Raw genomic sequence first — 288,358 nt, forward strand, 5'->3', positions numbered from 1 at the left:
TATTCTGGTACATGAAGAACCTTTCTTTCAATGTAAAGAACGGGCTGCCCAACCCGGAGGTGTGATTAGCCTTCTAGTGGCATACTCCTTGACTATATAATTTCCCGCCTGCCCAGAAGCAAATGTGCTTGGGGCAGGGGGAGGTCTATTTGCTCCTCTGAGAGTAAGCCCTGATGCATATCAGAGGAGGTGCAGCCTTGACGCTCCCCAACTGGATGTGCGACTTCACTAACATTACTGAGAGAGAGGAGGAGTGACCTCCTTCCTGCCTAGGTCTTTGTTCCTAACTCCTGGGAGGGATCCTGGGAGTTATCACACTGCCTGGCAGGAGGTCGGAATCCTGTCTTGGTGACAGCAAGCACAAGCAGCCAGCCAGAGCACAGACTTTTTTCAGGGTGATAAGGCACATTGTTTGTTATATTGGTACTATAACGAAGCTGCCAATTTAGGATTTGTCAGGATGCAATCCCATTTTAACTTATGGACCAATTATCACTTGTAATGTTCTTTAATGGTAAAGAGCACTAAAGGGGAATTCTAAGCTTGTATTTACGTGTCCACAAATCTGATATACTGCCCCCTGCCTCCTTGGCTTCTGGAGGCTTCTCTTAGGGGTGATTGTTATATATGAAAGTCAGTAAATAATCTATGCCCCACATGGTGAGGACAGAGTCAAATTTGAGCTGTTTGCACTGCTCCTGCACTTTACACTGGCAGGCCTCAGTAGTTTATGTGGGTCACTCGGGGAAGACCTGGCTTGGCAATTCGGGCTGGACTGCTCCCATGAGGCGCAGGGTCAAGACTAATTTGAATATAGCTGGTTCTGAACTGAGGTGGCGAAGTGAGCTAAAGAATGATGATGGAGTCAACTCAGATCTGTGACTGGGGGTGAGTGTCTGAAAAGTTTCAGCGCTCGGTCCAACATCTCCTTGTGTTTGCTTTGCTCACCCAGGGTCGCACAAACAGTGCTGCTGTCCATGGGGACCTCATTCCTGCTGGGTCTTATGGCTTAGTGGACTAATTCGCCCACTGTAGGGGCTTGTGTTCTACCTTATAGTCACAGGTTTACATCCCAGCAGGTCCACTCAGCCTTTCATTCATTTGAGGTAAATAAAATGAGTACCATTTAGATGAGTAACAATAAAGATTTGTTATTCAGTGCCTTGATTCCCTTGGACGATACGTGTGCTTCACAAATACAAATGAATGAATGAATAAACGTAGTTTATTAGTCAATTAAAACTATAAATATTGAAAGAATCATACATTGTTGTGTCTTGCTGAAAATGTCTAAAAATAAAACTTATTATACCTCAGAGCAATCCTTGCATATCTTACTTAAAAACAAGTTCTTAATTTGCTGCCCTTCATAATTATACAAGTAAAAAAACAGCGTACCAAAGGTTAATAGAGTTTGGATAAGCGAACCAATAAGAACACCTACCTATAGATCTAAAATTAATTCCTCATAAGCCAGCTTTTTCTCTGAATAGAAAGAACATATATACTTGACTGGGGACAGATTTAAATCTACTGGTAAAGTGCCAGTGTGCAAGACTATAATACAATGTAAGTGCCAATGTGTAAGACTACAGAGCAGATAAAGTGCTCATGTGCAATAAATAACTGTTTATTAAGAAAACATTTCCATCACTTGATGGGATAGGGAGCAGCTTCTATCGCTTTCCCTAGCAGCTTGTCCCTACACATAAATGTACCCATTCACATTTATTTACCACACTTGACTAGATTGATCAAGCCTCGTATCAATTTATTTGCAGCCCAGACCAACAGAACCATGAATCCACTGAGTGCTTATGGAATCACTGCACAGTCCCCCAACCGCCCCCTAGGACCGGACCTATACTTTTGTTATGTTTTTTGAAAACAGTCAGGAACTGCACTGACCTAATATTCAACATTATGCTTCTTGGGTCCAATGACTCAATCAGTGCAGTCCTGCGGGTCCTGATTCCCGGATCAATGAACTCTATTCTCAATAGACTACATCGCTGATTAGCCAGTACTGGACAGATGCATATTACGTGCTATAGAGTCTTGATCCGCTGATGGCATAGTCGGCAGCTCGTGTCATTGCCAAGGGTGCTTCTCCTCCATTTTTTCAGGATGTCTAATGTAGGTATCTCACCAAGTCTCCAAGTCTGCATGCCAAAAATGACTGTTTGACCTTCCAGTGGTAAGGCGCTGTAAGTGGTGATTCTCTTAGGGATGACCAACACCAGCCACCCATGTAGATGCCTGGTCAACCTTTCTTTATCTGCAGTACAACTTTACAGTATATTCTACTTATTTACCATTTTCTTGAAGGCTTGCACAGATATATTACAGAAAAATAGACCACCCAATTCTCGCATCGTAATACTATTCTCAAGATATTTCTTGTAGGCACCATTCCCCCGTTGTCAATTAATTTCAGACCAAACTCGATTAGCCAGCATATCGTTGGCAGCTGCACCCAGTTTGGGGCACAGCTTTACAAATGCTGCAGGTCTGGCGTGTTTTATTAATGAAAATTCCAAATGAACTTGCACAGGTGAAGCTGATCTGGATCTTATCACTAGTTTGTCGAGTAGTGTAGCATCATTGCCTAACTTTATCAGTTCAAATTAAAGTCTCCTGTGACTAGCCAGTATGGCTTGTGATGAATATATTTTAAATGGGTTAATATAGAAACCATTCTTCTAGCTATTGCTGCTTTTTTCTTTGGATGATGTTTAAATTAACGAGAATGATGGATTCTTCAGGATTGTTATCCCGAGCATCTATTTTCAATTCCAGCATACATGGTTCGTCCATGTACAGTTCTAGGATCTTAACCCATAGGTTAGTATTGAGGTACACTTGTCAGGCTTCCTTTTACCCTTCCACAGGTACTACTTCTTTTTGCCAATTTTGTGCTTTCTATATTCCAATCAAGGGAATGATATCTTGAGCCCAGATTTCCTGGAACATTGATATATCGAATGAACCCAGATATCGTACAACTTGCTGTGTCTGTGACTTTAGTCTGCAAACCGCTGATCTTCCAGGAACAGATTGTCAGGCCACCCTGTTTGCTTGCAGGTGGCCACCCCGTCACTCAGACATACTGCTCCCTCCTCGCAACAAGGCTGTAGGTAACCAACCCCAGGTGTTTTGGTGTTGTTGATTAATTGCAATTCTTCACTGCATACCGGATTCTACTTAATCAGTTACACTAATCATCACCTTTGAAGTCCGGTGGACTTTTATTTTACCCCTAAAGGATTGCCCACCTTTTGCTCCTGAAAATGTGATCACTGGGTGCTCATCTAGGGGTGGCCCTTCTAATAGCACGTGGAGGTATCTGTCCCCCTGATGTGCTATTACTTCAATCCCCAAGGCATTTAAATACTTTCTCCTCTCCAGGATCTGGGACGAAAGGTCCAGTGTGGTAAAGGTTAGCAGGGTGGAATCAGTATGCTGTTGCTATTTGACAGCAAACACCTAATCACCGCAATGTCCTCTGACTTAACATGCTGAATGCCCAGAAGGGCTTTAATCAGCTTTAGGACATATGAGTGATTTAAAACGTCCTGGGAACCTCGCGATTTAAATTCAGGAATCCATAGCAACCTCTGACCAGGATTAATTTGATGCCCAGAATGATCGCTGGTTCCAAGAAGATCCCTCAATATAATTAGAACCTGAGTTTGTGTTGCTTTGTCCTTGAACTCTTTAGGTTTTGGTTTCTCAAGCCGAGTGTTATAATCTTTTCGAGAACTTTCTTGTATTCCAGTTATGTCCCTGTCCTGAGTACTGTGTTTTTCTCTGAGTGTCCACCGGCAGTAGTGGAGATCGATCTCACATATTTTGCCAGAGTAACCATTTTATCGAATGAACTTTCCCAACCAGGGGCTGGCTTCACCCTTGATGTATACAACTCCGCAGGATCCTTCCTTAAGTGGAGTATGTCTTCCTGTTGTGTTATTGATGAGGTGGGTACGTTTCCTATGGCCCCTGTGGGTTTATATCCCTTCCTTGCTTGTTTGCTTTCTCTTTTAGTATGTCAGGATACCACAAGGATTTTATCCTTCACATTCAAGACTTCAGTTGGCTCTTTTTGATGCCTAGTGGGGGTTTCTCCCCGTCTTCCACGCGTTCTTGTCCAGCCAGCCTTTGGGGGAGATCTTACTGTCCCCAATCACTGTGATTTTATATTCCTCATCTTGCGTAATGGGGAGAGGTGTCCTGGACTGATCCTTAGGCCAAGACTATTTTTAAATTCTCCCAGAATTCCTTCCATGAATATCGGTAACCTTCGCTAGTCTAGCTAACACTTCCTTGCAAGACCAAATTGTGAAGTCATTGAAGTTGGTTATTTGAAACTTTGTGATCAGCGAGTTTAGTTCTTCAAGTTTCTCATGTATTCCTGACACAATGATTGCCATTGTGTTGAGTAAATCCACCTAAATGTCAATTTGTTGGAGTGATTTCCCAGGACAGAAACTGTTGCTTGAATTGAGCTAGAGAAGATGTCACTAGATTGCGATGTAGTCAAACATTTGTCGATCTGTGCTCTCTGTTTTTGCTCCCTCTCTGGAGCTCCCTGGATACCCTTGTTGGTTCACTCCTGCGAGTCAGGTGGCTTAAGATGCTCTGCTTTGTTCGGCATAAATTCAGGGAATAAATAGAGCTTAAGAGAGTTTGCAGGCGCGTCTGAACCACTCTTTTGCTGATTAGTTCCAACTCCTATTGCGGTGTGTTGATGCCCATTTTCTCTCTGTCCTGCCGGCCCCTCAAGAAGCTATGGTGCCGTAATGACGGACCCCACTTCATCAGGCTTACATATCCAGCAGTATGATTGTGATTGTGGATTGTGTAAAATTGTGATGGCTGGTAATAGAGGGATGCAGGGTGGCTCCACCACTCTGGGCTGTTATGGTCAGGCCATGACCTGGCTATGGTTCTTGATAATCACACTTAATTGCAGAGTGACACTTGTTTACTTATTGAGTGAAAAAAGTCTTTTATCTTTGATATTTTGGGTTGATTCTTTGACTTTTTATCCTTCTCTAATGGATGACAGTATCAAACTGTCATTGCATGTGGGGCTGGCTGATAAGATAAGGCTGGAATCAAGGTCCAGCTCAGGGTCATGTTTGGTGCTGCTACTCGCCAAGGCAGAAGGGAGCCCCTTCTCTGTCTCATTTGTTTTGTTTCTTGATCTCCTTTTTGCTATTACTTCTCCTGAAGCAGACTCACACTTTCTTTTGTTTTCAACTTCTATCTTGCCACATGTTTTCCCAGATCTCATCTTTGCTAGTTAGTTAGAGTAACAGTAGCCACTGCTGGTGTTACCAGTCACTGTATTATTACAACAGGCAGCACTAGGTGTGCTAGGTGCCTTTTCTGCACTTTTTTCCTTTTAATCAATCTTGCCCCTTATAGGATAATCTGTCTCAAGAGTGACCCTTTAAGCAATTTAATTCAAGAGCAGTACGATGCAGCCCTTCTGTCTACTATGTCTAGGTGCCCCAGGTTTCCTTTCCCTTTCGAAATTGTCAGGGGGAGCAGGTTATTGGCAAGGTATGGCACTGCAAAATAGACTCCTATAGTAGACCTGATAGACAGGGGCCTGTTGAGAGTGAGGCAATTGGATAGAACAAGGCTGTGACAAAAGGGCTACAGAGTGGCAAGACTTGAGGCAAAGGAGTGCAAGCTGAAGCACAGGAGGAATACAGGCAGAAGTCAAGGTGGGATGAGCTGGAACTGAGCTGGAGCACACCAGGCTGCCTACAAGCCACACCTTATCCTAGCTAGGCTTCCTCTGTTGGGACCCAGGCTCACACTAATTGTGCAGTTGCTACTAGTGCCACGCTCAGGGCCATGCCTTACCTCCTGCTTGAATCCCGGTTAAGATCCAGATCCTCCAAAAACCATGGCTGGCCCTTAATGGGTCCTCAATAACTCCTGGAGATACTGGAGATGCCCAGCACAGCAGCCGATCCACCGCCGGGTTGCCCGCTTGACCAGAGACCACTGCAAATTGCAGTCCACCGGCAGCCGTTAGATGAATGATCACAAATGGACGGGGAGTCGAGAGTGGCAGAGGTGCAGGGACTCCAGCCAATACTCCTTTCAAGGTCTGTGCTCCGAAATCCAAACTCTGAGCACCGTAAAGATTCCGACATCAGATGTCTGGAGTCCAGCATCAGAGGCAACAACTGGGTCACAGGAACCAGGTCTCTGGGAAGTTGAGACCTTTGGACAGTTTGGTAGTAACCCAATTTGTGTAAGAGGCTAGTGTTTAGGAGGTGAATGGTGGCCAATGAACTGGATTAACAGCAGATGTGGGCAAAGAGAGGCACATACCCCGAAGAGGTCACAAGGACATGAAAGGGGAACCTCTGGCCAAATGTCTTTTTAAAATGGGGCTCATTTATCCAGGGGATAACTGCATCTGTAGCTCCAGCACCAAGGTGACGTCATTTTTGCAGTTGGTATTTTATTTTTGACCACTCTTCTCTACTTTCACATGTTCGAATAATCTCCACCATTGACATGCATCCGGTTATGACCCGCCTTGAAGCCATAACAAGTACAAAAGTTATGTTTACCACCCATGCCCTGGGTAACTCTGGCACCATATATATAATGAACGTATAAGGGAGTTAAGTCCTAGTCAATTGAAGATGCCAAATTACACATAACAGCTTTGGAGAGAGAGTGCTGGCACTAGGATCTCGACAAGCCCAAAGAGACTGTGGCTGGAGGCACGAGTGGCATTGTGTTTGCCATGTGAAAGGTATGTGAATGGCTCACAAAGTGGCTGACTCCTTGACGAGGCATTATGAATCACCTCAAGTAGTCATGGGTTCAGTATTCTGATAATGTTATTGATATTTGCTCATTGAGCTTAGCATTCCTAGCGGTACTAAAACAAGCAATAAAACTCTATGCGTGATTAGTTGATGTCCAACAAGGAAACCTTCAAGGAATCAGAACACATCAGCGACAAAGTGAAGTCTCTCTGGTCTTTGTATGGTCCCAAATGTGATCTGTTCCTGTGGCGGTTGGGACGCTCAGCCATGCAAGTGGGTTCTTTCTCTATCGGGAGGTGCATGAAAATACTGGGTGGTAGGAATTTTGTGGATATGCCCTGCTTATGAAACATTCTGTTACAGAAATGTGGGAAAAAAACATATTTTTACCCAGCGTTTGAAGGTTGAAGTCTTATAAGTGGGGAATTGCCACTCTGGCTATTGCTGTTAAAGGACAAGGGAAATTATGTGAAATTAATTTCTCTTTCCTCAGTAGAGACCCATGAGTCAAGCACAAAATCAAGATATTACATTTGAAAAATGGTGATCCCATTTATCAAATTTTATAAATGGATGTTGAGGTCAAAATTAGAAAACATTCTAATAATACAAAAGTTATGGGTAAAACAACCGCAAAGGTGCACCACAAAGAACAAGAAATAGGTTCAAATGATATTAATGAAAACAAGAATTTTTTCAAAGAGATGTTGATAATCTTCTAGTAATCTTTATTTTCAATTTTCAGTACAACGTACAGCCGACACGTTTCGTCCCTAGCTGGGACTTCTTCAGGGCTGTCGGTAAAAACATACAAGCAATCAATTTATCTAATACATACATAGGTTTACAAACACTGAAACATCATGGACAATTATACATGGTTAAAAATTGCTAAAAAATAGACATTAGAGCTTGTGCAAAACAAATATATAGGCCCAAGGAGAAGAATGGTCAAGGGCCTATATGTGCATGAGGGGATATATACAAATATATATATATACAATATTTACATTTAGAAAGGAATGATTCCTAGACCGGTTACTAAGCATTTATAAAAAGAAAGAAAGAAGAAAACAAGTGGATATTAAATATATCGATGGAAGTCCATTCACTATGCGCTACCTTAACCCAAGGTATATCTGCTAAACCAATTTTTTTGTGTAAGGAATTCTCAAGGCTAAAAGAACAAGAAGAGAAGGTGTGGGAGCACAGCAAGAGAAGGACCAGGAGTGAGACACAGTATGGTATGAAAGCTTGGCCTGATTGTGTATCCAAAGTATACTATTCCTGAGATCTGCCCAAAGGTTGGACTCGGCTGTTTTGAGGGAGGGAGGGACAATGGAACCAGCTGCGCCACTGGATAGAAGGGAGACAATATTAGAAAACCCTTCATTCCATAAAGAACCTAATAATCAGTTACCTTTTGTAAACGTAGTCTGTCACTTTTAGAGCAAATGTATAGAGAAAAGGTCCGGAGAACGTCTTCCCAGACTCAATATCCCATTGTGCAAGCTGGTATATATATTTTCATCCAGTTTGAAACAGTCAGGGTTGAACCTCCAGGAGTAAAAGAAAAGGAGAAACAAGATAAGTTTCAATGACTTGTAAGATGACGGGGAAGCTAGGGTACCCTAACGCTTAGAAGTGCGGCCAGTAAATTATGGCAACTTACTGTGAAATTTTAATTTAATTAGGACAAAGATTTGCAGGACTCCTAAATACTAGAGAGGGTTGGTCTCACAACCTTAATGTGTGTATAACTCATTCCATGTTCTGAAAGACATAAAAGATATAAAAGAATTTCCATTAAGGAGTGACATAATTTAGACTGAGGATAAGAAAGGAAATAGCCTTTCCAACAAATTGTTTACCTGTACTCTTTTACGGAATTCCAAAGGACAAGAGGTCCTGTATGTCCCTGGGAAGAGGATGTGGGCACTGTGTTCCAGTAGGCCTGCCAAGTGAAAAGAAAACAGATAGGGTATTGGCTATTAGTATGGCGTAAACTGTAGGGACCGTGGATCTTTATTAAATGCCCCTAAGTGTGTCTAAACCCATACCTTGCTTAACCATACCTTACTGAAATAGGCAGATAGTTTATTTCCTATATGGGAGATTTGAAACCATTATCTGTGGGTCAGGACTGAAAACCGCTCTGTCTCTTGGTAGGAGTGTAGAGCAGCAATTGTGATGGCTACCCCAATATGACTTCTAAAGAAAAATCCAGATTGAAAGCACTAACGATGAAATCTATAAAAAGTAAAAGATGGAGGCCAATATAGTATTTACGAAAGAATTAAACCTAAGGCTCATCAAATTTAATGAATGTTCCCCTGGTCTTGGAGAATTGAATTGCCTAATATTAATCTGGTCTAGAGAGGAATGGGCCTAAGACTGCTATTAAAGCTCATGCTCACCAAATAGATGAACATGAAACGGATCCCAAAACGAGTACAGGTTTTTACCGTCAGTCTTACCGTTCGTATTAAAACAGCCGGCGCCCATCCACAAAGCCTTCGTCCCGCCGAAACACCCGCAAGGTCGCTGTGTTCGAGCATAATGAACCAAGTATATCCTTTTATACAAGTGTTAATTGGGTTTAAACAATTACACCTGAGGTTATTGCGCCAAAATTCAAAGCGATGAATGCAGGCGTCGTGCTATTGACTCACGCGAAAAATGCGGCGGCCATCTTGTAGTGTGTTATAGAGAGCTGGGCTCTCCTGTACTTCCTAATCCCCTAGTCCACAAGTTACAGGTACCTCCACTCCTGGTGTTCGATAATCTTGTGTTCTATCAACTCACATGACAAATGGAATTATCAATATCCGATTGAGGTGAAACGACATCCATCTTATTTCGAACGGATAATATAATATAAGAAACGTAGAAAACGAAACAAACTACTGCTCATGAGTGTTATCTACTTTTGTGTGTTTATAATTAAGAGGAGAGCAAGAAGTAATCTCGAGCAGGGTTTATTAGTTGGAAAACCATATCAGAACAAGACGGGGAATGCGGCATATGGTCTAGGGCAAGCAAAGGAGAAAACGGCGGCCATCTTAGCCTATGTCCCTGTATCTAAGGCTTAATGAGAAGTCTGTTTTGAGGGCCATATGTCGGGGTGATATGGTTCCTAATTAGGAAAAACATTTTAAGTAAAAACCCTTCAGATAATTATCGGAGTTGCCGCAGATGTAAAGAGAGTAAAACCTAAGAAAATCGTCAAGAATATGTATATAAACGTGGGAGATTGTAGGAGAAAGGAGGGCCTATCTAAGTCCACTTCTTCAATCATAGCTTCTGAGGACATAATAATAAGTTACTGCGTTGAAATTTTTGGATTAAAGAGTGTCAAAAGGGGGTGATTCCATGATCAGAGAGAGGCAATCACAAGGAAAAAAGTGATTTGCCAAGGGCCAAAAAAGCCCCTTGGGAACGGGGCAGGGGTGTAAGATGAAATCCTGATGAGATTGTCCACATTAACACTCAAGCAGATGCCAACATGAGTATTTCTATTCGTTCGGATTCTACTTGGTCACTAGATGCCTATAACAAGTAAGATGGAGTGGCGTGAGCATACCATTGTTAAATTGTGCTATGCACAGGTATTCTAAAAAAGGATAATCTCTGCTTGTACCCTTGTAGTTGTGTGTTCAAGAGACTTTGTGGGGTAGCTCCCTATAGAGTGGTCCTAGATTGTTTGACTTAAAATTGGAAACTCAAGTTGCCCAGTAAGCCTTTTAGGGGATTTGAAGATTCTAGAGATGGGGATCTGATTAAGAGGCGGTCAGGCTAATTGAGGAAGTGGTGTAGCTCATCCTCGGTATTGTGACCGAGTTCAATGCATCGTAGTCTACATATCCAACCCGCCTCTCGTTGTCTCAGTGTAAGTTCCCTATCTCCTCCACTTGGATGGATGGGTTGGTGGTCAATGCCTATGAAATACATATTGTCTGTGTCTTTATGGCATTCCTGCATATGGAAGGTCATAGGGTGTCTCATATCCCCATTACGTCTTGCACGCACGTGTTCCTGGATACGAATCTTAAGGGCTCTCTTGGTGCTGCCAACATAAATTTTATTGCAGTCACACCCCAAAATGTAAACAACATATTTGGTGTTGCAATTAATCAAGAAATCTATTGTATAGATTTTCTTGGTGTTGAAGCGGAATTCCCTGGTTCTGTTTCTCCCTAATGCACACATATTGCAGTCACTGCATGTATAGAAACCCTTGGTGGTGGGCATGAGCCAGTTTGTCCGTCTATTGGATTCTATATAGCTTGGACAAAGTATGTTACGGAGGTTTTTGCCTCTCCTGTAACATATTCTGGGTGTCCTGGTGACCGATTCCTGTAGGCTCGGTATGTCTGCAATATAGTGCCAATGTTTCCTTAAGATGTTAAAAACTTTGCTGCTTTGATCTGAATACTGTGTGCTGAATGCAGGGGGTCTGCTGGTATCTGTTCGTTTAGTTTTTGGTGCTAGGGTATTTTGTCTTGATATATGTTGGACTTTTTTGTTGGCCTTATTGAGGGTGTTCTTAGGATAGCCCCTTTCCAGGAACCGTTTTTCCGTTTCTAGAATGTTGTGGAGGAAACTATCCTCCGTGCTACAGTTGCGGCGCATCCGGATCATTTCCCCGTAGGGGATGTTCTCGATTACATGTCGGGGATGGGCACTCTCATAGTGTAGGATACTATTGCAGGCAGTCGCCTTGCGATGAGTACAGCTGTGGATATTGTTACCCTCTATAAAGAGTTTGACATCGAGAAAGTCAATAGCACCCTGATTGTGTGTCATCGTGAAGCGGACATTGAATGGATTATCATTAAGATAACCAAAATACTCCAACAAATCCGGGGTAGGTCCATCCCAGATCACTATCACATCATCGATGTACCTACCCCAGAAGATTATGTTGTTCATCCATTTCGCTGCGTAACGACCCCATGCATGCTCCCGCTCAAACCAGCCCATGAAAAGGCCGGCGTAAGCGGGAGCAAATTTGGAACCCATCGCAGTACCCTGCGTTTGATGGTACCATTTCGAGTCGTGCAAGAAGAAATTTTTTGACAGTATGATCTCCGTCATTTCAAGAAGGACACCGTTATGTAACAGATGGTCTGCTGATCTTTTCTCCAAAATGGTCTCTAGGGCCCTCAACCCAAACTCCTTCTTTATGCAGGTGTAAAGCCCGATTACATCGAGTGTAACAAAATGAAGAGTGTCTGTCCAAATGAAACCCTCCAATTTAGCAAGTATGTCCTTGGTGTCCCTCAAATAGGCCGGGAGATTCTGTACCATGGGCTGGATAAAAGTATCCACGTACTCCGACAATTTTTCCGTAGGCGAATTAACCCCAGAGATGATAGGGCGGCCTGGTGGAAAGGGGCCTCCCTTGTGAATTTTAGGGAGTATGTAAATACAAGGAAAAGATGGGGCTGTTACTGTAAGATATTTACATTCTTCGGGACTGAGCAAGCCTGTCTCTCGCCATTCAGCTAGTCTCATATTTATATGAGATGTGAGGGCCTCTATGGGGTTGTTGCTAAGTCTGGTATAGCAGGTGGAATCGGATAACTGACGGGCAATTTCGTTCATATAGTCCTCTTTATTCATAATGATCACATTTCCACCCTTGTCTGCCTCTCAGATAACGATATTGGTATCCGACTGGAGTCTTTTTAGGGCTTCAGACTCAATGCGTGTGAGATTGTATTTGGGGGGGGGTGTGTTTGGGATTCTCAAGCATTTGGTAGAATGATTGGCTAACTTTTTCACGGAAAATCTCAATATTTGGATGAGTGCCTGTGGGAATAAATTTGGATCTGGGTTTAAGTCCACTTTCAATGTGTACATCTTCAACAATATTCAGTTCATCTCTTACATTCTCAATGTCAATAGAAGTGTCGAGTTCCACAGTCATCATTGCTTGAATAGTGTTTATTTCATTTACAGTATAATCCGTGACAGAATTGACATCATTCAAATTTACATGACTGGTTGGGTTACGTGAAAAAATGATCTTTCAATTTTACCAGTCTAACAAATTTCATCAAATCAACAAATAAATCCACATCCCCTCCTGTTTGATTGGGACAAAAGCCTAGACCCTTACTGAGGACTGAAATTTCATCTTGCTTTAACTCTCTCTTGGACAAATTCACAACAATGGATCTTTCTGGAGTGTCATTGTCTGTTCTAACTATTGTTGCATGTTCCCCCTCTTTTTGGATCTTGTTAATCTCCCCATTGGTTCCAGATTTGATTTTTTCGAGTTTCTGTTTGAGTTTCTGCCACTTCCTCCCTCCCCTTCTTGTCCTAGAGGTTCTTTGTGCACCGGTCGTGCCCCGAGCCTCAACCTCTCCATCTCTAATAAAAAATTGTTGGGCCTTATGTCCGTTGCATTGGCACTCAAGGGTTCAGTTGAAGAGACAGAGCTTACAACTGAGGAGAGTGATGTAATGCTACTTGCAGAACTCAATTCGGGGGTCTCTGCTCTCTGTCTTTTGATTTCTCCCGGGACTTTCACCTTGTCATATTTGTGAGAGAAGGTATAAACCCTCCCGTCACTATAATCCTTATCGTCCCTTCTGATTTTCTTTAGTTTCTTATCTCTCAGATAAATCTGATGTTTTTCTAGCACACCGTCTAGTATGGCATAGTTTTTCTTTATCACATCTTTCAGTTCTGATAGGGCTATCTCCTTTTCCAGCTCCTCTATTTCCTCCTGGGCTTTTGCTCCCTTCTTCTCAGCATTTTTTATTAGGATACGCATCATTGTGAAAGAGGCGTTCCGTAAGTTGTTTTCCCAGTCTTCTAATTGATCAGTATCTAAGTCTTCAAACGTGGGGAAGATAAGTATCCTCAACCCACGTGGAATTTTCTCATTCTCTATATATTTTCCCAAGGTGGTGCCATCCCACCAGCGGGACATCTCGTTCTTTTTGAATTTTTTTAATTTCTGGAATTTGGCTTTCAAGCCATCTTCCTTGGGAGTTGTTGTGCCAGTTGGTTTGGCCCCAGGTGTAAATAGATCCTGGGCAAGCTCCTGCAGTCTATCTTTAAAGCTAAGCATACTTGGGGAAACCTTGTTACAGGGATCTCACTAGAACATTCGTATGATCAGGATATGGGGTGTAACAGTGCTAATAAGGGTGAACTGAAGTAAACAACAGAGGTATAACGATGGACCCTTCCTAATGTCAGCACCTGACTACCTTTCTCCCCCAAATATTGAATGGCCCCTGAATTACTAAAGGGAATTGTGTGCACACTGACTGACACCCATCGTTACTGTGCCTATTCCCTAGGGAATCCAAATACAAGTAAAACAACCGCAAAGGTGCACCACAAAGAACAAGAAATAGGTTCAAATGATATTAATGAAAACAAGAATTTTTTCAAAGAGATGTTGATAATCTTCTAGTAATCTTTATTTTCAATTTTCAGTACAACGTACAGCCGACGCGTTTCGTCCCTAGCTGGGACTTCTTCAGGGCTGTCGGTAAAAACATACAAGCAATCAATTTATCTAATACATACATAGGTTTACAAACACTGAAACATCATGGACAATTATACACGGTTAAAAATTGCTAAAAAATAGACATTAGAGCTTGTGCAAAACAAATATATAGGCCCAAGGAGAAGAATGGTCAAGGGCCTATATGTGCATGAGGGGATATATACAAATATATATATATACAATATTTACATTTAGAAAGGAATGATTCCTAGACCGGTTACTAAGCATTTATAAAAAGAAAGAAAGAAGAAAACAAGTGGATATTAAATATATCGATGGAAGTCCATTCACAATGCGCTACCTTAACCCAAGGTATATCTGCTAAACCAATTTTTTTGTGTAAGGAATTCTCAAGGCTAAAAGAACAAGAAGAGAAGGTGTGGGAGCACAGCAAGAGAAGGACCAGGAGTGAGACACAGTATGGTATGAAAGATTGGCCTGATTGTGTATCCAAAGTATACTATTCCTGAGATCTGCCCAAAGGTTGGACTCGGCTGTTTTGAGGGAGGGAGGGACAATGGAACCAGCTGCGCCACTGGATAGAAGGGAGACAATATTAGAAAAACCTTCATTCCATAAAGAACCTAATAATCAGTTACCTTTTGTAAACGTAGTCTGTCACTTTTAGAGCAAATTTATAGAGAAAAGGTCCGGAGAACGTCTTCCCAGACTCAATATCCCATTGTGCAAGCTGGTATATATATTTTCATCCAGTTTGAAACAGTCAGGGTTGAACCTCCAGGAGTAAAAGAAAAGGAGAAACAAGATAAGTTTCAATGACTTGTAAGATGACGGGGAAGCTAGGGTACCCTAACGCTTAGAAGTGCGGCCAGTAAATTATGGCAACTTACTGTGAAATTTTAATTTAATTAGGACAAAGATTTGCAGGACTCCTAAATACTAGAGAGGGTTGGTCTCACAACCTTAATGTGTGTATAACTCATTCCATGTTCTGAAAGACATAAACGATATAAAAGAATTTCCATTAAGGAGTGACATAATTTAGACTGAGGATAAGAAAGGAAATAGCCTTTCCAACAAATTGTTTACCTGTACTCTTTTACGGAATTCCAAAGGACAAGAGGTCCTGTATGTCCCTGGGAAGAGGATGTGGGCACTGTGTTCCAGTAGGCCTGCCAAGTGAAAAGAAAACAGATAGGGTATTGGCTATTAGTATGGCGTAAACTGTAGGGACCGTGGATCTTTATTAAATGCCCCTAAGTGTGTCTAAACCCATACCTTGCTTAACCATACCTTACTGAAATAGGCAGATAATTTATTTCCTATATGGGAGATGAAATCTATAAAAAGTAAAAGATGGAGGCCAATTCAATTCTCCAAGACCAGGGGAACATTCATTAAATTTGATGAGCCTTAGGTTTAATTCTTTCGTAAATACTATATTGGCCTCCATCTTTTACTTTTTATAGATTTCATCGTTAGTGCTTTCAATCTGGATTTTTCTTTAGAAGTCATATTGGGGTAGCCATCACAATTGTTGCTCTACACTCCTACCAAGAGACAGAGCGGTTTTCAGTACTGACCCACAGATAATGGTTTCAAATCTCCCATATAGGAAATAAACTATCTGCCTATTTCAGTAAGGTATGGTTAAGCAAGGTATGGATTTAGACACACTTAGGGGCATTTAATAAAGATCCACGGTCTCTACAGTTTACGCCATACTAATAGCCAATACCCTATCTGTTTTCTTTTCACTTGGCAGGCCTACTGGAACACAGTGCCCACATCCTCTTCCCAGGGACATACAGGACCTCTTGTCCTTTGGAATTCCGTAAAAGAGTACAGGTAAACAATTTGTTGGAAAGTCTATTTCCTTTCTTATCCTCAGTCTAAATTATGTCACTCCTTAATGGAAATTCTTTTATATCTTTTATGTCTTTCAGAACATGGAATGAGTTATACACACATTAAGGTTGTGAGACCAACCCTCTCTAGTATTTAGGAGTCCTGCAAATCTTTGTCCTAATTAAATTAAAATTTCACAGTAAGTTGCCATAATTTACTTTTAGCCTTGAGAATTCCTTACACAAAAAAATTGGTTTAGCAGATATACCTTGGGTTAAGGTAGCGCATTGTGAATGGACTTCCATCGATATATTTAATATCCACTTGTTTTCTTCTTTCTTTCTTTTTATAAATGCTTAGTAACCGGTCTAGGAATCATTCCTTTCTAAATGTAAATATTGTATATATATATATTTGTATATATCCCCTCATGCACATATAGGCCCTTGACCATTCTTCTCCTTGGGCCTATATATTTGTTTTGCACAAGCTCTAATGTCTATTTTTTAGCAATTTTTAACCGTGTATAATTGTCCATGATGTTTCAGTGTTTGTAAACCTATGTATGTATTAGATAAATTGATTGCTTGTATGTTTTTACCGACAGCCCTGAAGAAGTCCCAGCTAGGGACGAAACGCGTCGGCTGTACGTTGTACTGAAAATTGAAAATAAAGATTACTAGAAGATTATCAACATCTCTTTGAAAAAATTCTTGTTTTCATTAATATCATTTTAACCTATTTCTTGTTCTTTGTGGTGCACCTTTGCGGTTGTTTTACTTGTATTTGGATTCCCTAGGGAATAGGCAGAGTAACGATGGGTGTCAGTCAGTGTGCACACAATTCCCTTTAGTAATTCAAGGGCCATTCAATATTTGGGGGAGAAAGGTAGTCAGGTGCTGACATTAGGAAGGGTCCATCGTTATACCTCTGTTGTATACAAAAGTTATGGACTGGAAAAAAAATATGTATTTATGATGTGTTACCTCACAATTTTCAGCAAACTTTCAATAGATTATTGTAGTCAACTGACTGTCATTGTTTGTCTTGGCAGTAAAAACATAATCAATGTCTATTTTGAGAACTTTAAAATGTGAGGTATTGAAATACTGCCATACCATAAGTAACTTTCCAAGAAGCTACCAGCGGGATAAAAAATTAAAAACTGCAGACTCAACAATGTCCATTGTTACTTCCAAATTCAGGCACGTGTGGAATTTGTGGGTTTGTAAATTCTACCAAGGCGGCCCAATTTTCTAATTCAATTATTCAAAGAGTAGTTATTTGTTTATGACACCTCTTTTTATAATGTGTGTGCATTAACAAATGCACCAAACACTACACATGGGGCTAAGCACTTTTTTTTGCTCGAAAAGCTATTTAAAACATTAAAGCATGCTGCTATGAGTGTATTAACTGTGTGCACTTTTAAAATTTACACTAATGCATAATAATGCTATGTTGCACATTTTTATTTTTGCATGTTGATCACAAATAGTAAGAAACTCTGCTTTAAACGAATAGCCTTGCTAGGATAGCTTTTATAAAGGATAATATAAAGGGGTTGGGCAAACATACTGAGCTGATTTACATAAAGTTAATACTCTTTTGTGTTTGTTTTGTTTTTGGGCCTAAGAAAACATAGCCGCCTGTGAATCTAGCAAGGCTGTGACTTGCATTAAAAGAAGAGAGCCTGCGCAGATTGTACCAGTTTACCACAAGACACGAAGGAGTCAAGGCCACTGTGAACTGTACACTCTTGTTATTGTGCCAATGTACCAGTGTTAGTTAAAGTATCCTTCCTGCCTGCGATATGACAGGAAAGAAAATCAAACAGAATCATTTTTTCCTAGTAAATGTTGCAAAAACATATAAATGTATTTAATCATTTATGCTTTTTTTGTTAAAACCGGTATAGTTTAGAATTTCCAATGAGTCAGGATAGTGAGACCTCATGCCATCGTGGTTGACCAATCAGGTACAAGCTTTTCTGAAAATACAACATGTTGTGTAGTCTGCCAAGAATTAGAGTATAATCTTTGGAGGTGTGGTTGGCTTTTAGGCTCATTTGACTTTGGCTTAAGCTCTTTAGGCTCTGCTTCTTTCATAGGGGTTAGGTATGGGAAACTTTGCGGGAGATTGCTGCAGCCTTGGGAGGAGATTGCTTCCGAGGAGAGGGGGTTCCATTGCTCATATTTTTTTCAGAGAGTCCTTGCACATCATATTTTTGGCATGGCAAGTCACGTTCCTTTAAGGTCTTGTGAAGGAGGGGGCACCTTTTGAAGGAGCAGCTTCTAGAGGGAGAGAGACAGATTGAGCATCACCAGAGCAGCAAATGCAGCTGATTAAGATAGAATGAGATGCTAAACTTTAAGTTTATGCTTTGACTAATTAATTAGGTCTGAAAAGATTTATTTGTCATATGCATTTATTTCTCTTTATGGGAGATTTTTGCCAACTATTTAGTTATTGATTAGCCTTGCAAGACTCTTTAATAGTGTTGACTGAATTTTCCTTTCTAGATGTGATGCTTATATGCAGACTGTAATATGTTCTGTATTAATGCTATTTTTCCTGTTTTCCAAATTCTGTAACCTGATTGATATTTTACTAGTGGATAAAGGGTCAGAGAAAAATTAACTTTTGACTAGAAAGTAAAACAACTCTCTTCATTGGCTTAAATAATAATTGCATTTTTGACTGTTCATGTTTATTTAAAGTCTCTTGAAGGTAATATATGGTGTCAAGGGCCCAACACCTTTTCAGGGGTAAATAGAGGTAGCATGAGAGTTTTGCATTGAGAAATTACCAGATGAAATTACTGCTGCATCACTACCAGCGGGATAAATTCAAAACTGCAGACTCAACAATGTCGACCCTTGACCCTGTCACTAGGCAGGTCGCTCCCCTCACCACCACACAGCCCCCTGTGTGCGTGATGCTGCCGCTCACTCAGGTCTGCTCCTGCTCTCTGTGTTTGTGTTGCTCTGTCTCCCAGTTGCCGTGTTAACTGTGTCACTCATTTGTGCCCTTCTCTTGCCCCCTCCTGCCTGGGACTGTGTGTCTGACTGTATTTGTTCTCCGATTGCATTTCTATTGTTATTATCTCCACGTTTGTGCCCCCACTTTGCCTTCTGTACCACCTGCCCGCCCCCTCTACTGTTTTCCCGCTGATGCGTCTCCTGCGGCCCGCCCCCCTGGTCTCCCATTTGCCACCCCACTCCTGCCTCTCAGCTGCTCCTCCCTCCGTCACCCCCTCATATGGAGGCCGCGCCGCCTAAGGCAAACCTGTCTGCGCCTGTCCGCGCCTGGACCGCGCCCAGCGCCAGGACCCCTGGACCCCGGAGACGCCACAACACCTGGCTGCACTACGACGCCAGCACCCTCCACACACTCAACCCCGGCCGAGAACACACCTGCTATGGGGCACTCCAAAGCACACCCAAGGACCCTTCACCTGCTGGAACTGCAACTTCACCAGCATCCGGCCAGCCAAACCGCCCACCATGGAACCCAACTGCCTCAGATGCATCCTCCTCAACACCGCTCCATCCACAAACACACCATCTAACTCGGGGACCTCCTCGACCCACCCTCCCCTGACGTTGCCTTCCTGACAGAGACCTGGCTTAACCCTGCCTCCACACCCTACTTTGCCATTGCCATCCCAGAAGGATACAAGATTACGTGCAGAGACCGCACCAACGGAACAGGAGGAATCGCCATTGTCCACAGGAACACCCTCAGAGTATCGACCAACACCGACGACACCCTCAGCACCGCCAAACACATGCACTTCCAGATCCACACCAATCCCAACTCCACCCTCAGAGGAACCCTCATCTACAGACCCCCCATGCCCCGACCACAGTTCAGCGACTCCTTCACCGAATTCGTCAGCAAGCACGCCCTCGCCTCCACGGACTACATCCTCCTAGGAGACTTGAGCTTTCATCTCGAGAACAACAACAACACTCACCTCCACTGCCCTGCTCGACAACCTCGACAACCTCGGACTCAGACAGCTCGTGACAACACCCACCCACACCGCCGGCCACACGCTCGACCCCATCTTCACTGCAAGTCCCCACATCTCCTTCAACAGCACCACCGATCCCCACTGGACCGACCACCACTGCATCTCCAGGAAGCCCACCATGCACCACTGCATCCAACTGCAGCGCCAATAATGCTGGAGCAAAGTCACCGAGGACCAGCAACCACCACCCTCGCCCTGAAGCCACCCGCCGACTCCACCGACACTGCCGCCCGCAAGCTCAGACAATAGATAAACGACTGCACTAGCACCCTCGCCCCGCTCAAGACACCCTCCACAGCCACACCAGAAAGAAAGCCATCTGCTTCAATGAAGGCCTCCAGGCCTCCAAATGAATATGCCGAAAACTGGAGAAGAACTGGCTCCGCGAACGATCACTGGACAGCTACACAGCCCACAAGAACGCCACTCACAGCCATCACCAACTCATCGGAGCAGCCAAGAGGGCCTCATTCAGGGACCGCCTTGACAACGATGCACACAATAGTAAGGAGCTCTTCAACATCCTGAAGGAACTCTCCAACCCCAGCTCCAATGCCAACAACATCCCGCCTTCGCAAGACCTATGCGACTCATTGGCCACCTTCTTCCACTGCAAGATCACTGACATCCACGACAGCTACAACGCCACGACCGCACTGATGACTACCGCCCCCACCACCACCAAGTAGAGTAGATTGCACCAACCATCTACTCTCCTGGACAAGCGTCAACAACAAGGACACCAGCGAGATCTTGAAGACCATCCACTCCGGCTCACCGCTAGACCCATGCCCACACCGCATCTTCAACAAAGCCAGCGCATCCATCGCACCCCATCTCAGCAAGGCCATCAACATCTCCTTCGAGACGGCAACCTTTCCCGAAAAGCTGGAAACACACCGAGATCAACGCCTTACTCAAGAAACCAAAGGCGGACCCCAAGAACCTCAAGAACTTCCGGCCCATCTCCCTGCTCCCATTTCTGGCTAAGGTCACCAAGAAAATTGTCAACAAACAGCTGAACCACTACCTTGCAGACAACAACATCCTGGACCCATCATAGTCCGGTTTCCGCAGCAACCACAGCACTGAAACCGCTCTCATCGCCGCCACAGATGACATCAGGACCCTGCTAGACAACGGAAAAACAGCAGCCCTCATACTCCTGGACCTGTCAGCTACCTTTGACACGGTTTGCCACCGCACCCTACGCACACACCTACATGATGCCAGAATCCATTGGAAGGCCTTTTACTGGACCACATCCTTCCTCTCCGGCAGAACTCAGAGCATCCGCCTCCCCCTTCCACTCCAAGGCCCCCGAGATTATCGGCGGCGTACCCCAGGGCTCGTCCCTCAGCCCAACGCTGTTTAATATCTACTTGGCCCACGTTGCCCGTCAACACTCAACATCATCTCCTACGCCGACGACACCCAGCTGATTATCTCCCTCACCAAAGACCCCCACACAGCCAAAACCAACCTCCACGAAGAAATGAAGGCCGTCACCGACTGGATGAGGAACAGCCGACTGAAGCTGTACTCGGACAAGATGGAGGTCCTCATCCCTGGGTCCACCCCATTGGCCTGGGACGACTCCTGGTGGCCGACTACACTGGGAACTGCTCCGACACCTACAGACCATGCACGCAACCTAAGGGGTCCTCCTCGATTCCACCCTCACCATGGCTAAACAGGTCAACACAGTCTCCTCATCCTGCTTTAACATCCTCCGAATGCTACATAGGATCTTCAAGTGGATCTCCACTGAAACAAGAAGAACAGTCATCCAGGCCCTCGTCACCAGCAGGCTGGACTACGGTAACGCCCTCTAGGCAGGAGCATCGGCCAAGCTCCTGAGACGGCTGCAACGCATCCAGAACACTTCGGCACATCTGATCCTCGACATCCCCCACCGCAGTCACCTCACTCCCCATCTGAGAGACCTACACTGGCTCCCCGTCAACAAAATGATAACCGTCAAGCTCCTCATCCACGCACACAAAACCCTCCATGACACAGGCCCAGCGTACCCCAACAGACGACTCAGCTTCTACTTCCCCACCCGCAAGCTCCGCTCTGCTGACCTCGCTCTCGCCGCTGTCCCCCGCATCCGAAGAACGACAGCCGAAAGCAGATCCTTCTCCCACCTCAGCGCCAAGACCTGGAGCACCCTCCCCACCAACCAACGGCAGACCCAAGACCTACTGGCCTTCAGAAGACTACTCAAGACCTGGCTCTTCGATCAGTAGCAGCGTATGTAGTGCGCTCTACAAGGGTCCTGATTGATTGATTGATTGATTGATGTCCATTGTTACTTCCAAATTCAGGCACGTGTGGAATTTGTGGGTTTGTAAATTCTAACAAGGCGGCCCAATTTTATATTTTAATTATTTAAAGCATGGGTTGGGGTAGTGCTTGGGAAAGAGCATGATTCTGCTATTCCACAATGTAATGAGGTTTATTTATTGTGACCAAGTCTAGTCTCATGAATAACATTATTTATCTGGTGAAATTCTAAAGACATTAACATTTTAAACCCCTGTTCTGGAATATCACCTTGCACTGAGCACACTTTCACTTAAGTAAATGGTAAGAATATTGAAAAAAACAAGTGTCATAACAGTCTCATAAGGCAAGGTGCCCCAGGGAGCAATGGGAGAAATTAGTCCAGGCAAAATCTTCTTTGTCCATACTGTTCATGCTTCATTGAGAAAGGAAGTATAGGGATAAAGTCTATGTTGTGCCAATGGTCACAGGGGGTATCATAGCACATTACCATATATCAGTTGCAAGCTGAATGGAGCGGAGGTAATAGAGGACCAACAGATCGGCAAGACAGACTTCTTTACCCCACATTCCTTTACTACACATGTTTGGTAAGTATGTTATATGCTTACCAAACATGTGTGGTATATAATAATGGGCATTATTTGTTTTAAAATAATTTGATCCCTTTATATATATATATTCGGGTCACATTTGTTCTACATAAACCTCTGGATAAAAAAAGGATGCCTGCATTGCAGGGAATTATTGTTTATTTGAAGGAATGCGTCCCTTCCTGCACATAAACAATCAATAAAGTTGATTTGTTACTTCCAAGTGTGCTGCAAAATGCAGCACACATAGAAAAAGCAAAAACCAGGAGAAATAAAAGTATTTCTCCTCGTTTAACCATTGTAAAGCCTGCTCTTGGATGGCATTCATTTTTGGTGCTGTCTCAGATTTACAAATCCTTGTAAATCAGGGGCAGCGTAAAAAAGCAATAGGTGTTGTTTTGAAACACCCTTTGCACTCCCCTTTCATGCAACAATCGTTAAGCTTAATGCCACTTTGTAAGTATGGAGCAGGGCATTGCGCCACAGGAAAGTTGTTCAAAGTGACATTCCTGTGGCATAATGCCCTTGTAAATATGCCCCTCTTTATCTCACCTCAAAATCAAACATGCAGTCTGAATGGGAGAACACTTAGTTTGGATGGATTAATAATTAATGCGGTTTTCCTCAATGAGTTATTTTAGCATGGTCAGATGGATTTAGCTTCATTCACAGGGAATCAATATTATCCTAATTGGTAACACCTGAATAAGGTAGAAATATGTAAAAATTCAGGAGTCTTTTTGTTCCATCCGCCTTCTTCTGCACCTTCTTAATAGGATGGCAGTGTATGATTGACATCTTGCTGTCTAGCAGTTCTACAAATGGGACACTAAGGGGCAGAGTGTATATGTTTTCATGTATGCAGTCCTGCATTAAGTGAAAGGAAGAGCGCAGAACAGCCCCATGTCTACGAATACATAATGATGTTGCTCTCTCTTTCCTCCAGTGATTGGTGCCGTGCGCTAGCACATAAAGCATAGACCTATAGTACAAGGGTGTGAGCAGGCATGATGTCAAGTACAGGTTTTGTGTCATGCCTACTTCGAGGTGGTGTTACTATTTGGTGCAAAGTCCTCTCTACCTTTTTAGGCAAATAGGACTTTTCAAAAAAATCCATGGGTTTTTGTATTGGAATGTATTGTATTGGAATGTCCATGTTCCACCCAAGTTCAAGTTCAGAAATGTATATAGCACACTACTCACCCAGAGGGTCTCAAGGCGCTTGGGGAGGCGGGTGCCTTTACTTATCGAATATCCAAATTTTAGTTGCTTTCTGAAGGAGAGGTGGTTCTGAGTAAGGCGGAGGTGAGTGGGGAGAGAATTCCAGGTCTTGGCCGCTAAGTAGGAGAAGGATCTTCCTCCCATGGTGGATCTGTGAATGCGCAGAATTGCGGCGAGGGCTTGATTGGAGGATTGAAGTTGGCGGGTGGGGGTGTAGAAGGACAGTTTCGTGTTGAGGCATTCGGGTCCTAGGTCATAGAGGGCTTTGTGTGCGTGGGTGAGGAGACGGAACGTTATTCTCTTGTTGACGGGGAGCCAGTGGAGATCTTTCAGGTGGCCGGAAATGTGAGCTTGACGAGGGATGTCTAGTATGAGTCTGGCTGATGCGTTTCGGATGCGTTGGAATTTTTTCCGTAGTTTGGCTGTGGTTCCAGCGTAGAGGGTGTTTCCGTAATCCAGTCGGCTGGTGACCAGTGCGTGGGTGATCGTCTTTCTTGATTCAGTGGGGATCCAGCGGAAGACTTTTTTGAGCATGCGTAGGATGCTGAAGCAGGATGATGAGACGGCATTGGCTTGTTTGGTCATCGGGAGGGAGGAGTCCAGGATGAAGCCCAGGTTGCGTGCATGATCCGTTGGTGTGGGTGCGGTTCCCAGGGCTGGTGGCCACCAAGAGTCATCCCAGGCTGAGGGGGATGAGCCTAAGATGAGGACTTCCGTTTTGTCTGAGTTCAGTTTTAAATGGCTGTTCTTCATCCACACGGCAACTTCTTTCATCCCTTCGTGTAGGTTGGTTTTGGCGGTGTTTGGGTCTTTGGTGAGGGAGAGGATCAGCTGGGTGTCGTCTGCATAGGAGATGATGTTGAGGTTGTGTTGGCGTGCGATGGTAGCAAGGGGACTCATGTATACCTTGAAGAGGGTGGGACTGAGTGACGATCCTTGTGGTACGCCACAGATGACTTCGGTGGCCTCTGATTTGAAGGGGGGAGGCGGACTCTCTGGGTTCTTCCGGCAAGGAACGATATGATCCATTCCAGTGCTTTTCCTTGTATTCCGACGTTACTGAGTCGTTGTATGAGGGTGCTGTGACAGACTGTGTCGAAGGCTGCGGAGAGGTCAAGTAGGATGAGGGCGACTGTTTCTCCGTTGTCCAGTAGTGTTCGGATGTCGTCTGTTGCTGCGATGAGGGCGGTTTTGGTGCTGTGTTTGGCTCGGAAGCCGGACTGTGAGGGGTCGAGGGATTTGTTGGATTCAAGGAAGGCGGCTAGCTGACTATTGACGGCTTTCTCAATGACTTTGGCAGGGAATGGGAGGAGTGAGATGGGGCGGTAGTTCTTAAGTTCGGTGGGATCTGCTGTGGGTTTCTTCAGAAGGGCGCTGAGTTCGGCATGTTTCCAGATTTCCGGGAAGGTAGCGGAGTTGAAGGAGCAGTTGATAACGTCTCGGAGATGGGGAGCTATGATGAAGCCTGCTTTGTTGAAGATGTGGTGGGGACATGGGTCGGTTGGCGATCCTGAGTGGATGGAGTTCATCAGGCGGATGGTGTCTTCGGTGGTGATTGGGTTCCAGGCGCGAAGGTTGTTAGTGGGTGGTGTTGGATCAGAGATGGGTGGAGTGGAACGGTCTTCGGCCTGGTTATCAAAGCTGTTATGTATTTCGGCGATTTTGTTGTGGAAGAATGAGGATAGAGAGTCGCAGAGGTCCTAGGAGGGAGAAATATCGTTGGTGCCGGCGGTGGGGTTAGTGAATTCTTTGACGATGTTGAATAGTACCTTGCTGTTTTGGGCATTGTTGTGAAGTCGATCCTTGAATGCTGATTTCTTGGTGGATCGGATAAGTTGGTGGTGTTTGCGGGTGGCGTTCTTGAAGGTGGCTAGGTTATCAGTGGTTGGGTTTTTTTCTCCAGGTTTTCTCGAGGGTACGACAGAACTTCTTGGATTTCTTAAGGTCATCGTTGAACCAGGGGGCTTTTTTGCTACCTTGCTTGGTAAGATCGTTTTTCAAGGGTGCAAGTTCGTCGGCACTCTGGGTGATCCATTGTGTGAGGTTAGTGGCTGCTTGGTTTGGGTCCGATGATTTGTTGGGGGGGTTTTGGTGAAGCGATGTGAAGAGTTGTTCAGTGGTGATTTTGTTCCAATTTCTTCGTGGAATAGGTAGTAGGGGGTTGTGGGTCGTGGACTTTTTGTAGTTGAAGTGAACGCAGCTGTGGTCCGTCCAATGGAGAGCTGTGGTGTGATCGAAGGAGATGTGCTTGCTGGAGGTGAAGATAGGGTTGAGCGTGTGTCCGGCGTAGTGGGTGGGGGTGTCTACAAGTTTGTTGAGTCCTAGATTGGCCAGGTTATCCAGAAGAGTGGAGGTATTGCTTTTGTTGTTCTTTTCCAGGTGAAAGTTGAGGTCTCCCAGTAGAATGTAATTCTCGGAGGGGAGGGCATGTGGGCTGATGAAGTCGGTGATGTCTTCGCTGAATTGTGTGCGGGGTCCCGGTGGTCTGTAGATGAGGGTGCCTCTGAGTGTGGTGTTGTGGTCGGTGTGAATCTGGAAGTGGAGGTGTTCGGCGGAAGCGAGGTTGTCGTCGGAACTGGTCGTGATGCGGATGGTGTTCTTATGGACGATAGCGATGCCTCCTCCTGTTTGGTTGGTGCGGTCTTTACGGATGATTTTGTAGGTATTCGGGATGGCTATGGTGATGTCGGGCGCTGATGAGGCATTCATCCATGTTTCTGTGAGGAAGGCGACGTCCGGCGATGTAGTGTCGAGTAGGTTCCAAAGTTCAATGGACTGTCTGTGGACTGAGCGGGTGTTGATCAGGATGCACTTTAGGTGGTTAGTGTCGGAGTTTTGTTTGGAGTTAGTTGATTTGGTGTGGGTCCTGATGCAGTCGAACTTGCAGGAGTGGCAGGTGAAGGGTCCGTGGGTGTGACCTGGGGCGGCATGGTAGCAGTTTGGGAGTCGTCCAGGGTTAAGGGCTGAGAGGGTAGCGGCGTCATAAGTTATGCGGGTGGGATGGGAATTGTGGGGGCCAGGGGGTCTGGCGCTGGGCGCGGTCCTGGCGTGGACGGGCGTAGACGGGCTTACCTTTGGCGCGCCTTCGGCGCGCATGAGTCGCGACCGCTGCGTGTGGCCGCTGCGCGTAATGGCATCTGTCATATGTAGGTAGTGGAGGGGGGAGGGGCGAGGGAGGAGCAGCTGGGAGGCGGGGGCGGGGTGGAGGTCCGGGCAGGGATACACAACAACAAACCACAAAATGGCAGCAGGCCAGAAGCGAAACTGGATTGGGGGAACAACCTGAAATGGACGCTATGCACTAATGAAACTATTCAACCAAGGGCAGCCAAGCACCATACAATTCTACTGACTGCGCGCTTTCTAAATATAGCGCTACGATAATTATTTAACAAAACAGCAGACAGGCACTAATGCGCGTTTTCGAGCTATAGCGCTAAGATAAATAATTTAAAAGCAAACAGGCAACAGTGAAGTAGGAGCAATGCGAGTAAGCGCTACGATACCACAACAGCAATAGCGTGACGATGAGTTAATTAAGAGCAAACAGGCAACAATGAGGTAGGAGCAATGCGAGTAAGCGCTACGATACCACAACAGCAGTAGCGGTACGATCAATTAATTAAGAGCAAACAGGCAACAGTGAGGTAGGAGCAATGCGAGTAAGCGCTACAATACCACAACAGTCAGTGCGAGGAGCTGCGTGGGGAGCGACCGCTTCTGAAAGGCTTCAGGACGGTCACCCAAGGACTCAACGTAGTGCATAATAGAGTTCGTAGAGGGCAACATTCTAATTCATATCAGGAGTTGCACTGGGAAGTAAATCCCAAAATACCGTGTTGTTCCAAACATCACAAACTGTAAGTAATTCTCCAACATGGACTTCTTTCCATTTTATCTGATTTGGCCATGGAGAAGGGGGTTTCAGTCCATCAACACCTTTGGTTGCATTGCTTCCTCTAACTGTCACTACCAACCCTAGATAGCAGGAAATCAATTTACACAACTATTTTGATTTTATTGCCTTTCACGGTGATACATTATTTCACAAGCCATGTTTCTAGTAGCCTATTTCCTGATTTAGGATTGTAACCCCCAGTGTTCATGTTTGTGCTTTCTTTGGAAAGGAAGGTGTAGCATATCCACACTAATATATTTTTTGTTCTTGCAACAGCAGAAAATGTGTGTGAATGCTTCGAAAGGAGGGAACCACACTGGAATAATGGAATTTATCCTCATGGGACTCACCGATAACCATAGAATGCAAATTCCTCTCTTTGTCTTCTTCCTGATGGTCTACCTCGTCACGGTGGTGGATAATATTGGAATTATCTTAATATGTTACTTTGACCCTCATCTCCACACACCCATGTACTTCTTTATCAGTAACTTGTCTTTTGCAGATCTCTGTTACTCCTCCACGATCACCCCCAAGATGATTACTGGCTTCCTAGTGGAAAGAAATGTGATAACCAAAAAGGGATGCGCTCTACAACTTTATTTCTTCTCCACATTCTGCATTGCTGAGTTTATACTCATCTCAGTAATGGCTTTTGATCGCTATGCAGCCATTTGCAAGCCACTGCACTATACAACCATAATGACAAGAACATTGTGTAACCAGCTGGTAGTTGGTCCCTATGTAAGTGGACTGCTATCTGGAGTAGTATACATCATTGTCACATTTAGACTTTCATATTGTGGGAACATGATTCCCCACTATTTTTGTGACATGCTGCCACTCTTCAGTCTCTCTTGTGAGGATACCTGGCTCAGTGAGATGATTGTATTTATAATAGTTGCCAGTTTTGGGTCTTGCAATATCCTTGGATTGATAGTGTCATATGCTTGTATACTCATTGGTATTCTCAGAATTCGTTCGTCCAGGGGGAGACAGAGAGTCTTCTCCACCTGTTCAGCCCACTTTGTCTCTGTTACCCTCTTTTATGGCACTGGCCTTTACATGTATCTACGACCTGATGCCAGAAAGTCGGATGAAAAAGACAAGGTAATATCCGTGTTTTACACCATCATTATCCCAATGTTGAATCCAATGATCTATAGCTTCAGGAACAAGGATGTGAAAGCAGCTGTTGGGAGAATCCTCACTATCAAATGGACTTTCAATGAAGATTAATATTGACTTGTGATGGAGCAGATTTCATCTGCAGTCATGCATTGTTTTATTTTTTGTGCTTCAGACAGGCTGCATTTAAATTGCCACGCACATTTTGGTGCAGGTTAAAAACATGGCACATGAAAAACATGAAAAGTGAGGCCTATTCACTTCAGACTGAAAATGCTTTTGCTGAATTAAATTAACATGTGTTTTTTTGCAATGTAGAGAAAAAGTGGCCTTTTTACCTTTGAAGATTTTTAATAGAATGTGTTTCTCTCTTCCCAGCACATCCATGTAAACTAAATGTATTATTCCTGTCTTAATAGACTTTGACTTGTTGCATATTTTGATAAACATTTTCAGTTAAAAACACCTCTTTTTATAATGTGTGTGAATTAATAATGCACTTGGGACACATAATGGACTGATTTACATGAAATTAATATTATCTTTGTGTTTGTTTTATTTTTGGGGCCTACACAAAACATGGCTGCCTGTGAATCCATCAAGACTATGGCTTGCAATTTAATGAGAAGGGAGCATGCGCAGACTATGGCAGCTTTCCTCATGACAAAAAGTCAAGGACAACCTGAATTCTTGTCATTCTGCCAATGTACCAGTTAGTTAAAAGTGTCCATCTACTGCGCTGAGAAGGAAGGAAAGATGAATTAGATTGAAACATTTTTCCTAGTAAATGTTGCAATGTTTATAAATGTAGTTATTCATGTATGCTTCTTTTGTTAAGACTAGTGAAGTCAGGTTTTTAGAATGAGTCAGGGAAGTGTGACCTCATGCCTTTATGACTGACCAATCACGTAAGGTTCTCCTGGAAAATGTTACATCTTTGTGTACTCTGCCAATAATTATGGTATAAATACTGTCCTCTCTGGATGGGAGCTGGCACTTCTTTTTTTTCTCAGCTCAGCTGGCTTCTATGGGTTAGGTACGAGAAACGTCCCGGGAGATTGCTGAAGGGCGGGCTTGCGTCCGAGGAGTGTCAGGGGGAGGTTTCTTGCTTCCACGTCATATCTTGGCACTTCATTGCCACATTCCTTTGAGGCCTGTGAAGGGCGGGCTGCTTTCCTCTTTAGACACAGACAGACAGAGAGTGCAGTGGATCAGGATAGGATTAGATGCTAATATGTTTTGACTAATTAATTAGGTCTGAAAAGATTTATTTGATTTATGCATTTATTTCTCTTAATAGCATATTTTTGCAAACTATTTAAGTACTGATTAGCTTTGCAAGACTATTTTTCTTAGAAACTCTTTAAGACTTTTGCGCCACATTTTTCATAACTACATGTAATGCTTATATGCAGACTGTAATGTGTTCTGTATTATTGATATTTTTCCTGTTTTCCAAATTCTGTAACCTGATTGATATTTTACTAATGAATAAAGGGTCAGAGAAAAATTAACTTTTTGACTAGAAAATAAAACCCTTTAAAATAATCAACAACTCTCTTTATTGGCTTACAATAATAATTGTATTTTGACTGTTCATCTTTATTTAAAGTCTCCTGAAGGTAATACATGGTGTGAAGGGCCCAACACCTTTTGAGCGGTAAATTAGAGGTAGCATGAGGGTTTTGCATTGAGAAACTACCAGAAGAAATTACCGCTCTCCATCAGTTTTTGGTAAGCAGAGGATGGTCATTATTGATTAGTTTGGTGATTAGTAATTATTGATTTCACCATCAACTACTCAACTAATGGATCATTGACCTTAAGAGGGAAATAAAATAATTGCCCAAGTTAGATAAATGTCCAAGTCCTGATTCCTGACTCCAATGCTCAGAACCTGAAGACTGGCAAAGCAGTACTGGCAGGTGATGCAAGAAGTGGTGTGAGTATCAATAGGGTTGTGAAATGTTGTTAATATGCTAGCATGTTTTTTTTGAAGTGTTGAAAATAGTAAGGATTTTTTACTGTTGGTGATATTTTGCTCATTTTGACTTCATGGTGTTATTGATTATATTGGTAATTTCATAGGACATACTTTTTTGGTTATTGATTACATGTTTTAACTCTTCATGTTAAGTTAGTGTCTTGTTCTATGTTGTCTGGAACACGCAGGTATGCACACCTGTGGAATCCCGGGAAGGAATAGCGGGTGGTAAATGGAAGCCACACTGCACTGAGGTTACTCGTCTGTTGGAATAGCACTGAGAAGCTAGGTAGGGCTGGCAGTGTTAAATTAGGGACTATTTTCTGTGTGAGTGATTAATAGCAAAGAGTTCGCTGGTGAAACTTTGGTCTGATATCACCTAGAAAGGGTCACACCAAAGGAGTAGCAGGTTCTTCTGAGCTTGATTGATAGCAAAAGGGTTCGCTGGTGAAACTTTGGCCTAAGATATATCCTGAAGGATAAGTCCAAAGGAGTAGCAGGTTCTTCTGAGCTTGATTGACAGCAAAAGGGTTCGCTGGTGAAACTTTGGCCTAAGATATATCCTGAAGGATAAGTCCAAAGGAGTAGCAGGTTCTTCTGAGCTTGAGTGAAAGGTAAGCGGAAGGGATTTACCTGTAGTGTTTGAAGAGTAAACGGAAAGTCTTACTTTGTGAAGGGTAAGCGGAATGTGTTACTCGCAGTGAATATAAATCTATCCTTTATTTAGCACAACAGACAGAGTAGCGAATGTATTTATGTTGTTACTAACAGAGTTATTGATTAAGAGAAATATTGCAGTACGATTTTGTGGAGGGTCAGTGGTAGGAGTAAAACTGACTGAAATTTAGATTGACAGCTTTGGAGAAAAGAAATTGCATTGAACTATTGCAAAAATGAAACTGTTTGAAGGTTTAAAGAAGCTGTTAGGAGGTAAAGTGAAAAATTCGTTTTTTATTGGTGATGCTCCTGAAGGAACACCTGTGCATTTTATGTCTACCAGTTTGGGACAAAACACATGTATGTGGGTTCAACAATGGTGCAAGATTACTGAAAAAGAGGGTGCTTTGAGGTTTCCAAAAGATGGTACTTTTGAATTGCAAATTATTGACAAATTAAGGGAAGTGTTATGTGAAATAAAGACACCATCTAAAGCTGCACAATTTGAGGCCTTAAGCCTGTGGGAAAAAGCAGCAAGAGAGAAAGCAAGTGAGGATGAAAAGGTAAAGCACCATATACAGGAGAAGGGAATTAATGCTGAAAAAGAGCTTCAAATAAATAATAATTCAGGGGATGAAATAATGGATGCATTGTTAACTGAGTGTCCACCACTTTATGTGGTTCCCATGAAAAATACTGAAAATAGTGCACCAGTAAATACTACAGGGGCTACTGCTTCTGTTGAACAGAGAGAAATACAGACTGAGAGAACTGTGCAGACATTTTATATTGAACCATTACCTGTTGATTCAGTACTGACAGTGATACCTCCAGGTGTTACTGCTTTAAATGTGCCTGATTTAGTCCAAGAATTGCAAACTGCAGATGCACAGATAATGCCTAGAAAAATTACGATTGTCCCAATTAATATGGTCCCTACTGAAAAGGTTCAAAGAGCTGCAGAATCAGTGATTTTGCCAGGGTTTATTTCAGAAACTAAGAACACACAGATTATTGAACAAAAAGTACACCAAGCACTGAAAGGTGAGAGAAAAATGGTATTTACAACATCTGCAGCCCAGGATAAAATAAATATATTTGAAAATGGGATTTTTCAAACCTGCTCTGAGGAAGCAGCAGTGATTAAAAATATAGAAAACATGGGGGAACATATTAACACAGGCCCTGAAAAAGAGAAACAGCTTAGTGTTTTAAATTCAACATGTGAACATGAAGAAATTAACTGTCCCTGCTGTTTAAATAATGAAAATGTGAACCAGTGTCAAGAAAAAGAATTAATTTCCCTGAGTAGGGAAACAGCTACATGTTCATTAATTACTCATAATGGACTGACAGATTTGGCTCAAAAATATAAAACTGATGTTTCAGGAAGTTTTCCATTTCAGAAAAGTTTCAGGGTACACATGGATGATGAAGCAAATGAGAAAATGTATTCTTCAGAAATGCAATTGCACCTTGCAGAAATAAAATATATTTTCAAATGCAATGGGTTTGAGAAATTAGGAGACAAATGGGCACGAAAACATGAGAAGAAAAAGAAACGACCAGACCTAGCAAGGAAACTGGATAAGGAAAAGAAGCCACCAGATTTAGTTGAGAAAAATAATAAACAGAATGAGGGAGAGGCTTTTGCTTACTCATTGAGAGAAAAGGTGGGAGAAATGTATGTGCATATGCCACAGAATAAAAGTGAACTTGCAGCATTTCTGAACACAATCCCACAATTGAGAGACAAATGTATGCTGTGGTACCCACAAGTTGATGGATTTGATGAATTTTTAAAAGAGTTGTGCATTCATTTGGAAATGTTCTTTTACATTGCCATGCAAACAGAATTGTGGTTTGAATCTAAAGTTGTGGAAAGGCCAAGTGAAGAGACAATGAAAAGGGTTTGCATGAATGCACCATCATTTTCTGTTGTTATGGAGAAAAACATAGCAGTGATTATTTTCCTGAAGGGCCAAGTGCCAGCAAAGGATGTTGATTGGGTACAGATTAAAAGAGCACAGGATGGAAGTAAAGGTGTTTTGGTTTGTGCAAATTCAGGTATGGATGTTGTACTGCTGGAAAATGTGTCCTTTTGCCATCTTTATAACAGATTTGAGCATTGGAAGAAGAAAATTGAATTTAAACATGATGCACAAAAACATGGAGAAATGCAGGTGCAAATTATGCCAGTTAAGCAAATGCAAATGTCAGTACAGGTACCAATGGCAGAAATTTGTCAAGCACAAATGGTCCCACAAAATATGGAAAATGCCAACATGAATTTAAATAAGTTGCCCAGAGTCAATGTGAATTATTTCCAGAGACAAAATCAGAACCCAGTTCAACAGGTTGCTCTGTTTGCAAATGAGAGTTTTAACACTCACAATTCTGAATTTACCAATTCCATTGTGAAGGCAGTGGAAAGTCCAGATTTAGTTGCAGGAGTTTTAAACAAAGAAATTACAAACAAAGTTTTAGAAGAATTTTCCCCAAAATTAGGCCCATTTGAGGAAGATTGCAAAACTGTTGTCTGTGACTCAGGCCTAGCAGGAAAACAATTATTTTTCAAATTAAGCAGTACAGATTACTGTACACCACATAATGCTAGTTTTCAGATTCCTGATGAGGATGTACATTTTAAAATGGCCCAACAAGAGACAGCTGTAGCATTATTTTCAGAAAAGACAGTTGAAAAATTACCTTCTGCTTTGGAAAAAATATTAAACACAGAAATAAGAGAGTTCACAGAGAAGGATGCCAGGCTAATAAAATGTGCTGAACATGTCTTATTAAAATTTGAACCAGATGACATGTATTCAGGAACACAATCAGTTGCAGGAATTTTACCAAAAGAAGGATTTTTGATGGAACTGATTGGAAGTTTGTGTAACTTTCTGATCATAGGTTCACAGAAAATAAATGAAAAGAACAGAATAGTGCAGGAGATTAAAAGCATATTTTTTCCATGTTGTCCTGTGGTACCGAATCCAGCCAATATATTTTTTCACATTCCATGTGGTGAAGAATGGCTTACTTTTATTGATTTTTGCCAAGTTCATGTCACAGTGCCATTGCATGAGAATAGTCAGGAGTACTGTCAAAAAGAAGATGAATATCTGGGACACAAAATTGGAAAGGGAGGTAGAAAGGTGTCACCAGAGAAGGTGGAAATAATTTCCAAGATGAATCCACCTCAAATTCAGAAAGAAGTCAGGACATTTTTGGGAATGGTTAGCTGCTGTAGAGAGTGGTTAATAAACAGTTCCCTAGTGGCTAAGCCTTTACTGAGGCTGACACACTCAGGTGTGTCTGATCCGCTTCCATTGGACAACAATTGCACAAAAGCATTCCTAGAGTTGAAAGAGAAAAAATGGCGCGCCCCAGCACTAGGAATGAAAGTTTATTTGAAAGAAAATACACTAATTTGCAGTGAGAGGGAGGGCTGCGCTCTCTCATTGCTTATTCAAAAAGATGAATGTTTTCAAGGGTCTGTGATGTATTGCCCAATGGCCTTTGACCCTAACTTCACAGAAATGTCAGCAAATGGATTGGATTGTGATGAAACTGAAAATGAGTGTCTAAATATCATGAAAATATGCATAAAGCCAAATTCAGACTTGAAGGATGAACATCTGAGTCAGCCCAACAATGTCCATTTTGTAGATGGCCCATGTTTGAAAGGTGACACATTAAAAGCAGCACATGCTGTGCTCCTTATACATGATGTTGTCAAAGCTTCATGGCTTTTAGTAATTACCCCAGCCCAAAATTCGAAATTGATTGCCCTTACCATAACATGCAGTATATCTGCTCAATTGGGAGTCACTGTTGTCATGGGAGAGAGAAATGCTAATTCAGTTGCACAAAATTGTGTTCTGTTAGCATATACATTCAATGTAATCTTCACAGTTGAGTTTAAAGAGGCTCAAGAAAATGTTTTTGAAGCAGCACAACAGGGTTGTATCAGAACTGTTTTTGAGAAAAATGACAACTGCAAAGTGACAAATGTGTTATTGCAAAGACTGATGCCCAGGTATAAATTGCCAGTTTCTCTGAAATCAGATCATAATGTGGTCTCAAAGATAATGAGTGCAGAACAACAGATTGGACAAGAAATGGATTGTAGCTATCTGCCTGAAGTGTCACGCATAATAAAGCAAAACAATGGCAGCACAGAGTTACCTTTTGCAAAAGACTGTGTTTCAGCATCACCAAAGTGGCTTGAAAATACGTATGCAAATGCACTTGTGGAAAACACTGATGAGAACACTAGCCATTGCTGTGTAGGTCTGGTTGATGTACAGTGTGCAGTTTCTCACCAGATTGCAGCTGCTACACAAGATCTGCATAATGGATGGTGCAACGGTTTTGATCTGAGAGTTGCTGTGGTGAAACATCTGAATAAGATCAAAGTGAAAATAAGAGTGAAAGGCCTTGGTTGAAAAAGTGCAAAGGATTGATGGTGCTCTGTCAGAGTTTCTCAGCACCTAAGTAGTCCAATTTGCATGGAAAGTATGAGCCATTCTGATGGCAAGCTGATGACACAGAGCAAAGAAATGCTGAAACTGTCATGTTGAATTCCTTTTTTATTATTTTAGTTACTTATTTTAAAGAAGACTAACTGTTCCAAGAAGCTACTTACAGATCTCTGCACTAAAACATTTGAGCTTGGCTATATATGATCTGATTACAGACCAAACTTGTGTTTGCCTTAGAAATAGAAGTAACATTCTTATATGCTCAGCTTTTGCAATTTAAAAAAAAAAAAAAAAAAATTGTCACTTATGAAATGAAATATGTGTGATGAATTATAAATCATTTTATTATGATTTGAATTATCAAGAGGGTGGATTGATGGAGCAGATTTCATCTGCAGTCATGCATTGTTTTATTTTTTGTGCTTCAGACAGGCTGCATTTAAATTGCCAAGCACATTTTGGTGCAGGTTAAAAACATGGCACATGAAAAACATGAAAAGTGAGGCCTATTCACTTCAGACTGAAAATGCTTTTGCTGAATTAAATTAACATGTGTTTTTTTGCAATGTAGAGAAAAAGTGGCCTTTTTACCTTTGAAGATTTTTAATAGAATGTGTTTCTCTCTTCCCAGCACATCCATGTAAACTAAATGTATTATTCCTGTCTTAATAGACTTTGACTTGTTGCATATTTTGATAAACATTTTCAGTTAAAAACACCTCTTTTTATAATGTGTGTGAATTAATAATGCACTTGGGACACATAATGGACTGATTTACATGAAATTAATATTATCTTTGTGTTTGTTTTATTTTTGGGGCCTACACAAAACATGGCTGCCTGTGAATCCATCAAGACTATGGCTTGCAATTTAATGAGAAGGGAGCATGCGCAGACTGTGGCAGCTTTCCTCATGACAAAAAGTCAAGGACAACCTGAATTCTTGTCATTCTGCCAATGTACCAGTTAGTTAAAAGTGTCCATCTACTGCGCTGAGAAGGAAGGAAAGATGAATTAGATTGAAACATTTTTCCTAGTAAATGTTGCAATGTTTATAAATGTAGTTATTCATGTATGCTTCTTTTGTTAAGACTAGTGAAGTCAGGTTTTTAGAATGAGTCAGGGAAGTGTGACCTCATGCCTTTATGACTGACCAATCACGTAAGGTTCTCCTGAAAAATGTTACATCTTTGTGTACTCTGCCAATAATTATGGTATAAATACTGTCCTCTCTGGATGGGAGCTGGCACTTCTTCTTTTTCTCAGCTCAGCTGGCTTCTATGGGTTAGGTACGAGAAACGTCCCGGGAGATTGCTGAAGGGCGGGCTTGCGTCCGAGGAGTGTCAGGGGGAGGTTTCTTGCTTCCACGTCATATCTTGGCACTTCATTGCCACATTCCTTTGAGGCCTGTGAAGGGCGGGCTGCTTTCCTCTTTAGACACAGACAGACAGAGAGTGCAGTGGATCAGGATAGGATTAGATGCTAATATGTTTTGACTAATTAATTAGGTCTGAAAAGATTTATTTGATTTATGCATTTATTTCTCTTAATAGCATATTTTTGCAAACTATTTAAGTACTGATTAGCTTTGCAAGACTATTTTTCTTAGAAACTCTTTAAGACTTTTGCGCCACATTTTTCATAACTACATGTAATGCTTATATGCAGACTGTAATGTGTTCTGTATTATTGATATTTTTCCTGTTTTCCAAATTCTGTAACCTGATTGATATTTTACTAATGAATAAAGGGTCAGAGAAAAATTAACTTTTTGACTAGAAAATAAAACCCTTTAAAATAATCAACAACTCTCTTTATTGGCTTACAATAATAATTGTATTTTGACTGTTCATCTTTATTTAAAGTCTCCTGAAGGTAATACATGGTGTGAAGGGCCCAACACCTTTTGAGCGGTAAATTAGAGGTAGCATGAGGGTTTTGCATTGAGAAACTACCAGAAGAAATTACCGCTCTCCATCACTTGCACTAAATGTGAATATTATTATTATGGTATTTGCATAAGGTACAATCATCTGCACAATGCCCTAAAATCCAAAGGTTCCAGTTTAGGGGGTTACTCTAAATTAAAAGGAACCCTTAATAAATGGCAGCAGAAATGCAGCTGTATCTAGGTGAAATGTCGATGAATACAATGTCCTCAAAACGAGCACCATATATGTCAAAACACAATACAAAGAAAAATGTAGCAACAAGAGGCCTTATTAAGTTGCCGGCAGTTGCACCGCTGACCCTTATCGCGGTGGTCAAGAGATCACCCAACAAGCAGCTTAGCACTGCAGCTTGTGCTGCGACCCAAGAAAAGGGCTGCAGTCTAAGCCGAAGTGTTACAGAGCACTTCCTGCACATCCATGCACCGTGTGCCAGGCACAATGTAGTGTATCTTTGTAGGCCTTGGACTCGAAGGCAATGACGATATTTTCAATTATTTTGCAATATTCAATGGGGAGGCCATCCTCCCCTGGAGACTTGTCAGTAGACCTATTCCTTATGGTCTCATTTATTACATCTTCAGAAAAGTCTCCATCCAGTTAGACAGCTGAGATATCCAGAGAGCGTTTGGTCTGTTACTGTCAGAGTTGATGGGCAAGATGTTGGATGCTTTTTTCCTCCAAACTCACAATGACAATGTTTTATATATTACCCAATTCTTTCTCTGCTATCGAGGTGAACAGGAAATTAAGATCCATCTTGGTCTGTACAAGCAGGCAAAATATTGCTGATGACAGGTATAACAGTATTGTGCAACCAGGTCAGTAATTCAAAGTTCTAAGTGGCGCTCTGACTGCCAGAAGTTGACAGTGTAAGGCTGAATCTATAGGAAGTTGCTCATGCATAAAGGCCTTACTTGCTGCCAATAAAATTTGGGGTGTCATAATTTAGAAACTTGTATGGTCAAAGATGCTGTTGCAATTTTTACTTGGCCTCACGGTCATTACATTTTCAAATAGGCATCCACTACCGCCACGGTAGACACGATATTCTGTGTATATATATATGCCCAATTACATACAATCCTGCTTTAAGAGTATTTACTTTGTAGAGGTCCGTGGGAAAGGGGATGTACTGGGCAACTAATCTGAGCATAGTCCTCATGAGCAGACTCAAGATATTTGTAAACCTGCGTTGAGAAATACCAGGCATCAGACCCATTAGATTCTAGTACAAGCCAATGCACATACACGTAGCAAAGCTGACAGTTCTATGGATGTAGGCAGTGCATTAATAGCCCAATATATTTTTTCATATTTTCATCAGTGGAAGACAAGAGTCTCAGAATCTGGCATCTGACATATTGAGAGCAATACCGCTAGTAATAATGCCACAAACACAGTCAAAGGTTCAGTTAATGTCTCAATAAACCCTGGTAGCTGGAAAAGAGCAGGCAGGCTAAACTTACGATACAGGTGTGTAAAGCATTTGAAACCAGCAATACATTAAATAAATAGGACACAACGCACAATACAAATCCAATGGCAATTTATAAAAATAGGAAAGAGTTTCCTCTTAGAATGACACTAAAAGACCAAAAATTCAAAGTAGAGTACCGGAGATATGAATTTTTGAAGAAAAAACTCTTTCTAGTGCTTAAAAGTCAATAGCACAAAATTGAGACATCTGGTCGCACTTGACCAGGACAAAGTCAATGTTTGAGGGCAACCACAATGAAGCCCTGGTCGGATACACAAAGCAGGAGGCCTCACTCAAAATGTTACCTTCTCACTTAGAAACTTTGCTCACTTTGCTCACTTTGCCACTGGATTCAAGCAAGCCGGGATGAAGATGGCTGGAATGCCAGACACCTGTCCTCGGAAGCTTGTTTCCGGTCCAGGGAAGACATGGCTTGGCAGTTCGGGCTGGACTGTTCCCATGAGGCACAGGGTCAGACTGATTTGCATATAGCCATGTCTGAACTGGTGTGGCAGAGTGGGCTAAAGAACGGTGATGGATTAAACCCAGATCAATTTACTGGGTGTAAGTGTTTGATTGATTCAGCTGCCCCGTCCATCACCACCCCCTTTTGTACCGCTTTTGGCCGCCATAAAAGTGGCACGGTATGCTCAGACGTGAGTCCCTTGCTCACTTTGCCACTGGATTCAAGCAAGCCAGGCTGAAGATGGCTGGAATGCCAGAAACCGGTCCTCGGAAGCTTGTTTCCGGTCCAGGGAAGACATGGCTTGGCAGTTCGGGCTGGACTGTTCCCATGAGGCACAGGGTCAGACTGATTTGCATAAAGCCTTGTCTGAACTGGGGTGGCAGAGTGAGCTAAAGAATGGTGATGGATTAAACCCAGATCAATTGACTGGGTGTGAGTGTTTGATTGATTCAGATGCTCTGTCCATCACCCCCCCCCTTTTGTACCGCTTTTGGCTGCCATAAGTGTGGCAGGGTATGCTCAGACGTGAGTCCTTCGCTCACTTTGTCACTGGATTCAAGCAAGCCGGGCTGAAGATGGCTTGAATGCCAGAAACCGGTCCTCTGAAGCTTGTTTCCGGTCCAGGGAGACATGGCTTGGCAGTTCGGGCTGGACTGTTCCTATGATGCATAGGGTCAGACTGATTTGCATATAGCCATGTCTGAACTGGGGTGGCAGAGTGGGCTAAAGAACGGTGATGTATTAAACCCAGATCAATTGACTGGGTGTGAGTGTTTGATTGATTCAGATGCTCCGTCCATCACCACCCCCTTTTGTACCGCTTTTGGCCGCCATAAGTGTGGCAGGGTCTGCTCATATGTGAGTCCCTCGCTCAATTTGCCACTGGATTCAAGCAAGCCGGGCTGAAGACGGCTGGAATGCCAGAAACCGGTCCTCGGAAGCTTGTTTCCGGTCCAGGGAAGACATGGCTTGGCAGTTCGGGCTGGACTGTTCCCATGAGGCACAGGGTCAGACTGATTTGCATATAGCCATGTCTGAACTGGGGTGGAAGAGTGGGCTAAAGAACGTGATGGATTAAACCCAGATCAATTGACTGGGTGTGAGTGTTTGATTGATTCATATGCTCCGTCAATCACCACCCCCTTTTGTATCGCCTTAATTTCTCAGCATGCATCTTTTACTGGGAATCACTGGATTTGGTAGGTGAGCGGCCAGTATTTACATATGTTTACTTTTACATTCACATCACTGTGACCTATACTATTGGCAACATCTGCAGAAAAGTCTTCTTTCCCAGAACGGACAATCTTCAGCCATTGAATAAGGAGAAAGAACAGTTATGCATGGCAAATATTTGTGGTAGGGGTATGCTAGGATACTTTGGAGGCTAAAAAAGAATGCGATTTGCCAGACCACTCTGTAAATAAGGGGTACTGACTTAAAAATGATTTGCCTGATTCTGGGTAGTTAACATAGAGTGTTCAAAAAAGGTTTGGTATGGTCCCGTCAGAAACCAATCGAGCAGCTCCATTCTTTAGAAGGTGAAGGTAGTTGAGTAAAGTATTTGGTGTACTCACTCAGTGAATTAACATGATCTGTATCACGGCAAAGGAGCAGCTTCTTCAGGAATTTAGGACCTGATTTAGATCTTCGCAGAAGGCTTACTCTGTCACAACGGTGACGGATATCTCATCTGCTGAAATTTAAATTCCATTATATCCTTAGGGATTTATATTTCGGTGCCCAGAATATCTCTTCACAGTTGTGACAGAGTAACCCCTCTGCCAAGATATAAATCAGGCCCCTAGTTGTGAAAAACAGCTGCTAACATATTTGGAACCTTATTGGTCCAGGGAAAGGTAGAAATTGAGATGAGTGCTAAAGGGTACTGGGTGGAGGCCTATCATCTTGTGACCAGGGATTTTGTGCCACTGGGCAGAATCGGTAGGGGAAGTAAGACTTCTGTTTTCAGGGTTTTTATAAAAAAAATATGGGACATCCACCAACACGTAATGGCAAGATAGTTATTCAGCTTTTGATGGTTGATATTGGAACAGTGGACTTTTTTGCTGGCAGGAGATGGTAAAAGAGAATTGTGTGTCATCCACATCCATACTTTGAAAATTGAGAATTGTTACTTGATGTAAATATGCAAGTTCAAAAGCAGGAAAAGCAGTGAAGAACTATGGAGGACCCTAACATACACTGCCTTGCTTTTGACTCAAAAGCGGGAAGCCAAAGGAATGCTGGTTAAAGGGAGAGGAATGATCAGATCCAGTTCCATTTCTTAATTGAGATGCCTGTTTGTTGTAAGTTCTTGTAGAAGATGGTGTGATCAATGGTTTTGAACGCTGCAAAAAAGTATGAAGAATTCAATATCAAGGTTGCCTACCATTCACACTGGTCATCTAGGAACAAGAGAACCACCAGCTCAGTGTCGAAAGCCAGACTGGAAAGGATGAAGCAGCTCCAAGAAGTTTTGAGTTAGCTGATGGCAAGTCTTTCCATTATTTTCCCTAAGTAGGGTAGGAGTGGAGTTGACAAAATGTTAGAAGGCAACTTGAGTTGAGGGAAGACTTTTTAGCAGGGGTTTCACAATTGTCTACTTCTACTCATCAGGGACTAGTGGTTGAGAGGGGGACATTTAAAAGTGCCAGCAGATGTTCTTTTCAAGAAAGGGGAGAGGTGTTAGATCTGGGCTGAAAGAGATGGGTTGCATGGGGAGCCTGATGGATGGCTATATTTCAGTTAGCTGAGCATCCTATCTTTAAGATTAAGAATTTGATGTTGGATTTGCCTGAAGGAATAACTATGGCACATCCATTAGGTAATCAGATATTTTTGTTAAAGATGGAAACCTTTTCCTAGATGTAGACTTAGAGCTTTTTACAAAGCTGTATGATGGTAGCAGAAAAGGAAGTTCAAGGAGGCTAATTCAGAGATAATTCTAACATTTTCGCCAGAGAATGTTGTAACACAGACAATGCATAGGAAGTAAAAGTACTTGTTATTACAAAAAACATTCACTGATGCACACTCTAAATATTAAATACTGGTGTCTGTATAGACAAGTCACACATTAGAGACAACAGGCTATTCATATAGTGAAAAAAGCAGAAGTACTTGGAAATAATCGTCGGAAAGGGTGACTTTAATGTTCGTGAGAACCAGCCGACATGTGTTTCGTCGCGTAAGGGACAGTCTTCCCACGACTCCTCAGGGCTGGGGGGGACACAAAGGAAGGTGATGGGGTACATGGTAACATATTTGTACAATAGCGTATGATCACGTACTTTGTGATCAAAAACCAAAGGGAAAATCCCTGCAAAAGTGAATAAAGCACAAGATCGTGACGGTGGGTGAAAAGCGAAAAACGTGGTAGCGAATACAATAGCTGTCGTGACCAACATGCACGAAACGTCCCAAAAGAGGAGTGTCCAGTTATAAAAACATGCAAGTGTAAACTGACATAAGGCTAAAAAAATGGGTAGAGCATACCTAAGGAAAATTGAAGTATCGTTGGGAGAGTCTAATATACAAAAAACGGATGTGGTACCGTCAATAAGAGGTGAAAGGAGCGTACTCGGGTAGGCTAGAGTCAAAAGTCATGATAATTGGGAGGACGTAAAAAATAGGGGTGGAAAAAGGAAGGGCGTGGATGCTCACCGCTCCGTCAGTGTTACTTCCGACCCGACAGGTTTTTCGCTTTTCACCCACCGTCACGATCTTGTGCTTTCAGTGACTTCTTTATTTAGCATACGTTGGGCTTTAATTTCTGCAACATTTCACTTGGCAGGTGTACAGGCAGTAATGCAAACAGACCAAAGCATTGGACCAGCATGTAAATAATATCATGTGTATTACACATAGGATGGTCAATAGCTTCCAGCTCCAAGTGCCAAAGAGTGTCCACATCCAGCTGGCAAAAGTCCAGGTGCCAGTCTCTGGATGAATCTCAACAGTGATCTTATGCAGTTTCGAGATTGCATCACGTTGATGAGCTCCTGTGTTTAGACTGAACAGTGAATAAAACAATTGCACTAATTAATTACTGTATGGTTGTGTTGTTGTGGTGACAGACTCTTTCTTTTTCTCTTTTTTATATACATTTTTAGATCCCTTGGTATCTGTACAAATGAAACGTGATGAAAAAGGTCCTGATGAAGGTGGCATAGAGCCGCCGAAACGCGCGTAGACCTGGTGCAGGGGCCGAAAATTACATCTTGGGGCCCTAGGATTGGCATTGTGATCTTGCCAACTAAAACCCAGTTCCTTTTCCTCATTTTGAGATGTGAATTGATTGTAGTATGAGTGTTAGTATGTGAGCAGTTTTGATTGGTATGTCTGATATCAAGGGGTATTTTCTTGATGATTTGTGTCATTGTTTATATTTATGACTTATTTGTGTTACTATTGCCTATATGTATGAAGTAAAAGTTTCTCTTTTCCAAAAAAATAGATGCATTTCACATGAAATGTCTCTTTTTTAAAAAAAAAAGCAATTATATGAAATGAAAAAAGAAAATAAAGTAATTTTTGAATAACTTCTGTGTAGTATACAATAATCTTTTCTGTCACCCATTTCGAAATTTGTGGATGTATACCTATATTTGAAATGTATGGCCACTGAAGGAACAACCCACTACATTATGATATGTTCTTGTTCCCCTCTGTTCCTTGGCCACAATTTGTTCTTTTGAGGGGGTCCCATCGTACATGCTGCTAAAAAAATGGGTAGAGCATACCTAAGGAAAATTGAAGTATCGTTGGGAGAGTCTAATATACAAAAAACGGATGTGGTACCGTCAATAAGAGGTGAAAGGAGCGTACTCGGGTAGGCTAGAGTCAAAAGTCATGATAATTGCGAGGACGTAAAAAATAGGGGTGGAAAAAGGAAGGGCGTGGATGCTCACCGCTCCGTCAGTGTTACTTCCGACCCGACAGGTTTTTCGCTTTTCACCCACCGTCACGATCTTGTGCTTTCAGTGACTTCTTTATTTAGCATACGTTGGGCTTTAATTTCTGCAACATTTCACTTGGCAGGTGTACAGGCAGTAATGCAAACAGACCAAAGCATTGGACTAGCATGTAAATAATATCATGTGTATTACACATAGGATGGTCAATAGCTTCCAGCTCCAAGTGGCAAAGAGTGTCCACATCCAGCTGGCAAAAGTCCAGGTGCCAGTCTCTGGATGAATCTCAACAGTGATCTTATGCAGTTTCGAGATTGCATCAAATACTGAAGGTGAGTGGTCCAGAATGTAGACACAACAGCTGCTGCCGATGATGCGACATGCACCACCTCGATCAGCTGGTATCACATCAAGAACCAAACAATTTTGGAGTGCTACAATCCTTGCAATTTTCAGTTCTTCAGTAATGTTCCCAAATGCCATAGTTGTCTGATTGGTCACAGCTTCTACAACACAAGTTAATCGTCTTATTTTTCTACTGTTTAATGCAGCACCCACAAAGAAAAACAAGCTCAAATTAAAGTCGACATATTGTTGCAGAGTGGTGTCAGTCTGATCAACCTCATCTGTACTTATTGTCCTCTTATATCTGTTCATTATACAGTTTACAATCTCGGTGCTACGAGGCAGGGGCTAGGAATACAGGGGTAACAAGAATGATAAGTAACATACCCCGGACCATCCAATTGGGAGTTTATAATATTCTTTATTACCACATACAAAATATATTTTATGCGATGCTGTAAAACTAAGATTGGTTGCACCTTCAATAGTCAATACCATACACTCACTTCTCCCCACTGCAATTCTCCCAACATTTCCTATACATAAGTCTGCTTTAGCTCTGCTTTAGCTCTGGTCACAGAAATCATAAATAGTCCATTGTTCTTAATAGTTCTCATATTTGGGAAAACATGTGGCATAATAATGTTCACAGGTCGATACTCTTCCCAATCCCATTTCGGTCCTTCAGCTTGTGGATCACCATCTTCATCTGGATAACACTCTTTATTCAGATGATAATGAATCCGTCCTAGTGCCGTTCCTCTAGAAGCAGATATAAGCGCAAACCAAGCTTGAAAAGAACCATTGTGAGAAAAGGGAAGAAGAATAAAAGGTGTTCCTCCTTTCTTCTTGTGAGCAGGTATCATCCCACATGCCCAACAGTTGGTAGTATTTGTGGCATTATGAGTATGATGCAACATCTGAATAAACGTATTATTCAGGTAGGATTGTCAGTGCTTTTGCTCATGGTAGGGAAGCGTAAAATAATGATGCTCAGCTGGCACTGGAGTAGTGGCGATCAAAAGCTGTCAAGCAGGAGCCACTTCCTCAACAAACCAGGTTATTACTGCTATAGCCACCATAGCAACCACAAACCCTACAGTACAGATGATTTTAACAACAGTTGATCTTCTTGCAGACATGATTTCTCCTTTGTTGAAACAATCGTTGGAGCTCTTATCCCTGGGCAGCCGTTGATTTCTTCACTGAGGGTCAAGACAGGAGTCACTTCACAGGACTGATTCCCCCCTTGCCACATCGGCACTCCGTTTCACCAACCCAGGGCGGTTGCTCAACCAGTCTTTTTCAAAACTGCAGATTCTTTTCTCAGTCTTAGCTGGTACAGAGATACTCCAGGAATTGTGTGGTCCGGGAAGACTCCTTCAGATTCATCAGGTGAGATAGTGTGGCCCTTCTCCGTTTCAAGAATCTCTCGATGGTCGGTCAGCACAGCAGGTTCCACCAAGGTAGGTGACACTCGCTTACAATGGGTACTGTGTACCCAATTCTTTCTGTTCGTCACTCGAACTGCTGTCCTCGTTGCTAGGAGCACTTGCTCTGGTCCTCGCCACTTTTTCTCCAAACTGCTTGACCTCTCGAAAACTTTAACCATCACATGGTCACCAGGCCGGAGTTCATGGGCCTCACCTGTAGATCTGTCAGGAACTGCTTCTCCAAACTGTTGATGAATAGAGATCAAACTATCAGTTAACTGTGCTAAATAGTCGCTCATCGGAACACAAGGTACATCATGTATGGGGTGTAGCTTAGGAACTCCCCAAATGTTCATCGGTCTCCCAAATACCACCTCATATGGCGTAAGCCCAGATCGTGAATGTGGTACTGATTTTATGGACAACAATGCCAAAGGTAGCGCATCAGGCTATTTTAAAGACTTGGAGGCCAGAATTTTTGCTGATTGCAACTTCAAGGTAGCATTATACCTCTCCACTAATCCTGCTGATTGTGGGTGGAAGACTGCATGGAACTTCTGTTTGAACCCTAATCCTTTCAGGACATGCTCAACAACTTGCCCAATAAAATGAGGTCCGTTGTCACTCCACAAAAGTTTACAAACACCAAATCTAGGGAAGAACTCCTTTAAGAGCACCTTAGCTGTAGTTAGAGCTGTATTATCCTTTGTAGGGTACGGCTCTATCCATTTACTGAAGGCAAATACCACCAGTAGGACATACTTTAAGTTATTGTAACGTTCAAGTTGGATATAGTCCATTTGCAAAACTTCAAAAGGTGCAGTTGGTGTAGCAAATCCTTCTGTAGGAGTCTATGTCCCTTTTCCAGGATTGTACTGCCAGCTGATTAAACAGGACTGTACTATCCTATTAGCTGTACCAGCAATCTCTGGATGCTCCCAAACTTGTGCAAGCAATTTCGTAATCGCTAGAGCTCCAACATGTGCTGGCCCATGTGCCATTTGAACCATAGGCTGTAAAATTAGCAGCAGGAAATTTTCATTTATTTATCTCTTTGTTACGCCAACAGCCCTCTTCATCTAGCATTCCCTCTTCGGACCATTGCTCAAGTTTTTTCACAGAAGCAGATCTCTGTATGTCTAACACCTCTTGTCTAGCATCCTGCCAACGCTCAGTTTGTCACTTCACAACGTACATAGATGTAGTGCTTCGTTGCATTGCAGTCTCACGAGCTACACGATCTGCAAAAGCATTTCCTTGTCCTGTCTTATCCGTCACTTTCTTGTGTGCGCTACACTTCACAATAGCTATCGTCTCTGAATATGCCAGTGCAGTCAGGAGATTATGCACTAGTTCTATTGCTGCCAAGAGTTCTAATAAAATCTGAGCAGCATTACCTCAGTTTTCTGGGGTTTGCCTAATTTTCTCAGAGGCATTAATCAATGATAGTTCGTTTCTGTGTTGGCTTCTAAAAGCAAACTGCATAGCATCAAGAAGTAAATTGCTGGTAAGAAACTGAGATAGCTCCTGTTTGATAGTTTTTTTGACAATCTTAGAAGGAAATGGAAGGTCAGAAATTGGTCTTAGGTCATTGGGGTCATTGCTATCTTAGCTAGTTTCTTTTAAGAGAGGCAGAATAGAAGCCCTTTTCCATTCCTTTGGAAAGGAACCTCAAATAGACATCCTGTTACAGATGTCCTTAAGATAGAGGGCGTGGCTAGCAGCCATCAGGAATGGTTGCTTTTTGAAGCGGCTCCACAGCCCACACTCAAACACTCGTTAAATTCTCCGCTATTTGACTCAGAGACTTTCCCACAACATCGGGAAACTCTCCCTAATCCAGACCAACACTGAGGCACCACTTGAGATGGTGGGCCAGCCGGTGAGAGCGCCCCGAGAGACCCAAAATTGCAGCCGGGAAGTAGCAGAACAAACAGCCCCAATCGGGACCCGCAGACCACGACCGCACTGCCCCGGGCGAAGAAACAGACACTCCATGGAGCAGCTGCATCCCCTGGGAGCCTCCGGGGAGTGGCATTGGCAAAGCAGCAACAGGATGCGACTGCAAGCGAGAGCGGGGAAGGAGGTGCAACTGTGATCTGCCAGAGACTGAGCTCAGATCGGAGGGCCAGACAAATCAAGACCCCCCCAGGGGCCTGCCCGCGGGGCCTCCGAGTCCCACAGGATCCTACTGCATCTCCCGGAGACCATTGAATGCCCAAGGTGAGAGGGAGCTGATTGGGAGCCGGGAGGGTGGAAGAGTGCTCGAGAACACGCTGCCGTTCTTTGCAGAGTGGAGGGCAGGCAGGGCAGCTACCACCAAATTGAGGCCCCTGACGCATGCCCTACCCCTTGTGGAAGCTGGCAAGCAACCGCTCCCCCTGAATCTGGCTCCACCAGAAACCATTGGTGGCACACCGTCATCACCATAAGTGCGGCTGACGCCAAAACCACATTTTTCTTCAGAGTACCTGAACAAGACGCGCACTGCAGTGGATCTGGGTGAGAACTGAACTGCCTGGCATACATGAGGCCTTGCCTGAGAGGCATATTAACGACACTCGCACCACAACCGAGTGCAGTGCGCCCAAACCCGCTTCAACGGATGCCGGGGCGGTTTTGCCCTCAACTTTTGCTCGCGGACGCATTGAGGAGTGCTGCTTAGTGGGTCAATTCCTGATATCCTGTGGCCTCATCTAAAACCCTGCTGTAACGGACACGACATAGATTCGGGGCTTGGCTGGCCCCTGGGGTGCCCTGGTATTGGAGGAAACAGGGTCCCCACCCAAGATTGTTGCTGAGTGGGTCCCTGAGCTAGGTCTACCAGTGCTAGGGGCTCGCCCTTCTCTGCACAAAGTCCTCAGACCAACAGGATAGAAGTTGACACGGAAACTGGAATATAAAACAAAGTTTTTATTAACCTAATGAGGTGGAACTACATTCACACAACACCCATCGGTAGTGTATGAAGTAGCACACTGAACAGAAGGAGCATGGTCCTTTTATACCCACACAGGGGCTCAAAAGAGAATAACCTGACACATACAGACTGTAGGAACAGTCACAGTCTCTTCTGCGCATGTGCAGAGTAGCAGAGCCTAAATATAGTCTGTCTATAAGCAGAGTGCAAGAGTAAAGGACAGCAAGGTAGGACAGAGCATATGGTGAGCACATGGTAGACAAGATGGCTGCCAATACAAGATGGCTTCAACTAAATGCTAACCCCGATCGCTGCCAAATTACAACAGGACTGGCTGGAATGGTGGCGCCGAGTAGGGAAGCAATCGGATGGCCACAACAATGGAGGCCCACACAACAGCCAGCGGGCCCCCTCCCGAAACAAAAGAGCGACATCCAGAGGGTGACTCAGATGGGGCACATTGACTCTGGCCATCAGATCCTAGGGCTCTACTCCAAATATCTTAGTGAAGTTTGTATCTGCCGGTTCCTGAACTCGGTTCCACCATGCAGCGACTTTCTGGATGATTGCAAACACTATACATGGTACACCCCTGACAGAACCGAGCATACGCCTCAAAGCCTCAAATCTACCATGAAGCATACATGAGGACTGGACTAAAATGAACAGTGCTTAACTATACTATGAAAATACTACGTTGTGAAGGCGAGGGTAGGAGGTGGTTAGCCAGGCACCTCACAAATAGATGGGTGGGCGACAGGCACTCTGCCTTGTTGGGGAGTGGATAGTTCGGATTCCACTGGCAGGGGGGCAGTGGAACCCGTACTTCCACCTGAAAAACACTACCAAACAGGACAAGAGGGGTATTTGGGTGCTCTTTACAGCACGGCCCAAAGAGGCCGCTACTTAGGACCTATGTCACAAACTGTGGCCATTGGGCACGAGGCCACTATACGCTGGATAAATTCATGAAATCCACACCGTTGTGGTCATCTCAGCGGTAAGGATCACTTTGCTTCCACAGAGGGTTTGACAAGTGGGACACCATTGGCATCACTAATATCGGGGACTTGGTCAGCAAAGGAAAACTTTTAGGAATTACAAACTAAATATGCTCTTGCACAAGGAGAGGTTTTCCGATACTTACAGATCCGACACGCTCTTCTCCCAAAAGTTCCAGACCTTCCTTCCTTGCCAGACTCTTCCCCCCAGAGGAACGCTTGCTCACTGAACCACTCTTGATAAAAGCTATGTCCTGCAACAACTTACCTGACACCTTTCAAACTCTTCAAGACCGTTGGCAAGCAGACGTAGGACTACTGGAGGACGAGGACTGGCAGACCGCTCTAATGTTTCCCTTGGAAACAGCGATAAGTCACCGCTTCCACCTAATACAACTAAAAATACATCACCGGTCCTATCTCTCCGGAGTACTCCTGGCTAAAATAGGTAGCCGTGCGGATGCGTTGTGCCTTAGAGGCTGCGGCCAGGACAGTACTTTTTACCATATCCTGTGGGATTGTCCCCATATACGTCCCTTGTGGGACAGGGCAAGCACAAACACATTCAATTATCACCACGATTGGGGATCCTGAACATATGGGAGGCCACCGATTTGACAGACATAGAGCAGCAATGGGTGGCATTGGGATACTTGCTGGCGAAGCAAGATATAGTGATGCTCTGGGGATCCAGCACACGGCCATTAACGATTGGATAGGTGGCAGAGATGGGTAGATGCATGATTACAGAGAAAAAGGTCTATAAACAAAGGGGCTGCCCCAAGAAGGGGGACAAGAAATGGGGAGGGTGGGATACCTTTGAGGCGAAATTTGCACTTGTCCGTCAGAGGTTATGGTGATTTGGAGAACTCGACTCAGTGACCCTTTAACTCATTAATATTTACAACATGCAAATGATGCACTGTATTATATGAACCTTGAACTTCACTGTGATACTGTAATGATGACTCTGTGCTTTATTTTAATAAAAATTGTTAATAAAAAAAAGAAAAAAGATACTTAGAAATAGCTAATGGCACCATTTGAAGAATCTGAACTAGACTTCATGGCGCATCATGGAAAGGACAGATTCCTCAGATTGAGGGGAAAGGACGTCAGAAGCGATTTCGAAGTGAGATCTGAATATCAGAATAGCCCGAAGGACTGTCATCTATTTAGTCACTGTTATTAATCTCATCGATCTCTGTGTGTAGTGCCTTGACAGAGTGATTGGCTAATGTGTTACAAATTGCTCGGCTGGCTGACTTACTTTTAGATTCTGGAACATTGCATGCACTGTAGCAAAACGTTCCCTAACTAGACAACTATGAAACATCAGCCCTCATCCTCCTGGACTTGTCAGCCGGTATCCAAGAGAAGGCCATTGACTGGACCACGCCCTTCTTCTCCGGCAGAACCCAGAGCGTCCGCCTCCCACCCTTCCAATCCGAAGCCACCAACATCATCTGCGGTGTCACCCAGGGCTCATCCCTCAGCTCGACGCTGTTCAACATCTACATGGCCCCCTCGCACAAGTGGCCTGCCAGCACAACCTCAACATCATCTCCTACGCCGACGACACCCAGCTCATCCTCTCCCTCACCAGGGACCCACACACCGCCAAAACCAACCTTCACAAGGGAATGAAGGCCGTCGCCGACTGGATGAGGAACAGCCGTCTGAAGCTGAACTCATACAAGACGGAGGTACTCATCCTCTGACCCACCCCCTCAGACTCCTGGTGGCCGACCACACTTTGAAGAGCACCGACACCCACCGACCATGCACGCAACATAGTATTCATCCTCCACTCCTCTCTCTCCATTGCCAAGCAGGTCAACGCCGTCTTCTTCTCCTCCTGCTAAAACACCCCCTGCATGTTCCGCAGGATCTACAAGTGGATCACAACCGAAACAAGAAGAACAGTGGCACAGGCCCTCATCAGCAGCAGACTGGACTACGCACTCTATGCAGGAATCCCAGCCAAACACCTACAACGACTACAACGCATCCAAAATTCCTCCGCCCGACTAATCGTCAATGTCCCCCGCCGCAGCCACATCACCCCCCCACCTGAGAGACCTACACTGGCTCCCCGTTGACAAGAGGATCCCCTTCAAGCTCCTCACCCACGCACACAAAGCATTCCACAATGCCGGACCAGTCTACCTTAACAGCAGACTTAGCTTCTACACCCCCACATGCCAGCTCCGCTCCGCCAGCCTCACCCTCGCCACTGTCCCCTGCATCTAACGAACAACCTCCGGCAGCAGATCCTTCTCCTACCTCACCACCAAGACTTGGAACACGCTCCCTACCCACATACGGCAGACCCAAGACCTACTCGCCTTCAGAAGACTCCTCAAGACCTGGCTCTTCGAGCAGAAGCAGCACCCCTCCCCTCAGTGCCTTGAAACCCTCACGGGTAAGTAGCGCGCTCTACAAGTACTCTGATTGATTGATTGATTGATTGATTCATCATCGGAGTCCCACCCGGATAGCCCAGTACCATCCGGGTGTGCTGCGACACCTGACTACAGTGGAGCGGGTTCATTTTCGTAATTTCTTTTGTAGGTGAATAAAAGGTGATTAAAAGTTGCCCAGTTTATACTCACTAAAAAAACTCTTTATTCCGGAGTCGCTGGGCAACATTAAAAAATGATTAGTGGGACACCATGCCAGATTAGGTTGGCCTGTGGTGTCACAAGTTCAGTTGTGAGATAAAATTGGTGTACATGTTTCAACCTCTTTAGTAATTGTAAGGTTTTTGTCAGGACCAGTGATAGTAGCCCGGGCGGTATAAACTCGCTGAGGTGTACACTACCCTAAAAAAAACACTTGGTACTCACAGTGGAGGTAAATGGTTATTTGCTGGATTCCTAGAAAAGAAAACTTGAAGCGCTAAAATAGCATGCCTCATGGGCGTCGGGGTTGCAAGTATAAGATCCTGCCACAATTTGTGGTGAATCAGTGTAGGCTGTTTTGCCTATCATGCAGACCTCCTCTGCCCCACGTTCAATAGCAGATGAAAAATGTCTGCTTTCTGGATGAAATGTGCTTAATCACTGGTGCCGTGCATGTAAGCCACCTTCTTGTGACTACTAAAAAGCTCTTCTAAGCAGCTTGTTGTGCTTAGTGCATAGTATTCTACAACTGGCATGAGAGACAGGATTTGGCAGCAGTTGGATGCCAGTGGAGAAATTTTAAAATGACGCTTACGTGTGCAAATATTATTATTCTTTTATACTGATGTCTTTTTAGTCTTAGCCTTTGTAGGAAAGGGCCTCTTTAATTATGGTCAGCCCCATTTGTTTGAACTGATGTTGCTGGGTTCTGAACACTACTCACTGAGTTACTGTTGTCCAGTTCCCAGTAGATGTGCTCTAACACCTAAACATCGTAACATTGCCTCTCTCCTAATTGGCATATTCATTTCTCAGTACGGAGGCTATTGATGGAGATGCCCCTTTTTGCTTGGTTATCCCCAACAATTTTGTTTCTTCCTCCTATTTTTCCTGACCTGTTTTTGCTGGCTATAGGATTCTGGCCACTGCTGGTCAGTTCTAAAGTGCATATGCTCTGCACAAAGAGAACAAAAACAAAATGGGGTATAAGTAGCAGACCTTAAACCCCAGATCGTTAGATCACTTCTTGGCTCAATAGGAACCTTTGCCAAGGAGAAGAGCTGGAGAGCTGTGAAAAGGAGTACTGCCCCTTTGCTGTGTGCTGTGTGGGGTTGGCCCGCAGTTGCTGCTTTTGCCAAGGAAAGGACAAAGACTGGAACTTTGCTAAGAAACCTGTTTAAGGAAGAATCTTCTGGCCTGCAGTTCTGAAGTCTCAGAGACACAAAGACTTCACCTCCAGGTCCCCTGACCTCTACTGCTGAACGTTCTGACTGCTCTAATAAAGAGGTGCCCATTCCAGTTTTGGGCCTTTGGATGTTGTTCCTGCTGTTGAGATCTGGATGAAACCTAAGAGAAGCAAGGAATTAAATCTCCACCACCATCTGCGCTGCCGCCATGACGCCATGACCTGCACCAAGGCCAGGGCCACCGATTGTGAAGTGCACAACACACCTCCCACCTGCACAGCAGCTCAGACACCCTTTGAAGCCTGCAGTTATCGGCCTTTCTGACGCCAGCACTGAACCAACTCCATCACCACCAGCACCTGCATCAAATTAGTGCTGTGCCGATAACAGCTGAGGCTCACTCCATGAACTCAATGACTTCGCACAGTCTCACCAGAACTGACGCCTCACCACCAATGCAAGAAACATCCCCTGTCCAGCACTTGACATGTTGCCTCCTCGTGGATACAATGCGTCACCTGCTCCGTGGCACTCAGGGAGGCGGCCTTGACCTCAGCATTGACGCCTCACCTCCATGCATCGTCATAGACTTTGTTTTCCAATATATTATTTGTTCGGCAGTCCATGTGGCTCTGTGCCTAATACTTTGGATTTATTGCCAGCACATCCTTGTAATAGCCCCAGTAGAAGCTATTTGTTTTCTCCAAGCCTTATTTGGAAATGACTGTTCTAAAGTCATATTTTATTACATGTTTGTTGGGTTTTTGTTGTTTTGTTTTGGTCAAGATAAAAATTATTTTTTTCTAAACTGGTGTAGTGCACATTTCTGTGTTTTCACCATGTGAGTATTAGTAGAATTACTTTACACATTGTCTTTTGTGTAAGCCTGTCTGCCCGTGCCAAGCTACCGAGGGGCTGAGCAGGGGTTATCGGAAGTGTGTATCCGCCTTACCCTGACTAGAAACAAGGGTACATACCTCTGCCAACTAGAGAGCCCCAGTTATAACAGCTGTAGTATATGGGGCAGGAAATACTCCATTGGCATGCAAAAGGTAAATGTCACCTATGCAATGCAGCACACCATGTGTCATTCATTAGGCTGTCAAAAGAAACATGGCTTCAGTCCCTCCTGTGAAGTGGCTCCTGTAGCTTTTGAACCTGCAGGTGAACATATCATATTAACCATTTTTCAGAGGAAAGAACCATGGAGCAGATGTAGGACGGGTATTACAGGTCGGTAACGGCCGAAATTAACGAATTTCGGCCGTTACTGACCGGTAATAGGCTTTTGTTATGTATGGGGCTAATTTACAGATTCGGTAAATACTGAATTGATATTTACCGATTCGGTATTTACTGAATCGGCAAATGACATGTAGGAAGTACTTTAAACAGTGCTCATGTGCTTAAAGGATTCATTATTTACCACCAACTATTAGTTGGTGGTAAATAAGGAATACCTTAGAAAATGCAAATCAATGCATTTTCAACTGTGCCATGTGGCAGACATACATGCCCTTTGGGCATGTATGTGTGCCACATGTGCACATAGGCACTAATCAGGGGTGCAACAAGGTGTCAAAGTGACACCCTGCCACCCTTGACTCTTTCCCTATTTTACCGAATCTGTATTTACCAATTCGGTAATTGACATTCCTTCTTATGGGCCTCCAGGCCCATAGGAATGAACAGCAATTACCGAATCGGTAAATACCGATTTGGTAATTACAGAATCTTAACGATTCGGTAATGTTTACCAATTTTTTTTTACATAGCTATTACCGATTCGAAAATGCCGAATCGGTAAAATTTGGTATTTTCGAATCGGTAATTTACTATTACCTACATCTAGCCCCATATTTTTAAATAATAAATAAGTCATGCTTAAATAGGGCTTGAAGTCTACATGATAGGGTCCCTAGCATTTAAAAGTCCTACATACAACAATATTGTGACAAGTCTCCAAAAGACATTTTCACTGTGAAAGGCTGTAGCAGCCCAATGAGAAAAGTCCAGAATAAAGTCACACGTCTGTTAACTTTGTAGTGGGATCAGCAACAAAGGTGAGTAAACCACAACTATTTAATAGTTAATAAACATGTAATTCATTGGTGAAGCTGGACTGTTGCAAAATTGGCTCCACCCATTTAATGCACCTGGATTTATTGTTTTTTGATCACCCAGTTTTGGACTGTGCATGTTTACTGCTGGTGTCTGCCTTTTAAGATAAGGCCGATGTAATGCTACTAGGCTAGGCACAACCAGGACACCCAGGAGATGTGTTAAATCAGTTCAAGAAATAAAGAAAAGGGAACCAGTGTAACCAGCTTCCTGAAAGGCATACTGTTTCAGGTCAGGAGCACTGCCTTGACTAGCACATGTCACCAGGAGTAAAATGAGCCAAGGATCATTCAAATTGGACAAACAGATCCTGAGTTATATCCTTTTCAAAGTTGGTGACCTTTTCAAAATGGGGCACATGGGGCTCTGCTACAGTTTTCCACAGATAGCCTCGGGGTGGGACAGGGTCTTGTGGTTGGACTGAAAAGATTCTCCCAAAGGTATACATGGGCCCCTCCCCATTTCTCCATCTTTCCCCTGTGGGCCCTCATCTTCTGCAAAGTAAAGGGGAATGCTGTTATGCACTCCCAACCAAGAAAAGAGGGGCTCATCACTGGACTCCTGACTCAAAGAAACAAGCATTTACAATGCAATAGGTCTCCCAGCTTTAAAGTTTGAGCTATTGGCATTGTATATTACAATGTGTTACATTAATTTGTTATCAAACTCTGAATTGTTGTATAAAGATGATTTGCAAACTGTCAAATGTTGTGAATAATATTGTTTGCTAGTCATCCTTGAGGCAGCTCACTACTCTGCATTCACTACTCTGCACTCACTACTCTGCACTCACTACTCTGCACTCACTACTCTGCACTCACTACTCACTACTTTGCACTCACTACTCACTACTCACTACTTTGCACTCACTACTCACTACTTTGCACTCACTACTCACTACTCACTACTCACTACTTTGCACTCACTACTCACTACTTTGCACTCACTACTCACTACTCACTACTTTGCACTCACTACTCACTACTTTGCACTCACTACTCACTACTTTGCACTCACTACTCACTACTCTGCACTCACTACTCTGCACTCACTATTCTGCACTCACTACTCTGCACTCACTACTCTGCACTCACTACTCTGCACTCACTACTCTGCACTCACTACTCACTACTTTGCACTCACTACTCACTACTTTGCACTCACTACTCACTACTTACTACTCTGCACTCACTACTCACTACTCTGCACTCACTACTCACTACTCTGCACTCACTACTCACTACTTTGCACTCACTACTCACTACTTTGCACTCACTACTCTGCACTCACTACTCTACTTACGCGCTGTTAAACGCCAGGAGACCTAAAAACGAGCTAGACAACACTGGCTATATTACTTTATTCCGTGCTGTGTGTCTGCTCCCTTAAAAACCAACATGTTTCATTGCCAGGGAGGAACTTACCGCATTTTCATCAGGGCAAGGGTCAATTTTTTATATTTTATATAGCGGGTTGTTGCCCTTCGTGGTCATACCTGCAGCCCCCTTTAATTGTGAGTGTGTACTAGTCTACAATCACACTGGCTGTCACAATTGTTGCAGACCGTCAGCCGTGACAACGCGAGTGTCTGGCGTTTGCTCAGCTTAGCATTGTCACATATTTTTTGGGGGTGGCGGTGTCTGCTGGTGAGCAATTGGGGTGAGTGGTAGGGCGCTGTTAAGAGCTTGTGTTCATCAGGGCACTGCCATAGCCGGCGCAGTGCTGTCTGTCTGGGAGAAAGAGTCCAGCTGGGAATGCTCCATTCCCAGACACCCTCCGGCACCGCCTCACCCTTTCCGACCCATCTATCATGCTGGGGGTCCGGGGGCACATGCTCCTAATGGTGCCAGAGCGAGGCAGGCCCTGCTGTTTATGATGCCTGCTCTTCGTCAGGCGTAAGTGGGGGGCCTGCTATGCACAGAAAGGAATCCCGTGTAATTTTATAATTTGTGCTAGAGCGCAATCCATTAGATCAGTTCTGCAGCGATGTGCTTTAGCGCTCGAACCACTCTGCCAGCTATTTCTTACGCGGCAACAGCTGACTCCCTGATACATTCCAAAATGTCACACTATTTTCTGGGTTTAGGTTCGTTTTATTTTTTTCTGAGATAAATATCCTGATAGACTGGCTCGGATTTGGACCTCCGAGACAGAGGTAGATCAGGCCAAACGGAAACGACGTTGCGTCCGACTGCAAGGTCTGCACCAGTATCTTTGCGACCATTCTCTTTTAGTGCTTGTAAAAAAAGTAGGTAAATGTTTTTTTGAGGGGGGGTAATAATAATGGTTATTCAATGGACGCAAGTGGATAGACGGAACACGGTAAAATAATATAAATATCTGGTGATGATATTTCACAAAAAACATATCCTGGCAATCTCATCATTCGCCAGAGATGTCTTTTGAATAAGTGTTTAGCTAATCGAAATGGAACATTCACCACGAGATTCATGTATCAGTTCTGTTCCTATTGTGAAGCGCTCTGACACCTTCGGGTAAAGTCCGCGCTATATAAAAATGCATAAATAAAATAAAATAATAAATAATAAATTCAAGCTAGCCTGTCTGATGAGGTGTGATGCCCCGAAACTGGTCCCAGGGTGCTCGTTTCCGGGTGGGTCGGTCCCGGGAGGACCCGGCCTGGCAGATCCTGCTGGACTGTTCCCATATGTCAAGACTGATTTGCACATGGCTAGGGCCAAACTCGGATTAGCGTGGGGACGATGGATTAAACCCAGGTCTGTGACTGGGTGCGAGTGGTTGAAAAGTTTCGCACTCCGTCCATCGTCTTGTTGTGTTTGCGCGGCACCCCTGCACCTGCTGAACTATCGATAGCCTCGACTGGTTGGGTGAGTGTCAGGCCAGCCCCTGAGACAGTCAGTCTGTTCTGCAAGGCTGCCTGGCAGTATCAGTGATTCCTCAAGTGAATTGGTAGGGAAGGACAGTGGAAACCTATGGTGGGGGCGGGACTTCCGTTTTGTGAAGCCCGCGCCCACGGAGTGCCTGGAGGAGCAGTTGTGACGCGGGGCTCCCATGCCCAAGGGAGAGCCCCGCGGTCGGTGGCTGCACAAGTCCTGAGTGCCGGTGAGTGGGGAAGGGGGGATGCCTGTATGTATGCGTGTGCGTGTGTCTGTGTGTGCGACGGCGGAGGGGTGTGGGGGGATGTCTCTCCGTGCGTGTATGTGTGCTTGTGTATGTGTGTGCGCATGCGTGCAGGGGGAGGTGTGCCTGTGTATGTTTGCGCTTCCCAGGAGACAGCCACGGCGAGCTCGCCTTTTGCGAAATGCGCGCGGCCAGGTGCTGTCTCCTGGGAAGCAGAGTCAGTAACAAAAGATCTCCTGGCGGACACAGCGTTGACGTGCTGTTAAACGCCAGGAGACCTAAAAAAGGGGGTGCGCTGCAGGAATGGAGGGTCAGGCACTCCATCTTGGGGCTCCCAACAAGCCAGGAGCCTGGGGGAGTGCCAAGATTCTGGCCTGCCCCACTCCCCATGTCTGTGTCTGAGGGGAAGAGGTGGCCACCACAATCAGCACACCCTGCCCGGGAGTGAGCAGGGGAGAGGAGTGCTGCTGGCTCCCACACCAGTCAGAAGGGCAGTCAGGAGCACCCTCCAACCAGGAAACAAGCATAAGACTGGCAGCCCAGAATAAAAAAAAAAGAATGCACACAGCTAACAAAAAGCATTTAACCCATATGCAGCAGGAGAGCTGATCATTGACTATTAATGCTCCAGCAAGGAAGCGCCTGATAATGCCATATGGGGCATTCAAAAGGAGATGTTTCCTCATCCTATGGTGACCCCAAGAGGGCAGGGACATCACCAATGATGTTGCAGGAGGCTGCAGAAAGCACAAGAGTGCTTCCGAATTGAGGGCACTATTACAATGTCATCATGGTTTTCAATTCCTACCACCTAATTACAACCGAGGTGGTCGAAATTGAAACCGGACTGTCATTCTGGCTGGATTCCAATGGGCTCAAGAAGCCCGTCGCCCAGTCAAAGATCCCACCTTAATCCCAATAAAATGGCATTTCCGCCATTGTGATAACGATTTCGGTTTCTGACAGCCTTTCCGTGCTGGTCTTATTGACAAGGAAATGCTGCCAGAAAGCAACACCCCCCCTGTAAATCCCTGTCCTGTGTGTCAAACACCTTAAGGTGCCTTCCACATGGTGCAGAGATTTACAAGCACTCTCATTTCTCTATTGCAGCTGGTGTTACAGCCTGTTTATGTGCACAAGCTCCCATGGAGAAATGGGAGTAATGCCACAGCACCATGTGTGGTCGCATCTTAATCCTGCAGTTGGGACCGCTGAGCGGAGGTCGGTCGGTCCCGAATCCGCGAAGGTGTCGATCAGAGGCAACTATGACCAACATCATAATCAGGCCCTAAGTTTTAAAACTGACCATAACTTGATAAGGGCACAGAACGTATGGCTACACAAGAATTTTCAATTAGATTTCAAGCACTCCCAAGGCCGGAGCTTCTGCTATTCAGCTGGAAGTGCACCATTGTCTAGGGACTGGTTTAATGGCTGCATTTTATGTGGCCTAAAGGTGAATAAGGTTCCCAATTATACATGTTAAGTTTCATTTCAATGTTTTGCTGAATGCTGAAATGCTTTAATAACAATGATTATTGCTTTACATATGGGTATTATACATTATATGAAATGATGGTGTTTTGCCTCTGTTATTTAAAGTAACACCCCTTATATTGTAATGTGCTGTCTGGTATATGTGGGTGGGATTTGTGATTGCAAGGGGTCCTAACCCTTTAGGGTTTACATGTGATTTCATACTGTCATCTAAGGTATTTGTAAATTAATGTGTAGTAAGTTGTACTGAGTATGTAATAAATGTACTTTTATTTTATTTATTTATTTTGTGTCAGGTAGAGCTCCTGGCTGCCCTAGGATTTTCTAGCACTAGGAGACCGCCTGCAGGTTGATATTAGAAGCATTGCTTAAACAGCAATGTTTTGATTGCTTTCTGAAACTACAATTCTTTGTTCAGTGTCCGATATTCCCATGGGAGAGAGTTCCAGAGTTTGGGGGCTAGGTGGGAGAATGATCTACCTCCCCACGTCTCCTTCCTGCCGCTTGTTGGTTTTAGGAATCCTTCAGAGCTTGATGGCAGATACCTATTTGGTATATGTAGTAGGGCTTGGCAGAATTTGCGTAGTCGCGCTATGCAAAGCTACGCAAAACGGTAAAAAATCTCAGCAAGAACGCAAAAGTTCCAAGACATGGGGAATTGCATGTTCTGTGTGTTCGCAATGCTTTTTTCCTGTTTGCGAACGCTGTTTGCATGCTCGGGGAGAAATGTCTCTCGAACAAGCACTTTGAAAGTGCGAACAAGCAAAAAATTCTGCAAAGACGCAGAAAGTGGAATTTTTGGCAATTCCACGTTCTCCACAGAACACAAAATTACCCAAATTCAGCAAATTTCATGAGCGGAACAAAATTTCCTGCCCAGGCCTAATATATAGGGCCATCAGACTTTTGATTTTTCTAGGACCCCTGTTCTGTAGAGCTCTGTGCGTTATGACCAGAGCATTACATTTGACTCTGGCCTCCACTGGGAACCAATGTAGCCTTTTGAGTTTTTTTTTGCTGACAGCCTTGCCGCTGCATTCTGCACCACCTGCAGTCTGTGGGTCACATATTTCGGCACCCCAAGGAATTGCAAGTTTACATAGTCCAGACGCAAAGTGCCCAAGAGGGGAACTACCCTCTTCCTCAGCTCAAATGGGATCTGATGTAGGATTTTTCTAAGAGTTCTAAGTAGTCCAAAACAGGTGGCCACAACTTACTTAGCTTGTGTCGTCATAGAGAGATGCTTTTCTAGCCAAAAATTCAGGTTCTTGATTGATTCATTAGGCGTGGGTTTGCTGCCCAAGCATTCAGACCAGCTTACCGATGGCCTGGGATTTGCCTTGTTCCCGAGGATCATTAACACTTTTTTGTCCCCGTTCAGTTTTAAGCAGCTGTTGGTCATCCACTCCATGCCTTTCTTCATGCAGGGAGATAAGCTCTCTGAGTCCCCGTTGGTTATGAGGTCTAAGGCAATCACAAGCTGCGTATCATCAGCATAGGGCATCATGGAGATATCGAACTCTTGGGCGATCCTATCTAGTGGTTCCATATACACATTGAACAGCCTGGGGCTTAATGAGGAACCATGTGGCACACTGCATGTTAATGACATAGTTTTAGAGAGGATGGGGTTTTCCAATACTTGCAATGTTCTTCTCTCCAGAAACGAGGCCAGCCATTGTACCCAGAGGCCCGAGAGACTCCTTCGCAGAATATGGTGGTCCACAGTGTCGAAAGCAGCACTTAGGTCCAAGAGAAGGAAGGCAGTTGATCTTCCCTGCTCTAGCAATGTTCTGAGTTCCTCCACCACTGCCAACAGAGCAGACTCTGTGCTGTGTTGTGCCCGGAAAGCCGTCCAGCCACAGAAATCTCCGTAAACCGGTGAGAGGTTATCGTGGGCAATCACAAGCGCTACTCAGGGGTCTTGAGAATAAGTACCAGACCAAACGTTGGTGGCGCTATGATTCAAAATCACAGAACTGTGCTTGGGATTATGGGACCTTAGTAGGAAGGGACTGAGTTATCCTACCACTTCAGCACCCGCAAGCCTGTAACGACAAGCTATAGTGTCTCACTTGCCCTCCTACTCACTTCCAGATTAACAAGTGATTAGACACCCTAGAATACAAAACTTCAATCTCTCTCAGGAATCGCGGTTACAAAATACATCCTTTCGCCCACGCTCCTGTACTCGCCTACAATAAGAACTGACAGAGACACAAAAAATAGAAAATATTCACTTAATTTATGTGCTGTAGTATGCACGTATATGTGCCACAACCAGTAGAAAAATGCCAAACAGAAATACAGTCAGCATAGCAAGTAGTCCGTAATTCATAAAAGGAGCTGTTATGATATGCAGCAGTGTTCCTCTTGTATAGAAGCAAGACGATTATATATTAGAAGATCTCTGGGTGATAGCAGCAGACCCCATACCTTAGCCTATAGATGGTAGATCTACATTACAGGTGCTGTCACACTATTCTCTCTTGAAAGATCTCTATCAAAGTGTGTTACCTATCTGTGTACCCTCATTTGACTGAAGTACGTGCTCCCCAACAACAGCTTCATCTGCATGCTTTGTCTAAGTACTATGGCCTTACCAGAACAGAAAAAACAAGGGGCATTGTTATTCAACCTTGTACACAATGTTCAGACTAAATCCCAGGAACGAGCAAAGTGCAAAACAAACAGCATGTTCTATGAGAAAGGTTCAGTGTGGCACAACCAAAATAAATTTGTGTAGAAAAATGTACAAATCAGTCAGCAACATGCTCACAATCAGTGCTGTGGGCCCAGAATTAGCATTTAATTTACAGGCCCTAGGTACACATGGTACTACTTCACTGAGGACTTGAAAGTAAAATAAATATGTCAATTGAAGATAAGCCAATGACAACATATTAAGGAAAGAGCACATTTAGCAGTGGAGAAGTGCACAGAGTCCTAATACCAAGAGAACAGAAAATTTGGAGGAATAAGGCAGAAAGTTTGGAAGAAGACCACCCTAAAGGTCTAACACATGTTGTTTTGAAGATTGGAATATTATTTATACTAGTTTTATTATTCTAACTTAATTCTTTTATTCTGATTATTTTTGAAAGACTAGGGGCAGATTTACTAGATTTTCAGGCAATGTGGCTCCCACCCCGTCCGCCGATGCACTTTAGAGTGCCACGCGCCAAACACACACATATAGCCTTGCATATAGCCTTGCACCATAGTGCAAAGCCTTCATACCTTACTGCTGTTTGCAGTGGCTGGGACAAGAACCACTCTAATTTGATCTTCCATGTAGGTTGAGTTTTCCATCATTTTATTATAGGATGGCACCTTAGTGGGAGGGTGGAAAGAGTGCCTCATTGTGGGCTTGGAGTCCTGCCATCCTAAAATACTTTTAGAATAGGTCTTGTGGATTTGTTCTAACATAAATTGACAGAAGTATTAGAAACAACAGTTGTATTAGGTTTGCAAAGGGATAGATTCTGAACAATCAATATTCTCTAGCTAATGACTAGTATGGAAAGACTCCGATCTGATAGGCTTCAAATCACACCATGCCTTTGAAAGATTTTGTCTTAAAAGAGACCTAAAGCCTGTGCTTTCCCCTTCTACTCAAGCTTTAGAAGTGCTTCTCAAAGGTCATACCAGCTGCCCTTCATTGATCACAGTGGCATAAAGAACTAGAGGGACATTTTCACAGAAGAGCGTGCAGACAAGTGATAATTTTTGTCTACTTATCCTAGTAGCTGCCGCTTATAGATTTTGGAATTACATTAAGCTACCTTAAATGTTGTGCTTAGACATTGGTTGGGCTCTGATGAGGAGAGTGGTTGGCCTAAATACCAGTGTTGTCAGGGAATCTACCCTTTGAAGTAATGTTAATTTTGTAACGTATCAACCTGCAGGTTAACTGGCCTTGACCTTGCCCTCTCACCCTGCATAAGTCAGGGCAGTTTTTTAATAACTGGTTTTCAAGTTTGGCTTCAGTAGCCACAAATCGGTCAGCACATGAACAAAGGCTTACACCGATTTACTTTGATTGGCATTTGTGTTTTAGAATTTTCTTTAAAAGTTCATATACCCTGATCCAATTCTTGCCCTTATAACAAGTTATGGTGGTCTTAATTTTACTGAATTGTTTTGGTAGTTTAATTGGTTGGTTGCCTGACTAATGCAGATCTAGTACTACTTAAATATTTTACGTATATTTCTCTTAGCTACAAACCTGATGCATCATTGCTACTGGGGGATCAACCCAGGTTTTCCCACTAAAACTGTATTTAGCTAGGAAGACACTGGGCCCGATTCACAGAATGAACTTAAGACTCAATCGTAAACTTACTACTATTTTGGTATTCACAGAATGCACTTACTACTTTTGGCATTCACAAAATTAACTTACTACTTTTGGTATTCACAGAAGTTAGGATTTTGTCTTAAGTCTGCCTTAAGTCTGTTTTAAGACAAACTTAAGACAAATTCCTAACTTCTGTGAATACCAAAAGTAGTAAGTTCATTCTGTGAATGCCAAAAGTAGTAAGTGCATTCTGTGAATACCAAAATAGTAGTAAGTTTAAGATTGAGTCTTAAGTTCATTCTGTGAATTGGGCCCGTTGAAATTACTGTTTGTGAGTACATACATTTAGCGCCTCCATTTAATAAGCTAGGATCTCCTAATTGCTTATTACAATAACACAAAACCTCCACAAGCTTAGAAGTGCATTGAGGCCCATCTTGCATTCATAAATGTGAACCTGCTGAAGCTGTGACTTTATTTTTTATGGCATAAAAATAAATGTGGATGTATACATAACAAAAATTACAAAATAAATATGTGCACATACAGACCAATATAAAGCAAGATAAAACCAGAAACCTCCCTTGCCACAAGTTAATACTCCAATTATGGCTTTGTTTTACTACCCAATCTTCCGAAAGGTGGTGTGCTATTCCTTGCTACCATTAGGATATGTAGCATGGTTGTCATGACACAGGAAAATCTACACAGTTACTCTTTTGTAATTAAATTAGTAAGGGATGTCTTAAATATACTCCTTGGCAAATTCACTCAATACCTAGAATTGACTAGGCCTGGTACACTTCACATTACAGCTCAAATCTTTTTTTTTTTTTTTTTTTTTTTTTTATTTATTGCAGGAAAAAGAAAACAGCATTACGTACAAATTTCAGAAGTAAAAATATCCAAACAAACAAAGAATTTAGCCATTAGATAGATAATTGAATAAATACAGAGGATAACACTGTACATTCTCAAAGAGAAAAAATAAATCGTTTTAGTTGCTGCCGGTACATATAGATCAAATAAAAGTATCCCAAATTAATAAAAGGGTCAGACTCAATCGAATATAAAAAACCTGAGCAAATTTTAGAACAATTTGCTGAATACTATGGCCATTTATATACCCCAGATATTACACCCTCCCAGGAAGACATTACCAATTATTTAGATAAATATCTACCTTGCAGATCAGTTACTGAAGCAATTAAACAACTTGGTGCTAAGATTACTATAACTGAAATAGAGACAGCCATCCAAGCACTACCTTCAGGTAAGGCCACAGGAGAAGACTGTTTGCCCCTAGAACTATATAAAATTTGCGAGAAAGAACTTGTACCGCTTTTACACTTGGTGATAGACTCTGTAGGTCAAACAGGAAGTGCTCCTATATCTTGGAGAGCCGCAAAAATAATATTTTTCCTGAAAAAAGGCAAACCACCAGAGGATCGAGGGTCATATAGGCCTATCTCATTAATAAATACTGATGCCAAGGTCTTTGCCAAAATCTTGGCTAACCGCCTTGCCCCTATGATGCCAGATTTAGTAAATTGCCAATAGCATGGGTTTGTGGTGGGGAGAGACACCACTACTCATATTAATACTGCTGTGACTGTATTCAATGTAGCTTCGACTACTCTCACCCCACTCGGAATGGTTATGCTGGACGCGGAGAAAGCGTTCAACCGAGTGGGGTGGGAGTACTTATGGGCAGCGCTGAGAGCATTCGGTATACAGGGACAATATCTCAGATGGGTTCGATCTCTGTATGAACTACCAATGGCAATAGTTAGCTATGCCGGATCCAACTCAGTTAACTTTGCAGTTAAAAGGGGGACAAGGCAAGGGTGTCCTTTATCACCCCTGCTTTTCGCTCTGGCACTGGAGCCATTTTTAACTGCATTGTCGGCCCAAGAGAATATAATACCAATACAACATGGGGGCAAGTGTTTGAAAATTACCGCTTTTGCGGACGATATAGCTATATACACCACTGACTTAGTTTTGGCACTCCCTGAGATAATCAAAGAAGCTAGTAAATTCGGCGAGATATCAGGGTATAAACTAAATGTTAACAAAACTCAAGTAATCGCCAATTACAAACCTGCTCAACAGATATTGGGACTCTGCACTAATGCTACCTATTTGGGAGTTAAGCTTGCAGCAGAAACAGAAAAAATTGTTGCTCTGAATTATGACCCCTTACTTAAGCAAATAACCACATCTTTAAAAAACTGGCATAAGATACCTTTGAGCCTGGTAGGGCGTATAAATTTAATTAAGATGAAGATTGTACCAAAATTGTTGTACTTATTTAGATCCATCCCTTTACAACTAAATAACACATATATTAAAAAAATAGAGGGTATATGTAGCAGCTACATCTGGAGTTATAAAAAAGCTCGCAGATCAATGGCATGTTTTAAACTTTCAATTGAAAAAGGGGGTTTAACCTTTCCGGATTTTAAAATATATTTTTTGGCAACTTTTTTTCAACGTATACGTAGTTTAATAACCAACGAAGCTCCCTTATTTTTCCATCAATTTATGTTGGGACAAGATAGTAATCAGTTCTTGTACCGTGTGCATGACCCCAACTATTTTAAGAGAGTTAAGTTTAAGACCGCGAGACATATTAAAAGAATCTGGGACCAAATAACGATCTTTGGTAAGATACCCTTCTTTAATGCAGAGTTGCAGATCTGGGGCAACCCCGGGTTACCAGGTTTTTTTTCAGATGGCTCAGCAGCCTTGTGGCTGGAGCATGGTATTTGTATACTAGGTGACTTATTTGGTCCGGATGGTTTTCTGAGTTTCAACGCACTAAAATCAATCTACAAAATTAGAGATACTATGTATTTTAAATACATACAGATGAAAGACTTTTTGGTTAATAAAATGAAAATTGAGAAAATAGAAAACTCGGATACCTTACAACATCTCTACTCTAAACATACTAAATCATTTATTAGCAAGAGTTACGCTCACTTATGTAGCCACAAGCAAGGAGACTGCGAAAGCCTGGCCGAAAAATGGACTAATCGACTAGATGTGAATATTAACCCTAGTCAGATTGCACGCTCGCTTAAACAAATAAACTTAGTTGTTCAATCGTCCAGCTTGAGGCTTCAACTATATAGAACAGTGACTCAATTATACTATACTCCACAAAGAATTGCTAGTTGGGCCTCTGGAAATGTTTTTAGCGAGCGAACTAAATGCCCCAAATGCAACCTAGAAGCCGCCGGTATAGAACACATGCTTTATCAATGCCCGGCACTTATAACCTTTTGGAAAGACTTTACCGTGGCTTTAAATAGTAGACAAATTGTATTTCCAACACTGTCGGCACATTTAGTATTGCTAGACATACAAGATACAAACTACAAACATAAAGACTTGATTACTATTGCTATTGCATGTGCTAGGATGGTTATTGCACGGACTTGGATCTTTAAGGAACCACCCAAAATCATGGACTGGTGGAATCTTATCAATGAAATACACACAATGGAACTTTCGTTGGCCAAACTAAGGGGTATTAAGTCATTGAAAGCGAGGCAAAAAATTTGGGATCCTTTTATTTGATCTATATGTACCGGCAGCAACACATTACAGCTCAAATCAATGCCCTAAACTGATTAATGATCACGCCACACTGCTGAAGAACTATCCCACATTTGAAGCACGTTATGGTATCCTAAGACCTTCCTACGTGAAAGTCTTAGTAAAAAGAATCTGTGGGCCAGCCCTTAATATGTGGTGATAGTTCCTGCGATCTTTTATGAGTGTATTTCAAAGGAGCTCTTGATCTAATCACCACTTTCGTAGGATTTCATGCCGGGTTTCTAAAAAGTGATCTTTCATCACGTTTTGTAATTGAAGGCACATTTAGACGCTTAGTTAATTTAAATGAAGTATTAAGATGGTGCAGACATTCTCCAGACTGTACTTTGAGACTTTGATTCAACACAATTCTCATTTTTGGTCCCCAGTAAATCTTACTTTGACCAGAAAGTAATATACCCCTATTAATGTAGCTCCTTTCGGAACATGGTTTCCTTCCTCTAGTGAATTGATAATATAAGACACATCCAGGTTTCTTTAAGTGCTGTGGGATTAACAGGTAGAAACAAGCATACAATTTAATGGGTCCATGACTGCCGCCTGAGATCACGTGGCAGAGGTACCCTTGTGGATGAAGCACCCCCGGGATTGTTGAATTTGATTTAAATATGTCTTGTTTCTGCCACATAGGGGCATGCTAATTTGAGCAGCAGTGACATCTCTGGTTCAGGTATGTACCTTGCACATGTGCCCTGGAACAGATATTAAGGTAGATCACAGTATTGTATTGATACATTGCCAATTTACTTTTTTCTGTAAGATATCTACAGAAGTTTGCGTCTGTTACTATTAATCCAATAAAAGCTCCCTGTCAGTCACTCAACAAACCACCATTATGTTAACTTATTCATTGCTATGTGGGGCTTTAATATGTTTAGCTATTTATTAGTGCATTTGTTACGAGGGAGTTTCGCCCGAGGAAATAAGACTGCTGCATAGTTTACAAGGAATACGGTGTTAAGATAATAGGCAAAGAGAACAGATTAAACTTAAAAAGCTGGGCAATATCTTGTGTTATGTCAATTGCAAAGAGGGTGCTTTCAGGAGGTGTAACTCTTGGGCACAATGCATTTACTCTTGATAAATCTGACATCATTGGTCACAGGATTGAGGGGAAATACCCTGAAGATATTAGCATCATTACGTAGGTTGTTTTACTACCTTACCTGAGCATAATATCTACTACGAATACTTGTGTATTTATTCATCTATTTATTTAATTTCAACGCTTTTATCCAAAGCAATGTAAAAGCAACAGTGTCAGTATCAAGAGGAGTGTAGCTATGCTAGCAGCACCAAAAGTTAAGATCTAATAAAAAAATGTTCTAATCTTGGATAAATTAGGAGCAGATCTCACTGCAAGAGGTAGTTTATTCTGTAACCACTGGGCCAATAGCACGCGTGGATGACATCAGGATGAGGTATAGGGAAAAGAGACACCAGGCACAGGGAAGCTGAACTCGAAAAAATCAGACACACAGATAAGGAAGGGTGCGAGAATGTTATTATATAACGACAGTTTACAGGAAATGAAATGTACACTGAAAATAAAATTGTAACCAGTAAACTGAATAATTTATGGGACAATTGAAAGATGGGATTTAGGAGATGAGTACATTGCCACAAGATCTGTGAACTGATTTAAGCAGAATTGTTGTGTATTTGGACCCGCCTACAGACAAAGAGGAGCAACAATTAAAACAGACTTAACGAGCATCGGAAGAAGCAATATCAGTGGAAAAAAACAGATATTGCCAAGCTTGATGTTTGCATAGGTTGAAAATATACTAAGTATACACTTTCATACCCGAGGCAACATGAGATGCAAAATCCAAAGAGAGGTAGACAGAAAGCCCACATTAAGGACAGATAAACAGTAAGCCAATGTTAAGAGAGTTTAAATGAGTGCAAATAAAATACATGCTCGTAGTATAAGGCAGATTTCACTTTAAAAGGAAAATGTGATACTTCAATAGTCAAAATATTTGTTTGTATTTGTAATATAGAGCTGTTTAGCAGCAAAAATATAAACATGCACAATGTCTTGTTTTAAATGGTGAAAGCCTTTTCTGCAAGATGGTGTTTGCATTTACCAATGGTCCCAGCCAGTTGCTGAAGGAAATGCAAGTAATGAATTACAAATGAAGCATACATGGGAAAATTGAATGATACAACAGTCAATAGCATAATTTGAGAGGGCAATACTCCGCTCGGCGGAGCCAAAGCCCACTCCTGGTAAAGTCTGGTAAAACTGGTAACAGACATGTCTTAACATCGCTCTGTTTCATAGGGGAGGTATACAGCAACCAAAGAGCTGGATAACTCTGCAACTTTTTTATTGTTTGCAAACGGATATAGTGAGAATCACAAATTGTTTACAGATTACAGTCATCTACTAGGTACTGCTAGGTGCTCCTCAGCCAGTTTACAGGTACTCGGTACTTCTTTGCTTCACCATGAAGTATAGCACGTGTATACTAAAGTTGACCAGCTGCACTGAGGATGTTTATTGTGTATGTAATTTATTACCGTATCAATAGTTGTAATTCCTTGGGACGACGCCCAAGCCTTACTTTTAACACTACGGAGTCAGCTGCTGCTGTGATAGAGTGAAATATATTGCAAACATAAACAAACACTAAGGGCCCGATGTAGGTCGGTCGGTAACGGCCGAAAATCGGTATTTTCGGCCGTTTCCGACCGGTATTCAGTAATCGGTATGTAGGGACACATTATTTTACAGATTCGGTAAATTTACCGATCGGTAAATTTACCGAATCTGTAAAATACCGATTCGGTATTTATACCTATTCGGTATTATTGATATGTAGGTGGGACTCTTCTGAGTCCCACAAGCCTTACAGAATCGGTATTTTACCATGAAATCCAACTTCATGGTAAAAAACCGATTCCGGTGTGCATGCACATGTGTGGGCCATTACCGGTCGGTATTTACCGAATCGGTAAATACCGATTTTTACCGATTCGGTAGCAGGAACATCTGGATGTTCCTACATCTCAACCCCTTAGATTTACCGATTTTTAATTACCGAATCGGTATGATTCGGTAATTTAAAATCGGTAAATCTATTTTACCTACATCTGGGCCTAAGGGGCTTGTTTTCGAGAGCCAGGTGTCACTTTTGCACCACATAAAGTGGGACATGCGTGTTGCAGAACTCTCATAAAGATTTACCATGACACGCAAAGCCACGCTGTGTCGCCTTAATCTGCGACTCGTGAGGCATTCCATTGGCATTATGGTGGGCTTTTCCATGCAACACCCATGGAATGTGATGCTGCCTCAGACTTGCAAAGTAATGTGAACCTGCGGAGGCACCTAATCTGTACATGCGAAGAGTAAGGCAGCGCAGAAGGTTGCGCTGTGTAGCCTTACTCATGATTTAAGACCACTCAGAGCCACGCAGGGTGACTTTGGATTATTTCACAAATCTTTATGAGAGCTCTGTGGCACGCATGTACCACCTTGCATGGTGCAAAAGTGATGCAGGGCTCTCATAAGTAAGCCCCTAATTATACCTGAATCTAAAGGTAGATTTGAAAGAAGTCAATGATAGGGCAACGATAGGGTTGCTCTTGCATTGAAAACGTACTGCTATCATGGTTCTAGATGATTTTGCACTAACATATTCTAATAGGGAATGTCATAATATGTCAATCAACCATGATATTGGATAGAAATTATGAGTAACCCCCACCCTCGCGGCTAGGCAGTCTCAGCTGAACAGCGCCAGCATACCCTTACGGGCACTGCATAACATAACATGATTTTTTTTACACAAGAACTTTCCATTGTATATTAATGCAGTCATCATGCTAACAACATTTCGTCACAAAGGAGTCAATGAGTAGATCACTATTGTGCTTCCAGTTACGTGAAGCCAATTACACAACGACACGTAAAATGGACAAAGACATTAAAATCTCATATAATTAATTAATGCCCCATTTGTGTCAGGTACGCTCCACAGGATCCGGGTGACGAATATAAAGCCCACCTCCAAACGTCACAAACACTCTGATAATATGTCAACAGAGGATTTGAGCCATTAGGCGAGGGGAAAAGTAAAATAATAAACAGGGAAGGGAAGGAAGGGAACAGCTGGGAAAGGGATGTACCTGAAACGACAGAACATACAGGGGTAAGACCACCGATCGTGCAACACCGTAATATCTAATGCACTTATTAGTAGACTAAATACCTGTGGGGTAAAAGGCAGGACTTTTCTATGGGTTTTCTCTGTTCCCCCTTTAGATAGACAAGCTTGAGACCTATAGGGAACATACATAGGTTAACATCTGTCTGATATCAAGTACTGACACACACATGACCCAGGCAGGACACCTCCTCTCATACCTGAATCACAGCCTAAGCCTGCACGATAAGGGATTCCGGGTGGGAGTCACCACCATGAAAGAAGAACAGGACTGAGAGGGAACAATGTAGCTGAGAAAGTGTCAGAATCCAGGACACGGTAATGCGTGGGAAGCAAGAACCACTGCACTCCGCTCCGTCGGGAAAAGTACACCCTAAACACAAGGCAGTCCTCAGGTACCAACAAAGGAAGAGAGCAATGTAAATAATAAATGAAGGTTGTTGAAAAGAAAGTATATATGCACCGCCTGAACAACACAACCTTCTAGACATTTCTATAATCCTTATGGCAACGCGTAGCTGCGACCGCCACAGCGCTCCACGAGTACATAGAAACAAATGTCCAAAACAAAGAACAATTACAAGCGCTTGTTCTGGCTACGCGGAGCTGCGACCGCCACCACGCACCACCTACTTCCCGTAGTAGTAAAACAAGTATGGCCACAAAAGTAAACAAAATAGAAGAAGAAGACACGGCAGCGTGTGGCGCCCTACCACTCCGCTCCGCTCCTCTGACAAATCCCAAAACGAAATGCAAAGCGCAGCAGTTCCTTCACTGCGCGCTTCAAAACAAACGGCAACGCGTGGATCCCCACAGCGCTCCGCTCAATGACGGGTAACCTGGAGGCGAGGGGCCGCTCCTACCTGAACGCTGAAGAAACCACTGCAGCCGTCCAGGACGAGCCCCAAGCAAGCAGCAAGACGCGACCTCCTTCCTCCGAATCGAGAACAGGAAACAGGATAACACGCAACAGGATGCGTGTCACCCAGACTGAAGTAGCCTCAGCCGAGGCCTCTGGGAAATGTAGTCTTTCCTACATGGAAAAGTGTAAACAGTAATTTCTACCGCACAGTGCTGTACTGCAGGCGCTCAGACGGGCTCTGACAATTTGTGCCACACTCCGACCATCTGAACAACAAATAGAAACATTATTGTACTGTTAGTATTTAAATCTTTAACATTTTAATAGATTGAATTAATGCTTCCTCAGTGATCCCCAAAAAGCAAAAAAATAGTAGTAATAGAAAGACTCTTTCTTAAGTTAAGGGGAAAAGGCCCCTTAAAAATAATTCAAAATATGGCTGAAAAGTGAAAGACTATCTTTTTACAGGAAGAGTTTATCTAAGCCAAAGTTTACTGACTGTTAGCCTAGGCACTTGCATGACACTGTGATTCAAAGCAGTGCAAATAGCTGCGTTTATCGACTTTCTAGTCAGACCCCAGCCCCAGGAATTGGAGCATGGGTTAGGAATGTGTACATTGAATGAGTGAGTGGCATGGTCATATGACTGCATGCATGAGTATGTAAGTAATGAGCACACAGATTAATGGGAGGTTAGACAAAAGGGTGTTGTTAGTACATGGATGGATGAAGAGACGGTACAGCAATCTTATAGGCTGAACATTCAGAGAGCAGTACTGAACTGAGATGTTACACAGGCACAACTTGAAACAACACTGTTTCTGACCATAATATGCATCTCTAACTCGGCTATTCTGCATGTGAACCACGAACCTCATTGAAAAGGAAATAGAATTACTCTAGCACAATGTCCATCACTCATCAGTGAGCACAAGTCTGCTAAAGAAACGGGGAAGATTAATTGAAATATAGTGGAACGCAGAGCCATATTTATAAAATATTGCCTGCTGCTGTGTTATTCACATGTGCAGGTGCATATACAGGTTGCTAACCCCGCATCTTTGCACCATGATCTAGTATAGGTATTGTACTAGAAGCATATGCTTCCAATAAAAATATTCTATGTCTGGATACAGTTCCAAACATTTCATACTGTGTATGTGTGCTTTTCAGTGCAGCACACATGCAATGTGTGGAATGTTTGGAGAAATGAATAAATAATTATATTCCTCCAAACATTTTGCCTTCACCTGCCTATTTTTCAGAATTTGTTTTTGCTTACTTTAGGACTCTGTGCACTCTACCACTGCTCACCAGTGCTACATTGCTTGTGCTTACTTCTTAAAACATGGCAGAATTGGCTTACACCTGATTGGCATATTTAACATACTTATAAGTCTTAAATAAAGTGGTAGATATATTTCCAGGGCCTGTAAATTAAATGCTATTAGTAAAGCGTGCAGCACTTATTGTGCCACCCACTTTAGTAGCCCCTTAAAATGTCTGAAGTCTGTTATTGCAATATGCAGTTTTACACTGCCAATTTGACTTGACAAACTAACTCCCTTGCCAAGCCTTATACTAGCCTTTTATTGCACACAAATCACTCCTAAGGTAGGCCCTATGTAGCTCATAGGGTAGGGTGCATTGTAATTAAAAGGTTCAACATGTACTTTTGAGTTTTACATGTCCTGAAAGTGAAAAAGTCCTATATTTGCTTTTTTACTGGGATGCCTATCTCTCTTGAGTGATAACATAGGGTTGCCTTATTGCAATAATTAAGTGCTAACTTTTGATTGGGAGAAAGTAGGACATTCATGTTTTGTGTCTAAGTAACTTGTAAATTAAAATCGTTGTTAATGATTAATCGTTGTTAATCGTTGTTAAAATCGTTGTTATATCACAATTTTGGAAATGCCACTTTTAGGAAGATTACATTTTCCTGCCTTAGCTATTATTTGCCTGCAGCCTGTTTGTAGGTCACATGACCGTGTATAGTTGACAGTTGAACTTTGTATATTCCTCCCAGACAGCCTCACAATAGAGGGATTAGGCATGCTGTGATGGGCCGTCACTGGCAGGATATACCGGATCTGAGCACAGCCTCTTGCAAATCAAAAGGCTTTGCCCTGCCCTCACACACAGAAGTTACCTCGTCCTGCTTGTGGTCAAACTGGAGCATGGGCAGGAGAAGCTGGAAATTCCAAGAACTATAAATGGAAATCTCTAAATGTCTCCTACTTCAAAGAAAGCACCCGGTATCAAAATAGGACCCTAAATCACACTTTTCATTTTACTTTCTGGACCTGCTGAAGGACTCTCACAGGACCTGCATGTACTTCAGAAGACGGCTGTGCTGCACCTGTAAGAACTGTTTTGCTGCGTGAATCCTACCTTGAACCCTCATAGGCCTTTCTTCAATTCTCAGAGGCCTGCCCTGCAGCTTGATCCCTTTTCCACTCCTTGAACCAAAGTCTACTAGAGTGACTCAATGGCTAGTTGGCTGGCCTTCTGATCAGGTCCTCAGGTACATAAAAGGCTCGAACCATCTTGACCATGCACCTGCACCCAGCCTGAGGGAGTCCAAACCCTCCAAGTTGTGCCTCTCAAGTCCTAGGGCCAGATGTAGGTGTCAAAATACCTGTCGGAATTGGCCGAAAATACTGATTTTCGGCCGTTTCTGACCAGCATTTTGACATTGGTATGTAGGGGCACTGAAAACATACAGATTCGGTAATTTTACCGCCGATCGGTAAAATTACCGAATCTGTATTTTCCTATGTAGGTAGCACTTCTAACAGTGTTACAGGGCCTTTAGAATTCGTTATTTACCATGTAATACAATTGCATGATAAATAACTAATTATTGTGTACATGCATATCTGTGCATGTACACCTGTGCCATGTGGTATACAGACATGCCCTAAGGGCATGTCTGTGTGCCACATGGCGCACAAGCCAGTTACAGGGGTGCAATAGGGTGTCAAAGTGACACCCTGTCCCCCTTTGCATTTCGGTATTTTTACCGATTCAGTAAATACCGAATCGGTATTTTTTATTGAATCCTATGGGCTTCAAGGCCCATAGAAATCAATGACAAATACCGATTCTGTAATTACAGAATCGATAAATACCGAATCATACCGATTCGGTATTTTTTACCGAATGAATACCTACATCAGATTTACCGATTCATGAATACCGAATCGGTAAAATTCGGTATTTATGAAGCGGTAAATCTGATTTACCTACATCGGGCCCCTAGTCTCTTGGAAGTGGTGCTAAAGTTACCCAGATCACCAAAGTTTCAAACTTGGGACTATTGGTGTGCTCTGAGAACCGAGAGGAGACCAGGACCTACCTGCTTGTCAATCCTTACAAGTTGCATAACTGGTCTGCCAGATTTTGTGGCAGCTCCTGATATGCTCTTCGCCACAGTTTCAAATTATGTTCAGTGGTTCTTCACAGAAGGAATATCATGCCTCGTGGAGCCCTCATCGACTACAGCTTGAAACTTATTCCTGCTGGAGATTTTCAACTTCCCAAAAGAGTCTAAACACAGAAATCCTCACTTGGACTTAGTCCAGCTGCTCTAAATACCCTTTCAAACAGTTTGTGGTGGTTTGAGGCACTGTGTGTTTGTGCAATGGTGCAAAGTCTGCTTAAATATGCTCCAGTTTATGTAGCTAACAATGCCAGACATGTTTTATCACACTGTCAGGAGCGCATGTAAATAACATGAACATATCTGCATCTCTGAGCTAATGATCCGTGAACACTCTCTTTCTTATACCAAAATTTCCAGGTTTACAAACAACAATATCAACTTGCATGGAGGCTTAAATTCAAACTCATTATTACTCAAACGTACCTATTCTGCTTTTATAGTGCCTCTGTTTGGTAATATGCTGCATTTTCAAATATAGAATCCTAAAAAGAATTCACACATTTTTATCAAACAAATATGACAGAATTCTTTGGAAACCTCTTATCAACTGTAAGAGGTGGGAGCCTTGCAGTACATATTCTCTACAGATATTGTATTCTTGCTTTGTTGTTACACACAATATACAGAAGGGGGATGAGTGATCACAGAATCATATCAGTGAATGACTACATTTATAATACACAATTATGCTACGTCACTGACAGGAATTATCCACAAAAATACCTGTAAAAACCTTTAAATCTTTATGTGCAAGCTGTCACATCAAATTACTAAATTAATTGCTAACTTAAACATACTACGGAACTTTAGAGAGCAACACAAAACCTGCACGAAAACAACAATACCTATTCAATGTTCCAAAGACCGGTTCTGTTCCTTTGGATATTATTTCAAAATGGACATTGCACAACAACGACTTCTGGTTTGCCTTTAATGCTATTAAAATGACCATTTCTGACAATGTCATCAATTCACTCCACTGCAAACCATAGTGGGTCTCCAAATTATTTTATTGGAATGGAAAATGACAAAGCATTCCTGTTTTTTATCCCTAAAGTAATTCTACCTTTTTGTACATATATAATAAGCTACTACAAAAGTTAGATTAGTATACTGAAATTCTGAAAAAAGAAAACCTACAACAGATATTTCTATGGGATTGCTCCAAGAATTTGAAACTCTGTGCCCCCTGAAATCAGATTGATTCCCTCAACGGTAACCTTGAGGAAAGAAGTCAAAGCACTACTTCTGAACAGATTTCTTCCTTGAGCCTCTGATAGCCATCCTGATTCCGCTATTTTCTGCATGACTATGGCATATTGTCAAAATAGTATTTTTGACTTCTCATTCCTGACACTACAACGCACATTTTCTGACACTACGTGATCCTGCAGTTTTCTGGACTGTGTTAATCTGCCTCTTATTGGTTTATCTCCTCTTCTCTCCTCTGCTTTCTAAACAACTTAAGCGTACCCTTCCGCTCTCGTCACTACTTCATCAAGTATTTTCCCCAAATATGATAGTACTGTTATTATTGCTCTGTTATCAGTATACCTGTAAAGCGCTTGGATACCTGCAAGGGTCATGTTCGTGCTATATAAAACTATTAAAATAAATAAATAAATCCTAGGTGGACTACTAATGAGTGATACTATTTCTAACATACATTATGTGGTGCCGGGATGTTTGTGTGTATCCGTGTGTGAGTGGGTGTCTGAGTGGCTGTATGCATGTATAACTTGGTGTGTGAGGGCTGTATTGTTGAGTGAGTGGGTGTGTCAGTGGATTTATGGGTGAATGACTGGCTATCTGATTGACTAAACAGGTAGGTGAGTGGGTATTTGAGTGACTGGGTGAGTGTGTGGTAGTCTGAATGGCTGTATGAGTGAATTACGGTGTATACGTGGCTGTATGGATGTGTGAGTGGCTGTTTCAGTGGGTGTTTAGTTAAGTGACTTGGTGTGTGAGTGACTATATTGGTGAGTGAGTGTCTGTGTGACTTGCTGTATGGGTGAGTGAGCAGATGTGTGAGTGCTTGTATGGATGCGTTAATATGTATGTAAGTAGTTGTGTGGGCATGTGAGTGAGTGCATGAGGGCTTGTATGTGTGAGTGAGTGGCTATGTTGAGAGGCTGTATTTGTGAGTGACCAGGTGTGTGAGTGGCTGCATTGGTAAATAAGTTGGTATTTGAGTAACTGTATGGTTGTGCATGTGGTTATGTGAGTGACTGTATGGGTGAGTGACTGGTTGTATGAGTAGTTGTGTAGGGGTGTGAGTGGGTGTGTAAGTGGTTCTGTGGATGATGTCATCAATAATGTCATCAGTTTATCATTTGAGATGTCATCAGTGATGTCGTGAGTAATGTAATATGTGAGGTCATTAGCAGAGCATTGAGGGGACATACCTTGAGCCTAACTATAACGTCCCTGCAACCTTTAGTTTTATAAGTGAATGTCTACTTTTGTTTTTTATTTGATTTTCTAACTAAAATGTCTCTGTAACCTTTGCCTATTTGTAGTAAATTTCTATTTTTTTTTCAAATGTTATTTCCTAACTAGTTGAGAAAATGGGTGGGGCCTCCCACAAGTCTCAGCAATTCTGCTTTGTGGGACTTACTGGAAGTAACTGGAAGGGGCTCCTGGCCCCTAAAGACCCTCAGCATCCAAGGGGACTTTATCACCCAACCAATAGTGTGCCAAATGGCTCATTTGCAGAGTGATGGAGAAAGGGGCAACAACTCCCGCGAGCTCTCGGCATTCTCACTGTGTGGGACTTACTTAAAGTAACAGGAAGAGTTTTTGGCCCCTAAGCACCCTCAGCATACAAGAAGCCTAGATCCCCAAACAGCAGTGCACCAGGAGGCACTTTTGCAGAGTGGTGGAGAAAGGGGATGGGGTCACCCACAAACACTCAGCATTCCTTCTGTGTGAGACTTACTAGTTCTAACAAGAGAGGTTCTTGGACCCCAAGCACCCTCCGCATCCAAGGGTACTTCATCTTCCAACCAATAGTGTGCCAGGAAGTGCTTTTGCAGAGTGATGGGGAAAGGGTGCAGGGCCTCCCATGAGCTCTCAGCAAACCCACTGTGTGGGATTTACTGGAGGTAACAGTAGGGATTCTCGCCTCTTAAGGGCCCCCATCATCCAAGGTGACTTCATACCCAAACCATTAATGCACCAGGAGGAGCATTATCAGAGTGGTGGAGAAAGGGGGTGGGAGCTGACACAAACTTTCAGCAGTCCTGCTGTGTATGACTTAGTGGAGGCAATAGGAGGGTGCCTTTGCCCCCAAGGACCCTCAGAAAGAAAGGAGACTTCAACTCCCAACCAGTAGTGCACCAGGAGGCTAAATTGCAGAGTTGTGGAGATAGGGGAAGGGGCCTCCTACGAGATGTCAGAAATCCCGCTCTTTGGGACTGGACATAATAAGAGGGTTCTTTTCCTCCAAGAACTCTCAGCTTTCAAGGGCCTGGACTTTTAAATAATACAGTTTTAATAGGGGAAGAGGACCCTCCCTCCCTGGGATGAATTCAGCCACATGGTACCCCATCTGCCGAGGCCCAGCCACTACACTATAGGGAGGGGGTCCGCACAGCCCCATTTCCCAAGCTGATTTTGGCCCCTGGGACACCATCCCATAGGGCCTGGCCTTTCTTTTCAAATTCATTCATCAGTGATGTAATCAATGATATCACTGACCATGTCAAAATATGAGGTCATAAGCAGTGCACTGCGGGGCGTCAGTTGTAGTTAGATCAGGTAACTATAACTATAACTGTGGAACTTTTATGGTTTTGTATGAGTGAGTCTAATTGTAACGTCCCTGTAACCTTTGGTGATTTCAGTGAATTTCTAACTTTTTTAAAATTCTATTTCCATACTATAACAGCCCTGTAACTTTTGTTTTTTAGTGGAATTCTAAGAATTTTTAAATGTTATTTCCTAACTGTAACTTGTAAACTATGCAAATACGTGTGTGAGTGCTGTATATGTTGGTAAGTGGGTATATGAGTAGCTGTATTGGCCTGTAAATGGGTGTGTGAGTAGCTGTATGGGTCTGTGTGTGCATTTGTGAGTGACACTATGGGTGTGTGAGTGGATGAGCATGTGAGTGCCTGTGTGGGTCTGTGAGTTTGTGTGTGAGTTCAGCCATGAGTCTGTTGTGACTCAGCCTTTGAATGGCATAATGGGTCTGTGAGTGGGTGTGTGAGTGGCTGTGTGGATCTGTGAGTGGTTGTGTCAGTACCTGTGTATGTCTATGGGTGACTGCGTGAGTTATGTCATGCGTCTGTGGGTGGGTGTGTGACTAGCTGCATGGGTCTGTGGGTGCATGTGTTTAAATGGTGGTATGGATTTTGAGCTTTTCCGTACTTTGGGTGTTTAAAAGAGAGAACCGTGCACTCTGCTCTTACAAGGACACATCCATAAAGACACCACAGTTTCCCAAGGACAGATTGCGCTCCAATAGATTAAACGATGCATTTACTTTGATTTAGGATTTCAGATCATTTTTAAACATTGAATATTAGAGGAAATGTATTTGCTTTGCATTTTCCAAGCCCAAGGAGTTATGACTGTTTACCCAAGTGGATGTTCACCTGGCACACCTGCTATATTTATATTTGTACGTGCTTCACGTTGAGGTTTAATTGATCTGAAATGAGATTCATGGGCATAATGGAACCTCATATTTTTGAAGAAGTGTCTACAGTTTTGCCAAAAAGATGTCTACTCAACTGCTGAACTTTCTAATGGCAAATTAGTAAATGCGTTTCCATTTTGCAAATCCCTGGTGTATAATGTACAGTACAGCTCCATAATGAACCACCTATTTACATATTTCCCTGGTTTCTCCTGATTGTTTGTTTCAGTGGTTTAATAATTGTGATTTTTTTCTAAATTGTCATCACAAATCCACTGCAAATTCATTGAAAAATATTGCAGCATGTATATTCTGGTTTCACAGAAAAGTCCCAAAGGCAGTGTGTTTTTGAAACACTGTAAAACACATATACACACATATTATAACTAATTCTGACAACTGGTGTTTGCTAATCTAGGTTTGAACTTGAATTTCCTTAATCAATATTAATGTACTGCACTTTTTAATTGTATTTGACGTTGGCGTTCAAGAATAGCATGTGACCTGGTAACAAAGGTATATTATGGAAGAAGACATTTTTCATTAACATTTCAAAAGAAATGTCCATCTCTTTCTTTCTCCTTGCAGATTCCAGTTTGTATTTAGTTTATTCTTGGAAGTGTGCTATAGTTGTAAATGTAAATGTACAGGAATTTATATAGCGCAAATCACTAAGCGGTTTCTAAGCGCTTGCTTAGGGAACCTGTCCTGGTATTCCCCTGTGAGATAACCCCGGCAGGGTATCCGCAAGGTGAAAGCCAGGCATCCCGCCGCGAGGGGCTGTTGTGGAGATTAAGCAAGCTATTGCCCAGAGTTGCAGAGTGTGAACCTGTGAATTGAGTAGGCACCGGAGCGAGAATTGTCGAGTCCATGGACATTTTAGGACTCAAGACCCCGCTGAGCCGGGATTTGAACCCTGGTCCTGAGCTGACCTCTGCTTCCAGGTCTGCCTCCTCTAACCAGTGAGCCACACTTCTCCACAGAAGTTGGAAGGCAAATATCTGATTTGTGTAATTTTGTTGGTATTTTTTTTCTAAAATAAGATAGTATCAAAGATAGAGAGGAGAAACTCCATCAAGAAGCTGGGGTCTAGTAGGTACCGACATGAGGGAAAGACTCTTCTGATGGGGAACCAGCCCGCGAGAAACAAAGTGTAGCTTCGGATTTTTTCCCCATCCAATCTGGTGAAACTAAAACAGTTGCAAACTTTGTAAAGGGCTCCCTCTGCAACAAATCCATATCTAGGGGCAGAGCAAAAAAATATTCTGTGGTACCACAAGTATGTTAAGAACTTTAAAAAATGTCAACTTTATGTCTGTGTCCTCGCTGAGTCCCACGTTGTTCAATCTTTACGTGAGACCGCTGGCTGATGTCGCCAGGCAGTGGGGCCTTACTCTGGTCTCGTATGCCGACGACACTCAGCTGGCGGTTACTCTCAGCGGGGATGCGGATATTGAGGCCCCCAGGTTTCAGTCCGGACTGAAGGCGGTGGCTAGTTGGCTGACAGGCAACTGCCTTTAGCTAAACGCCACTAAAACAGAGGTGTTGGTCGTCGGGAAGGGAGTGGAGCTGTGGGGTGATCACTGGTGGCCTTCAGAGTTGGGTCCCACTCCGATCCCGGTATCGGAAGTGAAAAATCTGGGGATATGGCTGGACGCGGGCCTCTCCTTTATAGGCCATACGAAAAGAACTGCGGCCTGTTGCTTCGGTCTTTTGAGGGGCTTGAGACCTGTTCTCAAGTTCTTTGACGCCCCGACCAGGCAGCTGGTGATCCAGGCTACTATCATCTCTCGCCTGGATTATGCCAGCTCTCTCCTGGCTGGGGCCAACCAGGCTGAACTAACCCGGTTACAACGGGTCCAGAATGCTGCGGCGAGGGCGATTGTTGGCCTACCAAGATTTTGTTCAGTGACAGGTGTCCTTCGCTCCCTACACTGGCTTCCGGTTAGGAAGCGTATTCTTTTTAAAGTCCTGTGCCTCGCTTTCAAAATCTTGAGAGGTACAGGCCCGGAAATCCTGTCGAATTGTCTGTCTTTTTATGTTCCTGCCCGTTGCCTCCGCTCCCAAGGTCTGGCCCTTGCGGTGGTTCCCAGATTCAGGCTTTGCCGCATGGGAGGCCGCTCGTTTAGGGTAATGGCTGCGTCAGCATGGAACTCCTTGCCTGTTGAAATCCGTTTGCTGGAGGACCTTCTGACTTTCCGGAAGGCGATAAAAACCTTCCTGTTTTAGCTGTTTTCTGTCCCTGTTCCTGTTTTAGCTGCTTATTGGCCTCTTTTTATATCCCATTGTGTTACGAGCTACCTTGTCTCTGCGCCGGGACGCTCCTTGGCTGGAGTCGCTGCGCGCACAATAAATAGACGTAACATAACATAACATAACATAACATACATGAAGAGTAGCAGTTGTATAAGTTCGGAATTGAGTGTGTTAGTGTCTGCATGGGTGAGTTATTGGTTGTGTAAGTTTCTATAAGGGTGAGTGAGCAGCTGCATGAGTCAGTGATTAGGTGGATGAGTTCCTGTATTAGTGTGTAGCAGACAATTTAAGTGAGTGAGTATGTGAGTGCTTGTATAAGCGAGTGAGAGGGTGCATGGGACGATGTAATGTAATGTAAAGTGGTATTTATAAAGCACATCCTGCCACACCGTAAGATGCACCCTGGTGCTGGTTGGTCAGAGGTAAGAGGGGGCCTTAAGGCTACTAAATAGGAGAAAGGCACAATTTGTCTGGGGTGCTGAAAACCCTAGTTTTCAGGGCCCTCCTGAATTGTGTTTCTGTATTTAGCAATCTCAGATGAGGTGGTAGTAGGTTCCAAGCTTTGTTTCTCAAAACAGCCACTGTTCTACCGCCTTTAGTTTTGCATTTAAAAGAGGGTGCTTTGAGGAGGTTGGCAGATGTGTACCTAAGAGTCCTGGTTGTGATGTAGGGAGTGAACCGTGCCAAGAGATACTTGGGTCCCAGTTTGTGTCTGGCTCTGTAGGAGATTAGGAGGATTTTAAAAGAATTCTTTTGTGCACCGGGAGCCAGAGAAGGGCGTTTAATGACGCAGATGCCGAAGATCTTCATGGGAGTTTAAGAACTAAATGAGCTGCCGCATGTTGGAAAACTTGTAGCTTTTTTAATGTTGCTTTGTTGGCTCCTGCCAAAAGACTGATGCAGTATTCAAGACGAGAAAGAATCAAGGTTACTGCCACTGATTTCTTTACTGCCAATGGAATTAAAGCAAATAATTTGTTTAGCCATTTAATAAGGCTAAAGCAGGTCCCTGCTACTGCCATGGTGTGTGGAAGGAAGGAGAGTGCAGTGTCAAATAGTACTCCTACATTTTTGGCTACCTTGACTGTATCAGGTGGGGTGATGTTCCCTCCGGCCACCATTTACAAGGCTGGAATAGGACATCTTTCCCTGTAGGGAAGATTTCAGTTTTGTCTCTGTTGCATCTAAGATGGTTGTCCCTCATCCACTGGATGACTGCGGCTATGCAGTGTTTGAAGTTAAGTTCGGTCTCTGTGGAATTGTTATCCAGGGAACGGATCATTTGAGTATCGTCTGCGTAGGAAGTAACTTCAATCCCAAAGGATTCTATCAGGGAGATGGGTGGAGTCATATACATGTTAAACAACAGTGGGCTCAAGGATGATCCCTGTGGAACCTCAGTTGTTATGTTGCATTCTGCCGAGAGGAAAGTACCGAGGGTAACTGCTTGTCTGCGGATGGTTGAGGAATGATTTGATCCAATCCAGGGTGGTACCAGAGATGCTGCCGCATTCGAGTCGCTTCAGAATGATGCTGTGCGAGATGGTATCAACAAGTCGAGTAGGATCAGAACCGCTTTCTTGCCGTTGTCGATTCAAAAAGGGGGTGGTGATGGACAGAGTATCTGAATTAAGCAGAACACTCCTACCCAGTCAAAAGATCAGGGCTTGATCCATCACCGTTTTTTAGCTCACTGCACCATCCCAGTTCAGAACCTGGCTACATGGAAATTAGTCTGACCCTGGCCCAGTGCATCATGGGAACAGGGCAGACCAAACTACCAAGCCAATTCTTTACTGGAATGGAAACAAGCTTCCGGGGACCGGTTTCTGGCATTACAGCCGTCTTCGGCCCGGCTTGCTTGAATCCTGATGGTGCAGTGAGCAAGGGACTCACATCTGAGCATACCCTTCCACACTTGTGGTGGCCAAAACGATTCAAAAAGGGGGTGGTGATGGACAGAGTATCTGAATTAAGCAGAACACTCCTACCCAGTCAAAAGATCAGGGCTTGACCCATCACCGTTTTTTAGCTCACTGCACCATCCCAGTTCAGAACCTGGCTACATGGAAATTAGTCTGACCCTGGCCCAGTGCATCATGGGAACAGGGCAGACCAAACTACCAAGCCAATTCTTTACTGGAATGGAAACAAGCTTCCGGGGACCGGTTTCTGGCATTACAGCCGTCTTCGGCCCGGCTTGCTTGAATCCTGATGGTGCAGTGAGCAAGGGACTCACATCTGAGCATACCCTTCCACACTTGTGGTGGCCAAAACGATTCAAAAAGGGGGTGGTGATGGACAGAGTATCTGAATTAAGCAGAACACTCCTACCCAGTCAAAAGATCAGGGCTTGACCCATCACCGTTTTTTAGCTCACTGCACCATCCCAGTTCAGAACCTGGCTACATGGAAATTAGTCTGACCCTGGCCCAGTGCATCATGGGAACAGGGCAGACCAAACTACCAAGCCAATTCTTTACTGGAATGGAAACAAGCTTCCGGGGACCGGTTTCTGGCATTACAGCCATCTTCGGCCCGGCTTGCTTGAATCCTGATGGTGCAGTGAGCAAGGGACTCACATCTGAGCATACCCTTCCACACTTGTGGTGGCCAAAACGATTCAAAAAGGGGGTGGTGATGGACAGAGTATCTGAATTAAGCAGAACACTCCTACCCAGTCAAAAGATCAGGGCTTGATCCATCACCGTTTTTTAGCTCACTGCGCCATCCCAGTTCAGAACCTGGCTACATGGAAATTAGTCTGACCCTGGCCCAGTGCATCATGGGAACAGGGCAGACCAAACTACCAAGCCAATTCTTTACTGGAATGGAAACAAGCTTCCGGGGACCGGTTTCTGGCATTACAGCCGTCTTCGGCCCGGCTTGCTTGAATCCTGATGGTGCAGTGAGCAAGGGACTCACATCTGAGCATACCCTTCCACACTTGTGGTGGCCAAAACGATTCAAAAAGGGGGTGGTGATGGACAGAGTATCTGAATTAAGCAGAACACTCCTACCCAGTCAAAAGATCAGGGCTTGATCCATCACCGTTTTTTAGCTCACTGCACCATCCCAGTTCAGAACCTGGCTACATGGAAATTAGTCTGACCCTGGCCCAGTGCATCATGGGAACAGGGCAGACCAAACTACCAAGCCAATTCTTTACTGGAATGGAAACAAGCTTCCGGGGACCGGTTTCTGGCATTACAGCCGTCTTCGGCCCGGCTTGCTTGAATCCTGATGGTGCAGTGAGCAAGGGACTCACATCTGAGCATACCCTTCCACACTTGTGGTGGCCAAAACGATTCAAAAAGGGGGTGGTGATGGACAGAGTATCTGAATTAAGCAGAACACTCCTACCCAGTCAAAAGATCAGGGCTTGATCCATCACCGTTGTTTAGCTCACTGCACCATCCCAGTTCAGAACCTGGCTACATGGAAATTAGTCTGACCCTGGCCCAGTGCATCATGGGAAACGGGCAGACCAAACTGCCAAGCCAATTCTTTACTGGAATGGAAACAAGCTTCCGGGGACCGGTTTCTGGCAGTACAGCCGTCTTCGGCCCGGCTTGCTTGAATCCTGATGGTGCAGTGAGCAAGGGACTCACATCTGAGCATACCCTTCCACACTTGTGGTGGCCAAAACGATTAAAAAAGGGGGTGGTGATGGACAGAGTATCTGAATTAAGCAGAACACTCCTACCCAGTCAAAAGATCAGGGCTTGATCCATCACCGTTTTTTAGCTCACTGCACCATCCCAGTTCAGAACCTGGCTACATGGAAATTAGTCTGACCCTGGCCCAGTGCATCATGGGAACAGGGCAGACCAAACTACCAAGCCAATTCTTTACTGGAATGGAAACAAGCTTCCGGGGACCGGTTTCTGGCATTACAGCCGTCTTCGGCCCGGCTTGCTTGAATCCTGATGGTGCAGTGAGCAAGGGACTCACATCTGAGCATACCCTTCCACACTTGTGGTGGCCAAAACGATTCAAAAAGGGGGTGGTGATGGACAGAGTATCTGAATTAAGCAGAACACTCCTACCCAGTCAAAAGATCAGGGCTTGATCCATCACCGTTTTTTAGCTCACTGCACCATCCCAGTTCAGAACCTGGCTACATGGAAATTAGTCTGATCCTGGCCCAGTGCATCATGGGAACAGGGCAGACCAAACTACCAAGCCAATTCTTTACTGGAATGGAAACAAGCTTCCGGGGACCGGTTTCTGGCATTACAGCCGTCTTCGGCCCGGCTTGCTTGAATCCTGATGGTGCAGTGAGCAAGGGACTCACATCTGAGCATACCCTTCCACACTTGTGGTGGCCAAAACGATTCAAAAAGGGGGTGGTGATGGACAGAGTATCTGAATTAAGCAGAACACTCCTACCCAGTCAAAAGATCAGGGCTTGATCCATCACCGTTTTTTAGCTCACTGCACCATCCCAGTTCAGAACCTGGCTACATGGAAATTAGTCTGACCCTGGCCCAGTGCATCATGGGAACAGGGCAGACCAAACTACCAAGCCAATTCTTTACTGGAATGGAAACAAGCTTCCGGGGACCGGTTTCTGGCATTACAGCCGTCTTCGGCCCGGCTTGCTTGAATCCTGATGGTGCAGTGAGCAAGGGACTCACATCTGAGCATACCCTTCCACACTTGTGGTGGCCAAAACGATTCAAAAAGGGGGTGGTGATGGACAGAGTATCTGAATTAAGCAGAACACTCCTACCCAGTCAAAAGATCAGGGCTTGATCCATCACCGTTTTTTAGCTCACTGCACCATCCCAGTTCAGAACCTGGCTACATGGAAATTAGTCTGACCCTGGCCCAGTGCATCATGGGAACAGGGCAGACCCATCTACCAAGCCAATTCTTTACTGGAATGGAAACAAGCTTCCGGGGACCGGTTTCTGGCATTACAGCCGTCTTCGGCCCGGCTTGCTTGAATCCTGATGGTGCAGTGTTAGTTGTCGGCTAATGTTTTTAGCGTGTCGGTTATTTCCAGGAGAGCCGATTCCGTGGAATGCTTGGGCGAAAGCCAGATTGTTGAGGGTAAAGGATATTATTGTTTTCAATGAATTTGGATAGTTCTTTATGAACAAACGTTTCTGTGACTTTGCCTAGCAGTGGGAGTAAGGAAATAGGGCTGAGGTTTGAGAGCACAGACGGGTCGATGTTTTGTTTCTATTCAGTGGCTTTACCAGTGCAAGATTCCATTAATCTGGAACTATGCCTGAGTTGATGGAGAAGTTGACTATCTGATTTATAATAGGGTTGACTGTATCGATGATTCTGTGGAGAATCGTGGGGGGCAGGCATCCAATGGTGAGCCTGATTTGCATGCTCTTATGGCCTTGTGAGCATGTTCTAATAAAACTCGTTCGAAAGTTCGAATAGCGTGGGCTGAGGCCACGGGGGCTGGTTCAGGGCTGGCATCCTCATCCTGGGGGAAGGCCATTAAGAAGTGCTTTTGGATTTTCTGGATTTTTTCTTTGAAGAACACTGACATTTTATCACAGAGTATTTGTGAGGGGGGTAATTCCTTCTGTAGCTCTTTAGGATTTGTGAAGGACTTTACGACTGTATATGTGACTATGTGAGTGAATGAAATTGTGAGTACCTCTATGGGTGAGTGACTGTGTGAGTAGCTTCTTGCATCAGTGAGTGGCTATGTAAGTGGCTGTATAGTGGAGTGACAGGGTGTCTGAGTGGTTGCATGAGTAAGTGATTACGTGGGTGAGTGTTTGTATACGTGATTGACTGGGTATGTGTGTGGCTCTATAGGTAAGAGACTGGGTGTGAGCAGCTCTTTGAGTGAGCATCTTCATGTGTAAGTGCCTGAATAAGTGAATGACTGTCTGTGTCAGTTGCTGTTTGAGTCACCAAGTGGGGATGTGACCTACGCTATGAATGAAATAGTGGGTTTGTGAATTGGTGTGTGAGTCCCTGCATGATTGTGTGACTGCATTTGTGAGTGTTTACATGGCTGAGTGGATGGGTCTGTCACTGGCTTTGTAATTGACTGACTGGTTGTGTTAGTGGGTATATAGTTGAGAGGTTGGTTGTTTGAGTGGCTGAATGGGTAAGTGCCTAGGTGTATGAGTGAATGCATGAGTGAGCGACTAGGTTTGTGAGTGTCTATATGGGTGGCTGAGTGCCTGTATCAGTGAGTTACCGTCTATGTGAGTGCTGTGTGTGTGAGTGAATGCTTCTCTGAGTGTCTGTATGATTGCATGAGTGGTTGTGTGAGTGGCTGCATAGGTGAAACTGCATATGTTAATGCATGTATGAGTAGTGATTACATGGATAAGTGTGTGTTACTGGGTGTATTAGTGTTTCCATGAGTGAGTCGGTGGCTATCCCAGTGTCTGCATCAGTGTGCGTCTGGCTGTGACACTGGCCGTACTATTGTTGGTATGGTGTAATAGTGTATACAAGAGTGTGCTCCTGGGTACATCAGTGTATACACTAGAGTGTGTCTTGGTGTATCAGTAAATTCCTGGGTATGTTACTATATGTATCGTTGTGTACCTGGATGTATTGGTGTATGAATGACTGTGTGCCTAGGTGTGTCAGACTTTGCATGAGTATGAGGGTGCTAGTGTCTGTATCAGGGTTTGTCTGGGTGTAATACTGTATGCAGCATTATATGACTGGGTGTGTCACAGTCTGTATCTATGTGGAAATCGGTGTGTGAGTATCTTTAGAGATGAATAAGCAAGCTCATGATTATCGGAATCAAAGACTAGTTGGTTATGTGACAGCGTGTATAGGTGACAAATTGACTTAGTATGTGGCTCTATAACATATTGAATATGTTTGGCAGTAGCAATATAAGTACCTGACTGTCTGTGTTAATAGCTTATTACGTAAGTAGGTATGTGTGTGCATCATTGTTTATGTAAGTTAGTGGATCTGTTTCTAGCTGTGTGGGTGACTGGGTGTATCAGTACTTACAAGGGAAAGTGACTGAGCACGTTAGTGATAGTATGTATGGCTGACTAGCTGTATAAGGTACTGTGTAAGTTACTAACTGGATATCTGTGTACCTATTTTAAGTAATAATGAAGTGTGTGAATATCTGTATGGGTAAGTAAGATCATGTAGTAGTAGATGTATTTGTAAGTGAGATGGTGTGTTAGTAACTGTATCAATGAGTTAGTGGCTTAGAAAGTGGTTGAATGAATGAGTCTCTGGGTATGTGAGTTGCATTATCAGTGTTAATGTGTTATTAGTTTTACAAGACTCTACCTTTGTGTATAGTTTTACCGTGTAAATTTGCTCAACTACACTGTTACGTTATAATTAAAAAATGGGTTAAACAAAGTGGCGGCAAACTTTGCCAAGTATTCTTCATGTATAGCCAAACTCTCTACTGATATATCTGAGGAATATTTCAGTGGTAGAACAAGTCTTTTGAGACATTTAAACATGTGCATCTCCAGCCACTATTGAAAAAGAGAAATAACATAAATCACAGAAACATAACAATACACATTGCTTATACCGTAACAATAAATCGCAATAGAGTAAAACATTTCATTTTCCCTTTCTGATTGTTCTCAGCTTTCATACTTCTTTACCGTAAACTATGTCTATATGAACCAACATCCTTGAACAGTGGGGAAAAAAACAATCAGTCGAATATAAAATGAACTAAACTGCACAGCAATTAACTATAAATAGGTTGCACTATACATTGCACTCACTACAATTCATGAATCTGGTGTTTTATCTGGAGTTAATACACTAATGTTAACAAACCAATGTAAGAAATATTTTTAAATTGGTATATTGGCGCAATAATACAATTAAATTCACACCACTGTTTCATTTTTGAGATCCTAATAAAAACTGCACTCGGGGTAGGCCAAATGATGCGTAAACTACATGTAAAGAAAATCCAACACTGTAGTTTTTTTCCACAAATAGTACGTAGAAGTTTGATTTGAGAAACAAAAGGGGATGATTTCTTAGTCTTGAAAGCAGTTTTTGCTTTCAACTTAAGGCTGCTATAATTAGATTATCTCCATCCAATTTCAGACTTTAATTAGACAGTGTAGTATTTAGACGTGGCATTAAGAGTCATAAAGTTAGACTTTTGTCTCAGATTGCTTTTGTGAATCGGGCCTACACTTTGGTTTCTCTGAACACACTGTGTTAAAAATTGTAATCTCTTCTCGAATGTTATCATCTGTAACACTTGTTTCATGTTCAGCTACACTCGCAGATACCAAGTCCCCATTCTCCTTACACTCCTCTTCTGGACCAAAGAAATGGAAATGAACATCATCTCAAACATTTTTCTACCTCTGCTACTGTACCATTCAGAGCAGCTCTATTAATTACTCCTAAACATAGTGCAGGAGTTCTTATATAGTAAAGCCTCCTAACTAAAGTTTGAACTTTGAGTTGGGTACAGCGAACATTCTGAGATGATGAAAGGTGCTTCTGCACACTTTCTTCGATAGATATGCTAGTGAATGTCCCTGTAAATTAGTATATTTCCTTACTTTGCATGGATTCAATCCCAATTTTCAGGTCCAGGTTTTTTGCAAGTGAAACAAAACAATGAAACATCTTGATAGATCAATTGATTCCTGCTGAACTCTAAACATACTGCAACAGTTCCACTTATATACATGAGCCTGCCGGTGCCTACTATGTACCTCTTCAGGTATAACTGCCTCTACATTTCCAGTTACCACACTACTTTTGGAATACTTCAACTCATAACATCAACCAGATTTTTCAATTGCATGCACTAAGCTGTTCTCTTGGAAGTAACTTTTCTCCATAAAGAAAGTTTTGGTACTAGAAGTATGTCTCCATTTACCACTGAAAATTTGCTTATATTGACAAATCGTTTCTTTTGCTTCTTTCTTCTCATACACATTTTAGCCAGCATCCATATTCTGGTTAGAATCCAAATAAATATTTTTAAGTATTTACCTACTAACATAAACAGTGGCATTATTATAATATAGCTGGAATTACTCACGTTTATGTATTAGACTGTCAATGGGTATAGTATCATTACCATTACTTTGTTCCTGTAAATCTACCCATGTTTAAAGGACTACTTTTATAGATGCATGACAACAGGGCTTCAGCAGTTGGACACATCTCATTGAGGATAGACTTGAACTGCAGTAGTGCCATCACATATTTAAGTAAGTGTGACAGTATATGACTGTCTGGTTTACTAACTCTGCAACTCTCTTAATGCATATGTGAGTGGCTGAACAAATAACTCAGTGCCAGTGTTCAGTTCAAATTACTTTATTCGGTTATAACACATAGATAACCATAAAAGTACAATAAAGACATACAAGAAAATTATAACAAAACATTCAGAAACAAATTTATATCTAAAACTTCATGACAGTTTAAAAATTCATCGATTTCCTTGAAATAAAAACATTTTTAAGAAAAGCTGCAATGGATGCAACACCGAACAAATTATCAAGCAGCTGAATAGCTACAAAGGCAGGTCTACATTGTCTCAATCCATATATTTTAAAATTGGCTTAATCCATCTATTCCTAGGAATGGTATAAAATTTACAAAAAAATAAAACATGAATGTCTGATTGATTGGACAGATTGTCCCAAGGACATTTAATCAGTTCGAAGACCAGTTATTTACATGAGGAAAACGTAATAGCCTGTACAAAATACCGAATCTAAAACGAATTAGAAGGAATCTTTCGAAGTCTCTCATTTGTAGCACAAGATAGGGTTGTATGACATTCCCTGTCATAATCAATTGATGTGAGAACACAGATTTTTTCTTAAGTTCTATAGTAATCCTGTGATCCTCCAGATAAGAAAAACACAATTTTTTCAACTCTTTTCGAGGGATCTGGGTCATTGAAAGTGGCTCATCATAATAATCAGGGTGACCTATTTGTTTGAGAAATGTCTTAATGTACAGTAGCCAGTTTATCCTCTGAGCATGATCAAGTTTGATTACATCAGAGAGGATCAAACTGTTAAAAGAACATTACTCTGTGGTCCATACCCGGTGCCACAGAAGAACTGGTTGTACCCTAATAGTATCTTCCAAGTACCCCAGTCCAAGTTCTGCCTGACAATTATGGGTTGACGCACTTTCTGGTACGGATAAAAGATATCTTAAGAATTTGTTTTCGGTCACCTGTAGATTTTTCAAAATGGAATGCCCTCAAATTCCTGCACCATAAGTGGCAATCGCAAGACATTTTGCCTTATAGATACAAATGAGCTCTTTAATGGGTTTATTCCCCATTTTCCTGCTAAATGCTTGAAGGGCCATAATTGATTTTGCGAATAGCAACCTTCTAGTTTTTATTGCATTTACCCACTGTCCAGATCTATCAAATAAAATTCCCAAATATGAGAATGTTTGAGTAAAATCCAGGGGGTTTGAGTCGATAAACATAGTTTTCTTCGACTTCTCAGCCCCTGGGCCACAGTTCATACAGAACGTTTTGGTACAGTTTATTTTCAAATCTAATTTGGCCATAAAATTAGTAAAAGTTGTTATCATATTTTGCATCGCCATAGGGGTCCTAGCCATTAATACTGCGTCGTAAGCGTAAATTAATGCTGGCACTGGCCGATGTAACGCTGCCGGCATATCCTGATATTCCTGCAGCAAAGTTCTTTCTAAATCATTCATGTAAATTGGAAATAAAAATGGGGCCAGTGCCTGTGTTAAGGATTATGGGCCAGATGTATGTAATCTACATTTACCGATTCTAAAATACCGAATTTTACCGATTCGGTATTTCAGAATCTGTAAACGGTATGTAGATAATAATTTGGTAAATTTTACCGAATCAGTAATATTCGGTATTACCGATTCAGTATTTTCCAATTTGGTAATTCCCATTCATTCAGGCCCATAGGAATGAATGGGAAGCCATTCACTATTACCGATTCGGTAAATAGCGAATTGGTAATAGGGGGAACATTTTCAAGGGTGGCAGGGTGTCACGTTGACACCCTGTTGCACCCCTGAATAGTACATGGGTGAATGGGTACATGGGTGCACATGTGGCAGACTGTCTGCCACATGGCACTTTTAAAAAAGCCAATAATTGCTTTTTTAAAGGTATTCGGTATTTACCACCAACTTGTAGTTGGTGGAAAATAATGAATCCGTAAAGGAAAAATGCACTCACTTGAGTGCTCCCTACATTAAGGATTCGGTAATTTACTGAGTCGGTATTTTAAGAATTCGGTAAATTACCGATTCCTTAAATTACAGTACGGTAAATTACTGAATCCTTAAACCTGCCTCCTACATCTCAAACCCTAAATACCGGTCAGTAACGGCCGAAATCCGGTAGTTTCGGCCGTTACCGACCGGTATTGGGCTACCTACATCTAGCCCTCGATGGGGTGTCTCAGTGTGTCTTCGACTACCTTTAATACTGATGAATTCATAAGCACTATCTGAGTATGTGATTGAATGTATAAGTCCCTATGTCCCTCTGTGACTGGGTAAGACAGAGGATCTATGCTTTAGAAACATGTATGTTGGTTGAAGTATGCGTGGTATGCTCTATGTACAGCTTGGCAAAGGGGTTTGCAAATGCATGAGTAACTTATTTAAACTCAAAAGGACATCTCTCAATATTTTATGCACAAATACTGTACTGTGCTTTATGGAATACCTACAGCTTATATCAGTGTTGAATTATGTGTACTAAAATGTGGATCTAAGACTTCACAAACGGCTATTGCATGCCAAGCGAAGCTGGCAGTGACAGTGCACAGACAGTGTCTACATTAGTAGAACTGGTAGCAAGCATATTAGGTCTAGCCAAGCTGAGTAAACATATTGGTTCCCATCCTTCCAAGGTAGCATGTTGGGTATCTCTAAGGTGTCAGACTTAAGACAAAATCCTAACTTCTGTCTTAAGTCTGTCTTAAGTGTGTCTGAAGTCTGTCTTAAGACAAACTTAAGACACAATCCTAACTTCTGTGAATACCAAAAGTAGTAAGGTCATTCTGTGAATGCCAAAAGTAGTAAGAGCATTCTGTGAATACCAAAATAGTAGTAAGTTTAGGATTGAGTCTTAAGTTCATTCTGTGAATCGGGCCCAGAGTGTGTCACCCTAATGGGGACTGTGTGTTCACCCTAGCTGCCCTCAATTGCCAGGCACATGCACATGCAACATTTCAGGTAAAAAACCCTAAGATGGCAGATGTAAGAGTAGAAGGATGGTAATTGCAAGCTCAGGTTGCAGCCTCCCACTCTAGAAACCTAAGAGGCCTAAAGGACCTCAGGGGCAAGTGGGTAACTCCTTGGATGCCCAAAAGATGGATGTGAGACCTAGGCCATAGATCAGATTGGAGCATCCACATACTTGTGGATGGCTAAAGATATGCTTCCTGACAGTGACAACTTTCTGTTGCATCTGTTGTTTTCTTGTCTTTTTTTGCAGAGCCGACCCCCCACTTGGGGGTAGAACCCTTGACCTAAGAGACAGGATGAGAAACATGCATGCTGGCCATGATGATCCTGTTCACTTGCTGTGATACCTCTGTGGATAGGCTAGGGTTATCTCTATCCCAGGTGTAGTCGGCAGATGAGAAGGGTTATTCATCGACCAGGTTAGATGGTAGGGCTAAGCTAAGATTAATGGAGTGGTAGTACTCTCAAAAGCTGAACTTGCTGGTAGGTCACAAATTGGTGAGGTGGTCTATTTCCCTATGGCCAGGGAATTGGCTAGTTGTTCCTCACCATAAATCTTGAGCAGGACCGTATGGCAAAGGGTCCCCTTTTTGGGTGGCCACCCCGACTTCTTCAATGTTTGCGAACTTATCTGCTATTAGTTCTGAACTCTGACACTGGGGCACTGCTATCTGCCCAGTGTATGTGGTCTGACCCCTTAAACATGTTGAAATTGGCTTACAGCCTGATTAAGACATTTAACTTTCCAATAAGAATGTTCAATATGATGCAGAAATAGTCCCCAGGAATGGAAAATGAAAACGTTAATTGTAGACTGCTGCAGCTATTGTGGAAAGCCTAATTTTAAATAATAGATGAGTCACTTCTAAGCATACCTTACTGCCCACAAGGTAACATGTATGAGTGAAACATCTGGGCTAGAAATGGCATCTCCCCCAGTGCTTAGGCCCAAAATGACACTGTCGCTGGCCTGGATATACAAGGCACATAAGGAAAATATATACTTGATTCTATAACTTTTTACCTTCATCAGCTACAGCCATTTAATGACTTTTTAGATTTATTGAAAATCCAATATAATGATAAAGTCATTTGCCCTATCTTATGTTATGATGAGCCAATGCCAAAACTAGATCTTACTTTCCCAGTTCCAAAGTTAAATGTCCTGACCATAACATTTATCCATTCTACTTTTACCCTGTCTTAAGCTGCTGGAGGCTACTTTGTATTAGCCCTCCATCAACAATTCAGTCTGGCCTTAAAGTAAAGTAAAGTCCACATTTGTAAAGCGCACAATCACCCGTAAGGGTCTCTAGGCGCTGGGGGCCGTCGGGAAGATTAAGCGAGCTATTGCCCAGAGTCACATGGTGCTGGGCTAACCTGCCGCCGGAGCCGGGGATCGAACCGTGGTCCCCAGATTACAGCGTCAGTCGCCCTGGCCGCGGCGCCACACCTGTGTGAAAGAGGTGTGAAATCTGCTCTCAGAACAGAGACCATGGCTTAAGAGTGGGGAAGTGTTTTCTTTCCTTAACAGAAAAAGCAGTTGGGGGGAGGGGCAGAAGCCTAATTAATTTCAAAGGGGTCTATCTTGCCTCAAGCAAATTTTAGGTTACACTTGGTAAGCCCAGCTTTTGTCCCAGTAGCTGGCTCCCAGTGAGTGGGAAGAAAACTGCTGCAGAACCTCTTTTGAGGGACTTCAGAGAAGATAACTTTTAGTTACCCTGGGCATACGTCTGTGTAGGCAAACAGCTCTGCACATGGGAAGAAGGGTTCCTGAACCTGGATTTTAGGGTAAAGAACACTGTGGGATTGTTTACAGTAGAAAAAACTGGAACTGCTGAAAAAGTGGGTACAATTGGCCCCTGGAACTTTCAACCCATTCGTTATGGAGTGCCCAAGAATTCTTACCACCTGCAGACTGGTAATCCCTACAGAGTTAGACCCTCATCAGGCCTTCCTCAGAAAACATTCTGGACCTGCAGAAAAACAGACCTGCTGTCTGTTACCTCGGAGGTTGGCTGACATCCTGTATGGCTACACAGACATAACAGAACCAGATTACATCTTTTGAGTAGTCTGGTAGGCGGCCACGTGGCGGTCCAATGGCAGTGCCCCTTTTTAAGGCGGTGGTGCCTCTAAAAAAGGCACTGCAATGGCACACAAAAGTCTATGCCTTGCAGGAAGCATGCACACAGGGGGGCACGTGCTATTCCCCCCGTGTGCATACACATATGTTTGAAGCACATTATTCCCTCTCCGCCAGGGTTTTCATGATAGTGGAACCGCCATGAAATTCTTGGCTGAAAGGAAACTCGCAATATGCTTGGAGGGACTAAGGCGGTCCTGCCTAGCATATTGTGACTTTTAACTGCTCCTCCTGCACACGGAAAAGATGGTTCCCTGGTGGAGCTGGCAGTCCTAGGGGGTTCCAACTCCCTGAGTTGTAATTGGGTGGTTGGACCGCCGGTACAGTGGTGACTGGATCTGCCATCACCATGCCACCACAAGTCTTGCAGTCCTCAGATTGCCAAACTTGGAAAAGGGCCCTTAGAGTCTCTAAATGCTCCACTAGGCCCAGTGGGATTTAGAAGTGCAGCTCTGTGGTTGTGTGGGCACCAGAAAAAAGCTTGCAAACTGCGTAAAACATCAGCTTTAGAGCCCCTGATTCAAGGGGACCTACCGCAAACAGTGCTAGACTGCCAGTTTGGTGGGGACAAAATTAATTTTATTTTCATACCCCAAAAGGCTCTAGTTCCTTTCTGTTTTTCAAGCAAAAACCTCTAAAGCTCCAGGGCCTTAGTGAGACTAACCTGTGGCAGGTATGCAACCACCAGTTCCATGGTGGGGCCACAATTCCATATTTTTCCTGTGTTGGACAACGTTTTGTTTGTAAAAAGGACAGAGTCCCTTTTTGTATTACGACTTGGAAACTTCAAGACTTTCACCTGAAGCAATCCATTTGATATAACCAACCAGGGCTACATTGTGGTTAGCCTCAAACCATAACTAGATACTAGTCTACCGCTTTCATAAGCTATTATTTGGGTGTTGTGCTTTTTGGTGCAACTCTTGCTTAAATTATTTTAAAAATCATATCTCTGATCCCTTACATTCTCTTTATTACAACATTTGTTGTAAACTTTTATTGTGTTTTGAGTGACATTTTTAACTGCATATGCACTACTTAAATATATTACATAGTCCAATGGATTTAAGCTTGGCTGCTTGATGACGGAACCCTACATGCCCTTACAACGCAGTCACTACCCCGACTGAGAGTTACAAAGCGTTACTTTACAATGCAAAACGTTACAATGACTTGCTTTTAGGGACGCTGGAAATTGCAATAGTATAAATTACTATTATTTTTGCTCTTATTTTCTTTATATTTTGTTTGATCGTCAAAAGAGGACAATCATAAAATAATACAATGAGAACACATATAAAACACAAAATGTAGTGATGGTACCAACTTAACAGCCATAAACCCATATTACAAGAAAACCAAAACAAAAAACCAACAATTTTAAATAATAATTAGAATTTGTAATCAATCCCTCAATCTAGCCTGATATAGCCCCATATAGTCGAATTTCCTCAGAAAATCAGATTTCTCTTGCTCCAGCCAGGGCCTTCTCCCTTTCATAAATTCCCATCAAAATTGGCTGCCATTCTGCTGCGCAGGGGGGGCTTTGGGGAAATCTAATCCCAGGCTAAAGCAAGTCGAGCAGCAACATTAATGATAGAGAAAAGGGATCTCAGGCCAGGGATAGCTTCTTTATAACCCAACATAATTTCTTTCACTGTTAAAGAATAATCTAAACCCAAATGAAAACTCATAATATGCTGTGTTTTATTCCAGGATGTCCCTAACTCCAGGCAGGTGGCAAACATATGTACTATATTTGCAGCAGTCAGCCTAAATTTGGGACATTTGCTCCTATTTTTGCCATAGATGCCATCCAGATCCATTAGATCCAGTTAACAATCCTGTCCGGAGTATAATATAAAATGCATATTGTGTGGAATTGTTGCAGTTTTAGGTTGACAGAGTGTACGAATCTATCTAATGTTTCTAGTGCACGATTAACTACTGTGTAGGTGATGTCTCACCCCAAAGCATTGCTTTATTTTATGCCAGCTCTACATTGCTATCCGTTCCCTGATCTGCAAATATTTGAAAAACAGCTGATGTGGAAGTTCAAAAGAGTGCTGTAGGCTTTTACAATGATCGGAAACCATTATGGTCATATAGGTGTCCAAAGCGGTCTACCCATAACTATCCCATGATCTGCCAGTCGGGTCATGAAATACTTCTGGTTACCCCATAAAGGAAGGTTGTCCTGGAAACAGAGAGCATTTAAACCAAATTTTGCACCATATATATATACAGTATCCCTAATAGTCATGACCATGTCATGAGTTATGTAATATGTGATGTCATCAGCAGTGCATTGCATGCGCGCAAGTTATAGTTAGCTGAACTAACTATAACGGGGGAATTTTAATGGTTTTGTACGAGTGAAATGTTCAACTAACTATAACGCCCCTGAAACCTATGTTTTTTTTAGTGCATTTCAAAGGTTTTTTAAATGCTAATTTGTAGTTATAACATGCCTGAAACCTATGTTATTTTTCTGTTAATTTCCTAACGTTTTCTTATATGCTAGTTTCTAACCATGCCTACAGAGGTAGGACATGTGAAGAAAGAAGAAAAAACACACAGAAAGAAGAAAAAGAAATGCAGAAAGAAGCAACAGAAGTCCTCAAAGACGAAGAAAAGTGCAGGAAGAAGGAAGATGTGCAGAAAGCACAAACAGAGGAGCAGAAAGACACCTTGTTGCAAAATCATCTTATACCCTCAACTTTTTCAGATGTGTACTGGTGGTAACTGACTCTGACTAACCAGTCCTAGAGCCAGTGCTATGCTAAAAGACACTTAGAATACATACACCCAAAGAGTTGGGGATTCACATCTGATTAGTGGAGCGATCGTGCAGTCCAAGGCCAGCAGTAGATTTTGAGTCTGACCCGAATCTGAATCCAATTCTGAATCCCGAGCCTGAAAGTTGGGATATTATAGCTTTCACCTCTCCCTTAGATTTGACCCACGTATGCGGGGGCTGCCATTAGAGGCCAGCCTTTGTATGTGTAGTGGCAATAATATGTTAGGCTCATGTAAATCTTTCTGCTCAAAGGAGGGGATACTGGTGGTGGTTGCGTCTTCGGTTACCATGTGCTCTTTGCAGTGCAAAACACTTAAACCAATTAGTCTAGGTCCTGATTGGCCTTCTAAAATAGAGCAATCCACCCTAGTGTCTCCTTTCAGTGATCTTAGTGATGCTTTGGCCTGTTGAGATGTGGACAACACAACTGAAGCTTATACCTCAGAAGAGTCAATCTTAAGTGCAACATTGTTATTAGCTTTGAATTGTGCACACCCCATGTTAGTCTGTAACAAAGTATCTCCTACTTGGTTTTTTTTCCACTGCAGGCTGCCTGCCACCTCCGTCAAATCTGAAAGCACCACACATTCTGACCAGGATGCCTCTTCCGTATTTCCCTGACCCGCGGGAATCGCGCTCAGCAGTGTGTCAATAATTACAGACTCGGATGAGAATTCTGATATCCCATGGTATGCAAGAGGTCCGCAGCTTTACCTGATTATAGCAATTTCAGAATTGGTTTGCTGACTTGAGAAGGAGCCCCTCTTGCTGTGGTACTCTTCTGGCCTCCAAGCAAAGAGTTGGCCATTGTTTTAGCTGTTGAAGTCCCTGCTGATGCAGCAGTTGTAGAGACGTGGGCAGTGTGACCTCCTCCGGGTGCGTTGAATTTTGGTAGAGCCATGCCTCTAGTCAAAAGTGGAGCCGGAACAAGGCAAACCCAGTGGAACCGAGCTGGTAAGCCAGCGTTTGTACCAGGTCAGCAGTCAGAAACCCCAGAAGGTCCCTGTATCTGAAACAAACATCCAGAGAACTTGTATGCTAACCAAATCCACTCGAACGTCTATATTTCTTCCTGCTTTCTCTCTATTAACATATCTCACAGACCAGGAGGCTCTATTGTCTTCTGTCCTCTATTCTATCTATAGGACACAGGAGCTACACTAGGTACATGCTCTTTCCGGCAAAGCGCAGTATATATAACTATTCAAACTCCTGTTAATGCAACAGTAGGAAAACTGATGGATTTAAAAGTCAAATGGCAGTCCTTCAACATGCCCCCTACAGCAAGTCGTTGTAACAACTTGCATGGTAAAGTCACACATGCTTACGTCACTGTTGGGGTAGTGACTTTGTAAAGGCTGGACATTGTTCTGACTGTGGAATAAAGGATGATTCCCCTTGATGTCACATCACCAGGAATCGAGCATAGGTTTATTTTATTGAATTTGTGTGACAACTAGTAGGTGATGGCGTTATCCCTTTAGGTAGACATACCAAGGCTTACAAAAATGTGAGCATTACAGCTGAATGGATGACCAGTTAAAAAATGGTGATAGGGTGCACTTTACATTAGTCAAAAAATCATCATCAATGTAGTTTAGCAAATCACATTTAGTTCCTTCTTCGATTAAAAGGTGCTACTCAATTTTAAAATCCACAATGTTAAATTGTTGGCAATCCTGTTGACCTGTACTCTTAATATTACACCCAGTAGAGTTCACTTTGAACATTTTCCTTAGTGTAAAGGGTTGATACTTTTAGCTTAGGAACAGAAAGCTGCTTAAACTAGACATGCAAGCTGAGGTTCATTGTACTTAAGTGCTAAGATTCCATGTTGGTTTCCAATCTTACTGTCTGAACCATTGCACATGGTGGGAGCCCTAATACTGCTTCAAAGTATTTTCCTTCAATATTTCAAACTCATGTCTGTAGCCCAAGCATTCAGATGTCTGCCACATACATTCTGGATCCAGTGAAGGTCCATCAAAATCCCTTTGAACAATCTTTAGGCCTCCTACTGTTGTCCTAGATTATGATTTTAGGGCATCAAGGTGCAGAATCAAATATATTTTTAGGGGGTGAAAATCCTACCTAAATGATTATAAGAGGTGGGTTCTTCAACTAACGTTTCCACAATTGCCCATGTGAAGTGCTTGCATTTTTTGTAAATACCCAAATCTTGGTTTTCTCCAAATTTGAAGCCAACACATTTGCCTCACAATATATATTAACCCGTTCGGTGCATGAGTTACGGTGGGCGTGTGCTGATGACGGTTGGGAGCCATCATGGCCACGCCCGCGATCGGAATGTGCCGCACAGGCGCAGAATTCCGGCCACAGCCAGGGGGTTAAAAATGAATCATTTGCTTTGGAACCCCTTCTGCATCATTCCTAAAACTGCCAGATCAATGGCCTACAGTAGACACTGAACATGCTGGCTCTCCATTCTTGGGGAGAAGGCATGTACATCATGTGAGATTGGTGGAAAATTGGTTAGGTACAATGAGAACAAAGTGGGTGCTAGAACACATCCTTGATGAAGACCATTCTCTTTTGAGATTTTAAGTGATAATTAGCCATTCCAATCTAATTCCACCAGAGCTCAGTTCTCTATAAGTAGCTCTTCGAACACCGTTAGTAGACAGATGGGTATGTTAATGATTGCTAGATAACTAGAGTGAATTTGGAGTGAAAATCCACAAAATTACAAAATACATTCCCTGTGGTTTTTAGAGCGTTTTGCTAGTTGCCCACAAGCTAATACAAAGAATAATTGTACAATGCCCCTTGTAGCTGCCTTGCCAAATCAGGACTAGGACATTACTCTCTACCATTGAACATTGAAGGATAGCTTTGGATCAGATTTTTGCACCAATATCTATGAAATTGATTAAGTAGTAGTTTTTAGGCCTGGCGGGACCATTTTTCTTACGAATTGGTTTGCTAATTGCTCATTTGCAGCTATCTGGGTAGTTGACTGTTTTGTCGCAGGGATTCCTCATACAGAACTGTGCATAGAGACGTGGAACCTCAGTGAATTAGGGTGTGCCAAAACTCACCTTAGTACCCAAAATACCCTACCAGACTAGCTATAGTGTCTCATTGGTTATTACAAACTCCCAATGTTTAGACAAACCAGAACATGGACTTAGTACACCTCAGGTAACGTGGAACACATGAACACTTTTTGTTATACAATCATTTCAATCCAGAACAAGGAGTAAATGAGGACGCGTGCACATTTGAAATGTTTATTTTCTAATGCAGTGTTCTCAAACGCAGTATCTTAGCTAATACAAGCAAACATATTATAAGAAACAAAGTAATCTGCATAGTTACTAGTCCATAGAATTCAAAAGGTGAAAGAATGTTAAAATGCTAAAGCGAAGAAGGTTAAACAACACCTAATTCTCACCCTCCCTAGCTAGTATATTATATTATATCTAAGAAGGTCTCTTTGGGTTTTAGCAGTGCGGCCCCATACCTCAGATCCTAGTGGTAAGGGATCACATCATCTTCCACCAGCTCTCTGCATGTGAAGCACCATCAAGTGTGTGTGTATGCTCTGTGCAAAGCAATATAAAACGCGCCTAAAGCCAGAATTTGGCCGCAGCTGCATGTATGTTATGTCTAGGAACGTGCAAAGATCAGACCTCACAACAACCACTGTGTCGAGATATCCTTGAAGGCTTCAGCACTCACTGAAGATCACATCATCTTCCACCAGCTCTCTGCATGTGAAGCACCATCAAGTGTGTGTGTATGTTCTGTGCAAAGCAATATAAAACGCGCCTAAAGCCAGAATTTGGCCGCAGCTGCATGTATGTTATGTCTAGGAACGAGCGAAGATCAGACCTCACAACAACCACTGTGTCGAGATATCCTTGAAAGCTTCAGCACTCACTGTACAGACGCAGCTCACCAAGCAAGGCTGATATCAGAGTAACAACATATTATTCTCGTGTGAATCAAAACACTCTACTAGGCTCAAAGCTAAAATAACAGTTATGTGTCGTGTGCAGTAGCAACAGAAAGGTAAAATCGCGTTTAAACTCCTAATAAGCTCATGCTAACTTAACACAGCATATAGGTAAAGCATATCTATATGACAGTTTCAGTTACTGAATGGAACACTATTTAATAAAACCTAGCCCACCAATATAAGTATGTTTGCACTGTAATCATATAATGAAAATATAGAGATCCACCAACTGTATTTTGCTATTTAGTACTCTCCCTCATTACTAATATTAAATAGCAAAACAACCACCACAGAAATACCAAGACTTAGAAAGATGTGGCAGCTCTACTGTGCTTATTTGACGATTTGTAAAGTTACTTGCTGTGGCCTTGAAAAAACTGATGGCTTTAGAACAAAGGCAGTAAATGTCCTGCTTACCAAAGATTATGCTTCCTAAAGAATTTGAATATTCGCATTGGTCACTCGTTTTCACAGCTAAGTACTGCCTAGTTAAATATTTAATGAATGATTAACAAATGGATATGTTAACATTGACATTTGCTGTTAAGATATGGCCAGGTATACTTGATCATTTACAAGGCTGTTATGTCTTTGTATCTCCAGCTGAGTGTGAGAGATTTTTCAGGGTTGAATAGGAAACTATACTTGAATAGTATGCACTTTGGCACATTTGCATATTCGCACAGGTCACTTGTTTTTGCTGCTAGGAAATGCCCAGTTGATTTTTCCAATGATCTTGAGTAGTGCTGTCAATTTATGAATTACTTGATTTTATGAATCGTAAAAAAATGAGACGTTATGAATACAGAGCATAGCTGCTAAGATATGTATAGATATACTAGTACACACACAAGCAATTGCCCTTATAACTACATTATTTACGTGCAGGGTTGATGTATTTTTTCATCGAAAATGCCATACTGTACTCTTTAAATTGTCTTTTAATTGAGATTGCTGATAATGCAACTGCATAGGATTCTCATTCACAGCCAAGCACTGTAACTTATTTTTGCAATACTCTTGGCTTGATGGTATAGAAGTGAATGTAGCATATACGGTTATGCTTTACATGATATTTTCGTACTCATGTGATTTTAACTAATCAAACAATAACATGATCATTATCACTAGAGAAACACATGCATTGTGATCAATGAGCCTGTTAGGAAATACCAGGACTTTCAGACTATAAACGCCTCTCTTAATACAACACACGAAGCTTAAAATTCAGATCTAAGAATCCAATTAGCAATAGACCACAGTGTATTTAATGATCTTTAACGCTGTTTATTTGTTGATATACATTCCGTACTGTATCCTCTCAGAAGACACACATGGACACAATGGAGCGTGGCAACTATACGGATGTGAAGGGTTTTATCCTACTTGGACTCACCAATAACCAGAGACTGCAGGTACCTCTCTTCCTCTTTTTTCTTGTCGTCTACATCATCACTGTGCTGAACAGTATTGGAATTGGGATGTATGTCGTTACTACACATGCTTTTACAACGCATGCCTTTACCACGCAACTTTTACAATGCAAGTCGTTACAACGACTTGCGTTGGGGGGTGCTGGATAATGAATAGTTTAATTTACTATTCCAACTCCAGTCCCCGTGGATAGTAGGGAAGGTTTTGGATAGTAAATTAAACTATTCCCTATCCTACAGCGCCCCCCCAGCGCATGTCGTTGTAACGACTTGCGTTGTAAATGTTGCGTGGTAAAGGTAGTGCGTGGTAAAAGTTGCGTTGTAAACGTTGTTTACCTTGGAATTGTTGCCCTATGCTTGATCGACCCTCACCTGCACAAGCCCATGTACTTCTTCATCAGTAACCTCTCCTTTGTGGATCTCAGTTACTCCACCACGATCACCCCCAAGCTGCTGATGAGCTTCTGGGTGGAAACAAACGTGATTTCCTTCTACGAATGTGCTGCACAGTTGTTTTTCTTTTCTTCCTTCTGCATTGCTGAATTTATTCTGCTCACGGTAATGGCATTTGATCGCTATGCAGCCGTCTGCAAGCCACTGCATTATGCAGCCATCATGACCAGGAGATTCTGTACCTACCTGGCGGCCGGTACCTATGTTTGTGGTCTGATTCCAGCAGCTATATATACAATTTCCATATTTCAGCTTCCATTTTGTAAGAAAACCATCCCACATTATTTTTGTGACTTGATGCCTTTGATTAGTCTCTCCTGTGTGGATCCGTCAGCCAATGAATTAATAGTGTTTACAATAATTACCTCCTTTGGATCTTGCAATATCCTTGGTTTGATTGTGTCATATGCATACATTATTATGGGTATCATAAGGATTCGTTCGTCCACTGGCAAGCGTAAAGTCATATCCACCTGCTCCCCGCACGTTGTCTCTGTAGTCCTATTTTACGGCACCTGCTTTTATATATATCTGCGACCTAATGTTCACTGCTCAGATAAAACAAACACTGGCAAATCTCTACTTTACACCATCATCATGCCAATGCTGAACCCACTGATCTACAGCTTGAGGAATAAGGATGTGAAAGATTCTTTTGGGAGAATTGTTAAGAGTAAACTAACTTGAAATCAGGGGTAACAGAAAGATACACTGATCAGCCTCAGGAGATATTTGTGTTCTTTGTTTAGCAAACAAAACTGTACTAAATGATTACAGCATGAGCATTGATACTTTGTCTTGTGTAAACTTTGTTTTTAGATACCGGTGTCTCACCTTCCACTCTGACCATATTTTCCAAGTTGTTAACAGATAAAAATACCCAGCTGAAAATGGATTTTAAAAAGCCTAAAAGCTGAAAAAGTATAATTGCACCAATATTAAAAATAAACGCTGCCATGGAATAACCTATTCATATTCTTTATTCTTGAATGTCAGAATGAATTTCTGGTCAGTACACTAAGAAAAAAAGGCCAGCGCATATGTTTTATGTCACCTTCTGTTGTTGCGGCTTTAGTCAGTAAGCTAAGCAACTAGTCCATGGAATCACTTTGGGGTACTGTTTCCAGTCGTCAACCAAGGCAAGAGTGCAGCATGTCAGCACAGCAGAACTGCAGTTCCTTCAGAGCACAGTGGCAGTCTTTTCAGCAGCATAGCAGTCAGGGTCTCTGACAGAGTATTCACATGTCCAGAAGTGTACTTTACAGATGGTGTATGAAGTCCAATATTCATCCCTGGTACAGTTTCTCTGGAAGGTTGGAGAACCTTAACAAAATTATTTTTTATGTACAAAGGGTTCCCGGCCTCTCTGCCCAGGCTTCAGACTGACTACAGGGGGTATGCAGCCCTTTGTGTGGAGGCAAGACACTGCCTAGTCAAGTGTAAGTAGCGCTATGCCCAGCTCCCTCTCCCGTCCTGCCATGAATGGCCCACCCAGGCACACCTAAACTCTCTATTGTGTGTGGCTGTCTAGGAGGAATACACAAAGACTAACTGTCAGATATATCCAGTCATGTGACAGGCACTAAATGGCTAAAGTAGAAAAATTCCAATTTCTGAAATGTTTTTGTAGAAGGGAGTTGGGCCTTTGGAGTGAGCTGGATGGGCCAGTATTAAACAAGAATCTTCCAATGTTCCCAAACTGTAATAATTCTATAAACACTTTTTCATAAGTTTGCGAAATGTGAATGTCTTAAACTTTAAATGATTTTTGTTAGCTTCATATTATTCAAGACAATTCAAAAACACCTCTTCATTTTAATCGGACCTCATATGCATATGAGGCATATTTCAACAGCCTTTAGTGGCTCCACAGTACACAACAACATAATTAGTTTTTACAAAATAATTTCTAACCAGAATATGGGTGAAAAACATCAAGGATTACAACTCCCCATAAATGGTCATTGACCCTTTGCATTTTGAAACTTGCTTTTCTTTTAGGGTTCTCATCCGGGCCCGACTGGTTGATTCTGCAAGGTAATAAATAAAATAAATGTTGAAACACTGTCAGTATATATAAATAGACTGTTGTGTCTGTTCACATGAAAACCTGTATGGAGACCTGCAGGGCTGGGCCTGCTACCACTTGTACCCAGGACAAAGAAGTGGACTCTAAGGGTCAGTTAGTTGACATACTCTGTGGATACATTGACACTACAAGCTGCAAGAACCCTTCTTCCTGAAGTGCCCAGCTGACCAATACCAAATGGAATTGAAATGAACCCTGATGGTTACATTTTGGAGCAAGTTCTTACTCTTAAGTGCTGTCACTGAGGTTATGGGAGCTCTAAAAGTGACCACGAGGGCCAGCTCTAGAAACTCTGAAAAGTTGGGAATTAGAACAATTTTGCATTTCCAACACCTCCACAGCATCAGCGGGACCTTGTGGCAAATTTGCCCAATTGTGTCAGATACAGCTTTGGGTTTGGCAGGTTGGATGATTTTGAGGTCCATAAAAATAAGTCAAAAAGGTAGAAATCTTGTCTAAATATATTTTCTCAAAATTGCGTCAGGTGCGGCCTCCTTGGACGGTCGGTGCGGGATTGCCATGTGACCTTAAAAAAAAGCATTTTATTAGTTCATAACATTTCCCATTGTAACAGTTGGACGACCCCACTCATTTTAGTAATTCTCTCTACAGCATTTGATGAGAAACACCACTTCATCGTAAACAACTTTTTTGAAAAGTTTTTTTTCTGTGTACACATATCTTATACTAAACACAACATGCAACCATCATCTTGATCAATATTCATGGTCTGTACATTAAGCCTTCCACGTGTGATGGCCATGCATCTCAAACATTACATCAAAAAACAAATGTGTGTTACACGATGCCCCTGGTGTGTGTGTGTGTGTGTGTGTGCACATTATTGTGCTGCCTTTCGGCCTGGGTATTGGTGACTCTAAGGAGTATCATCAGCCATGGGCACATCCTAGATCACATGTGATAAACAGGAATGTATAGATTTGCATTGCTGTACGCTCTGTTGTCAGGCTTCCCCAATAAAGTAGTGTGTCATATGTGAGACTTTCTGATTCACGCTTGACTGTAAAATGCATTATCACTGTGTATGACGTAGCCTCACTGCTGATTCTCCCTCCATCCGAGCACATTCACATGTGTACACTTCGCAATAGCAACACTTTCAATAATACTGCACACCATTGACATGCATGTCTGCGCATATCCACAACCTTGACAACGACATGTAATGTTCGCCATTCAATCTTTTTGAACAGCATCTCATTAGCGATAGTTGCCGCCCTCCCGATACATGCTACATTAATATAAATTGCTCATTCTGCAAGGTAAAAACTGCAAAAGAAACACACATAACTACACTTCCTGGCCAGGCAGGAACTGAACAACGCCCAGATCCCCGGAACAATTATTCAAACCCCTACGCTGGCTTGGCATACGAAAGCCCAGCCCACTTTTCATACGTATAAATAGGATAATGATGACGCCATATGTCCCCCTTCTTTTACACTGACTCAGGTGATATGGCCGCATCCACCTCGCATATCACAAAGCGCAATAAAAAAAAGAATCCATGAGGTGTACACCATCCTGGCAATCAAAACTCCATCTGAATTGTGAACACTGCTGCCCGTAGTGTTTGCACATGCAACAATCACAGCAGGTGAGCAGTGGTGCATGGGTGTACATAGGCTGCAATTGAGCGTGGTACTGCGGGAGGGGTGGGGTGCATCAGCCTGGGTGCACAAGCGATCTTGCCGTGGCTAATGAAGTGATCTCTGACCTCATTCAGTCACATGTCAGTCTCATTTTAAGGACCTGCTGGACCGTACTGTAGGCCTGAGCCAGCGGGCAGCGCTGCCCTACAGACATGTGGCGTTGGCTTTTAAGGCACTGTAGTGAGCTCATTACTAAGTGTACATGCAAACAGACTTCCGCCACTGCATAACACATGTACATTATGCTGTTAGCATGCACTCTGTTCCTTTGTATGTGAATCCTTGTTATAAAAAAATATTATTTAACCTTGTGTATTATCATGCACTCCAACTCCTCTTTGAACCACGATTACCACTAACAATTGGTAGATCGTACTTCAAAAACGAAGGGTGCACTCAACTGGTGTTTTCTATTAAGCTTGAATTAGACCTTTATTTACCCCCAGAGTTTTCGACCATTAAATTATTTCTCCCTTTTCAGGCACTAAATTGACCAAAAATGGGCGGAGCGGGTGCTCATCCCATGATGATGCCCTCGGCATTCTGATGCCTTCCATTGTGGAATCAAGACACCGTCCCCGACTGGAGACCTGTTCTCCCACCCTAGAAAAGTACCACAGACTCAAAGCTTGCACCAATACGTTGTTGGACACACCAATGATGACAGGTGAGCAGTGAAGCCTCGGTGCGCAGGACCTACAATTGAGCACAGTGCAAGGGAAGGGGCTGGGGAGCATCAGCCTGGGTGCGCAGCTGCGAGCAAGCGATATGGTCGTCCGTAATAATATGATCTGACCTCATTTAGTCACATCTCTGTCTCATTTTAAAGACCTGCTGGAACGCACTGTAGGCCTGAACCAGCGGGCAGCGCTACCCTACAAACATGTGTAGAGCACGGTGCTGCGGCAGGGGTGGGGTGCATCAGCCTGAGTGTGCAGGTCCGAACAAGCGATGTTGCTGTGAGTAATGATGTGATCTCTGACCTGATTCAGTCTATCTGTGTCTCATTTTAAGGACCTGCTGCACTGTACACAGGCTTCCGCCACTGCATAAACACGCACATTATGCTTGTAGCATGCGCTCTGTTCCTTATGTGTATCCTTGTTATAACATATTATTATTTAACCTTGTGTATTGTCGTGCTGTTGTGTAGGAATCTAGGACCCTAGTGTAATTTTGCCGAGAAATCCAGCTCCAGTGTTTCCAGGCTACCCTTGTGGGTTGCCGGGAAATCGAGTCCTGAGAGAGAGATACAAGACCTCCTTCATTCTAAAAACAAGGTACGGAGCTGCTTAGACCCTTAGAATATTCTTGGAATAGATTCTTGGCAAAGAATACTAAACTTAAGCTACACCTCATTTACTTCTTCCCTTGTTCTAGACTTAGATTAGGTACACCGGGGTAGGCGTATTTTAGAAGCACCAGTTGAGTACTTTTAGTCATTATTTTATCACTGTATGTATTTTATGTATTTTAGGTATTTTATGGATTAGAAACCATATCATGCGTTTACAGTACTACTTTAAAATACTTATCGTATCATATGCCTTGTACTTTATAACCAGTATTACAATTGTAGCAGTACATTTCTTATGCACGAGAAAGAAGACTGTTCAATAAATACTTTTTTATTGAAAACGCCCGTCTCTATTTTCTCAGCACCTCTGGTGAAACGAAGCATGCACGATTGACTGAGTGAAATAGCTATCTATTGTTTCCGCGACTCTAGAGATTGATTTCTTATTCTTGGGAAACAAAGATGTCATGTTTATGCGGTTGTCAGAAACTAATCCCTTCTTGTGAATTCAAGAAAGTTTCTAGTGACCTCTGAGCTAGCTTGCACTCACAATTAAGTTTAATGTATTCGGTAGAGACCTAGTCGACCTCAGTCCTATGTCTAAACTACAGGATATATTATTTCAATGTGCAGAGCCTATTGGGAATATAGGAACTACACTACATGGCACCCAACTTTTGGTAAGGCGATAATTTAACGCTAGATACTAGAGTAACTTAGTCATGCTTTTCACACGGACCCCTTTTTCCCGTAAAATACTGCAATAGACGTCTGGGGTGGGTGAAAGGATAATATCCGCCAAAACTGAGTAGAACAAAAATCCTATGTATTCGTTTTTGGTTTGTTTAACGTTGAAGTATACAGTGTTCCAAAATACTGTGCACCTAATCTTTGTTTCCTTGAAACTTGTTCTGCAAACTCTTCAGTCAGTAAAACAATGATTGGTGACAATAAAATAGCTGCAGCTGCAGCTCAAGCAGTTTTAGATGACAGAAATCTCCTACAGAATGACCCGGATGTTATAATCATCCCGGTAAATGTAAGAAAAACTATAAGTTACAAACTCTTAAACAATGAAGTATCATCGAGAGCTGGTAAAGTAATCTTTGTTATAGAGGCACATGAATATCGGCAGACAGAAGTATTCTATTCATGGATTCACTTTCTTCCAGCAAATGCAGGAACACACGAGTTTCACTACTACAAAGTAGAGGAACCTCCAACGGAATACATTCCTTATGAGGACGTTGAAATTCCATTAACTTACCAAGAGCATCAGCTCTGGTTTAAAGGTGCCCTACAACATAAAAATCACCTAACCAGGCTCGGTCCACTAGGTAGACCAGGAGCGACATGGCCGGTACTAGCCAACTATGCACCACATCCTTACATTGAAAACATGACAGGTCCAGAACTGTTAGTACAGCTAAAACAGTTAATTAAAATACATAGACAATTGATTCAATATGTCATGCAGACCTTAACAGACCAACCTACTGTAAGGATTCCACAGCACACCCCTCACCAGGGGAACACAAACAAAATCACACCACAGACTATACAATCAGTCATTGGTAAATTGCCCGCAAAGAGGGAAAACATTTCGTTCTGGTTAACAGTATTCTGACAATCTATTTACCAATGGGGATAGCACCACATGTGGAGGACTGTGACACTTGGGGAACAATGTTTGCTTCAATCGACACAAAAACACATGGTGTTCCATCCATGGCAGTAATACCAGACCTTCTGAGGCAGATTCAAAATGAATACGGACCAGAACCTGCGTTAAATCTTGGTGTGAAATTACTAAAAGATTTCAAACAGGTCTCGGCTATACTATTAGCCAACATCAAAGGTGAAGCAGCATCCGTGGCAATCATCCAAAAGTTAAAAGAAACAGATATAACAGACCAACCATATGAGCTTGGAAGACTTATTGAGAAATCGTATGAAGAACTAGGTAGAGATAGTTTGGGTGGGAAACCCTTAAAACCCCAACTAACAGAAAAACCTGATTTTTTTTATTAAATATAATCTCACTACCCCTAAAAAGAAGTGGGAAAATACTAAGCAGACACTTCCTAAAGAGAATCTTTCTCAGTCCAGAGGAAGAGCTCCCCAGCGGGGAGGTAGGTCTCCACAACGGGAGCCCTCTGAAAAGAGGTACAACCTCAGAAATAGGGATAACTTAAGAAAACCTGATAGATATCAAGATACTGATACACGTTCCTCTCATACCTTTCAGACTTCCTGGCAGAAATCCGAGAGGAGAGGATGATCAGAACAAAAAGAAGAACGCGTGAAGTCCAAAGACGAACAGCACGTTCCTAAAAATAAGAAAACTCAATTCACCAAGAAGAAGGTAGCAAGCGTAAAGATCAGACATGCCGACCATCTTGAGGACACAACTCAAGAACGGGAAGTGGGCCCAGACAATGCTAGACAGAGCAGCGAAGTAATCATAGTTTGCAAGATCCTGAAGGATCAGCTAGAGACAGTGGACTTGAATTAATGCATTCAAGTTGAAACTGCCGACACCAGGGTTAGTGTACCCCACAAGTTACATGAAGTAACACTCCGGATGGAGAGGGACATAACTAGGAAAATAAAAGCTCTCTTTTCTGATAAGCTTTCCAAGGGTTATGACATTCTTCTAGCTGCACAAGACTGGCCACCTTAATTTGTCAGGGAGTGCCCACATGGTGAAGAGATAATTAAGCCAGCCTTCTCAAATCACATTCCAATTCATAAAAAATACACATATGCCAGGAAATGGGCAGTAGCCCAGGCTCCAGCAATATACAAAAATCACGCAGGATGGGATGAGGACTCACCTCACCATAAAATCCAGATAAAAACTCAACCTACTGCTCAGAGGCAGTATCCAGTTAAGCAAGAAGCTAAAAAACAAGTCAGGGAGATTTTAAATCAACTTGAATACCAAGGCGTGATTGAAACATGCACCTCGTCAATTAACAATCCTTTGTTTCCTGTCTCCAAACCAGACAATTCATATCGTCTAGTTTTGGATTACAGGCACTTATACTCCTGTTGCAAAACATTTGCAGTACAAAATGCACACAGTGCAGCCTGATGAATAACATCGTGTGTAAAAAATATAAAACTATTAGATATATCGAATGGGTTTTTCTGTCAAAACATTGTACCTGAAAGCAGTCATTTGACCGCTTTCTCAATGATGGGGACATAGCGACAATTTTGCCGTCTCCCCTAGGGATTCAAGAATAGTCCTGGATTATTTTCAGCCAGAGTAACAGAGTTACTACAAATGTACGATGATGAGGCATTATCCTATGTCAATGACATCTATCTTACGGACGATGATTTGGACCTGCACTTGAAAAGAGTGAACACCATAATACTTGGGTTCGCTTCTGAAGGGTACAAATTCAATTTTAAGAAATCACGAATTGCCCACCTCAACGTCCTATTCTTAGGATACAAGTTATCAAGTGAAGGCAAAAGCCTGGCAGCCAACTTCCTAGAGAAATGTGCGCTGCTCCAACCTCCAAAGACACTGAAGAACTTACAATCAATTCTAGGTTTCCTGAATTTCAGAAGAACATATGTTCTAAATTACGCAGAAAGGGTTATACCTCTCTACGACCTAATTAAACCTGATTTCAAACCAACAAATTGGACTCAAAGCCATACAGAAATTTTGAGTTCAGTGCAAACAGACATGTTAGCTAAAACACAGTTGGAAACAGGCGACAATATGCGCAATTTTGTGATCCGAATCATCCCAGGGAGATGCAGATTCACATACCTGACCTTTAATGAAGGTGAAATGGTACCAACAGCATCTAAATCACACTTGTACACACAAGCTGAAATAAAATTCACTTCTACAGAAAAAATTCTGACAGCGGTTCAAACTGCAGTAGCAAAAGAGAGAGCTCTCACACAGGGTACACGCATAATGATTGTTACACTTGTACCTGCCTTAGAGGCAGTGACGAAAGCAAGCATTCCCAATGCTAAAGCTTTACATCCGAGATGGATACAATAGTTTAATTCTCTTGCTGCAACCGACATTGAATACGTCTTTGACCCCTACTTGAAGACACAAGAATTCCTACAATATGAATACGAATGTCCTCTGCCGACCGAGATTCTGCCTCTAGAACATTACGGATGTATAATCTATACAGACGGATCAGCACAGCCCGCAATTGGGGGTAAACAAGCCCATAGTGCTGCGTGCCCGATTGTTAAAGGTCACTGGCGCGAAGGTAAATTTAGACCTATGGTCACAAAAACTCAATCACTCGGAGACTGTACAGCTCAGCGAGCTGAACTACAGGCTTTCAAGATGGCGCTTGAAAATACCGATCGCGAATTCCCCCCACTCATAGTGTGCGATTCGGATTTCTGCGTCGAATCTTACAACGAGCACTTGCAGAACAGGGTTTGAAACGGTTTCAGAAATGCAAAAGGTGGCACAATTAAGCATTAAATGCTTTGGGAACAAGTAGTTCTATTACAGAAAGTACTACAAAAGACTCACGTGATACATACACTGAGTCATCAGCGTGATGGCGTTCACGTTGCAGGGAATTCATTGGCTGATGAAGCCCCAAAGGCAGCTGTGCAAATGGCTTCCGTAGCTACAATCACTCGCTCTAAAAGTGTAATAGGTGGTGAAACAAGGCTAGCAGTCAAAGCCTCAATGGAAGGTAGCTATGCAGCGTTACCTGTAAAATATCCACTCGGTAATACATACATAAATGATGCAAACTCCGTTCCTTTTGCTTGAATCCCTGGAGTGGGGGACAGAGTAATTCCAAACAGGAATGAGAGAGGTGCTTTGGTTCATGAAGCACATATGGGAGAGGGTCTGAGACATCAAGGGATCTTAGAATCTCTAATAGAATTAGAAGAGATGTACTGGTGGCCGGGAATGAGCAACGATTTTTACAAATTCGGAATTAACTATGACACCTGTTACGAAGATCATAGCTTCGGAAACCCCCAGGTACCTGACTACAGTATAGCCAGCCCAGTCCAGACACCATTGTTAGACAGCATCAGGCTTTCTACCCGCAGACGTCGCCATAGACGTACGCGGTCCCACAAATATTAAGACAAGATTTATTTGGATGTGACCCCAGCACTTGGCTGACGCCAGCACTGTTATAAAGGAGTTGCGAGTCTTTATCGGCACATACACAATCGTCACGCTACATTCTGACCAGGATCCTGCGTTTAGCTCTCGAGCTTACAAGGAGGCCATGGCTAGCTTGGGTGTTGCATTGTGGTATTCTAGTCCCTTCCATTCTGAGGGTAATACGGTAGTGGAAAGAAAAAAACGTGACATAAAGCAATCCATAACAGCTAAGGTTTTAGGTTCGGGTGATGGGTGGGTCAAACATCTAATAAGTGTCCAACGTAGTCTTAACAATCTGCCAAGAAATTCTCTGGGTGGAATCACTCCATATGAATTACTGTTTGGTACTAGAATGATAATCGAAGACCTCGATTGTAAAACTTCAGTGGTGAAACAAAAACCCTTTGATGTCAAAGATCGTTTGGCCGTTTTACAGGACTTAAATGAAACAAGAAGAAGTCTGAGTAACACAATACAGAAGCAAACGACCACTGAAGAAAAACCACCTGTCCCAGCAAGACCTGTCTGGATTCCAAAGATTGGGGATCTAGTCATGGAAAAGATCGCGGTAAAGAAGGATTTGGGCCTTCCTACAGAAAGATGATTCAGAAAAGGGGGTGGTGATGAACAGAAAAGCAGTACTTGTCTTTGCTATCCACGGAACAAGATCAGTGTTACTAACGCCCCTTGCTTGTAAAAGGGAGAACAGAGTTGTATCTATTGACCTGGTCAAATCACATCATGTGGCCGATAATTAGTAGTAGGCCCAGTGGACTCCCAAGATGTAGCAGACAACCAAATCTTGCTACAATCCAAGAGGTTTAAACTGAAAGACTTATCACCTTTGATAAACCTGCAGTAAGAAAAGAAGGACTTGGCAACAAAGCCATGGAACTTGTGCCTCTCGATACCCAAATAACAGTTCGTCAAGAAACACCTCACCTGTCTACAATGATATGGCATCTGACTATACCAACATGGCAAAAGAAGATACAGCTCAAGCGATTTCAAGTAATCCGGATGCAATTCCAACAATTGACAGAACTGCCTCTGGCTATTTCATCAACTTTGATACCTTCTCTGAGGATCCCAGTGAACCTGAAGCAAAGCCAGCAAATAAAACTTTCAAAGAAAAAATAACAGAACTCGTTCATCAACTTGAGAAAACATATCTGGTTTCCCCATGGGTTGAGTTTTGGATTATGTTAGGTGTACTTTTTCTCCTGCTTTGGCTCATACTTGTGTTAAGTTTGGGAAGGATGATAGATGGAAAATACAGTACAATGGACACAGCAAGTAAGAAAATCAACTTGCTCCTGAAATCTCACAAATCATCTCATCGTGAAAAAAGAGACCTGTCATCAGTGAACATCACAGCCGTTCCTATACCTGGTGGTATAGCATGGGACAGAACTGATTATGACATCTATGGCCCGGTGGAACTGCTGAAGATTCCACACCAGTTTAAGGTTTCTTTAAGTGACTTTGTCTCACCCAGCACATTTTCTGATGATTGGGACTTTGAAACTGTTAATAACATGATGACAGATTTAGGAATGTCATCTAAATTTACAGAACATGAATACCTAGAAGGTTCATCAGATTATGAACAAATGTATTGTTTCAATCATTATGGACACCATTATTTGCATAAATCTGCAAGCCCTAGAAATGTTTTTACTTACAATCAATGCGAACATTGTCCACCGCCGCCAAAGGGAAGCTCAAAAACATTTTATGAAAAGTTTCTGTACTTCTCAGGGTTTAATGTTACAAATCCAGAAACGTTTTATTTTTAAAATGAAAATAAGACAGGAATGAAAACAATGCTGAACAATACCAAACAAATTTATTTTGCAAACTTTTATGCTCAGCTGTCTACATTAGGGTTTGACTTTTGGAAAGACAACATTGAGACAAAAATTGTCTGGGGCACAAAAGATTGGCAGGTACAAGGTTTAGAAGCCTTGTTCAGAGCCTGCATTATACCAGAACAAATAATGTTTTTAAATGACACTGTTCAACAAACTTCTTGTCTTGGCCTGGCTAAGATAAAAGATTTAAACAAACCGTCCATACCAAAGCCCTCACCTGACAGTAATAACTCTGCAGATGAGGAGGTAGACGTAAAACTGATTTTTATTCAAAACAAAACTAATGCTGATTGGAAAAAATGGTTAATCTGGCCCACAGACATGAATAACTGTCAAGATAGATTCCTGAACAAAATACAAGAGTTCACAGTGAATAGGCCAGATCCAAGATACTCCCAGAGACAACATCCAGGGATAGTAACTACTTACTGTGTAGGAAAGCTATGCCTTGAGTGGCTACAGAAATCTACACTTCCAGAAATCAAACAACACTTATCTTTACTTTAAAGAAGGCAATGATTTGCAAGATTTCTTAATGGGGCCTCGCAAACCACGTCAAAAACGTTTCATATATGCTGGTATATACGCTGCTTACAACGAAGCATGGAAAATAACGCAAATGGAAACTACAGAAAGAATACGAGAAATTGATTGTATTAATTTAAAGAAAAGCCTCTATGCAGTGGACAACGGGTTACCGACTCTGTCCTCCAGAATATATTATTTGGACAGCATTGTATCCTCTGCAATTGACATAATAGAGCAAGACTTGCTAATGTTACAACATGGCCAGTCTAAATTACGTTCTATAACTCTGCTAGGCTGGACGTTACAAAATCTCCATTCAGGCTATGTGCCATGCCGTTTAATCAATACCAAGTCATTGTTTACTGTGTTTTACCTTACAGATAAACAAATCTCTTTGGCACAGAAAGGAGCATACTATACGGTGCTGAGCATTATGAAAATGGAAATATTACCATTGACAGTTTCTGAGAAGCCTGTCATTGAATGGATAATACATGGCACCATCACGATACCAGTGACGATTTTCCAATTTCAGTATTGTCTACAGCATATACCAGCGGGCTTGTATGAAAGGTTGGGTAAAGAATACATTAAGTAGACTGGGACTTAACCTTACACACACAAATGTTGGAATGGGGGAAAGGAGGTATTCCTTAGTGGTAAAAATTGTAAGAACTCACTAAGCTGTACACTTTTGTGCCAAGGTATTCATTTACACGGAGCCTGTGAAGGTTCTGCAAATAACCTCTCATGCCACCTGCACGGTTCACCCTCCACAGTGATAGAACCAATTTTCAGGCAGCTATCCAATGGCAGCTACGTTATGCTCAATGACCACAGCTGTTGTGGCATGTTGCCAGGAAAAGCGTATCTAGTTAGTGTGTCATCCAGGGTCACTTGTTGTATGCAAGTATTGTATCCAAAGAGCAAGACAGAAAGGGAGACGGTGTTTTGGCCTTCACTGAATATCTCTTCTATACGAATTGATACTTTAAGCAGAATGAAAGTCATTCTTTTACAAAAAACTGTGCAACTGACCTCGTCTAGAGAAACGTATGATCCGCAAGTTGCAAGGACTTCTGCAGCGATCCATGCATTATTATCAACAAACTGCCGAGTACATTTCGCAGAATTGTTAAGTCAAATCTTAAATATATCTGATACCAGTGGCATCGCACATGTATTTAAGACAATTGTTTCGGGACTGTTAGCACCATTTGAAGCAGTCCTCTGGATTTTTCCAAATTTCGTGCACTCTGTAGCAGGATTTCTATTTTTATTCCTTCTACTCCGATATGGCAAGTCCAGTCACCGGCGATACCCAGACTACCATGGAACAAGCCCTACTTGCCATGAAGTATCGTGAGAGAATTACACAGATTCTTGGCTGGGTTCGTTTAAGGGATCTGAACACAACTTGGTTCCTATCGTTCAGACCAATCTGGCAAGATTGCATCTTACCTGTTCTGCAATGCCTGCTTTGCATAGAGGAATGCGTGTTGGACATTTGTCTTACACTTCCATCAGTTCTGCCATCGAATGTTGACGCTTTGCTAGGTCCGGTAATGACTCATGCATCATGTTGCCTCGAACAGCTGCCCATTCTGATGGATGATAGCATTCATTGATGTCTCAACGGCAAGTCTAACTGAGGGTGGGATACGAGACACTACAGGCACACAGTTACCACCTACTGCGGACATTGCTATTGCATCAAACGCTGACGGCGATGATCCTCATCTATGCACATTCGACCTGCTAACTGAAGTGGTTCCACTTTCTCCTACTATGGTAGACGGTTTCTTTGCCAGCCTAGACGATCTGATGTTTTCTCCTGACACCAAGAATAACTTTTGATTAATTCACACAGCGTTCCCTGAACTCTGAAATTCAGCCTTTGTTTTTCAAAACAAACCGCCTAACAAATTTTAACCTTTTCCAAAATAGAACTTGCAGGCACAGAGTAATCTGCTTAAAGTAGAACTGTTGTTAGAGAACAAGATTTCTTTTGAAAACTTCCTAATGACAATATTTGCCTTGTCCTAAAAAACGTGTATGCTCTCATACTATGCTTCATAACAGTTGAGACCTATTTTTTCATACAGTTTATACTCGTTTCATGTGAACAAACCTTTCAAATGCAATTTGTATCTTGGGTGGGATTGTAAACACTTACCTTAGATATGTTCAGTGCTTATATATTTAGTTTTATTGAACTTAATATTGTGGAGTGGGTGTTGTGTAGGAATCTAGGACCCTAGTGTAATTTTCCCGATTCATGCCCATATATAGGTATAAATTACCTGATCCTTATATAGGCATAGAAATCATTACCACGTTTAGACTAAGCCTATACAGCCCAAATACGGCATGGCTACTTCGACTAAGTTCCGAGAACCAACAACGATTTCTTAGAAAAACCCGCCTTCAGCAGCTAGGGACTTCCCCCGCTTGAATACTAATTTATCTAGGAAATCATGGAGTTTTCAAAGAACTGAGTCTTTGAGTGACGTTATTATGTCCAATCATACGTCAAACTCGGCACCTTCAAGGTAGAAATATGCCTACATTTGCCCAGACAAACACACAGTGGTTTGGAGCAGATCGACTAACTACTTGCCCGACGCCCTGCAGCAGCAACTGCCGAAGGAAGCCGACCCTCCAGCTGACACACTGAGAGACGATGTCTTTTCTCCTGCCGAGAAATCCAGCTCCAGTGTTTCCAGGCTACCCTTGCGGGTTGCTGGGAAATCAAGTCCTGAGAGAGAGAGATACAAGACCTCCTTCATTCTAAAACAAAGGTACGGAGCTGATTAGACCCTTAGAATATTCTTGGAATAGATTCTTTTACTAGACTTAGGTTAGGTACACCGGTGTAGGCATATTTTAGAAGCACCAGTTGAGTACTTTTAGTCATTATTTTAACACTGTATGTATTTTACGTATTTTAGGTATTTTATGGCTTAGAAACAATATCATGCTTTTACAGTACTACTTTATAATACTTATCGTAATATATGCTTTGTACTTTATAACCAGTATTGCAATTGTAGCAGTACATTTCTTGTGCTTGAGAAAGAAGAATGTTCAATAAATACTTTTTATTGAAAACGCCCATCTCTCTATTTTCTCAGCACCTCTGGTGAAACGAAGCATGCGCGATTGACTGAGTAAAATAGCTATCTATTGTTTCCGCGATTCTAGAGATTGATTTCTTATTCTTGGGAAACAAAGTTGTCATGTTTATGCGGTCGTCAGAAACTAATCCCTTCTTCTGAATTCTGTCTCCTCCTTCTTTTGTTCTTTTGACTCTCCTTCTCCCCTTCTCCCTTCCTTCCACTCACTCCCTCTCCCTCCCATTCTCACTATCTTCCTTTCATTCGGACTACCTTTCTTTTCCTTTTCCACATGGCACACATACTTATGTTTCATTTTTGTCTTTCAGTTTTTGTACACTTCTACCGGAGGAGTCCCACCCACATATTTCATGTTAAACTGTTGTTTGTTCTAATAAACTTGCGTTTCCATTTATTTGTGTTGTTTTAATAAAGGTTATTTTATTTCCAATAAATAAGTGAGTGTATAGGTCTTCTTGTTTATTGTGAAAATCGTTTGTTTATAGTTTTAGAGAGAAAATGTTTATAATTTAGCAGTGCACCTACCAAATTTAAACCAATAGACTATTACAGAAATGAAGTAATTCTACAACTGCAAGGGTTCTATGCGTGTATCACTTTATAACACCATGAGTACTTCCCATGTGATTACAGAACCAATAAGGCACTGCCTAGCACCACCACGACTTCAGGGACTGCTGAGGCCCACCCTGCATATTTAAGTAAAGCCCCAGAGGATGGAGATCCCCGGACTTCAGTTGACCTCGAAGAACCCTGAACAATTAGTAAACAATATCCGAGAAAGCGGCGATCCCCTACACTACGAAAGTTCTCTGTGCCCTTCAGCACCTAATTTACATGTAACATAAAGATCCCCAATCCTACAGAGACCCCACAATATAATATTAGGATTAGCCAAGGAACATTACCCACCAGGAGCCTAATTTAATCAACGAGTGAGACCCCGCTTTTTTTCTCTCCATTTTTACCATCCAGATCCACTCTATTAAAGCGATACGAGGTTATCCTGCTTTCACTTCAACTAGTCAAACAAGGATTTGCTATCACAGGGTGGAAGTTATGCACCCGCCCTCTAATAGCGAACATAAATGTCCCGTGGATGCACACCCTGGACATTCTATGAGCTGCACCTGGGAGTTCCCTCTCCCTTGGACCATGATGCAATGGTTAGTATAAACGCATACCAACACTACTTACACAGGTATACTACAGCGACCAGAGCGTAGTGAAGAGGCAGAGGAAGCGCAAAATCTAAAAATATAAATCCTACCAGAGGGCGGATGACATAGTTCTATGAGCCAACGACCCTAGGATGAGTAGAAACAGCTACATGAAGAAAACAGGTCTTCCGTACAACACAAGCAACTTTGAAATATTGCTGAGTGGTGCCTTCTTTTTACCTTCTCCCGCTCGTCGATAAATGTATGTAGTGATGAGGCAGACAGCTGTGGATCCGATAAGCAGATTCATTGCAGGAAAACAAGATACCTTAAACACCAACCATCAGGAGTAGACAGCAAGGCAACCGTCTTCTCCAGCACCTTCTTCAAACTCCCCAAGGTTCCCCTCATGACAGCCCTACATTCTAAGATCACATACTTACATTCTAGTAGAATTACATACTACACAGAGCACATGACTTTACAGCAATGAGCTCATGGTTTCATCCAGCAGTCTTCAGACCGGTAAGGGTGAGTAGTTCACTTCCCACTCCCTGTATTATATAAACGCAAACTAACACTACTTTCACAGGTATACTACAGCACCCAGAGCACATCACTTTACAGCAATGAGCTACCGATTTAGCCTCACTCTTTAATCCCAGAGTATTCAGACCAGTAGGAGAAAGTAGTTCGCAACCCATTCCCTATATACTATAAACGCATACTGACAATACTTACACAGTTATACTACAGCGGCTAGTATCCTACAACGCCTCAAAGCCCAACACTTTACAGCAATCAGCTCGAGTTGATCCCCGAGTCTTCACATTGGTAGGCGTGAGTACTTCGCTTCTGGTATAGCATAAACGAACAGTAGTGGTCAGTAGTTCGCTTCCCTCTCCCTGTATAGTACAAACGCCTATTAACACTACTTGCACACGTAGGTGCAAGGAGCTAGGGTTTTAGTAGAGAGGAGAAGAAGGCGCTCTGCAAGGTTTATGGTACTTAGTCAGACACAGTTCCTAATCCTAATGGTGCTAACTGGAAAGGGGTGTCCCTTTTAAGCCCTTACTTTGTGATTGTGGTCCAACCACATACAGCAATTGCAATAGTCCTGTGCACACATATAATCAATATTACAAAGCATGTGTTTGGTATATAGAACAACAACAAAACAATATCCGTTTGTGATTTCCTCTGTTCCTTTATTATATGTTCTCACAGAGAAATGCCAGCCGACACGTGTTTCATCTGAGAAAGAATAATCTCGGACTCTTCTTCAGACTAAAGTCTCTAATCTCCCCTTCTAATGCAGCAATTTCAGTTTGTAGCTTCCCCACTTTAATTTCTGCACTCTCTATCAATATGTGCATTAGTGTAAAAGAGTTCACATTCAGTGATTCCTCCTATTTAGCTATCAAATCATCATCTAATTGGTCGTAAGTAGGCAGAATTTGTGCCCGAAGGCCTCTAGGTATTCTTTTGAGTTTTAAATATTGTCTAAGAGTGGCACCATCCCACCACCATGCATTTTCAGTTTTTTTTCAGTCTTTCAAGTTTAAGGAATGTTTCCTTGAGACCCTCATTGCGAACTTGGTTCCCACTTGTGGAGGGGTTGTTACTGTCTGCACCTGTTGTCAGGTTGCCAAACAGTTCATCAGCTTTTTTGTCCCTATCCATAGCATAGGAACAATCGGGGCAAATATTGTAAAGCAGTATCACCATAGCTGCAGTCTTTCCTCAAACAAACTTTAGGTGCGAGGAGCTAGGGTTTTAGTAGAGAGGAGATGAAGGCGCTCTGCAAGGTTTACAGTGGTCAGTAGGACACAGTTCTTAATCCTAATGGTGCTAACAGGAAAGGGGTGACCCTTTTAACTCTACTTTGTGATTGTGGACCAACCACATACAGCAATTGCAACAGTCCTGTGCACACATATAATCTATATTACACAGCATGTGTCTGGTATATAGAACAACAGCAAATCCATATCCGTTTGGGATTTCCTCTGTTCCTTTAATATATGTTGGCACAGAGAAAAGCCAGATGACACATGTATCGTCTGAGAAAGAATAATCTCTGAATCTTCTTCAGATTAAGGTCTCTAATCTCCCCTTCTAATGCATCAATTTCAATTTGTAGCTTCCATACTTTTCTTTCTGCACTCTCTATCAATATGTGCATTAGTGTAAAAGAGTTCACATTCAGTGATTCCTCCATTTAGCTAACAAATTGTCATTTAATTAGTCGTAAGAAGGCAGAATTTGTGCCCGAAGGCCTCTAGGTATTCTTTTGAGTTTTAATTATTGTCTAAGATTGGCATCATCCCACCACCGTGCATTTTCAGTCTTTCAAGTTTTAGGAATTGTTCCTTGAGACCCTCATTGAAAACTCGGTTCCCACTTGTGGAGGGGTTGTTACTGGCTGCAACTGTTTTTTTTTTTTTGTCTTCATATGCCTTTACCCTCTTATTGGAGACGCTGACCACCTTGCGTGTCTTAACTGAACTGAACGAAACCAGAGATCTGATTTATGTCTTGCACCAGGACACGAGTACCTTATTGGCGGAAGAAGCATCCAAAGATAGAGGGCTTGCTGAATTACTCCATTGAGGTACCTTACAACCTGTTGTACCACATTATTGACCTGGGGGACCGTTACAAAGGTCCATGGAGCAGAGAAGGCGTAATCATAGGACCAGGAAAAAGAAAAAACAGAAATCCTATCTCCACTGTATCAATAAGTCCCAAAATGCTAGCTTTTTTCTGCTGCAAGATCTGGCCAAGTCCACTCTAGATAGTTCATATAGGGACATCAGCCAGCCTGAATGTGTTGGTGTGGCGGTGTCAACCCAGAACTTGCAGATTTGCTTCTTGCCAGAAGGATTGCATAAAAGAGAAACCTTCATTGACCTCCAGACGTTTCCACCATTAAATAATTTCTCTCTTTTCAGACACTGAATTGACCAAAAATAGACAGAGCAGGTGCTCACCAAGTCATGATGCCCTCGGCATTCTGACGCCTTCCATTGTGGTATCAAGGAACCGTACCCGAGCGGAGACCTGCTCTCCCACACTAAAAAGGTAATCCAGAATCGGAGCTTGCACCAACAAGTCGTTGGACACACCAATGGTGATAGGTGTGCAGTGAAGCCTCAGTGCACAGGACCTACAATGGAGCACAGAATGGAGGAAGGTGCTGGGGTGCAGTACCCTGGGTGCACAGGTGGAGGCAAGCGATGTTCCCGTAGCTAATGATGTAATCTCTAGCCTCATTCATATATTTGATTTTAAGGACTTGCTCAATCACTCTCTTTCTCGCGGACCACGATGTGCTAGACAAACGGGTGATGGGAGGTAAACACTGAGGGCTGGGTGCAATATGCCGACGCTCTGTCTCCTCCTTCTTCTGTTCTTTTGACTCTCCTTCTCCCCTTCTCCCTTCCTTCCACTCACTCCCTCTCCCTCCCATTCTCACTATCTACCTTTCATTCGGACTACCTTTCTTTTCCTTTTCCACATGGCACACATACTTATGTTTCATTTTTGTCTTTCAGTTTTTGTACACTTCTTCCGAAGGAGTCCCACCCACATATTTCATGTTAAACTGTTGTTTGTTCTAATAAACTTGCGTTTCCATTTATTTGTGTTGTTTTAATAAAGATTATTTTATTTCCAATAAATAAGTGAGTGTATAGGTCTTCTTGTTTATTGTGAAAATCGTCTGTTTATAGTTTTAGAGAGAAAATGTTTATAATTTAGCAGTGCACCTACCATATTTAAACCAATAGACTATTACAGAAATGAAGTAATTCTACAACTGCAAGGGTTCTATGCGTGTATCACTTCATAACACCATAAGTACTGCCCATGTGATTACAGAACCAATAAGGCACTGCCTAGCACCACCACGACTTCAGGGACTGCAGAGGCCCACCCTGCATATTTAAGTAAAGCCCCGGAGGATGGAGATCCCCGGACTTCAGTTGGCCTCGAAGAACCCTGAACAATTAGTAAACAATATCCGAGAAAGCGGCGATCCCCTACACTACGAAAGTTCTCTGTGCCCTTCAGCACCTAATTTACATGTAACATAAAGATCCCCAATCCTACAGAGACCCCACAATATAATATTAGGATTAGCCAAGGAACATTACCCACCAGGAGCCTAATTTAATCAATGAGTGAGACCCCGCATTTTTTTCTCTCCATTTTTAACATCCAGATCCGCTCTATTAAAGCGATACGAGGTTTTCCTTCTTTAGCTTTAACTAGTCAAACAAGGATTTGCTATCACAGGGTGGAAGTTATGCACCCGCCCTCTAATAGCGTACATAAATGTCCCGTGGATGAACACCCTGGACATTCTATGAGCTGCACCTGGGAGGTCCCTCTCCCTAGGACCCTATGGTTAGTATAAACGCATACCAAGACTACTTACACAGGTATACTACACCGACCAGAGCATAGTGAAGAGGCAGAGGAAGCGCAAAATCTAAAAATTTAAATCCTACCAGAGGGCGGATGACATAGTTCTATGAGCCAACGACCCTAGGATGAGTAGAAACAGCTACATGAAGAAAACAGGTCTTCCGTACAACACAAGCAACTTTGAAATATTGCTGAGTGGTTCCTTCTTTTTATCTTCTCCCGCTCGTCGATAAATGTATGTAGTGATGAGGCAGACAGCTGTGGATCCGATAAGCAGATTCATTGCAAGAAAAAAAGACACCTTAAACACCAACCAACAGGAGTAGACAGCAAGGCAACTGTCTTCTACAGCACCTTGTACAAACTCCCCAAGGTTCCCCTCATGACAGCCCTACATTCTAACATTACATACGTACATTCTAGTAGAATTACATACTAACATTCTACTATGTTTTACATTGGAATACTACACAGAGCACATGACTTTACAGCAATGAGCTCATGGTTTCATCTAGCAGTCTTCAGACCGGTAAGGGTGAGTAGTTCACTTCCCACTCCCTGTATTATATAAACGCAAACTAACACTACTTCCACAGGTATACTATAGCACCCAGATCACATCACTTTACAGCAATGAGCTACCAATTTAGCCTCATTCTTTAATCCCAGAGTATTCAGACCAGTAGGAGAAAGTAGTTCGCTACCCATTCCCTATATACTATAAACGCATACTGATAATACTTACACAGTTATACTACAGCGGCTAGTATCCTACAACGCCCAAAGCCCATCACTTTACAGCAATCAGCTCGAGTTGATCCCCGAGTCTTCACACTGGTAGGCATGAGTACTTCGCTTCTGGTATAGCATAAACGAACAGTAGCGGTCAGTAGTTCGCTTCCCACTCCCTGTACAGTACAAACATCTATTAACACTACTTGCACACGTAGGTGCAAGGAGCTAGGGTTTTAGTAGAGAGGGGAAGAAGGCACTCTGCAAGGTTTATGGTACTTAGTCAATTGCAATAGTCCTATGCACACATATAATCAATATTACAAAGCATGTGTTTGGTATATAGAACAACAACAAAACAATATCCGTTTGTGATTTCCTCTGTTCCTTTAATATATGTTGGCACAGAGAAATGCCAGCCGATACGTGTTTCATCTGAGAAATAATAATCTCGGACTCTTCTTCAGACTAAAGTCTCTAATCTCCCCTTCTAATGCATCTATTTCTGCACTCTCTATCAATATGTGCATTAGTGTAAAAGGGCCCGATTCACAGAATGAACTTAAGACTAAATCCTAAACTTACTACTATTTGGTATTCACAGAATGCACTTACTACTTTCGGGATTCACAGAGTGAACTTACTACTTTCGGGATTCACAGAATAAACTTACTACTTTCGGTATTCACAGAATAGATTTAAGACTACTAACTCTAAGTCCGAAATCGGGGAGTAAATTCCGGCCCGGAGGCGGAGCTTCCGGCCCAGAGGCGGAGCTTGCGGCTTGGAGGCAGAGCTTCCGGGTTGGAGGTGGGGAATTTTGCAATGCTGAAATCTCCAACTCTGGACCGCAAGCTCCGACTCCGGGCCGGCTGCTCCGCCTCCGGGCCGGAAGCTCTGCCTCCGGGCCGCAAGCCCCAGATTTACTTTAAGTACCTCCAGAGAACCCTCCAAGGATTCTGTCCTTTCATAGAGTCGATCCACTTTTTTCTCGAGGACTTCACAGGCTGCCCTAATCTCAATTTGATTATCTGCTGAAACCAAAAAAACATTTCTTATACCCTCCTTCATTGATGTAAGAAGGGCCTCAATCAAAACTCCAGATGAGCTCTCTGCCCCACCAGATCTGCCAGCCTCCGATCGAGACAGCGTAGGCAGGGCAGGGGTCAAAACAGGGGCCCCCCGATCCGTTACACACCCTCCTCAGAGTGACCCGAATCGCCTCGTATGGTCTGGAGGATAGCTGACCTGACTGACACCGAAGGTGGGTCCCTCTGTACTGTTATCTCAGCCGAGTTTGTTGGAGTGCCCAAAGGTACTGAGGGTACTGAGGGAACCTCAGACATTGAAAGGGTCTTGTTAGGGGTCGTGCTAGGGGAAAAAAGATCCAGGCAGGCAACTTGGATTGATTTCTCAAGCAGACCCTGCCAGAGATTGATTCTTGGCCCCCCTGCCGATCACTCTTGGATCGACGCCCCCGTACTACCAGACAGTACTCCACTGAAATTACGGACTGTGTGTAATCGAACCGGCACATTGAGTTCGGACAGCTCTGAGCTGTCCCGTCCTCCCAACAGATTTAATTCACCCTACAGCTGATCCATGCCGGATTACTGCATAGAATCACACCAAGATGCCATACAGGATTCTCTTGCCTTTACGGAACGCGTCAAACTGGATCAACGCCCAGTGCTCCGATTACGCGGACATTGCCCGTCCTCCAGTACTGCTTTCTCAACCAACCCAGTCCTGATGGAGATCCAGAATTAGGAGGAACAAAACGCTGTCGACCACACATCGCAAACAAAGGCGCGACAATAGAATTTGGTTCATTCAGAACAAATTACTCAACTCAACTGGAGCCTTATTGTTACCTCTATTCACTGTACATAAATTTTTCACCAGACACTTTGCGCCGTTTGTGCTCTGCACATTGTCACTTGCGTCGTCACTTTGCACCTCACTTGCACCCTCATAAGCACCAAGTACAATCTTGGGTTGTCTTTATTTATTAACTTACAGTGCTGATATAACTGTGAATTCTGATTTCTGTTTTGGATAAACATGATGCCATGTGCACATCCATAACTCCGTATGAGTTTCCTTTTTTCCTCTCTGACAATGTTGTTTACATGTCAAGTGTATTTGCCTTAAAATAATACCAGTTGGGATATCATATGTTTACTATATACTACTTACCCCAATCCCAATGCGGTTGATGGGTTTTTGCTCCTGTAGTTTTTACAATCAGCCAATCAGAAGGCAGAATTCCCAAATATCGATATCTGTAATTTTGATATTTCTTAAAAACTACTGAACGGATTTACACCAAATAAAAAAAAGCATGCTTTCTAGACCAAGACCCTTCCCCCTGCCAAATGTGGGGTAATTCCTTTCACCTGCAGCCTTGTCTAACAGTTCCTATGGAAATTAATATGGAGAAAACACGTTTTGGGACTCCCCTTTTTTCTTGGCCCCCCTTGACGAATCACCCCCAAACTTTCAACATAGGAGCTGATATCAACAAAGAATCCATTGGGAAACGACGCCAAAATGCTCTTCCTATGGAAACTAGGTCCTAGAGTGATTGTAAATGTCTCAGTGAATGTATGAGTGAGTGACTAATCTGTATGAATGTCTGTATCAGTCTGTCAGTTGGTGTGTAAGTGGCTGCATGGGTTGGTTAGTAGCTACACGATTGTCTTTATGGATTATTGATTAGTTGTTTCAGTACCTCTATGTGTGCCTGAGTGTCTGTCTGAGTAGATGAGGGTGTGTGTGACTCCCTTCATGGATGTGTGAGTGGGTGAATCACTTGGCGTATGGGTTTATGAGTGCGTGTGCAAAGGGCTGTATGGGTGAGTGAGTATGCTTATGGCTGTGTTGGTGAGTGAATAGTAGGCCTGGCCGTAGTTTGCATAGCAGCATTACACGAAGCTTCACGTAGTACAAGTAGTCTGCGTAGCGTAGGTGTATTTGTCTGCACTGTGAAAAAAATGAAAAATAATTGCAAATGGCATCCTACACAGTGCCAGTTATGATAAAACAAGTATCTCTAGCTTTGTATGCTAAAGTGCATATAGTACTTTCACAAAAGTGATACTGAAAAATTAGCAAGCAGTGAGAGAGGTGATGATTTTGGGATCCTCCCTAACCTAGGGGGAGTACCAAACAGATGCCTTGAAAACCAAAAAGCACATCTTATTGAATCATTTGGTGGTGGTCCAATCCTCTTAGGACCAGCCTAAGTACAGTTATTAGCAAAAAAACATTCACAACAACAGGTCCTGCAAAGAATTATGGGATGAGATTAGCAGTGGGCAGTGAAAATTATACAGTATCCAATATCAAAATGATTCTACAAAGAACTGCAGATCAACTGGTGGTTGATAGCTGTCCCTCACGAGTCAAATGCAAATGCTTGATGAAAGGGTTTCAATGGTTTTGCATTTGACTCGTGAGGGACATCTAGTAACGACTAGTGGAACTGCAGTTTGATGTAAGAATAATTTCAATGCTTTGCATTTGAGTCATGAGCGACATCTAGTAACAACTAGGCGAACTGCAGCTCTTTGTAGAATTATTTTGATATTGGATACTATAATATTCACTGCCCAATGCTAATCTCGTCCATAATGCTTTGCAGGGCCTTTGGTTGGGATTGTTTTTATGCCAATAACTGTGCTTGGGGTGGTCCTAAGAGGATGGGACTACCACTGAAGTTCAACAAAATGTGCTTTTTGTTTATGCTCTTTGTGTTCAAGGCATCTGCTTGGTCCTCTCCCTAGGTTAGGGGGGGGGGGCAAAAATCATCAGCTCTCTCATTGTCTAATGCTTTCATTGTAAAAGTTCACTTTTGTGAATTGGTTATATGCTTTTAAGCATGGAAAATTGCATTTTAAAAAAATCTGAGTATGTTGTTGATTTAGTTGCTACATGTGAATAAGCACAGTTATTGTACTGTACTACGTGCAATTTGCGAAGTGCGACTTAGCTCAAATTTGCGAAGTGCGACTTAGCACAAACTTTGCATGCTCCGTTAGCGTAGCGTAGTATTATGCCCAGGGTTAGTGAATAGATGTCTCAGTAGTATGTGGGTGAGTAACTGCATATGTGAGTGTTAGAGTATTTAAGTGACTGTATGTGTGAATGAGTGATTGTGAGAGTTGCTGTATGGGTGAGTGTGTGCTTGTGTCAGTGACTGTATAGGAAAGTAAGTATGTGTTAGTATCTGTATGAATAAGTGTGTATAACTGTAAGGGTGAGCAAGTGGTTGTATGATAGACTCTTTGGGTGAGTGACTAGGAGTGTGAGTAGCTCTATGGGGGTCTGACAGTGTGTGAGTGTCTGTATGAATGTATGAGTGGATACATCAGTGGTTGTATTGGCAAGTGACTGGGTATATGAGTGGTGTGGTAAATAAATAAATAATACCTCTATTTTTGAATAAATATATGAATAACAGATAGCTCAATAAATAAGAGTCAAGATTCGAGGTAGTAGGAGTTTGCAGGTTTAATACAGCATAAAGGACAGGAACAGGACAACCTGCACGGACAAGATCTGGGATGGCTAGCTAGCACGGGACAGGATTGGACTGGCGGAACATTTAATAACAGTACACAAGCATATATACTAAAACAATTGCATTACAATACATATGATAGGCGGAGCAGTGGATGTGGTCAATAGCAGTCGCGAAAGATAAGGGTGAAAGTGGGTGTAACAAGAGGCGTATACATAGACATGTGATGTAAACGTAACAGAATATGTCATAAATGGGGCGGAAACATGGAGGGGGCTACCTAAGGAGCCGGGACCTCTAACCTAATGGTGCGCGCAAACTGACAATGACGTGTTACTAGGAGAAGCTGGGGGCTATGAACTCTGTGCTAGGAGTAGAGACTGAAGTCTGGAGAGTCAGGGCGACATGTACCTAAACCCTATCTAGTACCTGATGTTTAGAGGACATGTTGATATAAACTAAGAGTCAGGAGGGGAGAGGCTAACAGACTCTAAGACTGGAGCATGCATTATTCTACATGTAGTGCGTGATGAAGAATATTAAATGACCATTAATACAGTATTTCTCTTACATGGAGACGTAAAGGCTAGGCAATGACGGAAACTATTGATGCGATTCAGTAGCTTAGGAATGCAGAGAAGGTGGGCTGGACTGATAACTAGAATCATAACATACTCTTGGCAGACTCGTAGGCAGAGCCAGGCTGAACCGGGCACTGTGAGGCAGGAAGTAAGTGAAGGGTCGAGGATACAGGTGGGGGCTGTATCGCTCCTCAGCGAGGGTTCAGGAGACAGGAGCTGAATCTGGTGTCCGGGCCCTTTTGAGGCCTAGAAACGGGGACTTTTCAATGAAATAACGTGCACACTGAGAAACGTGGCAACGTAACTTTACATAGGCCTAATACTCGTAGCTTTCACGAGAACTGGAAACTGGCATACTAGAGATGGACACAACTGTAATTGCGTCTTTAATCGAACATGGGGGATACATATGCATATTAATCATGCACACATAACATAAGATGGAGGACACGTAGGGACACAGAACATGGCAAAATTTACTTTTCCACATTCCCTCCTTGTCACTACGTTTCCATCAGGAAACATCAATATTCATGATACCATCTATCATTTCATACAGTATCATTTGCTCATCTCGAATTGTCTTGGAACGGGATTTAGAACGGGACTTGGGACTAGGAATACAAGAGGTAGTACAAATGCCGCAAATCGCAGGGCCACATTGTAAACAGAGGCAGCAACTGAATATGATCGCTACTGCAATACCCAGAAATGACAATACTTTCCATCCCCAGGCGGAAATTGTTTTCCAGAACCAACCGGACCATGTCCAGGTGCCTGGATCTTGGTGTAACATATGGGCAATATTATGGAGTCTGGTAATAGCTGAATAAACAGACGGCGCGTTATTAGGAATGAAAATGCAGCAACTAGATCCGATGACTCTACATGCCCCGCCCCTATCGGCCAGTATGACGTCAAGGACGAGACGATTCTGGAGCACGACAATTCTCATAAAGGATTGCTCCTCGGTTAAATTACCTAGAGCAGAAGTAGTCTCAATCACTACTGCTTCGAGGGTTCTGGTTAATCTACGTATCAGTTTACTATTTACAACAGTACCTAAGTAGGGGAAGACACCTTTATTGATATCTATGTATTGTTCTAGAGCAGTTTCAGTATAATCGACAATCGGGAGGTCTCTCTTGTGTCTCGTATGTACTAGGTTGGAATTCCTATGGTAGTCAGGTGGGGCTAGAAAAACTGGTGGCAGTAGGAAGGCAATGTAACAGGTTCCCTCCCAATCGAGGGGCAGACGAACATATGCGGTCTGACCACAAACAAAATAAGAATGACGTGAAGCTTTGAAAATAGATTTCCTACTGTCACTATACTTGATAATAGTAGTACAATCACTATGTCCTACATGTACGGAACCATTCTTTCGGACACATAATTCACCTTTAACTGGTAGTACTGATATAGCAGGTAAGTCTGGAGTAGAATCAGACTGAACATTCAGGACCATGAAATTCGAAGAATAATTACCCAAATTATAAACTTCATTTTCTAGATCTAACCCTGTTCTGTGGGGAAGACCTTGCTTGTCTGGGAAAACATGTACTGTTCAGAAAAGACATATCTGTTGAGGATGACGTTAACGTGGACCATGCTCCACACGAACCATTATGTGAAAATGGATAAGGAAAGAGTGGCAGAACTCCCTTCGGTGTCTGGAAAGGGGGGAGTCGACCACACACCCAACAATTAGTGGCATTGCTGGTCTGGTGTGAATAATGTAACATGCGGATGAAGGAATTATTACGCATAGCAAGACGATATGAGAGTTCATGAGGAGGCAGATCACTAAACGTGTGCTCTACTGTAACATTAGCAGACTTATTTACATGAGGAACTGGAGAATACAAATAAAAGGCATAACTTGTGCAGGAAATCATAATGCTAAAATATAGCAGAAAACATAAAATAATAATGCAACTTTTAGAGTTCTCACTAACTCTCTCTCTGTGGGGGTCTATTATATACATGTCAGAAACCGGTCTAACCGTTTCACCTAGGGGAGGACTTAGACAATCAAACTGGCTGACTTATTTTACTAGACCTTAATTTAAGCTTATACTCCTGCTGCGGAGTTTTCTCTAACGGGGAGGAATCTGTATCATAGTCTTTTGCGGGACAGTCCTTAAGAATAGTACTTTGGCAGTCTTTACAATCCTCAGAAATGTTCTTGGTAACAGGTTTTAGTCCAAAAAATCTTTTCACATGTGACAGGTGGACCCAGCCCTTCCTGCCTTCCAGCTTGACGGCAGTACGGGTGGCCAGGAGGACCTGTTTGGGTTCTTTCCAGCGAGGCTCCAGCGGACTTGAACGATCAAAGTTCCTCACAAGAACCATGCATCCGGGAACGATTTCATGCGGTGCCACCTCGGTATTGTCTGGAAATGCGGCGGCAACCTGTGAACGACAAGAGTGTAGGGCAGACATCAAGGAAGCTAGGTAATCTGTCAGCATATTACTTGAAACATCGGTAATACTTCGGGGTCTAGGTGTACCCCACATGTTAGGGGGGCGGCCGAATACGACCTCGTACGGGGACAGACCTGATCTGGAATGTGCGACCATGCGCATATAAAACAGAGCAACTGGCAGAGCTACTAGCCAGTCCACACCTTTCTCTTTACATACTTTTGCAATTCGAATTTTCAGGGTCTGGTTATGTCTCTCTACTAGACCGGCTGCTTCAGGATGGCGTACACAATGGAACTTCCACTGGTACCCTAACAGAAGGGAAACATGTTTCATGAGTTCAGATGAGAATGGCTGGCCGTTGTCAGAATATACGACTCTAGGGAGTCCGTAGCGGGGGAAGAATTCACGAACCAACTGCTTGGCAGTGGTCGCGGCTGTGTAATCTGGAACTGGATATGCTTCTGTCCATCTGGACAAAGCGCATACAACTACAAGGACATACTTGAAACCTCGACATCGCTCCATCTGAATATAATCCATTTGGAGGACTTCAAAAGGGTGGTCAGGGGGCTGGAATCCACCTTGTTCCACCGGGACACTTTTACCTGGATTAAACTGGCAACATATCATACAAGTACGGACTTTCTGCTTGGCTGCAGCTCGTAAATGCTTGTTAAACCAAATGTTCTGGATACTATCTAACATAGCTTTTTCTCCTAAATGTGCTGGACTATGTGCGGTATTGATAATGACTTGAACCATAGAGTCGGGGAGAAACCATGTGGCTTTACCCTTCGTTACCCATCCCTGATCTGTCTGGACCCCTCCTTGTTCGGACCATTTCTTGATTTCATCGGGAGTAGCATGTAACTGGATATCTATGACATCTTGAGTGGGGTCCTTAACTGTCATACATGTAGTGGGATTTGGAGTATGTGTCTGTGTCGGATTAACTGACATGTCTGGAGTCTGTGCTGTAAGCTTGGCTGTGCGATCTGCTAGATCATTACCTTGAGAAATAGTGTCAGTAACTTTCGTATGTGCTTTGCACTTCATGATAGCAATAGATGTCGGTAAGTGTATGGCATCTAACAGAGCTTGAATAAGGAGACCATGCTGAATCTTGGTTCCATGAGAAGTCATGAAACCTCTCTCCTGCCAGAGTACTCCAAAGTCGTGTACGACTCCAAATGCGTAGCGTGAATCTGTGTAAACATTAACTTTCAGGTTCTTGGCGTGTATGCAGGCTTGTGTCAGAGCAACTAGCTCTGCTGCTTGAGCAGACAGGGTGTCAATACGGTGTGTTTCTATAACTTCAGTGTCAGTAGTCACTGCATACGCGGCTACTAGTTCTCCTGTACTTGTTCTCATACATGAACCATCCACATAAAGTGTCAGGTCGGGATCTGGTAATGGAATATCTGTCAGATCTTGTCTTGGCTTTGTCATAATATTAACTACTTCCACACAGTCGTGTGTGGCAGGATTTGAAATAACTGACGGTAACAGTGTAGCAGGATTTAGAACGTTGCAGCGTCTGATTTCTATGTGTGGCTGGAACAGTGTCAGTTCATAACCTGTTAAACGTGCAATTGTCAAGTGCTGAGTCTGTGTTCGGTTTAAAAGAACTTCCACGGAGTGTGGAACTTGTACTGTCAAGGAGTGTCCTAATACTATGGAATCACTTTGTCTGATAGCTAGTGCTGTGGCTGCAACTGACTTGAGGCACGCAGGCAGAGCCTGGGCTACAGGATCTAGTGTGCTCGAAAAATAAGCACAGGGCTTGTATTGTCCTGCTTGATCTTGTGTAAGAACAGATAATGCTGTACCTTCGCGTTCAGTGACGAAAAGTGTAAAAGGCTTACTGTAGTTCGGTGTAGCTAGAACTGGAGCTTGGCATAGAGCTTTCTTTAATTCATTGAAACTAAGTGTATGTTCAGATGTCCAAGGGAGGACAGTCGATACGGCTGCCTCCTGTGTCGTTAACTGTATCAGTGGCTTGGCTAGAAATGCATACTGAGGAATCCATTGTCTGCAGTAAGAAGTGAGGCCGATAAAAGCACGTACCTCCTTCTGGGTCTTGGGCTGAGGAAGACTCGCTATTAGCTGGATACGGTCAGGTGTCAACTGCCTACCCCTCTTGGACAGTAAGTGGCCTAAATAGATCACTTGCTGGACACAGAATTGAAGCTTCGAAGGGGACACCTTGTGCCCCATCTCTGCTAGGAAATACAAGACTCTAAGGGATGCTCGCTCGCAAGCACGTTCAGAACGGGCTGTGATCAGTAGATCATCGACATACTGGAGCAGGGCAGTGTCAGTTGGCATGTGAATATTGTCTAGTTGTCTCTTAAGTGCTTGACTGTAAATACTAGGACTTTCTGTGAAACCTTGAGGAGCGCGTGTGAACATATAGCTCCTTCCATTTAAACAAAATCCGAAAAGAAACTGGCTGTCTGGATGAATGGGGACACTGAAAAACGCGTTCTTGAGGTCTATGACTGTAAAAAATGTGGCTTCAGAATCAATGGCTGTCAATAGGGAAGAGATATCTGGGACAACTGGGTACTGGGGAATAATACATTTATTGAGTTCTCGAAGATCAATCACTTATCGATATACTGGGGGTGCATTTGGATCAGTGCGTTTCATGACTGGAATGATCGGAGAATTACATACATTGGAGTCAGTTTCTACAACTACTCCTTGAGCCATGAGCTCGTCAATAATTTTGGATAAGGCTGTTACAGCCTCAGGTGGCAATCTGTACTGTCTGATTCGTGGTAACACTACACCTGGTTTGAGAGTCACACGATGGGGTGTGATTTGCATATAACCTACATCAGTTGGACCTTGCGCCCATAGATGCTGCGGAACATTGGACAATCTCGGATCAAAATCTCGTAATACATAGTGACCCTTGAAGTCACGTAGGAACAAGCGTATTCCCTCTGGGGAGCAGCATATGACTGCACCTAATTCTTTCAGTGTCTTAATGCCTAACAGATTTTCTGGACATGACTTCGTAAGTAACAGATCAGTAGTGCGGGACAATGGGCCTACTTCTAGAGTAACTGGCTTAGATATCTCGTTTACAATAGGCTTTCCTGAAAATCCAAGGGAAACATTTCTAGAGCCTGAGAGCGGAGCCCCTGGAACTTCGGCGTGACTTATAGTGGTCCTACTTGCCCCTGTATCAATCAAAAACTTTCTGTCTTTCCCTAATACTTGACTGTGAACATAGGGACCCTCTTGATCTACAGGAATCTCGATGAGAGGCAAGCCTACCTCCCTCTCTAGGCTGTTTCATGAATATGGCTGATACTCTGGATACTCGGACTGTGCATACTGGTACATCTGCTGTGTAACATGCTGTGTTGCAGCAATAGGCTGCGGTGCTGGAACTGTCTGTTGTGCATTCTGTGGCTGAGAAGTCTGTGAAACTTGTTCTTGTCTAGGCGGACGTGGTCTTTCTTTAGTCTTACCGGTAGCTATATTGTGTTTCAGAACTGCACACTCGTTTATAAAATGACCTGGCTGTTTACAATAATTGCAGGTCCCTTTAACGGGAACTGCAGGATGACTGGCTTGATTCGTACCCCTCTTCTGACTGTCTTGAGGAACAGATTGTGCAACTAGTACTTTCATTTTCGTGTCTTTCATACGTTTTCTCTCATGATCTTGCTCTTCTCTGATTCCATTCTGGTGGTATTGAAGCATCTGTAACATTTGGGACGGGGTATTAGCTTGCCAGGTACTTTCGACTTTCAAAACTCGATTCTTAACTTGTGGACTTGAATTCTCGACTAGTTTAGTAACAAAAAGATGAGGGTATGACTCGCTACTTGTCTTGAGGCCACTGTTAATACTAAAGCATTTCTCAAATCTAGAATAAAAATCACTAGTGTCTTCATCTTGTTTCTGTTTACAGGCTGAGATTGCATCCCAGTCTTCCTTTTTAGTGGCTAATAACCTTGGCAAAACTTGTATTAGCAGTTCTGGTAATTCTTTACATTTCTCTCCTAGACCGGTACCTGGTACTCGTATCTTATCTTCAGCTTCTAGAACTGCCCAATCGATCTTTTTCTCTCCCACCTCCCATTCTTTTTCCTTGAGTTGTTCATATACCCCTGCGGGCAACAGGACTTTTAACATTTTAATAATATCTGGATACGTATATTCTCCCATACGGAGCATGTCCTTTAGTTCTCGGTGGAACCCTGCTGGATCTTTGTCATGACAGGGAATTAATTTCTTCATCTCTAAGAGTTCCATCTTTGTAATCGGGGTGTAAACAAACACTCGTTGCATTTCACCATCCGTTGTCTTAACTGGGTGTACTTCTCGTAACGGATTCTGTCTATCTATGTAAAAGGGTTTACTTTCTGGGGGTGAGACATGAACAAAATGCGGGTTCAAAAACGTACTATATTTGTGGCGCTGTTCTAGGATGACACTAATTAAATCGGTACCTAGACCTTTCCATCTATACTGGAGTAACTCGTTCAGGACATCGTGTAACGGACCTGGATCAGAATGTTGACCCTCATACAGAGTAATGAGGTGTTGGATCATATACATACCCACCAGTCGTTGCTCGGCTGGGGGCAGTTTCAGAAACATTTGTGCCACTATTTCATCTGGAAAAGTGGTAGAATCAGTAATCCATCGGACTGCTGATCGGACTAGTTCTTGTTCATGCATAGTACTTAACTCACTGTAACCAATTCGTGATTTCAGAATGTGATCGGTAGCTTGAAATACTTGTTCTAGAGAACCTTGTTCTGGTGCTGGATGATGAAAGACTGACTTGTGTTCTAGGCGTAAATGGCGGTCTGGAAATCTAGATTTTCCTACATACGCTATTCTGGCGGGATTCTCGTCCTCTACCTCTTCAGTAGAAGAGTCATTTTCTTTCTCGCTTACTTGTGCTTCTTTGCGTTTCTCGTGTAACCTTATTATTTCTTTACGGATTTTCTTGTACATACTCTCTATACTACTGATGGTTCTGTGCTTACCCTCGGCTATATTATCACTCCACCTTGTCAGGATTCTCATTTCGGCCGGATCTTTAGTCGGAGAATCTTGTTCTCTTATTAAACAATTAATCAGAAATTTTAATAACATGAGCTGGATCTCAGCTTTCCTTTGAGACATGGCTTCACCAATACTTTCTGGATCATCCCCTGTACGGATGAAACGATATATTCTGTCTAGATCTTCTTTCATATTCGGTAGGGTGTCCAAATACCCGGTCACCCGTCTTACACGGATGGAATATATTACTGTACTATCATCACCTGCAACTGGATCATAGCGGCATTCAGTGAGAGCTCGTCGGATATCTGCAACGGACTTGTATTTGGGCGTACGCTGTAACGCACATTCATGTAACTCGGCCAACGTTCTACGTTGGTGTGGTGGCGGGGTACCAGGAGGACCTCCTCCTGCGGCCCCTAAACTGGAATCGTCGACTGATACTCTTCGTGCTGGCAGAGTGGGAAATTGTAATGTAGGCTGAACCGGGGGTACCGTGGCAGGTACTCCGGTGACTGGAGGAGTAGGATTTACATTATTTACAGGGACTGGCGGAACAGGATTCGCATATTCTGGAACTGTGTCGCTTAAATAGGACGAGATGAATATATCAGCTGCGGTCGGTTTGTGACGCAGCTTGGTCGGAACTAATGGTGGCGGAAAATTACTGGATGCCTTCGGGGTTGCCTTTGGCAAGCCCTCGGCAAGAAGAGGGTACATACCCTTAATAAGGGCATTCCTCTGTCGGTCTGACTGTTCGGTTTTAACTCGTTCACCTATCTCGATTAGTTCCCTTTCTTGGGCTCGTTCTAAGGATTCTCTACTTAGTTCTGACTTTCTGATTTCTTTTTCGGTTCTTTTATGAGATTCTTTGCGCCATAACTCGATGGCATCTTTCTGTGACTGTCTGGCTTTCTTTTTCCATAATGCTTCTTCTACTCGCATGATGCACTCGGCATCCCATGTGCCTGATACGGGCCATCTATACTTTTCCTCTAACTGTTTGGTATACTCTACCCATAAATCTAGATATAATATGGCACTTATGCCATGCTTCTGATACATAAAATGACCTGGACTGTCCCTAGGTGGGACAGGAACTGCTGCTTCTAGCAGACCTTTTCTGGTTTTTAACTGACGTAATTTCGAGAATAAAGGCATGACTGAACTGTAATCTAGACACAATACAATACACAATGAACACGATAATTACTCCACTCTCATACCACGACATTGAAATACATGAAGAACATTTAAAATAACAGTTCGAACAGAATACTACCTGGAATACTGAAAACAGAATACATGAATCTTCTCGAGAACAGAACTGACTAGAACAGAAACTAGATGCACTGCTAAAACAGTACGAAACTTACCGGTCTCATAAAGAGACACGTCAGGACCCGCATCCACCGAAGTGGACACTTCGTTTTGGGTCTGTGTACCACCAAAACCCACGGACCAGAGTCAATTAGATTGACCCTGTCTAGATACTACCCCAGCAACGGTACTCACCGGGCAGCAAGAACGGAAGGCCTCGGACTGGACTGGACTGCTTCGACGCCGGACGGACGAACTTCGGACTTCAGTTACGGGTGGGCCTCCGGATACCTCGGACCTTGGACTCTCGGCTTGGGCTCTGGTCGGGAATCGCCGCGTTCCTCCACCGCCTCGTCTGGATGCTGGACCGCCACCTCCGTCTCCTCCATGGGCCTGAGGGATACTTGAAGCAGAAATATCTGCACGTGCACGGTATGGTTCCGTCACGGCTGCAGAGGGTCAGGGGGCCGGCGTGGCTTCACCGGCGCGTGGGGAAAGGGCAAGTCCCTATTCGGGCGCCATTATGTGGTAAATAAATAAATAATACCTCTATTTTTGAATAAATATATGAATAACAGATAGCTCAATAAATAAGAGTCAAGATTCGAGGTAGTAGGAGTTTGCAGGTTTAATACAGCATAAAGGACAGGAACAGGACAACCTGCACGGACAAGATCTGGGATGGCTAGCTAGCACGGGACAGGATTGGACTGGCGTAACATTTAATAACAGTACACAAGCATATATACTAAAACAATTGCATTACAATACATATGATAGGCGGAACAGTGGATGTGGTCAATAGCAGTCGCGAAAGATAAGGGTGAAAGTGGGTGTAACAAGAGGCGTATACATAGACATGTGATGTAAACGTAACAGAATATGTCATAAATGGGGCGGAAACATGGAGGGGGCTACCTAAGGAGCCGGGACCTCTAACCTAATGGTGCGCGCAAACTGACAATGACGTGTTACTAGGAGAAGCTGGGGGCTATGAACTCTGTGCTAGGAGTAGAGACTGAAGTCTGGAGAGTCAGGGCGACATGTACCTAAACCCTATCTAGTACCTGATGTTTAGAGGACATGTTGATATAAACTAAGAGTCAGGAGGGGAGAGGCTAACAGACTCTAAGACTGGAGCATGCATTATTCTACATGTAGTGCGTGATGAAGAATATTAAATGACCATTAATACAGTATTTCTCTTACATGGAGACGTAAAGGCTAGGCAATGACGGAAACTATTGATGCGATTCAGTAGCTTAGGAATGCAGAGAAGGAGGGCTGGACTGATAACTAGAATCATAACATACTCTTGGCAGACTCGTAGGCAGAGCCAGGCTGAACCGGGCACTGTGAGGCAGGAAGTAAGTGAAGGGTCGAGGATACAGGTGGGGGCTGTATCGCTCCTCAGCGAGGGTTCAGGAGACAGGAGCTGAATCTGGTGTCCGGGCCCTTTTGAGGCCTAGAAACTGGGACTTTTCAATGAAATAACGTGCACACTGAGAAACGTGGCAACGTAACTTTACATAGGCCTAATACTCGTAGCTTTCACGAGAACTGGAAACTGGCATACTAGAGATGGACACAACTGTAATTGCGTCTTTAATCGAACATGGGGGATACATATGCATATTAATCATGCACACATAACATAAGATGGAGGACACGTAGGGACACAGAACATGGCAAAATTTACTTTTCCACAGTGGTTATATGGGTGAGTGAGTGGATGTGTGTGTAGACCTATGAATCAGTGAGTGGATATGTATGTACTGGTATTGGTGTGTCAATAGTTTCAAGGATGATAGTAGGTCTTTGCTGCGATGTGGGAGAAGGCTCTTCTGCCTTTTTTGGTTCTGCTTATGCAAGTGGTTTCTACAAGGGCAAGGTCAGTAGAGTGGAAGTTCCTCTCGGGTACATTGAAGGAGCACTTTCATTAAGGTATTTGAATACAATGTTGTAGAGCGATTTAACCAACAAGGAATTAACGTTACCACTATGCACACCACATTAAGAATTTGTTATGAGCTCTGTGAAATTTTTCAATGAAAAATCTTTGTGGTAGTAATCACTGAATGTCAATCTTACGTAACATATGGATATGTGGAGTACATGGTTGTAGTTAGCTAGTGCTTTTAGTCAGTGGATGTGAAGTGTCTGTAGATTTTCACCTAGGATGTTTTACATGCACTCAGTGACACATACACACGCTCTCTGTCATACCCTCGACAACAGGACTTTGAGAGGGATGACTATACTGGAGGGTCTCTCACAGGGGCATGACTGATTTACATAAGGGCATGGCTTACAAGCAAATAAGCTGTGCATCTGTTATTGGCATAGTTTCCCACATATATGGTATATTACTACTTCTGTCATTTCACAACATCCAGATATCTAATGCAACGAGTTACATTCCAAGCCAGGAATATTTGATTTAACAATGGTTGTTAGTTGCATTAGAAATTGCAGCAACAATGTGGCTTCAATGAATAGGATTATGATAATGCTTCAGTTCTGACATGACAAGACCGTGAATTTGCTATTATCTCTTTGCAATTGCATCTGTGGCAGTAGAAGGTGGTACTGCTGGAGAGTACAATTTACTTCTCCTCCTGAGGGGGAGGCCTAAAATGGAGAGTCTGATGGGACCAACTCAGCACCTGCTTTTCCGACCTGCTGGTGCTAAGCATCTGCCGGCCCAGACCACTTCAAGCCCAGTTATACAACTTGCACTACTTAGTCTTTATACTGCCCCTTCAGGCCCCTTCATGTCTTGCTTGTCATGATAGATGTATTTGCAAGATATCCTAGCTGGATTATTTGGAAATAGGTTGCTCAGACCCCCCAACTCACACTGACTGAAGGCATGACAAAGGCAAGACCATCTGCTCCACTGTGTGACCCGACCGCAGCCAGGGCCAGGGACCCGGGTCATTCGACTCGCCTCCACAACGGCTCCAGCACCCCCCATGCTCTTAACCCCAGACACAGCAACAAATATCAGCTTTTGACGCTGAGCAACTACCAAGTCCCAATCTCCTGTTGACACTGCCGATGCACCTTCACCCACCCCTGAACCCCAGCAGCAGCCTCCAGGCTACCCGACATCACTGCTCACAAACTTCTCAATTACATTCTTCTCAACGTGCGATCCCTACAGAAGCACACCATTGAAATCTGGCACCTCTTCAACACCCACACAGCTGACGTTGCCTTCCTCACTAAAACATGGACCAGCGTCAACTCCATGCCCAGCATTGCCTCCGCCATTCCCAATGGATATAAGATCCTCCGTAAAGACCGCAACATTAACGTGGGAGGAGGCATCAGCGTCATTCACAAAAGCATCCTTTGCATGACAACCACCAGACCGGACATCACTATTGTTATGCAGCGTTTTAGAGTGAAATTTTCCTGATTCATGCCCTTATATCGGTACAATTCACATTGCCCTAATATAGGCATAGAAATCATACCCATATTTAGACATAGCCCATGCAGTCCAAATACAGGCATGGCTACTTTCACCCGTACTAAAAAGTCACTACAATATCTTGGAAAATCGGCTTAGGCAGTCAGGGACATCCCCTTGCTTGAATATTGATTTGTCCTAGAACTCATGGAGTTTTCAAAGAACTGCCATTCCCTTGGGGTTCTTTGCTGACGTTATTATGCCCGACTTTAGGTCAAACCAGGCACCTTCCAGGTCTAAATATGCTTTCACTAACCTTAGCAAACACAAGGTGGTTTGGAGCAGTTCGACTATCTACTTGCACGACGCAGCTCGCTACAGCAAGTGCCGAAAGTAGCCGACCCTCCAGCTGATGCACTGATCGAGAAGCTGTCCTTTCTCTTGCTGAGAATCCAGCTCCAGTGTTTCCAAGCTCCCCTTGCGGGGTGTTGGGACATCTAGTCCAAGACAAAGAGATACCAGACCTCCTTCATTCTAAACTAAGGTATGGAGCTGATTAGACCCTAAGAGAAATCTTGGATAGATTCTTGGCAAAGAAAATTAAACCTATGCTACACCACACTTACTTCTTCCCTTGTACTAGACTTAGGTTAGGTATATTGGGGTAGGCGTATTTTAGAAGCACCAGTTGAGTACTTTTAGTCATTGTTATTTATGTATGTATTCTTATGGCTTAGAAACCATACAATGCTTTTACAGTATTATTCCATAATACTCTTCTCGCTGTACGTATTATACTTTGCAGCCTGTATTATGATTGTAGCAGTTCATGTCTTTTATGTGACAAAGAAGATTGTTCAATAAATCCTTTTATTGAAAATGCCCGTCTCTCTATTTCTCTACACCTCTGATGAAATGAAGCATGCATGATTTACTGAGTAAAATATCTATCTATTGTATCCACAACTCTAAATATACGTTTATTCTTGGGAAACAAAGTTGTCATGTTTATCGGTTGTCAGAAACGAATCCCTTCTTGTTTATTCAAGAAAGTTTCTAGTGACCTCTGAGCTAGCTGGCACTCACAATTAAATCGAATATATTCGATAGAGACCTAGTCAACCTCAGTCCTTTGTCAATTCTGTAGGATATATTATTCCAATGCGCAGAGCCTATTGGGATTATAGGAACTACACTACACTATAACCCTCATGGAACATCCACTTCCAGATCCACATTGACCCAAAAAGACTCTCTGCGGAACCCTCATGTACAGGCCGCCTGACCCCCGAGTTCCATTCACTGACACCATTGCCAACCTTGTTGCACCCCACACGCTCACCTCCACAGACTACATCCTACTCGGAGACCTAAACTTCCCCTTGGATAACCACGAGCACCCCCACACCACCACCATCTTATAGAACCCCACCAAAATAGGACTGAAGAAAATGGTCACCGTCCCCACGCACACAGCAGCACACACCCTCAATCCATCCCTTACGGAAGAAAACAGCATCTCCCACTACTACACCATGGAACTCTTCTGGACAAATCACCACTGCGTCCACTTCTTCAGAAAACCCACCGTACATAACCACGCCCACCGCCTTTCACATAGAAGCTGGAACAAAGTCAACAAAGACCAGCTCACCTCCAGCCTCATCAGCAACCTACCACCAGCGACGCCAGATGCTAACATCACGGCACGCAACGTCCACTGCTGGATCACAAACTGTGGAGCCACCCTTAAGAAAGACACGGGATGACACATCAAGAAAGCAAGCTAGTTCACCCCTACACTCCAAGAACCAAGCGCTCCTGCCGAAGACTAAAAAAGACATAGAGGAACAAAAGAACCCCAGAAACACGCACTGCCTCCAGAGTAGCCACTACAACACACTGCCAAAGTGTCAAATCCACAAAGAAGAACTTCCTCCAAGACACAATCCTCACCAAGGCCTGTAAAACCAAAGAACTCTTCTCTATCATCAAGGAATTTGCCAAACACAATAGCAAAACAACAGATGTCCCACCCTCTCAAGACCTCAGCAACAGACTCAGCAGCTTTTTTCACCTCAAGATTAAGATGATCTATAACAACTTCGACAACCAAGACCTCCACACTGATCCAGCTGCACCCAGTGTGATGCCACCCAACATACTCTGCATACCCTGCTCATTTGGACCCCGCTTATGACAGAAGATATCCTAAAGACGATGAAGAGCATTCACTCCTGAGCACCCTCAGAACCCTGCCCACCCCACATATTCCACAGCACCGTCACAGCCAGACAATCAACTGCTCCCTGGGAACTGCCACATTCCCTGATCACTGGAAAGACGCTGAACTCAACTCCCGCCTGAAGAAACCCCCGGCAGACCAGATGGACATCAAGAATTTCAGGCTCATCTAACTGCTTCCATTTGCAGCCAAGAACATCGAAAAGGCTGTCAACACCCAGCTAGCAAACTTCACCGAAGCCAACAATGTCCTGGACATCTCCCAATCTGGATTCTGCTACAACCTCAGCACTGAAACTGCCCAGCGTGCTGCCACAAACGACATCCACTCCCTCCTTGACCAGGGACAAATGGCAGCCCTCATCCTCCATGACCTCTCAGCTGCCTTCAACACCATCTTCCAATGCAACCTAGCCACCAGACTCCACAATGCCAGCATCTGTGGAAATCCCCCTGACTGAATATTCTTATTTCTCATAGGCAGAACTCGAGTCAGACTCCGGCCCTACCTCTCAGAACCAACAGAGGCCAGATGTGTCCCAGGGATTCTCCCGCAGCCCCACCCTCTTCAACATCTACATGGCCCCCCTCACAACCATCTTCAGAAACCATGGGCTCAACATTGTCTCCGACGCCAATGACAACCAGCTCATCCTCACCAAAGAACACAACATCACCAGGCATAACTTCCAAGAAGGGGTGAAAGCTGCCCCCACCTGATGAATAGAGGTGACTGAAACTCAACTCTGAGAAAACAGAAGTCGTCATCCTTGGGTACACCCCCTCCGCATGGAATGACATCCGGTGCCCCCCACCCTTAGATCCCCCTCACCCCGATGGACCACACACGAAACCTCTGCTTCATACTTGACTTATCGCTCACAATGAGCCACCAGATCAATGCTGTATCCTCAGCCTGGTTCAATGCCTGATCCAGAAAAGGTCATGCACACCCTCATCAGTAGCAGACTGGAATACTACAATGCGATCTACGCCGCAGCCATATGGATGCTAGACATCCCCTGTCACAACCACATCACCCAACACTTCCACAATCTCCACTAGCTTCCCATTGAAAGAAGAATAACCTTCAAGCTTGTCACTCATGCATACAAGGCCCTCCACAACATCAGACCAGCAAACCTAAACAACTACCTCTCCTTCCACGCACCCAAGAGACACCTCTGATCAATTGGCCAGCATCCCATGAATCTAGAAGATCAGAATGGGAGGAAGTTCTTCTTCTACCTCCCAGCCAAGGCCTGGAAGGACCTCCCCCTCCACCTCCAGCAAGTCCCTACACTGCTCCAGTTGAAGAAGGACCACAAGACCTGGCTCTTCGGAAGACCCCAGCACTCAAAGGAGCCACCACCTCTCCCACCTAGCACCTTGAGACCCTCGTGGGTAAGTAGCTGTGATTTATTAACCGAGATTGATTGATTGATTAACTGACCAAGCTATGCTCCTGCTTTTCCATGATGGGGCATTGATTTGCTCAGGACTCTTGATTTTGTGCATCATCGAACAGGTGCAGCAGAAGAACGACATGTGCGATCAGTCCATTTAGGCACAGGATGTGAAGAACAGTATATAGGTGAGATTCAGCCTTCTATACCTCTGTTTACATCAGCTCAGATGAGGTGGTTAGACCACCATGCTTATCTTGTTAGAAAAGTGCATCATAATTGGACAGGCGGTTAGTAAGGCGGTCTACTGCACAACTTACTCCATACGTCCTTTTCAATGCCACCGTAGTCAGAATTTCCTTCACAGCAGTCAGACTTCTGTGTATACACATGCATGGTAACACAACTGCTTCTGACAATACTGTGGCTGTCTGACTGGATTTAAGCATGTCCACCGGCACACCGAGACCCATCTGGGGGCTTTCAATGCAGCAACATTGCACGCTCCATTGGGAAATAAAGGACACTACAAGGTCCATAATGCTCTGCTGGTCGCGGCAGAGCCTCCCATTCAGGGCATGCTTTAGAGCATTTAAATGATGAGGGCGGTGTCCTATGCGCCTTCAATTGCCGTAGCCTCTGAAGCGAAGTGGGGACACTTCGAAACGCATCAGGCATCCATGGCACTGAAAAAAACATTGGTTTCAGGCCTCATATAGTTAGGAATTAGCATTTAAAAAACGTTAGAAATTCACTCATACAAAACCATTAAACTTCCTCTGATATAGTTAGTTGTACTCACTATATCTTGCGCGCCCGCAATCCACTGCTGATGATGTCACATATTACATCATTCATGACATGGTCAGTGACATCACTGATGACATCTCAAATTACATCACTGATGACATCATCCAGTGAATGTGCTTTGCTTCGTTATTTAAATATGTATTATATATATAGCAATTTGATTTGAAGAATGAGTGGATATATAAATATAAATATCTGGATGGCGGATTTAGTAGCAGTGTGATTGACTGTTTACTTGACTAATTTAAAGTGTCATACTAAATATATTGGAGTGTGAACATCTGTATCACTTTGTCAGTTGTTGTGTAAACTGTTTCGCCAGTTGGTTACTAGCTATTTGAAACTCTATATTAATTATTGATTAGTTAACTGAGTAGTTTTATGGGAGAGTGAATGTGTGTGTCGTTCGGTGGGGGTTGTGTGACTGCCTAAAGATGTGTGAATAGTTGATTCAGTAGATATATAAAGTTAAAACTATATGTTATAAAAGTTGTTTGGGTGAGTGAATATCTTTATGGGAGTGGTGATGAGCAAATATCTCTCTCAATGGTACATGTCCAACAAAGTCGAAAAATAAAAGGCAGTGTATGTGTCAGTTGTTGTTTATAACTAAGTATACATAAGACTCAGTGATTGTATGCGTGGCTGTATGGATATCTGTATACTTGTAATAGTGATTTTATAACACACTAAGTATAAGTTAGTATCTATATGAATAGATAAAGTGAGGTTTCTATAAGTGTATAGCTAAGTAAATGTAAGTATGCTCCATTGTTTGCATAAGTGAATAGGATGACTTCATAAGTGAATAGGATTTGTGCTGGTGTGTAATATCGATATAGGTGTATAAGTCTATTTGATAGTGTTCTATGGATCATTGACTCGATATATGAGTGAATCTATAGGTAAGTGATTAGATGTGTGTATAGATCTAGGAATCACTGAGTGGGTTTTTAGAAACTTGTATTGGTGTGTCAATAGATTCAAATATGGTACTCTGTATTTTACAGTGAGTGATGAAAGGTTATACTAGTGTATGATGAGGTGTATCTGATTGTCACATGGATGATGTCATCAGTGATGTCATTTGAGATGTCATCAGTGATGTCACTGACCATGTCATGAATGATGTAATATGTGACATCATCAGCAGTGGATTGCGGGCACACGAGATATAGTGAGTAAAACTAACTATATCAGAGGAATTTCATTGGTTTTGTACCAGTGAAATGTCCAGCTAACTATAACACCCCTAAAACCTATTGCTTTTTCAGTGAATTTCTAAGGGTTTTTAAATGCTAATTCCTAACTATATCAGGCCTGAAACCTATGTTTTTTTCCACTGAATTTCAAAGGTTTTTTTAAACGCTAATTCCTAACTATATCAGGCCTGAAACCTATGTTTTTTTCAGTGAATTTCGAAGGTTTTGTAAATGACAATTTTTAAATGTATTAATTGTTATTTTTATTTTTTGATACTAATTTACTACATTTTTTAAACTATTTATTTTTCGAAATTTTATTTTTAAAATTACATTATAATTACATTATACATTACATTACAAAATATACTTTCTTAGAATGAATTACTTTAGTTTAAATACTTTGCAAATAGGCAATAGACTTTTAAGTACAGTAGTTACAGTTGTTGACCTCAATGTAAATTTCTAGTTAAATGCAATTAGTTACTTTATGGATTACTTTTCTAACCAGAGGGCTGGATCCTAGATTCAGTCCTTGCACATCTCCTGTAAACAGTTGAGTAAAAGTGTTATAGTTACAGTAGTGATTTTTAAGGAATATTATTGTATTTTAAAAGTTGACAGACATTTTTTCACATAGAATCACCAATGTTATCCTATAGCAGGAAATTCCTTTAGCAGGTAAGTAGTACTATTGTCACTTTTTCTTACTCAGTGGTGGATTCTGGATCCAGCACTGGTGCATCTCCTTTAAACAATTGAAAGAGTACCTTTAAGTCATACAGGCAATTTGTAAGGAATATTTTTAGTTTGTGAAAATAGACACCTAGAAACTTTTCTGGGGAAAACCAGACAATGGATTCTTATGGAAAGAAATACAAGTTACTGGTAAGTACGGTTAGAATAAATTTTCAGGGTCAGTGCTGTGCTAAAAAATGCAGCACTGCGTTCTCTCCTGATAACAGGCGAGTAAATCGGGATTCGTAGTACATCCAGAAAGCACCACAGATCTGCTTACCAGAGAGATGTAAAAAGGGGCACGACATGCACCACCTCTCTGCAACGCAGCGCAGTGGCGCTTCCTGGAAGCACCTGGAGGACTACTTGGCCCCCATGGTCCCTCAGGTTTGAAGTTGAATTTTTTCCCCCACTTAAAACCTTAAAATGCACCACAGGGCGTGTTTGCACACATCACGTCAGGCCCCGTCCCCTCCCTTCACCACTGTGTAAACGCGCCCTGTCACCATTCTAAGTTGAGAGATTAAGTCCCCTTCAATCCTAAGGATCCCTAGGGTCACACTAGCCCACTAGGTACCTCCAGTAAGCACCACAGAGCTGCGTTGTAGAGTGTTGTAAAAAGGGGCGTGGCCTCTGAACACCTGTCTACAACACAGCTCCCTGGCGCATACTGGAGATACCTTTTGGGCTATTAGTACTGTCATGGACCCCACTATTTTAAATATTAGAGCCCCGGGAAGCTGGCGGTCCCCGGGGCTTGGGGAGGCCTTTGAGCCCCCCACCAATTCCTTATTACTCCATTTAAATATTAGAGCCCCGGGGAGGTGGCTCTAATATTTAAAACAGTTTTTTTATTTTTATTTTACAATTTAAAAGCCCCGGGGGGTGGCGGTCCCCGGGGCTGCGGGAGGACATTTTCTTTTGAAGCCCCGGGGGTGGCAGTCCCCGGGTCTGTCGGGCCCCTTTGGGCCCCCCACCTAATTCTTTTATTGCTCCCGGGATTTGGCCCCCCAGGGGCTAATTACCACTGAAGCGCAGGAGCCTGCGCTTCTTTTTGTTTTTTTAATTTCAGCTAAAATTCGCGCTGGCTGCGCAAATCTCGCCATTTAAAAAAAAATGAAAATGCTTTTTTTGGCCCTGGGGGGTCCTTGTGGGACCCCCTGAGCAGGCCTAGGGGGTCAGGGTGTGACTACCCTGCCCCCTTTTAGCGTTCTGCAGCATTTGTTTTTGGGCACAAGATGGCTGCCAACAGTTCCTGATTTTGACATTTGTCAGACAATTAGCATTCAGCTTGTGAAAGGCAGGGTGCTTGTAGGCTGCGCGCAGGGCTCATGGATAGATACGCGGATCCACCGTGCCCATATATATATATAAATGGTTTTAACTGTAATTTTTTCAGGAACTACTGAACGGATTTACACCAAATAAGCAAAAGGCACAAGTCTGAACTGAGGACCACCTCTTTGCCAAATTTGGTGTAATTCTGTTCAGCCGTTCGGGCTGCTGCCGTGTTTAAAGGTCCTATGGAAAATTGCATGGGGAAAACACGTTTTGGGACCCCCCATTTTTCTCGGCACCCGCTTGACCAATGACCCCCAACTTTCAGGGAAGGAGCAGAACTGAGCTTGCCAAAAGTTTGGAGGATTTCGCGTATATTCGTCAATCGGGGCCAAAGTTATTCCAAATAGAATGTTGCGGATGTCCTATGAATAATAGGTCCTAACTATATCTACCTACTGGCGATCACCAATATTATTTTTATTAATACATGCTCAGCAGTCAGTACAATCAGGGGATAGTTACATTGAAATACCATATCTTCTTTTCTTTACAACCAATGGTACATAGATCTTTACGTTAGCAGATCATTATCTGTCATGACAATCTCCACACTCTTCCATTTATAAACCTCTATAAGTCTTTCAGGGAAGGAGCAGAACTGAGCTGGCCAAACGTTTGGGGAATTTCGCGAAGATTCGTCAATCGGGGCCAAAGTTTTTCCAAATAGAATGTTGCGGATTTCCTATGGCTAATAAGTCCTAACTATATCTACCTACTGGCGACCACAATATTATATTTATTAATACATGCTCGACAGTCAGTACAATCAGGGGATAGTTTTTTTTTTCAGGGGATAGTTACATTGAAATACTATATTTTCTTTTCTGTACAACCAATGGTACATAGATCTTTACGGCAGCAGATCATTATCTGTCATGACAATCTCTACACTCTTCCATTTATAAACCTCTATAAGTCTGCCAGGCCCCCCCATATATTCTCCAATTTCCTCGAGCACCCCCTGCTACTGTATATCATTTGTTGTCTTTACCAGCAACCATCCATATCAGATTTCCACTCCGCTATTGTTGGACTTTCCGTTGCCCACCATTTCCTAACATTTTGCTTTGAAACTCCCAGTGTCACTCAATAATAACCATTGTCTTATATGTCTGGGTAATTCTTCCTCCCCAGTGATTCTGAGTATAAACCATTTTCATGCCAGTGGTACCACTACCCCCGTAACTTCCGCTAGCACTCCAACTTTGGGCAGTCCCATTGCTAATGATAGAATGTTCCCTCCAGGCCCATTCAGTGTGCCACCGTTCTGGGGTGGTATACCCGGTGAAGGACCATTAACTAAATTAGCCCTTATCGCCACCTATCTTGGCCCCTGCAGTGCTTCCATCAACTCCTTGTCTACCAACAGACCAATGTCACCCTCCCAGGCTGCTCTCAGGGGGCTTAATATTTTAGGGGTGCTATTAATTAACGTTTTGATATAGCAAGGAGGCGGCTTTTTGTTTAGTGGCTCAGTCAGTATTCTATCTTCCAAAGGTGAAACCTCTTCCAACGTCTCCCCTTCAGTGAGACAGTTTTGTAGGGCATGCCCTAGTTGCAACTACTGCAGCTGTTCTCCTTTTCCCATCTCAAATTCAGTTTTCAGGGTTCTAAATTTTATGTAAGCCTGACCCTTCCATATATATCCCAAGGTCCCAAGGTCTAACAGTTCCCATTTAGCAAAACCCCATAGTTTGCTCACCTTTTTTAACTTAGTACTGTCCCAGAGTGGGGTCATCCCTATGAGTTTTCCTTCCCAACCCAGTGATTTTGTGGCAGCATGCCAAGCCTGCGCCACTGTCTGAGTGTGCTGTGGTAGATTTCTCATCAGCTGTTAGTGTATAGTGTTGATCAGGGGCCTCCCTTGCCCAGTCTATCCACTCTGTTTGCATGTTCTGATCACTCCTCGAACATCCACCCATTTACTGTTACTAATTGAGCCTCCCAATAGTTGCCTTGGACGTCTGGTATTGCTAATCCTCTATCATGGACCCCTTGCTGCAGTTTGCGTAGTGCTGTCCTTAGCACACCACTGCCCACAGCAAAGACCGCAACTCCACCTCTATTCTTTGAAAGAATAGTGGGCTCACAACTTACAGCATAATTTGCAATCCGTATAATAACCGGGGGACGGCCATCATCTTAAATAGTTCCTTACGTCCCATCAAAGTGAGAGGAAGGGTCTGCCAGTGCCTAACAGCTTCTGTGAGTCTGTCTAACTGTGAACCCAGGTTACGATAGAACTCTTGAGCTCTCCGAGTTATATCAATTCCCAAGTATAGGAAACCCTGCCTCTCAACCAGTATCACACATCTGAAAGTTAGCTTGGGGGTATCTTCAGCCAATGGGAAAAGTAGTGATTTACCCCAATTGTCTGGATACTCTGGATATTCCCCATGGATGCGGAATATCAGCAGTATTCTGTCGATTGACACCCGTTGCTTCTTAAAATGCAACATGATATCGCCCACATAAACGAGATGCATTCTTACCATTTCTCTCTTTTAAGGATCCCCCATATCAGTGGCCTTGAAGTAAATGAAATGAAACACCATCATATGTAAAGCGCACAGCTACCTCTTGAGAGGTGTTCCGGCACTGGGGGCCATTGGAAAGATTAAGCGAGCTATAGCCCAGAGTCACATGGTGCTGGGCTAACCTGCTGCTGGCACAGGGAATCAAACCGTGAACCCCGTGGTCTGGAGTCAGGCACCCTGGCCACTGCGCCACACCTCTTTCATGCTGTAGGGACACCAGGGCTAGGGCAAATAAGAGTGGGGAGAGTGGGCATCCATGCCTCTTTCCTTTCTGAAGAGGGACAACCCGGGACACTGTGGCACTTACTCTAGCCAAGGGCTGCTGATAAAGCTGCCTCAGCCACCCCAGAACCGAGGTTCAAAGCCAAGCCTATCTAGCACTGCAAAGCGGTAGTTCCATTCCACACTGTCGAAGGCCATTCAGCCATCCACGGAACACCATCTGATCACCTGAGATTGCCTCTGTGAGATGAAGGACCCCAAACAATCTGCACAGGTTTAGTCTGGTCCCCCTTTGGGGCATACACCTTGATTCATCTGGGTTTACAAGGGAGATAATCACTTTGCACAAGCGCAGGGACAGAAGCTTAGCTAGGACCTTTACTTCATAGTTGAGCAAAGAGATTAGCCTATATGAACCGCAGTCTGAGGTTGGCTTACCCTCTTTTGGTAATATGTCTATAACCACCCTCCTCTGTTCTAGGGGGAGAATACCCTCTTTTCCTGCATGTCTAGCTGATGGTCTTCTGTTCTCTCAACATACATTTGTACATGTAGAAATATATATTTATTGATATGTAAGTTAATTTATAAATGTTTGTAGTTAATGGCAATATTTTTTTGTTATAGTGTTATAAATGTAGAGATGTATTTTTGGGGGTGAATTGTAAATATGTATTTTTGAAGGTGAATTGTAAATATCATGGTGATGTAAATACTTTTAATTTGAACATGGTTATAGAATGTTTTATGCTTCATTTAAATAATTGCTTTACATAACATTTGTTTTTTTTTAATTATTTATTAATTATATTGTAAATATTATGGCAATAATATTGTAGTTGAAATTGTGGGAATTTATACTTTTTACATTTTTATAGGCCTATTTAAAGTTGACAATCATTTTATTTTTAACATTGGTTGTTGTCTTCTTGATATTTATGTTTTTCTAATTAAGTATAGGAAGACCACATTTGTGTTAATCATATACATTTTCCAATATTTTTTTGTTTCAATATTCTATGTATCGATGTTAGGTCAGTGATTCAGTTTAGACAGTCTAATTTGGTCAAGAAGGCTTTTCTTCTGAAGAACAAGCTAAAATGCAGCTGGAGTGAGCCTCTGTGGTTCAGAAAATGTAAGAGATCCCCTTCCAACACATTCCTTTTTTTGGCCATGGATATATGCAGAGTTGTCTTGCAGAACCTTCTGAAAATATCAGTTTATGCTGATTACTGTGAACATTGAACTAGCTTTTTGGGATTTGAAAGCAAACATAAATGTTTGTTTTTTTGCAGTTTATGTAGCACAATTTGGAGTTTAGAGTGATTTAAAGGAACAGCAATTTACCTCACACAAGCACCAAATTCTATTGATCCGTTTTTTGTTTCGAGCACTAATTGAGCAAGGAAGGCAGGATGTTCAGCCAAGGCTAGAACTCAAACATGGTTCCCCAGCTCCAAAATCAGAAGCTCTGGCCATTAGGCCAGAACTCCACCTTCTCCTTCTTAATGAAGAACTTAAAAATATCTAGTTATTTGAGGAACCTTATGTTAGGAGACTTGCGGAGGGGCCAGAAAGTGTTGGATTTAAAATCCAACAACTTCCTTACTGTTGCACAGACTGGAGTTGTGAATTATACTACTCCAACATCCAGTGCCCCCCCAGCTCCCTTGTGGTAGTCGTTGTTATGACTTGCTGGGTAATGGTATGCGTTGTAACAACACATTCATTGTAACGACCGCAGTGTAATAGCCTGCGGGTAAAAGAAATGCATTTTGAGGAGTCATTTTCGTGTTGAATCTGTGTAATTGACTTTCTATCTCACTTTTTAGGCAACTACAAATAAGAGAAAAAACAACTGAAAATGATACTGGATGTCCTTGGTTGTATTTTTTCTATCAGGAACCAGAATTGAAAAAGAAAAGGACAAACAAAAGAACAATGCTCAGTTCATATATACTGGAAGTAGAGCTGCTGCAGCCCACAAAATAACAATGCTGACATAAAGAAGTTGAATGAACACTAAGCATACCTTTAAATCGTGTTTTTACCTTACTATTTGCAGTGTGTTCAAAGACAAACCAAGAAACTTTTACCAATTCTTTTAATATGGCAATTGGTGTTACTTTAAACAAATTAAACAATGTGGTAGTTTTGCTGTTGTTAAAGGAAAGGCTGGTGGATGCTGTTTTGAAGTGGCCTCATAGCCTAATTTCTGTTTCTAATTTAGGCCTAGCCCAAAGACAACTTTAGCTGCCTTGCCAGCCTCATGTTTTTAAAAAAGAGGCTCCAAATCAACACTCGTTCACCATTGGTCTGTTGACATGTCTCAAATTGTACTCCAGTTCCCCCTACCCCAGCAAAAGGTGTAGATCAATAGGTCAACCTACTCCAGCCACTGGATTTTTCACTTATAGGAACATATTGTTCCATTTGCATATATACACATATAGCCAAAAGAAATAACTTACAGAAATATAAATTGTTAGACACTTGCACTTCTTAATGACTGCTAATCACTTGTAAACTGCAATGTTAATTCTTTTCTATAAACCAGCTACGGTATATTTTCTATCCTATTGATAACTAGCACAAGTCATTAGAGTAGCTAGAGTGTATAGGCAGATTTTTAGGCTGAAGCCACACCTCCACAGTATTGTGATTGGCATTTCAACCACTTGTATATGACTTGAGAGAGCTCTCTAGCAACTGCTCGTGGAGGAGCATTTCCCCTGTTGAAGTGTTGTAGAAGCACTATAGGTACACACACAACACTCCTCTCCAATCAAAGAATTTTGCAGATGATCAACGTGCAAACTGGATTTAATGTGTGGGCCAAATACCTTTGAATTGTGTTTAAATAAGTTACAGAGGCATAATATAAATGATTCCAATATTTTTTAGTTTCAATATTGTATGTATCGATGTTAGGTCAGTGATTCGGTTTAGACAGTCTAATTTGGTCAAGAAGACTTTTCTTCTGAAGAACAAGCTAAAATGCAGCTGGGGTGAGCCTGTGTGGTTCAGAAAATGTAAGAGATCCCCTTCCAACACATTCCTTTTTTTGGCCATGGATATACGCAGAGTTGTCTTGCAGAACCTTCTGAAAATATCAGTTTATGCTGATTACTGTGAACATTGAAGTAGCTTTTTGGGATTTGAAAGCAAACATAAAGGTTTGTTTTTTGCAATTTATGTAGCACAATTTGGAGTTTAGAGTGATTTAAAGGAACAGCAATTTACCTCACACAAGCACCAGATTCTATTGATCCGTTTTTGTTTCGAGCACTAATTGAGCAAGGAAGGCAGGATGTTCAGCCAAGGCTATAACTCAAACATGGTTCCCCAGCTCCAAAATCAGAAGCTCTGGCCATTAGGCCAGAACTCCACCTCCTCCTTCTTAATGAAGAACTTAAAAATATCAAGTTATTTGAGGAACTTTATGTTAGGAGACTTGCGGAGTGGCCAGAAAGTGTTGGATTTAAAATCCAACAACTGCCTTACTGTTGCACAGACTGGAGTTGTGAATTATACTACTCCAACATCCAGTGCCCTTGTTGAAGTCGTTGTTATGACTTGCTGGGTAATGGTATGCGTTGTAACAACACATTCATTGTAACGACCGCAGTGTAATAGCCTGCGGGTAAAAGAAATGCATTTAGAGGAGTCATTTTCGTGTTGTATCTGTGTAATTGACTTTCTATCTCACTTTTTAGGCAACTACAAATAAGAGAAAAAACAACTGAAAATGATACTGGATGTCCTTGGTAGTATTTTTTCTTTCATCAACCAGAATTGAAAAAGAAAAGGACAAACAAAAAAACAATGCTCAGTTCATATATACTGGAAGTAGAGCTGCTGCAGCCCACAAAATAACAATGCTGACATAAAGAAGTTGAATGAACACTAAGCATACCTTTAAATGGTGTTTTTACCTTAATATTTGCAGTGTGTTAAAAGACAAACCAAGAAACTTTTGCCGATTTGTTTTAATATGGAAATTGGTGTTACTTTTAAAAAATTAAACAATGTGGTAGTTTTGCTGTTGTTAAAGGAAAGGCTGATGGATGCTGTTTTGAAGTGGCCTCATAGCCTAATTTCTGTTTCTAATTTAGGCCTAGCCCAAAGACAACTTTAGCTGCCTTGCCAGCCTCATGTTTTTAAAAAAGAGGCTCCAAATCAACACTCGTTCACCATTGGTCTGTTGACATGTCTCAAATTGTACTCCAGTTCCCCCTACCCCAGCAAAAGGTGTAGATCAATAGGTCAACCTACTCCAGCCACTGGATTTTTCACTTATAGGAACATATTGTTCCATTTGCATATATACACATACAGCCAAAAGAAATAACTTACAGAAATATAAATTGTTAGACACTTGCACTTCTTAATGACTGCTAATCACTTGTAAACTGCAATGTTAATTCTTTTCTATAAACCAGCTACGGTATATTTTCTATCCTATTGAAAACTAGCACAAGGCAGATTCTTAGGCTGAGGCCACACCTCCACAGTATTGTGATTGGCATTTCAACCACTTGTATATGGCTTGAGAGAGCTCTCTAGCAACTGCTCGTGGAGGAGCATTTCCCCTTTTGAAGTGTTGTAGAAGCACTGTAGGTACACACACAACACTCCTCTCCAATCAAAGAATTTTGCAGATGATCAACGTGCAAACTGGATTTAATGTGTGGGCCAAATACCTTTGAATTGTGTTTAAATACGTGACAGAGGCATAATATAAATGCTTCTAAGTCTGTAAGTGGTCCAAGTCAAACTGTTGTGAATTGACCTTTAGGGTCTGCCATATAAGACCTTTCATAGCCAACCAAGTAATTCTTGAAAGTTGCTATTGTGAAGGTACATTTTTCTGACTTATAGCATTACTAGCACCTGCAATGCTCAGAGTTAAACAGGTGTCACCTGACAACTGCAGCTCATTATATAAATAATTCTTCAAAAAGTCTTCCCTAGTGTTGATACAGTTGCATACATAGTTTACAAATGCTCCTGTATGTTTCAATATTAGTTAGGTTAAAGCAAGCTCCAACAAAATTTCAACAATGAGTGGTTGAAAAGCTGAGACCAAGTAGTAATATCTTTAATGTAAAGCTTGGCTAACTCAGCTATCATTGGGAAGAAACACCGGGTAATGACGTTTGGAACTGCAGCTTAATGAAAGGCTTCCAATGTATTTCCATTCCACTTTTGATGGACACCTAGGACAACTAGTGGAACTGCAAGGTTGTTGTAAGAATTGCAATGCTTTTGCATTCAACTGCTGAGGGACAGCTAGTACAACTTGACTCATGGAACTGCACCTTAACAAAAGAATATCAATGTATTTGCATTTGACTTGAGGGACACCTAGTAACAACTAGTGGAACTGCAGCTTCAAGTAAAACTTCTAAAACTTTTGCATTTGATTTTTAGATTGACGTCTGGAGAAAAGTATATTGTTTTGCATTTGACATGTAAAGGACAACTAGCAATGACTTGTGGAATTGTACCTTCACACAGCTTTTTTCTGACTCAGAAAGAATATTGAGCAATCACTTGAGCTAACTGTACTTATGTGAAATTCTATACAGATAGGGTTTGCCACTGCATGTTTGTTTAGGTGTCACACACTTATGTTTTTTTAAAATTCCATTGCACCTCTGGTGCATCAGTCTATTGAGGCCATGCAAAGCCACTGTGTGTGGTAATTCATGGCCTTGTTGATATGGAGTAAGGCAAAGCAGCACAGGTTGCTGTATTGCATTACTCTGCATCAAAGACGCATTCCATGGGCACCGCAATGGGTGTTCCCAGGCAACACCCATGGATTTTGACGCATTACCAGATTTACAAGGTCTTGAACAGCTGCGAATGCGTTGAAAGCCTATACCTCACCAGAAGGCACCATGGTGCAAGGGTGCCTGTGCTAGCACAAGGCAGCCAATTGGGCACCAGTGAAGTGGGAGAGGACAGGAATGTTGCATATCTTATAGATACGTGGTACAAAAGGGGGTGGTGATGGACGGAGCATCTGAACCAATCAAACACTCACACCCAGTCAAAAGATCTGGGTTTAATCCATCACCGTTCTTTAGCCCACTCTGCCACCCCAGTTCAGACATGGCTATATGCAAATCAGTCTGACCCTGTGCCTCATGGGAACAGTCCAGCCCGAACTGCCAAGCCATGCCTTCCCTGGACCGGAAACAAGCTTCCGAGGACCGGTTTCTGACATTGCAGCCGTCTTCAGCCCGGCTTGCTTGAATCCAGTGGCAAAGTGAGCAAGGGACTCACGTCCGAGCATACCCTCCCACACTTATGGTGGCCAAAAGTGGTACACAAGGGGGTGGTGATGGACGGAGCATCTGAACCAATCAAACACTCACACCCATTCAAAAGATCTGGGTTTAATCCATCACCGTTCTTTAGCCCACTCTGCCACCCCAGTTCAGACATGGCTATGTGAAATTCTATACAGATAGGGCTTGCCACTGCGTGTTTGTTTAGGTGTCACACACTTAGGGTTTTTTTAAATTCCATTGCACCTCTGGTGCATCAGTCTATTGAGGCCATGCAAAGCCACTGTGTGTGGTAATTCATGGCCTTGTTGATATGGAGTAAGGCAAAGCAGCACAGGTTGCTGTATTGCATTACTCTGCATCAAAGACGCATTCCATGGGCACCGCAATGGGTGTTCCCAGGCAACACCCATGGATTTTGACGCATTGCCAGATTTACAAGGTCTTGAACAGCTGCGAATGCGTTGAAAGCCTATGCCTCACCAGAGGCACCATGGTGCAAGGGTGCCTGTGCTAGCAAGAGGCAGTCAATTGGGCACCAGTGAAGTGGGAGAGGACAGGAATGTGGCATATCTTATAGATACAGCGCATTCCTGCCCTTTTCTTTTGAAGCAGGGCAGCACAGCAAAGTGAATTGCTGTGCTGCCCTGCATCAAATACTAAAAAATAGGTTCCCTAATTCCTCTGAAATGATTTCCTAGGTTTTCTTTCTCACCTCCTCAAAGATTTTTCCTCTTCCTGTACCATTTGCTCTTTTTTCTTTCCAATCCGCCTTTATTTCAAAGGATTATTTTGACAAGAAACAGATTCAGAAATTAGAAAGTGTATACACTCTGCACTTTTTACTCTTTAATTCTTTGCTCAAAACTTTCTCTTTTATTTGATAGCTATGCTCTTCAAAATTAGAAGTTCAAATTATTTTGATGCAATGCATTTACTAATATCAACTCAAAACCAATCTTGCATTGCCAATGAGATTCTAAAAATCAGATCATGTAGCACAATCAACCAACCAAAATTAGTTTTCCTACTCATCTCAGACCTGAACATTTACCTTGAAGTTTCATGTGTAGCACACATGGGGGTATATGTACAAGCCCTTTTTGCCATGGAAACGTCACTTTTTGTGATGTTTCTGTGGCGATAGAGGCTTTGCCTTATTTACAATGGCAATGTTAATACAATTGAATTAATGTGGCTTAATGCTGCCCTGTATATAAGGTCCCCTTTCACTCTATGCTTAGCATGTAAGGGTAAGGCAGTGGGTGTTGCGGTCAGCGGGCCACCGCTACCCCATTGATTTTGACGCTGCCCCCTAGTCACAAGGGCAGCGTAAATAGGAGGCCGCGCCAAAATTAAGACCAGGTAATCCTGGTCTTAACTTGGCGAAACAAGAAGACATGCTTTATTACTCCTCGTTTTTGCTTTGCACAAGCTGGCACACTTAGAAAAAGAAAAACGCCTTGGAATGTTTATGTTTAGGAAGGTGACCCTTCCTGCACATGAACAATGTTTAAGAAAAAATACATTTTGTAACTTCCATGTGTGCTGCATTAAGCAGCATGCATACAAGTGACAAAATGGCATTTCAATATTATTTATGTGCTGGAAGGGGTACCAACTATCTGTCCCTGCACGCAGACACCCGTGCACTATGGGAAAACGCAACGATGCACCATATTGTTGTAAATATGATGCAGCCTTGCGTTTCTGAAGTGGTGTAGTGAGGCATTAAGCCATGACGGCTTACGCCTCACTCTGCCACTTCTTTGTAAATATTCCCCTGGGTTTGCAGCCTGACCTACAAAAGATGGAAATACTCAATTCAGAAACATTAGCTGTTTATCTTGTATAGAAAATGGGATCACATGTTGTTACAATGAAAACTATGACAATAGCCCCCTTTAGATGAGCTCCAAGGGGTTAAGAGGAAAATCTGCAGCTTGTGCAGAGAACTTCTGCTAATGCTGTGTCCCTGACTGGTGAGCGTACTGCAGTCTTTACCTTCAAACATGTATTTTTCTCTGATTTGACTGAGTTACACTCTGTCTTGAGGTTTCTCCCATGTGTGTCTGCTATTTATTATTCATGGTGCACTTCAAATATATCCTCGAAGTAGGATGGGGTAATGTTAAAAGGACATCTCTTCAAGAACTTCAATTGGCCACTTAAATAATTTTAAGCTTCGTAAACCGTTTATGCAGTTTGATGTGGCTGTACCTCTTCTTCAGTATTCGCAAAGCAACAGTTGTTTTTGCTATACACCCCTGCCTTCCTTCGTCTTCATAATGCAATGTGCATTACATTTAATTAAAGCTAATGTCACATTTGAAAGTTTGCCTCATACTTCTCTGAGGTAATATTTATCTTTTTAAACCTTACTGATATGCTACCACTCTTCTTTCTGGGGAGTTAATCACCCATTTTGTTTTTCTCTGCCAATACAATTCCTGATATTAAACCGTTCTTTGGATTCTTTTTACCTATTGTTGTTAAAAGTATATTCCAACGGATCACTGACAGAATATCGACAGTCAAAATATCGACTTGCAAAAATGTTGAGGTAAAAGTATCGAATGGCAGAATATCGACTTCCTATCTACAAACAGGTAAGTACAAAAATATCGACTCCAAAATATCGATAGGAAAAAATATACAGTCAAAATATCGAATTTTTTAAATATCTTAAAAGTAATTTAAAACTAATATAATAATGAATATAATTAATTTAAACATACTTAAAATACTTAAATAAACTTAAAATTAATAAATAATTAATGTAACTTAAAACAAATTAAATAAATAATTTTAAAACACATATATATGTATATATATATATATATATATACATATTATTAACAAAACATTTACAATATTTTTTCCGTAGGATAGCGAGAGAGTTGAATTTACTATTCCCACTCCAGAGAGTGCAACAGTAGTGAAAGCGTTGTATAGCGTAGGGGTAAAAATTACTATTCCCACTCCAGAGAGCGCAACAGTAGGGAAAGCGTTGGATAGCGTAGGGATAAAAATTACTATTCCCACTCCAGTGAGCGCAACAGTAGGGAAAGCGTTGGATAGCGTAGGGGTAAAAATTACTATTCCCACTCCAGTGAGTGCAACAGTAGGCAAAGCGTTGGATAGCATAGGGGTAAAAATTACTATCCCAACTCCAGAGAGTGCAACAGTAGGGCAAGCGTTGCATAGTGGGAGGGTAAAAATTACTATTACCACTCCAGAGAGAGCAACAGTAGGGAAAGCGTTAGGTAGCGTAGGGGTAAAAATTACTATTCCCACTCCAGAGAGCGCAACAGTAGGGAAAGCATTGGATAGCGTAGGGGTAAAAATAACTATTCCCACTCCAGAGAGTGCAACAGTAGAGAAAGAGTTGGATAGAGTAGGGGTAAAAATTACTATCGCACTCCAGTGAGTGCAAATGTAAGGAAAGCGTTGGATAGCGTAGGGGTAAAAATTACTATTCCAACTCCAGAGAGCACAACAGTAGGGAAAACGTTGGATAGCGTAGGCATAAAAATTAATATTCCAACTCCATAGAGTGCAACAGTAGGGAAAGCGCTGGACAGCATAGGGGTAAAAATTACTATTACCACTCCAGTGAGAGCAACAGTAGGGAAAGCGTTGGATAGCGTAGGGGTAAAAATTACTATTCCTACTCCAGAGAGTGCAACAGTAGGGAAAGTGTTGGATAGCATAGGGTTAAAAATTACTATTCCCACTCCAGTGAGTGCAATAGTAGGGAAAGTAAATACTTCATATATAAATATAAATAACATAAATATTAATACCATTAATTAAAAGATTTTACAATTTTATAAAATATATTAATTAATCAATTAAAATTACAAATACAAATTAACTATTAGTATAAATTACCTACTAATACTAATTATTTACCAATGACCAATAAATTAATATACAATATAAAAATAATTAAAAATTAAACACAAATAAAAATATTTTAAAAATGTAATTACTTACAGTTAAATTACTTCCCAAGCTATTCCCCTATAAACACACAACCCACTACAGAAAATAATCTAATAAAAGTAACATATTTATCAATTAATCAATTACAATTAATTCTAAATAAATACCAATAAATAAAATAAGATATTTAATTAATTATAATTTAATTACTTCCCACCCTGTTCCCCTGTAAAACCCACAACCCGCTACGGAAAACAAATTGCTAACATTAACATATTTATCAATTACTCAATTAAAATTAATTACCAATTATATTTTAATTATTTACAAAGTAATAATTAATTCACAATTATTTCCCAAAATATACCAATAAATAAAATAACATATTTAATGAATTATAATTAAATTACTTCCCACCCTATTTCCCTATAAACCCACAACCCGCCACAGAAAATAAATTTCTAAAATTAACATATTTATCAATTAATCAATTAAAATTAATTACCAATTATATTTTAATTAATTAATAATTAATTGACAAATAATTGAAAAAAACACCAATGAAAAAAATACCATATTTAATTAATTATGATTAAATTACTTCCCACCCTATTCCCCTATAAACCCACAACCCGCTACAGAATTATATTACACAAAAATAAAAAATGTATATTAACTTACCTTAAATTCGATATTTTTGTTGTCTATATTCTGTCTAGTCAATAGTATGTTCATTCTTTATTTTTGATTCGATATTATGTCCATTCTATTCGATATTAACATTTTCTAGTCGATATTTTGGTAATCTATATTCTGTCTAGTCGATATTATGTCTATTCTATATTTTTTACTCGATATTATGTCTAGTCGATAATAAAAAGCTGGATATTTTGACTCTATACCATTCCAACCTGATGCAGGAAAAAGACAAGGAACCTGAAATAAACAAATAAATCCTGTTTATAAACTTGCAGTCTTTCTGAGTTAGACAACTGTTGCAAGTTAGTCTGGAATGATGGATAACACTGCTTCAAAAAAATAAGACTTAAAGCTTACGACAACTGCAAAACACACATTCTCTGATCTATCAAAAAAGTCTGAAGAATGTACCTCCTTCCTCAAAACAAAGCTGCATTTCTAATATCAATGAAAGTTTGATTGGAAAAAATCATCAATTTAAGATCTTAGATGGGAATAAGGAACTCCAGAATTTAGATGAAATTGGTCCTTTATAGGCAGAAGTGTCCCTTAGGGATTGCAACAAGTGAGTGCTATATAGGAAACAGCAAATAAGATTGAGGCTTTTTGGGGTGAGACAAATATTCTTAAGAAGCAAGCTGAAGAGTTACAAAATTGATACATAAACAATAACCTAAGAACCTACGGCCCAACTGAAGATGTTGAGAAAAGTGACCCAATATCCTTTTTACATCTCTCATCACTAAATAGCCAATGACCACATAGACTGGGTCTACAGAATACATCTAGTAATGCTGCATTTAAACCCAGAGAAGTGATCAGAATATTTAAAAAATATACCAACTTAATAATAGTCATCACCGAAGCAAAGTTATTTTGATGTGAGAGCAAGTTGTTTTTTAAAGAAGTTAAAGCACACTGGAAGGAGTTTCTAAATTTATGGCTTGGCTTAGTTATATTTATTTATTTATTTATTTAAACATTTGTATAGCGCGGCTGACACCTTGCAGGTTTCCTGGCGCTTAGCAAATACTCAAAACTAAGGGGGGGCTGGCGGAGGGGAGCAACTAAGGGTTAGGGATTTTAAGGGAATAGCCAGGTTTTGATATGTTTCCGAAAGGGGAGGAGTTGTGGGATTTGACGGATTTCGAGAGGCATAGTGTTCCACAGCTTAGCCGCTGCGACTCGGAAAGATCTGCCCCCCATCCTGACCTTGTTGTATCTGGGAACAGTTACCAGGCAGGCAGAGGCAGAGCGTAGGGTTCTGGTGGGGACATACCAAGTAAACATGGCCTGCAGAGGTTTGGGTCCAACTCCGTGTAGCGCTTTAAAAACGAGGCAGAGAGTCTTGAACGCCACTCGTTGCCTGAGTGGAAGCCAGTGTAGCTTGGCTAAGGCCGCTGTGGCTGAGGATCTTCTGGTCCAACCAAGAACTAACTTGGCTGCGGCCGACTGAACTCTTTGGAGTCGGTCCAGTAGAGCAACTGGGGACTCAAGTAGCAGCGAGTTGCAGTAGTCCAGGCGGCTGAGAATGGTGCACCTGACTATCTGCTCCCGGGCTTGTTCTGGGAGGAGTGGCATAATTTTGCGCAGGGAACGCAGGAGAGCTGAGCAGGTTCCCACAGTTTTTGCAACTTGAGGTTCTGTGCTCAGTTTATTATTCAGTATGGCCCCAAGGTTGCGGACTGACGTGAGTGGCAAGGGTTTTTCAGGTGTTTCCGGAGGCCAGAAATCGCAGGGGAACTGGCGAGGTATTCGGCTTCCCGCGCAATACAGCACCTCTGTTTTAGAGGAGTTGAACTGCAAGGAGTTCTTATGCAACCACCCAGCCGTCTCCCTTAAGCAGTCATGAAAGGCTGCAAGGGGGATAGAGTCTTCTCCCTCCCAGGAGAGGATGAGCTGGGTGTCATCCGCATAATTAATTGTTTTGAGTCCGTGGGCCTTTATTAACGTGATCAGGGGTTTTAGATACACGTTAAAAAGGATGGGGCTGATGGAGGAGCCCTGGGGGACCCCGTGGGGGACAGGGGAGAAGGTGGATTGAAAAGGGGGGAGGGACACAGCCTGCCTCCTGTCCCGTAGATAGGAGTGGAACCATAGCAAGGCTGTGCCCTCCACCCCAGCCTCACAGAGTCTCTCCAACAGAATCCCATGGTTAACCGTATCAAATGCGGCAGACAGGTCCAGTAGGATCAAGGCTACTGCCTGGCCCCTGTCTGCCCGCATACGAAGGTCCTCCATGGTTGTTAGGACAGCTGTTTCAGTCCCGTGGGCAGGGCGAAAACCAAATTGGAACTCGTCCAGAATTTGATTTTGCTCCAGATGGGCGGAGAGACAGGCGCTTACCCAACGTTCGGCAATCTTTGCCGGGAATGGCAAGAGAGAGATAGGCCGATAATTGGATAAACACTCAGGGTTTAAGGACGGTTTTTTTAATAGCGGGGAGATTAGAGCCTGCTTCCAAGTAGCTGGCACTGATCCGCAATGTAAGGATTGGTTGCAGATTTTACGGAGAGTGACAAAAAGGTCAGAGCAAAAGCTCTTCCAGATTTTTGGGGGCAACGGATCAAGAGGGGAGCCTGAGGTGATCCCGAGCGTCAGCCCCTCAAATTCAGTTTCAGAAATGGGGGGGAACTCCCATAGCTTTTCATTAGGGCGCTGATCTGAGTGTACAAGGATCTGGTCACTGGTACAGGCCCTTGCTATGTTAGGGTCGCAAGAAGGAGGGGAGGAATTCAGGTTGTGGATGATGGTTTCAATTTTGTTTTTGAAAAAAGACGCAAGGTTAGTTCACCCTTCTTTCCTTAAAGAAACTTTTAAGGATTTAAAAAAGTGAGTTAGGATTATCCTGCTAAACATAGGAAACATATATCAGAAAGTAGGGGGGGAAAGATATGAACACATCCATATCTTTAACTACTTGAGTTTTGATGTTGATGCTATATAATTATTTTCCCGCATTTTAATAATTTGCAACAGATTAGTTGGTAATATTTCTTGTCTAACATATTATTTTCTTGTTTTTGGTTCCAGGTTCCTTCACTTTGTCATCAGCAGTCTTGTTATCCTTTTATCTTGAATCACTTGGGCCTCGATTCCTATCCGGTAAAATATTCCGCCGTACGATTCGTATTCGTATCTGAATCCGTACGAATGGGAAATTTCCGTCCGACCTGCGAATTCCGATCCATTTCCGTCGAATGCCGTACGAATATCAGCGAACCGTATGAACCACAGTCGATGACCCGTACGAATAAGCCTCGGGAATCCTACCTTACGAATCGTAACCAGCCCTTTCAAAAAACACTAGTACGATCCTGTACGAGAAGTCTGTCCGCGATTTGTACGTCCCAAAGTTTTAGCGCATGACGAATGATTCGTATGTGAATATTCGCCTCACAGCAAGCGGCATCAACACATACCACACGTGTACCCCTCGCTCAAGCCTACGAGTACCCCCCTACCCGCCAACGGCCCGTACAAGTCGATCGCACGCACAAGTATGACATGCACCCCCCCCCAACAAGCCTACGCGTACCCCCCCCACCTGCCAACGGCCCGTAATAGTCGATTGCACGCACAAGTACGACACGTACAACACGCACACCCCCCCAACAACCCTACGCGAACCCCCCCACCTGCCAACGGCCCGTACTAGTCGATCGCACGCACAAGTATGACACGTACGACACGCACACCCCCCCAACAAGCCTACGCGAACCCCCTCACCCGCCAACGGCTCGTACAAGTCCATTGCAGGCACAAGTACGACACGCACACCCCCCCAACATGCCTACACAAACCCCCCCACCCACCATCGGCCCATACTAATCGATCGCATGCACAAGTACGACACGTACGACAAGCACGCCCCCCAACAAGCCTACGCGAACCCTCCCACCCGCCAACGGCCCGTACCAGTCGATCGCAAGCACAAGTATGACACGTACGACATGCACACCCCCCAACAAGCCTACGCGAACGCCCCCACACGCCAACGGCCCGTACAAGTTGATCGCACGCACAAGTATGACACGCACACCCCCCCAACAAGCCTACGCGTACCCCCCACCTGCCAACGGCCCGTAATAGTCGATCGCACGCACAAGTATGACACGTACAACACGCACACCCCCCCAACAACCCTACGCGAACACCCCCACCCGCCAACGGCCCGTACTAGTCGATCGCACGCACAAGTACGACACGTACGAAACGCACACCCCCCCAACAAGCCTACGCGAACCCCCTCACCCGCCAACGGCTCGTACAAGTCCATCGCAGGCACAAGTACGACACGCACACCCCCCCAACATGCCTACGCGAACCCCCCCACCCACCATCGGCCCATACTAATCGATCGCATGCACAAGTACGACACATACGACAAGCACGCCCCCCCAACAAGCCTAAGCGAACCCTCCCACCCGCCAACGGCCCGTACCAGTCGATCGCAAGCACAAGTACGACACGTACGACACGCACACCCCCCCAACAAGCCTGCGCGAACCCCCCCACCCGCCAATGGCCCGTACAAGTTGATTGCACGCACAAGTATGACACGCACACCCCCCCAACAAGCCTACGTGAACCCCCCACCTGCCAACAGCCCGTAATAGTCGATCGCACGCACAAGTACGACACGTACGACACGCACACCCCCCCAACAAGCCTACGCGAACCCCCTCACCTGCCAACGGCCCGTACAAGTCCATCGCACGCACAAGTACGACACCTACGACACGCACACCCCCCCAACAAGCCTACGCGAACCCCCTCACCCGCCAACGGCCCGTACAAGTCCATCGCAGGCACAAGTACGACACGCACACCCCCCCAACCTGCCTACGCGAACCCCCCCACCCACCAACGGCCCGTACTAGTCGATCGCATGCACAAGTACGACATGTACGACACGCACACCCCCCAACAAGCCTACACGAACCCGCCCACCCTCCAACCGCCCGTACTAGTTGATCGCACGCACAAGTACGACACGTACGACACGCACACCCCCCCAACAAGCCTACGCGAACCCCCCACCCGCCAACGGCCCGTAATAGTCGATCGCAAGCACAAGTACGACACGTACGACACGCACACCCCCCAACAAGCCTACGCGAACCCCCCCACCCGCCAACGGCCCATAATAGTCGATCGCACGCACAAGTACGATACGCACACCCCCGCAACAAGCCTACGCGAACCACCCCCACCCGCAAACGGCCCGTACAAGTCGATCGCACGCACAAGTATGACACACACACACCCCCAACAAGCCTATGCGAACCCCCCACCCACCAACGGCCCGTACAAGTCCATTGCACGCACAAGTACGACACGCACACCCCCCAACAAGCTTACGCAAACCCCCCTACCCACCAACAGCCCATATGAGTCGATCGCACGCACAAGTACGACACGCACACATAACACCAATACCCAAACCAGCACAAGGACCTTGCAAACGAGTCGCACAACAACACTGTACACACCTTTGAGAATCAATGTCCTGGTCACAGCCAAATTGTCAAACAGAGGTCAACACTAACACCCACCCCATATAACACACACACCACCAATTCAAAATAAGCCACACCCACTATTTGACCAATAAAAGGGTCCACACATACAACCCATCATCCTTTGCAACATACCCATTATTGCGAAGACACAGAGAGCACACCAACAATTGCAGCCACACACCTTCACACATACGCCCTATCTCATCTACACCCAGACCACCCCCTTCACAATCAGACCCACACACCCTCATCCATACACACCATCACCCCCTCAATCACTTACACCCCACACCATGACCACACCCAAGAATCCAAAGTTCACTAACCCGGAGAATGAGATACTTACAGATGAAGTCATCAGAGTCGAGCCTCAGCTGTTTGGCGCATTGGTCAGACAGACCAGAATGGCTGAAAAAACACGCCTGTGGGAGAGGATCATAGACCGGGTCAATGCTGTTGCACCCATCAGGCGCACCAGGGGGGAATGCCAGTCCAGGTGGTATGATCTGCGGAGGATGGTCAAGAAGAAAATGGACCAGGACTACAGCCTCTGCACACCACACTGGAGGTGGTGGTCCCCGCAGACCTCCTGTATACCATCCCTGGGAGGAGAAAGTTATGGCCCTGCTGCCACCGGGGGGAGTACTTGGAATAGAAGGAGCCGTTGATTCTGGTGAGTGTACAAAAAACACAAGTTACATGGGTAGACTAACAACAGTGACCAGCAGCATGGAGTGGATGGCCATGAGTCCCACCAGGACACACAGACTGGGGTTAGTTGCAAGGGGGAGGCACAAAGGGTGGAAAGTGGAGGGTAGGAGGCTGCTCTCATCCCATATGTCCCAGGGACACACCCAAGCACCATGCCCAATGCACGGGGATAGGGAAATATCACACAAGATAGTAGACCACAGCTTCTGAACAATTTCATTTTGCAGACACACCTTCCGGAGATGCATCATTTCGTGACACAGTAAGGCAGTGTAGCAAGAGAGCAAGCACAAACAACCTGTATCCATCCCTTTGTCTCCCTCCCTCCCTCTGTCGCCCTCCCACCCTCTGTGTCCCTCCCTCCCTCCCTCTGACTCCCACCATCCCTGTCTCCCTCTCCCTCTGTCTCCCTCCCTCCCTCTGTCGCCCTCCCACCCTCTGTGTCCCTCCCTCCCTCTGTCTCCCTCATCCCTCTGACTCCCTTCATCCCTGTCTCCCTCTCCCTCTGTCGCCCTCTCCCTCTGTCTCCCACCCTCCCACTGTGTCCCTCCCTCCCTCTGTGTCCCTCTCTCCCTCCCTCTGACTCCCTCCATCCCTGTCTCCCTCTCCCTCTGTCGCCCTCTCCCTCTGTCTCCCTCCCTCCCTCTGTCTCCCTCCCTTTCTCTGTGTCCCTCCCTCCCTCCCTCTGACTCCCTCCAAACCTGTCTACCTCTCCCTCTTTCGCCCTCTCCCTCTGTCTCCCTCCCTCCCTCTGTCTCCCTCCCTCCCTCTGTCGCACTCCCACCCTCTGTGTCCCTCCCTCCCTCTGTCTCCCTCCATCCCTCTGACTCCCTCCATCCCTGTCTCCCTCTCCCTCTGTCGCCCTCTTCCTCTGTCTCCCTCCCTCCCTCTGTCTCACTCCCTCCCTCTGTCTCCCTCCATCCCTCTGACTCCCTCCATCCCTGTCTCCCTCTCCCTCTGTCGCCCTCTCCCTCTGTCTCCCTCCCTTTGTATTCATCCCTCAGTGTTCCTCCCTCTGTCACCTCACCCCAGCTCCCTGGCCACACACACACTTGCACCCAAGCACTGCACAGGCCTTACAAAGACCATAGAGCAGAATGTTTAGGGATGTCTCCTAATTACCAGCAGTCATCTTCTAAGTGCCTGCAACACAACCACCATTTGCAGGCGAGACTGTACTGTGTCAGGACACACAGTTTGGAATGCTCTGTAGTACACAATGGGCACAAGTGTAGGCAGCACAAGTCCCTGCTGTGATCATTGCAAACACAAACACCAGGAAAAGGTTGCACATCCTGTGCAGGAACACACAACCACGATTATGCCAGCATGCTACATGAGGGGACAGCAAAAGAATGAAGGATGGTTGCTTGCTGATCACATGCAAACTACTAGCATGGCCTGTCATACACACCATTTACAGAAACTCAACCCCTGGGGACTGGCAATGGAGTGAAACACTGTCCCAATTGTCATGTACCACAACTAAACACTCACTCATATGAATACGCATACAACTTTTACATGCACATTGCAGATGTTCCAGTCCATTGTGCCTCTCACACAATGCACGTGCCCCATCTCATGAACGTTGTGGATGCACTTAAGTATCAACATGGACATGGGTATTGACAAGGTGATGCATCTTAGAGAAGTGCCACGTTACAAAGCCATGATCTAGAAGTGGGTGTACAGGTCCAGGGGTGTTGCCATTGTTTGGCCATCACGGAACAGCAACACCTATCCAATGTAGAAGATTTCATGCAATTAAACTAGCAGCCCGTCACGACGTTGTCCTTGTTTGTCTCCCCCTCCCCCGTGAGAATGTTGATGCTTCTGCCAAGACGATATTTTATGTAGCACATGTTGATGTTGGCGAGTGAAAAATTTGTTTAAGCCCTGAAGTCAAGTTTTCTCCTTAGCGCCGCAATAAGTGGGAGTGTCACAGTGGTAAAACAGATAGCGGCTAGTGAATATGAAGCTGTGTTCATAGGTTTAGGATGCAAGTACTGTGGTGAAAGTGGACTCGCTTAGGGGCCATGCAAAAGCCTGTTTATTGATGTATGATATCTCTGTGCGAAAAATATTGCATCTTCAGTACGGCAGAACACAGACTCGCCTAAGCCCTGAAACGCCGTGTAAGCTGCACCTCTTTTGCTTGAGGTCTGCCCCCCTGTGACACACAGGAGCGTGTCCAATGGTGAAATCAATACTCAAATATTCATTGCAAGGCTTGCATGTGTTATGCGAGTTATGTGGCGTTATTGGTTGCTTGTGAATGCAAGCCGCGCACCGTCCCTGATGTCAGCGTACAACGGTAATGCCCAGGTCAATGATTCTGCCTACCCGAAGATGTGTGTGTGAGTGAATATTTCTTGTTTGCAATATGCTGCACTGTGATTATTGTGCTTTTGAAATACTCAGCACTGTGAGTGCAAATGGTGTGTTTGGTTTTGCACAGTGACATCTCCTCCCATCTCAATGTTCTCCTCGCCATCTAACGCCCACAACTTGCCTCTCTGAATGTTAACGCCCACATCTAACGCCAGAAGGGACTACTTTACCACAGATGGCGCACCCCTTTTTAGTGTATTTGGTGTCAATTCATATAGCCTAAGTCCATCTTCTGGACCTCCCCTTTCCAACTCTGTATTGGGTGTTGCGATTGGTGGTGTACTTTTTGAGTTTACCTGGCTCAAAGGACACAGTTCTCACTTTATAATAGTAGAACAGATAATGCTCTCTCTTACATGAACATGCTGCATCTAAACTCTGTGCATGCTTGACGCAGACATTAGGATTAAAACCGTATCCTGGATGTTGCGTGAACCTGAGCACTGCTGTATATGTGTTGTGTCACCAAGACAAGACACAGCAATGGCTGTGTCAGTCATTGTCAAGAGAATGGAAGAATGAAAATACTCCAGAGTACATGTCAATGTACTACCACTACATACACAACTGAACAATGACATCAATGTAAAGCTTGTGGAACTGTGATGCTGATAATGGATAACTAATTAAGATGTCACTTGATAGTGCGTTAACAGTGTCTGTCTCTCCCACACACAGGGCAACGTGTGGAGCCCCCCCCCAACCAGGGGGGAGAAGGATCCCAGGCCCAGGCTCAGCAGGACCCAGACCCCACCGACAGCGACGCCACTCAAGGCACTGTGGATGACCCCACCCAACCTGGCTCCTCTGGATCCCAAACCCCTGCAGCAACTGTACCAGCTACATCTCTGCCAACCACCGGAACCATTCCCACCACATCCCAGCAGACAGGTCAGAGCCCTGCCCATGATACACCAGAGAGCCTGTCTGAAAATGAGGGACACCCTTTGTCGGGCACCCCTGAGGTGGCAGACAACCTCCACCCTGCCAGCACTCGGGGGCCGTTGATCGGATGTGCCCACAAGCGCAGGCCGTGCTCGTGTGGGTCAGGGTGGTGGGAGTGGCGCAAGGCGGAGGTGAGATTCTGGCCAGTCAGCTTCAGGGCTCGGTATGCCTGAACTGGCTAACATCCTGGAGGCATACCGGCGGGACACCAGGGAGGTAAGCCAGGTTGCGGAGGCCCGCAACCAGGTGAAACAACAGCAGGCAGAGCAAATAGCCAGGCAAGACCTATATTATGGATGGGTGGAGGCAAGTCTGGCTCAGCTCTTGACGGTGCATCGGGAAATGTGCCAATCGCTACATCAGATTGCTGCCAACATGCAGCACCCTCCCTGTGTCACCAGGCCAGCTACATCTAGGCAAAGTGCAACACCAGCCACAGGGAGGGATGAGGAGGAGGAGGAACTGTCTGACGTAGCGTCCCATGCATCGTCCATGCCTGCACGTGAGGGTCCCCCAAGGAAGGTGGGTCGTCCACGGCTAAGACGTTGAGTGGCAGTGGGCCATGCACAAATCCCAGGACACCGGACCTGGCATATTGCCCTTGGGTGCAACAGCATCACCTATGAGAGTCTCCTCCATGGACTTGCTGGTCACAGTCTGCCCAATGATGCCAAGCACTGTGGCCTGGACTCTGTTGACTGAAACTGTAAGGCATCTCATCTCCAGCAGTGAACTTTGGATTCCACCCCTTTCTGTACAGCACCTATTCACGTTTCCTGCACAAGATCACACAATAAATATCCTAAACATCAAACGCATTTGGTGAGTTATCTTGTACCCACAGTATAAAATGATATGTGTGTGCAAATGTATGAAATGCAAGGGTATTCACCAAACTGCAGCCATCCACACACTTGGATCAGAGTCCGGGTGAGGACACACATTTGTCACAAATTCCTAATAACTAGATACAGGGATGGAAAGACACACCTGTGAGGGATAGTAAATGCTGAAGGGGTTTTAGGATCACAAAACTGCAATAACAGTCAGGCCCAGGAGAGTCACTTTGAGGTGTATAGATCAGTGTGACAAAACTTGTTGTCCACGTAGGGAGTACCTACATCTGTGTCATCAGGTATGTGAACTATCATCAGCATGATGCTGTACTGTAGATGTGATGAATGGCGCACAGGACAAGTGTGGCAGGGGTGTGCAGTCATAATATCGAGTTTTTTATTTCGACTGGACAGAATATCGAGTAAAAAATATATAATGGACAAAATATCGACTAGACATAATATAGACAACAAAAATATCGACTAGAAAAATGTATATCGAATAGAATGGACATAATATCGAATCAAAAATATAGAATGGACATAATATCGACTAGACATAATATAGACAACAAAAATATCGAATTTAAGGTAAGTTAATAATATTTTTAATTTTTTGTGTAATATTATTCTGTAGCGGGTCGTGGGTTTATAGGGGAATAGGGTGGGAAGTAATTTAATTATAATTAATTAAATATGTTAATTTATGTATTGATATTTATTTAGAATTAATTGTTAAATAATTATTAATTGGTAATTAATTAAAATATAATTGGTAATTAATTATAAATTTATTAATTGATAAATATTTTAATTTTGGTAATTTATTTTCTTAAGCGGGCTGTGGGTTTATAGGGGAATAGGGTGGGAATTCAGTTTATTTATTTACTGATATGTATTTAGAAATAATTTGTAATTAATTAATAATTGGTAATTAATTAGAATATAATTGGTAATTAATTAAAATTTAATAATTTATAAATATGTTAATTTTAATAAATTCTTTTCTGTAGCGGGTGGTGGGTTTATAGGGGAATAGGGTGGGAAGTTATTTAATTATAATGAATTAAATATGTTAATTAATTAATTGTTAATTATTTAGAATTAATTGTTACTTAAATAATAATTGGTAATTAATTAAAATATAATTGCTAAATAATTTTAATTGATTACTTGATAAATATATTAATTTCATTAATTTATTTTCTGTAGCAGGTTGTTGGTTTATAGGGGAATAGGGTGGGAAGTAATTTAATTCTGATTAATTAAATATGTCATTTAATTTATTGGTATTTATTTTGAATTAATTGTTAATTAATTATTAATAGGAAATAAATTACAATATAATTTTTAATTAAAATTAATTGATTAATTTTTAAATTGTAAATTAATTTATTGTTAATAGGTAATTAATTAGTATGAGTAGGCAATTTTTATAATTAAATATTTTTATTTTGTATTTATAAATAAATATTTAATATATTTTATACACTTGTAAAATATTTTAATTATTTGTAATTGGTATTACTATTTATGTTATTTATATCTATTTGTGAAGTATTTACTTTCCCTACTATTACACTCTCTGAAGTTGGAATAGTCATTTTAACCCCTACGCTATCCAACACTTTCCCTACTGTTGCACCCACTGGAGTGGGTATGCAACGTTTACAACGCAACTTTTACTATGCACTACCATTACAACGAAACTTTTACAACGCAAAAACTTTTACAACGCATACATTTACAAAGCATGTTTTTACAACGCAGATACCTTTACAACGCATACCATTACAACGTAAGTATTGGTAAGTATATAATTATTTTTCAAATGTTATACGTTTGGATTTTTGGGTAAAGGGGTATTTTTAGGGTTCAGGGTGGGTAAAGGGGTATTTTTAGGGTTCAGGGTCAGTTTTCAGTTTTTGGGTAAAGGGGTATTTTTAGGGTTCAGGGTCAGTTTTCAGTTTCTGGGGTAAAGGGGTATTTTTAGGGTTCAGGGTCAGTTTTCAGTTTTTGGGTAAAGGGGTATTTTTAGGGTTCAGTGTCAGTTTTTAGTTTTTGGGGTAAAGGGGTATTTTTAGGGTTCAGGGTCAGTTTTCAGTTTTTGGGGTAAAGGGGTATTTTTAGGGTTCAGGGTCAGTTTTCAGTTTTTTGGTAAAGGGGTCTTTTTACGGTTCAGGGTCAGTTTTTAGTTTTGGGGGTAAAGGGGTATTTTTAGGGTTCAGGGTCAGTTTTCAGTTTTTGGGGTAAAGGGGTATTTTTAGGGTTCAGGGTCAGTTTTCAGTTTTTGGGTAAAGGGGTATTTTTAGGGTTCAGGGTCAGTTTTTAGTTTTGGGGGTAAAGGGGTATGTTTAGGGTTCAGGGTCAGTTTTCAGTTTTTGGGGTAAAGGGGTATTTTTAGGGTTCAGGGTCAGTTTTCAGTTTTTGGGTAAAGGGTATTTTTAGGGTTCAGGGTCAGTTTTCAGTTTTTGGGTAAAGGGGTATTTTTAGGGTTCAGGGTCAGTTTTCAGTTTTTTGGGGTAAAGGGGTATTTTTAGGGTTCAGGGTCAGTTTTCAGTTTTTGGGTAAAGGGGTATTTTTAGGGTTCAGGGTCAGTTTTCAGTTTTTGGGTAAAGGGGTACTTTGTAAAAATAAAGTAAAATTACATTTAAATTAAATTTATTAAATAAAATTAAATAAAATTAAATTATATTATAATTTTTTTTTTAAACCTTTATTAAAGCACTTAAATCAGTACAAACGTAGGCCTACAACCACAGAGGCCAGCAGTAAATCAGGAGACGCAAACAGGAGCAATGCAGTAGTCCACAGTTCAAAAGGGAATCACTATGTATGCAGAATACACAGTTGCAGGCACTATGTAGCACAAGGATAAGAGAGGTTTCATTTTATAATATGGAAGCAGTAGCAGCGGTTGTATCAACAGAGGTATCACACTATACGATATACCAGAAGAGACGGGAGGAGCATATCCCTCCATGCAATCAAGAATTAATGATGAACAATAAGGCTGAAAACACACACTACGCCTGCCTAAGGCAGGCCAGGAGTAGAAATCAAACAATGGCAAGCAAATTAGCAAAAACGTCATCCGGAAAACCCACCCATCCGAAACAATAAAGTAAAGGCAAGTGCAGATGCTCAAATAGTGAAAAGGAGAAAAGAAGAAGATACAGCCAACCCTACCCAAAGAGAAAGAGAAAGGGACCATAGAACAAAACAAACTAAAATAACAACACCCCCCCCAATACCCACCACCCCACATCACCGTAATGGCTATGGCCTACCCCACTAACAGCGTGCCTGTCGCCCCAGGAGTACCCCGAAGAAAGAAAGAAGAATAAGAAAGAGAGAAAAACAATAATAAAAGGATATACGTGGAGGAGGACCTCCCAGTTCCCCCCACTCCCCCCACCACTATGCGCCCCCCATATGCTATCACACCTAGTAAGGATAACGCAAAATTGGCAAATTAGGGGGGAACCAATAATCACCTAGCCCACCCCCCGCAAGGGAACAATATGAAGCGAAGTCCTAAATCAGCACCGATCCCAGCAATGCAGTCCGTATAGGCAGCAGTTGGTCAACCTTGGCCAGTTCGATCCAGAGCAGTGAGAACTCCAGTACCATCCGCCATCACTGCCAGAGGGCCAAACAACCGGACACGTCCATCGAGGCCCATCCGAATGGAAGCTGAAAGCCGTAGTACAGGCACAGCCCAGCTGTCCCCGTTGTCCCATTTCGCAAATAAGGATGTTCGGCGCTGGTGTCTGACGGAGAACACAAAGTCCAGGGAAAAAGTAAAACCCGCATCCAAGCACCTCAGACCAATTAACTCGCTATCAGCAAGACCCCGCACTTCGTGCGATAAGGAAGGTCGGTCAACCGATGATCGCAAATCGATGGGGTCTAGAACCGTAAGATCACCATCTAGAACAACAGAGTACATAGTCTTGAGCCCCATCGCAGACACAACAGCGTCCAATTTATTCTCAAGGTCTAGCAAGCTCCGATTCATGAAGAGGTGCAAGTCAGCGATAGCCGCCATGGCAGCCCCGGGCGTATATTCCATCTCCCCTCTTCCGGTAGTAGCAATTGTCAACACTGCCCGAGACCCTCCAAGAAGGATAATCCTTACCGGGGTGATATTCGAGCCAGTTCAACCCCCTCGGAGAATCGAAGCCGGGTTGAATCGGGACGTCGTCCGGCACCAATACACAAACCGTGGCCGCTCTCCACCATCGATGCTAAGAGGAGAACCCACCGATCCGACTCCCTGCCGCAGCCAGTGTACGGCCCGATGGAAATCCGGGCCACCCCCTGCAGCATCAGCGATAGATTCGCACCAGGTGGGCGGAGCTGTTGTCGGCCTTTGTCACAGCCACCATCCGGAGCATCAACTAGGGCAGTCAGGCAGCGCGTAGAATAGTGCTCCCCTGTCTCGCTGGTAGCGCTGCGCAGACGTGATAGTCATCGCTGAAATCGGGCAAATCAGGTCTCCCATCCGGGTCGACCGGTCCATCTTGGCAATTTATGGCCGATGTTGTTGTGCTTGCCGCCGGCCGCTCCACCACTAGAGGTCCCGGTTTCTTAGTTGGTCAGGCCGCGATCTTCCCGGCGACAATAATTCCATGGGCAAGCCGATATTTCAACCGGAAGCACACCGCTGGGCACCACTACACTTCGCCGATGCGGGATCGTGTCCCAGGTGCAGGATTAGTGGCAGGATGTCGTGGAAGGAGAAGGCGACCGACGGAGCAGAGAGCCCGAGCGGCCATCTCGATTATTATAATATTTTTAATTAATTTATATTCAAAAAAATATTATATACTTACCAATACTTACGTTGTAATGGTATGCGTTGTAAAGGTATATGCGTTGTAAAATCTTGTGTTGTAAATGTATGCGTTGTAAAAGTTTTTGCGTTGTAAAAATTTTGTTGTAATGGTAGGCGTTGTAAAAGTATGCGTTGTAACGTCATACATCCCTGGAGTGGGAATAGTAATTTTAACCCCTACGCTATCCAGCGCTTTCACTACTGTTGCACCCACTGGAGTGGGAATAGTAAATGTTACCTCTACGCTATCCAACACTTTTGCTAATGTTGAACTCACTATAGTTTAACAATAAATTTTAACCATTTTCTATGCTACGCTAACATTTTTATATATGTTTATTTAATAATATGTTTATATATATATATATATATATATATATATATATATATATATATATATATATATATATATATATATATATATTCACTGAAAAAACCATAGGTTATAGACCATATATAGTTAGGAATTATCATTTACAAAACCTTATTTTACTCACACAAAACCATTGAAATTCCATATATAGTTAGTTGCACTAACTATATATCGCGCACCCGCAATCCACTGCTGATGATGTCACATATTACATCATTCATGACATGGTCAGTGACATCACTGATGACATCACTGATGACATCTCAAATGACATCACTGATGACATCACTGATGACATATCATTTGACATCAATGATCACATCACTGATGATATCATTCATGTGACAATACAATGCATCTCCTCACACTTTAATATAACCTCTGTTACACCCAGTGTTAAATACAGAGTATAATTTTTGAAACCATTGACACACCAATACTAGTTACTACATACGCACTCACTGATTCCTACGTCTACACACACATTCACTCATTCACCCATACAATCATTCATACATACAATCACTCATCTTTACAACACTATCATATACACTCATACACCTATACAGACACTCACACTCTGCCACTCATCCATGGAGTTACTCACACACCTAGTCAGTCCTGTAAAGAATCAATCACACTTCCATTTATTTTCTCATCTATACAGTTAAACATAGAGCACCTTACATTTTCAAACATATACTAACACATGCTTACTCTCTTAGACAATCACTGATACAAGTACACATTGATCTGCACAGAGTCACACACCTCCCAGCCAGCCACACACACACTCAGTCTCCCATACAAATACTTGGGCAACCAATCAATAACCCATATAGTTACTCATATAGCTACTGATCAACACATGCAGCAGTTTACAGAACAACAGACATAACGATGCACAAATTTAGACAGTTTAGTCACTAACCCATGCACTCAGTGAGACACATTTAATCACTCACTCATACAGTCAGTCATGCACCTACTAAATCCTTCATCCAGACACTTATACATCCACTCATTCTTCAATATGTAAGACATATTTTAACTTTACAGAAACATACAGTCACTGGATGTTGTCATCAGTGATGTCATTTGAGATTTCATCAGTGATGTCATCAGTGATGTCACTGACCATGTCATGAATGATGTAATATGTGACATCATCAGCAGTGGATTGCGGGTGCGCGATATATAGTTAGTGCGACTAACTATATATGGAATTTCAATGGTTTTGTGTGAGTAAAATAAGGTTTTGTAAATGCTAATTCCTAACTATATATGGTCTATAACCTATGGTTTTTTCAGTGAATTCTCAAGGTTTTGTAAATGCTAATTCCTAACTATATATGGTCTATAACCTATGGTTTTTTCAGTGAATTTCATTGGTTTTTTAAAAGCTAATATCTATAGCTGTAAAATGTATTCTTCTTTAAATCAAAAAACATATATTATATGTTTATTAATAATTTTTTTTATTATTATTTTTTTTGTTCGCTCCCGGTTCGCGAACCGGGAAGCTTCCCGTTAGCTCAATTTGATGCCGCGACCCGGTCCGCGAACCGGTAAACGTTCCGTTTGCGCAACTGCCGCGTTAGAAATCCACATCGTGACGTGTCGCGGAAGCGCGACGTTTCGCGTTGTCGCGTAATGCATCTTATGACGCGGCGCGTTAGCGCACCCGGCAGTGCTCCGGTACGCGAACTGAGACGCGAAGCGCAGCTCCCCGGAAGCGATCCGGGGTGCGTCACGAAAGCGCGTTGTATCGCGTTTCCGCGTAATGCGTCTTATGACACGCCGCGTTAGCGCACCCGGAAGCGCTCAGGAGCGCGTTTCGAGGTGCGAAGCGCAGCTCCCCGGAAGCGATCCGGGCCGCGTTCTGCAGTGCATAACATAAACGTAACAGGTCATGTGACTTGTTAATAAAACTTTTCATTGGTTCATTTCACTTTTGGTTTCCTAATGATGTAAGGCTAGGTCAGGTGACCTAAAAATAACACTTTTCATTGGTTTAGAACAATTTTTTTCCCAAATGATGAAAGCGCCCACCTTTTATCTCACTCTGACTTTCAACTTTGTGAAAGGAAGACCTATTTTGCTCAGTGGAAAATGGCTTCACTAGTAGCTGCAGCTGGTGCACCCCCACCACCACCACCACCACCATCAAGGAAGAGAGGACCACCTCCACAGTTCCTTGCCAACACGGAGGAGGAAGAGGATCAAGAAGAGGAAGAGGAAATAGAGGCACCACAGTTTTTACAAGAGGAGCCCCGGGTATCTCATCATAAAAATAGTTTCATTTGGCAGTTTTTTTCTTTTCCTAAAGGACAGAAAAAAGTTAATGCTCGGTATGTCACGTGCCTGATATGCAAAGAGGACTTATCTAGAGGCACTGATAAGAAGTATAGTTTCGGCAACTATACCATGCACCGTCACATGCAGAGGTGGCATCCACTAAATTACAGCCGGGCAGAGATGCGTGACCTGCAGGACAACCCACCAACTCCTGTGGCCAGGACATCAACACAGATATCTCTGTCGGGGCCAGAGGCACGGAAAACAGTGCCAAACATTCAGGAAAACTTTGTCCACATGAAGATTGTCTGTATATATTGCGGCACCTTACTCTCATGTGCCAATATGAGCATTAACTTAGTAAACAGAGCATTTGAAAATCACAAGTGCTCTAAACGCCCCAGAAAATAAAAAATGTTTTGCTCCTGTTGAGCCCTTTCCAATGCCTGTTTTTTGTTGTTTCCCCCCCCAAAAAAACAAAAAAATCAGAAAAAAATACATATATAAAACAACAAAAACATTAAAAAAAAGTTCTTTTCAGAACTACCTCCCCTTTATAAAAAAATTGCTAGAATGTTTAGCACTCTGGCAACCTCTATTTCTTTTGGTTCGCTTCCCTGTTCGCTCCCCGGTACGCGAACCGGGAGCAAACCAAAAAAAAAAAAAGAAGAGTAAGTATAAGGGAAGTAAACAGAGAGTAATGTTAAAAGAAAGACAGCTATAGGGAGTAAACCAGAGATACTGTTTAATAGATTTATTTACCGAAGAAAAGATGGAAGAGGGTGTAATTGTGAAAAACAAAATAGATAAGGAAGTGAAAGAAAAAAAGGAGAGTAGAAGAATAACAAAGAAGAGTTTCTTAGAGAATGTGAGTGAATGTTCAAAATAAGATTAAAACATGTGGAATAACAGATAGAAAAAACAGAAAGCAGAAAAGAAGAAGTAACAGAAAAAGAATAATTGAAACAGCAAAGAAATGTAAATAACATAGTGTGCTTGAACTACAGGGAGAAAGCATAATGAACAAGTAGTGAAAGAGTGATCAGTCAAAGACACTAAGAGTAATAGAGACGGAGTGAGTGAACAAGAGTGAGGAACTATGAGAAGAGAGGGACTGAGAAAAGGAGTGGAAGGAGTAGAGTAAGTTGTTAATAGAGAAAGGAATGAGGGAAGTAGCAAAGGCAGGAAACTGAGGGTTAAAGAAATGAAACTGTGGAACTAATAGTAGATGAATGTGATAGAAATGTAACGAAAAGAGTACAAAACATTTACCTTATAATTGTCGTTAACTTACTCACTTGTTATTTTTATACTTTCAATCTGTGAAAGAGAGAACAAACATTTGAAAAATATTAAAACATGTATTTAAAAATTAGAAAAGACAAGGGAAAAGATTGAAGAACAAACCGTTTTTCAACAACTTAGACACTTACAGAAGCTTCTGCTTCTCCAGGCCCCCTACACAGTCCTAAAGATATACATTTTAAACTAACAGTATCTTGATGCAGATGAAGTGAGGCCTATCTTGGAACATGGTGCATCTTCTGCACTGCTGTTGTCTCACAAAAGTGTCGCAATGGCAGCGCAAAAGAGGTGCACAATCATCATAAAACTGTTCCTAACATTTTAAATGATTGTTTCAGGATGGCAATAAGGTGTGTTCTATCCAGACGTTTGTTTCAGGTGAGGCCTACTCAGGGTTGCAGATCAAATTTAGCCTTGTTGAAGAGTACAGAGGAAATAATAGATGTGCAGCCCAACCAATAAAGTTCAGACTTCCTCTGTTTCCCTGGACAGGCCTAAACTTCATCTGCACAATTTGATTCGTAATGTTTGGAAACACAGGTAATGTATTTGAAAAACGTGCAATTTCTTTTGCTCATTTCACAATCACATCACTTGTGTTTCCTTTGGTTAGGTATCTCATTGTGCAGATGTAGTCCAGCATATGAAAGAGTACGCACTGCATGCAACAACTTTGACACTTACTGAAGCCTCAGCTTCTCCATACCCCTTACACAGTGCTAATTATATACATTTTAAACTGACGGTATCTTGCTGGAAATGAACTGAGGCCTATCTTGCAACATGGTGCATCTTTTACACAAAAGTGACGAAACAGCGGCGTAAAAGAGGCACACAGCCTTCATAAAACTGCCCTTAACATTTTAAGTGATTGTTTCTAGATGCTGATAAGGTGTAACCTATCCACAGATTTGTTTCAGGTAAGTCCTACTCAGGGTTGCAGATGAAATTTAGGCTTGTTGAAGAGTATAGAGGAGATAATACATGTGCAGGCCTACTAACGAAGTGAGTCATGCCCACTGCACTCTTGAACAAAATGTCAGACCTCCTCTGTCTCCTGGAACAGGCCCAAACCTCATCTACACAATGTGATGTGTAATGTTAGGAAACACAGGTAATATAATAGGAAAACGTGCAATTTTTTTTGCTCATTCCACAATCACATCACCTGTGTTTCCTTTGCTTAGGTATCTCATTGTGGAAATGTAGTCTATCATATGAAAGACTACGTAGAATGTGAGCACTGTATGCAACAACTTTGACACTTACAGAAGCCTCGCCTTTTCCATGCCTCCTACACAGTTCTAAATGTACATCATAAATACAAACAGTACAGAATTAATTATACATGTTAAATGGTTTATTTTTGCTGTTCTCAGAATGTATCAAATTTCACTAAAAACAGTGACTTGAAGGTATTCATCATATAACAGCGGGGAAAAAAAACCACAATCAAAATGATTGTGTTTAAAAAACCAATATAACATAACCAATCAGAAATCAGAACTCCTCAAAAGTAACTTACTTTCCATGACGTCGAAGGATGTCCTATGAACAGCTTACACTCGGTTGTGCTGTTTTTATTTTCAGCCCGCCACTTTCTGAAAGAAAACCTCCATCGTTTTGAGAAATATGTTACATACAATAAATGACTTCTCACTCTCTACCACACGTTTCCACAAGGCCAAATCATGTAAGAGCCATTTCTAACTCTTGGAATTCTTGTAAGCAAATCCCGTCATTTTGTATTTCCGCAACTTTCAGAAAGAAAACGTTCAAGATCACTTTCACAATTTCCTATGACACTGATACTGCTTACTATGAAGCAGACTTACACTACCTCTATGACTACTACAATTATTTAATTCTCTACATCACTTTTAATCACAAAGCAATTTAAAACAGTAGATAAAATTATATCAACCCCTAGAATCATTATAGGCCAGTTACCTACCCTAAATTCTCTTTTCTGAAAACAGAAAGTAAGAATATTTTTAAGTAAAAAGGCAACATTGTATCGTAGTCAAATGGGAATCATTTCCGAAACACCAGCTTTTTTTACATTTTCAATAAACTGTGTAATAAGCGGATCTTGTCAAATGACCATCATGCCATATAATAGCTGCAGTTACAAATGTTCTTCCTAAAATCAACGACTGTGTAGCCACAACATTTGTAATTAAAGTTGAAGACTTACTTTCATCAGGATTATATAGTTGGATTTTTAAAATGACATTATAATCAAAAGTTTGGACCAATAATCTAGACAGCTTGGCAGACTTACATTCCCTCTACTCCATGTTTTGATTGGCTGCTTGAATTAGCTTATGAAAAGGAACAGTTTTTCTGAACTCATTCAAAGTGCAGTTAATTTGCCATGACGTCAAGTGTTATGGTAAGAAGACCGTTTGCTTTGGGAAATACTCTGTTGTCCTTCAACTAATCTGTGCCCACCACTTTCTGTAAGAAAATCTTCTTTATTTCCAGGAACAATTTAATACTCAAAAATAACTTATTTCTCTGTACTACACTTATCCTCAAGGCCAAATCGTGTAGGAGCCATTAGAACCTCTAGAAATTCCTCAGAGCACATCCCGAGATTCTTTCCCTAAAATTTTGGTTTTAAAAACACCAGGTAAGAATTTTTAAGGTCATACGGCAATTTTTTTTTGAAAGTTAAAACAGAATCGTTGCAGAATGACCAGCCGTTTCTAGACTTTAAATAAGCTGTGTAATGTACTGAAGTTATTGAAGGACCGTCATGATATATAATTGCTGCAGTTACAAAAGTCCTTCCTGATATTGACAACTGCGAAGCCACAACATTTTTAATTAAAGTTGTCAATTTAGTTCCATCAGGCCTACATCGTTGGAACATTAAAATGACATACTGGCCATATGTTCGTATAAATAATGTTGACATCATTTCTGATTTACATTGGCTACACTCCATGTTGTGATCAGCTGCTTTTACTAGCTTATTAAAGGACACTGATTTACTGTCTGGCAAAGTAAAATATATAAATCTTTCTGAGTCTACACTAGTAGTACTTGATACCCTACAGTTCTCGCAACGTCTCCTCGGCTTGCTTCAACATCCTACGCATGCTACGGAAGATCTTCTGGTGGATCCCCACCGAGACCAGGAAGACCGTCACCCAGGCCCTCGTCACCAGCCGACTGGACTACTGCAACGCCCTCTACGCCGGTACCACCGCCAAGCTCCAGAAGAGACTCCAGCGGATCCAGAACGCCTCAGCCAGACTCATCCTCGACATCCCACGAACCAGCCACATCTCCGGACACCTGAGAGACCTTCACTGGCTCCCCGTCAACAAAAGAATCACCTTCCGCCTCCTCGCCCACGCACACAAAGCCCTACACGACCAAGGCCCGAGCTACCTCAACAACCGGATCAACTTCTACGCTCCCAAACGCCACCTCCGATCAGCCAACCACGCCCTCGCCGCCGTCCCCCGCATCCGAAGAGCGACTACAGGAGGAAGGTCCTTCTCCTACCTGGCCGCCAAAACCTGGAACTCCCTCCCGACCGACCTGCGCCTGACCCGAGACCACCTCTCCTTCAGGAAGAAGCTGAAGACCTGGCTGTTCGAGCAGTAGCGGCACCCCCCCTCCCCCAGCGCCTTGAGACCCTACGGGTATGTAGCGCGCTATATAAATGTCATTGATTGATTCTCGCAGTCATGCTGCCATTGATAAGAAAGCCCAAACAGGTGATCTACATCTACACCTTCAGCATGACCTGAACATCTGTCTAACAGATTTCGAATTTCAGACCACTTTCTATTTTTGTTCTATCAGTGCTACATTTATCTAACACAGAATTTAACAAACTGCAAAATCTGTGATCCGAATTGACCACAATCTCTTCTTTTATATTTTCTAGAGAAAACAAAACATTAACCACTACATTAGCATAGCAGTTGACACCAGAACTGTTTTCAAATTGAAAACCAACAACATCTTCAACAGAATCCTTTTTCTTTCTGCTTATAATGTCAGGTTCATCGACTTTTCGTCTTTTTGCTACAACCTCCCTAGTATTGGTCACATTTCTTCGTTTCCGGCCTACCACATGTTTCTCAAACAAAGGATATTGAGGCAAATGTGGCGCATACTCTCTTCTTAACCTATTGTATTCCTTAACACAATCTAGATCCGCACAAATGTTTGTGACATCACACTCAATCAAGTACAATCCCGATAAAGTTCTGACTCGTGACAATGCCACATATGCCATACCCTCCTTGAACACAGAACAGCCAATATTCACCAATGCACTGTCTACACTTAAACCTTGCGATTTATGGATTGTCACCGCATATGCCAAGCAAACAGGAAACTGCTTACGGCGAACATATAAGTCTTTTACAAGCAAAAATCTAGCAGAACAACGACCAATTAGCTGTACTTCCTCAATGCCATCAAATTTAATTTTTAAAAATTCAATTCCATCTCTATTTCTGTATTTCACAAAATCAACAACATTATCCATTGATCCATTTACCAGACCTCTTTCAACATGTAAATTCCTTCCTAAAATTATACGGCAATTTAAGCACACATTCAAAGTTTTTTCAAAACCTGCAGTTTTAGATATAGTCTTCTCTAATGAATCCAATTTTGTTTTCAAATTCTCAGACAAAATAATTGTTGATCCCATATGCTCTACTCTGTCAATAGCTTCCAGTTTCACAATCTCTTGGTTTTCTAAATGCAACATTTTGTTGTTGAAGATGGCACATTCTGCAAGAGTTGGCATCAAACATATTCCAGATTTCTTCTCAGTAATTTTCTGAAAAATATTCTCAGACACAACGTCTTGTTCTGGATATAAATTTGACAGTAATCGTGCATGTAAAGCTTCTTTCCCATGCTCGGTCACTTTTCCAATTCTAACATCTTGTAGAATATTCTTGTAAACTTCATCCTTCGCCTGACGCATATTTTCATGCAGTTCAGCATAATTGAAGTTTAACCATATATTGACGTTGCCAATGCTCCCTAGGCACTTCCTGGTATCTTCATGCGTGAGCATTTTGAACACAGGTTGTCCTTTCACTGGTGTCAGCTGCAGAAGATCTCCGAAAACAATGATGTGTTTGCCACCAAATAACACATCATACTCTGTTTTGAGAACTTCTTGCATTCTCAAATGCACAAAAGCAAGCATGACATTGGAAACCATGCTTACTTCGTCAATGATAAGAAGTTTCATTTTCCTCAAGACTCTTGAAACTTCACAACAAGCATCTCCAGATAACTTGTGGTATTGTAATTTGTTATCATGCTCCACTGGCAGCATCAGTAGACGATGCAAAGTAATACCTTTAATGTTATGTGCTGCCAGTCCAGTTGGAGCGGTGACAACACAAGACAGCGATGACTCAGTCCTTTCCTTCAAATAACATGAAATTGCTTTAATGAGGAAACTTTTTCCAGTTCCCGCTTCTCCACTCACGTACAGTCGGACAGGCTTCCACGACTTACATGAGCACTCTTTCTTCTCATGACTTAATCCATGATCAATTTGGTTGGTAACTTCGTCATATATTTTCCACTGCTCAACGTTGAGTTGTCTTTCCAAGTCTTCTAAGTTAACCGCATCCTCCTGAGCATGTGCCATGGCTCTTTCCACTTCATTCATGGCAGTGGCAGCTTCATTTTCGATAACAGGTCCTCCTAGTGGATCCTGACTCAATGAAACAGAACTCTGACTGTCCTGAGAACTGTCTCTGGCAATCTCGGCTGCAATCGTTGCTTCCTGCTCGATTTCCGCATTCAACATTTCTACATATTTGGGAAAAGCAGGACATTCTATGGTCTCCTTGGCGGCAATGAAAGAGTCTTCGTAACAGAGGAAATCTCCAAGCAGTTCCTCTTCTGCACGCCAAGGCTTGAAAAGTTGCAAAAGTGCTAAATTGAAAAACTCCTTTTTTTCAGGAGATTCGCCACTCAATTTTCGATGGTTTACCAAGTGGCATTTTCTTTGCTTGACCAGACATCCCTCACTTCCAATTACAGCATACACTCCTTTATCAATATCTTCTTTGATGTTCCTCTTGAATATGTAATTTTGTAGAACCTCATACAGACAAACATTCTCGAGGTGACTGCTTCGATTTGGATAATATGTATCCAACATGTTGGTCTTCAAAATGTCGGTACTGTTTGGCTCCTTTTCCGCCAAATACTCAATTTCCCGTACAGGTTTCAGAACTCGATTACGCGTTGCAGCAAGACCAAGACTCGCCCAAACGATACTCCTAGATTTGGCATAGAGACTTGCTGAATACAACCGGTCAGAACATTCGTAAGCTCCGATTTCTCGATGCGACAACATCTTCAGACTGAAACTGTACAACTTCTTACTGAGGCTCTTTTCATGGGAAATGTCCTCCCACATATCCTTCAATTCTGTCTTTTCTTTTTTGGTGATGTAAGATGTCACATACCGAGCCACAGCCATACAGTTATCAGCCACAAACTGTATATCCATGTTAGCATTCCACATGGACAAAATCACTGGGTTGTAGTCGTTGATGTACTTGGACTCTTCGTTCCTCTTCAAATTGTATGTGTTTTTAGGTGATTTCTTCATCACATTATGTCGCAGCGAAGACATCAAACTGTTTACTCTTCCTTTAGAAATCACCGGTCGTGGAAAGCCGAAACGACATTTGGTGTAGAACTTGTCCTTGTTTCGGAATTTACGACGACAGTACTTTCCACAACGATGGCTTTGGAAACGTAGAACTTTTTCTCTTAGGCTTTTCTTCTCTTTTGTGTTTGGAACAGCACACGTAGAATACTGTTGTATGAAACTCATCACTGAGTCTTCTGGATCTGTTCCAAATTTAGGTGCATCCTTGATCCACAGCAGCATATGTACATGAGGAGCACCTCTTGCTTGCTACTCCTTTCTCCAGAAGAAATCCAACACCTCTCCAAGAGGTGGATTCTTCTTATTCATGATGAAAGACATCATAGCTTCAAATCTATGATTGAAGTACCTGCATACATTGACTGGATCCAAAGAGCACAGTTCTCCGGGTGTCTTGAATTCGATGTTTTCAATGTTTCCATTTGCCTCTCGTAGAAATTCAAGTAAGTCTTCCCAGCCATACTCGGCACAGCTCAGAGTGAGGAACCATGTGGGAGTTCCTAAGTTCCTCAGCATACATTTTAAATCACCATGACGACGGTACCAGTACTCATTAGTACCACGCTGACACGCCATGAGATTAATCAGGTGACAATCCAAAATACTGTCTTGGACATTGACTTTATCCATAAAGCCACTTGCCGAGATGTTTTCCATCTGTGTACCACTTTTCAAGATGTGGTTCACTGCATATGACAGTCCAGACAGATCGCTTTCAAACAGGAGATGAAACAAATAGGGAATGCATTGTCGAAACCTAGCATCTTCTGCATACAATCGTAAAGTCCGGTATTCAGAAGCAGGAATTTGATGAGGTCGCTCATCATATCTTCCTCCTTGACCTGTTGGAAATAGCTGTGGGAAACACCGAGCTTCCAAACTTTCCTCCCAGACACTAATGGGACTCCCATTGGCTTGTTTCATTTGAAACAACTCAATAGCATTCCCCATGACTTCCTTGGAATGCAAAGGATGAACACTATAATGTTCATATATTTCTTCACTTTTAGAGGGTTCTACTTTCTCAATTTGACCAGCACACAAATCGCTATCCTCTTCCTCACTTACTTCCTCTTCTGCAACATATACATTCTTATAGTACTTATTATTTTTTTTCAAATACAATGTTGCCTTTTTGACTTTCCTAACATCCACTAAATCTTGCCATATTTTCTTATTCTTTGTCGGAACCCCATTAACTAAGATAACCAGAGGTTCCTCTTCCACTTTTTCTACTCCAATTGTGTTAATGTTTTTTCTTCAAATCTAGAGACAAATAAACAGCTCTTCCCTTTAATCCTCTCTGTAAATCTGATGGAGGCAATTTCCCTGTCTTTGGCTCCATTCTTACAATAGCATGAAAGGGATGGATACTTTGAATCAAAATAGATTCATAAGTATTTAAATCCTTCAATTCAGAAGGAATCTCAACCAATTCCAGATTATTATGAACCGCTCTAGCAGGCATCTGGTTTTGATTTAATTTGTTACAACAATAAGTACACACACGTTGATCCGATCCCTAATCAAAACAATTTTCTACCATCAAGTATGTAGCGAAATCCTTCCATTCACTATTATTTTCCCTTTCACTTTTTGTATATAAATCCACTAACTTAGTCTGATTCTTATAATAAGTGCGTCGACAACACACACAAGTGAAATTAGGCCTCTCACTTGATTTCACCTGAAACGTGGCAATTTCCTTCTGAAAATTATCTGTACTGGAAACCTGTACACTATCTTCCACATCACCCTCTTCTTCTTGGTGAATTTCAACATTCTCCTCTTTACTTCCAAAGTAACAAAACTCAATTTCTTCACAAATATTCTTCACATCTATTTCAGAACCATGCAAAAGAGCAGCGCATAATTGTTTAAGCATAACTGCTGGACTCTTAGCATAATATAGCATTCGAATTAATTTCCTCACTTTATCATGATGCACTGCTAGCATCCTGAAATGATGAAAAACACTCTGGCATACTCTCCTGGAAAGACAAGCCAGTGAATGACCATGCAAACCTGTCACTTCTCTCACTCTGCAAGGATCTAATTCTTGCAACAACATCATTTTCTGCTTCAAACTTTTCTTATTAAATGTCCGTACAAAATCACAAAGCAAATTGATGGAATCCTGTCGTACACTGCAAATACTACTACACTTCCAAGTGTACACAGGACCCTTAGGACGTCTTCCTAAAACCTCATTACCTAACACCTCCTCTGTCTCTGTTGTCACAAGTTTTTCTTTTTCAACTGGACAACCATCTTTCACCTCATAAGCTCGACCGCTGGTGTCAACTGCATGCACCAAATCATTATCCTGGAAATAACTCTCCTCATTGAAAAATGCCTCACAACTTGAACTATGCATCCATTCTCCGGAAAAAACTTCACAAAAATTACTACGATTAACTATTCTCTTCCATCTACTATTTCTTTTGAAATCATAGATTGCCTTGTTTAGCTTCCTAATTCTATTGATTATCAAAATAAATAACTTTCGTTTAATTTCAAACGCCTGATCAATAACTTTCTCAACTTTTTTTGTTCTCTTATAAAAAACCACTTTCTGTTGACCTTTCTTAATATTTTTTAGCAAATTGCCAATTATCCTGTTGCGGAACATTCGTTTACGGATGTCCCTAAACTGTTGTTTCCTTCTACTATCATGCACAGAGTTATCTCTTGCTCTAGCAGTAACATTTTTGATTGGCCTTTCCTTTCTGTTTAAATTGCTTCTCTTTTTCTGGACAAAAACATTTTCTGTAGTACTACTGTTTTTTCTAGAAATGTTTCTTATGAATGTTTTTGTGGTCTTACCCGGTGCTTTCTTGGTGACTTGACGATTTTTTATTGTAGAGGACTGCTGCAGTAACTGATGGACCTGCTGTCTTTGACGTTTTGTAGCCTTTCTGATTCTATCTTTACTTGGCATTCTAAAATTTTGAAATGATCTGCAGTTGAATCTGTGGTAAAATAGAATAAAAAATGTTATTAACCACTATTACCAAACAGTAAATCAATAACAGTCATCAAAAACTTAACACACTACTTGTTATTTTTACATAGAACAATTTTTACTGCATTTGGCAAATTTAGAAATCACAAATATTAGCAAAGAAATTGAATGCTTTCACATTTTACCTGTGTTGTTTTATATGTGAATCTGAACTAATTTTATGAGCATATTTTAATATTTTATTCAAGACACTACACATAACCTGTTTTTGAAGGTGTGTTTAATTTTAAATGAAACGGTTTACATTTTTACTTTTCATTTCTTCTAACTTTTAAAAATAAATGTTTATAGTTCCATAGGCTCAAGCAGGTCAGCTTCCCACCCTACGTCATACAATTCTGACAAATCAGCATCCTCATCATAGTCTTCTTCATCCTCAGGATTTAAATCATCTAAGGGATCCACTTCCACTGACGTTTTAATCACAAGTTCAACGATAAGATCAAGATCAACTGATTGCTCATTATCACTCATGCTTGATGTTGTTGTTATCTCTAAAAAAAGAGAACAACAATGAGATGTTGCAGAGTAAGGCACAAATCTCAGAGACTATAATAGTAAAATTGTTTAACAAGAGTAACATTTTGCAGCTATTATTTAGCCATGTCCACCGACTCTTTTTACCCTGCTCATACTTAAATGTAAAGGGGCAGATTTATGTTAACTGGCGCATCCCCGGGGATGCACCAGTTAATGTGCACCACTGCTCTGCCACCCATGGTGTGCCGCATTTACAATGTGGAGCACCATTGAGTAAAAACAGCACAGATGCGTCATGCATCTGTGCCGCAAAAGCAGCACATTGCACGAATCACGTCGTAAACACGACATGTCTACTGCAATGCACAGGAGGAAGCCACACATTGCATGGTGCTTCACTCCTTATGCCTGTTTCAAACAGGCGTAAGGATTTGATTCAGCAATGCTATAAATCTGACTCAGTGAAATCTTCTAAATTTATCTGTGTTAGTTTTACAGGGCTTTCATGCAAATGAATGCCCACCCTGCAACAAAACACCTATATGAAACCTGACGCAACTTTCCTGTGGCGCAGGACTTTACAGCATAACACATCTGCCTAGATGCTTCAAGTTGTAAATATGTCACCACATAGCAAATCTTTTGCACCGCCACTGCGTCACAACAGTGACGCACAGTGACGCAAAAGAGGCATACACCTATCATAAATCTGTCCCTAACATTTTAAATGATTGATTCACGATGACGATAAGGTGTGGCCTATCCAGAGGTTTGTTTAAGGTGAGGCCTACTCAGGGTTGCAGATGAAATTTACGCTTGTTGAAGAGTACAGAGGAGATAGTACATGTGAAGGCCTACCAATGAAGTAAGTCATATCCACTTCACTCTTGAACAAAGGCCAGACCTTTTCTGTGTCCGTGGACAGACCTAAACCTCATCTGCACAATCTCATTCGGAAACTTAGGAAACACAGGTGATGTAATTGAAAAATGTGGAGTTTCTTTTCCTCATTTCACAATCACATCACCTATGTTTCCTTTGCTTTGGTATCTCATAGTGCAGATGCACTCTACCATATCAAAGAGTACACATAAGTTGAGCAGTGTATACAAAAATTTTGACATTTACAGAAGATTCAGCTTCTTATCTTGTTGGAGATGAAATGAGGCCTGTCTTGCAACATGGTGCATGTTTGGATCACTGCTGCATCAATTTCATGTGGCACGGGACTTTACAGCATGACACATCTGCCTAGATGCATCAAGTTGTAAATATGTCACCACATAGGAAATCTTTTGCACCACCGCTGCGTCACAAAAGTGACGCACAGCGGCGCAAAAGAGTCACACACCTATCATAAATCTGTCCCTAACATTTTAAATGATTGATTCAGGATGATGATAAGGTGTGGCCTATCCAGAGGTTTGTTTGAAGTGTGGCATACTCAGGGTTGCAGATGAAATTTACGCTTGTTGAAGAGTACAGAGGAGATAGTACATGTGAAGGCCTACCAATGAAGTAAGTCATATCCACTTCACTCTTGAACAAAGGCCAGACCTTTTCTGTGTCCGTGGACAGACCTAAACCTCATCTGCACAATCTCATTCGGAAACTTAGGAAACACAGGTGATGTAATTGAAAAATGTGGAGTTTATTTTCCTCATTTCACAATCACATCACCTATGTTTCCTTTGCTTTGGTATCTCATAGTGCAGATGGACTCTACCATATCAAAGAGTACACATAAGTTGAGCAGTGTATACAACAATTTTGACATTTACAGAAGATTTAGGGGCATATTATCAAGGGGGTTTATCTCTGCTTTTTTGGCTTTAAAAGTCAAGAAAGCGGAGATAAAATTATCTCCCTATTACCAAGCTGTCGCTAACACCAGTTAGCGACAGCTAACAGGAGATAGCGACCATCTTGGGCCCCGCTTTGCATGTCAGTGATATTTATCACTAATGACATGCAAAGTGGGCGTGCCAAGATGTTAGCGACTGGAAACAGTCGCTAACATCGCTATCTCCTATTACCAACTTTTGTAGATATTCACGCTAAGCGCGAATATCTCCAAAAGCTAACACCTGCCCAGGAGCAGTTCTTAGCCATGTTATCCAATGGGAGGTGGATACCATGGCTAAGAGCATTTGCTCGATAATGCATTTATATCGCTGACTTTTCAGCGATATTCATGCATTGCGGCCGTTTTTTATCACATTTGCGATAAACCTTGCTAATAGCAAGGTTTATCTGCGATAAAAATCGCCGATTTGCGGCGATAAGTTTTGTCTCTAAACAAGTCAGAGACAAAAATTATCGCTAGTTGTTGGTAATATGCCCCTTAGCTTCTTATCTTGTTGGAAATGAAATGAGGCCTGTCTTGCAACATGGTGCATCTTCTGCATCACTGCTGCATCGGTTTCATGTGGCACGGGACTTTACAGCATGACACATGTACCTTGATGCATCAATTTTTAAATATGTCGCCACATAGCAAATCTTTTGCCCCGCCGCTGCGTCACAAAAGTGACGCACAGTGACGCAAAAGAGTCATACACCTATCATAAATCTGTCCCTAACATGTTAAATGATTAATTCAGGATGACATTAAGGTGTGACCTATCCAGAGGTTTGTTTAATGTGAGGCCTACTCAGGGTTGCAGATTAAATTTACGCTTCTTCAAGAGTACAGAGGAGATAATACATGTGAAGACCTACCAATGAAGTAAATCATGTCCACTTCACTCTTGAACAAAGGCCAGACCTTTTCTGTGTCAGTGGACAGACCTAAACCTCATCTGCACAATGTCATTCGTAAACTTAGGAAACACAGGTGATGTAATTGAAAAATATGGAGTTTCTTTTCCTCATTTCACAATCACATCACCTGTGTTTCCTTTGCTTAGGTATCTGATAGTGCAGATGGACTCTAGCATATCAAAGAGTACACAGAAGTTGAGCAGTGTATACAACAATTTTGACATTTACAAAAGATTCAGCTTCTTATCTTGTTGGAGATGAAATGAGGCCTGTCTTGCAACATGGTGCATGTTTTGCATCACTGCTGCATCGGTTTCATGTGGCATGGGACTTTACAGCATGACACATCTGCCTAGATGCATCAAGTTGTAAATATGTCACCACATAGGAAATCTTTTGCACCACCGCTGCTTCACAAAAGTGACGCACAGCGGCGCAAAAGAGTCACACACCTATCATAAATCTGTCCCTAACATTTTAAATGCGGCGATAAGTTTTGTCTCTAAACAAGTCAGAGACAAAAATTATCGCTAGTTGTTGGTAATATGCCCCTTAGCTTCTTATCTTGTTGGAAATGAAATCGGTTTCATGTGGCACGGGACTTTACAGCATGACACATGTACCTTAATGCATCAATTTTTAAATATGTCGCCACATAGCAAATCTTTTGCCCCGCCGCTGCGTCACAAAAGTGACGCACAGTGACGCAAAAGAGTCATACACCTATCATAAATCTGTCCCTAACATGTTAAATGATTAATTCAGGATGACATTAAGGTGTGGCCTATCCAGAGGTTTGTTTGAAGTGAGGCATACTCAGGGTTGCAGATGAAATTTACGCTTGTTGAAGAGTACAGAGGAGATAGTACATGTGAAGGCCTACCAATGAAGTAAGTCATATCCACTTCACTCTTGAACAAAGGCCAGACCTTTTCTGTGTCCGTGGACAGACCTAAACCTCATCTGCACAATCTCATTCGGAAACTTAGGAAACACAGGTGATGTAATTGAAAAATGTGGAGTTTCTTTTCCTCATTTCACAATCACATCACCTATGTTTCCTTTGCTTAGGTATCTCATAGTGCAGATGGAGTCTAGCATATCAAAGACTACGCAGAAGGTTAGAACTGTATGGAACATGGCTATGTAAGTCAAATAATCAAAATCTAAATTTGCCAAGCACACATGGGGGCGTATTTGCAAGGACCTTGCACCACAGGGAAAGGTCTTAAATTAAAATGGAAAAAATAACATCAGAGAGACTCAAAGGCCTTATAAATATACCCCAAGCAACCTATGAAGCTCTAGCAGTACATATCAAGAAACCTAATTGTTTTTAAAAATCGTTTTTAAACACATCATCTAAATGAATTATATATCTACATTCAAGGGGAAATGACTTAAAATGGCCTAAGACACATGAAAGCGTTTTTTTTAAGGCCCTTGCAACATTTTTGGGTCACTTTTAACATGGCTATGTTAGTCAAAGAATTAAAATCTAAATTTGCCAAGCACAGATGGGGGCATATTTACAAGGACCTTGCACCACAGGGAAAGGCCTTAAATGAAAATGGGAAAAATTACATCCAAAGGAACTCAAAAGCCTTGAAAATATGCCCCAAGCAACTTATGAAACTCTAGCAGTACATATCAAGAAACCTAATTGATTTCAAAAAACGTTTTTAAACACATATTGTAAAGCAATTATATTCATACATTAGGCCTTTTAAATATGCCCCAAGCAACCTATGAAGCTCTAGCAGTACATATCAAGAAACCTAATTGTTTTAAAAAATCATTTTTAAACACATCATCTAAATGAATTATATATCTACATTCAAGGGGAAATGACTTAAAATGGCCTAAGACACATGAAATCGTTTTTTTAAGGCCCTTGCAACATTTTTGGGTCACTTTTAACATGGCTATGTTAGTCAAAGAATTAAAATCTAAATTTGCCAAGCACAGATGGGGGCATATTTACAAGGACCTTGCACCACAGGGAAAGGTCTTAAATGAAAATGGGAAAAATTACATCAAAAGGAACTCAAAAGCCTTGAAAATATGCCCCAAGCAATGAAACTCTAGCAGTACATATCAAGAAACCTAATTGATTTCAAAAAACGTTTTTAAACACATCTTTTAAAGCAATTATATTCATACATTCATGAGGAAGTGAGTTAAAATACCCTAAGACACATGAAAGCTTTTTTGTAAGACCCTTGCACTTTTTTTGCATCACTTTTAACATGGCTATGTAACACAAAGAAACAAAATCTATTTGTAAAACACTTGACACCAAGCAACATTTTAAATACACAACTTTCTTCATAATTTTCTCCCTAAACCATACTATTCTCTATCTAAATTAAATGAATCTTTTCTCACCTTAGCAAATACTTTATGAGTTTCAAAACAGTCTCAGAAACACACCAAATTGTCTTTAGCAGAGCAAAAGGTATGCACTCCAGAGTCTGCAGCTATGAAAAGCACAGAAATGCTGTAACTCATCACACATATCTCTCATGTCACCCAATCAAAACTCTTCCCTCACTTTTTTCAAATCACCACCCTTCCCCCCTCTGGCCTTTCTGCCTTTTTTGCATAGCAACCACCTCCTGAAAGACCTCTGATGTTTGCAAGTTCACACAACAATGTTTCAATTGAACTCTGAACTCTCAGTGCACCAACGTATCCAGTGCAATCTTTCATTAAATGATTTTTTCTTGACCATTCAAATTACATCTTTCAAAGAACACATCCATGCACCCTAACTTTCTGTTTTCAGCAATCAAAATCCACCAATCACTGCTACTGCTTCCTTAACACAGAAACTCCACAGTTTTTTTCATTTTAAACTCTTTTTTTTCCAACTGCCATTTCATTGTCACACTTCATCTGACTGCAGCAGAACCTTCTCTCAGCATGTTTTCTGTCTGGATTGTTGGACATAGTTACATCTACTGGGCTCAAAGGTATGCTAAGAACAGAAATTTACCTAACCTCAATTTACAAGATGTGGAAATTAAGTGGTTTGGCCACAGAGGATTAAAATGTCACCAATTGATACCATTGGTGAAAACCTTTATGCATTTGCCTAAACCTGACCTGTTAATTGTGCATTGTGGAGGAAATGACTTGGGCACTTTGACTGGGGTAGGTCTGGAAATGCTTTTAAAGGACACCTTTGAGCAATTGATGGCACTTTTTCCTCAAACTGCCTTGGTATATTCAAATATATGCCAAAGACAGAAATGGAGGTGGTCGAACCAATTTTGTCCACAAATTGAGAAATCAAGGAAGCATGTAAACAAATCTGTTTCAGCTTACATGAGAGACCATGGAATGGGCTCCATGTACAACAATAACTTGCGTTACTACATGCAAGATATCTACAGAGGAGATGGAGTTCACTTCTCAGATGAAGGCAACAGAGTTTTCATTCTGAATATAAGACTGTGCATTGGTACCTACTTATAAGTACCTAAATGTACCATAAACCCAAAAGCTCTTCTCAGAGCTACCCTACATCTGATCACTCTCAATTATTATTTTACTCTAACTTTTTTCACTAATTTTAAACAAAGTACGCTCCCCGGAGCGCTACCCGGTACGCGAACCGGAAGCTAACCACGTGAATTTTTTTTAAAAAAATGTATTTTTTTCGCACATATGGGCCTCCTCAGCCATCCTCAGAAAACCTAGGGGGTCAAAATACGTCTACCGTGTCCCCTTCTACCCATTCTGAACATTCTGTGCCCTCCATCTTGTATCTTAATTTGACCGAAACACAAAATGGTGGACTCCCGTAACGCTACAGGTTCGCGTACCGGGGCGCTCACCGGGAAGCGCTCCATTAAAAAAGGTGGGAAAGTAATTTACAGAAGAAACCCTGGAGACAATGTCACCAAATATAGATTTGCTCATACTACATACCAATCCCTACCATTTTCACAAATTTGGTTGGAATTCCATGTAGCCATTTAGCCTGTAGACCTCTCTAAATTCCATGAGGTGAATTACTTCACAAAACACATCTGAAGTGTTGGAATTGACAACCAATTAAAATGTTACTTTCATTTTCTACGTTTTTTTACCTGACATTTGATTGGTTATGTACCTGAATATATATAAAAGAAGAGAATGAAACACAGCCATTTTGACTACTACTTCCTGGTGTACATTTCAATAGGATTTTCTCTAATAACTTCAACTTCTTTTTAAAGGTAAGTTGTTATTTTAAAAACTGAAGTATATTGTGCACTTTAAGTTAATATGGTAAACTTTTTCTGATAGTTATATACTATCCCTCTGTAGTAGTTATAGATTTAGATAGACTTCTCTGTTATAGTTATGGATGGAGTTAGTCTTCTCTTGTATAATTATGAATTTACTTACGATAAATCACATACACTTTTTTATATTCCTACTTCCACTCTGATACTATACACTGCCCAAAGATAAATTCACTGTTAAAAACTGCCTATCTAAAATTAATCCCAACAGTGCCCTATCTCTACTAATATATATATTTTTTATGCAAATTTCAGGCATAATGGAACGTGATCAGAAAGTTTCATTTGAAGTTGTCCTTGCAGAGACCAACCAAGAAATCATTGATCCAAATGAAATAGAATTTAGGGATGAAACTTGGGACCAAGAACTAGTGCAATGTGTGGAAGCAGTAGATGTCCTCCTTGAAAATGAGGACATTTTACACACTCAAACATTACAATCTATGTTCAATGAAAATAACGACATTTCAGACAGTGAAATGTTAGACATTTTATTAAATTTTGAAACACAATCACAATAATAAATAATTGCTTAAAAAATAAAAAAATAAAAAAAAATAAACAAAACAAACAATCAATTAACATACAATATTTGAAAAGTCTATCATTCTTTTTTCCCTACAGTACGCTCCCCAGAGCGCTTCCCGGTGCGCGTACCGGGCGCTTCCCACGCAAAAAAAAACAAAAAAAATGTTGGGTTTTTTTGCCCCGCGGGGCCCTTTTAAAGCCTCCACATCAAACCTAGGGGGTCAGGGAGGATCTATTATGCCCCCTTATGGTCATTTCCCCCTTTGTTTTGGCCTCCTCTTGTCTCTCGATCCTACCGAGAGACAAGATGGCGGCCGCTCCGGACTGTTTAGAATGTTGACAGACACCGGAGAGCCAATCACCTTCGCTAAGCGAAGTTCCGTTACGCGTCAAGTACGCGTACCGGAGCGCTACCCGGAACGCGCTTACAGATATATATCTTTTTTTGAACGTTAATTTCTCAAAATCCACTGGAGCACATATATTGAGACCTAGCAAAGGCACATCGGGCTACCAGTCCCTACAATTTTGCCAAGTTTCGTGCAAATCCATTCAGCCGTTCGGGCTAAAAGTGAGGCCAACTGCCCTATGGAAATTAACATGGGAACAACACGTTTTGGGACTGTGGGAAATGGGCTGTAGCACTCTACCCAAGCTCACCTGATGAGGTGACCTCCCCCTATGGAGCTACAAGTACTATACTCCTGCGATGGGTGCTACGCATCCAGAACAACTACCCACGTCTGAGAATTATCTACACCATAACGGCCAAATCACCCCACACCCAAGAGACGTGGTCATGGTGTGTGTCCCCTGTGGCTACTTGACTGACTGTGACGGCTATGTTGAAGTGGTGTGACCAGGTCGTGTACTGCCACGTGACAGTAAGGAAGCCAATTTTTCATGCTGTGGTGTTGACAAGGTAACATTGTACAATATTGTGCCTATGGAAGGTGTGTGTGTGCTGTACAAGGCACATGACCTGGTGGTACGTAGACACAATGTCATGTGGCTCTGCATAGTCTTGCCAGTATGTGCTGCAAACACAGGCATATAAGCTGTAATGGGTGAGTTTGGGGCATCGTGATACCAGGAGAATGATTGTCCGGTGTTCTCTGTGTGTAGGGTGGCTGGAGCATGCTCTACAAATGGATGGAAGGAGGGGTATCCAGTAGGCGTGTGTGGTCCTGGATAGTGTGCGCTGCATTGTGGCTGTGTATGCAGCACCAGTAATGAGTGAAGACATGATGGCAGGAGGGGTGTGACAACTACCAAAACAAGCACATACCACAAGGGCAATGGCAAGCCACAAAGTGACATATGCATGTGAATGCAGGAGTCTCTGCTTCACTCAGGGTCACACCAAATAATATGGCACAGTAATCACCAAAGATCACGGTCACGGGATCAGGCCCCTTAGGGACAAGTGGGGCACAGGACACACAGCGTCAGCAGGTGTAGACTACAGCTAGTGTGTTCCAAGCTAACCAGCAGCTACACAGCCATCTACCTCACACACAGTATAGTATTTTAGCCTTAATCAACACCATGCATGTAGTCACTGTACACGTAAAGACATCACAAGCATAAGCTTACTTCATGCCATATAGTATACATGCACAATAGAAGGACATGTGCGTTGACATCAAGGAGGCACAATATTCATTTGAAATCACACATCATGCACAACATGATGATTTACCTTGTGAGGCCATGGAGCATTATCCAACATACATGGTCATTGGCATTGGCAAGAAGACAAATGAATAACTATATGAATGATGTCACCTGTAATGCAGCATAACTATTCGCTAAAACCCTGCCAGGGAATGGCCGTACCTTTCTTCATCAGAGTGGTGTGATGCTCAAAGGGTTCCACCTCCAAATAGCCCCTTGGTCTGAGTATAAATGACAGACACAAAAGGGTGATCAGGCGAGGGAAGGAGAGGATGGGAACTGCAGGGAGGGAGACCTGAAACAGAGGCAAAGACCCATTAGGAGTACTTTCTCATGTCACTGACACTAAAAATACTTCATGAGATATAATGTCCAAGTCACACTTGTGAAGTGTAACTGCTGTAGCCAAATTGAGATCACTGATTATGCAAACACATGAGATCCAATGCTTTGACACGGACACATACAACCTAGGACAGTCTGTCATCTATTTGAGTCTTGTGCAATGCTCACAAGTCATCTACCATGCAATGAGATCTATGTGTACAAATACTAATTCACTGTCTCTGATGATGTGGACTAAACAAACAAATTAAAACATATGACAATGCTACTTACGCAAATTGTAATAGCTATATTTGATAATGTGTACCTGTAAGGGCCATGTAGGCAAACTTGACATCACCCACAACAGCTGTAAGAATCACATATGATGAGGAAGCTAATGACCTAAATGCAATGAAGGCACTCTGTTGGAAGTCTTTTGCTCTATCAACTTTGCATCACTATGCTAAAGATGACAAGCAATTTGAAAATGACTCAACAGCAAGTGATGTTGATCCAACCAACATAATGATACCCTACCGGCGCACAGAAATGCTGCACGGGACAAGAGAATCATGTGAATGACCGCACTGCACTGGTGCAACAAAATATTTCACATATGCATCAACACAACGTTGTCATGTCTAAAGCAAAACATACATGGCATCATGTGATTTTAGACAGAACTGCTACTCACTGTGAAGGCTATCGTAGCAGTATTCTCAACCTGCACTGAGGTAACGACATGACAGTGACATGACTTACTGCAACAAGGGGCAATGAATCCATGCGAACAGAATCACAGGACAGTTGTCTTAACATGTGTAACATACACTGGGCAACACCTACACGACATGGTTTTGTGGTGAACTAGCTGGACTGTGCCACAAGGTGGATGTGAGGAACCAGACACATTCTAATGCACACAGTGAGGCTGCAATCCCCCACAGAGTCCGTGGTTGTGACCTCTAACACAATGTCAAACCATGGTATATGCAATGTTGCAGTATCAATGTCTACACACATTGATGCATTCACCAGAGTCTACAACTACAACAGATGACTGTCAGATGGGGTGACTATCCTGTCATGGGAGTGGGCCTACATGTAATGAGAAACATGATGTTGTTGCATGTATGCATGGTCTAACAACATGCACATGAACATGTACCACACATTAGAAACCATACCAACGCTACACAGCCTCATATGAGTCCTTACCCAAATTGACTTTCAACATGTCCATGCAGGCTCCGTTGATTCGGCTGACGTTGCAATCATAATGAGCAATAGCAGGCTGACCACGATTACACCAACGGACAACAGGCAGGGCGAGCTGGGGATGAGAGGCACACAAGGGGTGAAGTTCCGTATGATGTCATTCTGACATTGTCCTGTTGAATAGCCTGATGTAGTAGTACACCTGCACATTCCAAGTACACACATAGCACATACGTGTGTATCATTACATCTGCACTTATGTGACACTGCACAACAAACATCCAAGTGACATTGCATACAGTCAGTTGCACACACAGCATGCTAACCATGCAACTCTATAGTACATTTATTAACAAAATGCAACTGTGACTCACCATTATGAAAAGAAGTTGCGGATGAGGTGACTCCGGATATCATCTTCACCCTCCTCGTCACTGGCATCCTGGGCAAGGCCTCCATCCTCAACGGGCGGATGTTCCAGCTCATCAGGATCAAGGTAGAGTGGCACGGCCTTCTCCACTGCCATGTTGTGTAGCATGCAGCACACGGTGAAGATGTCACACACCTTGCGTGGGCTGTATTGTAGGGCTCCGCCTGTCTTGTCCAGGCACCTGAACCGGCTCTTCAGGAGTCCAAATGTTCGCTCGATCACCCGCCTGGTCTTCCCATGAGCATTGTTGTACCGCTGGTCTGCAGCTGTCCTGGGGTTGCGTAGCGGAGTCATTAGCCACGGCATGTTTGGATATCCTGCGTCTCCTGCAAATTGACATCATGGAAATGAGTGTGTAATATGATGCAGTTCATGAAGTTGTGACATACTGACATACATAGCTGACAGAGTTTACTCACCAACAAGACATGCCCGGTGGTTGTGCAGCTGCAGCATCATCTGTGGTACCCTGCTACGCCTCATGATGAAAGCATCGTGGCACGATCCTGGAAAACGTGCAGAAACATGTGAGATAATCATGTTGGCAAGACACACCACCAGGGCATTTATCGAGTGGTAGTGTTTCCTGTTGCGATACGCTTGCTCCTGAGCCTGTGGTGGCACCAGAGTAACATGTGTACCATCAATTGCACCAATTACATGTGGCATGCGTCCCAGGGCATAGAATGCCCCCTTGACATCTGTCAACTGTTCTGGAGTAGGGAATGTAATGAACTCATCAAGGTGGAGCAACATAGCCGCCAATACATCCGTCAATACACGGCTTAACATTGTCTGAGACATCCCTCCCACATCAGCTATGGTAAATTGGAACGTACCTGTGGCAAAGAAATGTAGGGCTGCCATCACCTTTACCTTCGGTGTCAGCGCAGTTGGATACCTATGTCGTGGTTGCGGGTGAACCTCCAGCCTGTCCGTCAGGTCCTTGATCAACTGTCTGGTGAAGCGGTAACGCCAAATGCAATTACGTTCCCTCATGGCTTCCAGGTCTGGCAACGGCCTTTCCAGAGGGGGTGCCCTGCAAAACAAAATTAGGAGAAAATGTGTTGAACTGTCTGACTAAGACAATAACAATGTACATGGCACAAGCAACACTGCTTCAACTAATGTAGACAATTTTGAGTGTGGCCTGGGAGACACACTGAGGAAACATGTGCCAGCTGCCAGCCACTCCTCCGTGAAAAGTAAAAGACCTGTGGTCTGTGGTATGTATATGACATGCATACAAAGGATCTGATGGAAAGGTCTGAGTGAGCATGACAATGTATCATGTCAGTGACACACGTCATGAGAATGGCATTAGGAGGTTGTCTGCACGTCCAGACAGCTGACAGCAATACACACATACATCACATGTGCCATCATTTGCACAGATCTGATATATTCATATTGCGGTGTGAAATTTCACAAACTAATACATGGACCTCATCATACAGCATAAATGTTTGATTTGTAACAAATGGTCTGTGATGCCATCACACATATGAGCAGTTCATTAGCACAAGTGGCATGGTGTGCGTACATTACAAACCCTGTCATCACGGCAAGGACCCAACATAGATGCTCCTACAGCAGATATACTGAACAGTATGAACTAGTTACTTACTTTTTGTAACTAAACATCGGTAAGGTACAGTAGTTTGTAGCATATTCCAAACTTTGAATACATACCAGGCTTTTGACAAATTTGGCTCCGTGGATGCCATCAATCTGCACAGTGAGTCGGTCCTATCCAGCCCACACTGGATCAAATACCGTGTCGCTGATTGGCATTCTACCAGGGCTTGGCCAAGTATTGCCCGTACCTACAACGCACACTCTGGCAGCAGTTCCACAACCGTGTCCCACAGAGAGTGTGTGGAGCGGACAAAGAGGCATGTGATGTTGGAAGACCTCAGTCCCAGACTCTGGGAGGATGATGACATCTTTCCATACTGCTTATTCCTCTTGGATACCCTGTCCAGCGGAGCAAACGGGAATGTCGTCTGTGATTTGGAGGCCTGGATGGCCATGCTCTCTGCGGTGGGGTGGGAGGACAGGAAACATGGTTCGTCCGGGGAGGGGTGTGGGCGTCTGGCAACGTACCTATCTACAGCAAAACCTGCTGCGTGCCTGTACATGCTGGCCAATATAGATTCAATAAATTCCGAATTAAACGGCTGCAGACGCTTAGCGGAGCTTGACTGCAGTTTAAGGACCTCAGTGAGGAGGTTGGTCCTCACGGCCGCAAAGGAGAGAAGAAGGGGCAAGGCTTTGGCCGCCCACGTCAACAGAACACTGTACGTTGGCCGCTCATCCAAAGACACGTTTGGAGTAGAGACATCACCAGTGTCTGGCGAGGTGTCCAGACCACTCGCATCCCCCAGTCCACCTGTCCTGTCGTCTTGGGACTGACACTCACGTGTCAGTGGGTCTTCATAACCCTCCCAATACTCCTTATCACCCATTCCCAAATAATCAGGGTTGTCATAATCTGTGCCCGGCCCGTTGAAGTTTAACTCCCCATGCAGCATTAACAGCGGTGTTCTGCCGCGCAGTTCCCACACCGGAGCCGTATAGTGTGTGGTATCGGGGACAGCACCACCCAAGGACCGCGCCAAGGCTGACACCTGGGGGACTGTTGCCGGTGAGGTTGTGACGTGGACCAGCAAGGACCAAGATCAACAATCAGATCCTGTCTGTCCCAGCAGGGCCGGGACTAATGTGCCGCCTGCGTCAGAGCCAAAGCGAGTGACGGTGTCAGGGGTAACGCACCAGACCCGCTAGTGCCCCCAGACGGATCCGCTGGGCCAGATGCCGTCGCATAGGCCGTTGGTGGAGTGAGGGACATCATGGCCATGAGGAAGCGCACTTAGTCCTCCTGCGTCGCATGCCTGGCAGGGACCGGAGGTCGTGGTGCAGGCTACGACGGCTGCTAATCTGACGGAGCTGCGTGGCTGGTGTCACCCGAATCCCATGCAGCATTGCACGTGCATTGTGGTAATTTTGTAGTGCGATGAGGTCTCTTTGACTTTTTGGGGTTACCTGATGACTTAGCCCTGGAGGACTGATGTCAAATCCCGGGGCTCTGATGTCTCAACACCCACGGCCAGGCACTCGTCATACGTCCAGACCATGAGCTATTGTGGTGCAGGGCCAACTGCTGGAGTCTGTGCGGCTTGTGGGACCACTCACACCTGGCTTCATATGTCTGCTCCCGGCAGTCGGAGCAGCTCTTGTTGTCATGCTTGATGCTAAAACAGTGGAGACACCGACAGTGAGGGTCAGTCACCGACATGAGTCGTTCACAATCCTCACAGGCTATGAAACGGACATCCCTATTGGCACCGTCCTGAGTCAGACAATCCAAGTGAAATGGTCAGAAGTGATCGTAATATGATTTGGGTTACAAATTGAGTAAGATTACATTAATACGGGAACAGCGCTGGTGGTGTGAAAAATGAGGACCTGACATGAGCACGCAGAGGCAACGTATGAGTACTCAGACAATGTCATCACGGCGCACACAATGTCAATGACACACGCATAGCCGCAGAAGATGCCTACTGACACACAAGTGTACTGCTAAGCGGAAATTGCCATATCCAGGATGACACTTGGGGATATTCTAAGGTGAGGAATATAATACTGACCAGTTCATTTCATATGCAAAAAGCATGCACAATGTCGCACATGGCACACACATGACGTGGTCACACAGGGTCATGCTGTGCGTCAATTCGACCTCTGTGACAGTGTGCATGTTGCTGTCATCATGTGACAGTTCCCTGTACTGAATGGTGTGCCATTCCAGTGTTGATGTGCCTCTCAATATGTTGCAGACGTTACTCAGGTGCGAAGTGTTGAATGTATGTGATACACATGTGCAAAATGATAAATGACATGTCTCAACAGCTCTTCACACATCAACTGAGCCACAAGGTCACAGTCCCTGTGCTTCTTCAATGTCTGCCACACCTGGGGCATGCTGATGTAAGGATGCCATGCTGATGTATGCATCCACATCGTCAACATGAGTGTAGACTACATCCCTGCAATGTGATTTCCTGGAGTCACTCTCCCAATGGTGACATGAAGGAGGTCAGGAACGCAGCCTACACAATCATTCACTTGTGCATGTCTGACGCACTGTACCCCATTGGTACGTGTGTGTGTAGGCCTCGTTTCCCTATTGCATGTTAGCCATACGCGAGCACAGCGTACCCCAATGGTATGTGCGTGTGTAGGCCTCGTTTCCCTATTGTATGTTAGCCATACGCGAGCACAGCGTACCCCAATGGTACGTGCGTGTGTAGGCCTCGTTTCCCTATTGCTTTTTGAGCATACGCGAGCACAGCGTACCCCAATGGTACGTGCGTGTGTACGCCTCGTTTCCCTATTGCTTTTTGAGCATACGCGAGCACAACGTACCCCAATGGTGCGTGCGTGTGTATGCCTCGTTTCCCTATTGCATGTTAGCCATACGCGAGCACAGCGTACCCCAATGGTACGTTAGTGTGTAGGCCTCGTTTCCCTATTGCATGTTAGCCATATGCGAGCACAGCATACCCCAATGGTACGTGCGTGTGTACGCCTCGTTTCCCTATTGCTTTTTGAGCATACGCGAGCACAGCGTACCCCAATGGTACGTGCGTGTGTAGGCCTCGTTTCCCTATTGCTTTTTTAGCATACGCGAGCACAGCGTACCCCAATGGTACGTGCGTGTGTACGCCTCGTTTCCCTATTGCTTTTTGAGCATACGCGAGCACAGCGTACGCCAATGGTACGTGCGTGTGTACGCCTCATTTCCCTATTGCTTTTTGAGCATACGCGAGCACAGCGTACCCCAATGGTACATGCGTGTGTATGCTTCGTTTCCCTATTGCATGTTAGCCATACACGAGCACAGCGTACACCAATGGTACGTGCGTGTGTATGCCTCGTTTCCCTATTGCTTTTTGAGCATACGCGAGCACAGCGTACCCCAATGGTACGTGCGTGTGTATGCCTCGTTTCCCTATTGCTTTTTGAGCATACGCGAGCACAGCGTACCCCAATGGTACGTGCGTGTGTACGCCTAGTTTCCCTATTGCTTTTTGAGCATACGCACGCATAGCGTACCCCAATGGTACGTGCGTGTGTACGCCTCGTTACACCATTGAATGGGTTGCATTTGCAACGGCAATGGCACCATACTTGTGTGGGTATTCAAATAAATATATTGGGAAGATCTAGGGGAACAGTGGAATGATCAAAATGCAACCAGGTTGTCGTGGATACAGAGACTTTTGAGCCTCCTACAAAATTCAGTTGGGCAAAAGTATACAATGTTGCAAAAGTTGTTGTTCAGCTCTTGCTCAGTTTTCAAACCATGCATATGTGTGTCATTGCCTTCTGTGTGATGTGATTGGATGGAACATATGGTGGCCTATCACACACTTCTCCTTGGACTCACAGACTCTCTGCAGCACAGATGTAAGGCAGCATGTGGCTGTGGGAGGGCACTTGCCTGCACAACATTGGAGTGGTAACCACAGCTGCTGTCTCTGTGTCCTCTGGACCCTGATTAGCTGAGCATGGAGAGGGCACCTGCATTCACTGATGGTGAGAACAAGGCCCTGCTGGATTCCCTCCTGCCAAACTACAGCAAGCTGTATGGGAGACCAGAGGATCAGGTGAGTGATGTGTGCAGTACCTTGGAGTGTGCACCTGTTGTGTGTGTGACATAGCCACTGTGTATGTATAGTGGATAGATGCTATGTTGTTGGGAGTGAGTGCCAGGATGTACAGTGTTGTTTCAGGAGAGTACTTTGTTGTTGTGGGGTGCGTGACAGCATGTCACGTGCTGCAGTGCACACAGATGTAGCATATATTGCTCTGTGAGTGCCATGCTCAAAGAGTGTTTTGCACCCCTCATGTCATCTGTAGCCTTTCAATGGCATGTAATGCAGTAGTGTTTGCTCACAGGCCACATACTCCTGGACAATTATGCAAATGTGTGGAGCATACAATGCCCTGTTGTCATCAAGTATTTTGTGAACATGTGTGTGTCTTTGGAACATGGACCGAGTGTACTGATGGTCTTTTACTTTACATTTGTGACCGATATCTGCCTATGAGAAAGGTGAAATCTGGGTGGACATCGCCAGGGCTGTCAGGAGTGAGGGGGGCCCTCGCAGGAGGCTCAGAAACATCAAGAAGAGGTGGCAGGACATCCGGTGCTGGACCCGCCGCATCGCCAGAGTACAGCTGAAGCTGGAAGCTCCACGCCGGCATGGCTGCACCCGCCACCTCACCCCCCACATGCTCCGGGTCCTGGAAGTGGTGTTCCCAGACCTCCATAGGCAGTTGCAGGAGGGACAGCAGCAAGTAGGGGGTAGGTACATGTCTGTTTGTTGTCATGTGTGCCACATGCTACCTGCAGTGCTCCAAGGCTTGCTAACACTCCCATAGTTTGAGTGGTGTGGTCAGACAGGCACTTTATGCATTCGCATTAGAACCTCCCAGTTTCTGCAGATGCTTCTTTACATGCCTTGCCCGACTCCACTTTTGACCTGCGCTTTGGCTGATGAATGTTTTTCACATGTACTCCTAGGGTACAATGTCTCAGTATGCATCTTCCTTTGCACATCATCTTGTTGGAGGGGGGTTTGTGACACCTGTTGGTACCTTACATATAGCACCACATGTGCACTGTGTCTGCCCTTCTTCATATTTTGGCAATGTTCTTGAGTCTCAACATGTGTTTTCTGCACAAGTCAGCCTCAGTGGCCTTTGTCCATGGTACACTTTATAATTGTCATGTGTTAGCTACAGGTGCAAAATGTACATGTCACAATTTGTGGGCTTATGCATACTCACACTGGGCAGTGCGTGTGTGCATATTCTCGGAATATGTTGCATGTTGGTTGGAAATATTATTTATGGGCAGCCACACAATGTGGCTTTGGGTGTAGCCAGATGTGATGCCAGTGTGAGGTGATGGTACACTTGGCTCAGGTCCCAGGATGGCATCACATGGCAGTTCAGGCAGGACTTTTCCCATGTGGCACAAGGCGAAAGCAAATCAAACAGGTGGCAGGGTTGGAAAATGAACTGTGATGCATCATCAGCTATCCTGTTGTCAGGCAGTGGCTCATCATTGTGTCTCTCATACTCGTTTTTGCTTTGCCTGTTGCTTGTATCCTACTATACATTGAGCGTTGTGTCTCTCACAATTGGCCAAGACTAGACTTAGCATTGTGCAGAGTTCAGTGTCATGTGACTCATAATGCATGCCATGTTTAGAAATGTGCCCAAATGATTTCTAGATGATATGTCTGATGTGTACAGGTGACTGATATGTTTTCTTATTCTCCTTGCCAACAGCATCATCATCTGAATCTGGAGGAGACACAGGCGTGGACCAGGCAGAGGGACACGCCGACAGTGCCACCTGCTTTGAGGAGTCAGAGGGAGGCAGTGGCACGGAGGGTGAGGAGAGTCTGCAGGCCGGACGACATGTGACTGACACATCCTACCATGCAGACAACTCCGAGTCAGACTCTCAGGAGGAGGGGGAATATGCAGCAATGGTCACTTCTTCATCTTTGGCTGGCCTCCCCTCCTCCAGTACCATCTCCACCCTCCCAGTCATTAGTGTCCCTAGGGTCCGTGCTAGCCCCCGTGTCTCCTTTGTTCCCGGCACCGCAGCCCCTGCCCATGTGTCCCCTGCTGCCCTCAGTGCTGAGTCTGTGGACTTACTCCGGCAGATTGCAGTAGGTCAGACATCCATGTTGACAGTCCTCCATGGACATTCACGACTAATTACACAGTTGGTGTCGTTCATGGAGGGCATGTCATCGGCCATGTCTGATCTACGTCGGAGTGTGGTTGCCATAGAGTCAACACTGAAGGCAGCTATGTACACCCAGCAGCATCTGTCCCCCCCATCTTTCAGGCCCATCCACCTCTGCCTCTCACATACCTACACAGCATACACGCAGACGCCACAGGTCAGACACAGCCGGCACACCCACACACCAGAAAAAACTCAAAGCTCCATGCACACAATGTAAATGTAAATGTAAATGTATAGGCATTTATATAGCGCACTACTTACCCGTAGGGTCCCAAGGCGCTTCGACCGCTGCGAAACCCTTCCTGGCTTCCCTGAGAGATGGTCCCTTAATGGGTATCTCCAGGGTGAGACCAGGCATCCCCGGCGGTCTGGTGGGGCCGTTAGTGAAGATGAGGCAAGCTAATGCCCAGAGTTGCCGAGTGTGAACGCTGATCAGAGTGGGCACCGAGGTGAGAGAATTATTGAGTCCGCTGACCCTGGTCCAGAAACCTGCCGCGCCGGGAATTGAACCCTGGTCCCGGGCCGTCCTCTGCTCTCGGGTCTGCCGCCTCTAACCAGTGAGCCACACTACTTCACTCAATGTCAAGGGGATGTAGGCACACCCACAGGTAGAGGGGACACAGCTCACACACGCATCCACACACCCAGAAGAACAGACTCACAGCCCTCTACCTCCACCCCCAATGTGTCCCCGGGTTCAGGTGGTAGTTTTTCCGCACTGGCTGAGGTGTGCAGCCAGGTATTTGAAGCTACTTTCGGCAATGCACCAACGAGTGTGGATGGATCCACTACACCTGCACCCACTCCACCTGTCATTCCCTCTCCTGTCCCTGCGGTGCCGGAGGATTCAACAGATGGTGCCCCCATAGTTTCCAGTGTGGATTAAACTCCATGTGCAGGCAAGTTTGGGTGTAAGCACACACATGGAGGCACAAGCTGTTGATCAGACTTTTTTGGACTGGCCATTGGCGTTTTATGAGCAAGGACTCTTATTTGCTGTTTCTAATTTGAAGAAGCCGAATAAAGCTATGTATTTCTTTTTCTGAACTTTAGTTTGTGTGGTGATGTCTGTGACTGCTGTGTGCCTGGGAGGTGGTGTGATGTTCACATTTGGGTATGTTAACATGTGTCTATCTCCTGATGGTAATGAGGTTAACAATGGTATGTTTCTGATTTAACGGCTGGCCACAGGCGGGCAGTGGTGGGGGTCTTAGCCACACACACACTCTGATGCTGGGCACTGCTGGGCAGTGGTGGGGGTCTTAGCCACACACACACTCTGATGCTGGGCACTGGTGGGGGTCTTAGCCACACACACACTCTAATGCTGGGCACTGCTGGGCAGTGGTGGGGGTCTTAGCCACACACACACTCTGATGCTGGGCACTGCTGGGCACTGCTGGGCAGTGGTGGAGGTCTTGGCCATACACACACTCTGATGCTGGGCACTGCTGGGAACTGGTGGGGGTCTTAGTCACACACACACTCTGATGCTGGGCACTGCTGGGCACTGCTGGGCAGTGGTGGGGGTCTTAGCCACACACACACTCTGATGCTGGGCACTGGTGGGGGTCTTAGCCACACACACACTCTAATGCTGGGCACCGCTGGGCACTGGTGGGCAGTGGTGGGGGTCTTAGCCACACACACACTCTGATGCTGGGCACTGCTGGCCACTGGTGGGTGTCTTAGCCACACACACACTCTGATGCTGGGCACTGGTGGGGGTCATAGCCACACACACACTCTAATGCTGGGCACTGCTGGGCAGTGGTGGGGGTCTTAGCCACACACACACTCTGATGCTGGGCACTTCTGGGCACTGGTGGACACTGGTGGGGGTCTTAGCCACACACACACTCTAATACTGGGCACTGCTGGGTGTGTTTTCTACACCTCTTACACTTACACTGACATAGCAGACATATGTCCCACACGTCTATTACACTGGTGTTGTGCGGTGACGTACCGTACCCCGGAGTGGATGACGTAGGTGCGGCACGTCTCCGTATCAGACTGGTGTTGTGCGGTGACGTACCGTACCCCGAGGTCGATGACGTAGGTACACTGAAGGCATATAATATACTAGGAGTTAGGAAATTGAGATATCAACTCACGTATCCTGATAATTTATGTTGCACAATGTCATGTTTTGTTAGTTGCGAATGATGGTCACCTGACGAAGGCTACTGGCCGAAACGCGCGTAGTTTGCTCTATTCCACCGCTTTGCCTACCTCATTGTTACATCGACCGAAAATTCCCTGCTTGTTTCATATTGTGTAATTTCACATTTTTTGTCTTGTATATTTATTTATGTATGTAATATGTTTATACCTATATGACGAATGTCAAAAGAGATGAAAAATATATTCAAAATATTTATATATAAAAAAGAATATATAAAATAAAAATAAAAATAAAGATTTTTTACATATGGTTTGAATTAGTTTTTGAATGAAGTCATTTTGATATTAAACCACCAAATGGGCAGTTATTAACTTTGTGTTTGCTAGTGAGAGGGTTCTCTCTTTTTCCACAAATGTTGTGCGGTGCGTACCGTACACCGAAGTCGATGACGTAGGTGCGGCACGTCTCTGTATTACACTGGAGTTGTGCGGTGACGTACCGTACACCGAGGTCGATGACGTAGGTGCGGCACGTCTCCGTATTAGACTGGTGTTGTGCGGTGATGTACCGTACCCTGAGGTGGATGACGTAGGTGCGGCACATTTCCATATTACACTGGTGTTGTGCGGTGACGTACCGTACCCCAAGGTCGATGATGAGGTGCGGCACATCTCCGTATTACACTGGTGTTGTGCGGTGACGTACCGTACCCCGAGGTGGATGACGTAGGTGCGGCACGTCTCCGTATTAGACTGGTGTTGTGCGGTGATGTACCGTACCCTGAGGTGGATGACGTAGGTGCGGCACATCTCCGTATTACGCTGGTGTTGTGCGGTGACGTACCGTACCCCGAGGTCGATGACGTAGGTGCGGCACATCTCCGTATTTCACTGGTGTTGTGCGGTGATGTACCGTACGCCGAGGTGGATGACGTAGGTGCGGCACGTCTCCGTATTACACTGGTGTTGTGCGGTGACGTACCGTACCCCGAGGTCGATGACGTAGGTGCGGCACGTCTCCGTATTACACTGGTGGTGTGCGGTGACGTACTGTACACCTTGGTGGATGACGTAGGTGCGGCACGTCTCCGTATTACACTGGTGTTGTGCGGTGACGTACCATACCCAGAGGTCGATCACGTAGGTGCGGCCCGTCTCCGTATTACACAGGTTTTGTGCGGTGACGTACCGTACCCCGGGGTCAATGACGTAGGTGCGGCACGTCTCCGTATTACACTTGTGATGTGCAGTGACGTACCGTACCCCGAGGTTGATGACGTAGGTGCGGCACGTCTCCGTATTACACTGGTGGTGTGCGGTGACGTACCGTACCCCGAGGTGGATGACGTGGGTGCGGCACGTCTCCGTATTACACTGGTGTTGTGCGGTGACGTACCGTACCCCGAGGGCGATGACGTAGGTCCGGCACGTCTCCGTATTACACTGGTGATGTGCGGGAGTGTGTGGCGCAACGTACCCAGACATTACAGTCGTGCAATGGAGATGTGCGCGTGTGGCAACACGTACAGGTATGTTGGACTTCGTTGTACTCACCTTCTGCGCCGTTGTCGGTTTCTAAGTACGAGGTGGTGGCCGTACAGGATTGGGATGAGACGGACAATGGCGTTCATGTCCTGCTTGTCGCGTACCGGTGTGCGGTTCATGCCGGACTGTGGTTTTACGGTAGTTTTGAGCTCTTGTAGAAAAAGAGCCGTACGGAGTGTGTTCAACTCGTATCGTACTTCCTGGTTCAGAAGACGCGGTCTATTTACATTCGGACGTAGCGTGGAGCATCAGCCGACAGCAATTAGTATGGAATTTCGATTTGTACGGCGTTGTTTACGAGGCGTACGGAGTGACGCTTTAGGTCGTGATCGTACTTGCTGATTCGTACGGGGACGCTTACGGGTACAATTCGTACGGGGAAAAACGCTCCGAACGGCAATTCGGAGCGCTTTTTACCGGATCAGAATCGACCCCTTGGTGTGCCTGGCGGAAACATGTGGCATTTTCTTTATGTGCTTTCTCATAAAGGAATGGTCTTAATTTGCCAATTTTTAAAAAATCTTTATGTTTCAAAATATCTCCAACCTTTTTCAACCTTTCATTTCTTTCTTTCCTCTTTTTTTCTACAAATTAAATATCTCATTTTGCTTGGTTTTCCACTATACTTATTTCATTCATTATGTCTATTCTTGTACAATTATATCTAGAACTGGGTACACCATTGTCTATGTCTTTTGAAATTATTGGTATTATTGTTTCATGGACCACTAAAGAGTTGATAATTTGATTAAAAGACATGGAGTTCTCTCACAATACGCTTCATTTAAAACTGGCCTCTCTTCATTCGCCAGTAGGGCCAAAAGTGCTGGTAGATAAACATATTTGTTTCTCCAGAATTGAAGAAGAAAATGGTTTGATTATTTCTATGTAACACATCTTTGGATGCTAAAGTTATATTGCAGGAATCAGTTGAAGACAGTATATTGCTTTTTACATATTTCATTTTTAATAAAATCCTGATTACTATTTTTAACGTTTATGCCCCTAATTGCTAAGAAATCTTTAGGATTTCATGGTAACTATCCTATTTTGAGGGTCGATTGAGACCAAAATATGGATCCTTAAAAAAATCATAATATAAGATTTATTCATAATATGGTGCAAAAACTGTTTTATTATGCTTCCTCTCAAAAGACAGTGGTTGATTGATTGAAAATGTGCAATCCAAGTTGAAGAAAATAGTGTTCTTTCTCTCTATCAGTTGCAATCCAGAAAAGACCATACATTTCATAGCAAGCAATGTTTCGGAGATTTATCTTTACAATGACTGGAATGTTTGGTTCTTATTTAATTAACTTGATATCACTATTATGCATTCTTCCTAAGGTGTATATTTTTTTCCAAGTTATTTCCAAACATATTCTTTTTGTTGTCTGTCCCAATTACAACTTGTATTTATGTTGGCACTGGGACCAATATATATTACACCTAACAAAATATATACCTGATTTTAGATGGGGAAATCAATTAACAATATCTGTGATTTCCTTCTCATTTCAAGCTATCTTTGAAGGCTTTTTCAAGAGAAAATGAAAAGTTGAAATCTTTACAGCTGTATCAAGTAGAACTCTGATGAATCCAAAATTCTTCCAATATAGAAATATTGTGACAGAAAATGTTTGATGCTGATGATTTTTCTTGGAATCCACAAAAAATAAAATATTTAGCTCTGTTAGAAATTCTGTAAAAATTAACTACAATGAGGTGCCGCTCAAAGCCGTGGACTTTTGCGGGGGTGTGTTTTGCTGACTGCAAGGTCCAGGAGCCTCCTAAGCCTGCTAACCCATGGCTCCTTGCCCCGCCTACACGTGCTATATATCTTGCTATATATCGGCTCGCGGCCCCCACTTTGCGGGAGCCGCTCGAAGCTGTGGACTTTTAGGGGGGGTGTTTTGCTGACTACAAGGTCCAGGAGCCTCCTAAGCTTGCTAACCTGTGCCTCCTTGCCCCGCCTACATGCGCTATATATCAGCTCGCGGCCCCTGCTTTGCGGCGGCCGCTCGAAGCCGTGAACTTTTGCGGGGGTGTGTTTTGCTGACTGCAAAGTCCAGGAGCCTCCTAAAGCTGGTAACCCGTGCCTCCTTGCCCCGCCTACACACGCTATATATCGGCTCGCAGCCCCCGCTTCGCGGGACGCACACGGGTGCGCGCTAGGCGAAGCCCGGGCCAAGGGCGGGCCCGTTCGAGTACGGAAGAGGACGGGACGGCCCCCCCCTTTACACCATCATCGTGAAGTACATACGAAGGTTAGCATCCATATGTTGGAGCATCAGACTGTTTGCCTAGTTGTGTTTTATCACCCTATGCTCAGTTGGAATCTATCAGCGGAGTAGCCATTGTACTTCCTCCTAAATTATGACAATCTCAAGAGTTGGAAAGGGTAGGAAGTCTATATCCGATCCGATTGTGTGCACATTGGATCAATTCCTAACCAGGGCGACCTCAGTATTGGCCCATGAAATAGAAATGACCGAACAGCGTTTATCCTTGGACCCCGCTTTTGATAAACGGTCTTCAATGGGTAGGCTGGCTCAGGTGCCTTCACCAAAGAAGCAACAACTTAGTACAAACATTGGTGCACAAGGCAATTTAGTCGATGTTAGCCAACAACTCCAAGCTGTTGGGGGTCTGTCTAGCAATTCTCCCTCTATGTTTGCTACATCAAATGCCTCAAATGCTACTCTGCAAAACCAAGAGCATTCTGAACTCTTAAGTTCAAGTTCACGAACGAGGCGAACGAGGTCAGCACGCAATCCTACCTTGAAAGTAGTGGCTAAGAACTGTGAACTGGACACAACATCTGAAAGGAAACGTGGAGGAGCCCTACTGAAAAATAGAAAAGCAACATTTTTAAAATGTAGTAACGTGGGGGAAAGGCCAACAATTGGAACATCAATCAGTCCAGTACCGAGCCAGTCACCTGCACAAGTTATTATGTCTACATCAAGCCCAGGTGTTGATAACATAATTCAGTCTGGAGCAGACTTCTGGCTCGAAATGGAATCCATATTTACTAAGTCATGTTGTCCCCTATACGATAGATTAAACTCTAGAGAAGACAGACTTTTGCACCTTGAATCACTGTTTGTTCTCAATCAGGCAAAGGCTGTTAAAAGGGATGAAGGGGGAATTGGAAATCATGATGGGCTCTCTGGGTTATCAAATGTACCCTGTAATGTGATTGTTCCCAGCACTGTAGTTCAAATCCCCACCCCCAGTCCACCGCCTAATGTACCCCTACCCTCATCCAGTAGATCTGTTATGATAAATGATATGATAACAATTAGAAGGGTGGAAAATGCAGGGGGTAGAGGTACAGAGAACAGGCATTCGGTAAGGCTGTGTGAAGATGGGGGCCTATTGCAAGATCCAGAGGGAATGCCTAGACAACAAGTTTCAGCAGAAAGTGCTTTGTCCAATGATGCATCTATGAAAGTACTCCCTTGTATAGATATCCCCCCTGAGTCAGTACCGTTTGTTGTGGTGTTGGTAGGGTCCTTGCTTTAAGTCGGGGAAAACCGGAGGCTTATACTGATCTTAAAAATAAATGTATTCATTGGCTGAATCACAATAGGCCATTGCCCACACAGGTATCTAGCAAAATTCTCTGTGCTCGTAGAGTGGACTGGGCGGGGCACCGGAAGAAGGATATCGAGGGAGACTGTATTGTTATCAAGTTTACGAACAGATGGGCAGTTGAACATATATGTAATTGGCTTTTAGCTCGGTTAACGACCCAAATACAGTCCCTCCCCCTAACCTATTTCTATCCACCTATTCCCAATAATTTCATCCCCAATCCAAAGAGAAGAGGTCAGTCCTGGGGTGATTGGGATAGACGGGGACTTGGTGCCCAGTTAGGCAACACCAATTGGGTTGGTGACAGAGATTGTAACTACAACCCTGCACTTTCTCTATTTCCTGTTAGTAATAGAGTCACTGTTCTGGACCTAGTAGATTAACAACTGAGAAGTTGCCAGTGCCTAGCCCCCCTCATTAACAATCAGGGCCCAATAGAAATTAAGGATGGTTTTATGGCCTATGAGTGGCCCACCACCACCCCTAGCTCACAGGTGTGTGATAGTGCACAAAAGGGAATTACTAACGAGAATATGGGAAACACAAGGGGTGCTAGTGGTAGTAACCATGATGGTACGTTGTTGGGTGCTCCATCTCCACCGACACAGGAGAGTGTAACCAGAGTGACACGACCTTCAGTAGCTGGAAGGGCCCCCGATAGAGAACCAGAGGGGGTTGGGCTAGACTTCAATCAGGGAGGATTGCATTTTGAAGGCACGTTAGTTGGGGATGATGGACTTATGAGGGGACAGAAGAAAACACAAGTGCAGAAGGCCAATGGCAATATTAAAATACTCTTCTGGAATTTGTCTGGCATTAAAAATAAACTGTTTTGCCCAGATTGGGGCTCTTTTGTAGAGAACTGTGATGTCTGCCTATTCCAGGAGACGTGGGCTCGGGAAAACTGCCAGTGGAGAGACTTTGCCACTTTAATTATACTAACCACTTTGAGGAGTTGGGGGAGACCATTGGGGGGTTTAAGTATCTGGGTGAGCACGCATGTGGGTGCTAAAGCTGAGCAGATTGTAACAAACTTCGAGGATGTACAATGAGTCCTCTTTACAATGCCAGCATACACACAAATCGCCCTACTTAATATCTATTCTAGGCCAGTGCAGAGGGGAAAGGAGTCTGGAGTCTTCGAACATCTGAGACAGTTTATTTTGACTCTCGACCCAGCAGCTGTCCTGATAATAGGGGGCGATTTCAATTGTCAGTTTGAACCCCTAACTAATACAAGCATAGAAGACCCATATGATGAGGATCAGTACTGGCATATACCAGAACCTCAGATTCCACAAGTCAAAGCGTGGACGCCGCTAGTTCTACAAATAAAATTTGTTCACATTGTCATCTGCAATGAGGGCATGTAACGGGAGGACAAAATCTGATAGACCAGGTCTGCCCACATTTAATAGAGAAGGGCAAAATTCAATTCATGATTACATTATGGTTGAATCCAGAACATGGGATTTAGTTATGACTCTTAAAACAGTGAGTTTGGGTTTGTCGTTCCCGCTACCAGTGCCCAACTCAACTCAACATCTACTGTCTCTAACTAATAATAGGCGAAGAGTGAAATGGTCCTTCATTTAGGGCTCTCCAACTTAATTAGCTAGCAGTTATCATCAGGATTTGCCATACTTAAGAGAAATGGGAGAGTCCGGGGTAACGGACATGCAAACTGGGTTGGGGGACAGGCCTTCAAAAATACATAAACAGATGCCTTCGAAACTGAGTGAAGTATTCTATCCAGCAAGAACTCGAAGGGTGAAACAGGCCTCCGCTCATCCCTGGTATAATGACAATTGCCGAAAGGCCAAAAGAAGATTTGTTAAATCCTCTAAAGGTTAAGGAGAAGTCAAAAATTAATGTAGGGGCAAGTTTAAGCGGGCTATTCAAATAGAAACGAAAAACTGGGAAGCTGAAAAATGGGATGATCTCAGGAATGCCCTTATGGCAAAAGACTTGAAAACATTTTGGGAAATAGTCAGCTTTGGGGGGAGGAAGGGCAGACTGGCGGTAGAACCAAATATAGCCCCATTAGCTTGGGAAGCTCACTTTGGAGCCTTGTACGCAAATCCGGATGATGACGGTACCTCTACTTAGCTAACAAACCTCCTCCATGAGTATCGACTGGAGGGGGTTTGGGAGATCACTTTATGCAAAGTAAAATCCGCCATTAACAAGTTATTGCCAAATAAGGCGCCCGGTCTCGACAAGCTTCCTGGGGATCTATTCTGGTCAGAACCAAACATTTGGGCCCCATATTTGTGTACCTTGTTTAACACCATTTTAATGGACATGGGCCCGCTGGACTCCTGGCGTGGTGCTGAGATAGTCCCGATTCATAAAAAAGGTTGCCCTCTATTACTGTCCAATTACAGGCCTATCAGCCTGATTGGTACCACCCAAAAATTGATGGGGCAGGTTATCCTAAACAGACTCCAGGGTTGGATTGAGGAAAAAGAGATCTTGAGTCCTTTCCAGGCTGGCTTCAGGACGAGCACATCTACTATCGACCAGATATTCAGACTTCAGGTCTTATGCTGGAAAACGGTGAGTGTGGAGGGTGGCAGCCTCTACCTCATTTTCGTTGACCTGAGGTCTGCTTTTGATCTGGTCCCCAGGGAAAAAATGTGGAGGGTATTGTACGATCTTGGCATTCCACCTTACCTTTTGGATGTGCTGGTGAGGCTGCATAAGGAGACTTATGCACAAGTTAGGTGCGGGAAGCATGGAGAACTGTCAGCACGCTTCCCGGTGAAACAGGGGGTGTGCCAGGGCTTATAGACCACCTACTTGGAACCAAGGACAGTGATGCACCGAGGAAAGTCTCGGGGGGTGCCTGCGTTGATGTTCGCGGACGACAAGTTGTTGTTGTCCAAGACATCAACGGGCATCCAACGCACCCTGGATGGCTTTGCTGAATTCTGTAAAATGAGAGGATTGGAGATCAACTAAATAAAACCAAATTTTTGATCTTCAACCCCCCCAGGTCGACTCGCCCGAATCCATTTTTGGACGGCACTCCCCTTGAGCGAGTGAAGACTTTTGAGTATTTGGGCATCACCCTCTCAGAACATCTGGAATGTTGTACCCAATTAGCAAAGGCATCCCTAAAGTTAACCCAAGTAGCGGGGGGGGATACTGAAAATGCACAGAGGGTCTGAGTTTAAACCAGCTGCCCCTGTTATCGAAATTTACAAAGTACAGGCCAGGGCGGCCTCCCTCTATGGGGCTGAACTTTTGGGGCACTATAAGCCTGCCAACCTCATGAAGGTAGAGCATAAATTCATGAGGAATTTGGTGGGACTTCCACCTAGTACACCGCTAGTGCCCCTTCGTATGGATCTAGGGTCACTTCCCATTGAGGAGGAAGTGGCCCTAAGGCCACTCATGTACTGGAGAAGGCTATGGACAGTTCCTGGTTTAGCCTCCTACAGAAATAAATTTAGGGAGTCAATGCAACTGACACTTCCACAATGGCAGCACTATATGTGATAGCCTGGAGGCTGGGTATCCGTGCCCTTGCACAGAGGAGACCGAGACAGGAGCATTTCTTCAGACTGCGCATCACACTGTTCCTTGCTTTAAGTCGGGGAAAACCGGAGGCTTATACTGATCTTAAAAATAAATGTATTCATTGGCTGAACCACAATAGGACATTGCCCACACAGGTATCTAGCAAAATTCTCTGTGCTCGTAGAGTGGACTGGGCGGGGCACCGGAAGAAGGATATCAAGGGAGACTGTATTGTTATCAAGTTTAGGAACAGATGGGCAGTTGAACATATATGTAATTGGCTTTCAGCTCGGTTAGCGACCCAAATACAGTCCCTCCCCCTAACCTATTTCTATCCACCTATTCCCAATAATTTCATCCCCAATCCAAAGAGAAGAGGTCAGTCCTGGGGTGATTGGGATAGACGGGGACTTGGTGCCCAGTTAGGCAACACCAATTGGGTTGGTGACAGAGATTGTAACTACAACCCTGCACTTTCTCTATTTCCTGTTAGTAATAGAGTCACTGTTCTGGACCTAGTAGATTAACAACTGAGAAGTTGCCAGTGCCTAGCCCCCCTCATTAACAATCAGGGCCCAATAGAAATTAAGGATGGTTTTATGGCCTATGAGTGGCCCACCACCACCCCTAGCTCACAGGTGTGTGATAGTGCACAAAAGGGAATTACTAACAAGAATATGGGAAACACAAGGGGGGTTAGTGGTAGTAACCATGATAGTACGTTGTTGGGTGCTCCATCTCCACCAACACAGGAGAGTGTAACCAGAGTGACACGACCTTCAGTAGCTGGAAGGGCCCCCGATAGAGAACCAGAGGGGGTTGGGCTAGACTTCAATCAGGGATAATTGCATTTTGAAGGCACGTTACTTGGGGATGATGGACTTACGAGGGACAGAAGAAAACACAAGTGCAGAAGGCCAATGGCAATATTAAAATACTCTTCTGGAATTTGTCTGGCATTAAAAATAAACTGTTTTGCCCAGATTGGGGCTCTTTTGTAGAGAACTGTGATGTCTGCCTATTCCAGGAGACGTGGGCTCGGGAAAACTGCCAGTGGAGAGACTTTGCCACTTTAATTATACTAACCACTTTGAGGAGTTGGGGGAGACCATCGGGGGTTTAAGTATCTGGGTGAGCACGCATGTGGGTGCTAAAGCTGAGCAGATTGTAACAAAGTTCGAGGATGTACAATGAGTCCTCTTTACAATGCCAGCATACACACAAATCGCCCTACTTAATATCTATTCTAGGCCAGTGCAGAGCGGAAAGGAGTCTGGAGTCTTCGAACATCTGAGACAGTTTATTTTGACTCTCGACCCAGCAGCTGTCCTGATTATAGGGGCGATTTCAATTGTCAGTTTGAACCCCTAACTAATACAAGCATAGAAGACCCATATGATGAGGATCAGTACTGGCATATACCAGAACCTCAGATTCCACAAGTCAGAGCGTGGACGCCGCTAGTTCTACAAATAAATTTGTTCACATTGTCATCTGATAGACCAGGTCTGCCCACATTTAATAGAGAAGGGTAAAATTCAATTCTGGATTACATTATGGTTGAATCCAGAACATGGGATTTAGTTTTGACTCTTAAAACAAGGAGTTTGGGTTTGTCGTACCCGCTACCAGTGCCCAACTCAACTCAACATCTACTGTCTCTAACTAATAATAGGCGAAGAGTGAAATGGTCCTTCATTCAGGGCTCTCCAACTAAATTAGCTAGCAGTTATCATCAGGATTTGCCATACTTAAGAGAAATGGGAGAGTCCGGGGTAACGGACATGCAAACTGGGTTGGGGGACAGGCCTTCAAAAATACATAAACAGATGTCTTCGAAACTGAGTGAAGTATTCTATCCAGCAAGAACTCGAAGGGTGAAACAGGCCTCCGCTCATCCCTGGTATAATGACAATTGCCGAAAGGCCAAAAGAAGATTTGTTAAATCCTCTAAAGGTTAAGGAGAAGTCAAAAATTAATGTAGGGGCAAGTTTAAGCGGGCTATTCAAATAGAAACGAAAAACTGGGAAGCTGAAAAATGGGATGATCTCAGGAATGCCCTTATGGCAAAAGACTTGAAAACATTTTGGAAAATAGTCAGCTTTGGGGGGAGCAAGGGCAGACTGGCGGTAGAACCAAATATAGCCCCATTAGCTTGGGAAGCGCACTTTGGAGCCTTGTACGCAAATCCGGATGATGACGGTACCTCTACTTAGCTAACAAACCTCCTCCATGAGTATCGACTGGAGGGGGTTTGGGAGATCACTTTATGCAAAGTAAAATCCGCCATTAACAAGTTATTGCCAAATAAGGCGCCCGGTCTAGACAGGCTTCCTGGGGATCTATTCTGGTCAGAACCAAAAATTTGAGCCCCATTTTTGTGTACCTTGTTTAACACCATTTTAATGGACATGGGCCCGCTGGACACCTGGCGTGGTGCCGAGATAGTCCCGATTCATAAAAAAGGTTGCCCTCTATTACTGTCCAATTACAGGCCTATCAGCCTGATTGGTACCACCCAAAAATTGATGGGGCAGGTTATCCTAAACAGACTCCAGGGTTGGATTGAGGAAAAAGAGATCTTGAGTCCTTTCCAGGCTGGCTTCAGGACGAGCACATCTACTATCGACCAGATATTCAGACTTCAGGTCTTATGCTGGAAAACGGTGAGTGTGGAGGGTGGCAGCCTCTACCTCATTTTCGTTGACCTGAGGTCTGCTTTTGATCTGGTCCCCAGGGAAAAAATGTGGAGGGTATTGTACGATCTTGGCATTCCACCTTACCTTTTGGATGTGCAGGTGAGGCTGCATAAGGAGACTTATGCACAAGTTAGGTGCGGGAAGCATGGAGAACTGTCAGCACGCTTCCCGGTGAAACAGGGGGTGTGCCAGGGCTTATAGACCACCTACTTGGAACCAAGGACAGTGATGCACCGAGGAAAGTCTCGGGGGGTGCCTGCGTTGATGTTCGTGGACGACACGTTGTTGTTGTCCAAGACATCAACGGGCATCCAACGCACCCTGGATGGCTTTGCTGAATTCTGTAAAATGAGAGGATTGGAGATCAACTAAATAAAATCAAATTTATGATCTTCAACCCCCCCAGGTCGACTCGCCCGAATCCATTTTTGGACGGCACTCCCCTTGAGCGAGTGAAGACTTTTGAGTATTTGGGCATCACCCTCTCAGAACATCTGGAATGTTGTACCCAATTAGCAAAGGTATCCCTAAAGTTAACCCAAGTAGCGGGGGGGATACTGAAAATGCACAGAGGGTCTGAGTTTAAACCAGCTGCCCCTGTTATCGAAATTTACAAAGTACAGGCCAGGGCGGCCTCCCTCTATGGGGCTGAACTTTTGGGGCACTATAAGCCTGCCAACCTCATGAAGGTAGGGCATACATTCATGAGGAATTTGGTGGGACTTCCACCTAGTACACCGCTAGTGCCCCTTCGTATGGATCTAGGGTCACTTCCCATTGAGGAGGAAGTGGCCCTAAGGCCACTCATATACTGGAGAAGGCTATGGACAGTTCCTGGTTTAGCCTCCTACAGAAATAAATTTAGGGAGGCGTGGGTAAGCTTGAGTAGTAAAAAAACATTGTGGCTTAGTCACATTAAGGCAATTAGTAGTAGTTTAGGAAGGTCTGGGCTATGGGAAACTCCAGATGTAGTATGCCCTTCAAAAACTAGGGCAGATCTGGTTCAACCCTACAGGCACCACAATCTTTTAAGTCTTCATGCAAGTTCTACAATCGATTGTTTGACAATTGAGTTTCTTCGAGTAAAAGAGAATTACAAAAAAGAGGAGTTCCAAGTCCTGATCTACCCATCATCTGCTAGGAAATTATATATGCAGTTCAGGAAGGGGACACTCCCTCTCATGTTGTTTACTAGCAAATGAGACAGTCAAAAAACACTGAGTGTAAACATAAGATAGAAACTGAAATTCACGTTTTCTTTTATTTGTCCTGCATATCATGCACTAAGAAAACGTTGCGTGTTTCCGATTTGTAAGAACTTAGGTTTTAGACATTGTCTTCAAGCTTTCAGAGTTTTAAAATATGATAGCCAAAAGTGCTTTCCTTAACCTGAAACTTCTCTACAAACTTAAACCCTTCCTCCCCTTGAAAGACCTGAAACAGGCCACTCAGGCACTGGTACTCTCCAGGATTGACTATGGCATTGCTACTCTGACTGGAACAGCCAAATCTCATCTAGGTCCTTTGACTGCTACCCTTAATGCAGCAGCTAGGATGGTCACGGGAACTAAGAAATATGAGCACATCAACCCGGCTCTCAAGGACCTGACGTGGCTTCCTATTAACCTACGAGCAAACTTCCGCACAGCCTGCCTCACACACAAAGCCCTGCATACAGGTAAACCAGAATATCTGGCCAATAAACTCAAAAGAGCCGGTCAGTCCAGGACCCTCAGAAGCTCCAACACGCTACTACTCATACCTCTGAAATCAGAGAAACGTTAAAGATCTAACAGGTCCTTTGCGGGAAATGCTCCTAAGATATGGAACTCCACCCCCCCCCCCACAGCAGATTGACCGTCTCCTTCCTGAAACTCAAGATACTACTCAAAGCCTTCTTTCTTGAGCGGGCTGGTCCATGACGAGAACCATCGTATGACTTTGATAGTTCACTCTCTGGCCCTAGCGAAAACCTGATGACTCTCACTTGTTCTCCGCCATGTCGCCCTCATGCTGATACTGTATAGACTTTTACGTGCTACCATGTTTTCTCATACTCTTCCTACCCTGCTTCGACCTACCTGTTATGTTGTTGCTTATTTGTATACGTTGTGAAGCGCACTGATACCTTCGGGTCTAGCTAGCGCTATACAAAACTTAAATAAAAAAAATAAAAAAATAAAAATAAATATTCATCCCCCTATTGTTTTTGCTGTTTCGCGCTTTTTAAATGGGATGTGGCATAAACTTAGGAGTATTTTTAAATGATTATTGTCGATAACTCTATTGAAATGGGATGGCTAAAGGTTTAGTTTTAACTTGTCAATAATGTTAAATATATGATGTCTCTGTATTGTTCTATGTTATTTATTAATTTTATTGTTGTCGTATGTATGTATTTTATAATGTGCTTTTATGATCTGTTGAGACCGAAATAAAGTTATCAAATGAAGGAAATTTTACTCAAATCTAAATCTTTGATTTCCAGCTGGTCTCCTTTGTACCTTTCTTGATGAAGTAATTTAGACTCAATTAGATCATGTTGATGATGTCTTACTTTTAAATAATAATTATTTTTTAACAATCTATTTTTAGAATAAGACAAAATCAAAATGAGCATTGTCTAAACGTAAGGCAGGTGGGAAAGCAATATGTCTAATGCTCAGTACAACACAAAACATTTTACCTAAGACATACTAGTTGTGGGAAGTTGGTAATTCTTTTGGGCTGGCATAGGAAACTCTTTTATAAATTCTTCTTTTAAGCAATGTATGTGTTATCTTTTTTTTCATTGTGACTGTCGAAGATTTCACTTTTAGTTTTTAACTTCATGTTTATGCAATAGGAGATGCTTCTCAGTTCGGTACAATGAATTACAGGAAATCTGTTTTCTGGAATACATGGAAAAATAAGGGAATGCTTTGAGTATATCACTTAATTAAGAATGATGTTCCCCGTTCTTTCTTTTCACTTCAAGCCAAATGTAATTGGCCTATCTCTGTTAGAAAAGAGTTGATTCCTTATTGAAGAAGATACCAAAACTATATTTGAGGTAATCTGCTAGTCTTAAAATGAACTGGGATAAAGACTACTGTGTCCAAATCTAAATTCAATAGTAAAATAATTGATCTTTTATTAGCTACTTTCTTCCAACATACAAATTCAAACTGGGAAAAATGCCTCCAATGGCAAATTTATAGCAATTTAGCATGATGTTTGCTACAATCACTGACTTAGGGGCATATGTATCAACCACATTTTTAGTCGCAAACGCTGTGAATTGCTAAAAACTGCGTTTTGCCTATTACAGATGTATGAGGCCCATTCGCATTGCAAAATAAGAAATCGCAAAAATTGTGATTTCTTACGTTGCGATAAGATGAAATCTGCGAATTATCTTGCGATTTCTTAATTTGCGATTTCATCTGTTTGCGAAATGCGCAAACTGGATATTGCAAAATAAGAAATCGCAATGAACTGTAACAAAAAATCGCAAATTGCAAATATGAGAAAATTGCAAATTAAGAGTGCAAGGTATAAAAAGAAGCCCACAATGCAACTGACACTTCCACAATGGCAGCACTATATGTGATAATCTGGAGGCTGGGTATCCGTGCCCTTGCACAGAGGAGACCGAGACAGGAGCATATCTTCAGACTGCGCATCACACTGTTCCAGCAGACTGAAGAGGACATCCATGAGAAGTACAGGCTGCACCCACACACCTAACACAACAAGAAAACAGAACAGGTCTACAGATAGTGTGTAGCCATGCCGGAAACAGCGAAACAGTTAGGTGTGTATGTGAAAAGGTAACGTTACATGACAAGAACTAGAACACTGGCTAGAACACATCCCATCAGGCCACCCTCGTGGTGGAATATCATCATATGGGAAGTGATGGTCACTCTCAAACTCAACCGACCATCGGGTGTCGGAAATCAAAGTGATAATACTTATCAAAAACGGTGAAGATGAAAATAATAATATTAATCATAAACATAAGGTGCAGTGCTAAAATTAATCGTGATGAGTAAGATTAACTACCCAGACTCAGGGAATGTTCTGACTGCAGTCAAGGTGTCAAGGTTAAAAACACGCTGAGTAGTAATAGACTGGAACTACTCATTTGCGCTGTGCAGAGTGGTCGACATGTTTCAGCTTATGGGGTAGAGTTACCCAGCTTTCTTCAGGACCTATAATATTATATGCTACTGCAACTTACAGTGAATTGTGAATACAAAAATGACACAGACAATACATATCTACCAGGAACTTAACAGTCCAATGTTCACTGGAGAGAGAGACACAATTTCTTCCTGTCAAGAAAACAGAGATACAGAATAGTGACTCAACTTATCCAAAGTTACATCCACACACACACACGTCTGCATGAATACACAGTCGCCGTACATTCAAACACACCTGCGCAAGTAATTTACATCGCGCTTAATACAAGAAGCAGAATAACTTCATCACCCAGAGGCATTTCCTCATGGTGATACTCACCCAGCTTTGTGTGGGTGAAGACCTCACCTCACCCGGCAACCGCTCGGGAGAATGAGGCCCCGCTCTGCAGTGTAGAAATGGGACATAGTTAGCACACAACCTATACTACGCCCAGTCAAATTACACTGCATATAAACCCAACAGACGTGTGACAGACACCTGACTGTCCGACCAACACTCTGCCAAAACCCTACAAACGTAGAGAGATAATCCTTGTGCCAAAATGTAGTGTCAGTACTAATAAGCACCACTAGCTGTCTATCTTTAAAACTATCAAATCCAATGGAGGACAAACATTACCACTATATGGTCGAGATACATCTATTTGATGGAATATGGAGACTGAGATTGATGTAATTTAAACTCCAGACCAGGAAGAGAACTTCCCCAATGACTATCTTTAAACTACCCCCTCCTGCTAGGCTCTTAAAATGCCACTATCGTGTGAGCAGGGTCTATTTTAAACAGGGACTATCCAAACCACTAGAGATAAGACTGCCTTGATATAAACTCAAAAATAATGCAGCCCAAACGTCTTATGTCTCACCTATCCGTCGGTGCCCCTTGGTAAGGTCCAAGCGGAAGTGGAGGTGTTTGGTAAATGCCGCCCTCCTATTTTATACCGGACGCGCGGGTTTACTAATTGGTCACGTGGGACTCCACATCTAATTAAACGGTTGCCAAAGTGTCCGCGTTCGTCAGACACAGTAGAAATCACTCGAGAAGCCGAGATCAGTTTAGTTTGTTCGCGTTCCTCCTCAGAGTGTTGACGCGATTTAGCGCATGCGCGTAGTGCGAATGGTATTTCCTCGCGCATGCGCAGTAACAAACCGGGAAATGGAAAGGCTGACATACCTGCAGGTATCGCCCCAACCAATAAATCACCTGTTATACCATTCAAATTGGTTATGGTGATAAACTGCAGTGAGAAAACTACCAAAAAGTGTAGAACATATATTATTATTAGTTTAAGAAAGGCTGACATACCAACAGGTATCACCCCAACCAGTGAATCACCTATTATACCATTTAAATTGGTTATGGTGATAAACTGCAATGTGAAAACTACCTAAAAGTGTAGGACATATATTATTATTAGTTTACTGTCCACTTATATTTGTTGGCGCAAGATGCACTACTTGTGCATATTTAGGAGACGGACACGGAGCTGGCGAAACAGTAGAAACAACTGGCAAAGCTTGTGCCTTGCAGACTATGCACTCACTGAAATACTTAATAATCAGGAGTAGAGTGGTCTCAAGAATAGACAGTCAATAATTCATGAAATTTGACCATCACAAATCTCATACAAGTCCCCCAATAATGGACTGAGTTAGACATAGAAAACATTTGGATATTGCAGCAAAGAGATAGTGTTGACATAGGACGGCAGGGCGGTGCCATGCACAATTAAGTTGGGTGAGCCCAGATATAAACAACAAGGACGTTTACATCAATAATCAGACCCGCAACTAAAAAGTTGCTCTTAATACTGAAAACATAAGTGTGGGGGAGGGTCTAGGGGAATATTTAACGACCTGTCTGTTAGAACCCCTATTCATAATACTTAACACAACAAGAAAACAGAACAGGTCTACAGATAGTGTGTAGCCATGCCGGAAACAGCGAAACAGTTAGGTGTGTATGTGAAAAGGTAACGTTACATGACAAGAACTAGAACACTGGCTAGAACACATCCCATCAGGCCACCCTCGTGGTGGAATATCATCATATGGGAAGTGATGGTCACTCTCAAACTCAACCGACCATCGGGTGTCGGAAATCAAAGTGATAATACTTATCAAAAACGGTGAAGATGAAAATAATAATATTAATCATAAACATAAGGTGCAGTGCTAAAAATAATCGTGATGAGTAAGATTAACTACCCAGACTCAGGGAGTGTTCTGACTGCAGTCAAGGTGTCAAGGTTAAAAACACGCTGAGTAGTAATAGACTGGAACTACTCATTTGCGCTGTGCAGAGTGGTCGACATGTTTCAGCTTATGGGGTACAGTTACCCAGCTTTCTTCAGGACCTATAATATTATATGCTACTGCAACTTACAGTGAATTGTGAATACAAAAATGACACAGACAATACATATCTACCAGGAACTTAACAGTCCAATGTTCACTGGAGAGAGAGACATAATTTCTTCCTGTCAAGAAAACAGAGATACAGAATAGTGACTCAACTTATCCAAAGTTACATCCACACACACACACGTCTGCATGAATACACAGTCGCCGTACATTCAAACACACCTGCGCAAGTAATTTACATCGCACTTAATACAAGAAGCAGAATAACTTCATCACCCAGAGGCATTTCCTCATGGTGATACTCACCCAGCTTTGTGTGTGTGAAGACCTCACCTCACCCGGCAACCGCTCGGGAGAATGAGGCCCCGCTCTGCAGTGTAGAAATGGGACATAGTTAGCACACAACCTATACTACGCCCAGTCAAATTACACTGCATATAAACCCAACAGACGTGTGACAGACACCTGACTGTCCGACCAACACTCTGCCAAAACCCTACAAACGTAGAGAGATAATCCTTGTGCCAAAATGTAGTGTCAGTACTAATAAGCACCACTAGCTGTCTATCTTTAAAACTATCAAATCCAATGGAGGACAAACATTACCACTATATGGTCGAGATACATCTATTTGATGGAATATGGAGACTGAGATTGATGTAATTTAAACTCCAGACCAGGAAGAGAACTTCCCCAATGACTATCTTTAAACTACCCCCTCCTGCTAGGCTCTTAAAATGCCACTATCGTGTGAGCAGGGTCTATTTTAAACAGGGACTATCCAAACCACTAGAGATAAGACTGCCTTGATATAAACTCAAAAATAATGCAGCCCAAACGTCTTATGTCTCACCTATCCGTCGGTGCCCCTTGGTAAGGTCCAAGCGGAAGTGGAGGTGTTTGGTAAATGCCGCCCTCCTATTTTATACCGGACGCGCGGGTTTACTAATTGGTCACGTGGGACTCCACATCTAATTAAACGGTTGCCAAAGTGTCCGCGTTCGTCAGACACAGTAGAAATCACTCGAGAAGCCGAGATCAGTTTAGTTTGTTCGCGTTCCTCCTCAGAGTGTTGACGCGATTTAGCGCATGCGCGTAGTGCGAATGGTATTTCCTCGCGCATGCGCAGTAACAAACCGGGAAATGGAAAGGCTGACATACCTGCAGGTATCGCCCCAACCAATAAATCACCTGTTATACCATTCAAATTGGTTATGGTGATAAACTGCAGTGAGAAAACTACCAAAAAGTGTAGAACATATATTATTATTAGTTTAAGAAAGGCTGACATACCAACAGGTATCGCCCCAACCAGTGAATCACCTATTATACCATTTAAATTGGTTATGGTGATAAACTGCAATGTGAAAACTACCTAAAAGTGTAGGACATATATTATTATTAGTTTACTGTCCACTTATATTTGTTGGCGCAAGATGCACTACTTGTGCATATTTAGGAGACGGACACGGAGCTGGCGAAACAGTAGAAACAACTGGCAAAGCTCGTGCCTTGCAGACTATGCACTCACTGAAATACTTAATAATCAGGAGTAGAGTGGTCTCAAGAATAGACAGTCAATAATTCATGAAATTTGACCATCACAAATCTCATACAAGTCCCCCAATAATGGACTGAGTTAGACATAGAAAACATTTGGATATTGCAGCAAAGAGATAGTGTTGACATAGGACGGCAGGGCGGTGCCATGCACAATTAAGTTGGGTGAGCCCAGATATAAACAACAAGGACGTTTACATCAATAATCAGACCCGCAACTAAAAAGTTGCTCTTAATACTGAAAACATAAGTGTGGGGGAGGGTCTAGGGGAATATTTAACGACCTGTCTGTTAGAACCCCTATTCATAATACTTAACACAACAAGAAAACAGAACAGGTCTACAGATAGTGTGTAGCCATGCCGGAAACAGCGAAACAGTTAGGTGTGTATGTGAAAAGGTAACGTTACATGACAAGAACTAGAACACTGGCTAGAACACATCCCATCAGGCCACCCTCGTGGTGGAATATCATCATATGGGAAGTGATGGTCACTCTCAAACTCAACCGACCATAGGGTGTCGGAAATCAAAGTGATAATACTTATCAAAAACGGTGAAGATGAAAATAATAATATTAATCATAAACATAAGGTGCAGTGCTAAAAATAATCGTGATGAGTAAGATTAACTACCCAGACTCAGGGAATGTTCTGACTGCAGTCAAGGTGTCAAGGTTAAAAACACGCTGAGTAGTAATAGACTGGAACTACTCATTTGCGCTGTGCAGAGTGGTCGACATGTTTCAGCTTATGGGGTAGAGTTACCCAGCTTTCTTCAGGACCTATAATATTATATGCTACTGCAACTTACAGTGAATTGTGAATACAAAAATGACACAGACAATACATATCTACCAGGAACTTAACAGTCCAATGTTCACTGGAGAGAGAGACATAATTTCTTCCTGTCAAGAAAACAGAGATACAGAATAGTGACTCAACTTATCCAAAGTTACATCCACACACACACACGTCTGCATGAATACACAGTCGCCGTACATTCAAACACACCTGCGCAAGTAATTTACATCGCGCTTAATACAAGAAGCAGAATAACTTCATCACCCAGAGGCATTTCCTCATGGTGATACTCACCCAGCTTTGTGTGGGTGAAGACCTCACCTCACCCGGCAACCGCTCTGGAGAATGAGGCCCCGCTCTGCAGTGTAGAAATGGGACATAGTTAGCACACAACCTATACTACGCCCAGTCAAATTACACTGCATATAAACCCAACAGACGTGTGACAGACACCTGACTGTCCGACCAACACTCTGCCAAAACTCTACAAACGTAGAGAGATAATCCTTGTGCCAAAATGTAGTGTCAGTACTAATAAGCACCACTAGCTGTCTATCTTTAAAACTATCAAATCCAATGGAGGACAAACATTACCACTATATGGTCGAGATACATCTATTTGATGGAATATGGAGACTGAGATTGATGTAATTTAAACTCCAGACCAGGAAGAGAACTTCCCCAATGACTATTTTTAAACTACCCCCTCCTGCTAGGCTCTTAAAATGCCACTATCGTGTGAGCAGGGTCTATTTTAAACAGGGACTATCCAAACCACTAGAGATAAGACTGCCTTGATATAAACTCAAAAATAATGCAGCCCAAACGTCTTATGTCTCACCTATCCGTCGGTGCCCCTTGGTAAGGTCCAAGCGGAAGTGGAGGTGTTTGGTAAATGCCGCCCTCCTATTTTATACCGGACGCGCGGGTTTACTAATTGGTCACGTGGGACTCCACATCTAATTAAACGGTTGCCAAAGTGTCCGCGTTCGTCAGACACAGTAGAAATCACTCGAGAAGCCGAGATCAGTTTAGTTTGTTCGCGTTCCTCCTCAGAGTGTTGACGCGATTTAGCGCATGCGCGTAGTGCGAATGGTATTTCCTCGCGCATGCGCAGTAACAAACCGGGAAATGGAAAGGCTGACATACCTGCAGGTATCGCCCCAACCAATAAATCACCGGTTATACCATTCAAATTGGTTATGGTGATAAACTGCAGTGAGAAAACTACCAAAAAGTGTAGAACATATATTATTATTAGTTTAAGAAAGGCTGACATACCAACAGGTATCGCCCCAACCAGTGAATCACCTATTATACCATTTAAATTGGTTATGGTGATAAACTGCAATGTGAAAACTACCTAAAAGTGTAGGACATATATTATTATTAGTTTACTGTCCACTTATATTTGTTGGCGCAAGATGCACTACTTGTGCATATTTAGGAGACGGACACGGAGCTGGCGAAACAGTAGAAACAACTGGCAAAGCTTGTGCCTTGCAGACTATGCACTCACTGAAATACTTAATAATCAGGAGTAGAGTGGTCTCAAGAATAGACAGTCAATAATTCATGAAATTTGACCATCACAAATCTCATACAAGTCCCCCAATAATGGACTGAGTTAGACATAGAAAACATTTGGATATTGCAGCAAAGAGATAGTGTTGACATAGGACGGCAGGGCGGTGCCATGCACAATTAAGTTGGGTGAGCCCAGATATAAACAACAAGGACGTTTACATCAATAATCAGACCCGCAACTAAAAAGTTGCTCTTAATACTGAAAACATAAGTGTGGGGGAGGGTCTAGGGGAATATTTAACGACCTGTCTGTTAGAACCCCTATTCATAATACTTAACACAACAAGAAAACAGAACAGGTCTACAGATAGTGTGTAGCCATGCCGGAAACAGCGAAACAGTTAGGTGTGTATGTGAAAAGGTAACGTTACATGACAAGAACTAGAACACTGGCTAGAACACATCCCATCAGGCCACCCTCGTGGTGGAATATCATCATATGGGAAGTGATGGTCACTCTCAAACTCAACCGACCATCGGGTGTCGGAAATCAAAGTGATAATACTTATCAAAAACGGTGAAGATGAAAATAATAATATTAATCATAAACATAAGGTGCAGTGCTAAAAATAATCGTGATGAGTAAGATTAACTACCCAGACTCAGGGAATGTTCTGACTGCAGTCAAGGTGTCAAGGTTAAAAACACGCTGAGTAGTAATAGACTGGAACTACTCATTTGCGCTGTGCAGAGTGGTCGACATGTTTCAGCTTATGGGGTAGAGTTACCCAGCTTTCTTCAGGACCTATAATATTATATGCTACTGCAACTTACAGTGAATTGTGAATACAAAAATGACACAGACAATACATATCTACCAGGAACTTAACAGTCCAATGTTCACTGGAGAGAGAGACATAATTTCTTCCTGTCAAGAAAACAGAGATACAGAATAGTGACTCAACTTATCCAAAGTTACATCCACACACACACACGTCTGCATGAATACACAGTCGCCGTACATTCAAACACACCTGCTCAAGTAATTTACATCGCGCTTAATACAAGAAGCAGAATAACTTCATCACCCAGAGGCATTTCCTCATGGTGATACTCACCCAGCTTTGTGTGGGTGAAGACCTCACCTCACCCGGCAACCGCTCGGGAGAATGAGGCCCCGCTCTGCAGTGTAGAAATGGGACATAGTTAGCACACAACCTATACTACGCCCAGTCGAATTACACTGCATATAAACCCAACAGACGTGTGACAGACACCTGACTGTCCGACCAACACTCTGCCAAAACCCTACAAACGTAGAGAGATAATCCTTGTGCCAAAATGTAGTGTCAGTACTAATAAGCACCACTAGCTGTCTATCTTTAAAACTATCAAATCCAATGGAGGACAAACATTACCACTATATGGTCGAGATACATCTATTTGATGGAATATGGAGACTGAGATTGATGTAATTTAAACTCCAGACCAGGAAGAGAACTTCCCCAATGACTATCTTTAAACTACCCCCTCCTGCTAGGCTCTTAAAATGCCACTATCGTGTGAGCAGGGTCTATTTTAAACAGGGACTATCCAAACCACTAGAGATAAGACTGCCTTGATATAAACTCAAAAATAATGCAGCCCAAACGTCTTATGTCTCACCTATCCGTCGGTGCCCCTTGGTAAGGTCCAAGCGGAAGTGGAGGTGTTTGGTAAATGCCGCCCTCCTATTTTATACCGGACGCGCGGGTTTACTAATTGGTCACGTGGGACTCCACATCTAATTAAACGGTTGCCAAAGTGTCCGCGTTCGTCAGACACAGTAGAAATCACTCGAGAAGCCGAGATCAGTTTAGTTTGTTCGCGTTCCTCCTCAGAGTGTTGACGCGATTTAGCGCATGCGCGTAGTGCGAATGGTATTTCCTCGCGCATGCGCAGTAACAAACCGGGAAATGGAAAGGCTGACATACCTGCAGGTATCGCCCCAAGCAATAAATCACCGGTTATACCATTCAAATTGGTTATGGTGATAAACTGCAGTGAGAAAACTACCAAAAAGTGTAGAACATATATTATTATTAGTTTAAGAAAGGCTGACATACCAACAGGTATCGCCCCAACCAGTGAATCACCTATTATACCATTTAAATTGGTTATGGTGATAAACTGCAATGTGAAAACTACCTAAAAGTGTAGGACATATATTATTATTAGTTTACTGTCCACTTATATTTGTTGGCGCAAGATGCACTACTTGTGCATATTTAGGAGACGGACACGGAGCTGGCGAAACAGTAGAAACAACTGGCAAAGCTCGTGCCTTGCAGACTATGCACTCACTGAAATACTTAATAATCAGGAGTAGAGTGGTCTCAAGAATAGACAGTCAATAATTCATGAAATTTGACCATCACAAATCTCATACAAGTCCCCCAATAATGGACTGAGTTAGACATAGAAAACATTTGGATATTGCAGCAAAGAGATAGTGTTGACATAGGACGGCAGGGCGGTGCCATGCACAATTAAGTTGGGTGAGCCCAGATATAAACAACAAGGACGTTTACATCAATAATCAGACCCGCAACTAAAAAGTTGCTCTTAATACTGAAAACATAAGTGTGGGGGAGGGTCTAGGGGAATATTTAACGACCTGTCTGTTAGAACCCCTATTCATAATACTTAACACAACAAGAAAACAGAACAGGTCTACAGATAGTGTGTAGCCATGCCGGAAACAGCGAAACAGTTAGGTGTGTATGTGAAAAGGTAACGTTACATGACAAGAACTAGAACACTGGCTAGAACACATCCCATCAGGCCACCCTCGTGGTGGAATATCATCATATGGGAAGTGATGGTCACTCTCAAACTCAACCGACCATCGGGTGTCGGAAATCAAAGTGATAATACTTATCAAAAACGGTGAAGATGAAAATAATAATATTAATCATAAACATAAGGTGCAGTGCTAAAAATAATCGTGATGAGTAAGATTAACTACCCAGACTCAGGGAATGTTCTGACTGCAGTCAAGGTGTCAAGGTTAAAAACACGCTGAGTAGTAATAGACTGGAACTACTCATTTGCGCTGTGCAGAGTGGTCGACATGTTTCAGCTTATGGGGTAGAGTTACCCAGCTTTCTTCAGGACCTATAATATTATATGCTACTGCAACTTACAGTGAATTGTGAATACAAAAATGACACAGACAATACATATCTACCAGGAACTTAACAGTCCAATGTTCACTGGAGAGAGAGACATAATTTCTTCCTGTCAAGAAAACAGAGATACAGAATAGTGACTCAACTTATCCAAAGTTACATCCACACACACACACGTCTGCATGAATACACAGTCGCCGTACATTCAAACACACCTGCGCAAGTAATTTACATTGCGCTTAATACAAGAAGCAGAATAACTTCATCACCCAGAGGCATTTCCTCATGGTGATACTCACCCAGCTTTGTGTGGGTGAAGACCTCACCTCACCCGGCAACCGCTCGGGAGAATGAGGCCCCGCTCTGCAGTGTAGAAATGGGACATAGTTAGCACACAACCTATACTACGCCCAGTCAAATTACACTGCATATAAACCCAACAGACGTGTGACAGACACCTGACTGTCCGACCAACACTCTGCCAAAACCCTACAAACGTAGAGAGATAATCCTTGTGCCAAAATGTAGTGTCAGTACTAATAAGCACCACTAGCTGTCTATCTTTAAAACTATCAAATCCAATGGAGGACAAACATTACCACTATATGGTCGAGATACATCTATTTGATGGAATATGGAGACTGAGATTGATGTAATGTAAACTCCAGACCAGGAAGAGAACTTCCCCAATGACTATCTTTAAACTACCCCCTCCTGCTAGGCTCTTAAAATGCCACTATCGTGTGAGCAGGGTCTATTTTAAACAGGGACTATCCAAACCACTAGAGATAAGACTGCCTTGATATAAACTCAAAAATAATGCACCCACACACCATCTTGGACCTGATTGAGGAGCTGAAACCCTTTTTGGCACACCCAACACGCAGGACACAAACAATACCCATCCATGAGCAGGTTCTGTGCTCACTGCACCTCCTGGCCTCAGAGAGTTTTCAAGGTGTCATAGTTGAGGTTGGTGGGGTGTCACAGAGTGCTCTATCTCGCTTTTTCCATGCCTGTTTGGATGCAATGCTGCAGAGGATAGCACATCATATATACTTCCCCAGCACCCAACTGGCATTACAGCAAATCAAACTTGACTTCTATCAAATTGCACTTTTCCCCCATGTCATTGTCTGCATTGATGGGACCCATGTGGCCTTCACACCCCCAGCAGCAACAGAATATGTGTTCAGGAACCAAAAATGCTACAATTCCCTGAATATACAGATTGTGTGCAATGCTAAGTACATTATAAACAACATTGTAACAAAATACCCTGGCAGCACACATGACTCTTTCATCTTCAGACATAGTGGGATACACAGACATCTGAGTGCTGGGGAGTTTGGAGAGGGATACTTGTTAGCTAAATCAATGGCACACATACATACATCCACTACTTATTTAGGGGGGAACATTGACTTACCTATCATTTCTATCCATGCAGGTGATAGTGCCTAAGCCGTGAGAGACTTCATCCTAACACCGTATCTGGATCCAGCAAATGCAAGGGAGAGGAGGGATAGCAGGGCACACAGATCAACACGCAGCGTCATAGAACGTACCTTTGGCATACTGAAGAGCCAGTTCAGATGCCTACATAAAAGTGGAGGGGCACTGCAATACAGCCCTGAGACATGTTGTAAAATCGTGACAAGCTGCGCAATGCTCCACAACATGGCCATGAGGAAAGGCACCGTAATTGATGTGAGCGACATAGACACATCGGATGATGATTGCCCACCTCCCCCTAGCAGGGCAATAGCAGGAGTAGGGGCAGCTGCTGGATGTCAGAGACAGTCTGAGATCACGCAAAACTACTTTTAGGTAAGAAATAAAGGTGATGAATCAAAATGCTTTTTGTAACATGTGATGTGTTTATTCACACTTCACACCCAATAATTTTAGCAGTACCCAACACATGTTTGAACACAGTGATAGTACTGATCAATAATGTGCATTAATCAGTTTAGGTGGGTTGCTTCACCCCTTTTCACAAAAGTGTCAATGTCTAGTTCACCTCCTCCGGTGGCAGCTTGGTGTTCTGTCGTGCACCAGGCAGTGTAGGAGTGATGCTGCTCTTACTGGAGGTCTCTTCGCTCTCCCCAGAGACCATGAGTGTGCTGTCACCAGAGTTTGCAGTTTGCATCTGTTCCACTGCGTTTGTTACCTGTTACAGCCCTCTCGCAATGTCCTTGCAGCAGTCTGTCATTTGCATCTGCATAGTAATGCTGCAACGTGTAAAGTTGCTGGTGGTTGAGCAGAGGCAGTTCACCGCCTTTGTATAATTGTGCATACATGCATTGGCACGTTGGGCAACCCTGTCCCTGGCTTTTTCATTATGTTCCAGTGTTGCACATAGGTTTTGTACGGCACCTGCCAGGGCTATGATGCCCTCCCGATGTGCCGCTGATTTTTGTTTAGGGTGCTCAGCTGCCTGTTGATTGAACGTAGTGCTTTGTGTTGCAGGCGCTGAACTTCAAGCATGTTCTGCTCCAGTACAGCAAAAATAGTATGTTTCTGTTCAGTGCCAGTGCTGCTCCTGGGCGTGGACCTCCGTGCTACATTTGCTTCAACACTGTTTTGTGGACGTTCATGTCCACGACTGTCAGACACTCCCTGACTTTCCACTCTATCCTCACTTGCCTCCCCTGTGGCGTCTAATTCGTCCTCCTATGGAGCCAGTGGGGGCACATATGTGCGCTTCCTGCGCATAATGGGTGTCTGATGAGAGTTATCACTTGTGTCCCCATCATCGGAGTGCTCCAAATTAATCTGTAAATCCTCTCCCTCTGCATTGTCCTCAAGTGCCCTGGATTGTGCTGTGGAGGTAAAGGGGGACATATGAGTTTGTGTTTTGTCTGCATTTTGGACTGAATAAAGTTTTCAACTTTTAAGTTGTCACTCCTGACAGTCATTTTGCCTTAACTGCAAGCCACATTCTAGGCATAATTTCCTATGTCTCAATCACAAACTATCCTACATCCAGCCACAACTCCCATGATGCATTGCTTTGTGTGTTGTAATGAGTGGACCGGAGAGAAAAGTTTTTCTTCATGTCAAACATTTTACACAGTGTGCATGCTATGGGGAGCTGTGTAATAATTATTTGCCATGCATCTTACCTTGACTGCTGGATGCAGGGTCGGAGCTGTCAATGTCAGCCACACCACTTACACTCTCAGGCAGGAGAGTGGACTCCACCAGCTCTTCATGGGGTGTTGGCTGTCCTGCTGTGGATGTTCCTCCCTTGGTCTTCTGTGACTCCTTCAATCTGGCTGCCACCCTTCCCATGGACCTTTGGCGCAGTATCGTACCACCTCCTGCGCAGTTCCTCGATGGTAATGATTGGTCACACCCACAGCATTCAACTTCTCCTGTATCTGCAACCATATCTTCCTTGTTCTTACCTCAGGTACTTTCAGGGCTTTCTTACCAAATAGGAGCTCATGGCTGCAGACCATCTCCTCTATGAGGACCTCCTGCTCTTTCTCTGAAAACCTGTGTTTTCTTTTTCTTTTCTCACACTCCATGCCCTCCTCTGGCCTCTGTGACTCCATTGTTGATCTTGATGTGCTGTGCAGCCTCCAAACACACTCCAAACTGCCTCTGGGTGTGGCTCAGACAAACAGGTGCAGCTAATCACTCCCACTTCCTGGTTGTGATGTCATCAAGCTGCACCTATATTTCAGATTACCGGAATTGCGATTTCTTATTTTGCGAATTTCGCTATTAGGAATCGCAAAACAGAATTCTGAGAATTTTTTGCCATATTTAAGAAATCGCAAAACGTTAGCGATTTTTTATATACATCCCATTTTGCGAATCTGAAACCGCTATTCGCAAAATCTCGGAATTGGAAATTCACAAAACTAATCTTGATATATATGCCCCTAGATGAAGCATATTCAGAGCAACCAGAATTATGTGATTCTGCGACTTTAGCGCTGATGCGTCACCTTGCAACAGTTTTTCAGGTTCCTTAAATTTCATGTCCAATAGGTTAAGGTTATTGTTTTTTCTATTGTAGTATAATTTTTTTTAAATGCTTAATTTCCACTTCCTTCAGATCTACCTCCTCCACTCTCCTTTCTTAAATGTTGCCCTAGTTTTTATTCTTTGTGAACCTTGTCTGAATGCATGATCACTTTATAATACATTCTGTATACTTGCATATTTGATTATTTATGATCATTTTTTTTATTCTATTGCTAGCACTTAATCCAAATATTTAGATTTATGTTATCTTCATCTGCTTTGTAATTTGGAAATGGTACTATTTTTCAATGTGATCGATAATGCTTTCAAACTTAAAAAAAATGAAAACTTCAAATGATCTTCAGGCTGGCAGGCAACTATGATGAGCTGCTCCTGATTACTGGACAATACAGCTAACACTGACTTTAATATAGTCAACTCAAAGCCCACAATCAAAACTACTAACCTAATTTGTTTGTGGCACCATGAGCACTATAAACACCACCCCTGTTAGACCTGTCAGACTTAGGGTGGTCCTCTTCTAAACATTTTGCCTACTTACTTCCTATTGTGGAGTTACAATTCTTTCTTTTGGCCTTAGGGCTCATACCCATTGCTAACATTTTTCACTACTGTTAGACCTACCCCTCCCATGTGATAACATTGGGGATTACTTATTACATTTAATAAGCTTTCATTTTCAATTTGGAGTTTGTAGTTACGTCATGTTTGGCATTTATGGAGTTGTAATGATAATAATCTTTCCTAAATGGTGAAGTCAGAGTTTTCATTACAATTTACAAAACTTCTATGGAGGAACAGTCCCTCTACAAACCTCTGCGAGCAACTCAAAGCAGACCAAATGAAATACAAAAAAACACGTCAACAACTAAAAGAAACACAATTTTCTGCACCACTCTGGACAAAGCAAACAACAGGCACAAAGAACGTTTTAACATCATCAGGCAACAAACTTCCAAGACCTCAACAATGCACAAAAATTACATATGGTTGCTAACATGTACAAATGTGTTCATCCATAGTTAGAAGTTAACACTATTTAATCCACAGAGTCCAATCCAAGTAATGTCCATATTAGGAAATCCCAACTCAATGACAATGCAACAAGATACACCATACTCATGAGCCAGATTGACAAACGATTATTTAGCAATCCAGGTACAGACCATGTTGCTGGAATAACTTTGAACCTCAAAGAATGAACTGCGGAATTGAAGGTTTTCACCAAGAGGCACTCATTATAATAAAACAAAAATTATTACATTGTAATTGGCTGCTGTCTGTGAAATAGAACAAAATGTTAGGTTACAAGGAAAGGCACACAGAGAGGTAACCAATAGATTGTGACACTCCATTAAAAACAACATTTGATTTACTTTCTCACCTCTACAGGTAAACACCATGCACTGGGAAGAAAGGACAGTGCAGTTTAAGCTCATAAGGCAAGTCCAACAACTACTAATAATTTCAAGCTATGACCTGGAAAAGAACAGGTTGTGAACTGAAGGTGAAGTTTTTATTCAACTAGAAACTAGGGATATATTCAGATATAGTAACTTTGAAACCTGGTAAAGAGACAATTTAATATTGTGCAACATATGTTAAGGGTATATCAGGTTCAACCAATGCCTTTGATTGTAGCAAATAAAAAAATAAAACATCTAATTGGCTATTACTGCCTGGCTATTGGGATTCATATGAAAGTAGCATTCCATAAAAAACATGAGTTTAGTTGACGGACTGGATGAGTGTAGATTTGTAGTTGGAATATTTCAATTCCTTTCTTTAAAGGGTAAGAGAACCTGCAGTTTAAGAACAAGATATGCTGCATACAAGGGATTCCATTTCTTAGAATTCTGTCTGGGATGTGTGATATATCTTGATAAGGTTAACAAACTTTACATGACCAGTTTTCTAGGTAATAAATGAAAATAAGTAATTAAAAGGGACCATCATAGCAAACAAATGTAGTGTTGACCATTGTTAGGCTGCAGTTGTGAGAAATATAGGAACCTACAGCTACATGTCAATACTATTAGAGAAAGCACAAAAAGCTTCTGCAGAAATCATTTTTGACATTTTTGCATTAACTGTTTTGCTGATGTAATTTGGGAAACCTCCAGCACAAGGAACACATTAAGGGGCAGATTATGATGCGGCTCGTAAAGGCTTGTTATGGCCGCATCGTAATGGGCCGGTTGGTTTGTTTTCTGGGTGGAACGGAAACCAACCGGTCATTCTAGATGGGTTCCGACAGGCTCAGAGAGCCTGTCCAACAGTTGGAAGCTGGGTAGTAATCTCAAGGGCGGGCCATTCCACCCTTGAGAATATGATGACGGGTTCCAACATGATTTCCATGCTGACCTGTCTGTCATGGAAACCATGTCAAAAAGCATCTTTAGGGACACCCAGCAAATCCCCCTTGGGTGCACGTCCTCCAGTTGGAAGCCATGTTGATCCCTGCACATTGTGGCAGGCACCTTAAGGTCACGGCCACATGGTGCAGGGATGAACCGCACCTCTCATTTCACTATTGGAGCATCGATTACTGACAGTTTAAAGCCACACTGCATGGTCCCATAGTGAAATATAGGAATGTGACTGCACAGTGTTCAGTTGCATTCCTATATACACACAGAGAAGCAGAATATTTGACCAGTTCTTCACAAAGTTTTGAGGCCCAACATTTTGTTCTTTTCTCCCTATCCTGTCCTGTTCTGTGGTTCAAAATCATACAGAGTCATGCAAATCGGCACAAAGTCTTGCAAGGGTATTTACTTTCAAGCACAGAAATGGTATATACTATACAGAGTGCTTTCCGTTTGCACAGTTTTTTGCAAATTTGCATGAAGTGATTGTTACTTGGGTAGATCAGAGTTTCACTGGCCGTTACCAACATGGTTTGCCTTGCAGTGATGCGCAGTAAAAACTGACATCTAATAATTCCTTACAACTAAATTAGATGGGCAGAATTCGAGGTCTGCATCTGATGGTCCTTACTCAGCAGGGAAATTGCAGGGCTGAAATCACAGTCGAGACAGAATAGTCTCTGCCATGATTAAACCAGAGGCTTGCTTGCATCTAAATTCAGTGGGAGGACCATTATGTTGATAATAAGCATACTCCATCGTCCTAACTACCAAGCATACTTACAGCCAACATATAAAGTGAACCCATTGTTCTCAACAATGGTGGAACTGATTTACACCGCAACACAAAACGCATGGTTCATTGCGTTCAGACATTTTTTCTATATTAGAGAGCACATTTTCCCATGGAAAATAACAAGTTAGGTAGCACTTACTTTTGAAGCCTCTCCCACTTTTTTGGTCATCTTGACGGATCAGCACAAAACGTTCCATGAAGCAGTCAAAGTTATTAGCGAAACAAAAACACTTGGTATAAAATTATGAGCAAACTATAACTACTACCGCATTTCCCTGTCTTGTAATTCCTGATTTGACCAGAAACCACATTTTCAGAGGATACAGGCATTACACAGCCTTCAGTATGAGCAGTAGAGGGAAAGCAGCAATGCAGGTGTCCTGTGGGACCTTATAAACTACCAATATCTGGAAAATGTGCATGCTTTTGCCTGAAGATAGAGGACTGATTGAAAAACATTTTTGTGATGTGCTGCCGTGGGACATGTACCTGTTGGGCTTGATGCAGAGGCTGTCTGTGGATAATGCCATTTAATAGCAGTCAGATCGGTGAATTTCAGTTTTCCTTTTAAACATAAGGCTTGCAACTTCTTATGAGAAAGTTAAAATAAATAGCCAGAAAAAAAGGTTGTTATTGGCATCCAGTAAGAAAATGTAAGCAATTGGTTGACTTAATGTGTGATATATTTTGAATCCCTCAGGAGACAAGAAAGACTTGAAACTTGAAATAGGAGTAGTGAAATCCCTTAGTCTGAAGTGAATTCATGAAAAAATCTATTTACAGTAAATGTGTACTGGCAATAGAGTTTGTTTTCTTCCCGTCACCCAAAAAAAGGGGACCATTCAATAGTAATTGTGAGTCCTGAAGAAGCTGTATGCTTACTGGAAACACATGTTGTTTGTGGCTGCACTGTATATGGGGGATTAGTCAAAGTCAAAGGTGAAATCAGGGTGCAGAGAAGGTACAGACTGAGTTGAATACATGGTGGTGTGCTGCCAGGGGGCGTGGCTAAGCACACAATGGCGACGGACGCTCTTGAGTAGAGCTCCGCGATCGGCTCCCCTTCCCTGAGCCAATTATCCGTCAATTTCCACCGTGGCCACCTGGAACTTTGAGCGGACCTCCCCGGAGCTCAATGCGGCACTTCTGGCGACTTTTCATTTTCGGGTGCCGACGGGGCCGACCCCGACCTCTCCTGCAACCCTCCTGCGAGACTGGGCGCCCCCTGGTCTGCAGTGCAGCTAGGAGAGACCGAGGCTTGGGCCTAGCGGACAGGCCCCGACGGACCACCCACACCGAGCTGCCTGGGACCCACGGGCTGCCAACTGCCCCACCGGGAGACCCCACCAGAGGTCCGGAGGCCGCCCCGCACAGCTGCACAACACCGGAGGCGGGCCGAGACGGCAGGGGGGACAGGCGCCATCCACCCACATCGCGGCCCCCACACGCCCGCTGCCCCGGACGGAGGTGAGGCACAGCAGGGCCCCCCCCTTGGCGCACCTGAGGCTACCGGGAGGCGGGGATCGACCCGGGTAGAGGCGGGGGGAGCAACGGGAGCCCTGATGACCAACCGCCCCCCCCTGGGGGATCACACAGCAGCCGGCGCCACCCGGGGACCCCACCACACCCGAACGGACCGAGAGGGGCCGGCAGGTAGCGGCAGCCATCAAGCCCGACACTGAGGGCCTGACACCCCGGCCTGGGAGTCACACTGCTGCCGAGGACGGAGCGGCCACCCCCCCCTGCACCGAGGGCACACGGAGAGGCACCCAACGCCGGGCCCACCTGCGGCCCCCCCTCCCACGGAGGTGGAGACTGCCTGGGGGACAGTGGGGCACGCGTGGTGAGAGGATCTGGCCCAGACGGTGGCGCCCAGACCCCACGGACGCACGCACCACACGCGCCTCCCCGGCCTTTGCCACACCCGGACCGGCGGGACGCAGTCGTGGGGCGGTAGGGTGAGGCACCGCCTGACAGACCCCCCCCCCCGGTGTAACAACGACGGCCTCGATTGAGGGGACGGCTGCCGACCACTGAGCCCCCCACCCTGGAGAGAAGCGCCCCGAGGGCACCATCACCGAAGCAACTCAGGCGACAACCCTGCCGAACGGACACCACCTGCACATGTCCGGGGGAGTGTGGACCCGCACAGGGACTGGTGGGGCCTCGTCAAAGGGGAAGACAGACAAACTGCTGAACGAAATGGCCGCCGAACAATTGGCCTCGAGGCTGGACAGCGTGCTGGCAGCTGTGGAGCGAATGGAACAGTCACTTCAGCAAACCAGAACCTCTCTGGAGTCCAAAATAGATGGAGTCGCTGTGGACCTGACCCTCTTGCGTGACGACCACAGGAAATTATCCGACCGGACATAGACCCTGGAAGGCGCAGTGAAGGAGATTGAGCCCAAGGTCACCCAGACGGACAGGCAGATGCAGGATCTCTTAAACAGAGTGGAGTTCCTGGAGGACAGGGCCGAGGACGCGGAAGGGAGGGCGAGACGCAACAACATCAGACTCGTGGGGGTCCCTGAGAAATGGGAGGGGAACCACCCAGTGCAACATGTGGAAGACTGGCTCCGGACCCTGTTACCCGAAGGCTCGCTATCCCCCCATTTTGTTGTGGAGCGCGCTCACCGGGTACCGACGAGGCCCCATACCACCGGCGCCAACCCGAGACCACTGCTCTTCAGAATACTGAACTATAGAGACAGGGACACGGTGCTGCGGGAAGCACGACGACTAGGCGAGATACGTATAGACAACGCGTCGATCATGTTCTTTCCTGATTATACCATCCAGGTACAACGCCAGAGGCACGACTTCATGGAAGTGAAGCGGAGACTACGCACCGCGGGCCTCAAGTACTCCCTGCTTTTCCCTGCCAAACTGAGGGTGGTGGCAAGGGACAACACCTACTTCTTCGACAACCCTGTGGAAGCAAATGAGTGGCTGGACGGGGGCACGGACACGGCACCCAAGCGCTCCCGTGGTGGAGAGACAAGGACCAGGCCGCGCGGGCCGCGGCGCCGCCGTGGGCACAGAACCCAGCAGCCCCAACATGCAGAGGAAGGGGCGCGCCACTCTCCCCCGCTAGACCAGATGCTCCAAGAACAGCGCGATGTGCTCCGGATGGTCTCTCAACTGAGCAACTCGCCCTCCCAAGAGACAGCCCTAGAAGACGGTCAGCAGCCAGTACCGAGTGATGACGATGAGGCCATATACGGGATCCCGAACTCACAGATCTCGGTGGACCTGCCTGTTGTCACGCCTCAAACCTCTGACCTGATTCACTGATTCCGCGGGCGAAGTTTGCAATGTTCTTGCCGCGGCGAGGGGGGGCTGGCGGAGGCCGACTGGATGATGGAACGCAACCGACGTCCGCCACTGCTGGGGGTGTCTCCCTCCCCCCCTCTGCCCGCCGTTTGAACAGTGGACACCTGGAACAGTGAGTAATGCCCCTGCGGCGCAGGTGATAGACGGGGTGGGTGATGGCGGGGTTATCTTTCAGCATGCACCCGGATATGGACGTCTCCATGTGCGGGCCCGGGCGGGAGGGGGCTCCTCCCAGTGGGGGCCCACAGCCCACGCCGCATGACACTCTGCCCCGCGCCTGCAGAACCTCACGCAAGCGGGGCCCCGCACGAGCAGAGTAATTCAGACCACCGGAGCATAGACGGTGGCCACCAGTACCCTGTATTGTGTGGCTCGGGGAAGAGACTTGATTTCCCTAACTGACTACATATCCTCCTTGCCGAGATTGTGCTTAGCGCACTTTGCCCCCTAGACAAGTAAGATTGTTCCTCTCGCTTGAGAGCATGGACGGTGGCCCGTTTTGCCACTGCCCTTTTGGTATTTTAGTGGGGTTTGCCCGCAGTTGGTTGCTGTTATTCATTGTTTTTCCCTGCCCTAATGTCTTTCCGAACATTGCTGAGTGCATTATGGGGGGTGGATACGAGAGAGCTGGGAGAACCACTGTGAGAGCACTTGAAGGGGCTGCTGTTGGTAGGAATGTTGGGGGGGAGTGTATACTGCCGAAATGACTGCGATAAAGCTATGTACCTGGAATATTAGGGGCATGCACACACCTGCGCGTAGATACAAAATATACTCCTACCTGAAAAGACAAAATGTGCAGGTTGCACTCCTACAGGAAACGCATCTGTGTGGGGCAGAGGTGACTGCGCTGAGGCGAAGATGGAGGGGACAATTGTATGCCACTGAATACTCCTCGTTTGCCCGTGGGGCGCTCTTGTGGGTGAAGCCGGGCACCCCCTTCACAATGTCGGAAGTTCACACAGACACGGAGGGGAGGTATGTCCTAGTGAAGGGCCGTTTGGACGGGCAACCAGTAGTTCTGGCGTCCATTTACGCTCCAAACACGGACCAGGGCACCTTCCTGGCGTGCATATCGGAGAAACTGGCACCCTGGCACGGTGTCCCGTGGTTACTGGGTGGTGACTACAACACAGTGCTGGACCCTGTGATGGACCGCTCGGTCCCGCCCAGGCCAGAAGCAACATCCCAGGGGGCCACGAGGGCACTTACACAGTGGGCGACACAGTGGGACCTGAAAGATGCATGGCGTGCGCACAATCCAGACGCCAGGGTATACTCTTATTTCTCAGGGGCGCACACGCTGCACGTCCGCCTTGACAGGTACATGGTGTCAACGGAAATGCTGCCGCACATCACTGACTCCCAATACCTAGGCCGGACACATTCGGACCACAACCCCCACACCCTACACATGGCTTGGGAACGCCCGCACCCACCCATCCCCACATGGCGGCTGCAACCTGCTCTGTTACTGGACGCCCCCTTTAGGGACTCCCTGCAGGCCTGCGTAGCGCAATACTTCACTGACAACTCAGACACAGCGTCCTCCCCGAGAGTAGAGTGGGACGCCTTCAAGGCGATGATACGGGGACACTGCCTGAGCGCTCAGGGTAGCATACAGAGGAAGGTGGAGGTGGAGCTGCGCAGGGTAGAAGCGGACTTGCTCTGCTGGGAACGGGAGGCGGTGGGAGGCGCAGGAGACCGGCTGAGGGAGGCCCGAGCGGAACATGCAGCATTGCTGGAAAGGCTACGGCACGTTAACTTCGCGGCTCATTCGGCGCGGGTGCACCAATACGGTGACAAACCCGGAAGGCTACTGGCCTGCCTGGTCATACAGGAGAACCGCACGGAGCCAATATCCGCTATCCGTACAGTAGAGGGAGAGATAGTGTACACCCAAAACAAGATACATAAGGCGTTTGTGGGGCACTACCAGGCCCTATACAAATCACAACTGAGGGTCTCCGCGGCCTACATTGCGGATTACCTTGTAGAAATCCCACTGCCCTCCCTCACAGACGCACAACAGGACGCTCTAGGGGCACCATTCTCCCCGGAAGAAATGCGCGAAGCCATTTTCGCACTGTCCAACGGCAAGTCCCCTGGCCCGGATGGCCTGCCCGCCGAATTCTTTAAGGCATGTTCGGACACGCTGATCCCGGAGATGCTCAAACTGTACAATAATGCAATTGAGGACTCAACGCTCCCAGACTCGCTCAATGAGGCGAACCTGGTCTCACTACTGAAGCCAGGTAGGGACGGCACACACATGGGATCCTATAGACCGTTAGCCATGCTGAATACCGACTATAAAATCTTCACCTCCCTCCTGGCCCGCCGCTTGGCCCTAGAAGTCCCAACCCTGGTGCATGCGGATCAGAATGGCTTCATGCCGGCGAGGAGCACCTCTCGCAACCTACGCCGCCTCTTCCGGGTTCAGGATGCGGCCACGACGCATTGGCCCAGATCTGGGTGTCTGGTCTTGGACCTGGAGAAGGCTTTCGACTCTGTGGAGTGGCCGTACCTGGGGGCGGTATTGGACAGATTCGGAGTAGGTGATGCCGTCGCGGACATGGTCGGACTGCTCTACCAGAGACCCAGTGTCCGAGTGAGGACGGGCGGGCTGCTGTCAGAGAAGGTCAGGGTATGCAGGGGCACCAGACAGGGCTGCCCCCTGTCGCCCCTCCTTTTCGCTCTAGCAATTGAACCCCTGGCGGCTCTACTACGGGACAAAGGAGCGGAATGGGGGATCCCGTTGGCCGATGGAACACATACGGTCTCGCTCTATGCGGACGACCTGCTGCTCTATGTGCGGGACCTTGCCGCGGTGCCTGCCGAGCTGTCGGACATCTTCCGGACCTTCGCGGAAGTCTCAGGCCTCAGGGTCAACTGGGACAAGTCAGGAATATACTCGTTCAGCCAGGACCAGGAGGAATGTGATGTGCGCCTTGGAGGGGCTCGGCTCGCTTGGTACCCAACCACGTTCAAATACCTCGGGCTACACATCTACAGAGACCCGCGGAACATACTGCAGGGTAACCTGGTGCGTGCTATCTCCTCATTGCGAGCCCAGATGTCCTTCTGGAAAACTTTGCCATTGAACGTGCCCAGCCGGATAGCACTGTCCAAGATGATAGCGCTCCCCAGGCTACTCTACCACTTCGCGAATATTCCAACATATGTCCCCTCGCGGATATTCCGCGACCTAGAATCAATGCTTCGCGGCTTGATCTGGAACGCGGGAGCTGTATTCCCCGACTGCGGAGGGAGGATTGGCAGTCCCCAACATGGAGCTATATTACCTAGCTGCACAGCTACAATGGGTGACGTGCTGGCTTAGCGACACGCATCTAGACGACACGGCCACTGCGGACCACCAATGGTCCCACCCCCAGGTGTGCGCCCTGTTTCACCCGTTGACTAAGGGACCCCGCCCTCTACCCCTACATATGGCCGTGGCCCGCAAATGCTTTGTCCGCAGCCTGAAGCTGACACAAAACGTCAGACCGTATGCTCCTGCCCTCCCCCTGATGGGCACCCCCAGGAGGAGTGGGATGGTGACGCCACGCAACCTGGAACACTGGAATGCAGCCGGAGTAGAGACCATGGGCGACCTGTATGCTGATGGGGCCCTGCTCCCATTTGAGGCATTGTCGGAGGGCACGGGCCTGCCGGCTGGGCAATTCCTGCTCCACGCGTCGGTACTGCGGGCATATACTGACTCCTGGGGGGACATCCAGGAGGAGCCGCCGATGCATCATCTGATCCAATACCTGCATGTAATGGGCAGAGGCAGAGGCTCACACATTACACACTGGTTAGCGCAGGCGCTTCTCATCCACACACAAAAACCCACGCAGCAAATCAGGGATAAATGGGCAGCATACCGAGGGAGGGACTGGACAGATAAAGGGTGGAACCTGGTCCTAGCCAGCCCTGTGAACGTCCCCCGCAACTCCCGCTTTCGCATCATCCAACTGTACATATTACACCAGGCATACTTAACACCGGATAGAATAAATAAGTATTTCGCGATCAACACCGCCGCTTGTCCCAGATGTGACCTGCTGGGTGCGGATATCCTGCATATGCTCTGGCACTGCCCGTCTCTGGCTACGTACTGGAGGGAAGTGACATCACTCCTGATCCACAGCACGGGCCCGGGATTGCCCGACACGTGGGAGGCATGCATCCTCGGGTTATATAAGAGGACTAAACTAAATAAAACGCAGGCCCGGTTCTGGGATCTGGGCCTAATCACGGCCAAGCGGCTGCTCACTAGGCACTGGAAGCGGCGGGAACCACCTACCCCAGCACACTGGTTCGCATCCTTCACTAACTGGGCCAGAGCAGAGGGTACGGCACTTCACCGAGAGGAAATAGCAGGTCTGAGGCAGTTCCCGATTGCACAGCACTGGGATGGCATCCTGGGGTCCCTGCAGGGGGAGGGCGCAGTCAGAGGGCTCACGTAGAGAAAGCAGTGCTGGGCGAGCGACACGGGGGCAACAGCTCAGTGGACGGAAACACCACGCACCGGGCCACCCCCCCCCCCCCAAACCTGGACGCCGACCACCCAGCGCGCAGACCGCAGACACGGCCAGCCACCCACGCGAGTGCTCACCAGCAGACACCGCCTCACAATTCACCCCCAGCTCCGAGTCGTTAACACCGCTCCCACAAGTGCACTCCACCCCCCTCCCACCCCCTTCCCCTCATATGTTCACATGTTTGTAGTATCGGACTCCTGATCACCGGCTGCTACATCAACAGCTAGGCTACCCCACTTGATTGCTACATGCGCCACTAGCCAGGCCGGCGACCCACGAGACGCCATGGCCCACAGGAGCCGTCCCACTTTAGATCCGCGACCATTTGCGCATGCGCACCACTGACCCCCTAATGTACTGACGCATTGTCGGTGTACACCACACCATCTAGAGGGGTATACTTTTAGTACTGTGCAAGCAGGACGGACACGACGCGGCACAGCCACGAAAGGAACATTGGGACGCGCCGATACGAACGGTTCTGTTTAGTTTGCTGAATCTATGGTTAGTTCTAGAAACATTGTAAAACTAAGACGTCATTTATGGAAATGCTCACTTGCTGATCGAAGGTAATGTGACCACAATGCCTGTAATCTTATAAGCCGATGACACGTGGGGCGCAACAGCACACCCCCCCCCTGTAGGCCTGCATCCTCACGATCTACCGCTCTTTTGCAGCCGGCCCGCAGGGTTGTAGGCTTGGCTATATGTACTGCACTTTTGAATACTAATAAACGTCTTACTAAAAAAAAAAAAAAAAAAAAAAAATGGTGGTGTGCTGCCAGACTCCGGATTGGTCCACCGTCCTATAATTTCCACTATTCCATGAGGAGGAGCGGCGGAGAACGGCCACCCTATCAGAGGTACCTTCCGCAATATTGCGAAGACAAGAAACTACCGACGCCGGTTATTTCCCGGAGTACGCTGTATGTCCTTCGCCTTGCAGTTCTCCTAAGGGGTCCAAGATTGACAGACACCTTGACTTTCGCAAGCTGCACATTTTGGCTAACCCGGGGGACACGAACTACCTTTCCACTCGGACCTGAGCGGCAAGCATTTCCCAGGAATACACTGTGACCTACTGCGATCATTCTTCACAACGGCTTCCCTAGAGCAACTCCATCTAGGACTACCGCATCAACTTGATTGCTCAGTATATGCCCTGACGAAATTCCCAAAGGCACATATGGGAATGAAACGCGTTGGCTGTGCCGTTATATGTGAAAGAAAATAAAGAATATATCTAAGAATACAACAGAAGATCTACATATTTAATGGACTCTTTGTGTGACTGACTTCATTGAGTGCGCCTCTCTACTCTTTTTTTCTATCACCGTCCTATAATAAATTCTTCACCTCGTCCAAGGCAGCTATGGATTATGCGAAAAAGCAAAAGAAAAGAAAAAGAGACGCAAATGCGGCGCAGAACAGGGAAGAAGAAATTCTGGAAGAGGCTGAGTGATCGGATGTCTCTGGATGGCGCAGACATTGCCCGTTGTCTATTATGCTGCGGCGGAGATGAACACATAGATGAACACTGTTCTTGAGATTGGATGTTGAGACCTGCGTGATTGCTGTTTGCAGGTGAAGCCCGGACTGGAAGAGCGTACCGGGATGACCCTTTGTACACTGGAATAAGACTGGGTGTGAGTCATTCTGGCTCCTTTGTCGGAGGGATGGAACGTGGGTAAGGTCACTGTCTGACATTGCGAAGTTATGATTACTGCTGGGTGGCTGCGTTTGACTCCTGGGACTATTACCGGATTTACAGCAGCTATCTTCCATTTTGTATTATGGGCCGTGGGGCTCGGTCCACTGGGGCGGAGGGTTGACTGTCTATTCCGATCCTCTTCTACTACACTTGTTAGTGGAAGTTGGGCACCTCTACGCCCCCGCTTATGGGAGTTCCCCAAGATGTGCTCCGAATAGGGGTTTTGGTTGGGAGGTTGGGGGGTCGGGGAAGGCTTTGGCAGGTTGGGGGAGCTGAAGTGGGTGGGGGGTGGATGGGGGAAGTTCAAAGGTTTCTGATGGGTACCTTGCTATGTGTGTGTATGTGCGACGGGGAGGGCTGTGATATCGCAATGAGGGTTGATGCTACGTGATACTCTTTGGATGATGAATATAATTTACTGTTTGCTGGGTTGCTCCTGGATTGACATTTACCGTTGGGTGGTGGGCTCTGTGTGCAGGCTGATGGAATCTAACATGTACGGACTTTATGGCTGAGAGTGGGAAGCTCTGTTGGATAACATGGAATGTGCGAGGTCTGAACAGACCGCAGAAATCTAGACAAATGCTGTCCTTTCTTTATAAACATGGGGCGCAGGTGGTCTGTCTTCTGGAGACACACCTGCGGGGAAAGCAATTGATGCCGTGGCTAAGCAATGGGCGGGAGTGCGAGTGGCAACGGACTACTCATCCTATGCAGGAGGGGTCATGATTTTAATCAAGAAAAATGTGCAGTTTGATTTGATGTATAAAGAGGTTGATAAAGAGGGCAGATACATTATTCTACAGGGGAAACTATATGGCACATTAATAACGTTGGTGAATATCCATGGTCCGAATGTGGACGATCCAGATTTCTATGTTGATCTGTCGAACAAGGTGTATGCCCTGCCGCCATGGGCTATTGTATGTGGAGGTGATTGGAATGTGACATTGGACAAGATGCTGGATAAAAAGGATGAGAGGCCAACTGTACATAGGAAAGCGGCAGACGCGGTGCGTGATGGTATGCGTGACTTTGGATTGGTGGATGTGTGGCGGTTGGGATATCCGCCGTGCGAGAGGGCACTTGCTATACATCTGCCCATGACACTTGGTCGAGATTGGATTATTGGCTGGTTACCCGAGATATCAGTGGGTGGGTCAAGTGCAGCGACCATTTACCCAGGACCCTATCAGATCATGCTCCAGTGCTAATGGAGGTGGACTGGCCGTCGCACACTCCGGCACCATTTTCATGGCGCTTAAACCCGGGGATGCTGCAAGATCTGGTACTGCGGGAGGACTTAAGAACCTGTATTGAAGAATTTTTTGATAGGAATGTGGGATCCGTGGAGAGTATGGGCACGGTATGGGAGGCGTTCAAAGTTACGATTCGAGGTGCGTGTATCGGTATGCAATCTGGGGTGCTTAAATCGTTGAGGAACTCTATGAGTAAACTGGAGGAAGAACTATTGACATTGGAACGGCAGCAGGAACAATTCTCTGCAGATGCTAGGCTAGCAGAGATTCGAGAGAAAGTCACTGCTTATAACGAACTAGCTGACCAAGAGATTAACTTTTTGTCCAAGCGTTCCAAGGCGCGGTACTACAGTGAAGGGGGGCGCGCGAGACGAGGGCTTGCTGATAGAATTAGAGAACCGTGGGCGAGGCACTGCGGAGTTCAGGAAATAATACATGAGGGTGACACTGTCACCAGTGCTGCGGGTATCCTAGATTGCTTTGCGCAGTACTATGAGCAGATGTATCGTTTCAGGAACACGGCTGACGAGGAGGAATTGGCACAATACTTGGACGATATCGCTCTAGTTTGGCTGTCCAAGGGGCAGCAAGATTTTTTAATGCACCATATCACGGAAGAGGATATTCGGGATGCGATTTCTGCTCTGCCTAATGGCAAAGCGGCTGGCACAGACGGTTTACCGTCAGAATTTTATAAAGAGTACGCAGATTTGTTGTTACCGCGACTGGCGGCTGTCCTGGAGGACTCATTGGAACGGGGACAGCTACCGGCCACAATGAGGGAGGCGCTATATGTGGCACTACCGAAGCCAGGCAAGCCGCCTAACCTATGCGAATCATACAGACCATTGTCTCTAATCAACACAGACTTCAAGATCATAGCTAAAGTGCTGGCGACACGTCTGAGACTTATTCTACCGGTGATGGTCCTGCCTGACCAATCTGGTTTTGTTCCCCTCCGCTCCACTGCTCACAACCTAAGGGCCTTGTTCGCGATTCTGCACCTTCTCAAGCCGGAACTTCCCGCGGTGGCGGTACAACTGGATGCAGCCAAGGCATTCAACTCTGTGGCTTGGAGATATATGCTAGCGGTGCTGCACCGGATGGGTGTGCCGTACTTTTTCACGTCCATAATAACTTTGTTGTACACAAAACCGATGGCGCGGGTGAGGATTAATGGCCACGTGTCGGCGACGTTCGGTATTCAAAGGGGAACTCGGCAGGGGTGTCCTCTTTCGCCCCTGCGTTTTGCTCTTATGCTGGAACCACTGGCCTGCATTTTGCGGCAAATGTATGCTGCCGCAGCGTTAAGGTTTCCGCTAAGGTCATTTGCAGTATCCATGTACGTGGATGACATGGTGCTACATATCAGAGATCCAGCTCAGCATCTAGAGAGAGTACTGATGGAGTTCATACGGTTTGAGCTTTTTTCTGGTCTCTCGATAAATTGGAATAAATCCATTCTGCTGCCCCTTACTGACGCCACCATGCCCTTCCCGTTAGAATTTCCATTGGAATGGGCATTAGAACCGGTGCGCTATCTGGCAATCTGGGTGCACAGGGATTGTACTGAAGTCCTGTGGACCAATTACGGAGTGGCGGTCTCGAAATTGGTAGACCAGGTGCAGAGATGGATTAGGCTGCCGCTATCATTTGCGGATAGGGTATCCATCATCAAAATGGTGGTGCTACCTACATTTCTGTACTATTTTGTCAATGTGCCCATCATCCTGACGTCACACTTTTTTGCACAACTGCAATCGTTACTCATCACGCTGGCCTGGGCCGGTAAGAAGGCGCGGGTGAGATGGGATGTTCTAACGAAGCCGTACGAACTTGGGGGCTTTGCAGTACCGGATATGAAACTGTACTATCTCTGCGCGCAGGCTCACTTTGCTTCTTATTGGATGTCGGCACCGCCATATACACCACATGTAGCGCTTGAAGCTAGTGCAGTCACTCCGCGACCACTGAAGGCCATGTTAGTAAATCGGTACTCTGTGTTTGAGAAGGGGGAGGTGGACACGGTACGCAGCACACACCGTGCTTGGCAAGAGTTGGACAAAAGGTCGGATAGATTGTTGTTGTATGCCCCGGATATGCCGCTCTATATCATACCGAGATCTCGGTCACCAGCAAAGTGGGAGCGCTCCAGCTTCTCCAAGGGGCTGGCATACATAACATGGGGCATGTGTTTCCTAATGCCAAGTTCATTCAACTGCAGACTCTGTTGGATAGCACGACTAATCCCACTATGGCCGCGTTCCTTTATGTTAGGCTACGCGCTGCGCTGCGCTGCGGGACTTGTATCCCTCCTTCCCGGATGAACCCCCAGTGTTAGGTGCCTTGCAGTTACTGTACTCTTCTACGAATCGTGTGAAACTGGTTTCGCGCTTATATCGTGCCTCGCAGGAGGATGAGGGCGGGGGTGGTGTATTGGCGAAAGCGAGATGGGACGCATGTTTGCCGGATCCGCTGACTGATGAGGAATGGACTGAATGCTGTTCTGGGACGGGTGGGTTTGCGGCCAATGGGAATTTCCGTCTCATTCACTATAAATATTTACAGCAATGGTATTACACACCTGCACAACTGTTGAGATATGGACTGCGGGATCACTCCAGATGTGTGAGGTGTGGCGCAGAAAATGCTGACTTCATACACTTGGCGTGGGGCTGTGCTAAGGTATACGAGTTCTGGACTGCGGTGATGAAGGCACTGACTGAGATGACTTCCATAGAGGTGACTGCTGAACCGCGGTTGTGCTTGTTGGGTGTTGCCTATGGATTGCCCGTTGGAGCTCGGCGTCTAATAGTGTTAGCATTGCAGGTAGCCAAGTGCAGAGTGGCTGTGACGTGGGGCAGGAGGCGAGCACCTGCTGTCAAGCTATGGTTGCAAGACATGGCGTATTGTCGTGATCAACTGACCTGTTACTATGAGGAATTGCCAGAAGCCTCAAGGCCTAGGGATGTGTGTGGTCCGTATACAATGTACATGTTGTCCAGGACGGCAGTGGAGGGGAGCCCCTAGATCAAGTCTGGTGTGGAGGATAGCCTCAGATGAATGAGTGCGACATGAGAGTGGTTTACCCTTGCAAAGATTGTTGATGGAGTAACACGGACGGTTCATAGCTTTACCGTCTTCACGGTATGATATTGAGACACGCCCTTTGTGTCGTTCTATGTACCTCACTGGATGCATACTTGAATACGACATTTTCTGGAGTCAGATCTGAAACCTGGGATGTTTGATGGGGGGGATGTTCTATGGTTAAGTACTGTTGGGTTGCTTATGAAACAAGACTGCTTGCTAATTGAATTAGAATCCTTACAAGATTCAGCTTCTGTATTGTCACCTGCTATTATTTGAATACTTAATATGTACGGAGATGATATATTTTTGGAGGTGTTGGAAGACAGATGTACTTTGCGGCCAGCCCGCGTCTGGGTTGTAGGCCTATGGCTGTGTTCTTGTACTTTGACCAATAAAAGTCTTTAATCAAAAAAAAAAAAGACATGGTGGTATGCTGTAAAGATTACAATCTGCCATTAAAGTGCTAGAAATTCAATGATTAAAATGCAGCACAGCAACGAAGATTAGTTGATTAATAACGGAAGCAAGATTGAAACGAGTCTAAAGCCAGGGTGCACAGAGGTGTCCCCCTTATGGACATATCTACCCATGTGATGTTCTTGCCTTGCGCACCAACCTCAAACAGGCATAAACAGTAAAACCGATCTCCTCTGATCTTAGAGACTGTAAAATGTGCAAGGCTTTTGCAAAGAGACACAAGGAGTGCTTAATTAAAAAAGGTTTGAGAACCATAGACATGCAAGTAGAGTAAAAGTTACAGAAAAAGAGTACATATAAAGAGCTTAGTGCTTTTACCTGATCGCATGGGTAGGGCATGAGATTATGTAACCAGTTGTTGCACTGCGGAAAAATACCCAGTCTATAAAATATGCTAAGGTGAAACCTGAGCAAAATAAAGAGCTGTTACTGCTATGCATCATACAATAGGAATGCTGCAATGCTGTAATGCTCCTAGACAGGTCAAGGTGTAGATAATGGGTGACAGAAGGGAATGGGGACACCTTTGCCCATCTCTCTTCCTTGTAAAATGTATGGCATGTACATCTAAGTGTTCTTTTAGGTATTATGGGCAGGGATCTGAAAAAAAGTCCCACCTTCCCAGGGCCTCTCCCATGTCCCTAACAACCTTCAACCAGGGAATATCTAGGGACCGTGAGAGGGACAGTCAGAACATGATTAGCAATCTGTTTATGGAGAGGGCCTTATTGACACATAGCCTATGCCATAATAGCCATGATCTGGGTATTAAAATATTCTCAAGATGGGTGAGCCCTAGCTCCCTATGAGTGATGAAAGAGGTGATGAATGGTGGTAAGCTCAGTAGGCAACATGTCAATTTATTTTCCGTAATCTGTGGTGGCGATAATGCCGGAAAGCCCTACCCATTTAGCATTATAAATAGCTAGAATGTGTGCAAGCAACATTCTGCGCAGTTTGGCAGAAAACAAAAAAACGTTGCTAATACTCCTTGCTGGCTGATCATTTCAGTTGTCTATTTGCGAGAGCCAGGACCCCCTACAATTAAAGGTCAACACCAGAAACTTGAAGTTAGTCACACGTTTGGCAGGGATGGGCTGTAGCTTAAAGACAGGTCTCGGGCTAAGCCTATGTCCGCAGGACATTACAAAATATTTGGAAGTGTTGATGTTCATGTCTAGCCCCTCTATGAAGGATCCAAAGGCATCCAAAAGATGCTTCAATGCTACAGGTGTAATACTCATCAAGACTGCCTCATCAGCTTACAATAGGGCTGCTATTGACGCTTTCCAATCTGGGGCACTTCACTACAGCTTAGAACTAAATCACAATCACAATCATAATCACCTCTCCAAGTGAGGAGCTATACATATGGTGGAAGGACCCCTTTGCAATGACAGGGGTGATGCTGACAATACCTGGATCACCACTAATGGAGTAAACCCCCCTAAAAAGGTAGCCCATTCATGACCAGATATGGCAGAATCGGTCATAGGTGCATTGTTTTTGGAGAAATGGTTGGGTAATGTTGGCCCAAAAGGCCTTCTATATAACTTCCTGCAGCGCCCAACCTCAGCAGCAGACCTAGATGGATGTGAAGTGGGCTATCAACTCTTTGTGGACTTAGAACAAGATGATTCAAACCATCCCCTTATCCTACAAGGTCCTGCATGAGTCACCTAGTATAATGCATGTGACATTGCTTCTGAAAGAGCGATGAATGCCTCTTTGACACTGGCTGCATCGGTAAAGGTTTCTAGATTAATAAACTCATGTGCTTAATTTGTGAAACAAAAAGTATGTGCCAGGGCTCTTGCCAGGAAATCACTGCAGCTTGACCATCCGTTGCCCCTACCATCTCTGCCAATTACAGTATGTACACAACTGCTAAACATTACACGCCTACAAGTGTGACAATAAGTACTATTCATGGCCCCCAAAGCTAAAGGAATGTTATAGTATTGAAATCCTGTCCCTACTGAGTGCCATTGAGGTTAGGGTCTTGAGGTTGATGAAAATGTGTGGGGAGACCACACAAGGATCCAAGGGCTGTTATTGGAGTTGGCCATGCCCAGGGGAGGGGTGACAAATACCTCCAATGCAGTGGAAAAGCTGTGGGTATGCACTGGGGCCCTTTTACAAGCTTGTTCTTGTGTTCATTTACTAGAGATTGGGGTCAGGCTGCACCTACTTGTAAAATGTTGGAAGGTGGTGTACTGTAGGGGGAGGTCAGTACCTACCACTAGCAATAAGGTCATATTCACTACAAAAGATCAAGTTAAGGTCTCAATAAATTATTTCCCTAATCAATCCTTGGTAGCTGGCTATGAGCAGGCAGCCTAAACTTAAGAGACTGGTGTGTAAAGCATTTACAAACATCATTTCATTAAATAAGTAAGACACAACACACAATAAAAATCCAACACCCATTTAAGAAAATAGAAAATATTTTTCTTATTAGAATTACACCAAGATGACAGAAATCCAATGTAGGGAAACAGACATATGACATTTTAAAAAATAAACAATTTCTAGTGCCTAAAAGCCATTAGTGCCACTTTGGTGCATCTGATCGTGCTTTATCGGGACAAAGTAACAATTTCAGCTCAACCGCGATGGAGCGTAGGTCAATACATTTAGCGGTAGGGCCTGGGACTTTTACCTTCAGATTTAGCCATTTTTTTGAAGCCTGTTTGGCTCAGCTCGCTGCCTCGGTCAACAATTAGAAGTCTCATCAACAATGAAAAGCTCTGGAGCTCAAGCAGGGCAAACCTAAATCTCAGGTCAGGTTGCGGTTCCACGTTCCCAGCTTGAGTCTTGTCGACTGATTGGTCATCTGTTGGAGCTTTTTACTAAAAATTCTCCAAACTTCTGGATCTTCTTACAGAAGGTCCCCAATTTGACTCACGTTGACTGGTTGGTCACATTATGGGGCTATTTACCAAAATGTTTCCAAACTTCTGGATCTTCCTACATAAGGTCCGTTTGGGGTTCCAAAGTATCCACAATTGCAAAGCAGGGCTGCCTTTAAAATGACAGCAGGCAACACAGCAGTTCACACTTTAGTACATTAAATCTGTGGGGCCTCTAAACCTAAATGCCCTACCATATACTAAGGGCTTACAAGTAGGGTGTATTAACAATTGTAATTACATCTAATTACCATATAACTTTCACACAGATAACTGGCCTGAGACTGGTAAGCAGAGCCCAGGGCACAATAAGAGTCAATTCCCACCAGAAACAATCAAAAAATGGAGGGGATCAGGACTCACACTTTTAACCTGCTGGAATTATGAAGTAACTTCCCTGGAATGACCCACTGCATTCGCAAAGATAGATGTCAATGCTATTGATAGGGACTTGAACAAATCAGGGCCAATGGCAACTCTCGGAATACCACCAGCCGGTGCTCTGTGGCTGATTGATATTTGTACCTTTCGACTGGGGTATTGGGGTGGTAGCATGGGTAACAATTTGAAGCCCACATAAAAAAGTACCCTTGGGTTGACAAATGGAGTTAGCCAAATCTGGGAGGGGACCACCTAGTGATAATGATGTCACTCCCCCTATGAGCAGGGTTTCCCTAAACTCAATGAACTCTAGATGTGTAGAGTTGATATGTCTTATAAATGCAGCTGCTCGAGCAGTTTCAAAATGGTGCTCCTGTTAAGGTTATCATAGTTCACCGTAGAAATGTCATGCAGAATAAACTTGAATTTATTTGTTGGGAAATGGTGGGTGCTCGCCACCTGCTGTGTTGCTTCTTCTAAAGTCTCTGTATAGTTAGTCCACGCGCTCAGCAGGGGTATTGAAGTCCTTGCAAAGGATTGAGGATGGATGGTGGTGACTATGGGCCTTCGAAGGTCTGTACAAGAGTATTCTGTATGAGGATGATGGTGTCTGAGAGCTTATTTGGGGATTGCGTGAACAGGGTTGGAAGCAGGGAGATAAACACCTACAATCAATGAGTTCCGTGGAATGCCCTTAGAGAGTGGAGGAGCTGTACTAGGGTCCACGAGAACTGAACCTGTCTGGTGAGAGAATGATGAGTTAATCCAATCAAGAACGTAGTCTAGCTTTTGAGGTATTCCAGCAAAGGCGTTGATAGAGGTTGTGCAAGGGCGGAATGGTACACAGCAGCCGTATCCGACTGTACCTTAGTAATCAGATTATTCAAGGCAGACCAAGTGGCATCTATTCCAACGATGTGATCTGCCAGTGCACTAAGAATGCCCAATTGCAGATCGAGCTTGTTGGAGTGGCAGGAAAGAAATGTTGAAACTGGGCTCAGATTATTGAGCTGAGGTTTGCGGAGGTTAGCATTGGAGTTATGCAGCCATCTCCCATCAGTCTGGCTATGATATGATTTGTTTTGCAGATCCCATTATTCTTGATGGTACACAAGGGTGGATAGGGAATCAGGGGGCATGCAAAGTTACTTGTAGTAATATTCCTTTCAGTTAGCTGGATGCAGGACTTAGCAGTGCTGGGCAAGTCGGCTGACATGCCAGGCTGATTGCATAGATTAAGGAGTTGCTCCTGTTAACCTCACCCTTATTTGAAGTATTAACAATGATTGATTCTGTTCCAGAGACGATAGAATGATCACAAACTGTCTCCAAGAATGATACATTTCCCTCCTGATGGTCTGTAGCATGGACCTGAGCTGAAGTAATCAGCGTTGTACAGCACATATACAGGGAGCCATGGTTAAGATGAGCGCTTCCTTGTGGGACTCTTGGGGGGCACAAAGGAGTTGCCTGCTGAGGGGCATGATGCAAAGTGTGCAGGTTTCCTACCACCGCTACTGGGGGTGGGTTTATTGGAAAAAAGATAGTCTATAATGCTAGGGAGCTTAGGTAATGGTGAGTTCAAGAGTGATATAGAATGACTGGTGAGGTTGACGCTTGCAAAGTCATGCTTTCGCCGATCTCAGCCTCAGTGGTGATAGATGCATCTCTCTAGCCAGAATGCTTGGCGGCTTTCTTCCACCCCTCCTTGTTAGTGATGTGTTGGCCTACCCCTGTGTTTTCCCTGAAGGCATAATTATATGGCTGGGTACGCATACTCAACATCAGGGTAGGAGGGGCAGGAGCTGGGGGAAAATGTCTGTGGGCTGTTGCAGAATATAGAGGTGAGCCAATGTACCACTGGGGAAGGCTATGAACATGAGTATTTGGAACTATCTTTCAAATGTTGGTCTCCTTTGTATCCTTCTTACTCCAGCGCAGCCTCACCCCCCCATGGTGGAGACTGATTAATTGGAATTGGAGGGGGGCACGAACACACTGCACAAGAGCTCCCAGGCACCCCAGGATGCCAAGGGATGTAGCACTTTCAGGATGCAGAGAGTTAATACACTGTTGACTGGGGCGCAGGGTATAATGAAAGTGAGGAGGCTGCTGGGGCTACCGGGCAAATAAAAGGGCCTGCACAGGCTTGGTTAAGAATAATAGCCACCCACCTCTGGCCTGCTTCTGGCGGTTACACTAATTCTGCCGGATTTATTAAGGTGAAGCAAAACGAAACATGTTTGATTAGGACTTTGAGATTTTAAATAAAAAGGTGGCATGAAACGGCTGGCTAGAAACTGGGGGTGATGCCGAATTGATAAAAAAAGTCACATTTAATCTGGACGGCTGGTTCGTCACCCAGACTGTAGGCTGAAGGGTGTTATGTCAAAGCTGTGACAGAACAGCGGCGACTATGAGGGCGCCCCCACACTTATGTTCCCAGTGGGGAATCTCCTGATGCACCCCTATTGTGACCGGGCTGGATGGTATGGCCCCGGTAACGTGATGGCTAATAAAACACCTACCGCACACATGACATCAGTAGACACGTGTACGCAGCAGCCATTACACCCAACCTCTCGGCTCTATGTCTTTATTTGGTGTAGGGCCAATTGCTGTCTCCAGGGTGCCCAGGAAGGATCACCATGTCTACCATTACCCCAAGTTAGCCATTCATAGTGGAGGGATTTTCCTCTGACCTGGCTTCCAGATGGAAAGAATGGGTAAAACACCTAATCATCTTCTTTGAGGCCACGAAGGTACACACAGATAAGAAAAAGTCCATGTTCCTTCACCTAGGAGGGAAGGACATTCACCACATTACAAAGACACTTGTGGAGGCGACGCCCAAGACTCACCCTGCAATCAGCAATGCGCTCACCGGCCACTTTGAGCCTATGGCCAACCAGGACTTCGAGCGCTTCATCTTTCATCAAGCCAGGCAACTACCTGATGAATCATATGACACATTCCATGCCAGACCCAAGCTCCTGGCATCTACGTGTTGGTTTAGAGTTGAGACCGAGGAGATCTGGGGGCAAATTATCCAAGGGTGTGCATCGGGGAAGCTTCGCAAACGGATATTAGAAGAGTCAGGCAAGCCACTACCGAACATTTTAATACTTGGATGTATAAAGGAGCTGTCCAAAGCCAGGGCAGCGCATATGGAGGCGGCACTGCAGTCACCCGTCAAAGCGGAAGCGGTAAATGAGGTCACGACGAAGCCGGCAGACCGTCGCAGTAAAAATCATTCACCAGTGGTCCCTAAGGGGGGCGATACTGCCGGTATTTAGGTCGACCACCTCACAAAGCAGCTGAGTGTCCAGCGACGGGCAAGAAATGCAGCGGCTGCGGCCAATTCAACCATTTTGAAAAGGTGTGCCGCTCCAAACAGTACAGAAAGCCCAAGCAAGCGATTAATGCAGTACCCGAGGGAGGTGGTGAATCAAGTGACATGGACAACGATGAAGAGGAAGAAAAAGCGGTTCACAAGGTGCACATTATCAGAGCGGCATCAAGCAAAAGCCAACGTCTGCCCCAATACCCCATTTAGGTGGGGACACAAGATATCACGGCTGTCGTGGACACCGGATCAATCCATCAACATAATGGCTGCTGCTCTGGACAAATCTATGCACCCAGCACCCACTCTCCAGCCCATCAAAATCACGGTCTTCGCTTATGGACAGGACAAGCCACTGGAAATGAAAGGGAATTTCAAGACTACTGTGTTCCACGAGAACAAGTCAGTCACCACCGTAGTGTATGTCACCAAGGATGGACATGGCATGCTGCTAGGATGCCGAACAGCAAAGGATCTCGGTATCGTGTCGTTTGCATTCGGTATCCATCAAGAATCAATCCAGTCCATACTCACGGTATTTGTATCAGTCTTTGAGGGCATTGGAAAATACAGGGGAAAGGAAATACATCTTCTTATTAACTATACCGTGCAACCTGTAGCCCTGCGACACCGACGAGTAGCTTTTCATCTACGCCCACTGGTGGAACAGGAGCTGCTCAAACTTGAGCAGGCGGGCATAATCGTGAATGTGTCTGGTACCACACCTTGGGCCTCTCCAATTGTTGTAGCCCGAAAACCAATGCAACCTGGAGCCGTCAGGATATGTGTCGACATGAGATTGCAAAATGCAGCCATCAAAAGAGAGCGACACATCACCCCGACTATCGATGACTTGATCGGAGAGATGGCAGGGGCATGCTGGTTCTCGAAACTAGATCTGCAATTGGGGTACCACCAACTAGTACTTGGTCAGGCATCCAAGAATATCATGACCTTCTCCACTCATGCAAGACTTCGCAGGTACACCCGTCTGAGTTTCGCGACATCAAGCGCCGCCGAAGTGTTCCAAAATGTCATCCACAAGCTGATCATGGACCTTCCTGGAGTCATCAACATGAGTGCCGACATCATGGTGTCCCATTCACCACTTCCGAATGATGCAAGTTCTCCATTGAATCAAAGATGCAGGGTTAATGCTGCACAGAGAAAAATTTGAATTTCTCAAGAATAAACTACAGTTCTTCGGATGTACCTTCTCGGCTGAGGGGGTAAACCCAGACCCTGAGAAGGTCAGAGACATCAAGAACTCACCGGCCCCAGTCAATGTCACAGAAGTCCGCAGCTTTCTTGGCATGGTGACCTCACAACTCTCACCCAGGCCCTGAGAGACCTCACCAAGGAATCGGTCCCATGGGTATGGGGAGAACCACTGGCCAAGGCATTCCAAGACATTAAAGATGCCCTACCTTGGCTTTCTTTGACCCACAGAAGATCACGCTGGTTGCAGTTGACGCTGGTCCGAAGGGACTGGGCGCAGTACTCATGCAGCGCACCACAGTGGAAGAAGACTGGGCCCGGTGGCTTTTGCCAGCCGCTCGCTCACTGACACCGAGCAGCGGTACTCCCAGATTGAAAAGAAGGCCATTGCAATACACTGGGGGGGTCGCCACTTCCACCTTTACATCTACTGCAAACCGTATTCGGGAGCCACCGACCACAAACCCCTTCTGCATCTATTCTCTGGCACCTCTTCAAAACAACCGCAGAGGATAGAAAAATGGATGCTGCAACTGCAGAATTAGGACTGTTGAATTGAATATCAGCCAGAGAGCCGCAATCCTGCGGATTATTTGTCAAGGCATCCCAGGAGTGTCACGGCTCAAGAGGAAGAGGAAGCCACAGACATGAAGGAGTATGTCCGGTGCTTCACAGAGAGATCCTGTCCCATTCCTCTCTCAATGAACGATCTGAAAAATGAAACCTACAAGGACGAGTGCCTGCAAAGAGCCAAGCAGGCCGAGAAGCACGGCAACTGGCATAAAGCCAGAGAAGAATGGAAAATACTCACAGAGGAGGCCCGCAGAATATTAGTAGGTTTGTAACTCGTTTGTGAAGACCTGGCAGAGGACACCACAGGCTGTCTCATGCGAGGACACCGGCTGGTAATTCCTTCCTCCTTGACCGACAGGGTCATTCAACTGGCACATAGTGGACATCTAGGAATGGTCAAAACCAAGTCGCGACTGTGAACATTGATGAATGAGCTTCTGGAAGCTGCCGTCGGTGAGTGCCAGTGGTGTCAGGTAACTGGGGGAAGCCCTAAACCTTCTCCTGTGCTCACAGTACCAAGGCCCTCTCGTCCATGGCTGAGTGTCAGTCTCGATTTTGGAAGCCTGCCGGATGGAAGACATACCTTTGTGGCTATCGACGACAACTCCAAGTATCCAGAAATTGAGAATGTTAACTAAGTGCTGCAGAGATAATCCCAAATTTGGCGGAGGTAATAGTTACGCATGGTATTTTTAAAGAACTCAAAACTAACAAGGGGCCGCCTTTTCAAAGTCAGGAGGTAGCAACCTACCTAGCCTCACTGGCCATCAAACATCGGCGAATTACCCCTCACAGGCCGCAAGCCAAAGGGGAGATGGAGAGGTTTAAGGGGACCTTAAACAAGGTTATCCGAATAGCCGATGAATGCCACCAGCCCCTGGAGCTGGCTTTGTTTACATTCCTGAGAAATTACAAACAAACCCCTCACACCACGATGGGCCTGGCTTCCTGTCAATGGGCCGAGTGGTCACAGACTCAATTCCACATCACCCCGATGGTGCCCGGAAAGCCCTGATGAGCGATAGATAGATGATCAGAGGCGTAGGGTTTATGAACAGGTCAGCCAGCTCGGTAGTGCTCAACAATTACATCTGCAACAAAGAGACAAGGTGCTGCTCAAGAACCGCACGCCCAAGGGCAAGTTACATCTTCCATATGAGAAGCGTACCTGGACTGTCATCCGAGTACGAGGCATGAGAATAATGGCCCAGAGGGGTGGAGAAATTGTAACATGGAACATTTCCCACTCGCAGAGACCACTGTTTCGTACCAGGGAGCAGAAAGCCGGACCCAGGTCCCTGTAAACAATCCAATTCTCCTGCGGACTGTGGAGAACACAGAAGGCGGTTTGTCACAAACACTTGGAATGGACCCCCGTTTATCAATGGACACTGACACCATGGTGGCAGGGCCTGAGGATATGTCAGACAGCTCCGGAGAATCCTTGCCCCCGACATCGGGCAAGGAGACTGGAGTCGAGTCTTGTGGGCGGGGACTATTTCATGTAAGACTGTTCCTTTTTCTTTTGGTTCTTTCATTGAATGTATTAAGGATTTGGGGGGAAAGGTTGCGGCAAAGTTTAATGGACTATCGTTGGGGTAAGCTTTCTGTATTTGGGAGGAATGTTATGTCGCAGCTGTGACAGAACAGCGGCAACTCTGAGGGTGCCCCCACACCTACGTTCCCAGAGGGGAATCTCCTGGTGCATCCCTACTGTGACTGGGCCGGATGGTATGGCCCGGGTCACGTGATGGCCGATTAATAAAACGCCTACAGCGCACATGACGTCAGTAGACGCATTTACACAGTAGCCATTACACCCAACATATCGGCTCCATGTCTATTTTTGGTGTAGGCCCAATTGCTGTCTCCAGGGTGCCCACCCGCAAGTGTCGAGGCATCGCGGCACCAACATAACAGTGAACAGCAAGGCCAAACAGGGCCTAATGGAGTGAGCCGAGACAAGCTTACATGGAGTACCAAGACAAGCTTACCCCGCTTACCGGGATACTGGCATTTCTTCATACCCAGGCGGAGTGCTGTATGTATGCCTGTGTAATTGTGTGCAGTGGTGTTTGCGGTATGCGGGTCCTCCCTGGGTGCAAGCAACACCATCTTAACTTTAGTTGCTTTTGCACCTATCCAGAGGGTACTGCGGCCCTAGGGCCTATCTGCAACTCGCAGCTCACGGCTCCCTGCATACTTCGCCTGGGGCCCTCTATGCTCTGGGTCGCACCCCTTCCTTGGGGGTGAGCTGAGAAGAGTGCCGCCACATGTCCAGCATCACCTGCTGGTTCACTGACATGCACACAAGCCAACTTCCACTTCCAGGTCACCATCTCAGAGAACCAAGAGGTATCTCCAGCTCAATGATAGATTAGTTTTAATGATTGAAAAATATGGTTGTTGTGAATGTTATTATTAAGTCCAATGAACTGTAAAGGAAAATCAGAAATAAAGCCTTTTTAGACAGCTTTGTCAGTAAAGAGACCTGATTGCAGATAGAAATAATAGTGTATGCTTCCTACAAATATATGAGGTCTATCTTGTTATTGTTGCATGTTATTCACTTTTACTTTCCAGCCACTTGTCTTCCTTTGTGCCAGCATATTTTTGTTCTAACGCTATTGCAGTATTGTATAAATTTGAGGATAATTGAAGGATAAGAGAGTAAGCTGTCTCCAGGGAAGTAGGAGAACCTGGAGGTACAACCAATGCTCAACAAGACCAGAGTTCAACCTGTCTCCAGAGCTGGGTTGCATCAACCAGAAAAGTCAACATTGTTATGATCCAACCTATGTCCCTGAGAGATACTCTTTTACCTCATTAGGATGTGTCCCCTGGGATCTCTGGAAGGATTTAAGGCTTCTCATCCTACCTCAGAGCCTGCCCTTCATTTCACAGGCATGAAAGGGAGAACGCTGTGCAGGTATGCGCCTTGGTTTGATTCAACCTGTTCAGCTTTCCTGGATGGTGCATCATTTATTCCATTGAGGATGATCATTCGGTCCATGTAACAGCCAAGCAAGCGATGCTCTCAGCAATGAACAAAGGTGAAGTCAAGGAGGTTGCTAAATTTCCCTTGCTGCTTTTCCAACCTGAATGTTTCAGTCGAATGTGAAGAGGGACCAATTATTGTAATTAGGGAATGGATACAGTTGTCAGACGATTAAAAAATTAGGAGCCATGGCATATTTTGAGTTATTCTAAAACGCATGTTAACAATATACTACCAGGCCTTTCAGCACCAACATGTACATTTGAATTGACGAGTGATCCCCTTTGAAGCCAGAGGTAGTGAGTGAGGGAGGCATGCTTTAAAATATTTTTGTTTTTGTTTGACATATTTGACCTATAGTTTAGATTTTTAAATTAAAACAATGCCAACCGATAAGGCGCTCGAGGGAATAATGAAAACCACGTAATGTTGTACAGATGAAATGGTTTAATCAAATGAATGTAACTTATTTCATGTATATACATGCCTTCAAAGAGGCTGAGGACGTGTTGTCCCTTCAATATGTTCCTGTCTTGCCAGCTGACCGTGGTTAGCATCATGAGGTCTGCCAGCCTCCCCAGGCCACGATACTCCCTACAATTATAAGTGCCACGCTTCATAACATATCTACCATAATGAGACATTCTCTGGAGCCTCAATGCCGCTTAGAAGAGAAGCTCTTTTTATATGAACACCAAATTTTCCATTCTCATTTTTAGGACGTTTTCCCATTTCTTATTGCTCTGGCAATTCTGCTATCTGTCCCACTAATGAGGTTTAGGTAATTTTGAGCCAAAAGTTATCCAGTAACTGAGTTTTTGTAAAAAAAAGTTTCAAATAGCGCGCACTTGACCAGAATCGTGTATCAGAGCGCTTCACATAGCACCAGTTGCATTACATGAGGACACCTTCATTTTTGCCCAGAACTACAGGATGTTGTGTGTCCCTGCCAAGACTGGAACCCAGCTCCCTAGGTTATAGGTCAACCGCCCTAGCTGTTGGGCCAACTCCTCTCCCCGTGAGCTAGTCAATCAAATTATGTAATGCTGTTGTGCTTGCTTGTTGCAGTTCCTGCTCATGATTACCAAATTAATGAAATGCAATCAAACGTGTTTTGTCTCTCCCGTATGAGGTTCATAAGCATTGTGTAAAACTAGTTCGAAAATACTGATGGGCTTACTTACAAGCCCATTGCACCGCCGGTGTGTCACTTTTTTGGATACACCGGCAGCACAGTGCAACTGTCCATATTTACAAGGCCACGTAAAGCAACCCTGTGCGGCTTTTGATGGCCATGTAAATATGGTCCCCTTTAAAGCATTACTCTGTATGAAAGGGGCATTCCAGGGGTGTTGCTCTGGGTGCTCCCACTTAATTTCCATGTAAACTGACTCATTCCCAGATTTACAAGGTGTTGTATACCTGGGAATGTGTCAGATTCCTACACCTCCCCATTGGGTGCATTAGGGAGGTCCAGCTAGGAGAAATACCTTTATTTCTCCTCATACTTACTTTTTCAAATGGTGCTGCAGTCTGCAGCACACTTGGAAAGAGGAAAACACCTCTTGTTATTGTTTTTGTTGAGGAAGGTGTCCCTTCCTGCTCAAAAACAATAACCCCTACAACACAGAAACCCTTGCACCATGGCGGAAGGGAGCCTGCATTGGTGCATGGCAGCCCATTGTGTGCCAGCGCAGGGGAAAAAGATTGGAATGTGCCATATCTTGTAGATACGGTGCATTCCTGTCCTTTTCTTTTGGTGCATGGCAGCACAGCAGGCAGGCTTGCTGCACTGCCGTGCGTTAAAATATTGTAAATGAGGCCCTAAATGTATTTGACCAAGTACAAAAGATGTGAAAGGGCACTGCGTCAAACAAAAAGTTTGCCTCTCTGGAACCTGCACCCTTCTCTCCACCTCATGCTGGATGAACTTGCAGATTTTAATACGTCTTTTGTCTCACATTCAAACAACTGAGAACAAGTCTATGGCCAATAACACCTGAGCAATGCTACTAAAACTATGGCATCTCTCTCCAGAACAAATCCCATAAAATAAATACCATAATACGATGACAGAGCCTAACCTAGTGAAGAACTTTAGAAAGTGCTTTTGTGCATTTTTTTGAAACAGAAGGGTTCACCCTAGCAAGCAAGAAAATTCATCTCTGATTACAATAGCTGAAAATATTTAGTGAGCGCAAAGATTTAATTAAAAGAATACATTTGGAACCTCAACTCAAGATACAGCTGCATGGATAACACCGGGAATATTCACATTAATTATCTAATACATTGAATTGCACTAGATGGGTTCCAAGATAGATTATTTAACACCAGTGCAGCCAAGAACCATGATAAAAGTCATTTTGTTCGACTTAACTCAGTAGGTGATAGATTGGTGAATACTCTAAGGCAGGGTAACATTTTACTCAATCAAAAGAGTTTTCACCACTATGGGCCCGATTCTGATGCGGGTTGGAAAGCTTTCCCACCTAGGACCTGATTCTGATGCGGTTAGGAAGGCCTCCTAACAGCATCTGCTCCTTCCAAATCCGATCGGGAACATGTCTTACCGACAGGGGGCCCAATTATGATGAGGTTAGGAACATATGCTCCCATTGAAGTCAATGGGAGTCCAACCAAATCGTATCGGGAAGCATCCGGATGCATCGTACTCCGTCAGTCGGACTCTCCCGATCCAAGTGGGTCGGCAACCATTTCCAACCTAATTTGGTTGGGAAGCATTTCCAACCCGCATCAGAATCAGCCCCTAAATGTGAGGGTGGGGATCAAGACAAATATGCTTTCAATTGATCACAAATCAATATATTACAAAGTCCAGTTCCATAGAAGGATTTACTCATCAATGTTTAATCCAATGGGGCATATTTATGAGAGGCTTTGAATGGTCTCATAAATATGGAGTAAAATAAATCAGAGCAAGTCACTGCTATGCCTTACTTTGCACCAGAGAGAAGTTCCATAGGCTTTGGGGTGGGTTTTCCCAAGCAACACCAATAGATTTTGATGCTGTTCCAGATTTACTTAATCGTGTTCCTGGGGCAGTGCTAAAACCTTACCCTCCACAGAGCAGAGGTAAAGAGGAGAAATATTTTTCATTTCTCCACTTGTTTTCCTCTTTCCATGTGTGCTGCATCCTGCAGCACACATAGAAGGTGTTGGGACAGAATATTAAGTTGGAAATGTCGACACACAAATATCGAGTTGGAAATATCATGATTCAGAAATATCAATAGCAAGAATATTCTGATAAACAATATCGAATTTAAGGTAAAAAATATTGTTTTTAAAAATATAGAAGTCATTAATATTGTTTGGAAAAATATAGTGGTGTAAAATATCGATTTTTGAGTTAGTGTTATATATTTTAGTTTATATTTTAAATGTATGTGATGGATTTTCTTGTATAAGTATTGTTTATGTTTTGTAATATATGTGTTACATTTTTAGTAGTTATCAATTTTATTTGAATAACATTTTGTGTTTTTTAGTCCTGCAGCAGGTTGTAGGTTTACAGGGGAATAGGGTGGTAATTTAATTATAATAAATTAATTATTTATTTTATTTATTTATTTTAGAGCGTTAATTGTGGGAAGTAAGGTATTTGTAATTAATTATTAATTGGTTGTTAATTATTATTAATGAATTAATTGATGATTAATTATGGTAAGTGTGTAATTATTTTTATGTGCGAGTTGATGGGGTTAATAGGGGTAAACAGAGGGGAGTAATTTATTTTTGATTAATAAATAATTTGGCCTTGTATATAATATATATATTAATGTGTGTGTGTGTGTGTGTATTTTTATATAATTTTAAAATTATAAAATACATTTAAATCAATAGTTTAATTGTTTTAAAATAAATATGTATACATATATATAGATTATTATATATGTATGTTTACATATTTTTTAGTTACGTTTATTTGTTAAAATGTATATTGCATCACTTTATCTTTTTAAATGAATTGTAATATTTATTACATTTAATATTCATTATTTTTTATATATATATATATATATATATATATACATATATATATATATATATATATAAATCGATATTTTGTGCAACTACATTATTAACATCAATATTTTTTTCTCGATATTTTTGTACTTACCTGTTTAAGTATTAAGTATTTTTGCATTCTATATATTTTCATCTATATTTTTGACATCGATATTTTGTCAGTGAACCCACATAGAAAGAGGAAAATGCTTCTCAGGATTGTTTTTGTTCTGGAAGGTGCCCTTTCCTGCACAAAAACAATCCTGCATGCAATGCAGACACCCTTGCATCATGGTGCACGGGGGCCTGCATTGGAGCTAGGTAGCAAATTGTGCACCGGAATATGGGGAAAGGACAGGCATGTACTGTACTTTATAAATGCTGTGCATTCCTGCTCTTTCACATTGGTGTAGGGCAGAGCAGCAAGACGACTTGCGGCGCTGCCTTACACCAATTCCCCTTAAAGGAGGATCAGTGTATTTTGCTCTAGTTGGAGATATGGACCCTCTATGTGTTAAACTAGAAGCTTTTAGGCCACTGATGGAAAGTTAGGCAGGACAGCCGACAATGTTTGCATTTCCCCCCCTTAGCCAAAATACTATTGAAGACTCTTAATGTTTATGCTCACCATCCTGCTTCAGTAGTTTTAGTTTGCAAAAAGCTTTATGAAACAGCATCTGTCCTCCAATCTTCGGGGCATATTTATGAGGGCTATGTGTCATCCTTGCTTCATGCAGCATGGTACATGCACAACACAAACCTCTCAGTCATGTTCCTGAAGCCATTCAAAGCTACACTGCATGGCTTGGAATGGGTTCACAAATATGGAGTAATATTTACGCAAGGGAGGCCTTCCATAGGCATTGCAGTGGGTGTTCCCATGCAACTTCCATGGTGTTTGATGCTGTCCCAGATTTACAAGGGCTTGTGAACTTAAGACTGCGTCAAAATGTGATGCCTACCCAGGTAAGGCATCACAAGGAGGAATACCTTTATTTCCCTCCTTTATTTGTCTTTATATGTGTGCTGCCCATTGTCGGACATTCAACAAAATCCCATTGTTTTTGCATAATTTAGTGAATTTATGGGCACATCCCCGTGAGACAAACCTTTATAAAAAAAGTCCGACGATTGTTGCAAATGATGAAAAAGTAAATGTCTGATGATTGTTGCAAATGGTCTGTGGACCGTCCTTATTGGAGGGTCTTAATAAAGAGTGAATCATGGTTTTAGAAGGCTGGTGCACTGAATGTGTGGACTTCATCAACATTTAAACGAGATCTGAATATTGCTGAAATGTGTATACAGTAACTAGAAAACTATTTATTTTGAAGAATGTCAGATTCGACGGTCTTTGCATGAAAGTTACAGAGCAATGATAAGTGAAATTGAAATATTTCTGAGGTTAGAACCGTATAAAAGAGCTGCTAGTCGAAATACCCCAAGGGCAACTTGGAACTGTTGATTTTAAGTATGAGGGAGCTGCATACAGAAAGTACTGAGGCGATAAAGATTATTGTGTAGTTGTTATAAAAATGTGGAGAGTGCAAAGGCTGCTTGCTCAATATAATGCACAAGCATAAGAGCATAAAAACAATAAAAAGCTCGAGTTTATTTTGTTTGAATTGTGCATATTACATTACCTAAATGCTTCAGAGGTGTAACATAGTTACATGCCAGAAGGTCAGTGACTCGAAGGGCAGGGTTCCTGTTCGTGTGGAATGGGATGAGGTATTTACCTAAATACAACTACCTCAGAGGGAGGTATTTATTTACTGGCTGTGATAACCGCCTCCTATTCAAAATGGTAAACTTGGAAATTAGTCGTAAAATGCAGTATCAATATTTGAAACAGGCAACAGTTTTTTCCTTTTTTTCCGGACCTTTTCCCCTCAATAGGTTTCAGTCAGAGGAAAAGGGCAGGAGTGTGAAAAGTTTCACACCTCTCTAAATTCTGATTTCTTTGCAAAATGTTGTTTGCCCAGGGATTAGAAATTAAACCATAATTTATAATCTGGGCCTGAGAGTATAAGGATTTGCCTGGTTTGCACTGACCATATTCCTCCATGCAGAAGAGATATAGGGAATAGGGACTCTTGGCCCCCACTTGCACCATAATTGGCCCCTGCACCGCTACTTAGCGGATCTGGGTTCCGTGGGACCCTAGGTCGCCGACAGTTCTATAGGCGCCATCTTGGGTGAGGACGCGCCGTCCTAGAGACGCCGGACCGAGCACTCTAGCCTTGCGGCCCTCCTCCGCCCGCCCTACTTAAGGCTGATCATTGCCAGGCCTGCTAGAACTCTTACTGGACACACAGCGTGCTGAGACCCTGACGCTGCAACACCTTGCTGCATAGCGCCTCGCGCTTTTAACTTACCGCTTTTTCTCATTTTGGTTACTTTTATTTTCCTTTTACCCTGTTTTTAATAGGGACTCCTGGCCCCCACTTGCACCATAATTGGCCCCTGCACCGCTACTTAGCGGATCTGGGTTCCGTGGGCCCCTAGGTCGCCGACAGTTCTATAGGCGCCATCTTGGGTGAGGACGCGCCGTCCTAGAGACGCCGGACCGAGCGCTCTAGCCTTGCGGCCCTCCTCCGCCCGCCCTACTTAAGGCTGATCATTGCCCGGCCTGCTAGAACTCTTACTGGACACACAGCGTGCTGAGACCCTGACGCTGCAACACCTTGCTGCATAGCGCCTCGCGCTTTTAACTTGCCGCTTTTTCTCATTTTGGTTACTTTTATTTTCCTTTTACCCTGTTTTTAACAGGGACTCCTGGCCCCCACTTGCACCATAATTGGCCCCTGCACCGCTACTTAGCGGATCTGGGTTCCGTGGGCCCCTAGGTCGCCGACAGTTCTATAGGCGCCATCTTGGGTGAGGACGCGCCGTCCTAGAGACGCCGGACCGAGCGCTCTAGCCTTGCGGCCCTCCTCCGCCCGCCCTACTTAAGGCTGATCATTGCCCGGCCTGCTAGAACTCTTACTGGACACACAGCGTGCTGAGACCCTGACGCTGCAACACCTTGCTGCATAGCGCCTCGCGCTTTTAACTTACCGCTTTTTCTCATTTTGGTTACTTTTATTTTCCTTTTACCCTGTTTTTAATAGGGACTCCTGGCCCCCACTTGCACCATAATTGGCCCCTGCACCGCTACTTAGCGGATCTGGGTTCAGTGGGCCCCTAGGTCGCCGACAGTTCTATAGGCGCCATCTTGGGTGAGGACGCGCCGTCCTAGAGACGCCGGACCGAGCGCTCTAGCCTTGCGGCCTTCCTCCGCCCGCCCTACTTAAGTTCTGCCCTAGCGCGCAGCGGTGACGCGCAGCGGGTAGCGCCTTCTCTGCACCTGAGTCGCGCCAGAGTCCTGCCCGTCTGCGCCCGTCAGCGCTTGGGGAGCGCTAGGGCTGGGCTCTGTTTCTTGGTCGGTACGTTTATCTATATCATCTTAGCTGTCTACAGCCATGTATTCTAAAACCGATCTTCTCCGCCTCCGTTCCACTCCTGTTCCTTGCTCGGAGAATTCTCTTCATCCTTTGTGTGGACCTTTTAGGTGCCCCGGCTGTGCTTTCATGCTTCCTACACCTACCCCGATTTCCATTCACTGCCCTGCTCCTCGTCTGTCATTAGAGCCTACTATATTTAAGATCTATCATCTTAATGTTCGATCCTTAGTCAAGCCCCACCTTGATGTCCATGACTTACTTGCTGAGGCTCCTGACATACTCTTTATGTCTGAAACTTGGCTTCATAATGACGCTTCAGCTGCTATTAATTTAGCACTCCCCCCTGAGTACACCTTCTACACTCTCAATCGCGACTCTACAGGGGGTGGCATCGCTGCCGCTGTCAAAACCAGGTATCCCTGTACTTGGAAGGCCATGGATATTGTGGGATGCAAAAGTGCTTATTTTTCAGTTTCTGTTAATCCGCATTTTTCTTTCTCTGGTTTACTTATTTACCGACCCCCGGGCCCTGATGCTGCCTTCAGGGCCGCCCTCCCCGATGTAGTTAGTTCTTTGGCTCTGAAAACTGCCAATTTCAATATAATTGGAGATCTCAATCTGCATTTTGACTCTCCTTGTCCTTCGGCGGCCAGTAGCACTTGTGCTGATTTGGAGGCTCTCCAACTTTCTCAATTAGTTCATCATGTCACACATATTGGTGGTCACATCCTTGATCCTTTTTTTACTTCTCTTACCTCGGCCAAAGTCCTGCTCCCTAGACCTATGGCCTGGACTGACCATCACCTAATTGAATGCCATCTTTTACTTGAAGATCCTCCTGCTGCCGCCTCTACGCCTGCCACTCTCAGGCGCCCGTGGAAAAAGTTGAAACGTGATGATTTTCATCAACTTTTAGGTGAGGCTCCCTTGGCCCCTTTCACAGATGTGGAGTCCGGTTACAATCTTTACTGCAGCTGGCTCACCAATGCATTGGACAAGCTTATTCCCCTTACCCTGACTAAACTACAGCGCAGCCACTCCAGTCCCTGGTATGATGATGCTCTTCGGCAATTAAAAAAATCTTGCAAACAAGCCGAAAGAGCCTGGCGCAAGTCATATGACCCGGTCAGGAGAGCTTCGTACCGTACTACCATCAAGATATACCACAGAGCCATTTGCAGGGCCCGGGCCTCTTACTTTTCTCGTGAGTTCAGTGCTAGTTCCAACCCTAGTAAACTTATTTTTAAAGCACTGAAAGACCTTTCTGCCTGTAGAACCTCTACCGCTGAGACTTGCTCTGCCTCCCACTGTGAGGATTTGGCCGCCTTTTTTATTAATAAAGTGGAAGGTATTTATCAAGCCTTTTCTAGCCCTACAGGTTCTCGGCAGTGTACCACAGTCACTCCTAAAACTACCATCCCGCTATTCCATCTTCCGGAGCTTTCTATGGAGGAGTTTGACAAACTCGTGATTAGGGTGAAATCAGGTTCCCCGAAAGATCCTCTGCGGCCCCTACAATTCAGGGAATCCTCCTCTATTTGCCTTCCCCCGCTTCGTCAGCTCATCAATTTGTCCCTGTCCTCGGGCTCTGTTCCCTGTGCCTGGAAACAGGCGCAGGTAATTCCTGTCCTGAAAAAACCTGCTCTAGACCCCAAAAAAGCGGAAAATTATCGCCCCATTTCTCTCCTCCCGTGGGCCGCCAAACGGACTGAGGCTCATGTTAATACCATTCTAGCAAAACATCTCCATTCTGCGAATATTTTAGACCCCTCGCAGAATGGTTTTAGGCCCGGTCACAGTACCGAGACTGCGCTCCTGTATATGGCGGAACATCTTCGCATGTTGGAGGATTCAGGTCACACGGCGGCACTAGTGCTCCTTGACCTAAGTGCCGCTTTCGACACTGTCTCCCATGACATTCTACTACAACGTCTGGTTGAGGCGGGGGTGGATAAGCTGGCTCTTAAATGGTTCAGATCTTTTTTATCTGATCGTTCCTTCAGGGTCATCACTCCCCCCTTCGAATCCAAACCACATGCGATTGCCCAGGGAGTTCCACAGGGATCGGCTTTAAGCCCCACCCTATTTAATCTCTATGTTCAGCCGCTAGCTGCTGTCGCCGTGCGTGGGAACCTTTCCATCGTGTCCTACGCAGACGACACGCAGCTGGCGGTTGCGGTTAGTGGGGCTTCCGATCTCGAGGCAGCAAAGTTCCGTGAGGGACTCATATCTGTGGCCCACTGGATGAATGATAATTTCCTGCAATTGAACGCTAAGAAAACCGAGGTGCTCATTGTGGGAAAACAAACTCATCTGTGGGGCGATAGCTGGTGGCCACATGAGCTCGGTCCTACCCCTACCCCTGTCACTCAAGTTAAAAACCTTGGGGTTTGGTTTGACTCCCAATTGAGTTTTTGTACCCATACAAAAAAGACCGCTGCATCTTGTTTTGGGATTTTGCGTCAGCTTCGGTCCACTTTTAAATATTTTGACGCTCCCACTCGACAATTGATCGTGCAAGGCATGATCTTGTCTAAACTAGACTATGCTAGCTCTCTTTTTCTTGGAGTCAATCAGGCTGAGCTCTCCCGGCTCCAACGCGTTCAAAACGCTGCCGCCAGGGCTCTGGTTGGTTTGCCCAGATTCTGCTCAGCCAGAAAAACCATCTTTAATCTCCATTGGCTTCCGGTGGCACAGAGAATAAAGTTTAAATCCCTGATCTTGACATTTAAAATTCTTAAACTTTCTTCCCCTCAGATTTTGCAGCAACTGATTTCCCCTTATGTTCCAGCTCACTCTCTGAGGTCCTCTGCCCTCCACCTTGCCATAGTTCCTCGTTTCAAGAGATCCAGGACTGGCGGTCGCTCCTTCCGAGTCCTCGCCGCCAAGCTATGGAATTCCTTGCCTGTCCACATTCGTGCTATTGATGAGCTCCTTGCTTTCAGGAAGGCTGTCAAAACCTTTCTCTTCCCCTTAGCTCCTTAGTTCTGCTGTTGTGTTGTGTCTTCCATCTCCTGTCCGGTTTTTATGTTCTGTATTAGCGCCAGGACGCCCCTTTGCTGGGGCATCTGTGCGCTCTATAAATCCGGATAACATAACATAACATAACATAACATATACAAGGCAGAATAGTCACGCCTACAGTGGAGCACAACACACCTTATGGAGGCTTCTTAAATCAACAATTATGGGAAAGCAAGAGATTAGTATATAGAGACTTGTAAGTCAAACACTAAAAACAGAGGGGTAGATTTACAAGAAAGTGCTGCAGCGCAGCTATGCAAGCCCTTTGGCTGCGCTACGCTGCAGCACTTTCAAAGCACAGTAATGCAACATATTTACAATAATATGTCGCATTCCTGTGCTGTCCCCCTGCGCTGGCACACAAACAGCTTCAATGCGCTGGTGCAGGCACCCTTGCACCATGGTGCAAGAATGCCTGCGTCATGGGGAGATTGTTTTTGTGCACGAAAGGGCACCTTAATGCACAAAAACAATCACTACAGGCATTTTCCTCTTGCAATTCATGCTGTAGAATGCACTACGCACTGAAAGAGGGAAAAATGAGGAGAAATGAAAACATTTCTCCTCGTTGTGCCTCGCTATGCCACCTCTAAGGTGGAGTAGCATTCTGACGCATTTC

This window comes from Lissotriton helveticus, chromosome 1_1 (assembly GCF_964261635.1).
Source record: "Lissotriton helveticus chromosome 1_1, aLisHel1.1, whole genome shotgun sequence".
Classification (NCBI taxonomy): domain Eukaryota; kingdom Metazoa; phylum Chordata; class Amphibia; order Caudata; family Salamandridae; genus Lissotriton; species Lissotriton helveticus.